The sequence below is a fragment of the Haliotis rufescens genome, unplaced genomic scaffold, assembly GCF_023055435.1.
Source record: "Haliotis rufescens isolate VD_foot unplaced genomic scaffold, xgHalRufe1.0.p SCAF_2, whole genome shotgun sequence".
Taxonomy (NCBI): domain Eukaryota; kingdom Metazoa; phylum Mollusca; class Gastropoda; order Lepetellida; family Haliotidae; genus Haliotis; species Haliotis rufescens.
Genome location: NW_025963890.1, coordinates 33449262 through 33695205, shown reverse-complemented (window position 1 = coordinate 33695205; position 245944 = coordinate 33449262). Strand labels below are relative to the sequence as shown.

The 245944-nt window shown below is 41.9% G+C and overlaps 7 protein-coding genes across 12 annotated transcripts; 4 read left to right on the top strand and 3 right to left on the bottom strand.

The window, feature by feature from the left end:
- The first annotated feature begins 8677 nt into the window (after positions 1-8677).
- On the top strand, positions 8678-9475 carry LOC124127203. Its single transcript, XM_046490652.2, has one exon. The coding sequence runs from the start codon at positions 8678-8680 to the stop codon at positions 9473-9475; it is 798 nt and encodes a 265-aa protein (XP_046346608.2).
- Positions 9476-21537: 12062 nt separating this feature from the next.
- On the top strand, positions 21538-95229 carry LOC124127200 (peroxidasin-like). Of its 2 annotated transcripts, XM_046490650.2 has the most exons (22): positions 21586-21785; positions 52920-53050; positions 57313-57384; positions 64307-64378; positions 64685-64756; positions 65426-65497; positions 67373-67536; positions 67995-68030; positions 70920-71037; positions 71506-71669; positions 74782-75051; positions 75286-75402; positions 78463-78624; positions 78934-79200; positions 79314-79583; positions 79803-80036; positions 80200-81486; positions 81834-81951; positions 82070-82272; positions 84412-84692; positions 85395-85514; positions 88639-95229. In XM_046490650.2, the coding sequence occupies exons 2-22, from the start codon at positions 53019-53021 to the stop codon at positions 88735-88737; spliced, it is 4230 nt and encodes a 1409-aa protein (XP_046346606.2). In that variant the 5' UTR covers positions 21586-21785; positions 52920-53018; the 3' UTR covers positions 88738-95229. The 2 variants fall into 2 exon arrangements, with proteins under 2 accessions (XP_046346605.2, XP_046346606.2); XM_046490649.2 differs by lacking the exon at positions 52920-53050 and having other exon boundaries at positions 21538-21785.
- Positions 95230-95792: 563 nt separating this feature from the next.
- On the bottom strand, positions 95793-120640 carry LOC124117954. 4 transcript variants are annotated; one of them, XM_048399829.1, is made up of 6 exons: positions 120557-120640; positions 118639-118669; positions 117473-117705; positions 107249-107323; positions 106471-106657; positions 95793-98698 (listed from the first exon to the last, which is right to left on the bottom strand). In XM_048399829.1, exons 3-6 carry the CDS (start codon positions 117548-117550, stop codon positions 98226-98228), a joined length of 813 nt encoding a protein of 270 aa, XP_048255786.1. In that variant the 5' UTR covers positions 117551-117705; positions 118639-118669; positions 120557-120640; the 3' UTR covers positions 95793-98225. The 4 variants fall into 4 exon arrangements, with proteins under 4 accessions (XP_048255786.1, XP_048255787.1, XP_046335937.2 ...); XM_048399830.1 differs by having other exon boundaries at positions 118635-118669; positions 120557-120616; XM_046479981.2 differs by lacking the exon at positions 117473-117705 and having other exon boundaries at positions 118635-118669; positions 120557-120638.
- Positions 120641-120803: 163 nt separating this feature from the next.
- On the top strand, positions 120804-171315 carry LOC124117953 (general transcription factor IIF subunit 1-like). Of its 2 annotated transcripts, XM_048399827.1 has the most exons (14): positions 120804-120960; positions 129584-129627; positions 147620-147698; positions 148142-148353; positions 161009-161179; positions 163569-163695; positions 164466-164538; positions 164723-164879; positions 166625-166800; positions 167020-167108; positions 167825-167882; positions 168119-168209; positions 169976-170214; positions 170415-171315. In XM_048399827.1, the coding sequence occupies exons 1-13, from the start codon at positions 120934-120936 to the stop codon at positions 170178-170180; spliced, it is 1509 nt and encodes a 502-aa protein (XP_048255784.1). In that variant the 5' UTR covers positions 120804-120933; the 3' UTR covers positions 170181-170214; positions 170415-171315. The 2 variants fall into 2 exon arrangements, with proteins under 2 accessions (XP_048255784.1, XP_046335936.1); XM_046479980.2 differs by having other exon boundaries at positions 169976-171315.
- A 3245-nt stretch (positions 171316-174560) lies between these two features.
- Positions 174561-179226, bottom strand: LOC124117958 (60S ribosomal protein L37-like). Its single transcript, XM_046479985.2, has 4 exons — positions 179140-179226; positions 177680-177815; positions 177050-177134; positions 174561-174674 (listed from the first exon to the last, which is right to left on the bottom strand). Exons 1-4 carry the CDS (start codon positions 179140-179142, stop codon positions 174596-174598), a joined length of 303 nt encoding a protein of 100 aa, XP_046335941.1. The 5' UTR covers positions 179143-179226; the 3' UTR covers positions 174561-174595.
- Positions 179227-186313: 7087 nt separating this feature from the next.
- LOC125381923 (protein SON-like) lies at positions 186314-189275 on the top strand. Its single transcript, XM_048399282.1, has 2 exons — positions 186314-186362; positions 188461-189275. Exons 1-2 carry the CDS (start codon positions 186314-186316, stop codon positions 189273-189275), a joined length of 864 nt encoding a protein of 287 aa, XP_048255239.1.
- Positions 189276-191696: 2421 nt separating this feature from the next.
- LOC124117952 (apolipophorins-like) lies at positions 191697-230981 on the bottom strand. Its single transcript, XM_048399826.1, has 35 exons — positions 230804-230981; positions 229917-229973; positions 225799-225959; positions 225162-225392; positions 219663-219815; positions 219353-219551; positions 218782-219037; positions 217778-217943; positions 217364-217540; positions 217033-217182; positions 216353-216925; positions 215867-216210; positions 214271-214453; positions 213640-213901; positions 213165-213312; positions 211695-211952; positions 209192-209455; positions 208661-208904; positions 208115-208346; positions 203340-208031; positions 202821-203156; positions 202424-202589; positions 201685-202153; positions 200845-200992; positions 200416-200536; positions 199933-200204; positions 199449-199815; positions 198933-199147; positions 198371-198775; positions 198109-198253; positions 197771-197968; positions 196702-197076; positions 196217-196527; positions 195210-195278; positions 191697-192394 (listed from the first exon to the last, which is right to left on the bottom strand). Exons 1-35 carry the CDS (start codon positions 230862-230864, stop codon positions 192350-192352), a joined length of 12453 nt encoding a protein of 4150 aa, XP_048255783.1. The 5' UTR covers positions 230865-230981; the 3' UTR covers positions 191697-192349.
- Between the last annotated feature and the right edge of the window lie 14963 nt (positions 230982-245944).

Here is a 245944-nt window from a genome sequence, read left to right as displayed (position 1 = left end):
CGCTGAAATTAAGGTAAATGTAATTACGTCACTCTACCATGATTGTATTGTACCATCGTTTCGCTTCACTACCTCATAAGTTATGTATCAAGTTATATGCATTGTTTGTTTCGTGTTTAAAGCCGCACGCAGCAATATTCAAGCTAAATGTATATGACGGTAGTCTGGCCCAGACAATCGAGTGATGGATATCATGAGCATCGGGTCACCCAATTAGGATAAGATGACATGCATCAACCAAGTCAGCGAGTCTCACCACCCGATCCCGTTGTAGTCGCCTCTTACAACAAGTATGGGTTGCTTAAGACCTATTCTAACCCGGATGTTCACCGGTCATCAAGTAATAACTGAACATTTGATGTGTAGATCATGAAGCATTACACTCTCGGCTAGTTTTGTCACGCCTTGATTTGCTCGTTTCCAAATATTTATTTTCCTGACGACTTGTAATAAGCATAAAACATCGCAAATGGTTTAACGTGGCTCTGGCGATATAAAAATATTATGTATTCCATGTGATGTGAATGACGAAGGTTTTATGCCTTCGGGAAGCCAGTCTGTGGTACTAACCCTGCCCTTTATCACACGTTACGTCACTACATGCACGCATTAAATATCAGCTTGTGTTTCCATCATTCCAGGAGTGTGAGCATCCTGCCAAGTACACTTTTATCGTTGATTAACCGCGAACGCTTTGTTCTCAGAAATTAGCTTTGTGCGTCTAAGTAAAATGGCCACACAAAGGATCGGTGAAGACTTGCCCGATCTGCACTGCACACACTCGAGAACAGCTTGGTATATCATTGATGTCAATGGAATTCGCGATCTCTGCGAGACATGCATGGTGATTAGTAACACAGATATATACATTAATAATCTAAGAAGTTCCAGACTGGGAAGTTTCAACTCATATTTCAGTCACCCAGTGCCCGTTTGTACATGTGGGAATATCCGTCTGCGAGAGATGAAACTCCATACTTGACCTTATACTCGTACATGCTGGTGGTGGAAATACCTTTCTCGTCAGATGAGGGGGCGCCGGTTCCCGGATTGGCAGCATATCAGAACATGAATTAATTACCCTTACGTATGTTCAAGTTGTGAGATGTTATTAACAGTCGTAAAGCGTCAATGCTCAGGTAGCTCGATTCCTGGGCTGGATTACGATGTCAACGTAACAACGCTCGTCAGCTATGCATCTCTCATAGTAACCCTAAACCATGTCACCTGCATGTAAATCTGCATTTATTATTCATCTTAACATACGCTTCCGAGCAGCTCACTTTAATGTATTCTACCCGACCATGTTTTCTATATTTCTCAAAGGAGTCTTTAATCAAAGTCGCCATAAACATGTACCCCCGCCTCATATAGTACAACCACGGTAAAATGCCTGCTGCGCAGCTAAAAAGGTCTCTTTAAAACAGCAATTCATGATACATTTGATGTGGTTTTTTATCCTCATCTATAACGACGCATTATGTGAATGTAAAAACACAACATAGCTTGGTGTCTTACTTCCGAGTCATCCCAATGTCAGCCATGAAGCCATTACCATCAGTACAGACATATTCACGATTATGTGGCGACGTCATGCGTGCCAACAATGTTGGTGGACCGGTGTAGTATTACCTGGGCCTGATGACATACGTGCCCCACTCACTGGAATGCGTATGTCCACTTACCGGACAAGGGGACTATAATCTGGGCGCCGACTGGCAATGACCTAGTGTTGGGAATGTATCTGTGGCGGAAAACAGGGGCAGGTGTCCATGAGAGGTGTTCGCATAATACACCAGACAACATGTCAGGTATATGTGAAATGAATCTATGCAAACTTAAGTCGACAACTGCCTAGATATCTGATAACTATGTCAGACCACAGAATAAATATCTGATAACTACATCAGACCAGAGAATAAATATTAGATACCTATATCAGACCAGAGAATAAAAATATCTGATACGAAAAACTAGGTCACATAATATTTGATAACAAACAGACAGGTCACATAATATCTGATAACAAACAGCAGGTCACTTGATATCTGATAACAAACAGGAAGTCACATAACATCTGATAAAAAACAGCAAGTCACGAAATATCTAATAACAAACAGGAAGTCACATAATATCTGATAACAAACAGCAAGTCACATAATATCTGGTAACAAACAGCAGGTCACTTGATATCCGATAAGAAACGACAGTCACATAATATCTGATAAAAAACAGCAAGTCACGAAATATCTGATAACAAACAGGAAGTCACATTATATCTTATAACAAACAGCAAGTCACATAATATCTGGTAACAAACAGCAAGTCACTTGATATCCGATAAGAAACGAACGTCACATAATATCCGATAACAGACAGCAGGTCACAAAATATCTGATAACAAACAGCAAGTCACATAATATCTGGTTACAAACAGCAGGTCACTTGATATCCGATAAGAAACGACAGTCACATAATATCTGATAACAAACAGCAGGTTACTTGATATCCAATAACAAACAGCAAGTCACGTAATATCTGATAACAAACAGCAAGTCACATAATATCTGATAACAAACAGCAAGTCACATAATATCTGGTAACAAACAGCAGGTCACTTGATATCCGATAAGAAACGACAGTCACATAATATCTGGTAACAAACAGCAGGTCACTTGATATCCAATAACAAACAGCAAGTCACTTAATATCTGATAACAAACATCAAGTCACATAATATCTTATAACAAACAGCAAGTCACATAATATCTGGTAACAAACCGCGTATCACTTGATATCCGATAAGAAACGATAGTCACATAATATCTGATAAAAAACAGCAGGTTACTTGATATCCAATAACAAACAGCGGGTCACTTGATATCTGGTAACAAACAGCAAGTCACATAATATCTGATAACAAACAGCAGGTCACATAATTTATATCTTATATAAATCCGCTGACCATGCATTTAATCAACATCTGCATAATGTTAACCTCTATTACGTAAAGTGTTAACTTTCCATATCATAGGTCCATAAAAAATATCTGATAACAAACAGCAAGTCACATAATATCTGATAACAAACAGCAAGTCACATAATATCTGGTAACAAACAGCAGGTCACTTGATATCCGATAAGAAACGACAGTCACATAATATCTGATAACAAACAGCAGGTAACTTGATATCCAATAACAAACAGCAAGTCACGTAATATCTGATAACAAACAGCAAGTCACATAATATCTGATAACAAACAGGAAGTCACATAATATCTGGTAACAAACAGCAGGTCACTTGATATCCGATAACAAACAGCAAGTCACATAATATCTGATAACAAACATCAAGTCACATAATATCTTATAACAAACAGCAAGTCACATAATATCTGGTAACAAACCGCGGGTCACTTGATATCCGATAAGAAACGACAGTCACTTAATATGTGATAAAAAACAGCAAGTCACGAAATATCTGATAACAAACAGCAAGTCACATAATATCTGATAACAAACAGCAAGTCACATAATATCTGGTAACAAAAAAGCAGGTCACATAATATCGGGTAACAAACAGCAAGTCATGTTATATCTGATAACAAACAGCAAGTCACATAATATCTGATAACAAACAGCAGGTCACAAAATATCTGATAACAAACAGCAAGTCACATAATAACTGGTAACAAACAGCAGGTCATTTGATATCCGATAAGAAACGACAGTCACATAATATCTGATAACAAACAGCAGGTTTCTTGATATCCGATAACAAACAGCAAGTCACGTAATATCTGATAACAAACAGCAAGTCACATAATATCTGATAACAAACATCAAGTCATATAATATCTGATAACAAACAGCGGGTCACTTGATATCTGGTAACAAACAGCAGGTCACATAATTTATATCTTATATAAATCCGCTGACCATGCATTTAATCAACTTCTGCATAATGTTAACCTCTATTACGTAAAGTGTTAACTTTCCATATCATAGGTCCATAAAACCGTTTAACGGAATCGAGTATTGTCCATATCCAGTACACATGTTGTAATGTATTATCCATATTCAGTACGAGTGTAATCGTGTACTCAACAACAAAAGTTCCTGTGACACCAATATTTTAGTGTATTTTTCAAACAAGTAAAGTTTGTTTTTCAATGTTGTAGTACATGTATGGAATCAAGTCACAAAAACGCAACTTCTACAGAAAAGCATGCATTCCATGAAAAAGTTGACTTTTATGCAAGCCCCATGCATTTCACTACCCAAGAATATGTAGAAAAACATGTGCGTTAACGGGATTCCATACCATGATATGCATTGCTTAGCATCGTGCTGACAACAACCACTCCGAAAAACAACAAAATTACGCAATTATTCAACATTACGAAATGCCACGCCTGTCAGAAAATGAGCGTCTACGAGTCATTGGTATGCTTGAAGCAGGATCGAGTCAACGTGATGTTGCAAGACAATTTTACGTCCACAGAAACACCATTTGGTGTTTATAACAACGTTGGCAACAGACGAATGCAGTCAGAGACCATCCTAGGAGTGGCAGGCCACGCGTAACCAATAATCGACAAGACAACTGGATTCGAACAACACACCTACGAAATCGATTCCAGCCAGCAACAGTGACTGCAAGACGCATCCCTGGCCATCGACGAATATCTTCACAAACCGTACGTCGTCGCCTCAGATGTGCAGGGATTGTCGCCAGAAGACCCGCCAGACGTCCCATTTTGACAGGAAACCACCGTCAAGCACGTCTACAGTGGTGCAGACAGCGTCTACGCTGGACGGTCATGCAGTGGGGACAAGTTCTATTCACTGACAAGTCTCGTTTTCACCTCAGCCACAGCGATGGACGGATTCGAGTGTACCGACGTCGAGGTGAACGTTACGTCAATCATTGTGTCATGGAAGAAGATCGGTTCGGGGGCGGCAGCGTTATGGTATGGGGCGGGATTACAGCAAGACAGAAGGCCCGTTTGATAGTGGTAGAGGGAAATCTCAATGGACAGCGCTACCGCGACGAAATCATCGGCCCTGTTGTTCTACCGTTTTTGGGGGCGGTCGGGTAGCCTAGTGGTTAAAGCGTTCGCTCGTCACGCAGAAGACCCGGGTTCGATTCCCGACATGGGTACAATGTGTGAAGCCCATTTCTGGTGTCCCCCGCCGTGATATTGCTGGAATATTGCTAAAAGCGGCGTAAAACCATACTCACTCACTCACTCACTCACTCACTCTACCGTTTTTGCGTCGTCATGGCCCAGGCATTACCTTTCAACATGACAATGCCCGGCCTCATATTCCTCGACTTGTTCAGGACACTCTTCAACAAAACAACGTGAATGTCATCCCCTGGCCGACTAGCTCTCCTGATCTCTCACCAATCGAGCACATGGGGGATGAGATGGATCGGCTCCTTCGACGTCAACCACGTGTTCCACAGACACTCCAGGAACTTCGAAACAAGCTCCAGTAGATATGGACAGGTATCCCACAGGACTTTGTGCGACGCCTGGTCCATTCCATGAGACGAAGATGTGTTGCTTGCATCGCAACCAGTGGTTGACACACACGCTATTGATTTGTAAATTTACATTTTGGCATGTTCATGTTGTTTTTTTAATGAAATCACGCATTTTCTGAAGTCAGTATGGCAAGTCTTTTATATGTTGCAAACCGAAATTGCTTCAGATTTGGTAAAAAACGTAGCTTTGCATTAAATCTTATTCAATGTCATAGGAACTTTTGTTGTTCAGTGTATATTTTTCCATATTAAGTACACATGTAATAATGCATTGTCCATATTAGTTTGTTTGTTTGTTGTTTAACGACGCACTCGGCAATATTCCAGCTATATGACGGCGGTCTGTAAGTAATCGGGTCTGGACCAGACACTCCAGTGATTGACATCATGAGCATCGATCCACACATTTGAGATCGATGACATGAATCAACCTAGTCAGCGAGCCTGACCACTCGATCCCGTAAGTCGCCTCTTACGACAAGCATTAAGTACACGGTTAATAATGTATTTTCCAATGAAATACACGTATACCAATGATTTCACGCACATTTAGATACAGTTGACTGAAAACATTGTTGAACCTGCAAATTTCCCAACTTGATTATCATGTCTAGAAAACACATATCTGACAACACATAGAGGACCAGAGTGTATGTATCTGACAACACAGACGACCACAGAATACCTATCTGACAACACACAGAGGACAATACTATACCTATCTGACAACACACAGAAGACTACACTATACCTATCTGACAACACACAGAAGACCACACTATACCTATCTGACAACACACAGAAGACCGCACTATACCTATCTGACAACACACAGAGGACCGCACTATACCTATCTGACAACATCCAGACGACCACAGTGTATGTATTTGACAACACACAGAGGACAACACTATACCTATCTGACAACACACAGATGACCACAGTATATGTATCTGACAACACACAGATGACCACAGTATATGTTTCTGACAACACACAGATGACCACAGTATATGTATTTGACAACACACGGGGGACAACACTATACCTATCTGACAACACACAGAAGACCACACTATACCTATCTGACAACACACAGATGACCACAGTATATGTATCTGACAACACACAGATGACCACAGTATATGTATTTGACAACACACGGGGGACTACAGTACATGTATTTGACAACACACGGGGACTACAGTACATGTATTTGACAACACACGGGGGACTACAGTTCATGTATTTGACAACACCCAGAGGACCACAGTACAGATCAAGAACGAAGATCAATCCTGTTTGGCAAGGGCCATTGTGGTGGCACTGCATTATGCCCAGAAGCCAAACCCTCCCAGAATGGCACTGTCGAAGAAAGAGACTGACGAGAACGGATGGAGTCAACGTTCAAGGCAAACAGGTACGGGCATTGTTTCGGCGCTTTTGCATTTCTGAAGGTCGCTGTCAGGGCCTGGACGACCTAGAACGCGTGGGACGTGCCCTGGCCCAAATGAACTATCAACTGAAAGTCTACAGTCAAGATGTGTTCAACAGACTGTTGTACAAGTGTGATGAGGCACCACCCGACGCCACCGTGCTGCATTTATACCATCATCGTGACCACTTCGATGTGATCACTTCCATGGCAGCCTTTGATGGGTCTTACCATTACTGCGAATTCTGCGACCACGGTTATGATCATCACGAAAAACACCCCTGCTGCAAGCAATATCGTTGCCATCGCTGCCACCGCTGCCTCCACTCCACCCCACCCCTTGCGGACCCCAGGAAGATCATGGGATGTCTTGCTTGGCATGTCAAGGATGGTTCCGAAATCAACGCTGTTACATCCGACATCTCCAGTCAACCGTCAGAGGGAGGACCCAGCGCCTGTCAATCGATTCACAAGTGCCCAACCTGTTTTCAGCTTGTACGCGTCATGGAGACATCCAAGATGAGCGACTTCCATGCTTAGTGTGTCGAGAACCCGTGTCCCCAGACCATCGATGCTACGTCACTCCCCTCCATGAAGCCAATGATGCGGAGGAGGAGGGATGCTAAAACCAAGTCCGACGAGACAACGTCAAATTCCTCTACTATAATTTTGAATGTACGCAAGAGACGGGGCTGCACATCCCGAATTTGTGCGTGGTGCGTTTAGGATGTGGACAGTGCATCGGTCAAGCGACAAAGGAGTTGTGCAAAGACTGTCCATGGAGAGAATAGGTTATGGTCCCAGCCGTGAGAAAGTGTTTCAAGGCCCCACCACACTAGACGATGTGTGTGCATGGTTGATGACCCTGTCTGAAAAACCCAAGAAGAGGAACCAAGAGGAGGACGCACAAAAGGGGGCAGCAGCACACCTAGGCAAAAGAAAACATGACAGAACCCTCTCAAGCAAGCCCCCTACAAAGCGTCTGCGACGTCAACCATCCAAGGAGGAGGGGGAGGATGCCATGGAGATGGACGCGCTCACCCCTGTTTGAGGAGGAGGAGACGAAGGAGGCGAAAAACACCCCCGTCCAGCCGCCTGAGAAGGATGACGTAATTTATGCGATTGCTCATAACGCGCGGGGGTATGATCTGCACTTGATCATGAAGGGCATGCTCCCGCATCTGGTGAAACCCCCCAGCCGAGATTTGGAGAGGGCTACAGATTTTACAGACGACCGTGGGACGCTTGTGTTTCAAGGTTAGTTTGAATTTCCTGCCCTGGCCGCTGAAAACATTTCCAGAGACCTTTGAACTGAATGAACTGAATTTTCCTCACTTGTTCAATACACAGGCCAACCAGACCTACAGCGGTTCCTATCCACCAGCCGTCATGTACGATCACGATGGCATGTCTCCCACGGAACGCATCGCCTTCCTCAAGTGGCGTACGAAGAAAGTTAAAAAAGGAGCCTTGTTTGACTTGCAAGATGTGGATGCCTTCCGGTAGGACTTCATGACGGAGTGCGGCGTGGATCCCTTTGTAGAGCTGGTGACACTCCCTTCGCTCTCCGCAAAAAATCTTCCGAAAACTCTTTCTGAAACCCAAAACTATAGCCATTATCCCACCTTAAGGCTACTAACCAGAGAGAAGATATTCCCAGGCCTGTATGAACTGGTTATGTTATCTCATGGAGACCGACCCCAATCTGCACATCCAGCACGCCAAGAATGGGGTCGAAAAGATGTTCATGTCCGGAGAGGGTAATCATCATTACAGGGTGAATGGCTATGATCCAGCGACAGGCACCATGTATGAATTCATGGGCTCTTTCTGGTATGGGTGCTGCTCCTGTTGCAAGACCAAACGTGGAGAACCTCATGCCGTCCTGTGCACAGTGATGGGAGCACGTTATACCAACACCCACTATCGCCTGGGCCTCTTGAAGCAACACCCTGATGTGAAGCGTATCGTCACCCTGTGGGAATGCGACTTTAAAGCCCAGCAACTGTCAGACCCAGCTTTGCTCGCTTTCATGCAGGGACCCCACTGTACCAACCTACCTGCCCCGCTAAACCCTCGCGACGCCTTCCATGGAGGACGAACCAATGCCACCCGATTATGCTACGAGGCCCAAGAAGGTGAAACCATCAAGTATATTGATATCTGTTCACTTTATCCCTACATTTGCAAGACCAGAGAGTTTCCCACGGGACATCCGACCCTCTACCATCAACCTCCTGTGGAGAAGTTGTTTGATCTGAAAGGTCTTATCCATTGTCATGTCCTACTCCCGACACACCTCTACCATCCGCTCCTGCCCTACAGATCGGGTGGAAAACTGCTCACTCCTTTGTGCCGCACATGTGCCGAAACCCGGTCACAGACGTCCTGCGAGCACACGGGCGAAGAGAGGGCCTGGGTGGGCACGTACACCACCACAGAACTCCATGAAGCCGTGAAGAAGTATGGCTACAAAGTGCTTTAGATCTACGAGGCTTGGCATTTCGACACCTTTGAGAAGTATGACCCCGACACCCAGGAAGGAGGACTCTTTGCCCCTTATATCGACCATTTTTTCAAGATGAAGTTCGAAGCCATCGGATACCCTGAGGGATGTACCAATCACGATGCCTACATCAAGGAGATCCATCGGAAAGAAGGCATCCGGCTGAACAAGGACCACAACAAGAAGAACCCAGGACGCCGCTCTATTGCCAAGCTCTGTCTTAATTCGCTCTGGGGCAAGTACGGACAGCGCTTAGACTATGGTCAGTCTGTCTATATGAGTGATCCTGCCAAGTACTTTGCTCTGTTGAGAGATGAACAAAATACCATAGACGATATCACCTTCATCAACGAACATATTATGAAGGTGACCTATACCCGCAAGGAAGAATTCCTCACACCCCATCCTAATTCCAATGACGTTGTGGCTGCTTGGGTCACCACACAAGGGCGTCTCGAGCTGTACAAGACCCTCAGCCCATTGGGTCGCAGGGCCTTGTACTTCGACACGTACAGCGTCTTATACATTCATCGACCCGGGGAATGGAATCCAGAGCTGGGCAATTCGTTGGGTGATTTTACAGACGAACTGAACGGAAACACCATCAAGACGTTTGTGTCAGGAGGTCCCAAAAACTATGGCTATGAGTTAATGAACCCAAGACCCGATTGAACGTGCACGACCTGCAAAGTGCGAGGGTTCACCTTGAATTATAGAAACCAACAACACCTCAACTTTGACACTATGAAAGGACTGCTTAAGGGACAATGGCCTGGGAAGGAGGGGGAGAAAATCAGCGTGGATTACCACCATCAGCATGGGAACGATCTTGTGACCCAACCCACCAAAAAAGACTACCGCACCATTTACGACAAGCGATACATTGTCTATGACGCAACCACAGGCCTGCCTGTAGACACGCTCCCCTTTGGGTACAGAGACTAATGATGTTCCTCACGCTATGTTGGCTGCTGGTGATTTATCTTGAAGACAGACGTGTTCGGAGAGCATACCATGCTCTGCTCACTTCCATCCATGAAGCCATGAAGCCATGAACCCACGGACCGAAAGTGGATCGACATACACCACCCCGAGAGACTAAAATAACAGGATCGAAATCTAACTAATGAGACGCTAGGGTTTTGGACCAATCAGAGACTGTCCCCGCCCTGGACGGCCCTCTGAATTGGTCGAAACACCATTGTGCTTTCTCTCCCATGATACAAGCCTGACCCTATGGAAAAGAAACACAATGGGTGTGCCACACGGGGTGACGTGTGGGACAGAAACCAAACAATGAGAAGGTCTGGTTCTTCACCAATGAGGTCGGATTTTCCACCAATCAGGAAGCAGGGTTTCAGTGCCTTTAAATACGACAGACGTTCTCTTGCCATCACTTTTCACTGGACTGTCCAAGCAACACCATCATGTTCACCTGGGAGAAGGAGGAGGATTCTGGACTGGATTCACCCCGGCTACAACATTCTATGGAAAAGGAAGAGGAGAAAAGGCTCCCCGACGCCATTACCCCCAAGGCTGCTCGTCAGAGCGCTCCGGCTGCCTCCTCCTCCTCTTGAGAAGAAAAGGCACCCTTCCCGGCGACAGAGGACTAGAGCACTCCGATCCCCTCCTCAGGAAAAGAAGATCCTCAAGGCTGCTCGTCAGAACGCTCCGCCACCCTCCCTCGGAGAAGGAGGAGGAGGAAAAAGCTCCCCGACAGCGGATCCTCAAGGCTGCACGTCAAGAGCACCCCGGCTACAGGAGGTGTTAAGAAACATATCATGACACACCCGCACCCACACCCTGAAGAGCCTAAAGAGCCGACATCATCACAGGAGACGCCATTCGCCAACTGTAGCTACTTTGGTCGTTGGCAACCATGCTGTTACTGTGGCTGAGTGCCACGGCCCTAAAAAAGCTAGGATGACGTTTCCGTTTCCCGTTCGTGTTCCCGTTCATGTTTCCCGTTTCCGGTTCCCGTTCCTGTTTTTTCATCTTCTCCAAACGGCCCTTTCAGGGCCACCCATCTCTCCCGAAAGATCGCTTTCATCCTTGCTTTGACTACCCTCCACCTCCACCACTACCCACCAAACCAAAACAAAGAACCCGCCTCCTTCCTCCTCCCGCCTCCTCCCCGCCCCCCGCCTTCCCGCCGCAGCCGCCATGTTGGAGGCGCACGCCCTCCCGGAACCGGAAGTGCCGCCATCTTGGATGCGCACGCCTGACCACACACAGAGGACCACAGTATATGTATCTGACAACACACAGACGACCACAGTGTATGTATTTGACAACACACAGAGGAACACAGTGTATGTATCTGATAACACAGAGAGGGCCACAGTATATCTGTTTGACAACACACAGACGACAACAGTGTATGTGTTTGACAACACACAGGGGACCACAGTGTATGTATTTGACAACACATAGAGGACCACAGTATATCTATTTGACAACACACAGACGGCAACAGTGTATGTGTTTGACAACACACAGGGGACCACAGTGTATGTATCTGACAACACACAGGGGACCACAGTGTATGTATCTGACAACACACAGGGGACTACAGTGTATGTATCTGACAACACACAGGGGACCACAGTGTATGTTTCTGACAACACACAGGGGACCACAGTGTATGTATTTAACAACACACTGGGGACCACAGTGTATGTATTTGACAACACACAGGGGACAACAGTATATGTTTCTCACAACACACAGGGGACCACAGTATACAGCATAATATTAGCCCGTGTTTCCTTGCAGAATATGATACCACACTTCTTGTATGAGAACTAGCAGGTGCACATGCAGGTGGGGAGACGCGAGATAACAGTAATCTGACTCAGGTGACACACAGCCGCAAAATCGGTCCATTTACCTTAGGGCCACTACACGTACATTATCCCCCGTCCAGGAGATCAGTCCCGCTATTGAACCCTGATATGGCCTGTGTTGGGGGCCATTGATCCTTGACGACAGCAATGTCAAAATCCTAATTTATAGTGACAGCAGTTTTTAGATTCAGGGCGATGCGCTACATGCCTGTGTTGAGGGGTGGGGCAATGTGCCTGTTTGTATATATGATTAGTTTGTGTCTGTCTGCATCTATTCGCATTGTACCTGTGTGTCTATGATTATTTTCTGTCTGTCTGCATCTATTCGCTTTGTACCTGTGTGTCTGATAATTTTGTGTCTGTCTGCATCTATTCGTTTTGTGCCTGTGTCTGTGTATGATTATTTTGTGTCTGTCTGCTATTCGCTTTGTACCTGTGTGTCTGATTATTTTGTCTGTCTGCATCTATTCGCTTTGTGCCTGTGTGTGTCTGATTATTTTGTTTCTTTCTGCATCTATTCGCTTTGTGCCTGTATGTGGCTATGATTATTTTGTGTCTGTCTGCATCTATTTGCTTTGTACCTGTGTGTCTGATTATTGTGTTTCTGTCTGCATCTATTCGCAATGTGCCTGTGTGTGTCTATGATTAGTTTGTGTCTGCCTGCATCTATTCGCTTTATGCCTGTGTCTGATTAGTTTGTGTCTGCCTGCATCTATTCGCATTGTACCTGTGTGTCTATGATTATTTTCTGTCTGTCTGCATCTATTCGCCATGTGCCCGTGTGTGTCTGATTATTTTGTACCTGTCTGCATCTATTCGTTTTATGCCTGTGTCTGATTAGTTTGTGTCTGCCTTCATCTATTCGCTTTATGCCTGTGTCTGATTATTTTGTACCTGTCTGCATCTATTCGCTTTATGCCTGTGTCTGATTAGTTTGTGTCTGTCTGCATCTATTCGCTTTGTGCCCGTGTGTCTGATTATTTTGTACCTGTCTGCATCTATTCGCTTTGTGCCCGTGTGTGTCTGATTATTTTGTACCTGTCTGCATCTATTCGCTTTGTGCCCGTGTGTGTCTGATTATTTTGTACCTGTCTGCATCTATTCGCTTTGTGCCTGTGTGTGTCTGATTATTTTGTTTCTTTCTGCATCTATTCGCTTTGTGCCTGTATGTGGCTATGATTATTTTGTGTCTGTCTGCATCTATTTGCTTTGTACCTGTGTGTCTGATTATTGTGTTTCTGTCTGCATCTATTCGCCATGTGCCTGTGTGTGTCTATGATTATTTTGTACCTGCCTGCATCTATTCGCTTTATGCCTGTGTCTGATTAGTTTGTGTCTGCCTGCATCTATTCGCTTTATGCCTGTGTCTGATTAGTTTGTGTCTGCCTGCATCTATTCGCTTTATGCCTGTGTCTGATTATTTTGTACCTGTCTGCATCTATTCGCTTTGTGCCCGTGTGTGTCTGATTATTTTGTACCTGTCTGCATCTATTCGCTTTGTGCCCGTGTGTGTCTGATTATTTTGTACCTGTCTGCATCTATTCGCTTTGTGCCCGTGTGTCTGATTATTTTGTACCTGTCTGCATCTATTCGCTTTATGCCTGTGTCTGATTAGTTTGTGTCTGTCTGCATCTATTCGCTTTATGCCCGTGTGTGTCTGATTATTTTGTACCTGTCTGCATCTATTCGCTTTATGCCCGTGTGTGTCTATGATTATTTTGTATCTGTCTGTATCTATTCGCTTTATGCCCGTGTGTGTCTATGAATAGTTTTTGTCTGTCTGCATCTTTTCGCTTTGTGCCTTTGTGTCTTTATAAGTTTTCTGTGTCTGTCTGCACCCATTAGCCGTCATGTTAGACTAGCACTTAGTCTCTGAAAATTTATTATTTTGATAGAAATAGATATCTATGTTTAAATTATGTTAAAATTAGCCCTAATGAGATGGGAGATTCAGATGAAAATCTAGATCTAGAAACTCTGAAAATAATATGGTTTAGGGAATGTGTGACAGTCTACCTTTATGCCTGAATTTATCTCTAATTATTATGTGTCCGCCTGCGTCTATTCGCCTTTATACCTGTAAATCGATCCATACTATCACAACTATAAATTATAAGCAAGGTCCACATTAATGCAGCCCCACCAAATATAATGTACTGTATCTAGACGCCTCATTATGCAAGTGTCCTCATCTCTTTGTGTTTGTCCTTGTGTCGGCCCACATATTCTGCCACACGGCTGCCAACATGTGGCTGTCGACCTCAGAACATAAAGCGCCCTAGTATTGCATTCGAGACGTCAACTCGCTGTTATGCATGTCGGTAATCAAAAGAGAAAACATGTGTCGGTGGTTGCTCTACACACGTAAGGATGTGCTTGTTAGCCTGTGGATATAAATAACACGTGTAAAGTATGGTAATTAAAATGTGCTGTCTAATAAACTCCGGACACGTCAGAGGGGAACGCGGTCTACGGTATGAAATTCATAGAACCGCCATAGTCTGAAGTACATTCAACCGAGCAGAATTCTTCCCATTTCCTGAAATCCTAAGATCTTAGTCGTCGCACTGCTGCCGTTTGACTGAGTCAAAGAGGCGGACGGAAACAGCACTCTGAAAATGTCGAATGGTTCCTGTCTATGAAGAGGGCGATTTTGCTCGTCTGTAGCAGAATGAGGACTACCCATAGTGACTAACCCGACATTGTGCTCCCTGTGACTGCACTTGCTCTGCTGGTTGACGCACTGACATCGGTTTATCTAGCAAATAGGGTTCACTCAGCACGATACTCCGTCACAGCCGTCAGCAGCCAGCCCCAACACTGCCCTTGCTGGGGTCAGATAGGAATCCTATATTGCGGAAGTTGTGCCGACACAGAAGGCTGTCACTGTGGAGATGTGTCAGCGATGGGTGACAATTGATATGAGGAACTATGCTGACACACGTCATTCACCACGTCTCGCTGTGGAATTAGTGCATATCTAGATGCAGCAAACTCATTAGGAACATTAACGTTCTATACATGTACACACTATCAACCGAAGTGAGGAGCACTTACAAATACTATACAAATTCTTATCACTGACATGACAAGAGATTTTTTTACAATTAAAAACAATCATCAACAATAAGTCTCCTTACCATTCCAAATACAATCAGAGAAGTTGAAACGAGAAATTAAAGAACCGTGTGACAGACACAAGTGCCAATAAAGAATGATGAGTTCCCAGCGGGCGAGCTCCACTCTACAACCACGTTTCTGCTGGACCAAGTATCTTCTCACAAACCGCGAAATGCGAGATGTCTGTTTATTTCTCCTGCAACAATTGACACACTCTATATTGTACAACTGCCGCACCTCAGCATGGCCATGGCTCCGGGCTTTTCCTTTACCGGGAGGGACCGACGTTGATTCTGTCGAGTGGCGATATTTTGGGAAGCATTTGTCGTGGGTGGTAGAATGTTGGGATTTAGCCGACTTAAAGGTTCATCTTGTTGGGACAGCTTGAGGGACATGCAAGAGGGGAATGTATTATTTGTGTGTTATGCGCTACTCCACACACACGCCGGACAGTACCAAACAAACTAAACGTGGGTCACCGACCTGCCGGGACTACTTTCAAGGAACACCTGGAGCAGGGACGATCCCTGTAATCGTATTCATATTTCCACTTGTAAGATGACCTGTGTTATAAGTAAATAGAAACTATGGACCGTCTATATATGACTGAAGCCTGACCTACGTGTCATCCTCCCAAAAACCTGACAGTCATGTCCTCAACTGTTTGAAAATTATGCACACACAAAACTGAATGAATTAAAGGTGAAAGACAAAAAGTGTCTGCGCCAGAGATCTGCATTGCAACAATGAAATGATGTCATATGTTCAGGGAACGTATCATAAATCTTCACGGGTATTTAATTGACACTCCTGAACTGTCCACTCTTGTATTGTCATGTATGACGTACGTATGTATTTGTATAACCAAGTATTTATGCATCCGCTGTTGGGTGTTTGCATATTGTCGTAATGCTGTCCAATCGTCGACCCACAAGGTAATGTGATGGTTGATATACGCCCTCTTTCGACCATCCAAATTGGCGGACGCCAACATACATGGAATATTCTATTCCCATGTTGCAAGTGAAACATGTTTCACGCCGCAGTCAGCAATGCCATCAGATGCATGACGTCGGTCTGCCTACATATGTAATCAGCGTGGTTCAAACAGGCTATAGTAGATGCATGACGTCGGTCTGCCTACATATGTAATCAGCGTGGTTCAAACAGGCTATAGTAGATGCATGACGTCGGTCTGCCTACATATGTAATCAGTGTGGTTCAAACAGGCTATAGTAGATGCATGACGTCGGTCTGCCTACACATGTAATCAGCGTGGTTCAAACAGGCTATAGTAGATGCATGACGTCGGTCTGCCTACATATGTAATCAGTGTGGTTCAAACAGGCTATAGTAGATGCATGACGTCGGTCTGCCTACATATGTAATCAGTGTGGTTCAAACAGGCTATATAATCAGTTTGGTTCAAACAGGCTTTAGCAGATGCATGACGTCGGTCTGCCTACACATGTAACCAGCGTGGTTCAAACAGGCTATAGCAGATGCATGACGTCGGTCTGCCTACATATTTAATCAGCGTGGTTCAAACAGGCTATAGTAGACGCATGACGTCGGTCTGCCTACATATGTAATCAGCGTGGTTCAAACAGGCTTTAGCAGATGCATGACGTCGGTCTGCCTACATATGTAATCAGTGTGGTTCAAACAGGCTATAGTAGATGCATGACGTCGGTCTGCCTACATATGTAATCAGTGTGGTTCAAACAGGCTATATAATCAGTTTGGTTCAAACAGGCTATAGCAGATGCATGACGTCGGTCTGCCTACACATGTAATCAGCGTGGTTCAAACAGGCTATAGCAGATGCATGACGTCGGTCTACCTACATATTTAATAAGCGTGGTTCAAACAGGCTATAGTAGACGCATGACGTCGGTCTGCCTACATATGTAATCAGCGTGGTTCAAACAGGCTTTAGCAGATGCATGACGTCGGTCTGCCTACATATGTAATCAGTGTGGTTCAAACAGGCTATATAATCAGTTTGGTTCAAACAGGCTTTAGCAGATGCATGACGTCGGTCTGCCTACACATGTAATCAGCGTGGTTCAAACAGGCTATAGCAGATGCATGACGTCGGTCTGCCTACATATTTAATCAGTGTGGTTCAAACAGGCTATAGTAGATGCATGACGTCGGTCTGCCTACATATGTAATCAGTGTGGTTCAAACAGGCTATAGTAGATGCATGACGTCGGTCTGCCTACATATGTAATCAGCGTGGTTCAAACAGGCTATAGTAGATGCATGACGTCGGTCTGCCTACATATGTAACCAGCGTGGTTCAAACAGGCTATAGTAGATGCATGACGTCGGTCTGCCTATATATGTAATCAGTTTGGTTCAAACGGGCTATAGTAGATGCATGACGTCGGTCTGCCTACATATGTATTCAGCGTGGTTCAAACAGGCTATAGTAGATGCATGACGTCGGTCTGCCTATATATGTAATCAGTTTGGTTCAAACGGGCTATAGTAGATGCATGACGTCGGTCTGCCTACACATGTAACCAGCGTGGTTCAAACAGGCTATAGTAGATGCATGACGTCGGTCTGCCTACACATGTAATTAGCGTGGTTCAAACGGGCTATAGTAGATGCATGACGTCGGTCTGCCTACACATGTAATCAGCGTGGTTCAAACGGGCTATAGTAGATGCATGACGTCGGTCTGCCTACACATGTAATCAGTGTGGTTCAAACAGGCTATAGTAGATGCATGACGTCGGTCTGCCTACATATGTACTCAGCGTGGTTCAAACAGGCTATAGTAGACGCATGACGTCGGTCTGCCTACATATGTAATCAGCGAGGTTCAAACGGGCTATAGTAGATGCATGACGTCGGTCTGCCTACATATGTAATCAGCGTGGTTCAAACAGGCTATATAATCAGTTTGGTTCAAACGGGCTATAGTAGATGCATGACGTCGGTCTGCCTACATATGTAACCAGCGTGGTTCAAACAGGCTATAGTAGATGCATGACGTCGGTCTGCCTACATATGTAATCAGCGTGGTTCAAACAGGCTATATAATCAGTTTGGTTCAAACGGGCTATAGTAGATGCATGACGTCGGTCTGCCTACATATGTAACCAGCGTGGTTCAAACAGGCTATAGTAGATGCATGACGTCGGTCTGCCTATATATGTAATCAGCGTGGTTCAAACAGGCTATATAATCAGTTTGGTTCAAACGGGCTATAGTAGATGCATGACGCCGGTCTGCCTACATATGTAATCAGTTTGGTTCAAACGGGCTATAGTAGATGCATGACGTCGGTCTGCCTACACATGTAATCAGCGTGGTTCAAACGGGCTATAGTAGATGCATGACGTCGGTCTGCCTACACATGTAATCAGTGTGGTTCAAACAGGCTATAGTAGATGCATGACGTCGGTCTGCCTACATATGTACTCAGCGTGGTTCAAACAGGCTATAGTAGACGCATGACGTCGGTCTGCCTACATATGTAATCAGTTTGGTTCAAACGGGCTATAGTAGATGCATGACGTCGGTCTGCCTACACATGTAATCAGTGTGGTTCAAACAGGCAAGTGGTTGACAGTATGAGCAACGGAACACTTTATCGGGGCACGCCGTGAGACAGTCAACCAGATCACACAATGTGACCACCCGATCCTCATTTGCTGACTCAACCAACAATCATTGGATACCTGAGACTTGTTCTCCCCCGGTATTTCTGACTCGTGCATGTGTTATAAGAGTCCCTGCCTGTCGACATGTCCAGTGGGGTGGAGGTGGAAGTCATTAGTTAGCAAAGGGGATCGTTGTGGGCGACTACCGCACATTGTTGTCGATGGTGTGTATACATGTTACACCGCCCAAACTGGGGTCTCCTCGACCAATGTACAAGTTATGTTATCCTTTAGAGTTATATTTTTCTTTGTTTCTAGAAGCCATTGCACATAGTTATGTGAAAAGAGTTGGAATCCCATGCAAGAGGATTCACAGAAGACGTATGCAGTAGGAGCAGCAGCAGCAATGGGCACATCGCGCCTTGACACCCTCTCTACATCAGCTGTAGAAATACAGGCGGGGAAGCTACATGAGATGGAATACACTCTCACGTCAACAAAAGGTTTCCGGGGCATCAGTGGGTGTTGCTTTACCCTATTTTGCTACGAATACACGCTTTTTAAGTGTGTTGAGTAAGGAGGCTCTGATTTTTTGGGTGACTTTTGACATTTTCTCAATCAAAAGTCCCGGTAATTCCATAGCCCTTGGACTTTGAGAAAGGAATACAATATCCCTGCTTCCACGGTAAAGGTAGAAGAAACGGGAACATGTTTTTATTTGGCTGTCTGAGAAAAGAAAAGAAAACATCTTTGGTATGTTTGGCGGGAAGGTGACGTTTATGTGAAACGTTTGTCGTTTCCCATGGTAGTGTAGGTAATGCTTACCATTCGAGAACGCCTCCTCTCACTATTACTCGACATGAACGTATTCATCTGCCCACAGTATGCCACTGACCCTCTTCTCCCACATTCCATCACCATAACGTCCGGCATCCAGCCACGTCCGGTTTGAAGGGGTTACGGGGTGACGAAACATGGATACTACGGAAGCCCTTTAAGGCCACAGATATCAAATTAATATTATAAAAATTCAGGATCATTATCTTGAAATTTCAACTTCAATAGTATGTAACTGGAAATTTCTGCATCCCCCCAAAACAAACAAACAAACAAACAACAACAACAAACAAACAAACAAACCAACAACAAACAAACAAACCCCCCAACCCAACAACAAACAAAACAACAACAAAACAAACAAACAAATAACAAAAAAAACAAAAAAACAAAACCAATTGCCCTAAATGACTTCCGTAGATTACACAAGTGGATCGATCATACAGTAAATTAAACCCACCATGCGGACTGCTAGTAGGGGGGTTACGTTCTGAAAACTGTGGCTTCCAAAAGTGAAGTAATTAAAGTGTTCATCTTCGCTGGTAGTTATTTACTTAAGCCTAATGTTCAACTGATCACTGCATAACTGTAATAACGTTTTGTTCTGTAATTATAATTACGTATAACGTTTGCATGAATAAACTAGCGTAATGAACAAAGGTAGTGTTATTAATCAGGAAACACTACTGGGTCACATTGACCAATCAGCAAGATTGGGTAAATAAACATGCAGACATTGGAAATTGGAATAAGAAACATTATATCGTTCAAACAATTTGGTTAATATTACCACTTCATTCATTTTGATCACAGTATGATTAATAAGGCAAGACAAATGTAACTATTTCAGAGCAGTATGCAATGACTTCAGCGCGACTAGTAATTGTGGTCTGACAGCGGGACTTAACATAAACAGTGTTCTTAGGTTTAAAAAAAGATTTAACAAATTAGTCACAATGGAGAGTGGCCTACACAAAACGTAGACAAATTACAAGAAAACTCAAACTGTAATTTGGAGTGTATGTAACATGAAATATTGTTTGGTGGACGATAGCCTTGCTTGGCGAACATGTACACTAATTCTCATCTGTGTTGTACTGCTGACCACACTTAACTCAAGAAAGGACAACATCATAAAGCAACATCTGTTACATAATGTTTCACATAATATCCCGCCTGGATCTCTTTCCATTGAATGTTTATCGTAAAATGTTTAAGTCTTCAGGCGTTATATGTGCTATATCACCCTAGGCTGTTAGGCAGACATAAAGTAACTTTCAAGTGATTGGTCTTATTTGAGAGGGTTGAATTCAATTGTATATTTCCTATATCGTGTTTCTGATAATTGCCTCTGTAAGAAAAGAATCCTTGTCCCGCAAAATTGAAGGGGAAATCACGTATCGGGTCAAACATTTTGAGGCACACATATCCCTCCGCGAGATTACAAACTTTTTATCTTATTATTGAAACATCAAGTGCAGAATACATAGCTTCATATGATGCCATCAATACGGTCGATGTTATTCATTGGAGTGACGAGTCTTGGCTTACAAAATAAAAGAACTTTATACGATGGACTATATTTCCCAGCGGTACGACTCTGCGCGCGAGAAGCCGAGAGGGGTGCTTCCCCACCAAAACAATAAGCCCGTGCGGTAGCAGTACACAACACGCGCACTGCACGAGCAGGGAATATCCCGCTATCAATATGTGGAGGAGTGTGATTTATTTTGTTTTATATCTGACCACCGTATTGGAAGGGACATCTGCTTGTCCTCACCGGTGTCTGTGTTTCCGTACGACCGTCAGGTGTATGTTTCTGCAACTAGAGCAGATCCCCCAAGTCCCCTCGGATACTATGATCTTGTGAGTATTTGTTTGCTTTTCAGTGACAACATTTAAAGGATTGTTTTCTGTGTTATACAATAGTAGCATTTATCTTTTTCAATCACGTTTCCATTTATTCTCTAGTGTAACATTATGATTCATTAAGGGATTTCTTACAGTTATTTATATCAATAGTTGTCCTTGTATGCCTATAGGAATTCTAGCGACGCCGAGTTGGTTTGACAGTTCGTCTGCTGACTTCGCGTTATTGTTCTGTGTATGTAGATAGCAGACGACACAAGAAGCGTTATAGTGAGGTATTTAGTGTCTTTTCTTTTATACCGAATACACTGATTGATTGTGTTGTGATCCGAACTTAGCAGTGTTTCAGTGGAGGTAAGCGCCCTACACACGGCATGTTTGTGCACTCTTCTGTTTTTATTCAAGAACAATAACTACATGAGCCTCGCCCAGACTTTGTGTTATGTAGGTAGTATTTATATAAGAGATATTACAAGCTTGGCAGAATACTTGTCTGCTCGGACGCAAGGTTGCCTCAAAAGGAATTGCAGTGTAACTGAAATGATAAATGATGGATGTTTTATCCCTATAATATTAAAAGCAAATTCATATATCGTGTATAAATTGGATACTTGGATTTCTCCATGAGAGTCGGTAGTTTATCTAACCATGCATGTTAAGTCTGTTTATAGGAGTAAGCCCCACACTGAGCTGTCAAACACTGCAATGGAGCATGGAAAGTTTGACAAATTGCTATTGCCTTTCTTTCGAGCGCATTGCCACTGCCTCCATGCAGGACTCTCGACAGTGAGCCAGTGAATTTGCAGCATAAATGAAGCAGTCAGATTAGCAGGGTCAATTAGTTCACATATACCTGGAAGCTAGGTGTATGGCACTCAACTTGACCTCACCAAGAACTAGCTCACTGTGTACTGTGACATGAGGACTAGATCACACTGCGGTTTTGTACTGCCACACACTCCCTCACTTTAAAGCTGAGATTGTCCGCAAGAGGATTTCAAAAGTGCTTTTGTCAAAAGGCTGTTTGCCAATATATTGAGTTACTGTCAATCGACAACCTATTTTCATGCCCTGTTTTCTCCTTAGTTATTTTGGGGACCATTTTGACAACCTACATATTTGATAAGGATTGAGAATGAGGATTCAAGCAGAAATGCTGACTGTATGTAATATTACCTGTGAGAATGCTCTTTGTTCAATGGATATTCCCAACAGAGGACCGCCTGCGTGGTCTTGTGGTAGATACCGGAGAGCGGAAGGTCAGGGGTTTTATGCCTGGCCGCATCATACCAAAAGACGTTAAAGGTGGCACTTGTTGTTACCCTGCCTGGCGCTCGGCATTGGTAGGCTTGGAGTATACTCTGTCTGAGTGGGGTATTCATGTTAAACTTCGGCGTGGTATCTCAGTGGGCTAGCACTATAAAATTGCTATCAATCTGGACTAATACAAGCAGCCATGCATGCACATCGCTGTTAGTACAACAATCTTGAACGCAACAATAAACCCATTTCACCTCACCCAACTGAGAGCAAGGTCAGATAGTTTCAAAGCATATATGGAATGATGAATAATATTTATTTACAATGTATGTGTTACACACTTGAGCTGGGACATGGACTCTCATGTCAGCTTCATATATGGCATGTCCACAGTGAGTGGACTGAGGGTTTGTGGACCCCCTACACCCCAAGTTAAGGGTTGGGAACCAAGTAGGAGATGTATACAATGTTTAAAATATTACTGCACAAGCTTATCATTTTTGTTGTTAAAAAGATTATCCTGCCAACTGATGCAATGGTACTCTGTAACCATGGTAACTACACAAAATATTGAAAACTCATTGTTGGTGGTTCATGTAATGAGGTTCAATGCACGTATGATGATGTTCCTTTTTCGGTCATATTGTCAATGCCTACTCTAAATTTACCATTTAAAATTCCCTCAGAACATGTTCTGGGCTCTTTAGTCATCCTTTCCTTTGATGACACCAAATTCTGTTCAAATTGTTGTAATCTTATTGTTATTTGTATGTTAGAAATAATATAATTTTCTCATTGATTTCAACATCTTTTAAAAAACGACAAGGTTCTCTAAGCGGATACTTACTAAGTTTCACGAATGCTAAATGATCCATGTCAAGTCAACAGTTGTAGACAACGTTGCAGAACTGAGTTCGTTTTCCCTAGAATCTTGCTCTTAACATGCTAAATGTACCAAAACTCAGCACAGGTTTATATTGCCATGACAGGTGTGATGTTTTGAAATGTCATCGAAATGTTTGGAAATTATGTGGTCAAGATAGCTGAAATTTTGTGTGAATGATACAGAAAATAATTCTTTCGTGCTTCATGAACAGGATTCAACATCAGGCATTTCAGACAATGTTGCACAAGTTCTCAGAAAATGTTGAGGTAAATTTACTTATATTTTGTTTGGAATCAGTCACCATTGTGTTTTATTTGGTTTTGTTTAATTGTAACGGATAAAAGTTCTGTTTTTAATCTCAGAATGGATATATTCAATATTCAAACTGGCTGATGGTGGCCCATAAATAATCAAGTCTGGACCAGACAATCTTGTGAGTGATATTTTGAGCATCGATTCATGCCGTATGATGCTACATGTATGCAGTCAACCAAGTCACTGAGACTTGCGCATAGGTTGCGGGGGACCAATTCTTACCCGGAATTTTCATAGGGATCAACAATTATGCACTATTAAAGGCTTAGAAGCATAATGGCATGGTGAAATTTAGTGTATAAAAAAACAGCCATTAGTTCTATGACCCCTGCAAACTTTTATTGACTGAATGTAAACACTTGTTCAGTGACCAGGTTTCATTGAAATCTGTCATGCCTCCCTCACACCAAAAAAGACTAAGTTACACAAACAACATTTGTGTTGCCATTATTCTTCACATTAAAATAAGCCTTCCGATAAAGTATTTTTGTAGCATATGAAGACATGCCCCTTGAGTTGAGAAGACATCACACAGCCAATGTATGCATTGTTTCCTACATGGACTCTGCAAGCCATGAGACCTTGAGCAAGACACCATGTTCCCCTGGCCATGTTCTTGGTCTGGTGAGACAGTGCTGAATGTAGAAGTTACATAGTGATGCACACACTCACAAGACCAGCACTAATTACCTGTTATATATTGTGTATGTTTGGAAGCTCAGTGTTATGTGTGTGCTGCTTATCTGGCAGCTTACATCAACAACATCACGGCTGGGATTGCAGCAGAAATGGCTTCATGTCAACCACAGGCAATGTTGTTGTTAGTGGAGGAGTGTTTTCACAACTTCCCCGATCTGTTAAATGCAGAAACTGTTGAATGTCAGAAATGTCGTTTTTTTCAGGTTCTAGGTTAATGTATAGGTATCCGAGGGTATATACAGGAAAATACTGCTTGACCAAGTTCTATTGGAAGGGTTACTGTCCCAATGGTCTTTAATAGCATAGTGGATTGTGGACTGCTGGATCAAAGAGTATTGGGAGTTGTAGTGAAAGACTCCACATTGTAGATTGTAGTATATTGGGAGTTGTAGTGAAGGACTCCATGTAGTGGATTGTGGTGTACTGGGAGCTGTAGTGAAAGACTCCACATAGTGGATTGTGGTGTACTGGGAGTTGTTGTGAAGGACTCCATGTAGTGGATTGTGGTGTACTGGGAGTTGTTGTGAAGGACTCCATGTAGTGTATTGTGGTGTATTGGGAGCTGTAGTGAAGGACTCCATGTAGTGGATTGTGGTGTACTGGGAGTTGTTGTGAAGGACTCCATGTAGTGGATTGTGGTATATTGGGAGCTGTAGTGAAGGACTCCATGTAGTGGATTGTGGTATATTGGGAGTTGTAGTGAAGGACTCCATGTAGTGGATTGTGGTGTACTGGGAGTTGTAGTGAAGGACTCCATGTAGTGGATTGTTGTGTACTGGGAGTTGTAGTGAAAGACTCCACATTGTGGATTGTGGTATATTGGGAGCTGTAGTGAAGGACTCCATGTAGTGGATTGTGGTATATTGGGAGTTGTAGTGAAGGACTCCATGTAGTGGATTGTGGTGTACTGGGAGTTGTTGTGAAGGACTCCATGTAGTGGATTGTGGTGTACTGGGAGTTGTAGTGAAGGACTCCATGTAGTGGATTGTTGTGTACTGGGAGTTGTTGTGAAGGACTCCATGTAGTGGATTGTGGTGTATTGGGAGCTGTAGTGAAGGACTCCATGTAGTGGATTGTGGTGTACTGGGAGTTGTTGTGAAGGACTCCATGTAGTGGATTGTGGTATATTGGGAGTTGTAGTGAAGGACTCCATGTAGTGGATTGTGGTATATTGGGAGCTGTAGTGAAGGACTCCATGTAGTGGATTGTGGTGTACTGGGAGTTGTAGTGAAGGACTCCATGTAGTGGATTGTTGTGTACTGGGAGTTGTTGTGAAGGACTCCATGTAGTGGATTGTGGTGTACTGGGAGTTGTTGTGAAGGTCTCCATGTAGTGGATTGTGGTATATTGGGAGCTGTAGTGAAGGACTCCATGTAGTGGATTGTGGTGTACTGGGAGTTGTTGTGAAGGACTCCATGTAGTGGATTGTGGTATATTGGGAGCTGTAGTGAAGGACTCCATGTAGTGGATTGTGGTATATTGGGAGTTGTAGTGAAGGACTCCATGTAGTGGATTGTGGTGTACTGGGAGTTGTAGTGAAGGACTCCATGTAGTGGATTGTGGTGTACTGGGAGTTGTAGTGAAAGACTCCACATTGTGGATTGTGGTATATTGGGAGCTGTAGAGAAGGACTCCATGTAGTGGATTGTGGTGTACTGGGAGCTGTAGTGAAGGACTCCACATAGTGGATTGTGGTGTACTGGGAGTTGTTGTGAAGGACTCCATGTAGTGGATTGTGGTATATTGGGAGCTGTAGTGAAGGACTCCATGTACTGGATTGTGGTGTACTGGGAGCTTTGGTGAAGGACTCCATGTAGTGGATTGTGGTATATTGGGAGTTGTAGTGAAGGACTCCATGTAGTGGATTGTTGTGTACTGGGAGTTGTTGTGAAGGACTTCATGTAGTGGATTGTGGTGTACTGGGAGTTGTTGTGAAGGACTCCATGTAGTGGATTGGGGTATATTGGGAGCTGTAGTGAAGGACTCCATGAAGTGGATTGTGGTATATTGGGAGTTGTAGTGAAGGACTCCATGTAGTGGATTGTGGTGTACTGGGAGTTGTAGTGAAGGACTCCATGTAGTGGATTGTGGTGTACTGGGAGTTGTAGTGAAAGACTCCACATTGTGGATTGTGGTATATTGGGAGCTGTAGAGAAGGACTCCATGTAGTGGATTGTGGTGTACTGGGAGCTGTAGTGAAAGACTCCACATAGTGGATTGTGGTGTACTGGGAGTTGTTGTGAAGGACTCCATGTAGTGGATTGTGGTATATTGGGAGCTGTAGTGAAGGACTCCATGTAGTGGATTGTGGTGTATTGGAGTTGTTGTGAAGGACTCCATGTAGTGGATTGTCGTATATTGGGAGCTGTAGTGAAGGACTCCATGTAGTGGATTGTGGTGTTCTGGGAGTTGTTGTGAAGGACTCCATGTAGTGGATTGTGGTATATTGGGAGCTGTAGTGAAGGACTCCATGTAGTGGATTGTGGTGTACTGGGAGTTGTTGTGAAGGACTCCATGTAGTGGATTGTGGTATATTGGGAGTTGTAGTGAAGGACTCCATGTAGTGGATTGTGGTGTACTGGGAGTTGTAGTGAAGGACTCCATGTAGTGGATTGTGGTATATTGGGAGTTGTAGTGAAGGACTCCATGTAGTGGATTGTGGTGTACTGGGAGTTGTTGTGAAGGACTCCATGTAGTAGATTGTGGTGTACTGGGAGCTGTAGTGAAGGATTCCATGTAGTGGATTGTGGTGTACTGGGAGTTGTAGTGAAGGACTCCATGTAGTGGATTGTGGTGTATTGGGAGCCGTAGTGAAGGACTCCATGTAGTGGATTGTGGTGTACTGGGAGTTGTTGTGAAGGACTCCATGTAGTTGATTGTGGTGTACTGGGAGCTGTAGTGAAGGACTCCATGTAGTGGATTGTGGTGTACTGGGAGTTGTAGTGAAGGACTCCATATAGTGGATTGTGGTATATTGGGAGCTGTAGTGAAGGACTCCATGTAGTGGATTGTGGTGTACTGGGAGTTGTTGTGAAGGACTCCATGTAGTGGATTGTGGTATATTGGGAGTTGTAGTGAAGGACTCCATGTAGTGGATTGTGGTGTACTGGGAGTTGTAGTGAAGGACTCCATGTAGTGGATTGTGGTATATTGGGAGCTGTAGTGAAGGACTCCATGTAGTGGATTGTGGTGTACTGGGAGTTGTAGTGAAGGACTCCATGTAGTGGATTGTGGTGTATAGGGAGTTGTAGTGAAAGACTCCACATAGTGGATTGTGGTGTACTGGGAGTTGTTGTGAAGGACTCCATGTAGTGGATTGTGGTGTACTGGGAGTTGTTGTGAAGGACTCAATGTAGTTGATTGTGGTGTATTGGGAGCTGTAGTGAAGGACTCCATGTAGTGGATTGTGGTATATTGGGAGCTGTAGTGAAGGACTCCATGTAGTGGATTGTGGTGTATTGGAGTTGTTGTGAAGGACTCCATGTAGTGGATTGTGGTATATTGGGAGTTGTTGTGAAGGACTCCATGTAGTGGATTGTGGTGTACTGGGAGTTGTTGTGAAGGACTCCATGTAGTGGATTGTGGTATATTGGGAGCTGTAGTGAAGGACTCCATGTAGTGGATTGTGGTGTACTGGGAGTTGTTGTGAAGGACTCCATGTAGTGGATTGTGGTATATTGGGAGTTGTAGTGAAGGACTCCATGTAGTGGATTGTGGTGTACTGGGAGTTGTAGTGAAGGACTCCATGTAGTGGATTGTGGTGTACTGGGAGTTGTAGTGAAGGACTCCATGTAGTGGATTGTGGTATATTGGGAGTTGTTGTGAAGGACTCCATGTAGTGGGTTGTGGTATATTGGGAGTTGTTGTGAAGGACTCCATGTAGTGGATTGTGGTGTACTGGGAGTTGTAGTGAAGGACTCCATGTAGTGGATTGTGGTGTATAGGGAGCTGCAGTGAAGGACTCCATGTAGTGGATTGTGGTGTATAGGGAGTTGTAGTGAAGGACTCAATGTAGTTGATTGTGGTGTACTGGGAGCTGTAGTAAATGACTCCATGTAGTGGATTGTGGTGTATAGGGAGTTGTAGTGAAGGACTCCATGTAGTGGGTTGTGGTATATAGGGAGTTGTAGTGAAGGACTCCATGTAGTGGGTTGTGGTATATAGGGAGTTGTAGTGAAGGACTCCATGTAGTGGATTGTGGTGTACTGGGAGCTGTAGTAAATGACTCCATGTAGTGGATTGTGGTGTATAGGGAGTTGTAGTGAAGGACTCCATGTAGTGGATTGTGGTGTATAGGGAGCTGTAGTGAAGGACTCCATGTAGTGGATTGTGGTGTACTGGGAGTTGTATTGAAGGACTCCATGTAGTGGATTGTGGTGTATAGGGAGTTGTTGTGAAGGACTCCATGTAGTGGATTGTGGTATATTGAGAGTTGTAGTGAAGGACTCCATGTAGTGGATTGTGGTGTATTGGGAGCTGTAGTGAAGGACTCCATACACTTGGTTGTGGTATATTGGGAGTTGTTGTGAAGGACTCCATGTAGTGGATTGTGGTGTATTGGGAGCTGTAGTGAAGGACTCCACACACTGGGTTGTGGTATATTGGGAGTTGATGTGAAGGACTCCATGTAGTGGATTGTGGTGTACTGGGAGCTTTGGTGAAGGACTCCATGTAGTGGATTGTGGTGTATTGGGAGCTGTAGTGAAGGACTCCACACAGTGGGCTGTGGTGTATAGGTAGTTGTCAGAGGCCATGCCGCATGCAACCAGCAGGTGGGCCGACTGCCATGTGGAAATCATTCAGGAAGTGAGAGGTTCTTGCTTCATTACTAATTGATTTCCCACCCATTTATTTCTGCCCAATAGCTCCTTCAGGAGGTATCATTGTGTCATGCCTGTTGTTACAGTTTGTTTGGAATATGGTAACTCTTGCTAACTGTGTTTTTGATAACAACGTGCAACTATGAATGGATGACACATTCTTCAGCAACTTGAATAACGTAAGTGGTTGACTAAAGGGATAGCAGTCCTTTCAAGCAACTTGGTCCATAATATTGCTCCTCAACTGATGAGTTACATGGCCTGACTGCTTGGTTTAGGGCACTACACGATACAACTACATGCACTCTATATGGTTGTTATCCTAGTGTGAGTTTGTCTGGAAATGTTGCCTTTAAGGCTCAGAGGAACCATAGATAATCCAACCAGTGTGATTACATGTGTCGAAGCAGTGTTTGCTTGATGACACTAAACATTGTTAGCTGGTAGTGGTTTATTACTAACATTAGTCAATGTTTATAATCTAATATCATTGTGATAAGAAAATGCAGAAAGAGTACCAAGTTCATGCACCTGCACACAGACTTTACCACTGCAAATAGTCGGATAAGAAGTCAGCAACATGTATAAGTGATTCAGGGATGTCCCACATTCAGGCATTGGCCACATTGCCTGGGCAATGGCTTACTGTACAGCTTTGTGGAGTAAATCTGTACAGTAAATCTAAGTACCAGATTTGTTTGATCCTACTTTACAGGAGAAAATAATAATACAGCACTGTGTTTAAATGGTCCATAACGCTCAATCAAACAATGACTGTGTGTATGTTTTGCCTTCAAGGTTTCATTGTATAAAGCATGAAAGCATGAGCTGATCACATTCCCTGTGGGGGTGCCTTGTTCACCTTGATGGTGGGCCATGGTACACCAGTGTGCACCAGTGGCGGTTGTTGTGAACAATACATGTATCTGTAGTGAGTGACATGTTGGCACAGACACTTCAGTGTGTCTGGCCAGTTTACATGTATGGCATCAACCTGCATTATGCAGGACTGGGGCAGCATTACAGTTGCCATCACAAGCAACACTGGGACTCAGTATAGAGTGTTATCTACTTGTGGTTCTTTCTATCTATGTCCTCCATCTACCTTTGTCTCAGGTGTGGCCGATGTGATCATGTTCTTCCCTTGTATGAGCTTGAGTTGTAGTGTGGGGTTTTCCTGCATTCCTTGTTTTCCACGTTGACTGGGAGTGGGTGTGGGGAGGGAGAATTAGCTGCATGTGTCTGCTGACATCTCTATAGCCTGTATCTATGTTTTCATTCTAAGCCACATCTGAGAGACACCCATCCCCTGGCAGTCAACCATAGCATATCAATTTTCCTGTCTGTCACAAGTGTCTGGGCACTATTTAACATCTACAACAAAGACTCACAAGTCCTTTTTTATTGGCACCTTGAAAAACTGTGAAATTTCCTTTTTGTGTAGGCAACGTTAATGCATGATTTGAAGTGGCAGCAGTTCCTGCCTCCCCAGCTCTCCCTCTAACTGCTCTAATTAAGGAAGTGTTTATCCTAAATCACAATTTTACTTCTTGTGAAATTTGCTGGCAGTGATCTGTTTATGTAGTTTATTTTTTGCGTGATTCAAGCTGTTTATACTTGATATTTGTAGGTGGCTTTTTCCAGGCATTCAACTGTGAGAGGAGACACCTGTAAGGGCGTGTGTAAGAACAGTGATAAATCTCCCCAATAAGTCAGGGTTATTGTGCAGTGATAAGGTTCGAGCTTCTACCAACACAGGCTAATTGTTAAGGAACATTGAAACTGCTAATGCACTATCTTTTGGAGTGAAGCTATGCACATGGCAGGACATGCTAGGATCATGTGCAAGATTACTTTACAAATAGCAGCAGTGCACAATAGAAGCTTGTCACATTAGTGGAGATATGTATGAATCGTAACACACGTGTTTCATCACTGTCAACTAGAAGAAATCAGACCTGCAGCACTTTTTAGACTCCACCTAAAACTGATGGTTGATTGGAGTTTTTAGCAACCCTGTGAAACGGGACAGGCTCAAAGTTTTTCTATAAACAACTACAACACAAACATTGGTGATAGTAGAGATTATTATTTAATGTATTTATTTCAAATGTCTTTGAGGAATTCTTTTGTCACATGTCACATGAAGTCAAAATTCAAGGTCACGCGAAGAATTCACACAAAGGTTTGTGATTACACTTTCTCAAAACGTTTTAATGCAATTATCCTTTAATAAATTTGGTATCCCATCACTGGGTTGGGGCCCTGCTTTTAACAGTTTAAGTTCAAGATTAGTTAAAGATCAAGGTCTGCATGCAGGTGTTTGTAAAGCATGGCTCTATCATTGTCAGTTTCTGAGGCAAAGTTACCTCTGCGCACAAGGAACTTTATATTTACATATTTCTTCAGAAATCCTACCACATGATATGTCAGATGCATTAGGGGAGATTCTCAACAGCAGTAGTATCATATTTTCTTGTGAATTGTTGCCATTAGAGGATAACATACTATGGTCTTATTCTATATGGACCTGGCAAATTCTTTAGGCACATATGTTGAAAAGGTCAAGGTCACAATAGAAAAAAATCTCACTTAAAAGCTTGCGTTTTTTCTTTCTCAAAAAGCATTAATTCATTAATTCATAAACTTGGCGTATGTACCTTCTCTAGGAAGAGGTACTTCTTCAAAATGGTCAAGGTCAGTGTTCAGCATTTTTTATTTTTTGTATTTTCATAAATTTTATTGCTCTTCATTCAGCTTTTTATCATTGTCAGTTTCTGAGGCATGGTTACCTCTCTACAGGCATGTAACTTTATTTTGGCATCTATCTTAACAAATCCTACCACATCTGATGTTGACGTTATGTCTAGCGAAGGTCAGGGTCATCTCTGAGCCTAATATGAAACCTGTTAGCATCATGTATTGTCAGTAACTGTTGAATGTTTACTTATACAATCCTGAGACTTGGGTAATTGTTAGATCTTCAAAAATGTTATCATGATTAAGGGCAAGGTCTAGAAGTAATGTTTTGACCGGAAGCACATGGTGGCACATTAACCCCCGCCACAAAGTGGGGCAGGGGATATAGGAACAGAGTATGTCCGTCTGTCCGTCCATCTACTTCTCAATGTGGACCAATTTTCTCAAATACTATTCAAGTTAGAGAAGTGAAATTTTACACACTTATGTTACTGGTCATGATCTCAAATGAGTTTGAAAATTTGTGTCGTGCATTAATTTATTACAGCGTTATGGCCCTTGATCAATTTTATTTTCCTTAGTGCAAAGTGTGCGCAATGGAGATAAAATTTCTCTGAAACTACTGAAGTTAGCTTATCTAAGAGATATTTGTCAAGACTGAGTTATTTTTTCCAGATAAGGGGCCTTTTGTGTGTATCAATTTCACATATAGTCATTTCTTTTGATGACATAAAGTGGCCCAAGTGCCTATTTCTTCTTAAAGCTTTATAGAATTCTTTTTTTGTAGTTCACCACTATGTGAACAAACAAAATTAATTCTAATCTGCCCCATAGTGGGGGATAGTGATAACACTGTTTTCTTGTTTATTGTGCCCAGTAGATACAACTGATTTTGGTTTACTGATGGCTACTATTGTCACAACTGTACTTTTATTCCCCTGGTGCTACTACATTTAACCAGCTTGCTTCTCTGGAATGTTGTGTAATCAAGTAAAAGAACATACATCATGTACAGTGTAATAATGTTTGTATTGCTACTTCTTAGCAAAGTACTGTATTGGTTTGGGGATGAAGATCATTCAGTAATTTTAAGTAAATGGTATGTTGAAGAATGCTTTAAAATGGCAGTCCTTCCCAGCAGCTGGTATATAAACGTACATCACAGTCAGAGCTGTGTGGCAGTTGCACAATTTTCACTGGTATTCTAGGATATAATGCAGTTAATTATATACAAACCAAAACCTGTCTTAAGATATTATACTTTCGTGACACCAAGTTTACAGGAGTTGAAGTGTTGCTTTATGTGACATGTAGGTTAGAATGTAAAATATGTGTAATTGTGGTGTGCCTCAATATCATCTGATAATATTCATGAATTGTTTCAATGACCAGTTTTGTTTTTGATTAACCGTTTCTTTGGGCCGGCATGTGATCCTATTAGAGGCAAGAGGTTTAACACTGGCAGACAAAACAAGGAAATAATAAGTTGTCAACCAATCCTGGGGTATTTCATGGCTTGGGGTAAGTAGGCTCACACACAGGGTGCATTACACCATATGCCCCATGGCAACAGGGGACATCATATCCCTTTAATTACGATGTATACTCTAAGTAGTAGGCTTGCTTTTTAAAAAGGGGACAACATATCTCTCATATCATGCATATTCTAAGTAGGGGGCCTGTTTGTTAAACTGGGGACAACGTATCTCTCATATCATGCATATTCTAAGTAGGGGGCCAGTTTGTTAAACTGGGGACAACGTATCTCTCATGTCTTGCATACTCTAAGTGGGGTAGGGTGTAGGTTTTGGTAGGTGATGCAAGGTCATATCAGTGTACACAGTTAAACAAGTAAAAAACGAAGGAACATAAATTTCAACATTGAAATATTGACATTTGCATGCCAGATAAACATTTCATTGCATCCTGCCTACTGCCCTGCATCATCCGAAATACCACTTAACAGGGCTCATCATTGAGCATACGAAAGGGGGTAGACACCCTTTCTTTGTAAAATTGACACAATGATATTTTGACCTCTTCGCATAACTATTAATGTGTTTTAAAGTTCAAACAAAACTACTGATATGAAAGTGCTTATTTTAAATTGAAAACAACTATTATATATATCATTCATATCATTCGTGAAACCGGTATATTTTGTACATTTCAGATGAATAATTTGAAAAACTCTTCCAGCCCTTAAAAAAATACAGTAAATTTGCTCTTTAAGATTGCACAAGTAGTGTAATTTCTGTGAGGCTGATCATAACAGATCAACAAGTTGTGTATTGTCTTGGCGGCTGATCGCATCAGATCAACAGGTTGTGTATTGTCTTGGCGGCTGATCATAACAGATGTACAAGTTGTGTATTTTCTTGGAGGCTGATCATAACAGATCAACAAGTTGTGTATTGTCTTGGCGGCTGATCATAACAGATGTACAAGTTGTGTATTGTCTTGGCGGCTGATCGTAACAGATCAACAAGTTGTGTATTGTCTTGGCGGCTGATCATAACAGCTGTGTATTTTCTGGGAGGCTGATAGTAACAGATTTACAAATTCTTTATTTTCTGGGAGGCTGATCGTAACAGAGCAACAAGTTGTGTATTTTCTGGGAGGCTGATCGTAACAGATCAACAAGTTGTGTATTGTCTTGTCGGCTGATCATAACAGCTGTGTATTTTCTGGGAGGCGGAATGTAACCATAGTAACAGATTAACAAGTTCTGTATTTTCTTGGAGGCTGATAGTAACAGATCAACAAGTTGTGTATTCAGCACAATTATGTAAATTGAGTGGTTTCACATGTTGTTAATTACTGGTATTATTAATAGGGGCTACTGATCCAATTGTATGTAGCCTTAAATCTGACAGTCATGAAGCGTTAAAATGTGTACTGTTCCAAAAAATCCTACACCACTGTCAGTCTGTCACCATAGAAGTATCTCATCTTAACTTGTAGCTGTTTCATGTTTAAGGCAACAGTCAACACTATTCCAATGACATCATGGCAGTATGTGTTGAATTGAGACTAGGCCAGACAAAGGAGTGACTGATATTGTGGACAACATCCCATGTCATCAGCATACACGTACCTATACACCACCAAGCGTTTAGTATTGCCATCATATTTGCATGATATTTGCATCTCACTCAGACCCTGTGATAAGTGAGCTTTAGATATGGAGAGTTGTATCTCTACATCATCTGTCATTCATATGTTGTTTGCTGTTGTGGTGACACTCAAGCCATATTTAAAAAATAATTTTGAACAATCTGACATTTATTAATATGTCAGTGTGAAAAATGTACACATCTGTCTAGAGATGTGAAACGAGGGAGTTAGTGAGTATGGTTTTACGTGGCTTGTAGCAGTATTCCAGCAATGACACAGTCGGGTAACACATGCATGGGCTGCACATATAGAACTCTTGTTATTGTAATACATAATAACCAAGTGGAACTGTTTGACATGTCTATCAAATAACCTGAAACAGCTGAAAGGTACAGACTTGGTGAGAATGTGTAGCACAATAAACAAGACTTAGAATTATTCATGTAATTAAATCAATAATAGGTGGTGGTATTTTGAAAAATATGAACACCATACAGTCATAAAATATATGTTTTAAAAAGGATTTTCTTTGAAAACACCGGAAGGCAATTGATGCCTTGGATTGAGCATCCCTGCCTTGTTGTCTGGCTGTAACCTGGGGTTGTCTGTCTGTTATGGCAACAGGTTGTTGACTCCCTTCATGTTGAGTCAGGCTTACCAGTAGTAGAGGGAAGTTGCTCAGCTGGTTGTGATGTTGTGTCATACTGAACAGGTACAGCACCATACGTACTGTATCCCAATCCATTAGCTCCACTTCAGATGCAGCCTGGAAGGTGGGTCCCACTTCAAGTACCCATGCACCTTTCATTTCCTCGTGGTACATGGTATACCAAGGACCAGCCGATAACCATGCTCTTTACACTTCCCATAGTGCCAACATGGTTCACATGGCTTTTATTGTAACACAATATATCATGATATTGGACGTGTTACTTTATAGTGCATGTAGAGTGAAAGTGTGTTGAATTTCCCTGGTAACTGCTCCCAGATATTCCTGTTTTCTATAGATAAAGCTGACATCATGCCAGTAAGTATGTGATGAAGTCATCCATGGCTCCCTGGCAGTGTGAATTACAGGCTGCCGACACATGCCCCTCCGACCCATCCTGCTTCTTTGCACATGACATCAGCCATGAAGCAGTATCATACCTCCACATGTCCACTTGTGATGTGCAGAAGAACTGCAGTGTTTGCAGAGGAAAGCAGATGTCTGATAGTGAAGCAATTATAGCTACAGGATTGGTAGTGATAAGGAACATTATTGAGGTGTTTCCTAGCAAGTTGATGGATATTTCCGTGTTTCTCCGAGGCAGTATAATTTTAATAATGAGAGGAATCTCTTATTTTCTGTTTGAAATATCCTGTTTGGGCTGGTATGATTAGCCACATTTCTTGTTTTGCACACTTCTAATACAGCTAAGTGACATTTTACATTTACTTTCTCCGCAAGGAAAAAGATGTGTGGACAAATGCCAAGCAAACTATTTTCAGTACAAACAAAACACCCTGAGATATGTGATGTGAAAATATGTATTATGAACTCCAATGGCATGTGTGAGGTATCAAAGTGCACAGCATATTCAAAGAAAGATGTGACCATATAACCCTATGTCAGGAAGCCAAGCCCAGTAGACAGTCATACTTCATGGATGTGTTGTTGCTAGCCTAGTCGCTTGGTAAATCAACTGTGATAATGAGTACAGGATATTTATGTAAGAAGCATCTATGAGATGTGTTGTGTCAAGTGGAAAGGAAGACCGGTTGATCTGCTTTCTTATTACACAGTTGACCCAACCAGTACAGCACGGTAAAGTCCCTCCTGATTACACAGTTGACCCAGCCAGTACATCATGGTAAAGTCCCTCCTGACTACACAGTTGACCCATCCAGTACATCACGGTAAAGTCCCTCCTGATTACACATTTGACCCATCCAGTACAGCAGGGTAAAGTCCCTCCTGATTACACATTTGACCCATCCAGTACATCACGGTAGAGTCCCTCCTGATTACACATTTGACCCATCCAGTACATCACAGTAGAGTCCCTCCTGACTACACATTTGACCCATCCAGTACAGCAGGGTAAAGTCCCTCCTGATTACACATTTGACCCATCCAGTACATCACGGTAGAGTCCCTCCTGATTACACATTTGACCCATCCAGTACATCACGGTAGAGTCCCTCCTGACTACACATTTGACCCATCCAGTACAGCACGGTAAAGTCCCTCCTGATTACACATTTGACCCATCCAGTACATCACGGTAGAGTCCCTCCTGATTACACATTTGACCCATCCAGTACATCACGGTAGAGTCCCTCCTGACTACACATTTGACCCATCCAGTACATCACGGTAGAGTCCCTCCTGACTACACAGTTGACCCAACCAGTACAGCAGGGTAAAGTCCCTCCTGACTACACAGTTGACCCAGCCAGTACATCATGGTAAAGTCCCTCCTGACTACACAGTTGACCCAGCCAGTACATCATGGTAAGGTCCCTCCTGACTACACAGTTGACCCAGCCAGTACATCATGGTAAAGTCCCTCCTGATTACACATTTGACCCACGGCAGTACATCACGGTAAAGTCCCTCCTGACTACACAGTTGACCCAACCAGTACATCACTGTAAAGTCCCTCCTGACTACACAATTGACCCATCCAGTACAGCACGGTAGAGTCCCTCCTGACTACACAGTTGACCCACGGCAGTACATCACGGTAGAGTCCCTCCTGATTACACATTTGACCCATCCAGTACATCATGGTAGAGTCCCTCCTGATTACACATTTGACCCAACCAGTACATCACTGTAGAGTCCCTCCTGACTACACATTTGACCCATCCAGTACAGCAGGGTAAAGTCCCTCCTGATTACACATTTGACCCATCCAGTACAGCAGGGTAAAGTCCCTCCTGACTACACAGTTGACCCAACCAGTACATCACTGTAGAGTCCCTCCTGACTACACAGTTGACCCATCCAGTACATCACGGTAAAGTCCCTCCTGACTACACAGTTGACCCAACCAGTACAGCAGGGTAAAGTCCCTCCTGACTACACAGTTGACCCAGCCAGTACATCATGGTAAAGTCCCTCCTGATTACACAGTTGACCCATCCAGTACATCATGGTAAAGTCCCTCCTGACTACACAGTTGACCCACGGCAGTACATCATGGTAAAGTCCCTCCTGATTACACAGTTGACCCATGGCAGTACATCACGGTAAAGTCCCTCCTGACTACACAGTTGACCCAACCAGTACATCACGGTAGAGTCCCTCCTGACTACACAGTTGACCCATCCAGTACATCACGGTAGAGTCCCTCATGACTGCACAGTTGACCCAACCAGTACAGCACGGTAAAGTCCCTCCTTATTACACATTTGACCCATCCAGTACATCACGGTAAAGTCCCTCCTGACTACACAGTTGACCCAACCAGTACATCACAGTAAAGTCCCTCCTGACTACACAGTTGACCCATCCAGTACATCATGGTAAAGTCCCTCCTGATTACACATTTGACCCATCCAGTACATCACGGTAAAGTCCCTCCTGACTACACAGTTGACCCATCCAGTACATCACGGTAAAGTCCCTCCTGACTACACAGTTGACCCAACCAGTACAGCACGGTAAAGTCCCTCCTGACTACACAATTGCCCCATCCAGTACATCATGGTAAAGTCCCTCCTGACTACACAGTTGACCCAACCAGTACATCACGGTAGAGTCCCTCCTGACTACACAGTTGACCCATCCAGTACATCACGGTAGAGTCCCTCCTGATTACACAGTTGACCCAGCCAGTACATCACGGTAAAGTCCCTCCTGACTACACAGTTGACCCAACCAGTACATCACGGTAAAGTCCCTCCTGACTACACAGTTGACCCATCCAGTACATCATGGTAAAGTCCCTCCTGACTACACAGTTGACCCACGGCAGTACATCATGGTAAAGTCCCTCCTGATTACACAGTTGACCCACGGCAGTACATCACGGTAGAGTCCCTCCTGACTACACAGTTGACCCAACCAGTACATCACGGTAGAGTCCCTCCTGACTACACAGTTGACCCATCCAGTACATCACGGTAGAGTCCCTCATGACTGCACAGTTGACCCATCCAGTACATCACGGTAAAGTCCCTCCTGACTACACAGTTGACCCAACCAGTACAGCACGGTAAAGTCCCTCCTTATTATACATTTGACCCATCCAGTACATCACGGTAAAGTCCCTCCTGACTACACAGTTGACCCAACCAGTACATCACGGTAGAGTCCCTCCTGACTACACATTTGACCCACGGCAGTACATCACGGTAAAGTCCCTCCTGACTACACAGTTGACCCACGGCAGTACATCACGGTAAATCCCTCCTTATTACACATTTGACCCATCCAGTACATCACGGTAGAGTCCCTCCTGACTACACAGTTGACCCATCCAGTACATCACGGTAAATCCCTCCTTATTACACATTTGACCCATCCAGTACATCACGGTAAAGTCCCTCCTGACTACACAGTTGACCCAGCCAGTACATCACGGTAAAGTCCCTTCTTATTACACATTTGACCCATCCAGTACATCATGGTAAAGTCCCTCCTGACTACACAGTTGACCCACGGCAGTACATCACGGTAGAGTCCCTCCTGACTACACAGTTGACCCAACCAGTACATCACGGTAGAGTCCCTCCTGACTACACAGTTGACCCATCCAGTACATCACGGTAAAGTCCCTCCTGACTGCACAGTTGACCCAACCAGTACAGCACGGTAAAGTCCCTCCTTATTATACATTTGACCCATCCAGTACATCACGGTAAAGTCCCTCCTGACTACACAGTTGACCCAACCAGTACATCACGGTAGAGTCCCTCCTGACTACACAGTTGACCCATCCAGTACATCACGGTAGAGTCCCTCCTGACTGCACAGTTGACCCAACCAGTACAGCACGGTAAAGTCCCTCCTTATTACACATTTGACCCATCCAGATAAGCTTTTGGTGTTGTGGGTATTTTACCCATGCATTTTAAAATCATTGGGTATCAGTAATTCTATCTGGGTATTCAAATTTCTGTTACCCACTAGTTTTTACACATGTGGGTATTTAAGTTAAATATTTAAAACCACTATACATCTAGTCCCTGCAAACTGGTGTCGTGTTGGTTCGAGAGCTTTTTACTAAAAAATACCACGATACTTCCACAAGAAAGTGTGATGGCAAATGATCATGATGTAACTGTCATCGTGGAGTTTGGCAAGGTTGATGGAATGCCCGTTCATAATTTCAAAATAAGTTGCTGATTTGCTAATCGAATACGCAGGGTAACTTCACAATATTTTGATGATACGCACAAGTTTTATTTTTGTAGCGTATCTGTAATGTTCGTTGCATATTTGATACGCTTGGATTTTATTTTACTGCGTATTTCTGCATTTCTGATGCGTATTTTACGCAGATACGCAGCTTATCTGAGCTCTGATTTACAGAAGCCATAGCAAACAGATATTGTTTTTGTGTACATCTATGAACAGTGACAAAGGTCTGATTCTGTATAGCATACTTCCATTTTCCCAACTTCACATCATCACTAGTTTGCTTGTATTGCTGTGGAGAAATGCTGCCTTTGTGGATCAGTTGCTGCAGGATATGAGTGTGATGGCCGTGACATTCAGTTTGGCAACACTTTCCCTTGTGATGTAAACTGTAGCCCACTTCCATATGACAGCCACCTGTACCACAACTGAAGGGTGGGGAACAGTCTCTCTCCCACTCCACTGTACGTTCAGCCATAAGCTTGTGTAGGCTAGCACAATTCCGTTCACACACACAATCATTGTTGTGCAGTAAATCATTGCTTTTGTATGCTGAAACTGTCTGCAAGATTCATAAGAAACAGCATACTTAAATATGATAACTGGTTCCAGTCAAATGAAGTCTGAATTGTCAGTGATATAAAACTGGAAAGATAGGTGTAAAAATTGACCAAACAATTTCCCATCTAATATTATTGTGTAAAGGACAGGGTAGCATAAGGGCCCATTTTGGCCCACTGAAAATGTCAAATTTGAAGTAAAACTTAGAAATATTGGTGAGATATTTTTTAGATTAAGGATAAGTTTTATTCTACACTGAAAGGCCACAGGCCCAAAGTGTTTAACAGTTTATTTCATTTGTAAGTTTTGGACATTTGTATGGGCGGCCATTCGGTAAAAAAATACATAGTTTAAAAAAAGGAAAAAGATATGCAATTAAGGTCAAATATTACGAATAAAGAAATAAATGTGACTACTAAAGGTCAAAATACAATACTAATAGTCAAATGTTCGAAAAGACTTCATAAGAAAAGAAAGAACAATGTTTACGAAAGGACGTATTCAATAAAGAACGTCAGTGAGCACGAAAGGACGTTTTCAATAAAGAACGTCAGTGAGCACAAAAGGACGTTGACAATAAAGAACGCCAGATGGCGCTGCAATTTGTAAAACATTCCGAGTTTAATCGGCTTGTTCCGCCGTGTATATGATAACTGCATGCCAAGGTGCACAATGTATTACGTCATTCCTCGTGCACTCAGCGTCTGACGTCACTCATATATATACATGTATTTATAATGTATAATGAACACATTGTGTATAAACTTGTTGCGTTTAAGCTTTGTCACCGCTAAAGGGCCTTTTCACAAATACAGTATACTGTGTAATCCAACATCTGCCTAACATTAGTACATGTATTTTGTATACAACCTTCAAAAAACACTCACTTAACGCTAATCTAGGATTCATCTACAATGAACCAATAACTGTTCATGCTTGGTGCAACACTAGGGTGCTATGATGCCGATTTTTGTTTCAGACGCACATTTTCACCTGAAAAGTGATCGTTGTGGGAGAATTTGTTATATTTTTAACAGCTTTTCGGAAACTGTGTGAACAAAATGCTGCCTAATATCTGAACAAATATATATATATATATATATCAAATGGATTTTATGCATATGTATAACTTACACATTCATTAGGAAAAATAGCTCGCCATAAATAAAGAAAATTGATTTTCATCTCTGATGCCAGCGTTCGTTTTCAAACCATATTTATTTCGCTTGATTACATCCACATTTATATTTGTGACAAAGACAACTTGTAAGTTGATGAAAATGTGCGTTTGAAGGTTGTATACAAAATACATGTACTAATGTTAGGCAGATGTTGGATTACACATGTATATATATGAGTGACGTCAGACGGTGAGTGCACGAGAAATGACGTAATACATTGTGCACCTCGGCATGCAGTTATCATATACACGGCGGAACAAGCCGATTAAACTCGGAATGTTTTACAAATTGCAGCGCCATCTGGCATTCTTTATTGTCAACGTCCTTTTGTGCTCACTGACGTTCTTTATTGAAAATGTCCATTCGTGCTCACTGACGTTCTTTATTGAAAATGTCCTTTCGTGCTCACTGACATTCTTTATTGAAAACGTCCTTTAATTTGTACACATTGTTATTTCTTTTCTTATGACGTCTTTTCGTAACATTTGACTATTAATATTGTATTTTGACCTTTAGTAGTAACATTTAATTCTTTCTTCGTAATACTTTACCCTAATTGTGTATTTTTGTCCTTTTTTTAAACTTGGTATTTTTTGACCGAATGGCCGCCCATACATTTGACATGATCAAATAAATGTCTTGCTAAAACAAGTGAAAGGACAAATTTTCAAAGTTATAGTGAAAATCTAGGTACATTGTATGAGCAAGTCTGTGACCCAAGGGAAATGTTTAGCCACATGCATGTACTGTTTTCATCAATATCTCCCTAAAAAAATCAGCTTGGATCAAAGACACTCCTCTAACATAATAATCTAACACATTTTGGAATTACCAATACAGTTTAGTTGTAAGTCCAAACATGCAAATATTGGTATAAACCAAGTCTAGTTCTGTTTCATCTGATAACTAAGGGCTTGCAAATTTCCTAAATTTTGCATATATTCCTGGGAGTACCTTGTCCTTTGCTATTTGGAAGTCCTTATTGTGAAAACTATGGAATATTCAAGGTACATGCAAACTACAGGTAGAATCACCATTTATTATCTGTGTATCGTTGTGGTTCCATGGTGATTCATGCAAGGGAAGGACACTGGCAGCAGCCCCAATCATCCATCATGGACCCCTGATCCCAAGGGAGCCAACAAGCACTACATTCCACAACAGTTCAGTCATGCATCCCATCTCCTGGAACCCAGTATCTTGAACCAAGTTTCCTGAATGATGGCTCAGTGTGCTCAGTTTCCCTGTGGTATTGCAATGCATATCCCATGCTTCAGCAGAACTGACATCATAGATATACTGATGGATAACGACCTATTAATGGTCATACATGTACCTTGTTTAGCGTATATGTACCCTTCCTTTCATTACAGCATTTCTGATGAGCCTGGTCATGACAGGAAGCATGTATTAATCAACATTGCTTATATCATGCATATCTGCTGGTTTTCATGGTACTGAAGGTCCATGACCTAAATCTCATAAGATCTGATCTATAACTTTGATTTCATACCTCTCTCTTGATCTAACGAGCCATCCATAGGAGGTTGCAGCAGGTGAACTTTCTAATTAGACAATCAGCTTCAAGATTTCTAAATTCTTGGTATGAGCAAGCAAAGCATCCATATCTATCTCAGAAAACAAATGTAAGTGAGCAGGTGAATGATATATATCAGTGTTTGAGCTATGTTGTGTATTCATATTTTACTGATCACAATGTTCGAATGCTGAAAGTTGGCATTGACCATCTCACACGTTTGCAAGGTGTTTCTTTCTGAAGTTAAGTTTTGTTTGCATGGCAATTATTTGGGAAAACAGAGAAGCATTTAATTTAGTCATTTATATTTGTGAAACCATATTTCTGTGCTTCCAATATGGCAACCAGGCCTGGATCATTCACAACTAAAACGATTTTGCAGATTATGGGTCACGTTACCAATAAGTATTCGTATCATCTGGAAACCTTTTTCACTCAAAATTACTGTGAAGTGTTGTTAACTAATTGTGTTCAGAAACCTGAAGTTTGGATGCTAATTTGTCAGGCTATTTTTAGACATTTTGACATATTTGATGTCATACAAGCTGATGAGGCAGACTTCAGTTGTGTATTTAAATTCTTTGTCTTGTTTGGAGTTTCAGAAAAACAAAGAACGTTTTCTATCTCTGATTTGCACTAGATCTCTAGTTGCATATGCTGTGTTGGCCAATATGATGCATGTGCCCAGCTTAGTTGATGGCTAACAGACTAATGGGAATACAGTTAGAGCAGCTGTCTGCTTACTTCTCATGGTTCATACGGCTGTTAATGTCAGCATCCTGGCAGACAGAAGCCATGTGTCCGGATGAACTTGTTTCTTCATGTTAAAGTAGATGATCTTCACAGAGATATCAGAAACAGATATACCTACTGCAATTAATGTAAAACTCGATATAGTTTGTATTTTGCATAATGAACTGTGGCAAAAAACATGATGACATAGGTCAGTCAACACACAGCACAGAACTGCCACAGGAGACCCTCCTGATGTAATTGGGATAGCCACGGTACACATCTGGTGTAGTGTCATCATTTATGGACAGTGAACCAGAATAGGAACTGTTGAACATGGTGTTGTTGGGATCTTCCAAGGTTTATGTCCATCCATCTGAAATAACTTCAGGGTCACACATCTCAGGGAATTTAATAGACTACTAAATCCTAAGCATGTTTAGAAACACTTTGTTATGTTTGGGATTGAAAGAAACATTGCTTATTCAGCTGATCTTGGGAGGAGCAATGGTAGAAGCTGTTATTTCCTGGCAGTAATAATAACACTGTACCTAAAATTAAAACTTCAAGTCATAACTAGAACCTTTGAAAATATAATATGTAGGGTTATCATATTATAGTTTATCATAATTTTATATCTCTTTAGCTAGAGCACAAAATATGAAAGGTTTACAGACAGCTTTCTGCTTCCCTGTTGGACCTGACTCCCACTACCAAACCTCCCACAATTCATATTATATTCAACAAACCTTTTTGGTAGCTTTACAAGTCTTATGAACTTGAAGCATTGCAAGGAATACCTCAACAATGATGTCTCTGAAAGGTGCTTCCATTATTTCGATTTCGTTTTTAATATCTCTTTTTAAGGCATCGCTGATTATCCAGTGTATTGTACTTTCTTTCTACTCTGACAAATATCCTGGACCCATTCTCTACCAAAGCTTGTATTTTTTATCTGATTTGATCACATAGAATAGAAATCCAGTATTATTTAACAGATCTTGTGAGAGAAATTGTGTCACTTCTTGGGTATTTATGTAACAAAATGGAGATAAAATACAGTGGATAATGGAGGATTTAACTGAGGCAGAGTTTTAGAAATATTGATGTCATATGAGTGTGTTTGTTCTGGCACCTCTGTCCTGTTTCCCCCTAATTATCTTGGCCTTCTTTTCTATTTTGTTGCACGATGCCATTGAATGGGTTTGTATACAATAATAGTATGTAAAGGATCTATCATTGACAGGAAATATGCCACAGATCTGACTTTGAGCAATGATGTCCTAGCTTTCATGGATCTTACATGTGAATTTGTAGTCAAATGTTATGTAGGAGTTTACAACATCAACATAATCAATAATGGAGATCTCCACCTATTCTAGTGACCTTGAGGTTGGAGTTTCATAGTGCAGGTCATGAGACAATGCTGGGGCAAGTTGAGGGCTAACCTTTAGGTACAATCTCATATGACTTGTGCGTTGTAGATTTTCTCATAATGGGTTCAAGATAGGCAATTCCATTTGTGCACTAGATCATACAAGGTATATGGAAGCCTCCCTGTATTGTCAGCTAGATCACACAAGGTATATGGAAGCCTCCATGTATTGTCAGCTAGATCACACAAGGTATATGGAAGCCTCCATGTATTGTCAGCTAGATCACACAAGGTATATGGAAGCCTCCATGTATTGTCAACTAGATCACACAAGGTATATGGAAGCCTCCATGTATTGTCAACTAGATCACACAAGGTATATGGAAGCCTCCATGTATTGTCAACTAGATCACACAAGGTATATGTAAGCCTCACTGTATTGCCAACTAGATCATACAAGGTATGTGTAAGCCTCCCTGTATTGTCAACTAGATCACACAAGGTATATGGAAGCCTCTCTGTATTGCCAACTAGATCACACAAGGTATATGTAAGCCTCCCTGTATTGTCAGCTAGATCACACAAGGTATGTGTAAGCCTCTCTGTATTGTCAGCTAGATCACACAAGGTATATGGAAGCCTCTCTGTATTGCCAACTAGATCACACAAGGTATATGTAAGCCTCCCTGTATTGTCAGCTAGATCATACAAGGTATATGTAAGCCTCCCTGTATTGCCAACTAGATCACACAAGGTATATGTAAGCCTCCATGTATTGTCAGCTAGATCACACAAGGTATATGTAAGCCTCCATGTATTGTCAGCTAGATCATACAAGGTATATGTAAGCCTCCCTGTATTGTCAGCTAGATCATACAAGGTATATGTAAGCCTCCCTGTATTGTCAGCTAGATCACACAAGGTATATGTAAGCCTCCATGTATTGTCAGCTAGATCACACAAGGTATATGTAAGCCTCCATGTATTGTCAGCTAGATCATACAAGGTATATGTAAGCCTCCCTGTATTGTCAGCTAGATCACACAAGGTATATGTAAGCCTCTCTGTATTGTCAGCTAGATCACACAAGGTATATGTAAGCCTCCCTGTATTGTCAGCTAGATCACACAAGGTATATGTAAGCCTCCCTGTATTGTCAGCTAGATCACACAAGGTATATGTAAGCCTCCATGTATTGTCAGCTAGATCACACAAGGTATATGTAAGCCTCCATGTATTGTCAGCTAGATCATACAAGGTATATGTAAGCCTCCCTGTATTGTCAGCTAGATCACACAAGGTATATGTAAGCCTCCATGTATTGTCAGCTAGATCATACAAGGTATATGTAAGCCTCCCTGTATTGTCAGCTAGATCATACAAGGTATATGTAAGCCTCCCTGTATTGTCAGCTAGATCATACAAGGTATGTGTAAGCCTCCATGTATTGTCAGCTAGATCACACAAGGTATATGTAAGCCTCCATGTATTGTCAGCTAGATCACACAAGGTATATGGAAGCCTCTCTGTATTGCCAACTAGATCACACAAGGTATATGTAAGCCTCTCTGTATTGTCAGCTAGATCACACAAGGTATATGTAAGCCTCTCTGTATTGTCAGCTAGATCACACAAGGTATGTGTAAGCCTCCATGTATTGTCAGCTAGATCACACAAGGTATATGGAAGCCTCCATGTATTGTCAGCTAGATCACACAAGGTATATGGAAGCCTCCATGTATTGTCAGCTAGATCACACAAGGTATGTGTAAGCCTCTCTGTATTGTCAGCTAGATCACACAAGGTATATGGAAGCCTCCATGTATTGTCAGCTAGATCACACAAGGTATATGTAAGCCTCCATGTATTGTCAGCTAGATCACACAAGGTATATGGAAGCCTCCATGTATTGTCAGCTAGATCACACAAGGTATGTGTAAGCCTCTCTGTATTGCCAACTAGATCACACAAGGTATATGGAAGCCTCCCTGTATTGTCAGCTAGATCACACAAGGTATATGTAAGCCTCCATGTATTGTCAACTAGATCACACAAGGTATATGTAAGCCTCTCTGTATTGTCAGCTAGATCACACAAGGTATATGGAAGCCTCCATGTATTGTCAACTAGATCACACAAGGTATATGTAAGCCTCTCTGTATTGCCAACTAGATCACACAAGGTATATGTAAGCCTCTCTGTATTGCCAACTAGATCACACAAGGTATATGTAAGCCTCCATGTATTGTCAGCTAGATCACACAAGGTATATGTAAGCCTCCCTGTATTGTCAGCTAGATCACACAAGGTATATGGAAGCCTCCATGTATTGTCAGCTAGATCACACAATGTATGTGTAAGCCTCCCTGTATTGTCAGCTAGATCACACAAGGTATATGGAAGCCTCCCTGTATTGTCAACTAGATCACACAATGTATGTGTAAGCCTCCCTGTATTGTCAACTAGATCACACAAGGTATATGTAAGCCTCCATGTATTGTCAGCTAGATCACACAATGTATGTGTAAGCCTCCCTGTATTGTCAGCTAGATCACACAAGGTATATGGAAGCCTCCCTGTATTGTCAACTAGATCACACAAGGTATATGGAAGCCTCCATGTATTGCCAACTAGATCACACAAGGTATGTGTAAGCCTCTCTGTATTGCCAACTAGATCACACAAGGTATATGGAAGCCTCCCTGTATTGTCAGCTAGATCACACAAGGTATATGTAAGCCTCCATGTATTGTCAACTAGATCACACAAGGTATATGTAAGCCTCTCTGTATTGTCAGCTAGATCACACAAGGTATATGGAAGCCTCCATGTATTGTCAACTAGATCACACAAGGTATATGTAAGCCTCTCTGTATTGCCAACTAGATCACACAAGGTATATGGAAGCCTCCCTGTATTGTCAGCTAGATCACACAAGGTATATGGAAGCCTCCCTGTATTGTCAGCTAGATCACACAAGGTATATGTAAGCCTCTCTGTATTGCCAACTAGATCACACAAGGTATATGTAAGCCTCCCTGTATTGTCAGCTAGATCACACAAGGTATATGGAAGCCTCCATGTATTGTCAACTAGATCACACAAGGTATATGTAAGCCTCACTGTATTGCCAACTAGATCACACAAGGTATATGTAAGCCTCTCTGTATTGTCAGCTAGATCACACAAGGTATATGGAAGCCTCCATGTATTGTCAACTAGATCACACAAGGTATATGTAAGCCTCTCTGTATTGCCAACTAGATCACACAAGGTATATGTAAGCCTCACTGTATTGTCAACTAGATCACACAAGGTATATGTAAGCCTCACTGTATTGTCAACTAGATCACACAAGGTATATGTAAGCCTCACTGTATTGTCAACTAGATCACACAAGGTATATGTAAGCCTCACTGTATTGTCAACTAGATCACACAAGGTATATGTAAGCCTCACTGTATTGTCAACTAGATCACACAAGGTATATGTAAGCCTCCCTGTATTGTCAGCTAGATCACACAAGGTATATGTAAGCCTCTCTGTATTGCCAACTAGATCACACAAGGTATATGTAAGCCTCCCTGTATTGTCAGCTAGATCACACAAGGTATATGGAAGCCTCCATGTATTGTCAACTAGATCACACAAGGTATATGTAAGCCTCACTGTATTGCCAACTAGATCACACAAGGTATATGTAAGCCTCTCTGTATTGTCAGCTAGATCACACAAGGTATATGGAAGCCTCCATGTATTGTCAACTAGATCACACAAGGTATATGTAAGCCTCTCTGTATTGCCAACTAGATCACACAAGGTATATGTAAGCCTCTCTGTATTGTCAACTAGATCACACAAGGTATATGTAAGCCTCACTGTATTGTCAGCTAGATCACACAAGGTATATGTAAGCCTCTCTGTATTGTCAGCTAGATCACACAAGGTATATGGAAGCCTCCATGTATTGTCAACTAGATCACACAAGGTATATGTAAGCCTCTCTGTATTGCCAACTAGATCACACAAGGTATATGTAAGCCTCCCTGTATTGCCAACTAGATCACACAAGGTATATGTAAGCCTCCATGTATTGTCAGCTAGATCACACAATGTATGTGTAAGCCTCCCTGTATTGTCAGCTAGATCACACAAGGTATATGGAAGCCTCCCTGTATTGTCAACTAGATCACACAATGTATGTGTAAGCCTCCCTGTATTGTCAACTAGATCACACAAGGTATATGTAAGCCTCCATGTATTGTCAGCTAGATCACACAATGTATGTGTAAGCCTCCCTGTATTGTCAGCTAGATCACACAAGGTATATGGAAGCCTCCCTGTATTGTCAACTAGATCACACAAGGTATATGGAAGCCTCCATGTATTGCCAACTAGATCACACAAGGTATGTGTAAGCCTCTCTGTATTGCCAACTAGATCACACAAGGTATATGGAAGCCTCCCTGTATTGTCAGCTAGATCACACAAGGTATATGTAAGCCTCCATGTATTGTCAACTAGATCACACAAGGTATATGTAAGCCTCTCTGTATTGTCAGCTAGATCACACAAGGTATATGGAAGCATCCATGTATTGTCAACTAGATCACACAAGGTATATGTAAGCCTCTCTGTATTGCCAACTAGATCACACAAGGTATATGGAAGCCTCCCTGTATTGTCAGCTAGATCACACAAGGTATATGGAAGCCTCCCTGTATTGTCAGCTAGATCACACAAGGTATATGTAAGCCTCTCTGTATTGCCAACTAGATCACACAAGGTATATGTAAGCCTCTCTGTATTGCCAACTAGATCACACAAGGTATATGTAAGCCTCTCTGTATTGTCAACTAGATCACACAAGGTATATGGAAGCCTCCCTGTATTGCCAACTAGATCACACAAGGTATATGGAAGCCTCCCTGTATTGTCAGCTAGATCACACAAGGTATATGTAAGCCTCTCTGTATTGTCAACTAGATCACACAAGGTATATGTAAGCCTCTCTGTATTGTCAACTAGATCACACAAGGTATATGTAAGCCTCTCTGTATTGTCAACTAGATCACACAAGGTATATGTAAGCCTCTCTGTATTGTCAACTAGATCACACAAGGTATATGTAAGCCTCTCTGTATTGTCAACTAGATCACACAAGGTATATGTAAGCCTCTCTGTATTGTCAGCTAGATCACACAAGGTATATGTAAGCCTCTCTGTATTGTCAACTAGATCACACAAGGTATATGTAAGCCTCCCTGTATTGTCAGCTAGATCACACAAGGTATATGGAAGCCTCCATGTATTGTCAACTAGATCACACAAGGTATATGTAAGCCTCACTGTATTGCCAACTAGATCACACAAGGTATATGTAAGCCTCTCTGTATTGTCAGCTAGATCACACAAGGTATATGTAAGCCTCTCTGTATTGCCAACTAGATCACACAAGGTATATGTAAGCCTCCATGTATTGCTAACTAGATCACACAAGGTATATGTAAGCCTCTCTGTATTGTCAGCTAGATCATACAAGGTATATGGAAGCCTCTCTGTATTGCCAACTAGATCACACAAGGTATATGTAAGCCTCCATGTATTGCCAACTAGATCACACAAGGTATATGTAAGCCTCCCTGTATTGTCAGCTAGATCACACAAGGTATATGGAAGCCTCCATGTATTGTCAGCTAGATCACACAAGGTATGTGTAAGCCTCTCTGTATTGCCAACTAGATCACACAAGGTATATGTAAGCCTCCATGTATTGTCAGCTAGATCACACAAGGTATATGTCAGCCTCCATGTATTGCCAACTAGATCACACAAGGTATATGTAAGCCTCCATGTATTGCCAACTAGATCACACAATCACTGTAGTGCTGTTGTACTTGCTTACACAGATAAGCATAACTAGCATGCATGCCTGTACAGCCCAATGCACAATAGCATGCACAGCATCAGCATGGATTTGGCATGTACAAGCTATTTCTAGTTTCCTTGTGGGTTTTCTCAGATCAAATTAGTTTTACTGTTGGTTACAGTTTCACTTGTGCTGCTATTACTGTTACGATAAACTGCCACAAGATAAGAACTTGTAACAGATAAATGATGTTTATTTCCATGAGTAATTTTAGTTGTCATTTGTGGCATGCTAGTACTCTGAGAGCAAGAGCTCTCAGCCTGTTTGTACAAGGTAGTTGGAAGCTATGGATGGTTGGAGCATATTGGTACCACATGTGGCTTGCTCACTCTATCCGTGTAGTTGGAGGGACAACTATGAATGAAAAGGCTTAGGAATCTGCGTGGGTGTAGACATTTAATGTTGTGAGGTGTGTACAAGGTATATATATTTCCTCTTTGATAAGACTGTCAACTACAGTAACTGTTTTCTTTGATTGAAGTTGATATGTAATTTTTTTTCTAACATTTACTCAGAAATGTTTGGTAAAGTAGTATGTACACTTGTAGCGTGTAGGGGTAAAATGATACAGGAAGGTCATGAAACGATTAATATCACTACACATAGGGCACAATACGATACGTATTGTGGTGTATTTAATGTATTTGTAAGACTGTACATCATGTTCAGGTACTTGTACGACCCGCACCTAGACTGGGAGGAACATCAAGCAACAAGACGTCTGAACTGAACGATGATTTATTCGTAACTGACCACAGGTACATAGTCATGACGTCACTCCCGATGCCGGGTCACGTGAGGTATGGCGTAGTAGCGCGTGCACATTTGCGCTCACAATGTATCGTTTCCCCCAAGTAGTGTGTAGGGTTGTTCAAAGAACACAAAAAGCTATGTTATGCATTCCTCAGTGGGGTAAACCTGCAAATAAGTACAATCCTTTCCTTTACATACAGGGATGAAGCTCACATCAAGATTTACTGTCAATGGTCAATTCTGTTGTCCCAAAAGGCGATAATTATCCTTTTGAAATGATGTAAGTGATGGTCCAACCTGTGGCTCAATGTACACATGTAGAGACAGAGACAACTGATACTTGTTGCACCTGCATTAAAATGCTAAACAAGCATGTGTTTTGAAGTGATTGTTAGTTTATAATAGCAACATTTGTTCAGTTTTCAACTAAAACAGGAACTGATATGATGGAAGGTAATGGGAACAATCTATACTGCCACTGCATCTTCTACATCAGAAAACAATTAGGCATTCTGTCAGTCAGGGGTAACATGGCATCAATGAAATAACTCACTTTATGTAACAGCCTTTATTTCACATGAATTCTTAGAAAACTATCATGCAATTCTACCATGCATCTATCAGCCAGTCACTTACTCATCTGCAGTGTACATGCCAATCATCATAGTTTGAAATAAAAAATTTACATTGTGTTAGTCATACTCTTAAAATAGTTGCAAATTACAGATACATGTATTTACTTTCTGAAGCACCTGTATGGAAAGTAGGATGGCTACAGTTTCTTAAGCATCTGTATGGAAAGTAGGATGGCTACAGTTTCTGAAGCATCTGTAGGGAAAGTAGGATGGCTACAGCTTCTGAAGCATCTGTATGGAAAGTAGGATGGCTACAGCTTCTGAAGCATCTGTATGGAAAGTAGGATGGCTACAGTTTCTGAAGCATCTGTAGGGAAATTAGGATGGCTACAGCTTCTGAAGCATCTGTATGGAAAGTAGGATGGCTACAGCTTCTGAAGCATATGTGTGGAAAGTAGGATGGCTACAGTTTCTGAAGCATCTGTAGGGAGAGTAGGATGGCTACAGTTTCTGAAGCATCTGTATGGAAAGCAAGATGGCTACAGTTTCTGAAGCATCTGTATGGAAAGTAGGATGGCTACAGTTTCTGAAGCATCTGTAGGGAAAGTAGGATGGCTACAGCTTCTGAAGCATCTGTAGGGAAAGTAGAATGGCTACAGTTTCTGAAGCATCTGTATGGAAAGTGGGATGGCTACAGTTTCTGAAGCATCTGTATGGAAAGTAGGATGGCTACAGCTTCTGAAGCATGTGTTGGGAAAGTAGGATGGCTACACTGTACAGCTTCTGAAGCATCTGTAGGGAAAGCAAGATGGCTACAGCTTCTAAAGCATCTGTATGGAAAGTAGGATGGCTACACTGTACAGTTTCTGAAGCATCTGTAGGGAAAGCAAGATGGCTACAGTTTCTGAAGCATCTGTATGGAAAGTAGGATGGCTACAGCTTCTGAAGCATCTGTAGGGAAAGTAGGATGGCTACAGTTTCTGAAGCATCGGTATGGAAAATAGGATGGATGGCTACTGCTTCTGAAGCATCTGTATGGAAAGTAGGATGGCTACAGCTTCTGAAGCATCGGTATGGAAAGTAGGATGGCTACAGTTTCTGAAGCATCTGTAGGGAAAGCAAGATGGCTACAGTTTCTGAAGCATCTGTAGGGAAAGCAAGATGGCTACAGTTTCTGAAGCATCTGTAGGGAAAGCAAGATGGCTACAGTTTCTGAAGCATCTATATGGAAAGTAGGATGGCTACACCTTCTGAAGCATCTGTAGGGAGAGAAAGATGACCAAATTATCCCTCTACTATGGTGGCCGAGAGGGGACATCGCTCTTTCTCGCTCTGTCGCTTTCTCGCTCTATCGCTTTCTTGCGGTATAGCAATATTCCCTCTTGGCCACTATATGGGTTTCTTTACGATAAAAAGTATATACGTAAAACAACATTAATGAAATCAGAATTGTTAAATTTGACCTCATTCGAGGGAGGGGTTTTAATCATAAAAGAGAGCTGAGATTTTTCCAGTCACATTACAAATTATACATATGGTAAGAATGTTGAAATTTTCTCACTATCTACTTAAACATAATTTAACAGTACAGACATGGGTGCTTTTATAACAATCCACGTATTTCTGCATAAAAAAGAATTTGATTGATTTATGGCCCTATTTAGGAGTTTTATTGGATCCCCCACCCCCAGGCCAAGTTATCAAAACAAGTAGCAAATAGCACCGCTCATTAGCGCTGAGTAGTACGTACTTCCTAAAAAAACTATTTTTTTCCTAAAAAACACGCTTATATCAATGTCTATTCTGTTTGCGGAGTAGATGTAATCATAGGGGCAGTCCTCCCCCAAACAATGGTAATACTACCGGATGTCCATATGTAATTTCTAGTTTTTGGATGGCATATTGTTCTCAGTAACCGTAATTTGGAAATAGAATTCTCACCGCTATTTTGCCTCTTATGATTAGATTTTTTAAACATCTTGTTGTAGATAAATATGTTATAAATGCACACATAATTTTTTCTCGTTTAGCTTGTATATTTTCTTGTAGTGTAGTAAATATGCAAGATTAACAGAATACAGATAGTCAGTGTTCATATTTTCATTTTGTTCATAATACCCCCGCCCCCATATTCCTCCATCAATCTACTGTTTGTACTGTTTGCAACGTCCAAATAATTATTTTTTTCAGTCATTAGAAATGTAATTGAAGCCGAATATGTCCTTGTCCGATTTCGGGATCACAATTATGTTTATTGAGTTGCATGTACATTATGCAAACAAAAGTTGTACATGTACACAGTTTTGTTCCCCTTACAAAATACAGATGGATTAGATATATGTCTCTACCTAAAGTCGCATGTACGACTTTCGGGAGCATCATTAAGCCGTAACCCCATTCCTTGGACAATAGAAATGAAATGCGTTGTAAATATGTTTAAAAAACAACTCGTTTCTTATGATTACTTTTGATCAAACTGTCTTTGGGAATTAAATTTAATGCTAAAGTGCTTGTAAAATAAAGTTTAACTTTCCCGCCAGGAGAAACTAGATATCCGATTATAGTATAGACTCAGGTAGGAATATATATATTTATGTAACAATTCTCTATCCATTTAAACTGCATGGTTAACAACTGTGCGTTCTGATGTGAGTTACTTAGTTATCTACTACATTTTTACACAGACAATGAGTCGGACACACACACAAACACACACACATACATACATAATTTTGACAAAACTATACTTAAGATATACATAAAATATTACAATGATAGCTGATTTAATATATGTTATAGATAATCATAGTAACGCATTTCATATTGTTATCAACTTTAACTATGTGGCCACACTAATTATTATGTTTTTCCATATGTGTAGTTTACATAAGTACACATATCAACTGTGGTAATGTCACAGTGATGGGGGCAGTAGGGTAGCCTTGTGGTTAAAGCTTTCGCTCATCAAGCCGAAGACCCAGTTCGATTTCCCACATGGGTACAATGTGTGAAGCCCATTTCTGGTGTTCCCCATGATATTACTGGATTAGTGTTAAAAGCGACGTGAAACCATTCTCACTCACAGCCGTGTTTATCAAATTACTATATGCAAGTTCATATATTTGTAGATTTCCAGGACAAGAAACACAATTCAAGTTAAACATACATCAAATGTCAAAAAGAATATTTACGGACAACAGTATGACACACTGTAACATCATATACTACCGAAAACATGTTATAGAACACCCACAATTATAAGATTGTATTTTTGCAAAACAATCAGCCATGACTAATTAACCATAGTCTTCTTAACTTCTTTTGAAAAGTATATATTTAGATTTTAACCTGATTTACTTAGAGCGTATTGCCATGATCTGCCACATTCATACAACTGAATAGGGCCATAAATCAATCAATTATATTATACGCAAAAATCTTTGGATTATTTTAAAATCACCTATGTCTGTACAGTTAAATTATGTTTTAAGTAAATAGTGAGAGAAGTTCAACATTCCCTACCAATTGCAGCAGATATCACATGCAGCCCCTATAGAGAGGTCAAGAGCGGATATTGCTTAACCGCGATAAAGCAATAAAGCGAGAAAGCGATAGAGAGAGAAAGCGAGAAAGCGATGTCCCTCTCGGCCACCATACTCTACCAGTGTTTGAAGGTGTTTTGTTTTTTTAAATTTGATGACATGTCATTAAATATGTGCTGTTTTGTTTTTCAGAGATTTAAGGTTCAACAAAATAAAGAGTATACCGAGGGGATCTTTCGGCAATTTATCAAGTTTAAAAACATTGTGAGTATATCTTCCTTAATTGTTTATTAGTTCATTTATACACTGTAATGCTATCTGTCATCTGTCCCTTGGTCCTGGATGGCAACATGATCAAATGTGACCAGACAAAGTCTTTGTAGAAGAAAGGTGGATTTGAGTGACCAGCCAAATCGGTAGATATGAATGAGGTCTAGAATTACGTTGGAACTGGATTCTGGACAAGTACAGCAACAAGTAGTGATGGGATATGTTCAGATTGTTCTTTTGATAATCCTTCCAGAAAGGTCAGGTTCAATTCAGTTAATATTAACTAGGCCAGAGGTCACTTGGCAACAACAGAGACCATATAATAGAGGGACGGCCCTCACCAACAGTTTATCACTAACCATCAGCGCTACGGTCTGGCATGTAACTGATACACCCCGACACCCTGCTGTTAACCTCCCTGTACCGCTGCAGATGCGCAATAGATGCGCAGACATTCACGACTGACCATTCTGGTAACCACGTAAACAATATTACATAATATCCGGGGTAAGAGTTAATTCCCTTAGCCGAGATTTCTCCGACTACGACCAGCGACAATCCAATAAAAGGACGTCTCTTAGCGGATTACAAAGATTTTTGTATGATATCTCTCATTAGCACATGTCAGTTGGCTGCAAATTATTTGCTGAACATGTGTGTCTTCCGGGACATTTATTTCAATTTACATATCTCATTTTATGCTGCAATTGTTAACTATTATAAATAAACAAATATACCAAATCTACTACGAACGCCACAGAAAACTACGATCCGGTAAATTGCACAGGAACTCAGGAAGTGTAAATAAAACTCATTCAGAAGCAGGGAAGACACTTGTAACATATCACCCTATTCCCGATGTTCACAAAATATATCTCCAGATTAACTTCATATCTTATATTAAGTCCAGACTAGATTTACTTGCAAAAATGCATGATCACCGACTGGTGTAAATGCTTTACTATTAGCCAGAAAAAAAATGACGCCATATTAATGTTTTTATTTCATGTAAATTCGCTACTATTTTATAATGGTAATAGTTCCAATGAATTAAAAATACACATTAAACTACGAGCGTTGTTAAATGAATTTTCGATGTGTCTGACAATGGGCTTCGAAAGAATCAAATGTTATTGGTTAATGCCAGTTTGGGGCTAGCAGTGATAATAGGGTTTGTCGGAGCGAGATAAGTTTGACACCTTCGACCTTGTTGTCTGGAACTTCTCTCCCGACGACTGCCGATATAATCCTTCTTTTTTCTTGGCATTTACAAAGCAAATGATAATTTTATAATACAAATATTTCATGTAACAGATTTTTATTTTTGTATGATGTTTTCATTGTTGTGTAAATACACAAAGTAAGTAGTACCTTCATCATATTTACATTATTATGATTGGGTTTAGGCCAAGATCATTTTGCTCATAATCAATATTTACACGGCATAAAATAAATAATTGATTAAATGTAGTCATGATTAATACAGACAAAATCTTCAGAAGATAACAAATATGTAGTATTGTAGTATGTAGTATATGCGCGATATGTGATAGAAACCTAACTGAAACAAAGTTAAACTTACGAAAAAATGGCGAAAGCAAAGGTAAAAAAAATACGCGTCTTACAAAAACAATTCTAATATCATACAATATAAGTCACTTTGTATAATGTTTCAAAAGATATATGCGGATGATAATCACAGACAAAATGCATGTTATTTCGTCTGCTATATGGTAATTTAATTTAAAATATGTGACGTAAAATATGGCCTTGCGCCAAAAATCATACAAAAAAAAATACCGATCGTACCTAAATAACTTTGGTACCAAGCCAAAGGGGAAATCGTGATGAATGTAAAACTATTTAATTCAGGACCGATGATAGGAACACATTCGTCTGAAAGCATGCGGAAATTAAGAGTTGTGGTGTAATTATTTCGGGAAAAGTCAGATTTAGTCCCATTTCTCGAGTCAAAATCTGAAATATCGCATCCGCCCTAAATTTGTAAATGGCACTAAGCCAATTTTTAACATATACCCTTTTTATACACCTTGGTAACCAAGGACTTTCATTGCGAATTAGAGGCCGTTATTGAAAATCAAAATCTGCACTTTTGCCAATTTTACATGTGCGCCATTTTGTTCTCTCGGACAAGGACAAAGCGTGATCACAGTCATCAAATACAGTGACAACGACATGCTTTAGGGCACCAACAAATCTCAGTTGTAATGTTAACAATGTTAAGAAATACATGAGTGTAATTTTGTTTTGTAAAATATATCTTTTGCATGGGAAAAAAAGGCGACAGCGATGACTGCAGTTAACGCGTTTCTGCTCGCTTCCGGACAGGCTGCGCAGTACAAGCCGTAGCACTGATGGTTTCGCGCATAGGCTAGAGGGCCGTCCCTCTATTATATGGTCTCTGGCAACAACTAAAACAAGTGTGTGACTTTTAATAAAAGTTTTATTTTAAAAATCTTTATGGAAAGAAGTTGGACAAGGACATGATTGATAGTTTCACGGATAATTTTGCGTGACTTGTTTTTGGTTTCTGGAGCGTAACTCGAACACCGTTCTATATTTTTCAACAACCTTGGCAGATATATCAAACAGATCCTGATGTGGTGCCTTTTGTTATTTGTGGATTTTTGGCATTTTTCTTTTTCTTGATTTTCATGGAAACAATTTGGACTTAGTCTCAAAAGGTCCGGAGCACAACTTGAAAACTGTGAAAGACTTTTCATCCTAACCTTGTACATGTATTAACCAAGGGCTGAAGTGGTGTTTTTTTGTTATTTAGGAATTTAAGGAAAATATGATTCCTGTTTCTATGGCAACAAGTTTGACTTGGACTCTGTGCATAGTGGTGTGTTTGTCCAGACCATATCTCTAAAACTGATAGGTGTTCTTTCATGAAACTTTGCACACACAGTGACCAGTTTGCCTTTTGCTACTTAGGGGTGTTCAGAAAAAAAAAGATTCCATGCCAACAACTTTGATTTTGACTGTTCATATTGGTGTGTACCTGACATAGAAATACAAAGTTCCAAATCCCAATTCCATGGTATTGTTTTGATAGCACAATAACTACTCTTGTTAATGGACAGACAGATTAGAGAGAAATACTCTCATCAAGTTGGACTTAATGTGACAGTCAGATGATTTGTGCTTTTGAATATGTGGTGGCCAGCGGGATTGTCATCTTCTGATGACTCTTGTTTTAATATGGTTGAACAATCTTGAACAGCCACTTCAAATTAATGGCTTTTGAAAATAATTTTTGAATGCATACTGAAAGATAGCTGAGTACCATAAAGGTATATACTTGTACTGCTGGACTGGACATGTTGTATAATAGCTTTTCTTAACACCTTTAGCTTTTCAAAGTTTCTTTGGCTATGTCAAATTTGAGGTAAAACATTCTGCATATCTTATACATCCAATTTATCTGAAAGTATTGAAGAGAAAAGGATAAATTGCCCTGATTGGTGGGTGATCCTTGAAAGGTCAAGGGTACAGTGAAGGCCTTACTTAACTGTTGATCAAAAGAAAGCCTACATCGACTGGGACTGCTTATTGAAAGAAAACAAGGAAACGTGTTTCATTTATGGTACTTGGAATGAATTATCAAAAATCATTCAACACATCTACTGTTGACATAACTGTAACTTTAAAAAAAATTACTGTTGATGAAAGCCTGATTGCAAAGCTTCTGAATACTACCGTAGCACCTTGGTAATGTCATCAGTATCTTGTGTGACCTCCTCAGGCATCTAGACAGGCCTGGACACGATGCCTCATCAAGGAAGTAAGCATCTTGATGTCGCCATTGGGTATTGGGTCCCACTTCTCCAATAATGAACATTCCAGCTGCTGTAAGTTGTTTAGCAGGTATGGATGTGGTCTTATCTGTTGCCCAAGATGATCCCAGGGCAACATGGGTATGTTATGACGTTGAGAAAGATTATTCGAGCAGTGGGGCCTGGCATTGTCCCGTTGGAACACCATACCACATGTCTGTCTCTGAGAAAGGGAAGGACAAGTGGTTGCAGAATGACATCCCTGCAACCTTGGGTTTTCAAATTTGCTTGGATGCCATTGATGCCACTGCCTGCAAATGTGTGAACCTTTGGATGCATCCTAGAACCCCTCCGTCAATATACACGCATATGACCATCAGGAGGAAACAAGTTGAACCATCTCTTGTTTCTGAACTGTACCCTTCACCAACCATGTTACTGCCAGCATCACACACTTTGAGACCAAATGTCTATTACAGATCACAGCTATTCTGTGGTTGGGTCTTTAGGCCCAATATCCTGCAGCATATAATCATTTTGACTCTGTGTCTCTGCTGATGAAGCTTCCCTGTCACGTGAGGAAGAGGTCACACAGTCTGCCACTCTGTCCCTTCTGTGCCCAGTGGTATCCCAGAAGTAGTCTGGCAATGGTCAGTCGGCGTCACCTGAGTGTTATTGTGAGACCTGCGTAGCCATCAGCACCATTCCAAGTCCCCTCTTTCTTTGTTCTACATGATAACCTTGGCAGTTTTCTCTCGTGCTTTTATGAGCTTTGATATTTTGTAGAATTACTTTGTTTTATGTTGGTCTCTATCTGTGCCTACTTTGCTGTATGTGGGCCCTTAGTTGTGCCTACTTTGCTGTATGTGGCCCCTAGTTGTGCCTACTTTCCTGTATATGGGCCCCTAGTTGTGCCTACTTTGCTGTATGTGGCCCCTAGTTGTGCCTACTTTCCTGTATATGGGCCCCTAGTTGTGCCTACTTTGCTGTATGTGGCCCCTAGTTGTGCCTACTTTGCTGTATGTGGGCCCCAAGTTGTGCCTACTTTGCTGTATGTGGCCCCTAGTTGTGCCTACTTTCCTGTATATGGGCCCCTAGTTGTGCCTACTTTGCTGTATGTGGCCCCTATTTGTGCCTACTTTCCTGTATATGGCCCCTAGTTGTGCCTACTTTCCTGTATGTGGCCCCTAGTTGTGCCTACTTTCCTGTATATGGCCCCTAGTTGTGCCTACTTTGCTGTATATGGCCCCTAGTTGTGCCTACTTTGCTGTATGTGGGCCCTTAGTTCTGCCTACTTTCCTGTATATGGCCCCTAGTTGTGCCTACTTTCCTGTATATGGCCCCTAGTTGTGCCTACTTTGCTGTATGTGGCCCCTTAGTTCTGCCTACTTTGCTGTATGTGGCCCCTAGTTGTGCCTACTTTGCTGTATGTGGCCCCTTGTTGTGCCTACTTTCCTGTATATGGCCTCTAGTTGTGCCTACTTTCCTGTATGTGGCCCCTACTTGTGCCTACTTTCCTGTATGTGGCCCCTAGTTGTGCCTACTTTGCTGTATGTGGCCCCTAGTTGTGCCTACTTTCCTGTATGTGGCCCCTAGTTGTGCCTACTTCCCTGTATATGGCCCCTAGTTTTGCCTACTTTGCTGTATGTGGGCCCTTAGTTCTGCCTACTTTGCTGTATGTGGCCCCTAGTTGTGCCTACTTTCCTGTATATGGCCCCTAGTTGTGCCTACTTTGCTGTATATGGCCCCTAGTTGTGCCTACTTTCCTGTATGTGGGCCCTTAGTTCTGCCTACTTTCCTGTATATGGCCCCTAGTTGTGCCTACTTTGCTGTATGTGGCCCCTAGTTGTGCCTACATTGCTGTATGTGGCCTCTAGTTGTGCCTACTTTGCTGCATGTGGGCCTCTAGTTGTGCTTACTTTGCTGTATGTGGGCCCTAGTTGTGCCTACTTTCCTGTATATGGCCCCTAGTTGTGCCTACTTTGCTGTATGTGGGCCCTTAGTTCTGCCTACTTTCCTGTATGTGGCCCCTAGTTGTGCCTACTTTCCTGAATGTGGCCCTTAGTTGTGCCTACTTTGCTGTATGTGGCCCCTAGTTGTGCCTACTTTCCTGTATATGGCCCCTAGTTGTGCCTTCTTTCCTGTATATGGCCCCTAGTTGTGCCTACTTTCCTGTATGTGGGCCCCTAGTTGTGCCTACTTTGCTGTATGTGGGCCCCTACTTGTGCCTACTTTGCTGTATGTGGCCCCTAGTTGTGCCTACTTTGCTGTATGTGGGCCCCTACTTGTGCCTACTTTGCTGTATGTGGCCCCTAGTTGTGCCTACTTTCCTGTATGTGGCCCCTAGTTGTGCCTACTTTGCTGTATGTGGGCCCCTAGTTGTGCCTACTTTGCTGTATGTGGCCCCTATTTGTGCCTACTTTCCTGTATGTGGCCCCTAGTTGTGCCTACTTTCCTGTATATGGCCCCTAGTTGTGCCTACTTTGCTGTATGTGGGCCCCTAGTTGTGCCTACTTTGCTGTATGTGGGCCCCTACTTGTGCCTACTTTGCTGTATGTGGCCCCCAGTTGTGCCTACTTTGCTGTATGTGGGCCCCTACTTGTGCCTACTTTGCTGTATGTGGCCCCTAGTTGTGCCTACTTTCCTGTATGTGGCCCCTAGTTGTGCCTACTTTGCTGTATGTGGGCCCCTAGTTGTGCCTACTTTCCTGTATGTGGCCCCTAGTTGTGCCTACTTTCCTGTATGTGGCCCCTAGTTGTGCCTACTTTGCTGTATGTGGCCTCTACTTGTGCCTACTTTCCTGTATGTGGGCCCCTAGTTGTGCCTACTTTGCTGTATGTGGGCCCCTAGTTGTGCCTACTTTGCTGTATGTGGCCCCTAGTTGTGCCTACTTTCCTGTATGTAGGTCTCTAGCTACTTTCTTATTGCACCTTGCAGGAATAGGTCATTTTTATCATGTTTATGGCCAACATTTATTGAGTTCCATAATATATTAAAACAAGTAGAACATGGTTATGTATATTTGTGAATCTTAATTCTGGTCGGATTAGTCCACAACAAAGACTGTTTCAAGGGCTATTGAGTGTAACCCTGTCTGTGTCATGATGCTTTTTCAGGTTGTTGAACAACAATGAGCTGGAAAGCCTGGATGATGGGGCCTTCCAGGGACTGGGTGAGCTGAGATATTTGTGAGTAGCCTCTAGGGTCCAGATAATGTATATTGCTCATCCAAGAAATAACCAGATATTGATGCCAATGTATAAACTTGTGACCAGTTATTGTTATTGGGTATTGCAAGATGGTGTTATTCCCGTCTGTATGGGCAAGGCCTCCCCCCAGAGTGTTGAGAGTCCTATTTCCTATGTGCAGAAAAGCCATGGAAGCTAACATCTTAAGTCCATGGAGGTCCACTGGCCAACTGTAGTGGAAATTTAATTATTGAAGTGCAAATACGTTGAATCTTTTGTGTACCCTACTTAATTTTCACCTTTCAGATATCTATATAAAAACAAGATAGAGACCATTCATACTAGAGTATTTAGAGATCTCCCTAAACTGGAACAGCTGTAAGTATGCTTGGTATATTTACATTACCTTTCTTTCATTGTTAAATGTAATGATAATCTTGTAATCTTGTAGCTGTAAATGTGTTCAAGCACATATCTACATTGCAGATTTGTTCCACTTTGTTATATTCATTCTGTACAGGGTTAGAACTTAACATTTAGCACGCTAGCCAGGGTTACTACAAATTCTTGCAGGTTAGTAAAACATTTCCCAATCTCCTCATTGTTTTTGTCTTACAAGGAAACTCTATCTTTACCCCGGCTTGTGAAGCTTTTTAGTTTAGTTCTAACCCTGCTATACTTGATTTGTTTGGCTATATTGTTACACAGGTGATGACATTGTGTATGTTGTGGGGATAGTCATCTCAAATATTGCCTACCGTTACAAGTAACACACAATACGTTTTTTATGATGTGATCTAGTGTATTGTCTAATATTGTCCGTCTATATTACAGATATTACATACAGTTTAGAAGTCTTTCTTGAATGTACAGACTTCCACAAACTAAATTATGTCAATGGTAATGGTGATAGATACATATGTTCTTGAAATTTAGGGTTTAGTTCATGTCGCATGTGTGAGCATTGTTTAAGCTGTGCCAGATGGAGATATCTGGAAATGTTTAAAAAAAAGTTAGGTTATCAACAGTACTGTACTTTTGTTGCAGATTCTTACACAGCAATAAACTAAAGAGTCTACCAAAAGGTGTATTCTCCCACTCTAGACATCTACGTCGGTTGTAAGTATATTACCGGGATTTGTTGATGAAATGTTCTTCTTGATGCTTATATAGCATTGTGCAAAAAATTCGGAAATGGTATTCTTTTAAGAGAATGATATTCTGGTATAATACTGTTTAGGCTAATGAAAATTTGTATGGCTTCAAATGGTCATCTGCAGAATCACCTCCCTTGTTAGGGCTAGTCACGTGATGATGCACAAGCAGACGACAGCTTCTCAGATCCATGAACATGTCAGAGTTTGATGAAAGAAACCATCTGTATTATCTCTACACAAATAGGTACAAAAATGAGTTGTATAGCATGACTCTCTCTACTGTATACACTAATCTAATGAGGTTCAGCTCAGGCAGTGCTGCATCGCATCTGTTTGGATCAGGACGTGGGTCAGTTTATGACACTAACAACAGACGACATGCTGCTGAGCTTGCCCTCGCTCATCCAAAGTGGTTCTCTTGGTTTGGAAACTGAAAAAAAGAGGTCATCGGAATGGACAGGATGTAAAAATCTACTTGACATTAGCCGCTTGAAATCAGTTTTACAGAAATTCCTGATGCACATGTGGAGAAACACCTGGCCTGGTGTACTGTTGAAGTCACTAAGAGTTTGGATCATGTGATCTATACAGATGAGTCAGTGTTCAAGTTCTACAGAACATCTGTAAAAAGATGTTCAGAGGAGGGAAACCTGTGAAATTGGTACTGAAATTTTCACTGCATCTGACAGTGCAGGGGGTATCTCTTATGATGGGATCATCTTATCTTTGTGGAGGTTAACATTAACTCTGAAATTTTATATAAATATATTTGAAAATTCTGGATTTGTTTGCACGTTGGTATATATTTGTTTGTCCTTGTTTCCACATGACTGCCTGGTGATGGAGAGGTCTTCTGTCAGATGTTGAACTTGGGTGTAACTATCTGTATCCTCATCATAATGTCACTTTTCAGAGATAAATGATTATAAAGTGCACCAAATATGTTCTTCAGCATTTATCACTTTGGAAGCCATTCACTCATGAAATGACTTATAAATAGTTTCATTCAGCAAATTTTGTTAGTATGATCGAGACTTCATATTCGTAATACAACCATAGTTTGCAACAAGTAATGTTCTCACATGTAAGTGGATAATGTTGAAGGTCAAGGTCATTCTTGCGCAGATACACTATCTTGAGCATTGATGATTGAAATTTGACAAAATTTTCTGTACATGATCTCTAAGCAGTTCATGGTTAAGGCAGGAGGTGCTTATGACTTTGTTATTAAGGTAGCTACAAGCATAGTCTTTTCTGTTTCAAAGATGGTACTGCATTTGGCATGTATATTCCCGAACTGGAAGAGATGCTATTTAACCAGAGGTGCTCATAAGTTTGTTTGTAAAGTAGCTAGAGGCATGGGACCATGTGTTTATCCAAAACGGAAGTGATGTTTTTGAAGCCCATATGGCATTGTTGTCAATGTGGCTAGAGGCATGGGACTTTCTGTCTTGGGAAGTTTGTACCTGGGTTGGGAAGTTGGGGGTCAATCAGGAAATGGTGGGGGTTGGGCTGCTTCTGCATGTAATGCAAACACCTTTTTAGTTAATAGTAGTATAGGCCTAGCCATGATCTTGGAGAAAGCAGAGTATTCTTAAACTATATGCATTATTCATCTGGCCAAGAAGGAAACTGGGAGCTGGAAGCCTATCTTGACACCATGCAATGTTCACATGGCACAATGCATCAGCAAATGTCATTTGAAAAACTTGGGTGGGTGTTTTCAGAAAATGTTCTCACTGACAGTTGGCACCATTGGTTCATATACTATGACATGATTTAGAACAAGATGGGAAGGAAGAAATACAGGTGCATTTGTTTGTGATTTTCTATTCAGACGATTGGACTCAAATGCACTGGTGTGTGACTGTCAGTTGATGTGGCTGTCTGACATGCTGAAGGAGAAACATGGCTACACACAGGCTGCTGCCACCTGCCAATTTCCCAGCAAGCTGCAAGGGAGATCACTCATGAGCATATCTCAGGATGACTTCCACTGTGGTGAGCACGCCTAACCAGCAGTATACATGTACAAGATGTGTTCCCTTTGTATTACTCTGGTGGGCTGACACAAGTATGTGCATGGTTAGCACTGCCCCTCCATCGGGGAACTGGAGACTTAAATATTTGAAAGCTATAATGCATTATACACTTAATAACTTTTTAAAGTCTTTTCCTAGTGTAGTTCCTCAACAACTAAGAACAGCATTTTCACTCTGATGTTCTTCCTATATGTCTATAACATAAGTAAGTTCTAATTTGGCTGAGTCATTACACTTTGACATTTATTTTGGTATTTCACTAGAACATGGACAAATGTTGTTTCCTCAGTTATGCTCGGAGAGATATGGTGTAGGCAGGCATATGATAATTTGAGAGAGATATGGTATAGGCAGGCATATGATAATTTGAGTTAGTGCAAAGTTTGAGAGCTTAATGACCCTTTCCCTGTTTTGCAGAATATCAAGTGGCTAATGATTCAGACCATAGATCAGGTATGTACTCAAGTTTGATTGAAACTCACTATATCATAATACTATATACCATCTTCTCAAGATTAGAGTGTCCACAAGCCTATATGAAAGTGTAGTTTTTACCTTTGCCCTTTCAAGCCAACTTTTCTTGAGTTGATTGAGGCGCCACCCTGTGTAGAGCACCTGTTGTGCACCTTGTGATGAAAATGTGATATCCAATCAGATTGCTGTTCTTATTTCGAATGGCATCACAAAAATCGACCTGGGTCTATCAGATAAAGAAAGGAGAAAAAATGGCATCCCTGACAGACAAAAAAATGACAGATTACCAAAGTAAAGATACTTATTACTGCTACATTTCATTTTTTCCATTTTTCCATTTTTCCATTTTTCCATTTTTCCATTTTTACACATCTTGGTAACATGAAATGGTAACACTAGGTACTTGGGCGAGTTGATTGAAAACTTCGAAAAAGTTTGAAACTATTCGTCTCTGCTAATGCTACCATCACATCAAAGTAGTTCTATCCCATTCTACCCCGTTCTAAAAAAAATACTAGAATGGGCTGTGATGACGGTAGAACGTGTAGTTTGGCGTAAAAGACGTTGCTAGTTCGTTCATAAGCAGTCCTCAATACCTCTATCTCATTCTTATCTCGTTCTTGGCCAGTCTGCAGTCCCTTTGTATCCAGTTCAGATCGTGTAAAAGTGCCAGTTCACCTCATCCCAACAACGTTTCAATGCCGTCCATAGCCGTTCTCAGTCCGTTCTTAACCAGTTCAACCTCGTTCTACCTCATTCACAATACGTCCAAGCCAGTTCTAATTAATTCTTAACCCGACCAACTCGTTCGCAGTACGTCCTCATATCATCCCAGGTGCGTGTGTATTCGCGTCCTGGCCCGTCCTTGCCCAACACTCATGGATACCGAGGGCGTTGTAGCCAGTCTTCATTCAAGTTCAGGCCTACAAAGAGAAGTCGACCCGGTCGGTGTGCACACGTACTGAAATTTATGTCCGACTGCACCACATCGTAACACGTCCCTAGTAGGTTGGAAGTACTGGAATTCCGTTCGAAGTACGGCAATTCCTTTCTTAATACGTCTTTCTAGTTTTAAGTACGTTGACAATCCGACTAATTGCAGAATGAGATGGTCGGGATAAAATTTTGAGCAGACTCAAAGTTCCAGAGCACCCTCCCCGTCCGAGCCCATCCATGAAGTTCGTAAAAAGACTGTCAATAGTTGCTGCTACGTCCGCTACGTTCATATACTGTTGGAGACCGCCCGACAACATTTTCACGAACCTATTGAGAACTAGTTTGGTGTGATGGGGATATTAATTGTTGCAATAATTTCAGAGTAAATTTGTCACCTGGTGGCTGTGGCTATAGCAGTGGCCATGTTTTCAGAAACTGGATGTGGTTTTGTGACAAGTTCTCTGATTGGACTATTTTTATGTCTCTGTTTTAGCACAGAAAAGTATTCATGAAAGGGCAAGGGTGACAACTAGACTTTGATATAGGCTAGTCTTGTCTTATTAAGATGACCATATACTAATATTGACAGGTCTTGGATTGGCATAAATAAGTTGGAAGAACATGAGGACATGGAACTTTTTATGGATAACAAAAACAAAATTTAATGTTTCAGGGTTACTTCTTGCCCCTTCATCAGGCAATAGCTGAGTGAGCGAATTGAGTTAATATAAACATACATGCTGATAGGTTTGCACAAGGTAGGATTAATGTACACAGATAACACTATAACGAAGAAGTCAATAGGATTAACTGAAGAAAAGGCAATGTATGTAACATCAAGTCACAGTGTTTATTTATGCTGGGTTGTTATATAGTTAAGGTGAGATATATGGTGTGAAATAAGGTAGCTGCAACTTTGATGTTGTCTTCACTAAATGAGTTCCTTTTCATTTTGCTATCAGAGGATTGACAGAGGTAGGTCATATTTGTTTTGCAAGTCAACATGTTTGTAACAACTGGTTGAAGTCAATATTGTTTCACCATATTAGTCAATATTAGGGGGCAAAGGTCAAACTTAGGTTGGCGTGAGATTGATCTGGGTATAACTTCCAACTAATGTTCCTGGATTTGTAGACATATCCACATTGCCAGAGCAGGCAATATTATGGATCAGAAGTTCTTGAATTGCTGACAGTGATTTCTGGATAACTTGATAAAAATATTTATGGATGCTCTAACAGAATTCTGTTGGTAGATGTACGTCGAAGGTCCAAATCCAACCAGATTGGTCCAAACATTCTATGAGGTTGCACATGATAATGATGAATACTGACTCAGGAATGATTTCTGTATATTAACTTGAAAAGTACTGTAGTAAGTCAGCCATATTCAGTTTGTAGACAAGTCCAATGTAAAGATAGGTCCAGTAGATTAGGCAGCCATATGGGTGAATGGTTAGGTCATTGTTCCACAGGCAAGTACAAATCTGAAAGGGTTTCTGGTTAACACCTATCTGTATGGGAATGATTTACAGCAGTAACAGTAGCAACACTTGTTCAAATATATTAAATAAGGGTTATATTATCAGCACAAACCACTGCCTTAAGTTGTAATGGAGGTGTTGTCCTTTCGATGGTTTGTTACTTACGACACGGTAAAGACAGTTGTTGAAGGTTACCAGTGTTATTGACAACATACCTGTATTGCATGACATGATGCCTTGCATGGATGTGAGGACAACATCATCCGACAAACCTGTGATCAAGGTTACTGAAGCTCAGGATGTCTTCTTGATATTGACAACAACACACATGAACCCATTACTGGGTGTAGTCTACGTGCATGTTGTGTTATGGGGTAGGAGATGACTCCCAGCAATGACACCCAGCAATGACACTCCCATATCTAACCCCAACCCATGTTTTCTGTTAGAAATGCCAAGATTTACAATGGAGCCAAGAGACGTTGATGTGACATTTGGCAACACAGCATACTTTACCTGCAGAGCGGAGGGCACACCTAACCCAGAAATAATATGGCTACACAACAGGTGAGTTGTAGTTCAGTAAAGAATGATTTCATGTTTTATTTGGACATACATTCTGATGTGTGAATTTCAAACATGGTCCCTCAGAAGCTTATTTCCTTTCATAGACTTTCATTTTACATTTAGGATTAGGTTATGGAGGTAAATTACTCATTTGTAAACTGTGAAATAAGGCCTTCTAAGTGATTATTCTGTAGCAGTTATGTCGTCCATTAAGTTTGTGTTTTGACTGGGATCTTCATGATACTCATTATTTGGCTGTTTTATGAGTCTCTATTTGTATGACAACAGGTTGAGCACAGCATCACTCTATGCTTGTAGCATATATAGCAATAAGACTTTTTGCTTATCAGATTTGCTGACTTCAACTCTTTTCGTCATTCTTAATCCACGAAATGGAATTGCAGCTTCTAGGAGGGTAGCAGTAGATATTTAGCTGTATCACCGTACAGAATTGCTGTGTTCTTGTAGTGAAATGGTGGAGCCTGATAATCGTTTGACAATCCTCTCTGATGGTACGTTGATGATTCAAGAGACGAAGGACACCGATAAGGGGGCCTATGAGTGTGTGGCCAGGAATGCTGCTGGAGAGGTGAAGACCAACAAAGTGGAACTGAGGTACTTTGGAGAGCCGGGTAAGATATGGCTTGTAAGGAATGGCTATATTATTGATGGCTACTAAAGTGGGCAGAAGCAGTCTCAGGGGGCAGAGCTATAAGAGTGACAGGTCAAAGTGTCATCACAATATACACACAAATCTCATTGGTTCTGGTGTAACCAGGATATAAGTTGAAAGCAATGTGACCCTTACCATTTGTGGTAGTATATATCTATCAAATGATTTCACCACTTTTAAATAAATGCATACATCTTTGGTTTCAAAGCCTTCCTGCCATTTCGTCTTCGGTGCTGTCTTAAAAAGTTTCTGTAAAATGTCAATCATCTTTGTTTTCATTCCAGTCCAACAAACACAAATTAGTACTGCGCTTGTATTCTCTGTTTGAAAAAGAAATATGTTTGTCATGATAAATAAGAGCAGTGATATTAAAACATTCAACATAATGTGTATCACAGCACCAAACGTAATCCTGAGTAAATGTAGAGTGAAAATAGAGTGCACACTGATCCATTGACCGGGGTAATAATGTTAGCACTTTGAGCATGTGTAAGAGTGAATATTATCCTACCCTATTTTTTATCCCAGGAATGAAATTCTCTAGTGTCAGGATGATTCTCCCTAGTGAATTTGAACCCATACCAGAGTGTGTTTAATCCTATCAACATATATTTACCCCCACATCCCCCCCCCCCTCATTTCTCACCCCACACCCCAGTCAAACATGATGAAAATGCAAGTATCAACATAAACAACACTAGAATATTTTAACCTATTGCTACATGTAATTATCCCCCGCCCCAACGAAGTTGGCGGGGGATATAGAAATGGGTTCCGTCTGTGTGTGTGTGTGTGTGTGTGCGTGTGCGTGTGCGTGTGTGCGTGTGCGTGTGTGTGCGTGTGCGTGTGTGTGTGTGTGTGCGTGTGTGCGTCCCGAAATCGTTTCCGGAGCATAACTCAGAAACTGTTAAATATTTCTCTACGAAACTTTGCATGTCTATCAGACTCATGTTGAACTGGTGCCTTTTGCTATTTAGGAGTTTTATAAATTTTTATTTTTTACGTTTCCATGGCAACAAGTTGGACTTAGGTTCTATAAGGGTGGTGTTCGTTTCCGGAGCATAACACAAAAACTGTTAAACCTTTCTTACAAAACTTTGCATGTCTACTAGGCACATACTGCACTGGTGCCTTTTGCTTTTTAGGAATTTTATAAATTTTTATTTTTTACGTTTCCATTGCAACAAGTTGAACTTAGGTTCTATAGGGTAGAGTTTGTTTCCAGAGCATAACTCAAAACCCATTCAATACTTTCCAACAAAAACTGTGCATGTTTACCAGACACATACTGGACTGGTGCCTCTTGCTATTTAGGAATTTTAGAAATTTTTATTTTTCACGTTTCCATGGCAATAAGTTGGACTTAGGTTCTACAGGGGTGGTGTTCGTTTCCAGAGTGCAATGCATGTGCAAAGGAAATCTGTCATGGCATAATATACACTGATTGAAGTTAATGTAAATTATCCCAGGATACATTTTCCTATTTCCACTTAGGTATGTTTCACTGGGATGAATTACCCTTAATTTTTGGACATAACCTATCCCAGATTTCCCACACTAAGGTAGGATACTATACTCTAGAGTAAAACATCCCCCAGGATAATATTTAGGTAGGACCTAGTGTATGGAGGCTAGCACAATATAAATACACACATTATTATTGTTTTCTGAGAGTTATTGTGCCTGGCCACCCTGTGAACTTGGCGAGTCCTTATGACTCTGTTCATTCCCTGTTCATTCCATTGTGGCAAGTCAAACATCATTTCAATGACGTATGTAATGTTCAAATGTGAACAAAGTTCAGGTGAATGTTTGTTCACGCTAGCAATGTTAGTGAACATGGATTTCAACACAAATTTCATCAAGATGGTCATACAATTATGAATACTTTGCATTTCATGTTGCTGGTGACACAGATTGTCCTGTCTTGTAGCTACTTTGGCATGAGGACATATGTTGCTCTTGCAAGTCAACAATGTCACTTTCAATGACAGTTCTTGGGATGAGTAGACCAGTATCACGGCCATATTCCATTGTGGAGCAGGTTCCTACCCACATCACCTAATTTACGGATCACCAATTACCCAGATAACCTATTACCGCTTGTGTGAATCATAGCCCTAAAACATCACCTAAAAATTGGTATTGATTTACATCGGTAGAGTCCATTATTATGGTGCCAGTACTGTGACTGCTCTATGCATAGTTGATTTTTGCTTTCCTGTAAATACTGGTGTAATCTTGACTATATGACTTGACTTTCGTTATGATCATTGTCTATTTTAATTGTATGGTGCACTGATTGTTTATATATGTTACTGGCTTCCAAATAATATGAACCTAATCTGTTGTAATACCATCAAACATTGATTGAGAATAGGACTGATTGAGAATGTTCCTGGCCTCCCAAAAATGTTATAAATCTGTATATGAGCATGTTTAGTGATGTCAGTTGATTACCACTATGGCTAATGTGCAAGTTGCAGTATCTTTCCTACCGCATACTGGGTTTGCATACTATGATGTTTGCATACTATGATGTTTGCATACTATGATGTTTGCATACTATGATGTTTGCATACTATGATGGACATAAGTATAAATTTACCATGATGAAAGAAGATGCTTCTTACTTGACATGTACTATTCAGCAATGCAAGGGTACCATTCAGACCGTCGGCAACTGTATTATCAACATTGGACCAACTCAGAATAACCACGCCACTGCCTTATGACATTGTTACATTTGACCACTTTCTAAATGACATTGTATATCTAGGAAGATGTGTATCGGATTTTGACCACAAATGAATCAAATGTGTCACAACTCTCAATAAACTCCTCCCTCTGTGATTGATGCAGATGGTCAAATTTGATTGATTTGATTTTTTTAATTATTGACTTATATGTGATTATGGTGCCACTTGTTGTGTCCAAGGGTTATCATTCAAGTTGATACAAAATTTCATGGCCTTTGGGGATTTTATTTGTGAGTGCGTTGTCAGTCATAAAGTCAATTTTAGTCTTATTAATGTTGTGATGTTAAGAGCTATTTTGATTTGTGCCTTCAGTGATTCCCACTTTCATGGAGACTCCAGCTGATATTACAGATGTGGCAGGTGAGACAATTCAGCTGCTTTGTCGGGCACAAGGAAACCCACGACCAGACATCACGTGGACAAAGAATGGGTCTCCCCTGCAGAGCAGTTCTCGGTTCCGACTGCTGTCCAACGGTGCCCTGATGATCCGTGATCTGCGGGAAGAGGACGAGGGCCTCTACAGGTGCAGCGCAGCCAACAGCATCCAGACCATCACAGCTTCGGCCAGAGTCACCATCCAGTGTAGGTACTGCTTGTACACAGCAGAACACTCATCAACACACTCACCTTTAGGTCAGAATGACGTTCTGTTGCCAAAGATATTCCAAATAAATACATTTTTAAGGTAAAAGTAAGGCATAAGTTTAGTTAAGGGGATTCAGAGTGGTTCCGTTCATGAATATCACCAGACTTACCTATTGTATGTGGTTTAATAGTGAGTGAGTATTGTTAAATATATTGCTTGCTTTTCTCTAGCACCCCCTGAATTCTTTGTAATTCCTCGTGACCAGGAGGTACAGGAGGGGAACAATGCAGACTTCAGCTGTAATGCCAGGGGAGACCCGAGCCCAGTCTTGTCATGGGTCAAAGACGGTATGTCGCCTAGCCTTGAGCTGTATGTGTTAGTTAAAGGTCAGTATGTCGCCTAGCCTTGAGCTGTATGTGTTAGTTAAAGGTCAGTATGTCGCCTAGCCTTGAGCTGTATGTGTTAGTTAAAGGTCAGTATGTCATTGAGCCTTGAGCTGTATGTGTTAGTTAAAGGTCAGTATGTCGCCTAGCCTTGAGCTGTATGTGTTAGTTAAAGGTCAGTATGTCGCCTAGCCTTGAGCTGTATGTGTTAGTTAAAGGTCAGTATGTCACTGAGCCTTGAGCTGTATGTGTTAGTTAAAGGACAGTATGTCGCCTAGCCTTGAGCTGTATGTATTAGTTAAAGGTCAGTATGTCGCCTAACCTTGAGCTGTATGTGTTAGTTAAAGGACAGTATGTCGCCTAGCCTTGAGTTGTATGTGTTAGTTAAAGGTCAGTATGTCGCCTAGCCTTGAGCTGTATGTGTTAGTTAAAGGACAGTATGTCGCCTAGCCTTGAGCTGTATGTATTAGTTAAAGGTCAGTATGCCGCCTAGCCTTGAGCTGTATGTGTTAGTTAAAGGACAGTATGTCGCCTAGCCTTGAGCTGTATGTGTTAGTTAAAGGTCAGTATGTCGCCTATATATCCTTGAGCTGTATGTGTTAGTTAAAGGTCAGTATGTCGCCTAGCCTTAAGCTGTATGTATTAGTTAAAGGTCAGTATGTCACTGAGCCTTGAGCAGTATGTATTAGTTAAAGGTCAGTATGTCACTGAGCCTTGAGCAGTATGTATTAGTTAAAGGTCAGTATGTCGCCTAGCCTTGAGAAGTATGTATTAGTTAAAGGTCAGTATGTCACCGAGCCTTGAGCAGTATGTCATGAGTCAAGGACACTATGTCAACCAGCTATATAGCTGTATATCATGGGTCAAGGACACTATGTCACCGCTATGATTTGTTTGTTTGTTGTTTAAAGCCGCACTCAGCAATATTCCAGCTGTATGATGGCTGTCAATTATTAATCGAGTCTTGACCAGACAATCCAGTGAGAGACATCACGAGCATCGATTCACGCAATTGGGATCGATGACATGCATCAACCAAGTCAGAGAAATTGACCACCCGATTCCGTTAGTTGCCTCTTACGACAAGCATAGCCACCTTTTATGGAAAGCATGGGTTACTGAAGATCTATTCTACCCCGGATCTTCAAGGGTCCCAGCTATGTAGCTATATATCATGGGTCAAGGACACTATGTCAACCAGCTATGTAGCTGTATATCATGGGTAAAGGACACTATGTCACCCAGCTACATAGCTATATATCATGGGTCTAGGACACTATGTCACCCAGCTACATAGCTGAATATCATGGGTCAAGGACACTATGTCACCCAGTTATGTAGCTGTATATCATGGGTCAAGGACACTATGTCACCTAGCTACATAGGTATATATCATGGGTCAAGGACACGATGTCACCCAGCTACATAGCTATATATCATGGGTCAAGGACACTATGTCACCCAGTTATGTAGCTGTATATCATGGGTCAAGGACACTATGTCACCCAGCTATGTAGCTGTATATCATGGGTCAAGGACACTATGTCACCCAGCTATGTAGCTGTATATCATGGGTCAAGGACACTATGTCACCCAGCTATGTAGCTGTATATCATGGGTAAAGGACACTATGTCAACCAGCTATGTAGCTGTATATCATGGGTAAAGGACACTATGTCACCCAGCTATGTAGCTGTATATCATGGGTAAAGGACACTATGTCAACCAGCTATGTAGCTGTATATCATGGGTAAAGGACACTATGTCACCCAGCTATGTAGCTGTATATCATGGGTAAAGGACACTATGTCAACCAGCTATGTAGCTGTATATCATGGGTAAAGGACACTATGTCACCCAGCAATGTAGCTGTATATCATGGGTAAAGGACACTATGTCACCCAGCTATGTAGCTGTATATCATGGGTAAAGGACACTATGTCAACCAGCTATGTAGCTGTATATCATGGGTAAAGGACACTATGTCACCCAGCTATGTAGCTGTATATCATGGGTAAAGGACACTATGTCAACCAGCTATGTAGCTGTATATCATGGGTAAAGGACACTATGTCACCCAGCAATGTAGCTGTATATCATGGGTCAAGGACACTATGTCACCCAGCTATGTAGCTGTATATCATGGGTCAAGGACACTATGTCAACCAGCTATGTAGCTGTATATCATGGGTAAAGGACACTATGTCACCCAGCAATGTAGCTGTATATCATGGGTAAAGGACACTATGTCACCCAGCTATGTAGCTGTATATCATGGGTCAAGGACACTATGTCACCCAGCTATGTAGCTGTATATCATGGGTCAAGGACACTATGTCACCCAGCTATGTAGCTGTATATCATGGGTCAAGGACACTGTCACCCAGCTATGTAGCTGTATATCATGGGTAAAGGACACTATGTCAACCAGCTATGTAGCTGTATATCATGGGTCAAGGACACTATGTCACCCAGCTATGTAGCTGTATATCAAGGGTAAAGGACACTATGTCAACCAGCTATGTAGCTGTATATCATGGGTCAAGGACAGTTTACCACCTAGCCTTGTAGCAGTATTTCACTATATGACATTATCTGCCAAAGGTCACAACAGACAGAAAGACATTTTCCATTCATGTGTTTAAAAGGTGTAGTTTACCAACAATGTCTGTCTCTGGCTTGCACACAAAGCAGGGACTTAGTGTTATGTCCATCTGAACATACTTAATATAGTTGTTAACACAAGGATAAACAAGGTGTCTTTGGGGTCATCGGGTGCCCAGTGGTGGGGACTCGGCCACCTTAGTGGCAAATACTTGTTATCTTAAGTCTTACACATCGCTGATATTAAAGAAAAGTTTGTAGATCGACTCATTTATTGACAAAGTATTCCATATGAAATAATTCCAGCAATATCTATGAGACTTGGTACTTGATGCATACATTTGAGGGTGTGTGTACATGGACTTAGATGGTGTCAGAGGGTCTACAAGGTGTAGCCTGAATTTACTGTTGCTACTGCAGGTCGCCCAATACCCACCAACAGGCGCTACACACTACAGAATGGAGGACGCTTGTTCCGCATCCTGAACACTGAGAGCTCAGACAGCGGGCAATACACTTGCCGGGCAGAAAATGCAGCAGGGGAACAACAAGCCAGTGCAAGACTCCACATCATCTCTCACAGTAGGACAACACATTCTGTAGTTTCATTTGAGTCCTTCACAAAGAGAGTGAGCCAAATTGTTTGACACCGCTCTGAACAGTATTTCAGTTATATCATATTGTGTCAGCTGGATGTAGGATGAAAGCCTGAAGTGCTTTCTTAAACAGTAATAAGACCTTCAATTGTAAAAAGCAATTGCAGTTTTTTCAAAACACTTTTAAGTGCAGCATGTTCAGTGTGTTAATAAGACTTCATTCACAGGTAAGATTTAGCTTTACTAACTGTTCGACTAGCTGTAAGTAGGACTGTAATATGGTTTTCTTTTGCAGCTGCTCCTGTGTTCAGTGAGCGCACTGTGAGCAGTGTGCCCACTGCAGGGAGTGACATCAGTATGGAGTGTCACGCGGAGGGAAACCCGATACCTCACTACCAGTGGCGGAAGGAGGGACGACGGATAAGCAACAGTCAAAAGTATGTCCTCCAAGGCAACACATTGACAGTACGGAATGTGCAGCATGGGGACTCAGGCAGATATGACTGCATTGCCCAGAATCTGGCAGGGAGATCAGTCAAGTCAGTCAATGTGCAAGTGCAGGGTAAGCTTCACAGTGTTGTAGTGTTAGAGATGGAATATTCAGCTGATTTAGAAGATGGCTCATCTCATACCTAAGCACATTCAATTCTATGTTTGCTGATTGTCTTTTTGCAGGAATTCCAACTCCCACTAGGAGGGGAGACAACTTTGTTCACACAGCCTCAAACCGTGCACGGTCAATTGTGAACAATGCCATCAACGACACTTTGCGTGACCTGTTTAATGGGGACAAAACACATACAATTGAAGACTTGCTGAGAATTTTCCGTTACCCAGCACCAGAGGCACTTGAACTAGCCAGAGCAGAAGAAATCTTTGAGCAAACACTGAACATCATCCACCAACACGTGAATGACGGAAACACATATGAGCTGGATGACCATGGTGAGCTGGCACACTCAAAAGTCATGTAGAACAATAGTATATACATTGGGCTAAATTGTTTGTTCATAGAAAAAGAAAGGATAATGCTTGGTTTACATAGGATGACGGAAAGAGTGCACATGGATGTTGAAAAATGAAATTGCTATAGTTGAATGTTAGAGGTGTTAAATGAGTGGGAAGCTATTCGTCATGATGTGGTATGTTTTCTTGTATTTACAGAGGAGAATTACCGTGAGCTGGTGTCCCCGAGTCACCTCTCGCTGATTGCCAACATGTCCGGGTGCAGGAATCAGTACCAGAACATTGACTGTTCCAACACATGCTTCCACCGCAAGTACCGCACTCTGGATGGCACGTGTAACAACTTCAACCAGCCTGACTGGGGGGCATCCAACAAGGCGTTCCTCAGGCTGCTGGAGCCCATCTATGAGAATGGGTTTAATACTCCAGTAGGTATGCTCATTTACTTTTCTTGTCATTTTACCTACATAACTTTGATTTTTCATGATTCATGCCAGCAAGAACATCAATGTTACTGCAACATTGAATGACATAGGTGACATGTGACTGATTATGTAAGTGTTAGTATGTAATCTGTGTTGTACCTGTGTTACAGGCTGGGTGCGCTCTCGCCGCTACAATGGTCAACAACTTCCAAGCCCGCGCCTCATATCCTCGTTGATGATGTCGACCAGTCATGTGACTGAGGATGAGGATTACACGCACATGCTGATGCAGTGGGGGCAGTTCATGGACCATGACATGAGTCTTGCGCCTCAGTCAGTGAGCTTTGCAAGGTTCAGTGATGGTCGTCGGTGTAATGAGAGCTGTGAAAATATCAGTCCATGTTTCCCTATCCCTGTCCCCAACAGTGATGGCCGTGTGCACACGCGGTGCCTCGGCTTCTCCAGAAGCAGCGCAACATGCAACACAGGAAGTACCTCCATATTTTACCACACCGTGTCGCCTCGCCAGCAGATCAACTCCCTCACCACATTCATAGATGCGTCAAATGTGTATGGTAGTACCCCGAGGGAGGCAGAGAGCTTGAGAGATTTATCAAATAACAGAGGACTCTTGCGTGTGGGATCACTGACACTGCGGGGGTCAAGGTACTTGCCATTTGACGACGACTCTCTCTCCCATGTTGATTGTCAGATAGAACCCAGTAAAAGACATGTCCCATGTTTCAGAGCTGGAGACCATCGAGCCAATGAACATCTTGCTCTCACAGCAATGCATACACTATGGTTACGAGAACACAACCGTATTGCTACCATTATCTTACAGCTGAATCCGCACTGGGATGGCAACAAGGTGTATCATGAAACTAGGAAACTTATTGGAGGTGTCATGCAGCATATAACATACACGCAGTGGATACCTAAGATTCTAGGCACTAGAGGAATGGAACTGATGGGACCATACAAAGGATATGACCCAAGTGTAAATCCAACAATATCAAATGTATTTGCAACAGCAGCATTACGATTTGGGCACTCTTTAGTGCAGCCTGTGATATTTAGACTGAATGAAACATTTCAACCAATCCCTGAAGGTAACCTACCTCTCCATAAAGCATTTTTCTCTCCATACAAGATTATGGAGGAGGGTGGAATTGATCCACTGTTGAGAGGCATGTTTGGGGTAGCAGCCAAGAAGAGGATGCCTGGAGAGCTGCTCAACACGGAACTGACAGAAAAGCTATTTTCATTGGCTAACTCGATTGGTCAAGATCTGGCATCACTCAACATCCAGAGAGGCAGAGATCATGGCCTGCCATTTTACAATGCATTTAGGAACTTCTGTAACATGAGCCCAGCTCGGACATTTAATGACCTGCGGCATGAGATTAGAGACCGTGACACGCGAGCCAAGCTGCAGGATCTGTATGGCCATCCTGGTGAGTTGGTGGATTTAGAAACCAGTGTGTTTACCAGGAGATTATATATTACAAGGTCCTCCAAAATACAATATTTGGACAGAACCAATTTTATCAACTATTTTGGAAAATACTCCTACAGTGTTTTACAGTAGATGTCACGATCTTAATGACACATGTATAGAATGAATGCTGTATGACACAAGTGTATTAATATATTATTAGGGACTTTGTACTGATGGAGACGATTGAATATGTAGTTTAACATTAACACTTGTTCAATTTAGATGACATTGATCATGTTGATGTATTTCTGGGAGCGATGTTTGTTTGTTTTACATTGACTTGTATTCCCTTGTTCAACTCAGATAACATTGATGTATTTGTGGGAGGAATGGCAGAAACACCACTAGATGGTGCCAAGGTGGGACCAACTTTCCTGTGTATTCTAGCAGATCAGTTCAAGAGGCAGCGGGCAGGAGACAGGTAAATCTCTGATTCACACTGTACTGAAATGATCTGCTTTTAAATTTTCACAGGAGAGAGAGATTTTTATTTTGAATCAAGTTACTCGAGTGTTGATTTGTGTCTTTGTTGTGTTGAGGTTCTGGTATGAGAAACCTGGCGTGTTCAACACAGAGCAGATCGTTCAGATCAGACAGATGTCGCTAGCAAGGGTCATCTGTGACAACACAGACAGCATCAACAAAGTCCAATTGGATGTCTTTAAAAGGAATACTGGAGATTACAAGACCTGTGATGATATACCCAGCCTGGATCTGCGAATGTGGACCGACTGCTGTGAAGGTGATATTAGACACACCACACAACACCATCATGCCTTAGCTGCTTTCTAGACAATCAGTTTCAGCTTAAGTCAGTTTGTAGACATTTAATGTGAAGACAATAATTATATTCAAACAGACAGCAATTAAGAATTCCACCAAATTCAGTTTGTAGACAGATTAGCCTAGTATATATCTTTGAAGTTTGGGAAAAGGTGTGGCTTTATGGCAGCCTATCAAGACATAAATACATTTAACAGTGGCCGGTGCTAAGGTAAACTTTGGGAATTATTAAGCAGCAAGATATATTGAATAAGGGCAAATTTAAAATGTTAATTCATGGAAATATCAGTATGATAACATGTCCATTTCAATACTATTTGTTTCATGAATGCAAGTTTGATAGCAAGACAGGTTTGTGGTAGGAGTAGTCATAGCCACAGCAATCATAAATACTTATACTTATAAATACTTGCTCAGTCAGAATGTAATGAAATTTGGTACAGGTGAAGTTTGTAGTGGGGCTCAACATGTATGTTACGTCTCTGGCGATATTAAAGATCTTGTTTCCTGCAACATTTTAAATTTGACCTAAGCACTTTGTACCATGTTCTTAAATTCTCTCGAAAGTACATTTCCTCACACAATAATCATAAGCTCCTTAAAAACCACTTGACCAATGAAGCTGACACGTCACATGCTTTTTCCCATGAATGATGAATTTTTTCAAGAGATTTGAATCTGATGTTCAATATGTTAGCTATAGAAGCTGTATTTAAAAATTGGTATAATCATTACTGGGACATTTTTGTTCAAAATGGTTTGTTACATGTTTAGCTTGTGGGTTTGTTCCAATTTTGGTCTTGTGTTTGACAAGTGCGTACTAGTGCGATATGAGTATTATACCCACTTGTGTACAAGTTTCGAGAAGTTGCTATTTTGTGTATTGTGTGCAGTCAAAAACTGCTTCCTATTGCTTCAGGTAAACAAACTGGAAATAAAAACATATGAATTTTGTGATAAAACATCACTAGACGTGAAATTAAATTACTCTGTGTATTTACTTGTAAACCACTTCAGGAAATGGCATTCAACTGCATACGTTTTCTCCCTGATCTACGGGTGATTCAGTTAAAAAATACCCATTAATAAGAACTTGAATATGATGCAGTGACAGGAAGAAATTGTATCTGAAACTATTATTTTACCAGGAATAATATATTCCACTAATATGATGCCTTGAAACAGCTAAATTTGCCAGAAAAGCCTTCAACACTTAATTTATAAGTAAGGAAAAAATGATTGATCTCAAGTCCTATTTGAAGGGACAGTATGTTGACGGTTCTGTGCATCGGTAAATCATGCATGAAATAATTTCCGAGCGTGACGTCAAATGCACAATTCAGTTCTCAAACCAAAACAATACAGCTCTGCACAGCGAAGATGTATCAGTGGTACGAGACATGTTTCTATTTGGTCATGTCCATGTATATCACACAGATGATGTATCAATGGTACGAGACATGTTTCTATTTGGTCATGTCCATGTATATCACACAGATGATGCATCAATGGTACGAGACATGTTTCTATTTGGTCATGTCCATGTATATCACACAGATGATGTATCAGTGGTTACGAGACATATTTCTATTTGGTCATGTCCATGTATATCACACAGATGATGTATCAATGGTACGAGACATGTTTCTATTTGGTCATGTCCATGTATATCACACAGATGATGCATCAATGGTACGAGACATGTTTCTATTTGGTCATGTCCATGTATATCACACAGATGATGTATCAATGGTACGAGACATGTTTCTATTTGGTCATGTCCATGTATATCACACAGATGATGTATCAGTGGTTACGAGACATATTTCTATTTGGTCATGTCCATGTATATCACACAGATGATGTATCAGTGGTTACGAGACATGTTTCTATTTGGTCATGTCCATGTATATCACACAGATGATGTATCAGTGGTACTTAGGTTTCAGTTTCATGTGTGATGAATGAGGGAGAGTTGTTTGAGTGCTTGGATGGTTTAGCATTTTTCATTTCTTTATATTAATTGAATTAACACAAACAAAATTTCAGTTGTCAGCCTATCAGATTACCAGTTTATGAAGTTAATATTGTTTTGCAGACTGCAGAAGGACCAACAACTTCCAATCATTTGCCCGTCATTTTCGTGGCCGTCGTTCCGTGGAATACAGCTACCCAGATCACCAGGACGCTGAGGAGATGGGACCGCCTGCAAATGTGACAGAACCAGTGGTAGCGGCTGAGGAAGAGCCAGGTTGTAACTCCACAGATGCCACGCCGTCTATTGTACAGGATGATGTCATGCTGCTGGACTCCCGGCTCGAATGGATGGAAGCGACCATGGCCGAGATGGTCAAAAATTATAGCAAATTGAAAAGAAAGGTACAAACACACTAATCAATGTGTTTATGATTAACTCAGTGTGCTCCTCTGTTGGTCTGTCTGTATCAAACACATTGGCAGAAGATATAAGTGACCAGTCATGAGATAAAGGACCTTATGGATATTATGGATGACTTCTCATTATATTTTAAAAGTAAATTAGCTTCAATTCATATTTATTACAGAGAGATACATGGCATAAAAACGCTTGTACTCATTTTTTCCAAAGTCCCGTTTTGAGACTTATAACTGTTTATGTATTAATTTCATTTTTTAGGTATAATGTCTGATTAATTGAAAGTAAACATGTATGCTGAAATGGTTTTAAATAATGTTTAAATTATATTAAAGTATGAACTAGCAAGAGAAAAATATGATATTTTTGTACAGTCCAAATACACGGTGATTTTTGCGGAATTAAGCACAATTGTATCCTTTTCTCCTGATGGGTCACTTATAAAGAAGTCTTGGCTATCTATAGGTGCATCTATTTATCTTAGCAGTATTAGGTTATGAGCAGATTGGTAATACCTACAAATGTTGATTTTTATTTTTCAACAGACTTATCCTTTTGTAAACTAGCGATAACAACTGATATTTATCACTAAAATATTGATTCAGATAAGAACCATCTTACTTTGGTACTTTGCAGGTATTTCAGACTATATAACCACGTACAGTGCAGGGTCACTATTTTTTCAGATGCGCAACATGCAGAAGGTGCTGCAGGGTAGGAACTACCACTGCAAGGACCACAAGAGGAAGAAGAGAGTGCATGGGGAGAAATGGAAAATAGACACGTGCAAAATATGTCAATGCAAGGTCAGTTGATCATGGTCTGTTTTAAAACCGACTTAAAAAATTCTAATTATGGACATAAGAAAACTTAATCAACTGTTCAAAATATTCCAGTAAGGATGCAAGTTATACTTTTCTTACACACCTGTGGGTGAGAAACCTATTTGAGATGACTGGTATCAAATATATGTGTGAGATCGAATTCCAGGCCCATGATTGGCTACTCCATGGTGATGACCTGAGGTGAGATTATGACGGCCTACTTTCCTTATCGTCAGTCATTATCATTACTCGTGCTTCTGTCGAATGTTCACCTACGTCTGTGTTGAATGTTATCGTTTTAGAGCCTTACCCCCCTGGATGCCACAGCGACATATATATGTCCCTCCTCATCAACCCTTACTTCAAAGTCGAATAATTAACTATATGTTTAGAAATCTAAGTATTGGATATTTACTCGAAGAATAATTTCAAAATATCAGTAATCACGGTTAGATTTCTATCTGTTTTTCATCAAATCACCAATGATAATTCTGAATCATAGCTGAAAAGTCTAGAATCATTTAGAATGCTTTGCAAAATGCGCAAACACGAATGCCGAAGTGTACTACAGCCATATTGGATCTAGTGTTTACAATATCACATTTCACGTATGCCGGTTATAAGACGCCTATTACATCGCATATTTTTCAAACTCAGCTGCGATGCATACATCCCTGAATTCCTCATACATCAAATGACAAATGGTCTTTGTCACTGATACAAAGTATCTAGAAGAAATCAAGCAAAACAAATCAGGTTTGGAAACCCTTGGAAAACTGTACATGTTTGAAATGTAAACAAAGCAAAGTTCAGATTTTACGCTGTAGCATTCTTTCCTGTTTCTAGAGATCCATTCGTCTAATTGTTGCATATATTGGCACGTGTTTGAGAAAATTCATGGTAAGACTATTGTAGGTCAAATTATGGAATTAAAAATATATACATTACAATGATCAGGTAAATTCAACTGAAATCATGAAAGTTTCCGTCCTGTGTGATGCCATGACTGCTGCAAAATCACAGCTCAATGACGACGGTAGTTATCTGCATTTCCCGACTAATTCTTTTGGTTACATTGGAAAACATAAAAACAAATAACAGTACGTAGATTGTCAGATTGTTTCTGATTACTTACAAGACACATTTATGTATATATGATCCCTTGATCAACGAAAATACTCCTCTGAAAGTGGATGGTGAGGTCATACGGAAGTAAACATTGTGTACATATTTGGTAATTTCTTTGAGGTGAAAAGTATTAACTCGGCATCCAGCGGGTTCATTGATCTTACCTAGTTTGCATTATCATCATCGCCTTGATAATCCACAGATATAGCGGAAACCTTTTTGTGTAGGGTCACATTATTTATTTGTAGTAAGCAGTACGTCGGGTGGCGTCAGTAATGACTGTTGTGTTATGTACTAATGCGCCACTGCGATCATCAGAATGAAATCAATTTGATACTAAAAAGATGCGATTTTAGGGTGTGTAAGAAACAGATTACTGCACTCATGCCTGTCAGAACCATTTATCTTACAACGTGTAGTAATCTCTATTTATCATATAAAAAAAGGGAAATCTCCATAGTTATTCCACACCACATAAAACATGTAGGCATGTGGCATTATTCAAATTAGATCAGGTGAACTGTTTCAGTAATTGAACTCTTCGTCTAAAATGACATAAGGATCACACAAATTGATGTTATGGATGAGAGGGTTTTATTCACTTTGTTACTTAAAATCTTGTACTTGATATGAGATTGTGCCCCCTCATCCTGTATACAAGCTCTGTCTGTCTGGACATACCACAGCGTTCAGGTCTTCCTCATAGTATAACATCAGCCTGGCCATGAGCCAGTGCTCTTGCTACTGTAATACAGTTAAAAACCCATTTAGTGTAGCTTTATGTTGCTTTATCGACTAAAAGTAGCAAACCGGTGCCTTTTACTTTGTAGGTACTTTGACATTTTCTTTTCTGTTTGGAAGGCCTCCGTAGTCTAGTGGTTGAACATCCACCTGGAGAGTTGAAGGTCAGGGGTTCAATCCCCGACTGTGTCATACCAAAAGACATTAAAAGATGGTACTTGTTGCTACCCTGCCTGGCACTTGGCATTATAAGGGGCTAACACAAGGACTTGTCAGCTTGGAGTCAGTATAGTGTGTCAATTTCAGAGGGACAAAAATTCAATATCTTCGTAGAAAGTATTTAAATGTCCAAGTAAAAGTGCTGAAAACAGGTTCCAAAACAAACCCATTTCAGAGCGTTGCCAAAAGCTTAAGGCTTAGCGGTGACAACTGATGCCTGATAGGTTTGCCGTGTTTTCGATCTTGCGATTCTCAGCCGTTATACGTATACTGGACCTGCTTTGTCTCTCATTCCTACAAACATAACAGCATTGCATACATTGTTGACTGTATGAAGCGATCTTTGATCTTGACATTGTGAACAATTAAAATAACAATTAACAATCGGTAACTATCATTTTATTACTAATTTCCTGTTTGGGTAATAAAACACCAAATGCCCTCCCTTGGCCCTATTCCACACAGTAAATGCCTGTCAGGGATTTATCCCCTGAGTAAACAACTGAAGGCATCTTCAGTGTTGTTACCAAGGTGACATAAGTTGTGGATACGGTAACCAAATAGATGAAAAAACAGAAGAAAGACACTGTATAACAGAATCCAAGGTAGAAGCAGGCAGACTGGGAGTTGGCCTGATCATGATGATTGTTGAAATTGCGCAGCATGTCAAACACCGGGAACCTGTTTTACCCTCCACTTAGGGAAATCACCTCAATGGAAGAATTTTTCATTTTGGTCAATCATTTGAGATAATGTATGCCCGAAGGCATTAAAATCTGCAAAGTTGCTATATTGACTTAACTTTCCCTTTAAAGAACTGTCCAATAACTGGACGTGAAATATGAGACTGTTTTGTATGTCTTAAACATAGAGAAATTTATATCAGGGATAAAGAGAACTTAATTTGTGGCTGGAATTTGTCCACCAAACCAGTTACTATATCCTGTGGTGAATTACGTTGAATGTGTAGCCAGGTTTGTGTACATGTAAACAAAATGTTCCACATTGTGTGTTGCAGAAGGGTCAGGTGGAGTGTGACAGGCAGGTTTGCCCACCAGTGACGACCTGCAGCAACCCTCGAAAGGAGGTGGGCAAGTGCTGTGCCACCTGTGACTGAAGCCAGCAGAGCAGGCCCTCTGTGTGGATGTACATACTGTGATGAGGAACTCTTCATACGCTGGCCATGCCAGCTCCCAAGTGACAAACATTATTTACTCACTGAGTGGGCTCTGCAATACCAGCATTGATCAGTCACCTAGTTATCATTCCCACACATTTTTGCTCGAGGACATAGCGGCCCCGAGATATACTTCAACACACACCAAGCCTAGAGTGTGTATACACAGTGACAATTGTAATGTGATGTAGCCCAGGAAGGTACACTCAGGCCAAGATATCCACAGTCAGCTGCTGCCCTCCATTCCATGTTGGAGGGAGTGATTATCAGGGCCAGGACTCACTTTCCAGGTTGCTGAAAGAACCTGATGATGTCCAACTAGATGTTACATAGAGAGTTGTGTACACATTCAGAATAATTAGAAATGTGAAATCACCATGTGATAGGTTAGTATTGTGCGAGTCACACGTGCGGCATTACCCACCCAACTCAGGTAGTACCCTGCTGCCCATGTTACTACTGACATATGGACTGGTGCTTCCCTCTACCCTCTCCTTCTTCCTTCAGACAGCCCAGCTCCCACTGATGACATGTAGCTCACCTAATTCTCTACTCAGTTTCTTTTGCTGGAATCAACGTCTGTGAATATTAATGAATAATTCGAGACCTAAAATACAAACTTTTGGTTCTGAGACCTAATGAGCTCAGTGTAATCCAAGGTCCAAGTGAGCTTATGGAATGTGTTTTCCAGATTTTTGTGTAAGTGATAATAACTATATATTTTATCATTACTGTTTTAGATATTTCAGAAAGTGCTTTATCAAATGTGTTTTTATTATACATCTATGGTTGTAACTACTAGAGCTATTTGATTGTTGACAATATCAGTGCAAAAAACTTGTTGTGAACATAGATATATCACATGGAATGAACAGTGAGCAACAGTGTCTTGCCGCTGTCTTTTTCTAGTGGGTGAATTTGTGCTACTTTCAATTATTCGTAAGATTTTCCAAAAGTTAGACTTGTTTTGACTGGTTCATTGTCACCATGCACTGTATGGTAGTTCTGGATCAGAACATCAAACCCAACATCCACAAATCCCATCTTGTCACTAAAGAAATCAAAATATTGAAAGCTCATTCAACACTGGTTTTCAACCAATCAGACTGCAGCCTATATACTTCCATTGTTTTCCTATATCTGACACAAACAATCAATAAATAATCACCTCCATCTTTCATCTGTCATCTCTACTTAAGTCTAATCCTTGCATTTAATCATCTTTTTAATTATTATGCAAACTAGACATGTTAACAGTAATAACATGAAAAATGGGGCTACATTATTTCTTGGGCATTTTAGTTGATGGCAAGTTTTATTTTGCATTCAGCAAAGAGGCACATGTTTGGGCATGTTATTTGGTAAAATATATGTGCATAGCAAGTTTTGTGCTTTAGATTCATGAAGTATGTTGCTGTCAAACCACTATGAAGTCATTTGAAACAATCACTAATGTATATCGAGATGTGAACTGATCCCCTTTCAGCACCAGATTGTTTCCATTATCTTGTTTTCCAGATGAGAGGATCACCAGTAGTCTCCCCCTAGCTCTGTGTAGTGACTGTAGTGCCAGTAGTCTCCCCCTAGCTCTGTGTAGTGACTGTAGTGCCAGTAGTCTCCCCCTAGCTCTGTGTAGTGAGTGTAGTCCCATCTTCTTGAGACAAGAGTGTCCACTTGCCCATATTAAGGAACTTGTATTTCATTGCAAGGGTGGTTGGGTCAGAGGGAATCAGGGGAGGGTCACTAAAATATGAGTCTCTGGGAGAGGGGCATAAGAAATAATTTAGAGAGGTCATGAAAATAAGGACATGTTATATTAATATAGAAGGTCCTTTTGCATTTTGTCTTTTCAGGGAGGGTCATGAAAAGAACTGTACAAGGACATGGGGAAGGACATCCAAATATATGACAAGCATTAGGAAGGGTCATTATTTCAGTTCATTAGTGTATCAAGAACCTCTGACATCCCCTTTTGTAATAAATGACCTGTCCCCAACATCTAGTTTTCACCTGTGCTATTTCAAACTACTTTTCTGTGCTCAAGAACACATATTGATAATCCAATCTGAGAACATTTTACAAAATCAACACCTGAGTTCCGTGTGTCAAATTTGTGCTGACCTTCCAAGTTTTCAGTCAACCCTTACAAGTACTTAAAGCCTTTTAATTTTGACTGGAAACTTCACTGCATATTAACACACAAACAACTGAATGCTAATCGCAGTAACTGCGATGCAGTCCTATTTTTGGACAATCCATACTGAGCGTTTCTTGTTACCACATTGTGCAGTGGTACTTTTTAATACCACGAGCCTCTATTATTGCAAGAACAAAATGTGGCAATAATAAGTATCTTTACTGTGGCAATCTGTCATTTTGTTTGTCCGTCAGGGATGAAATCTTTAATTTTTTCATTATCTGATCGACCAGGTTGTCTGCTGTGGTAGTCTCATTGTGAAGCCATTCAAAATAAGAACAGCGATCTGTTTGGTTATCACATTTTCATCACAAGCAGCATAACTCCTGCTCTACACAGGGCGGCACTGCGATCGAGCCAAGAGTTGGCTATTATGGCAGTGGTGAAAACTATATACTTTGATGTTGGCGAGTGGACACTCTTGCCTTGGATAAATGGTCTCCCCCAAGTTCTGTGTAGTGCCAGGCTTGTTATGTACAGAAGTGTATAGTTGCTATGTAAAATGCCAAAGGGAGTTCATGATCAGGATGTCCAACAGAGATCAATGAGCCCTGTATTTCTTTAAATGTGCTGATTTTATTTGGGATCTGAATATGCCAATTGTTTTAAATCATTTAAACTTATGCATAATTAATTCATTTGTACTTTTTGAGTTGTTTACTTTTTCTCTATTTTGAGTTGTATATTGTGTTTATTACCAACAAATTATGCTTTGTGTCATGTTGACAGTAATGTTGCATGATAGGGTAGTAGAAAGTTATTACCTCAATAATGCACAATGCCCCCTCCCTCCTCCTCCCTACTTCAAGGAAACTTGGGTAGCATGTTATGGGAGGCAGTGTAATCCTGCACCATGGCTGATTTTAACAATGGACATGGTATGGTCCAGCTATTTTTATAGTGACAGGTTAACTAATTAGAGTGTTGATGGCACCGGGGAATGCTAGGCCACTTCCTCATCCAGTCATTAGTATATCATCTGTCTATCTATCATCATGCTATGGGACACAGATGTTCAGCTATATCACTGATGCTGACTGTAACTCAGCAAACATGTGGCTGATGTGCAACCATACCAGTCCAACAAAGAGAGACAACTCTCAAATACATACATAGATTGTTACAAGGACTGCAAGTTGAACATCTTTGAACATGTTACGACCAAACTGTCCAAAATACGAAGATATCAATCATATCAACTTAAGTTTTATTTATATGGATATGATATGCTGAACTAGGTTAAAATGTAGTTGAGCATACTTGGACAGATGTTGAACACTTACGGGTCACTTTGACACACACTTAACATGAGCACCACCAGTAAATGATCTGAGGAGTAGATTCAAGTGAACCCATGAAACAATCATTATGTCACATAATAATGTTCTGAACATACCTAAAATACTGGGTCAACAAGCATTGTGAGCAAAACTCTTAGTTCAGGTCTGCTAATCTCATTAAATTTGTCTACACAGTATGTTTTGCACTGTCACTACTTACTGCTGTTCAGGTACATGTATGTAATAAGGTAACTGACACTTGGCTTTCTGCAAACTGCAGTTTGAAAACAAAACTGAAAATGCTTTCTGTTGGCCAATAATAAAGATAGACTTGGAAAAATGCCTTGGCATAGCAATTTGACATAGCATATCTATACAAAATTGCAGATGGCAGAATGCTGTGGTCATGAGATCCCTCACTCAACTAATGTGTTGTGAGAAATTGTTTTCCTGTACAAATATCAGCAATAATTGTGATATAGGACCATCAACATTCCTCATAGTTTGTCAAGAGCTGAAATTCTTCAAAACGCGTATCACTGTAAGACAAAAAACTGTCAAGGATAGTGAATGATTGCACAGATGGTCAGTGATCCTATGCACTCAATGGGTCAGCATGTTGGGGAGGCTGCAGTTTGGCCCACAATAGTTGCCACACAAGACATGCATTGTTTTTACGCATTTCAAAGTTGCTGTCTTGATTTTTCTTTCAAATGAGGTTTAGGTCCTATAAAAGAGTGTACTTTATCATATGAATCTATGGATGTATTTGTTGTGAGGCAAATGTAGGCACCTTTGACAGCCCCTCCTGTATTGGTGACCACCCTGTGTACATCTGTATGTCGTCCTCCTGGATGTAATCTCATGATACAAGCTTGTATATCTTGGTGCTACTTACCTGCTTTTACTCATGGTAATACATATCAGCTTTTTGACGTGTGTTTGTGGTAATGACTTGTGCCCATCTAACTCTTTAGCATGACTTTGAAATCACATTTATTTCACAAATACAACTACAGCAATATGTTGACTCTTATGTTTGAAAGTTTTAGTTTAGTGTATGTCAGTGATATTCTTGTACAAGTGATCATTCTAATATCAATCCTCTGTGCTGTTCCTTTTGAAGGCAAATAGAGAAAACAGTTTATTCCAATGCATTTCAGGAAATAAAACAATGTTCACAAACCCATGAAGCTGCTTTTATATTTTCCAATCAAGTGGAATATGTAAAAGCCAGAACATCGTTGTAAAATCTGTCTGATACCGACTCTTCACAGTAAAGATTTTGTACTTAAGATTTGGATCCAAATATTGGTGCTCCCAACTGAAGATTATCTTAGAGGCACATGAAACACATCTCCCATACAAAACCAACCTTTTATGTGTTCACTTTGTTGACACTTTGATGAGTGGAAATGGCCATGCAGCAAAAGCAACTACCACTGGGGAAAAGATGAAGACTACAAACACAACCTATGCAGAAAAACTAAGCTGAGGGGGATGCTTCAGCCTAGGCCTGATCCTTCCCCTCTCTGTATGTCAGGTAGGCTGTAAGTACATAATTCTTCAAGGACCTGGATGTGAAAAGGAGCAAATCAGTGAAAAAAATATTTTTTCCAGTAGCCTTAAATTTAGAAGGAAAGATCTATTATGAGGAGTGAATGAGTTTGTTTAAAATAAAAATTTCAAAGAACGGTTTAGCCTCAGTCAGATCTTTCCCTAAATAGTGGACATTACCAAGGCTAAATCTTCCCATTAATAAAATCATATATACCTGGGGACCCTCTACAGACCGAACCTAGCGCCCTTCATATTGAGATGACAAATTATGTAGTTTTTATATAACGGACATTGTGATATAACAACAGCCTGAGTTTTAAGTAATTAAAAACAATATAACATGAGTATTTCTCAGTAACCACCTCACTTAACATTTCAGACCTATTGTAAGTGTCAAATCATATTTCAATGCAATTGACATGTGTTTGAAGGAAACACTTTTCATGACAACAATTACATCTTCCATATATCCATTTTGACAAATAGCACCTGAAATTCAGTCAGATAAAAGGAGGAGATGAATTGTTAAAACTTGATTTGCATTTGATTAGTTAAGAATCTCATTATTTCATTAGCTTAACAGATTAATTAGCATTACTACTCCCTCATCATGCTACAATTATATATATATTTAGTAAGATCCTCCTCTGTTTGAATAGCTTCAGATTTTCATTTTCATGTCACATAAACCATTATTGAATAGTGCAGAGAAATGAATACACAAAACACCTTAAAGGCTCAATCATGAGTATCATTGGCGGTATAGAAGCTTAACAGTCAATCATCGGTTGACATCAACATCCTCCTATTCCATAAATATAAAAATAGAAACCTGTAAATATTTAAAGATGAATATTAAGTATAACAAAATATGAGCAGGGCTTGACTTAACTGTATAAAACATGCACCAGTGTAACCTATTATTGAATAATATAACCTGATATCTTAATCTACATGCACCAGTGCAATCTTTTATTGAAAAATAAAAACCTGATATCTTAGTCTACATGCACCAGTGCAACCTATTATTGAAAAATAAAACCTGATATCTTAATCTACATGCACCAGTGTAACCTATTATTGAATAATATAACCTGATATCTTAATCTACATGCACCAGTGCAACCTTTTATTGAAAAACAAAACCTGATATTTTAGTCTACATGCACAAGTGCAACCTATTATTGAAAAATAAAACCTGATATCTTAATCTACATGCACCAGTGTAACCTATTATTGAATAATAAAACCTGATATCTGAATCTACATGCACCAGTGCAACCTATTATTGAATAATAAAACCTGATATCTTAGTCTACATGCACCAGTGCAACCTTTTATTGCATAATTAAACCTGATATCTTAATCTACTTGCACCAGAGCAACCTTTTATTGCATAATAAAACCTGATATCTTTATCTACATGCACCAGTGTAACCTATTATTGCATAATAAAACTAACCCTTTATGGTTCACACCACATCGATCTTTGAACACAATAACTCCAGGCTTTATTTACCATACTATATCACTAATCCCTGTGTTATATTTGCCATGCTTTCTTGGGTTTGATGTCATCAAACTGTGGGTATTTCAAGTTTTTGGCATGTTCCTGTAACGTTTTACAGCAAAACGTCATGTATTTATGTGACACTGGCAACAAACCTGGCTATGTTTCAACTTTTGATAAATTAATGGGACCAGGGTGCAACCTAGTTTTGTCTGGTGCAATTAGGTTTTCATGTCATCATGCCCATTGTGCAAGTTAAATCCAGATCCTAAATCGAGCCCTGATGTGAAGTAAATAAGATATGGTTTTCCTGAAGAAACCCATAGGGAAGAGGCTTGGCCTAAACAAAACTCACTGCCCATGTCAATACATGTTATAAGACCTGGGTAGGTGTGCCCTGGGTCGATCCACTGTTTTTATTGTCTGTCCTGGGTCTGTCCACTGTGTGATTGTCTGTCCTGGGTCTGTCCACTGTGTGATTGTCTGTCCTGGGTCTATCCACTGTGTGATTGTCTGTCCTGGATCTGTCCACTGTGTGATTGTCTGTCCTGGATCTGTCCACTGTGTGATTGTCTGTCCTGGGTCTGTCCACTGTGTGATTGTCTGTCCTGGGTCTGTCCACTGTGTGATTGTCTGTCCTGGATCTGTCCACTGTGTGATTGTCTGTCCTGGATCTGTCCACTGTGTGCTTGTCTGTCCTGGATCTGTCCACTGTGTGATTGTCCGTCCTGGATCTGTCCACTGTGTGCTCGTCTGTCCTGGGTCTGTCCACTGTGAGATTGTCTGTCCTGGATCTGTCCACTGTGTGACTGTCTGTCCTGGGTCTGTCCACTGTTTGTAATTGCTGCACGAGCGCCACCAAAATATTTAGTGGCACTAATTTCTGTGTTCCTTATGCACTGAAGAATATTGTGAGCTGTTTTTATACCCACATCAATCTTGTGGATTTCCAATATTGGTAAGTAAAGGTAATTTCCCATGGAATTCAGTGAACTAAAGCAAGCTGCATTTGTGTCTGTTGAATTTCTAATTTTCTGTTTTACATGATTTGGGTGATATTATTTTGTGTTTGAATCCCAATTTTAATAAATCTTTTTTTGGAACAATTTCTTTTGCTCGTCAGTGTTTTTTGCGACCAGTGATGAACTTGGAAGTCATTGTTGAAAGGAATACAAAGCAAAAGATCCATGTTACTAGATGGACCTCCTCACTCACAAATAATGCATGCTAGCAGGGGTGTGGAAATATCAAATTTTTAAACTTGTCCCTTGACAACTATAGAGTAAAAATAACTTTGAATAAACAATGCATTCCCAGAGTGAGTCACCTAATCACCAGCACACAATGATAGTGATATAACCCACTCTGTCACTGAGGCTTCCACAAATAGGTAGTCCAACAACTGATACTAGTCACTTTCAGGGCATTAAGTCTACTTATTGCCCCAAATGGTGTTTTATCACAAAATATAACATGTATTTCCAAACAACAAAGAATGAATTTGTTCATTTCTAGGCCCAATTTAAATGTAAATCATGTTTTAAGCAGCCAGTGCGTCCTGCCATGAATTCTTATTGTGTTACATTGCACACTGATCAGCCAATCAGAGTGCTTGTCCTAAAGTGCAATGGATATCAGATCAATACATACTCGCGATGGTTATGTTCTTTATAAAACTGTATTTAGTACTTTATGAATATCAAAACTGACTAAAGGTCTCCTAAATTTTAAGGTTGTCCATGAACAACTGAAGCTGATTTTTTTCTGCTTGTCTGGCGATCCTACGTCACGAGTTGGGCATAGATTTTCCACACCCCAGTACCATCTTTCTTTTCTGGCTCCGTGCTCTTTAAGCAAAATATCACAGGCCCAGTATCCATTCAAACCAAATTCTGCTGAAGTAGACAAAAATGTTTTATGGAGTAACAACTTCTTTATTGTACATTTCATAAAACATTTTTGTCACCTTTGTTATCCATCAACTTTTAAGAAATGTCTATCCAATAATTCATATTCTGCTGTTTGATTAATATGTGTTTAATACATTATACATTGAAAAGGGAAATGCCCGGGGGACTACCTCCCTTTTGTAGATGTGTACTTGTCATCCATCACCCTTGAACTCATCCATCCCACAGTTTGAGCCCCCTTGCCATCAGAAACAAATCCTTTCCAACAAACCCATCCACTGTTTTTTGAAAAACAGTAGAAAAAGCTAATAGATTATAATACAGACAACATGACAGCAGAAGATCAAAGATATTTTCAGTTTTTTTAGTCTTTTTAAGGAAGTTGTTTATCAAGCAGTTGCTGAAAAACAGATATTCTCATATTTCAAGTCCCTTCAGAGCCTGTAATGTCTTTTGCTCACATATGCTTGTACATTTGCCCGTTTCATATTCAGTCAATCAAATGAGATTATTTAATTAATAGGCTCATTGCTCTGGTAGAGACCATTTGTACACAAATGGCATGATCATCATTCCTAAGTATCCACAAAACTGCTGCTATGGTTTCAAAAAGGCCATGAATACATACACACCTGCTGTCATGACCAAGGTCAAGAGGGTTATTCCTGGTTGAAAATCAAATTACCTGGTACATAGAAAACCAATATGTTAGGCCCCATCCTCAAGTATCCAGGGTATTTATATATCTTGAATCCATTTTGATATACACTCCCTGGACCCATACACCGCCAAATCTTCATTGAGGAAGTGATGTCACAATCTCCATCTCACTATGAGCAAGCCCTTGATATAGTTCAAATATAGGACTTGACTATGAATCAGAATGAACTCTTGCTGGAAAAGATGTTATCATGTGCTATGAATATAGTGAACTGATACGGGTGGTTCTTGTATTCAGTTTCAGCTTACGCCTAGTCACTGCTGTCCTCACTGTCTGAATAGGGCAGATTGAGAGATGGAATGCTGCCTGGTGTGACATTCGCTGCCTGGACATTGTTGCATGTAGCAACCACTGAATTGTGGACACTGCATTTGGTCTCTTCACCATCATGTCTTGCCTGGTTACACTGCCAAGAGTCCTCCAGCCCCAGCTGGCCCTGGGAAGTTGCATCAGCTGTTTCACAAGTTCGCACATCACCTTCCCCTCCATGGGGACACTGTACCAAGCCATTCTCGTTCCCTCCATATCTTTGACCTGCCTTGCAAAAAACAAGTGGTTGGTCATGTAGGTCCGTATTCACGCTGTAGATAATCTGTGGACTCTCCACATGGCCATACTCCTGTCTGAAGCTGTCGTCACTGTCTAAGATAGGGGTTGTGAGTGGCTGGAAGGCAGACCTTTTACTAGCAGTACCAGCATCAGCAGCCACTCCATCAGATGACTCTGTTACAGACATTAAACAATGAGGTAGACAAGACACATGATGCAGAGTGAGTGAGTGAGTATGGTTTTACACCGCTTTTAGCAATATTCCAGCAATATCACGGCAGGGGGACACCAGAAATGGGTTTCACACATTGTACCCATGTCGGGAATCGAACCCGGGTCTTCGGCGTGACGAGCGAACGCTTTAACCACTAGGCTACCCGACCGCCCCACACATGATGCAGAAACATGTTCACGTTATTCCAGTATCTTCCATCATGAGACCCTGCATTATGGTCTGCCAGTGTTATTAAATCTATGTTAGACCCTGAATTTGCTGTTGAAGCATCACTGCAGAGGAAGATATTTCATTGAAAGCAGTTTTCTCGAATCTTTTCTCAAGACAATTTTCAAATACTGATTTTCATAAGAATAACTTTTTGAACCATAATGAGGATGCCTGTAAATTTGTCTCATCAAAACATCACACTAATATGCTTGTTTACTTGTAGAATAAATATATACCAAACACGGCCTAAACCCAAATGTAAAATTTGAAATTATTGCCACAAATGAAGCTTACATTGGAGAAATATGTTCTAAAACAAGTAAACAACATTATCACTTTCTCCCGCCATGAGTTAGTGAGTGGGTGAGTGTGGAGTGGGTGCTTTAGTGAGTGAGTGAGTGAGTGAGTGAGTGAGTGAGTGAGTGAGTGAGTGAGTTGGGTTTAACACTGCTTTGAACAGTATTCCAGTTATATCATGACAAGTCAGCTTAATTAGGTTGGTTGGTTGTTGTTTTACGCCGCATTCAGCAATATTTCAGCTATATGACGGCAGTCTGTAAATAATTGAGTCTGGACCAGACAATCCAGTGATTCATATCATGAGCATCGATCCACGCAATTGGGATCGATGACATTCATCAACAAAGTCAGCCAGCCTGACCACCCAATCCCATTAGTCACCTCTTACGACAAGCATAGTTGCCTTTTACGGCAAGCATGGGTTGCTGAATACCTTTTCTACCCCGGATCTTCATGGGCCGCTTAATGTAGGAGGAAAGCTCAAAGTGATGCAGGTCTTAGACTTCACTTCGGTGAAACCCATGAGCAAGGGTATGGTAATGACAAACCTAGAAACATAATCGGGGTGACCTGGGATTCGACCCAATGATCATAGCTTTCTGGCATGCTCAAGGGACACAACTCTGTACAGTGAATTGCGATGCCTTAGACGACTGGGGCACCAGTGCCCCCTTCCCTAATATAGGGGAACATTAGAATTGTTTTTGTTCATATAATATGGAAGAGTGAATAATATGGAAGTTAATGTTAACTATGAAAAAAAAGAGTCCTTTAAAAGCCTATGAAGAGATAGACACTAGGTTTGCTTTATGTCAAGAGAAAATCTGATTAAATTTGAAATTAATACACACAAAATGGCACCATTTTTCAAACTTAGTCTTGATAAGTATAGATTCTCTTAGGTAATCTTGCAAAGTTTCATTCATGTATCTTCAGTAGTTTCTGAGAAAACGTGTCCCCATTGCAGACACCATGAACTAAGTAAAACAACATGGATCAAGGTCTGTAACAGTATAAGTATCTCTTAGATAAGTAAGGAAACTTCCATTCATGTAAGGTCGCCATTTCATGCAGTATGCACCAAGTTGAAAAGTAAAGAGAAAGGGCCATAACTCTGTTACAACTTAACTAAGACACCAAATTGTGGCCAGGGATAATAATGTCCATTTATCAGTTAAGCTGTACATGGACAGCTATGGCATTCCTCATGAAAGACCTACCATCATGTTTCTGATTTTGCCGACCTACCATCATGTTGCTATGTTTCTGATTTTGACGACCTACCATCATGTTGCTGTGTTTCTGATTGTGCCGACCTACCATCATGTTGCTGTGTTTCTGATTGTGACGACCTACCATCATGTTGCTGTGTTTCTGATTGTGACGACCTACCATCATTTTGAGGTGTTTCTGATTGTGACGACCTACCATCATTTTGAGGTGTTTCTGATTGTGACGACCTACCATCATGTTGCTGTGTTTCTGATTGTGACGACCTACCATCATTTTGAGGTGTTTCTGATTGTGACGACCTACCATCATTTTGAGGTGTTTCTGATTGTGACGACCTACCATCATGTTGCTGTGTTTCTGATTGTGAAGACCTACCATCATGTTGCTGTGTTTCTGATTGTGACGACCTACCATCATGTTGCTGTGTTTCTGATTGTGCCAACCTACCATCATTTTGAGGTGTTTCTGATTGTGACGACCTACCATCATTTTGAGGTGTTTCTGATTGTGACGACCTACCATCATGTTGCTGTGTTTCTGATTGTGACGACCTACCATCATTTTGAGGTGTTTCTGATTGTGACGACCTACCATCATGTTGCTGTGTTTCTGATTGTGCCGACCTACCATCATGTTTCTGATTGTGATGACCTACCATCATGTTGCTATGTTTCTGATTGTGACGACCTACCATCATGTTGCTGTGTTTCTGATTGTGACGACCTACCATCATGTTGCTGTGTTTCTGATTGTGCCGACCTACCATCATGTTTCTGATTGTGCCGACCTACCATCATGTTGCTATGTTTCTGATTGTGAAGACCTACTATCTTGTTTAAATTCTGATTGTGAAGACCTACCATCATGTTTCTGGTTGTGACGACCTACCATCATGTTACTGTGTTTCTGATTGTGATGACCTACCATCCTGTTGCTGTGTTTCTGATTGTGAAGACCTACCCTCATGTTGCTGTGTTTCTGATTGTGAAGACCTACCATCATGTTGCTGTGTTTCTGATTGTGCCAACCTACCATCATGTTGCTGTGTTTCTGATTGTGAAGACCTACAACCATGTTGCTGTGTTTCTAATTGTGAAGACCTACTATCACGTTGCTATGTTTCTGATTGTGAAGACCTACCATCATGTTGCTGTGTTTCTGATTGTGATGACCTACCATCATGTTGCTGTGTTTCTGATTGTGAATATCTACCATCATGTTGCTGTGTTTCTGATTGTGAAGACCTACAACCATGTTGCTGTGTTTCTAATTGTGAAGACCTACTATCACGTTGCTATGTTTCTGATTGTGATGACCTACCATCATGTTGCTGTGTTTCTGATTGTGAAGACCTACAACCATGTTGCTGTGTTTCTAATTGTGAAGACCTACTATCACGTTGCTATGTTTCTGATTGTGAAGACCTACTATCATGTTGCTCAAATTCTGATTGTGAACACCTACTATCATGTTATTGGTTGTGACGACCTACCATCATGTTGCTGTGTTTTTGATTGTGAAGACCTACCATCATGTTGCTGTGTTTCTGATTGTGCCGACCTTCCATCATGTTTCTGATTGTGACGACCTACCATCATGTTGCTATGTTTCTGATTTTGATGACCTACCATCATGTTGCTGTGTTTCTGATTGTGCCGACCTACCATCATGTTTCTGATTGTGACGACCTACCATCATGTTGCTATGTTTCTGATTGTGCCGACCTACCATCATGTTGCTGTGTTTCTGATTGTGATGACCTACCATCATGTTGCTCTGTTTCTGATTGTGAAGACCTACCATCATGTTTCTGTGTTTCTGATTGTAACGACCTACCATCATGTTGCTGTGTTTCTGATTTTGCAACCTACCATCATGTTGCCGTGTTTCTGATTGTGCCGACCTACCATCATGTTGCTGTGTTTCTGATTTTGACAACCTACCATCATGTTGCTGTGTTTCTGATTGTGCCGACCTACCATCATGTTTCTGATTGTGCCGACCTACCATCATGTTTCTGATTGTGACGACCTACCATCATGTTGCTGTGTTTTTGATTGTGAAGACCTACCATCATGTTGCTGTGTTTCTGATTGTGCCGACCTTCCATCATGTTTCTGATTGTGACGACCTACCATCATGTTGCTATGTTTCTGATTTTGATGACCTACCATCATGTTGCTGTGTTTCTGATTGTGACGACCTACCATCATGTTTCTGATTGTGACGACCTACCATCATGTTGCTATGTTTCTGATTGTGCCGACCTACCATCATGGTTCTTTGTTTCTGATTGTGATGACCTACCATCATGTTGCTCTGTTTCTGATTGTGAAGACCTACCATCATGTTTCTGTGTTTCTGATTGTAACGACCTACCATCATGTTGCTGTGTTTCTGATTTTGCAACCTACCATCATGTTGCTGTGTTTCTGATTGTGCCGACCTACCATCATGTTGCTGTGTTTCTGATTTTGACGACCTACCATCATGTTGCTGTGTTTCTGATTGTGCCGACCTACCATCATGTTTCTGATTGTGCCGACCTACCATCATGTTTCTGATTGTGACGACCTACCATCATGTTGCTGTGTTTCTGATTGTGCCGACCTACCATCATGTTTCTGATTGTGCCGACCTACCATCATGTTTCTGATTGTGCCGACCTACCATCATGTTGCTGTGTTTCTGATTGTGACGACCTACCATCATGTTGCTGTGTTTATGATTGTGAGGACCTACCATCATGTTGCTGTGTTTCTGATTGTGAAGACCTACCCTCATGTTGCTATGTTTCTGATTTTGATGACCTACCATCATGTTGCTGTGTTTCTGATTGTGACGACCTACCATCATGTTTCTGATTGTGACGACCTACCATCATGTTGCTATGTTTCTGATTGTGCCGACCTACCATCATGGTTCTTTGTTTCTGATTGTGATGACCTACCATCATGTTGCTCTGTTTCTGATTGTGAAGACCTACCATCATGTTTCTGTGTTTCTGATTGTAACGACCTACCATCATGTTGCTGTGTTTCTGATTTTGCAACCTACCATCATGTTGCTGTGTTTCTGATTGTGCCGACCTACCATCATGTTGCTGTGTTTCTGATTTTGACGACCTACCATCATGTTGCTGTGTTTCTGATTGTGCCGACCTACCATCATGTTTCTGATTGTGCCGACCTACCATCATGTTTCTGATTGTGACGACCTACCATCATGTTGCTGTGTTTCTGATTGTGCCGACCTACCATCATGTTTCTGATTGTGCCGACCTACCATCATGTTTCTGATTGTGACGACCTACCATCATGTTGCTGTGTTTCTGATTGTGACGACCTACCATCATGTTGCTGTGTTTATGATTGTGAGGACCTACCATCATGTTGCTGTGTTTCTGATTGTGCCGACCTACCATCATGTTTCTGATTGTGACGACCTACCATCATGTTGCTGTGTTTCTGATTGTGAAGACCTACCCTCATGTTGCTGTGTTTCTGATTGTGATGACCTACCATCATGTTGCTGTGTTTCTGATTGTGACGACCTACCATCATGTTGCTGTGTTTCTGATTGTGATGACCTACCATCATGTTTCTGATTGTGACGACCTACCATAATGCTGCTGTTCCCCTGATTATCTCTCTTGATTGTGATGACCTGCCAGTATTCTAATGTGTTCCCTAATTATCACCCTTGATTGCGATAACCTGCCAGTATATTGATGTATTCCCTAAATATATCCCTCGATTGTGATGACCTGCCAGTATATTGATGTATTCCCTAAAAATATCCCTTGATTGTGATGACCTGCCAGTATATTGATGTATTCCCTAAATATCCCTCGATTGTGATGACCTGCCAGTATATTGATGTATTCCCTAAATATATTCCTCGATTGTGATGACCTGCCAGTATATTGATGTATTCCTTAAATATATCCCTCGATTGTGATGACCTGCCAGTATATTGATGTATTCCCTAAATATATCCCTCGATTGTGATGACCTGCCAGTATATTGATGTATTCCCTAAATATATCCCTTGATTGTGATGACCTGCCAGTATATTGATGTATTCTCTAAATATATCCCTCGATTGTGATGACCTGCCAGTATATTGATGTATTCTCTAAATATATCCCTCGATTGCGATGACCTGCCAGTATATTGATGTATTCCCTAAATATACTACCCATCAAAAGTTTAGACTCACTGAAACCACTCACTATATCTCGAAGGAAAATCGTATTTGTGAAAGCTAACAATAAAAAATAACAAAATCATTCATTTAGGTCTTCATATCCATGTTCACAAGGACGTGTGCATTGATGATTAGTGAACCAGAATACCGTATTGGCTAGAACCATACAAAAGTGAAATTGCAAAAGTTAATAACGGGTATGACCACCCCTGGCTCTAACACAGACATTGCATCGACGTTGCATACAACGAATGAACAGTTCAATCTGCCGCTGGGGATTGTTTGCCACTCCTCTAACAATGCATTGCGAAGATGGCGAAGGTTAGCAGGGGGAGGAACTCTGGCATAAACACGCCGTCCCAGCAGATCCCAAACATGCTCAATGGGGTTCATATCTGGCGATAATGCTGGCTAATCCATTCGATTCACCCCATTTTGTTGTAAACAAGCTGTCACGATGCGAGCTCTGTGAGGCCTGGCATTATCATCCTGGAAAACCGCGTGACCTGGCATGGCCCTTAAGAATGGAAGCACAGTAGGAATGATGATCTCGTCCCTGTATCTCTGCCCAGTCAGATTTCCTTCCTGTACCAGTTAATCAGTTCTTCCAGTCATGGTGATACCTCCCCAGACCATAACGGATCCACCTCGAAATTGATCATGTTCCACAACAGCAACGTCAGCGTACCGCTCTCCCTGACGTCTGTACACTGGGATCCGACCATCGTTGAAATGCAGATTGAACCTTGATTCGTCGGAGAAGAGTACCCTTGCCCATCTGCGGGGACCCCAGCGTACATGTCCATTTGCCCAATTCAGTCTGTTCTGACGGTGGCGTGGTGTAAGAGGGGGTCTTACAGCTAAACGACGTGCCCGCAGTCCATAGTGACGTAATCGGCGGCGTATTGTTGATGCAGATACACGTCGTCCTGTAGCTTGTTGGAAAGCATTATTGGCTGCTGTGGCTGTAATGTGTCTGCCCCTGAGAAACAGCAAACAGAAGTATCGGTCATCTTGCTGTGATGCTACCCTGGGCCTACCCGACCTGGGTCGATCCTGGACAAAGTTGGTCTGTTGAAAGCGTACCCAGAGGTTGGAAACTGCCTATTGGGATACGCCAAGACGTCTTGCAACATACCGTTGTAATCTGCCATCTTGTAGCAGTGCCAAGGCTTGATGTCGTTGCTCAAAACGGAGACTTCTCCCTCTACCCATGCTTGCATCAAAGAAGAATTTCTCCACTAACTCAGAGGAGCCAACTGCAATCCTTATAAAGATGAATTGCATGAGTAACCAGCGTCAAATTGCTGCAAAAACACGTGCATTATCGTGCATGTGAACACCTGCGTTGTGGTGCGAATTTTGTTTAAAATGTGCGACATTTCACTGAGCTTTATCAATTAATGAACGCAAAACTCTAATTTTTTCACCGTTACAGATTTGGTTTTACGCCACAACAGTTCATGTGTTAACAGTACCTGTAAAAAGTTTAGAATATTTGGCATTATCTGGTGTGAAACAGTTGAGTATAGTGAGTGGCTACATTTACACTGGTGAGTCTTAACTTTTGATGGGTAGTATATATCCCTCGATTGCGATGACCTGCCAGCATGCTGCAGTGTTTCCCTGATTATCTGCCCTGATTGTGATGACCCTCATGCTAGCAAGCTGATGTGTTTCCCTGATTATCTCCCCTGATAGTCATGCGAGCAAAGCTGATGTGTTCCCCTGATTATCTCCCCTGATTGTGATCACATACCATCAGACAGTCGGACTGCACCTCTCTTCTGGCCAGCATATGGGCGGTCAGTCCATGGAGTGGCTTGTAGATTTGGGTTTACCTCCCGAAGACGTCGGATAAAAGCTCTATATTCACCCTTGAGTTTATCCACACGACTTAAGAACTCCTGCACAGTTCCCTCTGGGTAGCATGTTACCATACTTTGCTGAAATTATACCATTCATACTCACAGTTTATTTACAAACAGCAGCCTGTAAAAAATCAGGTCTGGGCAAGTAAAAACAAAGATTGATATTATGAACTATGTCTTTCAAATTTAGGTATGGTGACACACAATCAATCAAGTACCCGAGTCTGAAGACCTAATCCATTTAGTTGCCTCTTAGGACAAGCATAGGTAGCATACATGTTCTAGTCTGAAATCACCACACGTCTAATTATAAATAAGATGACACAGTTTCTGGTGTAAAATCAGAGAGGTGTGACAGAATTACTGAAAGAGTTCACATGACTCCTGTGTTTGGTTCAGATAAAACATAAATTCCCATTGAAACTTTAATGAAAGAAGCAAATGAAAGGCATAATTTATCATAATTGGGAGAATCATCAACTTAGTTGAATGTAATATCAGAGACATCTTGTTATAAGTCAAGCTATTATTCTTGAACAGAGTAGAGGTCAGGTGGATTTCTTTGTCCCATCATTTAGTTCCTTATGGCCTTTCATGGACATTAGTCTCAATATCTCAGCAAAATATTGTGTTTTTCTACTGAAACACAGGTCAACTATTTATTACCTTTACACAAAATTCTATTTCTTTCTTGATAGATGGCAGCCATTTCTGGATATCTGCTGCTGTATTGAGTGTGCCCTAAACAAAGTAAACATGACAATTCCTGTATACACACAAAGTCATAATGACCTTTTACAGCCTGTCTTGGCACTCACTGTATGTAATAAGAGCCATAACAATCTGTAGCTCATCTAAACTAGAACTGCAAATTCTAGCATGTCTAGTGTTGGGAATTGGTATGGATTGGTAAAGAAGTTTGTGTCAAAGAACCTCTTTTTTCACCATGATTTGAATTTGGAAAATCTTATTTCATAACGAAAAAGTTTAATGCGCTACAAATAGACAATTGATACTTATATTTGTAATCACTTACAGGTCAAATAGCATGTTTTCATTGATAATTGTCACTTACAATTCAATCATGCATTTGTACAGCATTTGCAGCAATCAATTGTCATACAGACATACCGGTACAGGTCATGACATAAGGTCACTTGACTCTCAGTCATGTGAGGTAATAAAAAACAGTTTTTTCAAGGTTTTAAATCCAGCCCAAAGCAAAAATATGTGTATCGCAGGTAACATTGTAACAAGAAATAATTTAATAAATTTTAAAACACATTTAACACATGTTGCTTGTTTTGGACTGAAGTTAGTTGCAATGTTTCTCAAATTTTCTCAAAATTACTTCAGCAATGATAACATGCAGAAACAACCAAATTATTATCTAAGTGTAAGGGTTAATAAATCACATATTCACATCATGCACTCCCGTACCCCAAACAGAAAAGGTACATACTAAGCTCCTTAAATATGGTGACATAAAATAGTCCTAATCTTTGAGTAAATAAAACCACACACTTTTGTTGAGCACATCACTGTGGAAACAGGTGGGCAATCTGATATTGCATAAACTTTTCTTTGGATTAATTTTTAGCAGTAATAAGTGCTTTCATCAATAAAAGAAAACTTTCCTGAATCAAAAACAAAAGAATAATTTATAAAATATGCTTCTGTTCCTCCATATCCATGTCTGATTCGAGTACATAAAATCACTATTATTCAGGATGCATATGGGCAATATTTACAAAAATGAACTATAAAATTATTATGATTTACTAATTGTATTTAGAAAATGATTTTATTTAGAAATTTTCATCATGAAGGTACTCATAAGCTATGAAAGCTCAAGGTTCTCTTTCTAAAACATGAGCTACAGTTTACTATTTGAGAGGGAGATAAGTGGACAGAAACATTAACAAAGGACACCTTTATTTTATTAATGACATCAAGAATATGGTTGAAGATAATTATCAGTCCCGTCAAACAGGATTGGTTTGAGTTTTGTTTTGAGTGAATTTTCAAATGACTACTACACGAAGATTATTGACATCAAAGGGTACTCTTCCATGGATTTCTTTGAAATGGCCCTGGGGAATTATCTTGGCACATCTTATGAAAAGGTCAAATGTCAAGGTCTCGAGAAAAGCTCACAAAAACAACTGTGCTTACACTTTCTCAGAAAGTATTGACGCAATTAACATTAAACATAGTCTAACATGGTATATACATTTTCGAGGATTAGGCCTGCTTTTGAAAAGTCTTTGGTCAAGATCAGTCAAAGTTTTTTTGGAAAACAAAGTTATATCATTGTCAGTTTCCTCCAATGGCCATTATTCCATGTGGACTTCTTTTGCAGTGAGAAAGTCAAAGGCCAAGTTACTGAAACAAAAAAATCTCATTCAAAAGCTTGTGGTTACACTTTGTCAAAAAGTATTAATGCATGAATCGTAAATGTGCTACATACCTTCCCAATGACGGGGCCCTGCTTTGAAATGGTTTAGGTCAAAATTGTAAATTTTACAATAAATTGTATATTTATAATACTTATTCTATCTCACTCTATGCATTCCTCCTTCTTTCGATCCCTTGTGTGGAAACGTCTTTGATCAAAGTTTCCACCTTCTAAGCTTCATTTGCCCTGCCACCCATGCATCACCATGACGACCACACCAGTATCTAGGTTATGCACCAGGATCTCGTGCAGCAAGCTGTCCTCGATCTGGTCCACTGACTGCCTCATCATTCTTTCTTGGAGCTGACACACTAGCGTAACTGTGATGCAGGGTCGGATGTGCGGGCATAGATCGTGTGAGATAGGATAAGTATTATAAATATACATTTTATTGTAAAATGTACAAATTTTAAAACTTATACCATCTAAGCATTTATCCCACGGTTGGACGGTGGGTCGCAGATTACCCTAGTCTGTATTCGTCTGTAACCATGAGATGTACACGAGGAAGCTGGTGCTGACATGCATCAATCCTGGGGCTGTCACACACACTTTTGTTTTCTATGGGTGAATCACTGCTATTGAGTGATCTTGAAAACCCCTTCATGCTACTAGGACACAGCGATATGAAGTGAATAACAGTTTCCTCTTGCAAGGTCTACCAACACGGTGAACCAGCTGCCAGCTGGCCAGTAAGGCGCAATAAAAGTCAGTTGTAACTGTTTTGTTGATGAGATTTTATGGATTACCCGTGGTAGAAGCGTTGTTGGTGGAAACTCATAGGCGTTGAGTGGTAAAGGTCGCAAATCCCCTCAAAGGTTTTTGGATGTAGAGCCATTCTGTGGAGGATGTTCGATTCAGATGAGACAGGAAGTCTGCTATGACATCCCTTATTCCCAAAATGTGTAGAGCTCGGCGTTGATGCCCAATGCATCGATCAGTCGATAAAAGTCCATCGTCAGAGCCAACAGGGAAGCCTACTGGGTCGACCCCATCTTGTAGATATACCATACGACTGAGGCGTTGTTGGACTGTGTCATCAGGTGAGATAATCAAAGTACTTCTGCCCAATGAGAGATTGCTAGAATGACAGTCTTGAATTCGAGATTGTTGATATGAAGGGTAGATTCTATTGCTGACCAACGTCCTGAAGTCTGTTGATACTGCAGGTGTGCTCCCCTCCCTACTGTCGACGCATCCACGAACAAGTGGTGTTGGTAGAAAGGGTTCCAGGGAAACTCCTGAGCAGATGTTTGTTTTGGATAACCACCATTGTAGATGGCCGTACAGGTGCAATGGGAGCTGAATCGGGGCCCGACGATTGTTGATCTGAAGATACGGTGTTAGGAAGCGCTGAATTGGCCGTAGTTGGAGTCAACCTCTCTGGGTGAGGGCTTGTGCCGACATCCATAGACCGAGCAACTGCTGCCATATTCGTAGATGTAGTGACTGTGTGAGTGCTGAGTGCCGAGTGCCGTTGTATCTTTGTCCATCTGTCACGACGGACGAACATCTTCCTGAGATCGGTGTCGAAAAGTGCTCCGATGAGCTGCAGTTGTCGAGTGGGTGTTGTTTCCAACTTTTCTATGTTGATTAGCCTGCCAAGCTGATGGAGTAGATCCAGGCTGACCATGTAGTCCCCTTGTGGAATGATGGGGCGAAGAAGTGCGACGGACGTCATACGAAAATGGACGGGTATGCCCTCTGGATCGGACTGGTAGTCGTTGGCGGGACTCCCATCAGTGGCCGCCAGTATCCCTCTGTGAGGATCCAGGACACGAAGGGGTCCTCCAGGATGGTTCAGTTGGCTGCAAAATCACTTAGTCTTCTGCCTACAGGAGTGAAGATAACGGATACGACTGGGGGCAGAAGTTCCCAGTCGTCCCGGGGATGGAAGGAGACATGTGTTGGAGAGCTTGGCCTGCTAAGGTAAGAGATCAAATGAAACCTGGAGATGCGTTTCTTCTTGTAACTTCTTGTGCAACCTCATGGATTCTGTCGTCAAAAGTTGGGGAGATGACCAAGGCATCTGATAGAGTGTAACTTTGTGGTGTTCTTCCCACAGACAGCAGTAAAGTAGTCCCTGACGTCTCATGGCATCTGGTGAGTAATTAGCTCCATCACATCCTGGAACTTGCTCTGAATCAAGTTGACGGACCCTCTGATATAAGCTTCGTCTGAAGTCTTAGCGTGATGAACTGACATGCCTATCGCTTCTATGCCTGACAGAATAGTGGATAGTAATGGTAGGGTCCACCTAATAGTAAGATCCACATGAGCTAACTCCTTATAATCTACAACAGATGTAACTGATGTGAGCTTCGGGGCAAAAGATGAGATGTTCTCTATGTCGATGAGGAGAATCAGCGTATTGATAATACTCCGGCATCAAAGGATATTCAGGGTAGGGCCAATATTGATGGTCTCTGTATCGATCAGTTGTCGGATGAGGATAGTATGTCATAGGTTGGTATCGGCGACAGGCCTCAAAGTTGCAACTAAAATGGTCGCCAATTCGACCTAATTTTCAATTTGTCTACTGTCTAAAATTCAGAGGTAGCCAAATGACTAGCTTGAAAATATCTTGTTGGGACTAAATTCTATTGCTTCACATTTGTAGACACAAAAATAAATAACAGCTGAATGTGGAAAACATGTCTGCTAATAATTGTACATCCATATAAGTCCTCCTAAAGTTGGCAATGAACAGAAATATTAATGTAATTAGTATTTATTTATTTCAGTTGGCAATGCTCATTGGACAAGCAGGGATATACCTAAATAATCTAGTAGAATAAATTGCATCATTGTTTGAGTCACAAATAACACAAATCAAGTACAGTTTCCACTAATATACAATTTCAAGTGAGTGAGTGAGTGAGTTTGGTTTTACGCCGCTTTTAGCAATATTCCAGCAATATCACGGCGGGGGACACCAGAAATGGGTTTCACACATTGTACCCATGTCGGGAATCGAACCCGGGTCTTCGGCGTGACGAGCGAACGCTTTAACCACTAGGCTACCCGACCGCCCCTACAATTTCAAGACTAGTGCTATGACTTGTACATATTATGATAGTTATTTGATAAAAGATAATTTCAAATGCTTTTGGCTACTTACAATATTGGCTTGACTTCTTGATTTTACCACTGGCTACCTGGAAAAAATGCTAGTAGCCATATTGCTAAAAAAATAATTTTGAGGCCTTAGACAGAGATCGATGTCGATCGCAGTCGTCATCTCTACAGTAACCAAAGTGTCGAGATGACTGTCGGTAGAGATAACGCTGTGAGTCTGAATTTGATGAACATGATCAGTCGAGGTGACAATGTCAATCTGTAGAAATCCTTGGATTTAGATTGGCGATCAATCCCTCACTTCTGGCATTTTTAAGATAGTCTGTAAATGCCACTTGTGACAAATGAGAGCATTCCGAACACTGTATACCCGGTTGACAGACTCCATGACAATCGCAGCATAATTTATGAGGATCCACTGGCAAAAATATGTGGCGGCACTTCATGCAGGCTGGACATTTGGCTTGGTCCTTACCCATATCTATATGCAATAAGTGCCCCCAACCCGTATTCTCTGTCAGATTAAATCCTCCTTGGGGCACTTATTGCATTTTCCTTGCTCAAGAAAATCTACATGACATAGTTGTAACCATTTTCCTTAATAAAAAATGTTACCACACAAAAAACTTTGTTTTTGTATGATATACGACCACCCTTACGGGGCCTCACCCTCCACGGCGCGTCACGCCAGGGGGAGCAGCTCTCACCCAAATCACTTTCCTTATGTCATCTGTATAAGACAGATGTGCTGTTTTTTCAAGAGACAAAAAGAGTATAAGACAAGAACCATGGCTGACCACAATGTATGTACCCGCTAGCAGAGGATAGTGACTTTGAGGTACAAGTGGTCGATGAATGCGTTTGGACTTCCGTTACCCTGGGGGGAAATCTTTGACCCCCAACTTGACTAAGGTAAAGCAGGGCCGGCGGTTGCCCCCCCTTTCCCGCGTGACATGCGGAGTTGAAGGCTGCTTACATATGCTTCGAGGAGCAATATCGTAATGCATGCCAACAGCCCCGTGTGTCCGTACACTCCGCTTATCTGTCGGCTGTACAAAGGGAGTTAGCGGGGGAGGGGCGCAACTAACGGAAGTTCATACTCATCTTGCGCGGGATGCTATTCGTAGCTGTGCCTCACAGATGATGTGCGCTGTTATGAGTATGCGCAAGACCTCCTTGCTTTGCCTTATAAGATGGGTGCCACCCTCTTCCCCGGGGCTCAGCAGGTGGTCCGTGAGGCCGCTCAATTGTATGCTTCCATCAAGGACTCTAAGGTCTTGTTGGAGGTACCAAGTGTTAAACCGCATAAGCGGACCTCTCCATTTGACTCCTCCTACACTGACGCGCTGGGTCAGAAGTCCACGCCTGCTTGGAAGCAGCCGCTTCCTTCAGGTAAGGGCGCCGGGAGGAGCAAGAGAGGCAGGGCCTGGGGCAAGGCAGCTGGTGGAGGCCAGCAGCCTTTTCGCAGGGCCGGGAACCCATCGGGTTCCCATTAGCGCCCGAAGAGCTCCGGGTGGACCCACAGTCGCAACTTCACGAACTGCCGACAGCCGGGGTCCACTGCCTCAAGCCGGATGTCCCCGTAGGCGGCCGACTGAAGGAATGGGAGACAGTTACATCCAATCCCTGGACCCTGTCCACTCTAAGGGATGGCCATTTGCCTCGGTGGAAACATCATCCGACCCCCTTCTCCGGGATAAAGCACACTCCGGTGCCTGCTACCCGAGAGAAGGCGGAATTCCTCCGTGCCGAGGTCGACGCACTTCTTATGAAAGCTGCGATCGAACCGGTTTCCGTGGGACAGGAAAGCGAGGGCTTGTACTTGACATATTTCCTAGTCACCAAAAAAGACGGAGGGTTCAGGCCTATTCTCAATCTGAGAAGGCTGAACAAACTTATAGAGGTACTGTCCTTCAGGATGGAGACACTGTGCTCAGTGAACTCAGCTGTCGAGACAGGAGAATGGCTAACGTCAATAGACCTCAAAGACGTCTTTCCCCACGTACCCATACACCCCGAGTTCAAGAAATACCTGAGGTTTTCTTTCGACGGGAAGTGTTATCAGTTCAGGGTTCTACCATTCGGGATCTCCATCGCCCTGAGGGTGTTCACCAAGTTGATGTTGATTCTTGCCCAAGTGGCCAGGTCAAAAGGTCGGTTCTGCCATCCGTACCTAGACGACTGGTTACTAAGAGCTCTATCGCAATCCCTGAGTCAGATAGCTACACAAGAAGTGATAGACATTCTGATCACTCTAGGGTGGATAGTCAATCTCAAGAAGTCAGATCTGAGCCCTACTCAGAATCTAGTCTTCCTAGGGGCGAATTTCAACACAGTGAGCGGACTTATATCTCTATCACAATATCGCATAGTCAAGGTCAGAAGTGTTACTTCCCAGTTCCTTCTGTCCACAAGACACACTGCTCGTACATGGCTCCAGTTACTGGGCAACATGGCGGCGACAGTGGATGTGGTTTGGCGGGCGTGCTTGAGAATGAGACCCATTGAACATGTCGGGGTTGAGATCAAACTGCATATCAATGTGCTAGAACTGAGAGCGGTCAGGTTGGTGTTCCATTGCTTCCTGGATCTGCTTCATGGCCAAGTGGTTCGTCTAGAGATGGAAACCAAACGGCGATGACTTACAACCGGAAGAAGGGGGAACGGTGTCTCCGTCGCTTCTCCAAGAGGCGTGGCAGTTCCTACTATGGTGCGACTCTCACGATATCAGGGTGCTACCTGTTTATCTCCCGGGGGTGGACAACGTCTGTGCGGACGCTCTGTCTCGCCGAATCCTCGCTCCTCACGAGTGGAGGCTCGACCCGGGGATATTCGGGATTATCTCCCAGTTATACGGGTCGTTCCAGGTGGATCTGTTTGCGTCTGGGGTGAATCACCAGACACCAACGTTCTGCTGCCGAGTCCCCGACCCAAGGTCGGTGGAACCGGACGCCTTCCAGCTAGATTGGACGGACAGAGTTCTGTGGGCATTCCCCCCAGTACCTCTGATTTCCAAGGTCCTGTCTCAGCTAGCCACTCAGCCTGCGCGACTCCTTGTGCTCCTGGCACCTCTTTGGTCTGCGCAGAGTTGGTTTCCAGTAATACTCAGGTTTCTGGCTCAGCCTCCTGTTCTATTACCTTTACGACCGGACCTCCTATCCCAGAACGGGGCACTCCACCCGAATCCCAGGATTCAGTGGATGGCTTGGCCACTGTCAGGAATCGCCTCCAGAAGAGCGGTATTCCTGCACGAGTTGCAGACACAATACTGGCTTTTCACGGAGGGATTTGACAAACGTTCAGTACGAGGATAGATGGGCCTGCTATGCACGCTGGTGTGTCTATGGAGGGATTGCAGATCCCTTTTCTGCAGATCTCGTAGCCGTGCTTGAGGTTCTCCAGTCGTGACTAGATGACGGCCTGGCCGCATCGACAGTCCAGGGGTCGACGGGGCACTTCTGGGTGCACACCTATTAGTGCAGCGCTTTTTAGTAGGTGTGGACAGGATCTGACCGCCTGTCCAGCAGATCAGTCCTCCTTGGGACTTGTCAACCATTCTTCATTGGCTGTCAGGTCCTTCCTTTCGGGATCTGTCGACTCTCTCTCTTCAGCTGTTGAGCTGGAAGATGGCGTTCCTTGTGGCGGTAACGTCCAGCAGACGGATAGGCGACATTCATGCAATGTCAGCCGATCCCAAACTAACTGTCTTCCACCGGGACAGGGTCAGTATTCGGCTGCCGGACTCTTACCGTCCTAAGGTCGCACACGCCTTCAACGTGACGGCTCCTATTGAGCTACCTGCTCTTTCACAGCCTTCCTCGTCGGGGACCACTGCAGAACTAACTATTTTGCTGTTATGGCGGTAGGAAGGCTGGCTCACCTGCGAGCAAACAAACTATCTCGAGTCGGATAGTGTCAACTATTTGTACTGCGTACACACTTCAAGGCAGGGACCCCCCTACCAGGTTGAAGGCTCTTCGGTTAGAGCAGTGGCTACGTCACAAGCGTACGCCGCAGCTCTGCCCATTGAGGAGATCTGCTTCGCGGCTATTTGGAGCCAGCCGAGCACGTTCATCAAACATTACCAATTCGACAAACACTCAAGCGAGCGTGCTGGGTTTGGTCAGTCAGTTCTCCGAACTGGGCAAAGTTCTACATCCCTAGCCGATTGAGCCTTCGAGATTTTAGACCGTCCTCCGGTTATACTGCTCAGTAATGGTCCGGTTTTTATCTTCTGCGGTCGATAAATATCAGTCTTTACTACTCGATAAAACTCGTATTTGCACCCGCACTCCTTCGATCCTCGGGGACCCTCTGGCCTAGCTCAGCGCGGGTTATAGTCTCTCGTGATCTACGCCCCTATATCACTTGTTCCAAAAAGTGTGTGTGTGTGGGGGGGGGTCGAGTTCTCGAATATGATAAGCCACAAATAATGGCTATTTCATTGTATATGGTCGACCACGCCCTGTCTCTAGCCCCCGCCTCTTGATGGTGGTGCCTCACGATAAGGTTGGTTCCAATTATTGAACTCTTTTTTATTCATTGAAATAATCAGAATACAATGTACTTATTTACGCTTGTTGCTGACAGATGCCACTTCCTAGATTATCTTTAGGAGTCTATCTTGATGCAATAAGTGCCCCAAGGAGGATTTAATCTGAAAGAGAATTTTACAAACCTGTAGAGGTTATGAATTCTCTGATGAAATCCTCCTTGGGGCACGGCCACCCACCTTCCCACATTCCGTCAGCATTAGACATATGGAAAGTGATTTGGGTGAGAGTTGCTCCCCTTAGTGTGACGCGCTGTGGAGGGTGAGGCCCCGTAAGGGTGGTCGTATATCATACAAAAACGAAGTTTTTTGTGAGGTAACATTTTTTATTAAGGAAAATGGTTACAACTATGTCATGTAGATTTTCTTGAGCAAGGAAAATGCAATAAGTGTTCCAAGGAGGATTTCATCAGAGAATTCATAACATCTACAGGTTTGTAAAAATTTTGAGAATAAGAAAGGACTAAATATTCTCTCTCAAATAAAGGAAGTCTCCACAGGAAGGCAAAAAGAAAGAGAATGATGAGGCAGTCTATGGACCAGTTCGAGGACAGCGTGCTGCAGGAGATCTGGGTGCATAACCTAGATACTGGTGTGGTCGTCATGGTGATGCATGGGTTGCAGGGCGAATGAAGCTTAGAAGCTGGAAACTTTGATCAAAGACACTTCCACACAAGGGATTGAAAAAAGGAATGCAAAGAGTGAGATAGGAAAAGTTTAAAAATTAAGTCAAAGGTCAAGGCTAGCATTTAGCTGTTTATTAAACATGGTTATATCATTGTCAGTTTCTGAGCAGGGTTACCTTTCTACAGGCATGAAACTTTATACTTGCATGTATCTTGTCAAATCCTTCCACATCTATTGTTGGTGCGATGTCCATCAAAGGTCAAGATAATCTTTGACTTCATTGTGAAACATTGCTGTATCATATATTGCGAGTTACTGTTGCGCTGTTACTTGTACAACCCTGAGACTTGGGCAATTGTTGGATCTTAAAGGTATTGTCTTGATTAAAGGGCCAGTATGTTGACTGTTCTGAAGCAAACAATAGCCTTAGCTTACTTGGCTCTGCTTGCTTTATTTTGTGAGAGAAGTTACATATTGAAAGAAACTATTGCGATAACTATTGATATTGCAAGCAACTATTGCGATAAATATTGATAGTTTTCAGTGTATCATTTTAGATGGATTTTAGAGTTGAATTAAATCTTGGAACTGAAGTTTCCTTTAAATGTGATAGGGGGGCACGCCAGAAACTTATGATTGTGGGTTCGAATCCTGGTTCGCCCCAATTATGTTTCCAGGTTTGTCAGCACCATACCCGTGCTCGTGGGTTTCACCGAAGTGGTAAACGTCTGAGACCTGCATCACTTCGAGCTTTCCTCCCACATTAAGCTGACACGCCGTGATATAACTGGAATACTGTTAAAAGTGGCATTAAACCCAACTCACTCACTCACTCACTCAATTTGAATGTGATAACAATAACAACAAATAAAAAGTAAAGTTTGAGATATGACTGATTTGTTGTTTTTTTACCCTAATAATTTAAGAAAAAGAAAATTCATGTGTAAAATAATACCACTCATGATAATCAAAAGAAAAACAAATTTGTACAGCATTGCATGTAATTAATTGATGTATTTAATACAATCGAAACTATCGACATTCCTACCTGAAATCGATACTATTGATGGGAAACTGATTTAACAATCGATTTATTGACTTTAAGTGCTTCCCAATAGCAATATATCGATATTTGGATTTATCGTGACACTCTACTCAGAACCGTCGAGATACTGGCACTTTATGGTCAAGGTCAGGAAGTGATGTTTATGGACTGGTAGTACATGTATGGTGGTACATAAAGATTTTTAAGCTTTGAGAATATGGCGGTGATGTGGATGCTTCAGTTTTTGCAAGTAAATGCAAACACCTCAAGGTAAATTCCAAGCTGTGCTTACTAACTTGGGTCTTGGTGGATTCTTCTTAAGATATTCTGCAAGTGAAAAAAATGAGTTTTAGTTTTTATTTGTTTAACATTAGTATAGTATGACTCTATATTTTAGCGGGCTTTATATTATTGCGGTATCGGTAAATCTCGTTATCCACACCCCCTGTCAACCTTTTAGCTATGCAAATCTAAGCAAAATATTTCATCTCTCATTCGAATAAAGGACTCATTGTGGTATGTCACAGCTACTCGTAAGTACAGACGTAAACTTTTTTATGATTGTTTCTGGAATGTTCTTGAAGTGGAATTACCCGTACCTCCATTCAAAATTGATAAGAAAAGAACCCATTTGTTTGGATGAAGTCCCTTGACCCAACCTTGGTCGTATGCATAATGATTACGCATAATCCAAAACAGGAAGTGATGTAAACCACATATTCCACATGTATCACACAACAAAATAGTGATACCATGATAAAATAGAGTTGCCGTCCTTGCTAATGACAGGTATTTTGTTTACCAAACTCGGTAAAGAAAATCAGCATCGATCAATCCTATTTGATGTGTCATAAATGTTGAACAAAGAACAACAATCTCATTAAAATCAGATCTTAGTTTTCGCTATCGCTAAACAAAGATCTGAGGACATCCCTTCACAGGTCACGTCAGAACAACCTTTCGCAAACTTTGACCGACCAATGAAATGACTGACATGAAATCGATATTAGCCAATCAGAAGGCAGCTATCTTGAGCTTTACAACTCTAGCGACTATGCTTCGAAACATATTCTGACGTATTCTCAATCAATTATTTTTAAACTGATCAAAAGATCATTCTGGAATGGCTTATAGTTGGTCTAGATTGTATGGATATAATCATAAAACCCGTAACTGTCGTTCGGAATACCCTCTGTTAAATATTCCGGGGTTGCATAATTAGAAAACACATTCTCTGACTGTCACTTTCATGATCTGGTAAGCGACGCTCTGATTGGTTGGATGAAAGGTCGTTCTGATGTGACCCATAATGGGATGTCCTCAGATCTTTGCTTAGCGGTAGCAAGAACTAAGATCTGATTTTAATGAGATTGAAAGAACATGAAACAGTTTGCCTATGACATATTTAGGCTAATAGGTCAGTAAACGTACGCCATTACGATCCATCATAAATTATCGGCAACAAAGCAGTTTTCTCTACCATCTGCTCAACATTAATGTGCTATGGCGCGACCGCTGTCTTGCGATACTGTTACCATGACTCACACTCAAGCTTTACGATCCAAAACCCCTTTTCGGTCGTAGGGACACTTTTACATATTTACGATCCAACACCCCTTTTCAGTCCTTAGGGTTAGCTTGCTTAGGGCATGGGTTAGCCATAAATTCTTACCTTTTCACGCGTTAATCCGGTTAATCCGATTGGTCGGTCATGTTCACATGAACAATGGAGGGTGTGGTTTCAAGACAAGATGAATGGGAATACGGACCGTGACGTCACACGCGTGTGCAATTCATTGTTTACTTAATTACGCATGCGTGTTAATGGGGTGCGAATGACCCGTTAAAAGAGCACTTATTACATGTGATAGCGCTCGTGGTCCAGTGATAGAGCATGAGCCGGCGAATCGCGTTCGAGCCACAGCGCTAATATGATCTGAAAAAGTGCGCCCGGTAAAGTGCACTACTGTGGTAATATAGCGTACCATACTACCTTGGCATTGTAATTCACCGAAATGGTTGAGAATAAGAGACGAATATAGCGATTTGTTTCAGTCATCAGGTGATATGGTGTGCGCGTTGTGTGATTTACATACTCGATACGATTATTTTCCTCGTTTTCAAGGAACAATGATGAAACTTGACAATTATTTCTGTTTCATGATAGGTATCTAAAGTATCACAGGATAAGGATAATTCATTTTGTGTTCTTACCCTCCTTGTCTTTTTGTAAATAAAACCTATTTAATCGGGCAAGTTGTTTTTCTTCGTTCCTTGCCATTACTACAGTTGTCTCCCTTTATTTATTCATGTGTAGTTTCGTATTATATGTTTCACTTGCTATTCGCGTACGTATCACATTCAAATGGAAAATCTCAACTCGATGGAATATTGATTTGATTAATAATCAACTTGACCTATCAGCACAATGAATAAAGAAGGTGTTGATTTCCATATAATCCATGTAAGGTAAAGCTACCAGTGGTTGAGTATCATGGCCGCCGAATGGTGTATACCTATGTGATAGCAGATAATATATTTCTATTTTAAACAAATCACAACTGTGAAGTCCCCAAACAAGTTCTTAAGATATGTCTGCGTCTATGTCTACACCCCAGGTAAGTAATTTCTTTGTGAAATCTGTGGGACGTGTCGTTTCTAACCTGGCAAAGACTTGTACGCATTTTTTGGTTTCGCCAAAATTTTGTCCCGTGCCTGAAAACATATTAGGGTAAATACATAAAATTGCGGAATTGCATTGAAAATGTATGGGCGGCCATTTGGTAAAAAAATACAAAGTTTAAAAAATGACAAAAGTACGCAATAAAGATCAAATATTACGAATAAAGAACTAAATGTTACTACTAAAGGTCAAAATACAAAACAAACAGACGAGGGTTAACCCTCTTGGTGCCACGGGACCATATATGGTCCCTCACTTTTCACACCCGCATAGTGCCAGGGGATCATATATGGTCCCGAGAAAATGCCCTTTTTAAACTGTGAATTTTTATATTTAACGCTGAGTGCGCAAAGTCAAAACTATAACCACCATCACCCCAATCATCTTAGCTTTAACATCGTGTAACTCATACTTTGTACAATGCTTCGGATTGCGACATATGGCGAGATTAGTAAAGTGGCTACCGCTCTGCTCCGCCTTTTTCTGCCATGTTTGAACACCAAGCGAATGATGGCGAATTTTGATTATGCACCCATGTCACAAACACTTAAATATTTTCAGAAAAAATCCTTGTTCATAAGAAAAAATATGACCTGAGTGGTCAGAAAGACATATTTTTCCCAACTGTATACTTATTCACGTAAAAACAATTCTGTTCACTCCTTTATGAACAAGTTTATTTACAAGTTTTGTATATTTTTATCGACTATCGGTAATGGCGGAATGGTCGGTACTCATGAGAAAACGACAGTGTATGTTTCCATTACATTTATGAAGTTCATTGAATGAAATTATGACCATCATCACCCTAATCATCTCAACGTTAATATCGTGTAACTCATATTTTATGCAGTGCTACGGATTGCGAAATATGGCAAGATTAGTAATGTGGTTACCGCGCTTCTCGATCTTTTTCTGCCATGTTGAACTTCATGCGAATGAAGGCAATTTTGTATTATGCACCCATGTCACATACACATAACTATTATTATATCAGACAGCCAATTTGAAAAAGAAATCTGATCGGACTGGTCAGAAGGATTTACTAGTCCCCACTACAGTTATTGGCGTAAGAGTACTAGTTAACGTTTAGTCGGCCACTTAAGTTTTTTGTTCAAGTATTGCATTTATTTATCGACTGTGTCATGGCGGTTTAGCACGGCGCTAGAGACAGAACGACAGTGCAGATTGTCTTTTTGTTTATGATGCTGATTTACAGAAAATATTCAATTCAAAGATATAGAAAGATAGTTATAATCGTTAATATTACGATGGTATAGTGTATATTTATGGGCAGGAGGTTCATGATCAAAACCTAAACATTGAATGGCCAAGCGCGAAGTGATCGACAGGGCACGTTATATCATATCTGTGCTGTGATTTCTTGTTTACCGGTTGTCCTACATACTCGCCCGTTCAGACAAATAAATGCTACTTTTTTCATATGAAATGACTAAGAGACATGTGTGATTGCTCAAACTACCTGACCGTGTGAGTGACTTGCCCTAACTGTTTCACATTTTGTCGCAAATTGAGATTTCAAAAGTGTGGCCACGACATCTAACGTGAGTCGACGCCATATTGTAAACAAATTGTGTCAAGGTCGGTTCCACACGTGGTAGCTCGGCCACTGTTTCTGTCGATGGTACACGCGATACAAGCATAATGCAACTACTGAAAACATCAACATAACTTCTACAATGATGACATCAATACCTTTTTGTATTTGGATTAACCGCTTATGGATACGCTGTGCTGTTAAGTTCGATTTGGATTTGTTTTTCCTTTCATTGAAACTGTGATAATGGCACTGTGATTGGTTTGCTGAAATAGTATTTTCCATGAGTCTAATGTACATGGTACATGCTGTGATTGTAGAAGATAATTGATAACCAATTGTGAATGCATATATATCATCAAATACACATTACTAATCCCTTCAGAAAATGGAATATATTATAGCTCGTTTTCAAACATTCTGCCATGGATATTAGATCAAAAATTAATATTAGATTTACAAATTATTTATGTACACTGTACTCTCGATTAACGTATGATAATCTATTGCAAGTCTTCAACTCTTATTTGATATGTCATCTGAAATGTCAGCAATGAGTAAAATTAATTTTATTTCGTTACAATCTGCAATTTTATTCAAATAGGCTAATAGACGGTCGGTGATTTCCCGCTGCTGTGAATTTGTCATCTGGACAGGTGCATGTGATTTGACCTCGCGTGTTGTGACGTGGATGACGTCACATGAAACAGCTGATCTAATGTTGTGGTAGTATAATGGATACACGTGGTTTCATTTTCCAAATAACAATATTCTCTTTGACTGAACTAGAAAGCATATTTAGTACATCACGATTGGAATATATCTACGGCGACCGACGAGTGAGTGAGACCGCTTATCATTTGACTAACAGTGTTAGAATATTTGGGGCAGTTTTCTAATTTTGGTATGTTGACATGTGCTTTTCATATCTGTTTGAAGGCTTGATATTCCAAAAATATAATGTGCATTTAGTTGAGTACAGTGAGAAAGCTGTCAAAATGGATCCAATATTAAACAACCTAGATTTTTAATATTTTAGCTTCATCTATTGGAATCTCGAATGGTTCAATTTATAACATAAACAGTAAAAGTAATTAGATCTACCCACAAAATATATAGATAATCAATTTCTGAAAGACAAAAAGTTTTCAGTGTAAATGTGATTTCGTTTTGATGTTTTATATAGTTATATTTATGTCTTTTGTCACTTTGCATTATCTAAATTACAAAATACTTCAACCAGTGACATATAGTAGTAATTAGATTCTACTTTGTTTTGTATCCTAAGTATGAAATAGATTTTTTTTTAAATAAATATTTGTCAAAGAGCAAAATCAGTGCATTCTTTTGGGTTTTTTTTCACCATTTTAATTTGTGTATCTTCCCTCCAAGCTGTGGTTTAGCTAGGCCAAAATTAAGAAAAAAAGGAAAGACATAATAAACCATTTTTATTAAAGATTTTTCTAGTTAAATTTTCGAAGTTCAATACCTAGAATATATTTTTCCTTTTATGACAAATAATTCCATTACTTTCATTGACCTACGATCATTATCTATTTCAAACTTTTCCTTTTGTAGAATGGCTATGGAATGGGAAACTAGTGGAAATAAACTATCACGTATGTCCTTACATGTACATGTACATACCTAGCTAGGTGTAAATACACTTCTGAAGTCGTATTTATAAATCAAATGAATAAATGAAAGAAAAAGTGGTATTTCATGGACTGGCCATACAAGTATATTTTGAGCAAAGGTCTAAGTTAGGCAGCCAAGTGCGAAATACAAGCTGATACGAGGATGTATGTTTTCTGGTGGTCATAGTGAAACAATGACATATGGCGCCCGAGTTGCGAGTGATCGAAAATAGGTTTGTTGAATATATTTGCTGCCCATGAAAACGTTTCAACAATTTTGATTGAATCTACATGTACTTACTCTTGGGTGGTGTTACGTTAGTATAATCTTGTTAATTATTAAGAAATAATAATGATGCCCGATATTGAGCGATGTCAATTTGAGTATTGTTAGGGCTGTTTAGCGATCTTTCACATTTTGTCCTTTGAAAATGTACGATGTCAATTACCCCGAAATTGTTTTTATCACTAATAAAAGAGCACGTTCATTGAAACATACATGGACGTAACCGGGATTTCTTCAAGATATACATTCCAAACTGTCATTCGTTTTGTGACATAATCTTTGAAACAGTCTGCGTATGAATTAATCACGACCACTTCCGTCAATTTTGTTTTGACGTCAAAAACACGCACAATTTCCTCGGGATTTTTTATCGGTAAATATAACTCGCGGAAAATTCTCAGTGAATGTGTACTTCAACATAAATATCATATGTCTATGATATCACTGTTAGGACATGTACTTGCCAATGATATGAATTATTGGTCATTTAGATTTCAAACAAGGGCGCTTACTTGACTTTGCTTGCCATATTCGGGTGCTTCCATATTACGATTAATGAGGAAAAGTAGGAAACTTATAATACCAGCACGTTTATTGATGGCTGGGCAGTGCATAGATCTTTTGGATATGGTGACTTTAGATACTGTTGGAAAGACAATCAACTCGAGTTGCATGTTATTCAATTTGGTTACACTGTGTGAAGAAATAAAGACGTTGCAACACTTTTGATACAATGTATACGTTTGTGTAACCGCGACATCAGCACAGTGCGGCACTGAGCGGTTTGCAGGCTGACTGATGTCCAGGCACCATGAGGGTTAAACATACACAGTTGAAATAAATGTCAAAAGTACGCAATATTAATAGTCAAATGTTACGAAAAGACGTCATAAGAAAAGAAAGATCAATGTGTACGAAAGAACGTCAGTGAGCACGAAAGGATGTTTTCAATAAAGAACGTCAGTGAGCACGAAAGGACGTTGACAATAAAGAATGATAGATGGCGCTGCAATTTGTAAAACATTCCGAGTTTAATCGGCTTGTTCGGTGTATATGATAACTGCCAAGCTCCTTCCCAGCGTGTGACACCTTCGTTACACTCTCGGTAACATAGAGACTTCCGCGAACGGACTATCGCTGTCAGGAGCTTGGATAACTGCATGCCGAGGTGCACAATGTATATGTCATTCCTCGTGCACTCACCGTCTGACGTCACACATATATATACATGTGTAATCCAACATCTGCCTAACATTAGTACATGTATTTTGTATACAACTTTCAAACGCACATTTTAATCAACTTACAAGTTGTCTTTGTCACAAATATAAATGTGGATGTAAACAAGCGAAATAAATATGGTTTTTAAACGAACGCTGGCGTCATAGATGAAAATCGATTTTCTTTACTTATGGTGAGCTATTTTTCCTAACGAATGTGTAAGTTATACATATGCATACAAATCCATTTGATATATATATATATATTTGTTCAGATATTAGGCAGCATTTTGTTCGCACACAGTTTCCGAAAAGCTGTTAAAAATAAAACAAATGATCTATTTTCAGATGAAAATGTGCGTCTGAAACAAAAATCAGCATCATTACACCCTAGTGTTGCACCAAGCATGAACAGTTATTGGTTCATTGTAGATGAATCCTAGATTAGCGTTAAGTGAGTGTTTTTTGAAGGTTGTATACAAAATACATGTACTAATGTTAGGCAGATGTTGGATTACACAGTATACTGTATTTGTGAAAAGGCCCTTTAGCGGTGACAAAGCTTAAACGCAACAAGTTTATACACAATGTGTTCATTATACATTATAAATACATGTATATATATGAGTGACGTCAGACGGTGAGTGCACGAGGAATGACGTAATACATTGTGCACCTCGGCATGCAGTTATCATATACTATACACGGCGGAACAAGCCGATTAAACTTGGAATGTTTTACAAATTGCAGCGCCATCTGGCGTTCTTTATTGTCAACGTCCTTTCGTGCTCACTGACGTTCTTTCGTACACATTGTTCTTTCTTTTCTTATGACGTCTTTTCGTAACATTTGACTATTAATATTGCGTACTTTTGACATTTATTTCAACTGTGTATGTTTAACCCTCGTCTGTTTGTTTTGTATTATGACCTTTAGTAGTAACATTTAGTTCCTCTATTCGTAATATTTGACCTTAATTGCATACTTTTGTCCTTTTTTTCAACTGAATGGCCGCCCATAAAAATGTTCCGACCCTGTAGTGACAAGTTCCGGTTGACAGGAACAAATGTTCGGGGGTGTTTATGAACAATGCTCCTTTATATTGTTAATGTGCTACATGAAAAACATGGAAAGTAAGATCACAGGACCATGTAACTAATAATTATAATTCACAAAATCGCAAAAAAAAGTCGTAGATGAGGATCAAGGTTTCGGAGTATATACTTACTCCTTCATCAGGTGAATAAATGCTATGAAGCAGAGAGCATATATATGGACCTGTAAGAACAACAAAAATAATAAGACAATAAAGGTCGAAACTTAACAAGGGAAGCCAACAGTTAATTGGCGCTGATAGGTAAAGCCACCTATTAGCAGCAGTTAAATGTTGGCTTTCCTTGTTACAGTATCTATCAGCAACCATTAAGTTTTCTTTGTTCAACAACACCAAATGACCAACAACTTGTTGGTCATTTGGTGTTCCTCTACAACTTCTGTTAATTTATTTATGTATTGGTTCCAAGATTTCTCTGTTTTTCCTATTGAAAATATCTTTGACCTTGTCAATATCTTCAGGATTAAGTTAATGATGTGTGTGTCAGGTTCTGTCATACAAGAAGGAATTAACTTATTTATTCAACATTGAGGCCACATTTTTTTGATTTTATGTTTCACAGATTCATTTCAGCTTTTCCACACAAGGTGGTCGAAATAAAAATAAATAGCTATGTCAATCATTATTTATTTAAATCAAAGTCATTCTGCCATGAAGTAAAACTGCAGCTGGCTTCTTGAATCACTGATAGTGATGTAGACATGTTATTTATATGTAACGTTTTATGTTGTAAAAGAGTCAATATTACAATCTGGAGACATAATAAAAAATCGACTAACTTGGTCACTGCATTGCAACAAAGCCACACTGCAAGCCAAAAAGATTTTAATTGGCATTTTACAAAACCTAAAACCCCTTGGAAATATTAGCTATGAAACATTCTCTAAGATTTTCGACACTAAGATCAGTCCTATTCTACTCTATGGTGCTGAAGTCTGGGGCCTAGAGAACTATTATACAATAGAGAAGGTACATCTATTTACGTAAAAAAGATTTTTAGGAGTAAATTCCAACACTCCAAATGTTACAGTTTACGGGGAATGTGGGAGTTACCCAATGTATATATTTAGTTACATAAACACATGATAAAAGTAATAAAATATTGGATAAAATTGCTTAAAATGCCAAATACCAGATTCCCAAAGAAATGCTATAACATGATGATTCTTTACGATAGCAGAGGTAAAAATAACTGGGCCTCGGGTGTCAAAAAGATACTCCAATCTTGTGGGTATGAGTACATTTGGAGAGAGCAACATGTAACAGTACCAGATCGTTTCATATATAATTTAAGACAAAGGCTAAAAGATATGTATTTTCAAAAGTGGTATTCTTCACTAGGTTTACACAATAAGTTAAAGCATTACACCTGTTTTAAATCATTCATTCTGACCGTAAAATATCTTTTGGATATAAATGTTAAGAAATTCCGAACAGCACTCTCCCGTTTCAGATGTAGTTCTCATGACCTTCTTATAGAAAAAGGTAGACATTTAGCGATACCAAGGGAAAACAGATTGTGTAAATATTGTACTTGCCAAGAGATAGAAGATGAATACCATTTTTTGCTAGTCTGTCCATTGTATGCAAATATCAGAAAAGAATACATGTATACAAAAATATTTTTATCTGAATCCTAGAATAGACAAATTTTATATCCTCATGTCATCTCAAAATGAAACAGTCACAAAATATCTTTCAATGTACATATATCATGCAATGAACATCAGATCCTCTGCATTATAGATGTGATATTTTGTTACAATATAAGTAATTCCTATTGCACCCATTGCTACTGTATGTATATATGTACTATAAGCCTATGGCCTTTTCAGTACTTGAAATAAAGATTGATTGATTAATTGAATAAAAATAAATATTTGGATGTTTAAATTATTTCTTTTCCATCTGCTTTTCAGTAGAGGCACCAGGCCCGTGAAACAAAAAATAATAAACGCGTGGCCCAACTTTTGAACTGCTCTTCAATCATGCTAATCATTGACCAAACAATATACCTTGTATTTGTAGGCTAAAATCTGGGTGTTAATGGTGTTGCCAAAATGGGATTTGAGTCATGAACCTTTAGAGCAACACAGGTGATCCCACACAAACATGGTATATCTGGATTATCATCCAGTGGATGAGTTGCTGACATGTTATGAGTTACATGTCATTCAGTGGATGAGCATCTTCCCGAGGCAAGAGAGTTAACTGGCTATAAAAGTCCAGTTTCCACCCTTGCTGAACTTGGCTGGTATTATGGAGTTACATTTTGGATGGACAACTGTCGTGCAGATTTCGGTTGATTGCAGGATTTGCAAGGCATGTGCACTGCCAACTCGTTGTCAGCAGATATTTTCCAAATCTTTTCATGTTTTTAATCAAGGTGCTCACGTGATTATAGATCATTTTGCGATGTAAGACCCGTTTTATCACAATATAGATCTTGATTATCGATCAAATCGTCCTGACTGGGCGCCACCATTTTGTGTGAAGCAAACGCAAGTGATACTAGAGGTGGAATCTGATTGGTCCATAGGAGAGGCTTAGAGGGGACATAACTGGTAATAGCCACTGGTGGCGCTACCATCGAGCCCAGTAATTCCAGCCTAGTTTGGCAAGGGTGGAAACTGGACTTTTAATGTCAGTTAACTCTCTTGCCTCGGGAAGATGGTGGATGAGATGATTATATATAATAAATATATTCTAATGGCTATGTGATTGACTAATCCTGATGTTTCAGACCTCAACCTCTGATGTCCAGGAACATGTTGTCAGAGTACCAAGGTTTGTTTTTTGTACAGTTACATTGATGGTTTGTTTTCTCCTGCTTACTCCAGACAAGACTTCACCTGCTAAATGTACATATTTGGTATTATTTCTCAAACAATCATCTCCAAAAGAGTTAAGGTAAGTTTCATAATCATATTAAATTTATCATATGTTCATTCTTGTGAGAAGCAGTGTGATGTTTTCAGATTATGTAACTTTTTAAACTCATCCTATCTCACTCTATGCCTTTCTTCTTTCTCCTTTGATACTATGTGGAAACGTTCTTGAACCATGTTTCTAAAACAAAAGGGGGCACGGGTGGCTGTCGTCTAAGGCGCCATGATTCGCTGAGCAGAGTTGCATCCTTTGGGCACACCAGAAACCTATGATTGTGGGTTCAAATTCCTGTTTGCCCCGATTATGTCTCTAGGTTTTTCAGCACCATACCCATGCTCGTGGGTTTCACCGAAGTGGTAAACGTCTGAGACCTGCATCACTTCGGGCTTTCCTCCCACATTAAGCTGACACGCTGCGATATAACTGGAATGCTGTTAAAAGCAGAGTTAAACTCAACTCACTCACTCTAAGACTAAAACATTAATATTAACCCGAACACACCCCAGCATATCTGTTATTATGACCAACAACTGGGTCAATTACGTGCTCTTGTGCATGGTAACCTTTGACCACATGCCTCACTCATTCTCTTTCTAATTGCCACTGTGTGTGAGTGAGTATTGTTTTACGCCGCTTTTAGCAATATTCCAGCAATATCACGGCGGGGGACACCAGAAATGGGCTTCACACATTGTACCCATGTCGGGAATCGAACCTGGGTCTTCGGCGTGACGAGCGAACGCTTTAACCACTAGGCTACCCGACCGCCCCGCCACTGTGTGTGGAAGGGTTTCTTGGACCTAGAGAATATATTTTAAAATTTCTTTTTGAGACTTGATTTGCGGGCATCTGTCCGGAGAGCGGAAGGTCTGGGGTTTAATTCGCGTCTGCATCATACCAAAAGACGTTAAAAGATGGTACTTGTTGTTACCCTGTCTGGCGCTCGGCATGATTAAGGTGCTAAAACAAGGACTCAGCTGGTCGACTCGGACTGACCTCTTTATAGCGATTATCCTCCAACTCGCCCCCACCCCCCAACCCCCGAAGGATCGACGTTCTTCACCAAACTTGGATCAGGAAAGTCACCGTTTACAAAGCTGTTCCTGATCAGTTCACGAATCTCCAGATCGTACTCCTCCCAGTTCGGGTAAGCCAGTATCTCATGCACTGATCCTTCCTACTAGTTGGCCCCCTGAGACCAAAGACAGAATGGGGAATCCTGTGCCTCAGCAGAGGGCTTCAAACCCACTGATCCTTACTCCGTTCTCCATTGAATTGCTGACAATTTGCAACTACGATGAACCACTTCAGCGGTGGACTGACTTACAGGGTTTGTGGTACCATCGGCCAGTTCTTCAAATATTACGCTCCCTCCAAGCCATGTATTATTGGACATCTCATCTTAGCTGAATAAGGTCTTCACCTCATTCGGTCGATTAGGTTATAGACTTTAAGTTCCTCGCTTCACCCTTGAGCACTGTTGAGGGCACTGCCAGGCATGGAATGTGACATGGATTTGATAGTGGCTTTTTCACCTTTTCTCAGAAACATTCGTGTTTGTCATACAGTTTTGAGGATCGGGACCTCACACATCTGGATACCACAATATGACACACACTACCGCTCATCTGAACTATTCTGTTGGCAACAGAAGCTCTCAAGAGGATGCTTTTGTTAGAGGCACAGTACTTATACTGTACAGGATATATAGAGGATAAGCTTACTAACTTCCTGGATCTTTTATCCCATCACACTGGTGCTCAACATCGGCTCAGGATGACTAGTTCAAGGCCAAGTTATACTAACCCCCATGGTCATCACGTACCTTGTTCGCAGAGGGGATAGAGCAGGTCAGAGAAGGACAACAATTTACAAGTGATTGTAGATCTTCTTCACCTACAGAAACGTCACTTAGAAGACTGCAAAAAGAAAGATTGTAACTACCCTTGGTTTGTGCCTGACAAACAAGATTTGAGGGATTGTATCTCCTCTCGTGCTAATCCTTTTCGTGTACATGGAAGAGGATGTAGAAGACAACTGGGATCCAGGGCATCCAGACGTTCGGTCACCTTTACTGGACCTAAGGGCACTTGAGAGTCTTCCAGAGGAGGAGACTCTACAGATAAGTGACTCCCCTCCAATACGGCCACTGATCTCCCGACCACCAACTACGCTCCATCCGAAAGACAGTCTAAAGTTCCGGCTGATCTTGAACTTGAAGGTTTTCAGAGCGATGAATTTTTTCAGTCCCATGGCTGTTTACCCGCACTACATGGCCCATCATTAAATTCCTACATCTTTGCGGGATTGTGTTCGATTCTTATCTCGTTGAATGAATGCAAGTTCACGCTGATGCCGATATCCTACATCAACAGCTCAACTTCACATGCCTTTTTCTGCAGTAAATCGGCTGGTTGATCAAGGTTGACATGTCAGAGGTCGTGCCCACCCAACAACCCCAATTCATTGGGGCTGTCTTCAAAACTCAGCAAGGCATGATGTTCGTCCCTCACGATCATTGGGTAAAGATTCAACTTGTTCCACTGGCACTCAAACAACTGCTCCAGCTCCTCACTGTGTGAGGTCAAATGCATCTACTTCCACTTCAATACTTTTTCGCAACCCTTTATCAGGATTGACGATTGTCAGACACAGATTTCTCTACCATTTCATCTCCACCCACATCTACAGTGGTTAGTTGCAACAAAATTTTACAGTGTCATCTCTTTAAGGCTCCTTGTCCCGTTCTTTCATCTGTTTGTCAATGCCTCAACCGTGGGGTGGGGAGTGCACTATCCTGATCTCCAAGCAGCAGGGCGGTTGTCCGATGAAAAATTGTTGCCTTCACATCAGCAGCTTAGAATTCAAGGCTGTCATTCTAGCAGTGTCGCATTGGTCAGAGCTCCTCTCACCTCATGGTAAAGTCTGACAACACTGCAGTAGTGTGGTACATGAACAGAACGTGATCCATGAAGTCAATGTTGTTCTTCCAGCTCATTGACTCCCACAACATACACGTCCAGGCACGTCACATTCCTGGGGACACCAACATGATAGCAGACTCCCTGTCCAGGCCATCACCAACAGAGTTATCCCTGCACCTGATGCTGTTCCGGTGGGTTTGCCATCTGTACTGGGTCCCAGAGATAGACCCCTTCAACGTTCAGCGCTTCGTGTCACCCATCCCCGTTCCTCACGCTTGGCATCAGGATGCATTGTAAATCCTGTGGGAGGGCCTCAATGCCTACACTTTTCCTCTTACATTCCTTCTTCCTCAGGCCCTGCAGAAGATAGAAGCCACCAGTTACCTGTCTCTGATTTTGGTCACCTTATTGGTTCCCCACCTTGCTATGGCTTGCCGATAGACGATTCCACTCAGCATCGATCGTCTACTTCAACTTCACTCTCAGTGGTTCCATGTGTCCCTTGCAACGCACCATCTATGCGTCTAGCACATCTGCAGAACTACCTTATCGCTATAGGCTACTCCAAGCGGGTAGTGAAGACTATCACTGCAGCTCACGTTTGTCTACCTCTCATGTTAACGATCACAAGTGGACAGCCTTTGAGAATTATTGTCATGCTCATGACATTTCCACTCCTACCTCGGCTTCACCTAAGCAAATCCCTGAGGATTTACATCATCTACGACCTACACGTAAGCTTAAAGGCTCTACTTTAGCCACCTACCTAGCATCGATTAACAACTTCCAGTGCAATGGTCTCTACTGTTCATCTACCAATTGCTCATCCACTTACACAAATCCTCACATTTCCGGCCCTTTGTGGGACCTCCTACAACATTTGATGTCCAGTGATTGTGAGCCATTGGTGAATAAAGACTTTGAGACAGTAACACTGAAGACAGTGTTTCTTTTGGCTTTGGCTACTGTTGCTTGGGTAAGGGACCAGTTTAAGTGATTCCGAGATGGAAGGGCGTTCCTTGGCCTTCATTGGGATTTTTGGCAAAAAGTAAGTTTCCCGGCCAACCTGATCGATTATTTACAATTCCTATGCTTATTTGTCCTTAGGATCAGATGCCCAGAAAGATCTCTCCCTTTGCCCAGTTTGAGCACTGCATCGGTTTCTGGCGGCTTCTCGTCAACATGGACGTTCACGGAAGAGACTATTCATTTCGCTGTCAACTGTCAACTCAAATTTCCCGTACCACAATCTATTTTCGGCTTTGCTCTATCATACTTTGAGTGTATACATTTGCTGGGCTGCCTCCACCTACAACGTCTAACCCTAATGAAACCCGACCAGTTGCTTCAACAGTGGCCTCACACAGTTCATGCACCATTTCTGCGATCATGGAAGGGTGCTTCTGGAAGTTCGACACAGTTTTCGCCTCTCATTACCTTCACGACATCTCAGTCAAAGCTGTTCTGGGTTTTTTACAAGTTTGGCCCTTTGGTTCTGGCGCAACAACTGTCACATTCCAGCAAATGCAGTTAGATATGTCATATACTCATGACCCTTGCACTTGCTTATGATTGTGTATATGTAATAAAACTTTAAATGTGAACCTTGGTGTAGTATGTATTATTTATTGTTCGGGTTTCCCAGGCCAAGTCCCTTTCAAAGGATGGATAAACTCATCTGTAGAGACTATTAGTTTTCAACATTGAAGTCGCCGTAAGGCGTGGTTGTTACTAAAAATAGAACGGTGTCCCAAAACTTTATTCGACTCACCTCTGCCTTGAGTATTTGTGATGTAAGGTTTTGGTTCGAGGTCCTCTTATGGGTGTTGTCGATCATTCCTCTTCACATCCCGGTTCGGTTCATGCACTAGAATATGTTTGAAAACTTTGACGTAGCACTAAATGAGATACTGAACAGTCAGTCCATATTGTCCGTTGGAGATAGCTCTGTGACTAGTTTGAAGAATAGATATCGTTCCAGAATCGATTTAAGTCGTCAGCTATTTTGTTTATGCATTTACAGCTATGTGGTCATTCTATGACCACATATGTGAAAACACGTTCGAGAAGTATTCCCGATCACATGGTGTTTCGTTTAATTAACATCTGGGGATTGTCAATACAGGTTAATCGTGTGTTTTTCCTACTCACGAGTTCATCCAGCTTCCTCTTGTATTCTCACAGTTGTAGTCTATACAGGCTAGGGTACCTGAGGCCCACCATCCAACTGGGGGATAAAATGCATACTGTGGGATAAGATAAGTTTAATAGTTTGGAAATTTTAGTATAAATTGTATATTGATATTCCTATCCTATTTCTCACACGATATGTGCACCCAACCATACCCGCATCTCAGTTCCTCTAGCCTGATAGCTCAAAGAAAGAGAATGAGATGGTAGAGAGACGCATATGGTCAAGGTTACCATGCACGAGAGCACGTAATGGCAAACACCGGTACGAAACAGCGGTCCAGGGGGCGCTGCGGAATTTCCGTCCTTGTTGCTAGCTCCGTATGCCATTGTTTACAGACAAAATGCCTTCGCGCTGTTGCGTACCGCAATGTGACAGTCGTTCTGACGGCCACGGTTTTCCTCAAGATCCGGATATTTGCATAAAATGGCGTGTGGCGATTGGAAGAGAGGATCCGGCATCCAAGAAATTATGGAAACCAAGTCCATACTCAGTGGTTTGTCGTAATCACTTCCTTGACAGCGACTACAAGCCATCGGACACCGGTAAGCGTCATTAGCAACGAAGTTAGTAACCGAATGAACGGACTAATGTTATTATTGTCCTGTACCTCAGAATCTGGTATTGGTGACCCACCAAATGCAATACAATATTCAGTAATTTTGATATGTAAATCAATCATGAATAAAGTGTATTAGTCACGGTATATTTTTTTTTATCTGGGTGCACAATATTGGGCTCACCCAAATATTGGCAGAAAAAAATATGCCGGTCGTCCTCTGTGCCGCATTTTACTGAAATAATTTTTTTAAAAATTATTGTCCTAATATTTATTATATGTATTGCGATGAATGACTTTCAGTCAATTCTTTTTTACGTGTTAAGTTAAATTTTACATAATTAGAATCTATTTAAATTATTCCCACCCTGAAGTTATGCCAGTCTTGAGTAGGCTTATATATGCAAAAACTGTTGAAGTTGATGTTCGATCTATTTAGGAGTAGACCAAATATAGTTCTATTACTATTATAGAGTTCTATACTATTAAATGAAGTTATCTTAATAATAATAGATGTTCTAGCTTAGATTTCATTCCCATAAATTTGTCCCAACTAAAATAAACACCTTTTTTAAAATTTTGCTCAATTTTTTTTAATAATTTGCTTATGTCCTCATTGATAATATTTGTTCATGAATTTACCATGTTTATTGTTACTGTGTGAACAATAACTAAATTCCTTATTACGATAAAACCTTAATTGATGATATTTTGAAATAATTCTATATATTTTATTTTCAGGAAAGAAAAGACGATTGAAGAGGGGTTGCAATACCAACAGTGTTCTCCTTTAAGAAAGTGAATGAACCAAGGAAACCTAGACACTATGTTATAGATGTGGAAGATGTTCCTGATCTGGGAAGTGAGGTTGAAATTTGTTCACCAGGATGCGATGAAATTATTTGTCAGTCAGATGCTGTTGATCATACAGAAGATGTGGCCATACAGTGCAGCTTGTTGTCGGAATCGAGCTCCAGATTCTCGATTCATCGCATAACTGATAATGACAAAGCAGTTTTGTATTACACTGGTTTTGACAATTATGATCATTTTATGTATTTCTTTCATGTACTTGGCCCCTCTGTCAATCATCTTTCATATCAGTGTTCTTTGATACCACCAGAAGATCAGCTTTTTATGACTTTGTTAAAATTCAGACAGGCAAGAGATGATTTTGACCATTCCATGTTGTTTCATGTCAGTGAAAGTACTGTATCAACATTAATTCTCACATGGACAAACTTTTTGTACTTCCAACTGACTGAGCTAAACATATGGGCATCACATGACACCGTTCAAGATACAATGTCAGAAAATTTCAAGGAGCGCTTCCCATCAACAAGGGTCATTCTAGATGCAACTGAGACTCTGATTTGTAAGCCAGGCAATGTAGATTACCAGAGGGCCACTTTCTCAAGGTACAAGAACAGGGACACTCTGAAAACTATGATTGGTTGTTCTCCTCAAGGTCTTGTTACCTATGTTAGTGACATGCCAGGTGTGTTTTGTGCAGGAGACAGTATTATGGCGGACAGAGGCATTATGGTGCAGGACATATTTTCATCTTCAGATGTAAAAGTCAACACAAAAGTCAGCTTGAACCCCAAGAGGTAGTCCATGACTGCAGAGTATCATCCAAGAGAATTCATATTGAGCGTGTTATTGGACTTGGCAAAACTTACAAAATTCTTAAAAGGGAGCTTCATCCATCAAAAGTTCCACTAGGCACTAGAATTGTTCAAATTTGCTATATGTTGTCAAACTTTCGCCCAAGCATTGTAAACCGACTTGCATGAATAAATGTCCATTCTAAACATACTTCACACATTCATGTATGTTTGTATGACCTAGTGTTGTCTGTTCATAGCATTGAAAGTACAACAGTTTACTGCTAGTAGACAGGTGTGATTGTCTACTGTGACTGTATGGTAGGTATTAGACACGGCTCACTGCTGTATGATTACTGTTTACTCTGTTTCTTAATGATCTTGTTCAACTAATACAATCCGGAAACTGCAAAGGTATGTTTGTGAATGAGTTAGTTGATAAAATTAGCACATTGATGTTTGCTGATGGCATTTTGAATGCAAGTGACGCTATTGTCAAATTGCAGAAATCAGATGTAGAAAGCTTTTGTGGCAAATATGTTATGAATGTAAATTTAGATGAAACAATTATGATTGTATTTTGCAGAGGAGGACTTTTCAAACAAATTGAAAAATAGTGGTTCAAAGGTGAAATACTTTAAATTGTATCAGCATACAAGTGCTTGTGGATATTTGACACCACCAAGTCTTCATGTGGTTTGGTTAGAAATACATTAGCACAATAACCTGAAAAGCCATGAATATTTTGCTCACATTTATATATAATGCAAACATATCTTTAAGAGTTGTGTTTAATTGTTGACAGAATGATTGTGCCAGTCATTGGTTATGGACCAGGTATATGGGGTTAAGTTCAGACAGTTTAAAGTGTACACATGCGAACATTGTCTGTTAACACAAGTACAAATAAAGCGGTTGTTATAGTACAAGGATGTTTGTGGATTATGCACACAAAGTAAGCATATTTATGTAGAAATGTTTATAGATTGTGGATCAATATTTAGCGACAAACATGTAACCGTACTTTGGGCTGAATTCTGAATACAAACTTGAACTTGAAAGTACAATTGGAATGTGTGAGAAATGTTCAAATATAACAACTTTATTGTGTTTTAACAATTGAAATGATGAATATATGTACATAACACTGTACCCATGATACATGTATTACATAATGAAAAAATACCATTGAATGTCTCACATTTGTTTGTTGATCTGTGCTTAGGATCTCTCTCTCTTACCACTTTAACAATGAATGCAATAGTACAGCACCATCACACGGTTGTCAGACAGACATTCAGTCATGTAATTTCATTGCAAAGGAGCTCCACCACATTCCCAAGGTCAGTGTTCGAAATAGACATCGGTCAGTATACCCATAGATGACAGATTTGTTCAAAGATGTTTTACAAGCTGATAATTTCCTTGATAAATGTATCACCATCTATTACCACTGAGTCTCTGGGAACTTGGTGTGATAGCAGTAATAGCTTCTGGATGACTGGTTGTATTTTGTAATTTTATATTGCAAGAGTATATCTCACTGCTTCAGCTAACATGTTTGGGCCTACAGTTTTTCCATTAGGCCTACAGCTAAGAATAGAAGTAAGTACTTTACACATGGATTCAATCAGGGATATACCTACCGGTACTCATTTGTATCATTCTCATCACCAGATTTCAGTAGTTGAAAAGAACAAACTTTTATTCCTTAACTGTGAAAAGTCACTGATTTCAAATAATTTTTGAAAATCGAGGCAAAAGTAAGTTAGATAAGACTCTTAGTTCTTTTTAGATACACAGTCTTCACATGGATGTATTAATCCACAAAAGGATGTCTGTTCGTGAATCTTAACAAATGCAGTGAGTAGCAATGTAAGGCTTGAGGAAAGACTCAAAGAATAATGAGAGTCTGGGAATCAAACTTCCTGTACAGTATTCCTCATCGAGTGATATTTTCTGAACAAAGAAGTCTTTGAACGTACAAACAGCAAATAAGCAGTATTTTCGCTTTGATAGATACATCTGACCCTGCACCTGAAAGTAGTAATGACAGTTTTCTTTCAGTTGCATGAGGCCATTTCTCTCACAAAGATAAGGAAAGAGTTTCCCAGGAGCAATGACCTCATTTCTAGCACTGTAAGGACATTTAACCTCAACAATGGTGTTAGAATCAATGACACCGTCTGGGGTTGCTGCAAGGAAAGGGAGTTCAGAGTCAACAAACATTCCACAACTGTGAACATGAACATTACAGGCTATCTCAAGTTTGGCAATAGCTTTGGGTTCCTGCTGTAACCCATGCCTCACAGAGTTACAAACTAGTTTTCTTCCAGAGACAATTTGTTCACATAATTTAGTTTTGTTTCTCCTTGTAGTACATTTGCAAATTGTCCCAAACTGAGATGCTGTCAACCTCCATCTCCTCTCTTCATGCCACAAGCTACACTTGGCCTGCTTTCTTGTCTTTGACTCTAAGTCTGCAGCCTGGTCATCTGTAATCTGTCAAAGATAGACAGAATAAAAAAAATTTAATCACACAAAAACTTATCAATAAAATTCTTGAAACTCCTTTACAAATCAGAACAAAACAAATCAATCAGATAACATGGCTAAACAGTTGAACCATATCAAAAGGTTAATATATACGGTACTATTTATTTTGATATATTTTAGTCTGATACATTGAGTGAATGCATACACCACTGGCTTTGCCAGAGACCATATGCCGGTATATGCCATATGGTCTTTGCTTTTGCATACATGTAGTCATTATAGCCCCAGTTCATGCTCTGTAGACGACTGACATAGCATAATGGGTAAAAGATATTTACGCATGCTTTATTTACGATTTCACCAAAATGCACGGGTTTTCATTCAATAAAATGAAATTTGCACACCCCTGACGTTTCGTTTATCGATAACAACAAATTTCATTCAAAGACTGTTCGAAGATTCAAAGCAAACTGACACAGAATTGGCAAGTCTCTTGTACAATTACATACCTTTCAATCAAATCGATCTTCTTCCCGCTTGTAGTTGCTCCACGGCATCGCAACTCTGTCTTCAGCTTCTCAACTGTCAAACCGCTGTAGTGCGACATGTTTACATTAGCAACACTTCCGGGACGCAAATTCCGACGCGCCACCTGGCGGATTAGTGTACGGTTGTTTGCCATTGACCCAGTTGTTGGTTGTAACCATAGATATGCTGGGGTGTGTTTGGGTGAATGTTTTTGTTTTAGAAGCTAGAAACATGATTCAAGAACGTTTCCACATAGGATTGAAGAAGAAAGAAGTTATGCATAGTGTGAGAAAGGTTAAGTTTTTTAATATACATTTAATACTAAAATTTGCCATTACCGTATTCGACGTAATAAGCACCCTGCTCTAATAAGCGCCCACGGCGATATTTGCTAATATATTGGCTAGTGAACAATCCAAATTAGCACCCCTTCCGATTGATCAATGTACACAAGACTTAATTATTCGCGTATGATACACACTCGTGTGTTATATGCAACCTGAATTATGGGCAATTAAATTCTGGAAAAATATATCTGTCGTACATGATAATACAGGCTGTCAGCATAAACCACAAAATTTATCTTTAAACTCTGTTTTTTTCCACCAAAATAATATTCTAATAAGAGCCCCCTATATCTAATTTTGAGAGCGCCCTGGGCGCTTATTACGTCGAATACGGTATATAAAATATTGTTGTGGAAAGAATAAAAATAAAAGAAAACAAACATTGTTTCGGTTCATGTTACATGAACATGAGCACAAACGCCACATGCTTTGTGGAAATCAGATCGTGGCATTCGTTTCACGTGCAGAAAATGAATGCTGACACGTGATGCATTGCAATCGTCAGTGCAGGCTTTTCGTTCGTTGGAGCAAGACACACTTTACGGTTGTTGACCAATATTCGTGGTCTTTATAGGAACTAGTTATCGTGGACCAATATTCGTTGTCTTGGAATAAACTAGATGGGACAATATTCGTGGTCTTGGTATATACTAGATGGGACAATATTCGTGGCCCTTAGAAACGTAAAGTGTGTACTTGCTCCTATAGTAAATTATTCATTTCTGCATTCTAGGTCATGGACATTGCATAGTTTTCTTTTTTTTCATTAAGAAGAGAATCACGTTTAGTTCCCCACATATAATATAAAGAGAATCACGTTTAGTTCCCCATTCTGTCATAGAAAGAGAACTACGTTTAGTTCCCCATTAATCGTACCATTCCAGTGGAGTAGAAAAGACGGAAGGTATACACATGAACGTCGTTGCCTTCCACTGCGCAACAAACATTGGTAGCAGAGCCTACGCAACAAATATTGGTAGCAGAGCGTGGTTACAAACGTGGTTTTGTGCTTATTGAGAGTATATATTTTGTCTTTTTTACTTCACTTTGATAGATCAGATGGTTTCCTTGTAAATCAGTTTTCATTACATTACCTGTGAATATTAGGTTTTAAAGGCCTACAATTTAAACCGGGATAATGTCTCATAGTTCGGAATCAAAAGTGGATTCTAAAGGATCAGAAGTCAAAGAGGACAGCGATAAAATCGTAATAAAGTCCAAAAGTTCAAAATCAAAAGTGGATTCCAAAATGACTGAATCCATAGATGGTGATTTAGATGTCACAATAGCAGCTTTAAAGCAACAAAAGACAGTTGCTAAATCGGTGTTGACAAAAAATAAGAATAAATTGTTGGAGTTGCTTGAACAAGAACTTCCAACACGTAAAACAATAAGGGAAACAATTGATAAAGTCTGTTCTCTTCACAGTAAAGCTGTTTGTATAATTGTAAAGCTCATGAAGGCTTACAAAAAAGCTGGTGAAGTTGATAAGGCAGAGAAAACAAGCATTGAAATAGATGAAATTGAGGAAGTCATAGATTCAGCTCTCGACAAAGCACAAGTGTATCTTAGCAACACGTGGGATTCTAGTTCTTCTAAGTCAATGCTATCGGGAATATCTGCTATATTTCATTCAGAAAAAAGTCAAAATTCTCATGGAGCAAAAGGTAGCAAACATGCGTCTGATAAGGGAGCTAGTGTTGATGGTGCTCAGAGCTGCAGTTCTGATGGTAAGTACACACAGCAAAAATCAAAGAATGATGAACAGGTTCCACATCCCAAAACAGAATGTGACGGAACTCTTGATTCTATCAGGTGAACCTGCACAGCTTGTGGCCAACTTAGGTCATAGTGCGCAGGCATATAATATTGCTCTTGAGCGTTTTGAAAGGAAATATGGAGGCAAACGACGACAAATAGCATTAAAGTTAGAGGAAATTTCTAACATCAAGCCATTACGCCCAGGAAATGCCAGAGATCTTGATAAGTTTGCTGACATGCTAGATGTGGCAGTTAGTCTCAGAGAGGCTGACAAGATAGAGGAGCTAGGTGATGGTTGTTTGTAAAAGTTAACTGAAAACATGATAGTTCAATATAGTAGATGGGTCTTTGAGCAACAAAGACAGGAATCTGTTGAAACTCTTCGTGAATGGATTATCCAAGAAGCAGAATTCAATACTGTAGCCTCTGAAGTTAAACATGGCTTATCAGAGAAATCAAAGACATCAGAATCTAGACAACATCAAAGATCAGGTACATACTTTGGTGCACAAGGTGTAAGCAAGGCACAACATTGTCATGTCTGTAAAAATCCCAATCACAAGATTTGGCAATGCAGAATATTTAAAAATCTTGATGTTCCACAACGATGGGATAAGGCAAAGGAATTGAGTCTTTGCTTCCGATGTCTTGGAACAAAACATCATAGACATGTATGTACCATATCAGATAAATGTGGTATAGACAGTTGTCAAGCTACTCATAATCGCCTGCTACATGACAATTACAAAGGAAGTAATCAAAATAGAAACTGTAGTGGTGCTGGAGTAACTGATAAAGGTATCTCTGGGAGTGGCACAGAGAACCTAACACAGACAACCACAATGTCTACTATGAAGACGCAATCTCATTTCTTAGAACCATTCCAGTTATACTGAAGAATGGGAAAAACAGATTAGTGGTCAATGCCTTGTTAGACAATGCAAGCACACAAACATACATCAATGAAGATGTTGCATCAGACCTTGGTCTTCAGGGTCAAACTAAATCTGTATCTGTTAACGTCCTTAACAGTAAAACAGAAACCTTTGACAGTATGTCTGTTGAATTTGGATTGGAAAGTATTGATGGCTCAGTTGACATGCAGATAGTAGCTTTATCAACTACTAAAGTCACTGGCAGCATGAAAGTGTTTGACTGGCAAAAATATGCACAGAAATGGTCTCATTTGAGGGACATACAGTTTCCCAACTTAGGTTCACGACCAATCGTTGACATACTGATAGGAATGGATTACCTGGAACTGCATTCCTCCCGTGGTGATGTCTGTGGTAGGACTGGAGAACCAGTGGCTAGACTCACACCTTTGGGGTGGACGTGTGTAGGGAATGTAACAGGGCTCCATGTTAAACGGACACAAGGAACAAGTACATTCTTCGTGAATAACGTTGATACTGAATACAGTGGGGAAAAGGACATGGATCTTTTGGTCCAACGATTTTGGGAAATAGAAAATGTTTCCAGTTCAATTCAAATCATGAGTGTGAATGATCAAATGGCTGCTGATTCTGTACAATCTTCTCTTCAGTACTGCAATGGTAGGCACAAGGTTGGGGTTGACAGCTGATGAACTTACTAGCAACTATGATATGGCTTTCAGTCGGTTGTTGAACATTGAAAAGAAGTTGTCCAAAGACAAAACCATTTCAGAGGCATATGATGATGTCATTGCACAATATATCAACAAAGGTTACATCAGGAAAGTGCCTGAAGAAGAAATTAAAGAAACAAAATGGTTCTTACCTCATTTTCCTGTCGTGAAACCAGATAGAACAACAACAAAAGTCAAAATAGTCTTTGACGCGTCGGCAAAATGTAACGGTTTGTCCTTGAATGATACAATTCATCATGGTCCTAAGTTACAAAATGATTTGTTTGAGATTTTGCTTCGCTTCAGGAAGCACCCAGTCGCGATTATTTGTGATATCGTTCTCATTTCAGATTCCTTTGGAGAAGTATGGACCAGAACCAAACACCTGATGTTTACGAATTTACCAGAGTTGTGTTTGGAATGAATTGTTCTCCTTTCTTGGCACAATATATTTCACAAGAACATGCCAGACATCACGAAAGAGAATTCCCTTTGGCTGCAGAAACGGTTCAGAAATCCACTTACACGGATGATAACATGGATTCAGTAGAAAATGATGGTCAGGCAATAGAACTCTATGAACAGCTAAATGCCTTATGGAGTTCAGCAGGTATGCATGCTAGAAAATGGGTTTCTAATTCAACACAGGTTCTAGACAACATTCCTCTTGAAGACAGGTTGAAGGAGATCAATATACACATGAAGGAGTTGCCTTCAGTTAAGGCTCTTGGTCTGACATGGAATGCAGAAAGTGATGACTTTCGTTTCTGTTACTATGTTCAAGACAACAGTTTTAGCATGACAAAAAGACACTTTTTGAGAGAAACTGCAAAACTCTTCGATCCCCTTGGCATTTTGGCACCTTTCATCATAAGGGCCAAAGTTATCCTCCAAGAAATATGGACAACAAGTGCTGGGTGGGATGAAGTTATCAACCCCCAATTAGAAAGCATGGCAGTGGTATCATGAAATAGAACTTCTTAGATTGATTCGGGTACCAAGATGCATTCAAGTGGCTTCTGCTATAGAAAATACAAGGCTGCACGTTTTCGCAGATGCTTCACAAGAAGCATATGGGGCTGTTGTATATGCAATCACTATGGACAAAGGTGAGGTGGTCTCAAGTAATCTCGTAGCTGCAAAGAGTCATGTGGCACCTCTTGAAGCAGTCAGTGTTCCAAGAATGGAATTGCTTGCAGCTGTCATTGGAGTTAAACTTCTCAATGCTGTTGTAAAGGCCTTGGCAATAACACCTGTCTGCAACACTTTGGTCTGATAGCTTAAATGTGTTGTGGTGGGTGAAAAGTCCGAGTAGAAGTTTCAAGTCATCTGTGGCAAATCGTGTTGGATACATCCATGAGAATACAAATCCTAGTCAGTGGAGGTAAGTTCCCTCACAACTGAACGCTGCAGATGTTGTCAGCAGAGGTGCTCAAGTTCAAACATTGGAGAACAGGAAATGGTTAAACGGTCCTGAATTCCTGACTTCAACAGAAAATGATTGGCCAAAACAAGTTGTTGACTTCAGTAACTATGAATTCCTCAGAGGGCAGTTACAATGTTGTGTGAAACAGATGAAGAAACACCATGGCGTTTAGAACCTTCTAGGTTTTCAAACTGGAAACGACTTTGCAGAGTTCTTGCATGGATTTTCAGATTCTTCAACAACTCTCGTATACCAACCTGTATCCGTAAAAAAGGTGATCTTGATCTTGAAGAAATTGAAGATGCTGAAATGAAACTGTTGACCAAAACACAGAAAGAGGCATTTTCTGAAGAATACAATGCCTTGGCTAAGGGTAAACCATTGCCCAAAACAAGTAAGATTCTATCTCTCAATCCAATGCTTGATGAAAATGGCCTCCTACGATCGGGTGGAAGATTGAAATATGCAAAGGTGTTATCTGCAGCTGCTAGGTTTCCCATTATACTTCCAAGACGAAATTGGGTAACAAAATTGATAGTCTAAGATTCTGGATTATTTCATCCAGGGAAGAGATTCGTGAGTGGGAGAGAGAATGTTCTTGGTGTCGACGCCTGAAGACAAAACCCACACATCACATCATGGCAGATCTTCCGGCAATTAGAGTGAAATGTTCGTTACGTGCATTTACTCAAGTTGGTGTTGACTTTGCTGGCCCATTTATCACCGTGCAAGGTAGAGGAAAACGTCGACAAAAGCGATACCTTTGTCTCTTTACATGTCTCTCAACACGAGCTGTACACTTAGAGATGGCATATGGACTTGACACAGAATCCTTTTTGAACGCTTTTTGCAGAATGGCACATAGACGTGGAATGCCAAAGGAAATCATTTCAGACAATGGCGCAAATTTTGTTGGAGCTGCAAAAGAGTTGAAGGTTCTTGTGTCAGAACTGGACTCAGATGTAGTAAAAACCTCACTAACAAATAAAGGAGTTATTTGGACATTCAATCCTCCTCATGCTCCTCACTTTGGTGGTGTCTTTGAGTCCATGATTAAGTCGGCTAAACGCGCTATCTTTGCAATATTGAGCGCTGGAGATGTTACTGATGAGGAGTTAATGACTGCCTTCACAGGTGCAGAAGCTCTTATTAACTCTCAACCATTGACTTACCAGAGTGCCCATCCACAAGATGAGACACCTTTGAAACCAAACCATTTCCTTCATGGACAGATGGGAGGAGAATTCGCTCCAGAAATTGATTCATCATTCACTCCAAGGAGGAGATGGAGACAAGTCCAAGGGCTTGTGAGACATGTGTGGAGACGTTGGATGAGAGAATGGTTGCCAACTCTCAATGTCAGGAAAAAATGGTTCACTCCAACCAAAGACTTTAGAGTTGATGACGTTGTGATTGTCGTGTCTCCGAATACACCTTGTGGTTGTTGGCCCCTTGGCAGGATAGTGAAGATATTTCCTGGACAGGATGGTCACGTTAGAGTTGTGGAGGTTCAAGTTGGACAATCAAAACTTACGAGACCTGTGACAAAGATTTGTCCTTTAGAATGGAACAGTGATACAGAGAATTAATGTTCCAGTACAATGAGGCTGCCAAAGTAGAAGATTTAGCATATCAGATCAGTATTTCTTGTACATAGTGAACATAGTGGACTTATGATCGGAATTGTTAGTTCATTGGGTTGTTAGTTCGACTTCGTGTTAAAATTTATTGGTAGTAGTTGATAGACATTGGTCTATCATCAAGAGGGGGTATGTTGTGGAGAGAATATAAATAAAAGAAAACAAACATTGTTTCAGTTCATGTTACATGAACATGAGCACAAACGCCACATGCTTCGCGGAAATCAGATTGTGGCATTCGTTTCACGTGCAGAAAATGAATGCTGACACGTGATGCATTGCAATCGTCAGTGCAGGCTTTTCGTTCGTTGGAGCAAGACACACTTTACGGTTGTTGACCAATATTCGTGGTCTTTATAGGAACTAGTTATTGTTGGACCAATATTCGTGGTCTTGGTATAAATTAGATGGGACAATATTCGTGGTCTTGGTATATACTAGATGGGACAATATTCGTGGCCCTTAGAAACGTAAAGTGTGTACTTGCTCCTATAGTAAATTATTCATTTCTGCATTCTAGGTCATGGACATTGCATAGTTTTCTTTTTTTTCATTAAGAAGAGAATCACGTTTAGTTCCCCACATATAATATAAAGAGAATCACGTTTAGTTACCCATTCTGTCATAGAAAGAGAATCACGTTTAGTTCCCCATTAATCGTACCATTCCAGTGGAGTAGAAAAGACGGAAGGTATACACATGAACGTCGTTGCCTTCCACTGCGCAACAAACATTGGTAGCAGAGCCTACGCAACAAATATGAATATGTGATTAGTATTCCTTACAAATTTCCCATTTTCAGAGAAAGAAAAAAGAAGTACAGCATGATGAAGATCGGAAGTGGTGTGGACCTTGACTTTGTGAAACTTCAGCAGGCACAGGTGGGTAGATGCAACTCTGTGATGGAAGCTGCCACAAAACATTGGAGTTAACATGTAAATGGCATACATTGCTGCAAGGAGAGGTCAAGAGATATGTCCAGTTAAATGCAGATAATCCAGACGTTATTACACTGTGAACTGATGTGTAATTTAAGCTGATGTTGCCTGAGACAAAGGCGGCAAATGGTTACTTTGCTACCTTACCTTAAACTGAACTCTTTCTTCAGTCCTTGTCAAAATTTAATTGTAAATACATTCAATGCAAACCAAGTAATTGAAAAAAATGCCCGACTGTCATGACTACAGTAGATTACTTGTGTCTGTCAGTAGTGAAGCGGTGTGACCTAGATGGCTCGTCATTTTCCTTACTGAACATGCTTAAGTTCTGTATCTTCGTATGTGAAACATGGAAAAATGTCTTGGCATCATTGTTTCCTCTTCAGACTTCAGTGAGGATAGAGAGAGAAAACAACTTCAAGGAATTTAAGAGTGCTTATGACATTGACACCATGCCCAAGTTTGGCGCTGGGAGTGAGTTTGGTCGGGAACAGAAGGAGGAAGCACGGAGGAAGAAGTATGGGATCAGAGTGAAGAAGTATAACCCGGAGGACCAGCCATGGATGCTGAAGATAGGCCAGGGAAAAAATATGAAGAAGTAGGTTGTTTTCAGGTCCAAATATCAAACTGGTTTATTTTCCTTTACCCTATAAACCCAGAGCAGGACACCTGTATTGTATATCAGTGTTTGAAATAATTTAAAAACCCAACAAGACAGTCGGGCAGGTGACCCATAAATGTTGCCTGCCCATCTTCAAAGTTATTAAAATTGAAAAATCACAAATGATAGGAGACAAATCGCATCATGATTCAGTTAAGAATATATGACAAGTTATTATAAACTGAATACGTAAATAGTCTTAAATTATCTAACAGACAGTCGGGCAGGTCGAGGAAAATTTCATGCAGCCCAAAAGAAATGTTACCAGCCACAGGCAGGTGGGCAAGCAGGCAGTTATTTCGGACACTGTTGTATACAATTGTATTACACTGTTCCTTGCCTGATAATTTTTTTGGACTGATGAGATTAGGGCATCTTAACAACTATTTAGTTCTGTTAACAGATTAAGGAAATGAAAACATCACACAAGAGTGTCGGACTTGTTATCTAACTGAGTATTCTCTTTCAGATTAAATCCTCCTTGGGGCACTTATTGCATTTTCCTGGCTCAAGAAAATCTACATGACATAGTTGTAACCATTTTCCTTAATAAAAAATGTTACCACACAAAAAACTTCGTTTTTGTATGATATACAACCACCCTTATGGTGCCTCACCCTCCACGGCGCGTCACGCCAAGGGAAGCAACTCTCACCCAAATCACTTTCCTTATGTCATCTGACTAAGACAGACGTGCCTGTTTTTTTCAAGACTTACAAAAGTACAAGATTATCGTTCGAACAAGAACCATGGCTGACCAAACTGTATGTATGGTACATTTCTTTCATGCAAAGGCGTAATATCTCGCATTGTAAAGTTATAGAGTTGTAATTATGTGACACGTGTACGATACCTTTGAACAAAGGCCATCGTGGCGTCCATATTGTAGGGCCACGTATAATACATGTAACACCAGGGCCATTAAAAACGGCTTGGGGTTTTTAATGTTATATCATCGGGCTTTGGCCTACAATCTTTTCTTTTACATAAACCCAAGGTGGTGTGTTAATTATTTTAAATTACACTTACCTTTTTTACGTTTTTTTTAGACCTTCGCGCGTAACACGCCCACTTTGGTGTTATAATTATACTACGACATTGACTATTAGTATCGCGTTACCAATCGCATTCTAAATTACGCCTTTGCTTCTAGTTTCACAATTTATGCACGTATCTTTCCGATCTTTCAATCGCACTGATACACTTTATTACCCTTCCCGCCCAACTCCAAAGTTACAGTCTTTTTTACAGACCTTCAAACTGTGTACGGGGTGTTCGGCATCCATTCCCCCCCAAGACAGGCATGATACTTGCCTCAAGTATCTGGCGGAAGACGGGCATGACGATGGGTCATGCCCGATCTGTATTGCTTTCACGCCCCTGGCTCAGAAAAAGAGACAAGTGGATCTCTTGCACTTTAAGGGTCTCTTGTGGGCGGGGGTGGATATAAGATTGGCAAAGACCGTCCTCCCCCCCTCTGCACCCTCTCCTGCACCGTCTTTGGGGGACATCTCTGCCTTGTTGAGGTCGCAGATGGCGTCGATGATGGAGGAGGTAAAGTCTCAGCTCCGAGAGGAGATGCGGACCGAGCCTTCCCCGTTGTCGGCGCTGGACACGGCTTTGAGACCTCGTGATATGCCCGGCGTCGGCCGAGGCAGGCCATTTGGTCTCGGGGACGATCTCAGACCGCCTTCCGGGGGACGCTTTTGCTCCTAGCAAGGCGCCCCAGGTGCGGCTCCGTGTTCTATCCTCACTGGTGCATAAAGTCATCAACCCTCTGTTGTTGGGTGCCCGCAGGAAGTTCGACCTGCCCGAACTTATGAAGCGGTACCCGTTAGCAGAGGATGGTGACTTTGAGGTACCGGTGGTGAATGAATGCATCTGGACCTCCGTTACCCAGGGGGGGTCTTCGACCCCCAACTTGACTAAGGTAAAGCAGGGCCGGCGGTTGCCCCCCTTTCCCGCGTGCGGTGCGGAGTTGAAGGCTGCTTACGTATGCTTTGAGGAGCAATATCGTAATGCATGCCAACAGCTCCGTGTGACCGTACACTCCGCATATCTGTCGGCAGTACAGAGGGAGTTAGCGGGAGAGGGGCCAGCCGACTCTTCGGGGTTGGCCGCGCAACTTACGGAAGTTCATAGTCATCTTGTGAGGGACGCTATTCATAGCTGTGCCTCGCAGATGATGTGCGCAGTCATGGGCATGCGCAGGCTGGGGATGTCGGTATCCAAATACTCGGCTTCCACACGCCAGGATCTACTTGCTTTGCCATATAAGATGGGTGCCACCCTCTTCCCTGGGGCTCAGCAGGTGGTCCGAGAGGCCGCACAATTGTATGCCTCCATCAAGGATTCTAAGGCCTTGTTGGAGGTACCATGCGTTAAACCGCGTAAGCTGACCTCTCCACTTGACTTCTCCTATGCTGACGTGCTTGGTCAGAAGTCCGCACCTGCTTGGAAGCAGCCGCTTCCTTCAGGTAAGGGCGCCGGGAGGAGCAAGAGAGGCAGGGGCCAGGGCAAGGCAGCTGGTCGAGGCCAGCAGCTTTTTCGCGGGGCCTGGGAACCATCGGGTTCCCATTAGTGCCTGAAGTGCCCCGGGCGGACCCACAGTCGCAAGTTATCGAACTGCCGACAGCCGGGGTCCACTGCCTCAAGCCGGATGTCCCCATAGGCGGCGGACTGGCTCTATTGCTGAAGGAATGGGAGACAGTCACATCCAATCCCTGGATCCTGTCAACTCTAAGGGATGGCCATTTGCCTCGGTGGAAACATCATCCGCCCCCCTTCTCCGGGATAAAGCACACTCCGGTGCCTGCTACTTGAGAAGGCTGCTATCGAACCGGTTCCCGTGGGACAGGAAAGCGAGGGCTTCTACTCGACATATTTCCTAGTCACCAAAACAGACGGAGGGTTCAAGCCTATTTTCAATCTGAGAAGGCTGAACAAACTTATAGGGGTACCGTCCTTCAGGATGGAGACACTGCGCTCGGTGATCTCAGCTGTCAAGACAGGAGAATGGCTAACATCAACAGACCTAAAAGACGTCTATCTCCACGTACCCATACACCCCGAGTTCAAGAAATACCTGAGGTTTTCTTTCGACGGGAGGTGTTATCAGTTCAGGGTTCTACCATTCGGGATCTCCACGGCCCTGAGGGTGTTCACCAAGCTGATGTTGATTCCCGCCCAAGTGGCCAGATCAAAAGGTAGGTTCTGCCATCCGTACCTCGACGACTGGTTACTAAGAGCTCTATCGCAATCCCTGAGTCAGATAGCTACACAAGAAGTGATAGACATTCTGATCACTCTAGGGTGGATAGTCAATCTCAAGAAGATCTGAGCCCTACTCAGAATCTAGTCTTCCTAGGGGCGAATTTCAACACAGTGAGCGGACTTGTATCTCTGTCACAAGATCGCATTACCAAGGTCAGAAGTGTTACTTCCCAGTTCCTTCTGTCCGAAAGTCACACTGCTCGTACATGGCTCCAGTTACTGGGCAACATGGCGGCAACAGTGGATGTGGTTTGGCGGGCGCGCTTGAGAATGAGACCCATTCAACAAGCGCTCCTTCGACTTTGGGTGAACTTGGAAGATCTCGAGACTATTCTCGAGACTCCGCAGTGGCTCAATGCACACCTTCAGTGGTGGACCGAGGTCGGGAATCTGTCCCGGGGGCTCCGCCTCGACACTCCCGTTCCGTCTCTCACAGTTCAAACAGATGCATCACTCTCCGGCTGGGTAGGCGTTCTGAACGATCACACTGCCTCGGGACTATGGTCCCAGCAGGAGATCAAACTGCATATTAATGTGCTAGAACTGAGAGCGGTCAGGTTGGTGTTCCAACGCTTCCTGGATCTGCCTCGTGGCCAAGTGGTTCGTCTAGAGATGGAAACCAAACGGCGATGACTTACATTCGGAAGCAGGGGGGAACGGTGTCTCCGTCGCTTCTCCAAGAGATGTGGCAGTTCCTACTATGGTACGACTCACACATTATCAGGGTGCTACCTGTTTATCTCACGAGTGGAGGCTCGACCCGGGGATATTCAGGATTATCTCCCAGTTATACGGGTCGTTCCAGGTGGATCCGTTTGCGTCTGGGGTGAATCACCAGACACCAACGTTCTGCTCCTGAGTCCCCGACCCGAGGTCGGTGGCACTGGACACCTTCCAGCTAGATTGGACGGACAGAATTCTGTGGGCATTCCCCCCAGTACCTCTGACTTCCAAGGTCGTGTCTCAGCTAGCCACTCAGCCTGCACGACTACTTGTGCTCCTGGCACCCCTTTGGTCTGCGCAGAGTTGGTTTCCAGTAATACTCAGGTTTCTGGCTCAGCCTCCTGTTCTATTACCTTTATGACTGGACCTCCTATCCCAGAACGGGGCACTCCACCCGAATCCCAGGATTCAGTGGGTGGCTTGGCCAATGTCAGGAATCGCCTCCAGAAGAGCGGTATTCCTGCACGAGTTGCAGACACAATACTGGCTTTTCGCGGAGGGATTTGACAAACGTTCAGTACGAGGATAGATGGGCCTGCTATGCACGCTGGTGTGTCTATGGAGGGATTGCAGATCCCTTTTCTGCAGATCTCGTAGCCGTGCTTGAGTTCCTCCAGTCACGACTAGATGACGGCCTGGCCGCATCGACAGTCCGGGGGTACTCTACAGCTATCGCAGCCTTTCACGTCCCTGTCGACGGGGCACTTCTGGGTGCGCACCCATTAGTGCAGCGCTTTTTAGCAGGTGTGGACAGGATCCGACCGCCTGTCCGGCGGATCAGTCCCCCTTGGAACTTGTCAATCGTTCCTGATTGGCTGTCCGGTCCTTCCTTTCAGGATCTGTCGTCTCTCTCTCTTCAGCTGTTGAGCTGGAAGATGGCGTTCCTTGTGGCGGTAATGTCCGGCGACATTCATGCAATGTCAGCCGATCCCGAACTAACTGTCTTTCACCGGGACAGGGTCAGTATTCACCTGCCGGACTCTTACCGTCCTAAGGTCGCACATGCCTTCCACGTGATGGCTCCTATTGAGCTACCTGCTCTTTCACAGCCTTCCTCGTCGGGGACCACTGCTCATCTCTTGGATGTCCGAAGGGACCCTCAAGAACTAAGGGTATCCGTAAGGATAACCAACTATTTTGCTGTTATGGCGAAGGAAGGCTGGTTCACCTGCGAGCAAACTATCTCGCGGTGGATAGTGTCTACTATCGTGGTCTACTATCTGTACTTCGTACACCCTTCAAGGCAGGGACCCCCCTACCAAGTTGAAGGCTCATTCAGTTAGAGCAGTGGCTACGTCACAAGCGTACGCCACGGCTCTGCCCATTGAGGAGATCTGCTCCGCTGCTATTTGGAGCCAGCCGAGCACGTTCATCAAACATTACCAACACTCAAGCGAGCGTGCTCGGTTTGGTCAGTCAGTTCTCTGAACTGGGCAAAGTTCTGCATCTCTAGCCGGTTGAGCCTTCGAGATTTTAGACAGCCCGGACCGGTTATAAAACTGCTCAGTAACGGTCCAGATTATATCTTCTACGGTCGATAAAAATACCAGTCCTTAATACTCGATAATAATCGTATTTGCACACGCACTCCTTCGATTTACGGGGCACCTCTGGCCTAGCTCTGCGCGGGTTTATAGTCTCTTGTGATCTGCGCCCCTATATCCCTTGTTCAAAAAAGTGTGTGTGTGTGTGTGTGTGTGTGTGTGTGTGTGTGTGTGTGTGTGTGTCTCGAGTTCTCGATATGATAAGCCACAAAGAATGGCTCTTTTCATTGTGTATGGTCGACCACGCCCTGTCTCTAGCCCCTGCCTTTCGACGGTGGTGCCTCACGATAAGGTTGGTTCCATTTATTGAACTCTTGTTTATTCTTTGATCAAATAATAATCAAAATACAATGTATTTATGCACGCTTGTTGCTGACAGATGCCACTTCCTGGATTATCTTTAGCAGTCTATCTTGATGCAATAAGTGCCCCAAGGAGGATTTAATCTGAAAGAGAATTTTACAAACCTGTAGAGGTTATGAATTTTCTGATGAAATCCTCTTTGGGGCACGGCCACCCACCTCCCCACATTCCGTCAGCATTAGACATATGGAAAGTGATTTGGGTGAGAGTTGCTTCCCTTGGCGTGACAAGCCGTGGAGGGTGAGGCACCATAAGGGTGGTCGTATATCATACAAAAACGAAGTTTTTTGTGTGGTAACATTTTTTATTAAGGAAAATGGTTACAACTATGTCATGTATTTTTTCTTGAGCCAAGAAAATGCAATGAGTGCCCCAAGGAGGATTTCATCAGAGAATTCATAACCTCTACAGGTTTGTAAAAAATTTCTATATAAATTGTGCAAAGCAACTGATTGGTATCATTTCATAGCCATGACATTACTTATTATTATCATCTTGTCTATGTTATGTGTTACAGTGCAAGTCTCATGGGTAGGCACAACTTTGCAGACCTGGATACATAATAACATTGTTAATTCAAATGTCATATTCAAAACATCAAAAGCGGCGTGTAGATCAGGTTAATTTAAACTTATCCTATCTCACACTATGCTATTCTCCTTATTCTTCGTTCGTGGTGTGGAAATGTCAAGAACGGTTTCCAGCTTAAAAAAACAACTCGCCCCTACACATCCCATACATCACTAGAGTCACCACTGTAATCATGGGTCATGCACCACTGCAGTCCTGTGCGATGTGACCCCTTGCAATCTGATTACCTGACATTGCCTGTACCCTTATTCTCTTTCGTATCGCCTGGTGGTTAGGACGTTCATAAACAGAGGATATATGTTTTACCTTACCTGACACTACACAGTGCTTTAGCTTCCCTACCTTATACAAACAGACAGTACTGGAATGAAGAGACAGTTTAAACAGACTACAGCCCGTGCCTAGGCATCCATGAGTTATCTCCCTTGGCCCCCACTCCTCATACTCTTCTCTGTCTGCCTCACGGACAGACATACTCAGGAACAGAGTTCTACTTACCTTGTAATATTGTCTTCAACATTCGTCTTCAGGTGGTGTTACCCCCATATATCTTTTCCATGCTTGATAATATCTGCTCGTTTGCGGTTTACAGCTTGTAATTAGAATTTTATTCTGGCTGCGTAACTCTGCGCGTTTTGCGCCTTGGTCACCATATTTAACTTTGTGCGTCTCGTGTTTACAAGATAGCACGTTAATGTACCTTTTGCTATAGTTTTCTTAAAGTATTGGTGAATCTCACATTTATTTTGTTGATTATGACTTTCTATTGACATAATTCCTATTACTTAGGCGTATTATGTTTTAGAATTGCTCCCAGTCGCGCTTCACACTGTGTTAGCTTGTGTGTTTGTGCGCTTTGTTCACATATTGTCCAATAACATGTTTTGCTTCATATGTGATTCTGCTCATTACACTTATGCGCTGTTTACATTTTTTGCAGAATGTATTCTATGCGTTGTGCTTTATGTAAAAGGCCCTCATCAGCTTTGCCCCTACTGCAAGCCTGCATGCTCGTTTGATCATCGCTGCTCTGTTTGCACTCTTATGTCAATTACAGACTTGAATTCTTACAGAAAGGCTCTTTTTCGTGGCCAGAAACAACTTGCTTTTAGGAGGAAGATGCCTGATACTTGCCGCCACCAATCTCTCCCTCTCCATCGAATCCGGCCCCTCCGACTTCGGATCCGACTATGCCAACGATGGTTCCTTCAGATGCTCCTCCCCAATCTATGCCATCTGCGTTGCTTGATTTTATGAATCCTACAGCGATTCGTGCTTTTTTGGAGCAACTACTTCAGCATCGTCCAGACGACCTGCTTTTGCACTCCGTCAGCTCGGATCTTGCCAGCTCCCACCAGTCGCCGGGTCGTCGTTCCCTGGCCTCATCCGTTACTTTCGTCACGCCGTTCTTCTGGTCTCTGTAGCTGAACTCATACTCCTGACGACTCCACTGCTGCCTCCACTTAAGTCAAGCGCCGTCGACAGCTATCGTCGGATCATCATCAGCCGGCAGCGGACCATCGCCTCGTTTCATCGAATCGTCGTCAGCTGTCGTCGGGCCATCGCCAGCTGTCGCCAGGCCATCGCCAGAGATTGCCAGACCGTCGCCAGCAACAGCCAGCATTCACCAGGCCGTCACCAGCGCTCGCCGGATCGCCAGCTATCACCAGGCCGTCACCAGCGCTCGCAGGATCGTTGCCAGCTTTCGTCTGACTTTTGCCAGCCACGTAGGTGGCCGTACAGTCGCCAGGACACCTTTTTGTCTCGCCGACCATTACCTACTCAACATCTGTCTTCTAGCGTCCCGGCACAGAACGCCAGACATCTGGACTCCTCCCTTCCGTCACCTCACCACCCTTCGGATGATGAACAACATTTTGTCCCGGACTACAATGAAGCGTCACCAGCCAAGTCTCTCATTCCTATGCCGGCTTGGGTTGTAGATCATCTCCCATGTGCTTCACCTGGGCATGGCTCCTCCCCCCAGGTGGAGCACAAAATTTTGGAGTCGGATGAAGTTTTCCTTCCACGTGACCAGTTGGTGGCTGATGTGGCAAGGTCCTTAGACACTGCCTTTACGACACTGCCTGTCCAGCCATCAATTCAAGTACCGAGATTCCGTACGTACAGATGCTCGTAGGCTCCTCTCGGCCCAGTACCTGGATTCTGATGACAGATTCACAAATTGGTAGAATGGACGCCGCGCTCCGTCACTTTCTTTATCCACTGTTGGCGGTGGCTTCTGCCAACTTGGCCATCTAGAACTGCTTGGACAAGAATCCATCAGAGGCCAATGACCAGCTCCTCCCTGTCCTGGATTGGCAACAGAGTCAACTGGTACACATTCACCATCGCAAGACTTTCTGCTCTGTTCAAGCAGTCCTCCTGGGATCCGTTGTTCAAGAAGCAACTGATGCGCCAACCTTGGTCTGGGTCGGCGCTCTTCAACGGCCAGATCCCAACTGTTGCTAACGAGTCCCAGAGTTGGGATACTCATCAACAACAGTTTCGACTCCTTAACAACATGGACCATCTCATTTCTTCACAACAATCTCAGCAGAGAAAATCTTATGTTGGGTAGAGAACCAGTTTGAAGCGGTTTTTCGGCCCTAACGCCAGTCCCCCAGAAAAGATCGGTCCTCCAAGCCTCTCCACCGAGATCGCTTTTCCGGCGGGGACCGGCGACGGAAGTGACTTTCTTCAGACGCCCGACAACTGGCAACTCCCTCCGCCAGTTGTCCCTGTTCATCTGTCTCCAGTAGCAGGGAGACTTCAGACCTACTGGAGGAATTGGCAGCTGTTCCAGGATCCGTTTGTTACCCAGATCCCCTGCTACGGTTACCGCCTGCCGTTCCTCCTCTGACTACTACTCCCTTGGAACCTCTATATCGGCGATGTGCCAGATCTTCAAGCCAATATCAATCTACAGATTGCCAAGAATGCAGTGGATCTCCTGGACACCGATTCTATCTCTCCAGGGTTTTATTCTCCAGTCTTCCTGGTGCCCAAGAAGGGTTCGTCCAAACTTCGAATGATCCACAATCTGGCACTATTCAACCTCCATTATCTCGCGCCTCCGCAACATTTCCAGATGATCTCCATCCGGTCTCTGTGCCACCTCCTTCAACCGATGGACTACCTCATCAGTCTGTATCTCCAGGATGCCTACCTGCGCGTTCCCATTCAGACAACACATCGTCGTTTCCTCCGCTTCATCTTCCGGGCCAGCACTTTCAGTGGAAAGTGCTCCCATTTGGCATTTCCACGGCTCTGTGGTTATTCACACGTATAACCCATCCCATCAGTGCGTTCCTTCACCGCAGTGGGATTCGGTTCAGAGCCTACATTGATGACTGCATCCTCGGTCATGGCGTCAATCAAACCTTGATTCTTCAGCGCGATTTCACCCTTCGCCTCCTCCATCGGTTGGGTTGGATCATCAACATGGAGAAATCGGATCTGACTCCCTCTCGCCATCTCACTTTCATAGGTGGTCTCTTTCTGACAGACCTCTCCTTGATACAAATTCCTCCGGATCGGTTCGCGGCAATCCAATCCGGGGTCAGGAGAGCCCTCTCTCAACCTCTCGATCTCCGCCAGTGGCAGAGCCTTCTTGGGCTGTTGACCTCAGCTCAGGATCTAACGTCCAGGGGTCGTCTTCAACTGCGTCCCCTTCAACGGTTTCTCATGCCATTTCTGTGCTCAGACCTGTAGGCCCCCCTTCTTCCTCTGCAAAGGGAATTACGTCCGTTCCTGGAGTGGTGGCTAGTCCCATCAAACGTCTTGAGTGGTTCCTCTATGACAAGCTTCGAGGCCACTCACCACCTCTTCATGGACCCATCTCTACAAGGATGGGGCGCCCACCTTCTCCAGGAAACCGCTTCTGGTCTTTGGACTCCTTCGGAACGTGCGTGGCACATCAACAATCTGGAGTTGGAGGCAGTCATTCGGGCGATTCCTCATTGGCCTTAGATCCTCCACAACAGCTGTCTCATGGTCGCCTCAGACAACTTCGTGGTGGTGTATTACATCAGCAGGCAAGGGTCGACTCGATCTACTTCTCTCCTGGAGCAGATCTTTCGCTTGTTTCATCTGGCCGACAGTCTCCCTTTTCTGATACGAGCCCGTCACATTCCAGGTTGTCGCAACGTCTTAGCCGACTCCCTGTCAAGACCTGATCGTCCGTGCCCCACAGAGTGGATGCTACACCCGGAAGCCTTCCGGTTCTTGGGAGGTAGACGGCGTCGCTCTGTCCTGGGTCGGCCTAAGCGCGTACGCTTTTCCGCCCCCGAATTCTTCTCCCCCAGGTCATTCAGAAGGTGGCCTGGACCTGTCCTCTGGATCGGCTTTTGGTCGTGCCTTATTGGCCGTCCTGGATTTGGTTTCCAAAGCTCCTTCAGCTCGCAGGAGAACCCTGTTGCATCTCCTGTCGTGGCCAAATCTGCTGCTCAATCCTCACACCAGACAACCGCATCCAGAGCCTGTTTTTCCCCCTCTTTTTGAGCCAGACACGGAATACCTTGCATTTACCCTCTCTCAAGCATAGTTCTCTCTACCGTCAGACCTCCATTCTGTTCCGAGAAGGCTTGACCTGCATCTTATTCCCTTGCCTGCCGCTACTTTGCTGTCGCCTGCTGGGTTTCCTGCCGTACGTTTTTGCTGTGCTTCTTCAGTGTGCCTGGCGCTTCTCACGGTAAGCCCGCCTTCCATCAGTCGAATAAAGCACTGTGTAGCGTCAGGTAAGGTAAAACATGAGCATTTCTGATTAAATGCAATGTTTTTATACTTACCTGACGCTACACCTATAGGCCCAGCCGGACTCAGTCCTCCTCCTCCGCCTTACCGTTGGCGCCACTGTGTCCTCTACGTCTGATGTCATCCTGTGAAGGATATGAGGAATGGGGGCCAAGGGGGATAACTCGTGGATGCCTTGGCAAGGGCTGTAGTCTGTTTAAACTGTGTCTTCATTCCAGTACTGTCTGTTTGTATAAGGTAGGGAAGCTAAAGCACTGTGTAGCATCAGGTAAGTATAAAAACATTGTATTTAATCAGAAATGCTCATATACTATACTCCATATATGGTCATTGTAGGAGGAGATGTCCCAAGTTACACGCTTGATCGCTCAACAACCCCTCCCTCCATTCACGGTCAGAGTCATAGCAACTTTACAGATTTAATACTTAAGCATGTTTAGGGCATAATCACAAATACTTGACCAAAATTTAATTTACAATACAAAAATTGCGTAAAATTGCCTGACAAAAAATGACAGGCAAAATCTTCCATCAACAAAAAATCTGGGGTTTGACATGCTGAGCAGTTTCAATGATCGGCCGGTGCCCAACCTACCTCCTTTAGCCTCTGATTTTTTAATCACATTACGGGGCTTTTTCTGTCTGCTCATCCATTTGATTACTGTGTCCACAACTTATGCCATTGTGTGAAATAGGAGCAAGGGCAACAGCAGTTGGTTGATACATGGTATCCAAGGAGGATGTTAGTCATAAAAATTTAATTACAGACATTAATTGTTCTTTAATTATTCACAATGTCAAGATCAAAGGTTGTTTCACACACTCTACAATAATGGCAATGCTATTTATTTGGAATTAACAGAAATAGCAACACATCCTGATGTGTCCATATGACTGTCAACTCTTCACATCAGCCAATGAAAACAACTGTCACACACCGCTGCGCAAGTAACTTTAGGCCACGCCCCCAAATGTTTGGTTTTGGAATCCAGTTATGGAGCATGTGTTTTCAGCACTTTCACTTGGACATTTAAATGACTTATGACTTTTTTTTCTCTCCCTGGAAGTGACTTAATGTATCTAGGAAAATTGAAATTTGCAACAAAATCATGCTACTTGCACTTTAAGTATAATTCTTTGTATAAATACTCTTCTACATCCCTACATCTGAAAAGTCAGATGGCGTAAGAGCAAACCGATCCATGTTTAAGGATGGTGCACTTGTAGGCTGTGGAAACAATTGTGTTGTATTAGACTGGTGTTGCTTGAGTGTTTGTATCTATATTTCAGTTGTCTCTCAAGTTCATGTGATAGCATGTTGAAAAACTGTATGTGTTGCACAGATACAAGGGTGTGCGTGAGGGAACGATTGCTGACAACACATCATACTACATCTTCACAAAGTGTCCTGATGGAGCGTTTGAGGCAGTGCCGGTCGAGGAGTGGAACAATTACACCCCGCAGATCAGATACAAGTACCTCAACTCTGAGGAGGCAGAGGAAGAGTTTAGTCGGTCAGTAGTCTGGCCACTGTGTTGTTTTATCAGTCAGTTTCCTGGCCACTGTGTTGTTTTATCAGTCAGTTTCCTGGCCACTGTGTTGTTTTGTCAGTCAGTCTCCTGGCCACTGTGTTGTTTTGTCAGTCAGTCTCCTGGCCACTGTGTTGTTTTTTCAGTCAGTTTCCTGGCCACTGTGTTGTTTTGTCAGTCAGTTACCTGCCCACTGTGTTGTTTTGTCAGTCAGTTACCTGGCCACTGTGTTGTTTTGTCAGTCAGTTACCTGGCCACTGTGTTGTTTTGTCAGTCAGTCACCTGGCCACTGTGTTGTTTTGTCAGTCAGTTACCCGGCCACTGTGTTGTTTTGTCAGTCAGTCACCTGGCCACTGTGTTGTTTTGTCAGTCAGTCATGTGGCCACTGTGTTGTTTTGTCAGTCAGTCACCTGGCCACTGTGTTGTTTTGTCAGTCAGTCACCGGGCCACTGTGTTGTTTTGTCAGTCAGTCATGTGGCCACTGTGTTGTTTTGTCTGTCAGTCTTGGCCACTGTGTTGTTTATTCAGTCAGTCTCCTGGCCACTGTGTTGTTTTGTCAGTCACCTGGCCACTGTGTTGTTTTGTCGGTCAGTCACCTAGACACTAGGTTTAATCAGTCAGTTATCTGGTCAGTGTATGTAAGATGTTTTCAAGAAGTTTAAGCAGTGCCTGTAAAGGCGGCAGCATGATGTGCTTGTTCGAATTTGAGCGGCGCCACCGCTAGATGTCTGAGAGTTCATACATGATATGAGGTACGGGCAGCCCAGTTGTCTCAGGCGCCACAATTTGCTGAGCAGAGTTGCGGCCATTAGGCACGCCAGAAACCTATGATGGTTAGAATCCCTATTCGCCCCCATTATGTTTCTAGGTTTGTCAGCACCAGACATGTGCTCGTGGGTTTCACCAAAGTGGTAAACATCCGTGATTGCATCACTTTGGGCTTTCCTTCCACATTAAGCAGACATGCTGTGATATAACTGGAATGCTGTTCAAAGCAGCACTAAACCTAACTCACTCACTCATACCTGATATATCTCAAGGTCATTCAGTTTGAATCAGGCATCAAAAAAGCTACTGCACACGATAACTTGAGAATTTGAATTAAACTTAGTATACATGATCTCTTATATTCCACATCAGCATATCCAGACTCGATTATTTACAGACCGCCGTCATATTAGTGGAATATTGCCGAGTGCTGCGTTAAACAACAAACAAACAAACTTGTCATATGTCATGGCAGTATCAAATGTCAAGGTCAATTTTCAGGTCATTCACTTATGAAATGACTTGTGAATAGTTTCATTCAGGGAGTATTGTTTGTATGGTATGGAGGCTTCTTATGCAACAAGCCACGTTTTTGCATGTGATTGGATGTCGTTGAATGTCAAGGCCACTTGGTGGGAAGTAGATGCCCCAAAGGACTTGTGTATACATAATATCTTGAGCATTTGAATGGAATGCTGTATATACATGTATATAGTGTATATACACTATATATATAGTGATGCTATTAAACAGAAAGTACTCTTGACTTTGTTGTTAAGTTAGCTAAAAGCATAGTCTTTTCTGTTTCAAGGTTGTACTGCATTGGCTATGTGTTTTCGAAACTGGAAGTGATGTTGTATAACTGGAAGTACTTACAACATTGTTATTGAAGAAGCTAGAGTCTAGTAGATAGAGACTTTGCACTGCATTGTTACCAAATAAGCTCAGGCATAGGCTTTGTGTTTCAAAGTTTTGGGCTTTTGGCATGTGTATGGTCAAGTGTCACCTGATGTGGTTAAGAGGAAATATTCATGATATATGTCTCTGATGGTAAAGTTACGGGGCATTCATGAAATGGTCGCAGGGATTTAACTAGTCCTACTCAGAGGCAGATATTGGGCCCCAAATTATTCCTCAAATCTGCAGCAAATTATTCTTTTCCTAACTTGCCTGCCAAGGGCACTTAGTTTGGAATCCTGAATAAATCCCTGCATGTGAATGGGGCTGCTTCTGTTTTTGCATGTAATGAAAACACCTTTCTAGTATCTATCTATTTCAGGTCTACATCTGTACTTGACCCTGTAGAGCATGGCACAGAGCCTATTTTTTAAACTTTCCTGTAATTCTGAAATTTGCTAATTCTAGTTGGCCAGAATGGGTCTTTATCATTCATTGTACTTTCCAGATTAAGAAAAGTGAACTGGAGTGTTAAAACTTGGCAAATGAATATAAAGTTTCCAGTGCTCATTATTCCCCCACAGTTGTACCAGCCCCACAGTTTCACCTATAATCATTGTCCCTACCCTCATAGTCACTCAGGCTGGAAGCTTGGATAATGTTACACAAGCTATGAGGAAAGTATGAGCACAAGACATTCATGTTGCAGGAGAGACAAAACTCTGAACTACTTCCACATCATGGTGAAGAAGCGCTTACGCAATGACGTAGTGGATATGGACGAGGAAGCTTCTGAGAAGGTGCCCAAGGGCAGCAAGCGGAAAGGGAAGGAGTTTGTAAGTATGGGTATTGCAGTGTTCCCGCTGGCTGCTGAAACTGCCAGTCCCAGTGGACTGGCCACTTACAAATTACCAGTCCCCTTTAAGTTTTGTCAGTCCCAACTTTGAACAAAAAAAAAAGAAAAGAAGTATGAATATAACATGCTTTTAATTCTTTAATCATCATGTTCAACATTTCTCTTTGGTTCAAGATTAAGTCTCTAAAAATAGATATTTAACCTCAAAGCAAAGTGAAATGTTATTTGCTCGCACTAAAAATAGACAACAGGAAATCCTGATGCTGAAAGATAAGCTGACTTAGTTTGAAAAATATACTTTATTGATTATTTCCGATATTTTATTCAACAACAAAGATTTATGAGGTATGTTGTTTGCAGGTCCACAGGGACTGTCAGTCACATGAATGACTGAACCCAGACTTAATTTTACATGTAAAACACTGTTAATTACCAGTAAACTGGAACACTGGGTTATGTGCTTGTCATGGAATAGCCATAATGATATACATATCACTCTTCTCATTTATCAATATGAGCCAGGTTTTCTCATCTGGCGTGAAATGTTTGTTTTACACCCAGTCATTTTATGCAAAGGGTATAGTGATCCGTATGTGTTGCAGATAATTTGAAATATTTGCTATATTGGGGGAATAAAGTTGGTCTTACTCAGTCAGAAATTTCAACATGGTCAATAAAACTTCAGGAAATTATTCATGAAGCAAGGAAACTATGTCCTTTCCTGACGATTCTGTTACCTTTAACATCCAGAAACTGACGGATCAGGATGACTGGGCTGAATTGTCTGACGATGATGAAGAGGAAGATGAGGATGGAGAGGATGGTATGCACACCTTGTTCCGGTGGCCATATTTGTTCGAAGCATAATTCATTTGGAGATAGTCTCCATCAACTAGACAAGGATTACTATTAACTAAATACAACAACTTTGTTCCTCTTTAAACAAATCTTCTACACAGATGACAGCTATAATATCGTGTTGACACTGCAAATTCATTCAACTCAAGGTGATGCTGCAAAGAAGAAACCTAAGAAAGGCAAGGGAAAGTCTGACCCAAAGAGGAAAAAAAATGCGAAACACAATTCTGATGATGAGGCTATCGAGGAGAGTGATGAAGGGGACTTTGATGACAGGGAGGTGGATTACATGAGCGACTCAGGCAGGTGAGTGGCATCAGATGAAGGGGAGGGTGAGTGGCACCAGGTGAAGGGGGAGGGGGAGTGGCATCAGATGAAGGGGAGGGTGAGTGGCATCAGATGAAGGGGAGGGTGAGTGGCATCAGATGAAGGGGGAGGGTGAGTGGCATCAGGTGAAGGAGGGTGAGTGGCATCAGATGAAGGGGAGGGTGAGTGGCACCAGGTGGAGGGGGAGGGGCATCAGATGAAGGGGAGGGTGAGTGGCATCAGATGAAGGGGAGGGTGAGTGGCACCAGATGAAGGGGGAGGGTGAGTGGCATCAGATGAAGGGGAGAGTGAGTGGCATCAGATGAAGGGGAGGGTGAGTGGCACCAGATGAAGGGGGAGGGTGAGTGGCATCAGATGAAGGGGAGGGTGAGTGGCATCAGATGAAGGGGAGGGTGAGTGGCACCAGATGAAGGGGGAGGGTGAGTGGCATCAGATGAAGGGGAGAGTGAGTGGCATCAGATGAAGGGGAGGGTGAGTGGCACCAGATGAAGGGGAGGATGAGTGGCACCAGATGAAGGGGAGGGTGAGCGGCACCAGATGAAGGGTGAGTGTGAGTGATATCAGATGAAGGGGAGGGTGAGTGGCACCAGGTGGAGGGGGAGGGGCATCAGATGAAGGGGGAGGGTGAGTGGCATCAGATGAAGGGGAGAGTGAGTGGCATCAGATGAAGGGGAGGGTGAGTGGCACCAGATGAAGGGGAGGATGAGTGGCACCAGATGAAGGGGAGGGTGAGCGGCACCAGATGAAGGGTGAGTGTGAGTGATATCAGATGAAGGGGAGGGTGAGTGGCACCAGATGAAGGGGAGGGTGAGTGGCAACAGATGAAGGGTGAGGGTGAGTGGCACCAGGTGGAGGGGGAGGGGCATCAGATGAAGGGGGAGGGTGAGTGGCATCAGATGAAGGGGAGAGTGAGTGGCATCAGATGAAGGGGAGGGTGAGTGGCACCAGATGAAGGGGAGGATGAGTGGCACCAGATGAAGGGGAGGGTGAGCGGCACCAGATGAAGGGTGAGTGTGAGTGATATCAGATGAAGGGGAGGGTGAGTGGCACCAGATGAAGGGGAGGGTGAGTGGCAACAGATGAAGGGTGAGGGTGAGTGGCACCAGGTGGAGGGGGAGGGGCATCAGATGAAGGGGAGGGTGAGGGGCATCAGATGAAGGGGGAGGGTGAGTGGCATCAGATGAAGGGGAGGGTGAGTGGCATCAGATGAAGGGGGAGGGTGAGTGGCATCAGATGAAGGGGGAGGGTGAGTGGCATCAGATGAAGGGTGAGGGTGAGTGGCACCAGGTGGAGGGGGAGGGGCATCAGATGAAGGGGGAGGGTGAGTGGCATCAGATGAAGGGGGAGGGTGAGTGGCATCAGATGAAGGGGAGGGTGAGTGGCATCAGATGAAGGGGAGGGTGAGTGGCACCAGATGAAGGGGGAGGGTGAGTGGCATCAGATGAAGGGGAGGGTGAGTGGCATCAGATGAAGGGGAGGGTGAGTGGCATCAGATGAAGGGGGAGGGTGAGTGGCATCAGATGAAGGGGAGGGTGAGTGGCATCAGATGAAGGGGAGGGTGAGTGGCATCAGATGAAGGGGAGGGTGAGTGGCATCAGATGAAGGGGGAGGGTGAGTGGCATCAGGTGAAGGAGGGTGAGTGGCATCAGATGAAGGAGGGTGGATTGCTGCATGGCGAGTTAGAGGCACTGCTTCCTGACAATGGTTGGTATCTGTGTTTGCAGTGAGTCTGAGGTGGAAGACAAGGAGAAGGCAGATAAGTATGAGGAGAAGGGAGTGGATGAGGAGGCTGGGCTGAGAAAACTTATTGACTCGGGCGAGGAAGATGAAGACGAAGATGAGAACAAGGAAGAAGAGAATGATGATGAGAAGGAGAAAGATAGCAAGGGCAAAAAGACTGGTAGGTGGAGTTTTGTCATGGATTATGTGATCATTGACACTGAGTAGAATATGGAGCTAAAGATGTTTATGTAGACTAAAATATAGACTATGAAATCTTTTATCATCGTGCAAGCTTATGTTTATTGAGAGGGAACAAATAATCTGTTCAAGTTGGTTCTTCTTGTTTCTTGCCAACAGGAACGCTTTGTGTTGTTATGCATGCATATTTACATGGCAGGTACTGACAGCGACAGTAGCAGCTCAAGCTCCGACAGTGACTCAGATATAGAGAAGGACGACAAGCTCTCCTCAGCTCTGTTCATGCAGGTCAGCTCCCTCACTCTACAAGTAGTGTCCCTTCTGTGTCCCTATTGACCAATCAGATTCCACCTCTCATATCACTTACATTTGCTTCAAACAAAATGGTGGCGATATGATTGATATGATCGATAAAATCTATGTTGTAATAAAACGGGTCTTACTTTGAGAAATGCATCAAATCATGTGAGCACCTTGATTAAAAACATGAACAGATTTGGAAAATATCTGTTGAGTCACAGTCACATGGCAGTACACATGCTTTGCATATCCTGCAATCGACTGAAATCTGTACTGCAGTTTATGAACTGGATGTTGATTTCGTTATCCTGATTTTGATTGGACTATGCATAGACTTGTTAGTTCCAGCCTAAATATAACTCCATAATTGAAAACTGGACTTTTATAGTCAGTTCACTCCCTTGCCTTGGAAAGATGTCCACTGGTTCATCAGATCCACACACTTGATTACCTAGAGGAGGCTTGATACAGCTGAAATACTATCATACACAGTCAAACCTACGCTCGGTGTCTGTGTGTCTCTGTGTCTGATTCGGTATATCTTTGAAGTGGCACAGGCTTAAAGTGTACAATTAAGAAAACAGATATATGTATGTTTGGGCTAAACCTGGTTAACTTGGACTCATTCCTACTCAGCACAAGTATCTTGTGATGTTTGATAAATGTAATGCTTCTGATTTTGTATCTTAATCTGTAATTTTCAGAAAGGCTCGGAGAAGAAAAAAGGTGATAAAACAGCATCTCCAAAACCTGATGAAAGAGGTAACCTGCATGTCATGTATAGCTCTAGTAGGCCATGTCCCTGTCAGAGCCTTGTTTTTATTCTTGTAACTTTTTCATATATAAAGAAAATTATGAAATCATGTCCTGGTCTGCTGACCTAGGTGTTGATTGCAAGGGGTAGAACATGAGTGGAAGAACTGGCTGGCATGATAGTACAAGAGGCAAACAAGCACTGGCTTATAGTGGACTACATTTATTATCTCTATGTGTTGTAGGAGTGAAGAGGAAGATGGATGGAGAGTCATCATCCGTGAAGAAGTCCCGGACAGACAGTCCTCTCACGACACAGGGCAGTGGAGGATCTAGGCAAGTATAGACCCTGCAGGCTTCAGTTCAGCCTGACACAACCAGGAGTTCCATGTCTGGATTTCTCTGTCATTTCAATGAGTGAGTGAGTTGGATTTAACGCCGCTTTTAACAGTATTCCAGTTATATCACGGCGTGTCAGCTTAATGTGGGAGGAAAGCCCGAAGCGATGCAGGTCTCAGACGTTTACCACTTCGGTGAAACCCACGAGCACGGGTATGGTGCTGACAAACCTAGAAACATAATTGGGGTGAACCGGGATTCGAACCCACAACCATAGGTTTCTGGCGTGCCCAAGGGACGCAACTCTGCACAGCGAATCGCGGCGCCTTAGACGACTGGGCCACCCGTGCCCCCCCTGTCATTTCAATGAAGCAAATTTAATTATTAGCTTACTTCTACACCCATAATGGTGAAAACTGGAATGGAGAAGCTATCAATCAATGGCATTTTGTTTTTGACATTTTCTGACTACAGTGTTCCCTCGTTATTGCACCCTTCAATAAAGCGCTAACTCGGTTATAGCGCGAGGAAAAGCATGGCTCCCAAAATTTACTAACATTTTCAATAAACTCAAGTTTTCCAAAGACATGATGTACTTAGAGATTGAAATGCATAATTAAGCCTTGTATACCAGCGGGTGTATTTACATACAGGTATCTGATTTAGATCTTATCGTACATGGGTGGTGGGGTAGTCTAGCAGTTAATAATCATTCTGAAACCTGGCTGGTTCAATTCCTCACATAGGTATACAGCTGATTGCTATTTCAAGCTTAGTTTACACACAGTAATCTCAATCTCTGCATATAAAACCATGCCTAGAACAAAAGGAAAAGCCATTAAAATGATAAATCTTCATGTCTAGTGATGTGTTATCACAGACTTCACATTTACATTAACAAAGTTTGTTATCTTCAGTTCGTTCACCTGAAGCAATTCAATGTAGTTTTTAACAGGGAACAATACACGAAATAGCAATGATACACAAGTGCTCACAATGAAAAATAGTTGCAGGGAAGTCTACATTCACATAGGCCGACCCTTTTCTAAAGAATATTTTGTGCTGGTCCTCAAAATCTGGCTTATCTATAGTTATATACGGTAATGTTTGTCCCCTGCCATGATATGGCTGTAATGTTACTGGTACAGGAGGTGGTGTAAAAGCCAAAACTCACTCACCCTATCATAAATGCTCAAATAGGATGGCAATGCATCCCAAAATGTAAGTGAGAAATATACTTGCTTTGAAATAACAGAAATACTATGGGTTAACCTATACTGATGATCCACTTGTGTATGCTGTTGCTCTTATGAAGGCCAGCACTTCATGGTTCAAATCCCAGATTCACCTTGATTAAAGCCTTTGGTTTGTTTGCACCATGTTTGTTTGTTTCTTGTTTAATGTCGCACTCAGCAATATTCCAGCTATATGATGGCGGTCTGTAAATAATCGAGTCTTAACCAGACAATCCAGTGATCAAGCAAGTCTGACCACGCGATCTCGTGAGTCGCCACTTATGACAAGCATAGTCACCTTTTGCGGCAAGCATGGGTTGCTGAAGACCTATTCTACCCTGGGTGTTCATGGGTGTTCACACCATGTACATATGGGTTTCACAAAAGTGGTAAATATCTCTGACCTGCAACACTTCCTCCCACATTAAGCTGACACGCTGTATGCCTGTTCATGTTTACAGTTTTGGCTTGAGATGGATATATGTTATTCACTGTCATTTAATTATTCTTTGTCATCTTTGTTTATAGCGAGGGTATAACAGAAGATGCCATTCGTCGGTACCTCATGCGGAAACCAATGACAACAAAAGATTTACTGCAGAAGTTCCGATCTAAGAAACTGAACATGACAAATGAACAGATGACTCACACTATTGCCCAGTTGCTTAAAAAAATCAACCCGGACAAGAAAATTATCAACAAAGTCATGTATCTCTCTTTAAAATCTGACTGAGAGTTGGTAGTGTGGCATTACTGGTTCTGTGCTGGTCCGGCTATACTGGAGCTGTGCTGGTCCGGCATTACTGGACCTGTGCTGGTCCGGCTATACTGGAGCTGTGCTGGTCTGGCATTAATGGAGCTGTGCTGGTCCGGCATTACTGGACCTGTGCTGGTCCGGCATTACTGGAGCTGTGCTGGTCAGGCATTACTGGCGCTGTGCTGGTCTGGCATTACTGGCGCTGTGCTGGTCCGGCTATACTGGAGCTGTGCTGGTCCGGCATTACTGGAGCTGTGCTGGTCCGGCATTACTGGACCTGTGCTGGTCTGGCTATACTGGAGCTGTGCTGGTCCGGCATTACTGGAGCTGTGCTGGTCTGGCATTACTGGACCTGTGCTGGTCCGGCTATACTGGAGCTGTGCTGGTCTGGCATTACTGGAGCTGTGCTGGTCCGGCATTACTGGACCTGTGCTGGTCCGGCTATACTGGAGCTGTGCTGGTCCGGCTATACTGGAGCTGTGCTGGTCCGGCATTACTGGAGCTGTGCTGGTCCGGCATTACTGGACCTGTGCTGGTCCGGCTATACTGGAGCTGTGCTGGTCCGGCATTACTGGAGCTGTGCTGGTCCGGCTATACTGGAGCTGTGCTGGTCTGGCATTACTGGAGCTGTGCTGGTCCGGCATTACTGGACCTGTGCTGGTCTGGCATTACTGGACCTGTGCTGGTCTGGCATTACTGGCGCTGTGCTGGTCCGGCATTACTGGAGCTGTGCTGGTCCGGCTATACTGGAGCTGTGCTGGTCCGGCATTACTGGAGCTGTGCTGGTCCGGCTATACTGGAGCTATGCTGGTCCAGCATTATTTGGTCAATGCTACCCCAGCATTGATGTCCTTTCGACTAGGTCCAGCAACTTTGGCTGGTGATGTCTCTGCCTGATCTTCAATAAGAAATCATCTACGACAAGGTGACCTGCACAACCAAAAGAGCAAGGTTTGAGACAGTGATGACAAGAGGAGGACTACAATACTCAGCATGACGGTTGACCCCTGCAGCTTTGGTACAGAAGGAATTCGTCACTTGTTTTTCCCCAGCAGCAGTACAGTGTTTTACACTGCCAGTGTACATATGTAAATAAACATTTTATTCCCAACAATGTTGTTTTATTGACAACACAGTGAAATGTGAAAACTGAAACACTTTTAAGATTATGACTCTGAAATGCTTTAATGGGAACTACTAAATTGGTTTTGATTGTTGTTTAACGTCTCACTCAGCAATATTCCAACCATATGAAGGCAGTCTGTAAATAATCGAGTCTGGACCAGACAACCCAGTGATTGATATCATTAGCATCGATCCTCGAAATGTGTGATCAATGCATCAACCAGGTCATCGAGCCTGACCACCCGATCCTGTTAGTCGCCTTTTACGACAAGCATAGTTGCCTTAAACGGCAAGCATGGGTTGCTGAAGACCCATTCTACCCCAGATCTTCACGGGTCACTACTAAATTGCCCAGAAAATCACGAGTCTGCATATCACTAACAGTTGTACTTGAATTTAGCTCTTCAAAAGTCCTCAATCATGACAGATGTACTTGTATATAGATCTTCACAAGTCCTCACTCATGACAGATGTACTTGTATCTAGATCTTCACAAGTCCTCACTTATGACAGATGTACTTGTATATAGATCTTCACAAGTGGTCAATCATGACAGATGTACTTGTATATAGATCTTCACAAGTGGTCAATCATGACAGATGTACTTGTATCTAGATCTTCACAAGTCCTCACTTATGACAGATGTACTTGTATATAGATCTTCACAAGTGGTCAATCATGACAGATGTACTTGTATATAGATCTTCACAAGTTTCAACCATGACAGATGTACTTGTATATAGATCTTCACAAGTCCTCAATCATGACAGATGTACTTGTATATAGATCTTCACAAGTCCTCACTCTGGTATTGGTTGCACCATAAAAGGTCAAGGACAATTTTGAGGTTATTGAGAAACTGTTGAATCTCTGCCAGTTACTATTGCACTTTTAGATCTTAGTAAGTTCTCTTGATTAAGGTGAAGGTCTGGATGTCCTGTTTTGGTCAAGTACATAGTGGCATTTTAAGACTTGCAAACACCTCTAGCTTACATTACAGTCTATGTACATACACAGCTCATGGGAAGTTGGGCCTTCTCATAAGAAGACATGGATATCAAGGTATCATTTTGGGAGAGGTGAGGTGAAATGGGGTTTAATGTTTCAATCAAGATTGTTGCACTTATGTAGCGACTGGGTGTGTGCATGCATGCATGCATGGTTGCAGGCGCTCTTGTACTAGTCTTGACTAATGCCGATTTTATTGTGTCAGCCCACTGAGATACCATGCCAGTTTTAACATGAATACCACTCAAGAACAGTATACAGACTCAGTCTTTGTTTCAACCCCTTAATGCCGCGCGCCACACAGGGTAATAAGTACCATCTTTCAGCGTCTTTTTGTTACAATGCGCTCGGGGGTCAAACCCCCGACCTTTCAATCTCTGGGCAGACACTCTACCACTAGATCTTGGAGGTGGTCGATCTTGAGAAGACCATTGTATGCCATCTGCTGTCAACATCAAGGGCCTTACTGATCATAATGCCCAAATCCCATTACGGGTCACGTCAGACCGACCTTGGACCGACCAATGGAATGACCAATCAGAAGGCAGCTTTCTCGTGCTTTCTACGGCACTAATTTCAAATTGGCGACTACGCTTCGAAACATATTTTGACAAATTTGAAACCTGAACAAAAGAACATTCTGTAATGGCTAATAGATGGTCTAGATTGTATGGATACAGTCGTTAAACCCGTAACTATCGTTCGGAGTTAAAGTTTTCGAGGCTGCATGATCAGAAATCACATTCCGACTGTCACTTTCATAATCTGGTAAGCGATGCTCCGATTGGTCGTTCTGACGTGACCCCTAATGGGATGTCCTCAGATCTTTGTTTAGCGAGAACTGAGAATGTGTTCTTTTCAAATGCAGTGCCCTTGTTTCCTCCAGATCCAACTATGTCTCGAATCTAGCTAGTCGAGTTGATACCAGGTAACTCACCCGAAGTGTGCTTTCATCACCTCCAAATTAATGTTGAAAATGTGATGTCGCACATCATTTTAAGAAATGAGTTATGTAATGCACAGCTATCATAAATGTGTGTGATCATGTTTTCATGCCTCGATTTAGTACCCTTGTATAATGTGATTGTGTGTAGCCGTTAGGATTAATCAATTTACACAAAATTCCATGACAACTCTTGGCCCAAACTATACATTACATGTGATAAAATGCAAGGTGGTTTGGTACTTCATAAATCAGTTTTAAGGATAGAGTAGACCTTCCATGCTGCTGTGGTAGTAGTAGCAGCACACCTGCAGTACTTTCTACTCTTTGAGCATGACACGATACATCTATTTCAATTATGAAGCAACAACTATCACATATGCATTTATAAAGCATCTGATTACATAACATGTTCTCTACCTGCTGGTATGTTTACATTGGAAATTATAATGGAGCATGAGACCGTGAGTTCCCTCCCATTGTTTCAAGATTAACGAGTTTGGTTTAATGCTGCTTGTCTACAGGTCTTCTATGTTACCGAACAGGCAATGCCCATGAGACAAACCTGGAAGCATTATCAGGGCAAATCTGGGATTCAAACCCCTTAGACAGCATGGCCACCTGTGCACCCTCCCAAATAAGAGCTCTCTACAATGATTTATTGTGAGGGGTGTGGCAAAGCTTCAAGGTGAATGTGCCAATTGCGGTACTTGAAAGGCTGTATTCAATACAATTGGCTTACCCTCACAGACATTCTCTATACAATACTCAAAGCCATTGAAAATGCAATTCATTGTCAGATGGTGTGTATTTTATTAGTGAAAGAAACCAACAATAATGACAAATAAAACCATCATGTCGAATGTTCTGCCAGTGTCAACTCAGCCACTGTGCGAGTTGGGTGCTGAGGAGTTCGAACACTCCGTCCAAGCTCGTCCCACAAGTGTTCAATTGGATTCATGTGAGGTGACATGGCAGGCCAGTTCATCACACGGATGTTGTTCCTGGTCAGAAAGTCTCCCGTGAACCTTGCAGTGTGTGGACGTGCATTGTCATGCTGGAAGACAGGCTGATGTCAGCTGCCATGTTGAGCCAGTAATGGCAAAAAGTAAACGGGGGTATAATAACTATCAAAACAAATAACCGGGGACAGCATCCTCTCAGTCTTTTAGAAAATGGCCCCCCTTTCTTGAAAATGACCCTAATTTTTGACAACTAGAATGAATACTGCTTATGCAAGCCTGATATGCAACTATCTGGAAAGACAACACAATACATAGTTAAACCTGACATTTACTTTACAATGTATGATACATTATTTTGCCACAGCGGTTGATGGGGCAGCAGCTCCCTTCCTTCTGGGCTTGGGAGTTGTTCCTTCACGGAATCCATTTCTGAAAACAATATCAAGTGTTAAGCAATCAAGCATATTATGAAAATAAGAATACAAAAACAGCATATAGAATATTTGTGTAAAAGATTTCACATGAGCAACTAGTCCACATTCAGTTTGAAATAGTTAGTCATTACCCATGAACTCTTAACACCAGTCAAACAGAAGCTTTTACTGCTGTGACACCAAGATCCAAGATTCTAGGGTGATGGATGAAGCCTACATTTATCTAGGAAATAATCTGCCTGTAAAACATCTATGCTACTACATGTTATACACCATTTGAAAGGTCTAATCCTTCTGTTTATACATATGAAAGTGCAAGCTAACAAAATCACGATGTCCAGATTAAGCACTAAGGAAGTGAAAATTTGATATACGATTTTATAATATCCACTTACCTATTGTTATTTTATTTTCATTGTTTTAAGTAATCGGAAAAGTATTTTAAAATAAATATTAAATAGTATTTGTCATAACCTATTTCCGATAACAGTGGTTGTCCGGTCAGTAATGACACTTTCTTGAAGAAATCTGCTACAAGGTTCGTGATTGGTCAAATGTAAGCATGTGACCTAAGGCAGCCAATCAAATTACTACAATGGTACCATCCTCGTGTAGAAATTTCAGCTTTTGATGAAGGTTTTGGTAAAATTGTGTTATTCTGAACGTTAAAGCAGGAAATCCCGATCTATATAAAAATTATGGAACTTTGTGGATGTATCAAGCTGTGACAAAGATTTCACATGCATATATTTTGGCATTAAACATGTGTGAGCCGAGGAATCAAGGCGACGAAAGTTGAGATGTCATTTGACTTACATTACACGCTATAGCACAGAAAGATGAAAATAATAACTTTGATGTATGTTTGACAACTTTTAGATAAATTTTTGTTGATGTTATTTATTACTTTATATAATATACTTAAAAATTTGCTCTTTATTTTGCTCTTTGACATGTTGGATGTGGACCCGTTGTCGAAGTGTGTCAGAGAATTGTATTTTTAATAACATTGCAGGAAATAGTGAATAATTTTTTAATCTATTGATAAAATATAAATTACAATGGAATACATATTTCAGACAATGTGAAATCTGATAGATTTAATAAATGTATATATGACTGGTAGGTTCCTAAAATTAAGTATTATTTAGACGTGGCTAAAGTTTGGCCGGTCTACCAGCCTGCGGTGTCTTCGTGACTTCTTGGCTGGTGTACCGGCCTGCGATGTTGAAAGAGTTAAACTTTCTATAAACAATCCACATGTGATGTAATACCATATTGTGTTCAATGAAAAATTCCAAATTTTTTTAATTGGTCTGTTTTCAGTGATATCTATTACAGCTATATGATGGAAAATCAGGACCAGACAAACTAATGATTGATAGCATGAAGACAGTAGCATGCCATTGAGAAATGATGCCTCACAACTTAGTTCCAAGGATAGGTTTCTCAGGACCCAATAAATAACCTTGTACAACAAATATGGGGCTACTGATCACCATAATTCCCATGGGTTAAATTTGTCTTGTTTGTCTTTTAACACACACAATAGACGGTGGTCTGAAAATAATCGAGTCTAGACCAGACTATCCGGTTAATTGACATCATGAACTCGAACTACGCAATTGGGTTACGATGACATGCATCAAACAAGATGGAAAGCCTGAGCACCCAATACTGTTAGCTGCCTCTTACGACAACAATGGGTTGCTGAAGATCTATTCTGTACCCGGATCTTCAGGGGTCAATTTTGCCTTCAGTCACTGTGAAAGGTAGGAAGTATCTGATGACTACCAGGGCTCAAGATGAAGGCCGTATCAGTGTATGTATGGATGAAAATATGCACGATGCGGTGGATAATCACGGCATACATGTACGGTCTAACATACATTTTAGACATATTTCCAAGAAATAATAGATTTCAAATAGCCTATTTCCTTGAGTATAGTGTGCATTTTTGTTCTAGAAAAAAGGCGGTGTAAAGGGGGGTGCACATTATAAACAACATAAATGAATTTTGATGATTTTTCCCAAACGCAACATGAGCACACAAAAACAGAAATACCATGTCAACAAATCCATACTGAAGTACGCAAGTTTATCATGTAATTTCACTGTCTGACCTGTTTACATGAGAGTAGCAATGATGTTGTGCATATCTAAAATGAAATACAAGATTAATCCATCAAATTCCATTCAGTACTCATAAGTGTACCGTTTAGTTTTGCCAGTACTCCTATATTGAAATAATAAGGAGTATGTACTCCTGAGGTGAAACATTATCTGGAGCCCTGGACTACAAAACAAGCACACTATACTATTGGCATACCCTTTCCTTGCAGATACTCAAGACATATGACTGCCTCCTACCTGAATTTCCTGAAGACAATCTTGAGATGCCTCATCCTGCCAGTGCCAGTTGTCCTCCTCCTCTTGGACTTAATACTCCAGTTAACTGTAACAATGCATTGTTTGTCATAACAGTCATAAACAAACAGGGCCATTTTAATCATGTACTTGCTCCAAGCTAACTAAAATACAATCATCAACTTATAAAAAAAAAAGTAATTAGGCAATCAACAACTATTTAAGTGACCCATGTTAAAGATATACCTTGGGCAAACAAACTTCACATTTTCGATTGTCAGATCAATCAGGTAGGTACTGAGAAGATTGAACTCCTTCCCCTGAAGTTATTGAAATGAACATCATTGAAACAAGGGTTCTCATGCTATACTGCACTATGATGACACTACAACAATACTTCTTCTGTATTTGCAAAATAATATTCTTAAGCAGGATTTTATAGCTAGAGACTCAAGATCAATGGCCTATTTCCTAAAAGTGCCAAATGCATTCTCGCTTTCTTGACTTGACCCACTAACTGTTTTGTTTACCTGTTTAAATATATTCACTGAGAAAGAGATTCACTGAGAAAGAGACTCAATGACAAGATTATCAATCATTTCTCACAATCTTCACTTCTGAAGAAAAACTTACATGTCCTTTTCCTGGCGGCAGGGTAGCCACATGATGCACAGGTTTTCTTCTGGATATGATAACCACGGCGCCCACACCTGCGGCAGTGTGTGTGGGTTTTGTTGTGCCGCTTACCAAAGCTGGATGTACCTTTGGTCTACAATCAAAGAGGTATTGCTTTTTCGAAAGAGTAATTCATCTGCCTGGAAGCAGCAGTATTTGTCCATTACAACTATTTAAGGAAGTCACACTTATTTCAAATACAAATTATTACCTGGTGGCATTTGAGATGAGTAAATTTAAGGTGGCAGCTCCACAAAAAAATACATGGATGTGTCACGATATTAGTTATTCAACTACATTTTTTTTAAAAATTCATTAATAGCAAAAGTAACGAAAGGCACTAAAGGCTCAAATCAGTGTTCAGAATTAAGCTGGTCCTTAGTGTTCTTGATATCTGTTCCTATAGTATTTTAATGTAAGGATCCATAAATCTTTAACATAAGGGTTATGGCATGGACACTTGACTTTACTGTTTAATTTAACACTGCACGTTTTCATTACAGTCCAATAAATAGTAAAACTTAGTGTCCTCTCATGCCTTTCCAATGTTGTTTATTGCACCATACTGGGCTACAGTCATCACACTACAGCAGATTAATAATACCTGTATTCTCTTTAATCATATTCTTGTAGAACAAGGACTGCAACTGTGTCAGATATTTTGCTAGAGCCAAAATTGTCTCAAGAGATTCACACGTTGTAATATTTGACAATATGGAAAGTTATAGGTCGAACTGAAAGTAATGTTGTCCTCAAGTGTTCATAATTAGTATGTTAGTAAATGAAATAAATATTGTGTTTGGTGATGTCATGGCAATACATCTAATTTCCCAAACTCTGCATCCTTGGTAGTTGGATGCATAATCACGCAAACTGTACTATAAGTGGGATATTATAGGTTGTAGATGTAAGAGGTTATACGGCATGGTAGTCAGGCGAAAAGGAAATTTGTGTATTGTAAAAAAATCCTTCATTCAAAAGAATAAAATTCCTCTGTAATAGGGCCTGGAGCATGTGTCAAAATATGATCTCGTCGAAAACCTAAATTTCGATTAAACATTTCTCAGGAAAGTACGTCAAAATACCCCGCACCTGATCTAATTTGTTGTGCAAAAACTTACACTTCCGTGGGCTATCCCTACGTATCGTTAACCATAAACTACATCTAACAGCACACTTAGTGAGTTAGTGTATAGTTCTTTCCCTCAGTAATGTACTGAGTTCACCGTGGCTTTCACGTGTATATGGTGAATTCTAAACTGAATTATTAACCGCTGTACAAGTTTCCTCTCGAAAATATGTGTTTATTTGAACACATATAAGTTTAATCTTATGAAATACCACATTTTAATAATCATATTGTTTATAGAAGACATGATGTTTATGGATTTAGTAGTTCCCCTAGGTGACAAACCAACCATTTTCTATCCAGCGGAAGTGAGAGAACGAGTTCAACCTCGTTTTGGTTGTTACCCCGGAAGTTGTGATATTCGTATCACATGATCATCACATGATTACCTTATGCAGCATTCAGCCAAGGGAAGTCGAGAAGAATGCAAAACTGTATTTTTATACCCCCGACAAAATGTCGGGGGTATATAGTTATACCAAGGTTCCGTCTGTCAGTCTGTCCGTCCGAAAACTTTGTCCGCGCGATTTCTCTTAAACTATTCAGGGGATTCATCTCAAACCTAGTACATATAATCTGTGTCATATGGAGGGGTGCAGTCCAAAGAATAAAAATGTTTTTATTAATTTTCCTTTTTTGTAATGAATTTTTCAAACCCTAAGCTAACCCTATCCTAGCTATTTAATTTGTAACTACTGACACACTTGGCGGGTCGGGGGTATTAGTGAGCCACGCTCACTTTTGCACTTGTTAAATTAAAAATAGGTGGTAACCAAAAAATGCTTCAATGAATGAGGTTTCGCTTTAACCCCCACCCCAGCCGAAAATGCTCCAATCTTATTTAAATCAGATCTACCGCTAAAGCTCAGCAACCCATGCTTGCCGTAAAAGGCGACTGTGTGAGAGGCGACTAACGGGATCGGGTGGTCAGGCTCGCCAACTTCGTTCATGCATCGTATCCCAATTGCGTGGATCGATGTTCATGATGTCAATCACTGGATTTTCTGGTCCAGACTCGATTATTTACAGACCGCCGTCATATAGCTGGAATATATTGCTGAGTACGGCGTTATCCATGCAATTTGGATCGATCACATGCATCAACCAAGTCAGCGAGCCTGACCACCCGATCCTGTTAGTCACCTCTTACGACAAGCATAGTCGTCTTTCACGGCAAGCATGGGTTGCTCTCAAAGACCTATTCTATCCCGGATCTTCATGGGTCACGATATCTTAGGGCTGCGATAATTTTGAAAATAGACTACGACAATCACGATTTCCGAACGATAATTTTAGGGCTAAGATCGCTTCGAAAATCTAGGCCCTGCGCCAGGATCAAAGTGCACCTCAAAACTCTCCCACGATAAAGCTCATATCAGACGTGATACCGCAAGGGGAGACCACTCGCGTTGTTTTGATGGCTTGATTTTTCTTCGCTGTTTCGTAGAAGATCCTCTGTGTTGGATGTTTTAACATGGAACTCTTCTGGTGCCTCAAAAGAGAACCAGGTCAATATTGTTTGAAGGATGATAAGTAACCATGAACAAATAGAACAAAGAAATTAGAAAAATGAGATAACACCACCATATCTTTAAACAAGATATTAATAACATGGGTATATAGGGACCGTGGACCCATAAAATGTTTGAAAAATATTATACGCTTCAGATTGTTGAAATAAAATAGTCGCATAGTTATAATTAAAAGATACATTTTTTTTGCAGCAAAAGGCACTTTTAGCACATACCCGGTAACTGGCGTGCATACCAAGTTTCCGCATATGCCCCGGAAGAGAACCCTGCCTTGTTTTAACCTATTGTGAACCGAAGAATAAACGACAGTTCAACCGACGCAACATTGAAGAAGGATATATGAATAATTGAAGAAACATTGGATACAAAACATCGCCTGCCAAATTAGGAAAGTGGGGAACTGAAAAACATATTTAAGTGTCTTTTACATGAGATAAATACATACAATAGACATAAGGTTATTTCCAGGCTATAAGGCTAAACTACATTTTAAAACAATAAATGTTAGCATTAAAATAATATATAATCACACATAATGATAATACCACACTCGTATTTCAAGAATTTTATAGCACGAAGTGACTGAGCTAAACATAGCCCCCTCTCATTATTATAGCAAAGTGTCTAATAGAAATGCTGGAATTCAAGGCGTCTTTGAAATATATTTGATATTTTCATAAATAGATGCTATGCATACAACACATTTCACTTCAATCCAAATGAAAACAATACACTGCATGCTTAGTCGATTCAGTTATACCCATAGTGCACAATGATCACTGGCGAAGACTCCGGCCGCTTCATAGACAGAACTTGTGTCTTATCTTGTTAAATAACGTGTCTATGTGTTAGAGTGACATGACACAGTTAACATGTGTATGAGTGGCACAGGCTATATAGCCCCTATTTCTTAATAAGTGAACACTATTGTTTTAAGCTGAAGACTGTAAGGACGGTTATTAAAACAGACAAATCAAGTAAACAGCACATTCAACAATCAAAGGTCTTGATTTGTATCTGAAAAGAAATTTATGTAAATTATATTACACATATACTGTGTCTCATGAATCACACTACATATAATTAAATAACTGTGCATCAATAGTGTTAGATCCACAAATAAATTATGTATAAATGTATTGTATTCTGGGCTCCGACCGCCACGAAGTTTCTAATACTGTAACAGGTGAAGTTTACGATAACTTGACGTCCTACAACACAAGGAAAACATAGTTGTATCAGGAACGCAGCCGGAATTTCGTCAGTATATCATCCAAACTGTCATTCCTATTGTAAATAAAAGCGACAAAACTCTTTCCATAGCCACAAGAAATCTCTGGTGAAAGCAGAGTCGATTGTACGATACCGACTGTACCAGGAACGTGCGCTTATGAATCGCTTTTGAATAGTGATGACACCAGGTGTTCCGGAAAACGTGAGAGTATCCTGCTCCACAGGTGGCACCCGTCATAAACACATGCAAATGCAAGTCAACGGGAAATATGGTAGAATCCAAAATAGGGAACTGCATCGGACAACATTTTTGTCACTGATGCGTCAAATTTGGGAATGTCTACCATAAAATGTTTTGAAAGCTTTACTGAGACCTTGAAAGTTGTAACCTTGATCAAACAACTTGTCAGCAAAAGTGGTATAATGACGATGGGGCCGACGCCCAGTCTGCCTGCTTCCTCCTCGGATGCTTTTAATACATTACCTCTTTATTTTCTGTCTGCGTGTGGTGTTCTCCAAGGACGATATTGTTTGCTGTAGTAACTCTACGACCTCTGGACTAAAAATGAATACTGGGTCAATATTAGTTAATGTTTATTTCTCATAACTAATCGTGCGTGGAGCGTTCTCGGTTATGGTCCCCACAGGTTCTTGTCGATCATACCGCCATGTGTTGTCGATCATACCGCCATGTGATGTCGATCATACCGCCATGTGATGTCGATCATACCGCCATGTGATGTCGATCATACCGCCATGTGATGAGCGAGTGGTCCGGCTAGACCGTGGGTCGACACCCGTGTCCGTACACGACCGGCTTACCATTACCCTCTCAGCTCCACCGCGAAGTGATCTTCATGCGGAACAATACAGTAGTCCACGACTGCCAGGCACCGTGTCGACACTGATGTGAAGTCACTGACCAAGCAATTTTGACCATTCAACTTGCAGTAATTAGCCTTGATAAGAAAATAGCGCATAATCTGTCTATGTCTACACTTGTTCATTAAAGAAACCCATAATATAGCTTCTCTGGTTGCGTTTATCATTTCTAGCTGGTACTGAGATATAATTTAAGTCCTAATTAAGAATCCAATTCCTCCAGAACTACACTTAGCTCTGCGATGAACTTTCACTCTGTTCTGACCAAGCCACACATAGCCAGGTAGTGTAATCTTCTCTTCACCTTTCCAGTGCCGTTGGGGACTAGTGATACTTGTACAAATATTTGCCCTATTTACCCTAGAGACCTTAAAGAACACATCATTGACTGTATATATATAGTTACTATGTACTGTATCAGTTTATGGATAGGCTTAACCATTACATATAGATCTGATTTCCGATCTACACATTGCAATCCTTGCCACCGCAGTCACACAAAGCAGTGCATTTCAGTCATGTTTGCTTGCATTTGCAGCGTCCTTTACATCCCTTCTTGCACCCACAGCGCACCAGCTCGCTTGATGCTGAGCTGGCCTCAGGCAGGGTTGTCCAGAATGGCTTCCAGTCAGTGGGGTCGACCCATTCCCCAGTCGCTTGGAGATGGCAATTCTGGGGCCACTTCAAGAGCTTTTCCCCAGCAATGTCCACCCTGGTACACAGCCAGCCCTCTTGATATGCTGCAACAGTGCTGCCTGAGTGGGAGGGATATCATCCATAGCACGTCCTGTCTTAGAAAATAACTCTTGTCAAGCATCATTGATGTTCTCCCTACTGCTCGTGCGGTCATAGAGCAGGATAACGAACCGTTCCAGCACAGAAACTTGAGCTTCAGATACATCATCTGGTCCTTCTGACAAAGCTAGAAATGTTGGGGTCACCTCCTCAAACGCCTGCCATTTACCCCACCCAATTTTTCCCCCCTCGTGCTGAAAGATGAAACAGTATCACAGCCAGTGTAGGCGTGAAAGAGTGGGACAGCCTTGGATTTCTCAGGTCCAATCGAAGCAGAGATCTCGTGTGCAGGTATATAGCGAAGTGCTGACCAGTTCCAAAGACAACCCATACCTCCTGGACTTCTACCCTGACTACTGCAGCCAGTGGCTAGTGACATTGGTTTCTGGCACATCGGGTTTGGGTTGTGCACAGCAAAGTTCCAGGCACACAAGCAGATCTGAGCCTGTCATCCTGAGATAATGATGGGGGACATACTTAATTCTCATGTTGGAAGAAATCCTCCAGGTTGCCATCTCGGGACTGGCAGGCAGTGTAGAGTCGTGAGAAAAGAGAACAGTCACTCTTCAAGGAAGCGACTTGCAAAGTGCTCTTGGATACCTCCCTTGTAGGGGGTCGACTGAATAGAGCCAGCTTGTTCTTCTTGATTGGCTCCATAATAGATACTGATCGTTGCAGCAATCGGCCATCTACATAGGACTGATACTGCTGCTGGCCTATCTCCTCAGCCTGGCCAAATGAAGACGCCACAGCAGGATCAACAATGTCTCTTGCGTTCAGTCTCAGAAGGTCACGCTTTTCTTCATTAAATGGGTTGCCCATTTCCACCAAGACTTCAACAAGATGCCGAGTGCACCAGTCATCGAATCGACCAGCTTGGCTTCCTGGTTCCAGGGAATCTGTGAACTGGGTGTAAGCCTTCCTCGGTAGGTTGTACAAGCTGCTGGCAGTCACTCAATGTGCGTGTTTGGTTCTTGTGACATGGGATGCCTTCAGTAAGGAATCTGCAGTTCCAGCATATGCCACCTTTGCCTGGACAAGGACCTCTACCCACCCACTCTCTTCTAGCCAGTCTCCAATCACCTTCAGTGCTGCCATCTCAATGTGGAGGCCTCCCAGGATAATGATGAAATGGTCCTCTCCATAGTCTACTGGCCAGTGCCACTGTATCTGCTTCGCAATTGCGTAGAGTGGTTGATCCACAGTGATCACTGGTACTTGACCTGGGTTGATTATCTGCGCGGCTTGCATGATCACATCCATTGAGTGCTGTATCATGGCAACAGACTTTGAGTCATCAGGAAACAGAGGTAGCAGTGCAGTGATAGCAGGGATGCACTCCTGTGCTGGCTGGTGACTGGCATGATAGGTGGCCCAGAATATATTACTGTCACTGCCGACATCCAACAGATACGTCTTTTCCACCCACTCCAGCCATCTGAATCATATAATAAGAAAATGACAAGTCTTGTTGCTGCAGTGGCTTTTGCAGTGCCTTGAGGAATTACACAATGAATGATACTGACCTCGTCTCATGTTGCAATGCTTGATGGACCACCTGGCCACCCCCCTTGACTGGACCATCAACCTTGGGGATCGTCAAATCCTTCTTTGTCAATTGCAGTGGTCGTACACTGGTATATGATTCAGGCAGCTCCAGTAGTGTCTTTGTGGTTGATGTCTGATCCAGAATGCGATGTTTCCTGCAGTCAGTTCCAAGATGCTGAGGATGAGGGTGTTGGAAAAGTGACATGCCTGTACCATGGAAGGACTCTCAGTAGCTGTTGTTGAGCTGGGGTTGTGGTCAATATTGTCAATGGCAGCAGTAGTAAATAGCCCTTGTCGCAGGTTTCGAGGACACACAATCTGATCACAATGGTACTGCTCACACACTCTGTTACCCAGTTCAGTGGAGATTTCCAACACTCGATCATATGATATGGACATTCCCAGTTCGAATAGCGTTTCTACCAGGTCCCGCTTCCGAGTTCTTGCATGGATTGTGAGGCCCACATACATGGGCAGTGGTGTTTCTTTAGCTTTGCTGTGATGAACTCCTGTACTTTCAGCCCGTCGATGAATGGAACTGTTGAACAGAAGTAGCTGAGCCAAACTGAGAGTTGCCTGATGTACTGCACCATCTGTCTGGGTTTTTATGTTTGGTCCCTCAAGGATTATGGATACCAGTGCCATAAGTGACTGAGGAACAGCTTTCTTTTGACAGTCATGATCAAATGATCCTGTGAATACTGCTCGCATCCCAAACATGTCCCTGCAAAGAATCTTGGCAGTCTTTGACAGGCAGATGGCTTCATCACCATAGTTGTCTTCACATGCCTTGTGTAAAACAGGCCCTATGTCTTCTTCAAATGCAGGAAGCACATCACGACCTTCTTTGTGTGCACTCAAGCCTGGAATGTGAGCAAGAATCCGATTTTTCAGCCTGGTGCTATGGGTACGCACATTTTGCTCAACTCCTAGTTGTTCTAAACGTGCCGAGTAGAGTCGGGCAAGATCAGCTAGTTTGAATACAGTTTTTTTCTCATCATCCAGTTTGTCTTCCTCAATGTATGAGAGCAGCTCAGCCAGGGCAATGCCATGGCTGACCTTGAAAGTTTCATCCCCTAGATCATCCTGATCTTGCAGTGCTGCAGCTTTGTTGTACAGTGACGCCAAGCAAAGTGCATGATACTTAGCCCCCTGTGCCATCATGTCCCCAGCACTCAGTTTGGCAAGGAGCCCTTGGTCTTGCAGGTCTACTGCACATTGTCTAACACGACTGTCCAGGCGGAAAGTGGACACTTCGTGGAGTTGCTCTGTAACAGATGCCTTCTCACAGAAGAAGCAGGCATTTTCTGATGTGGCATCCTGTTGATGACATTGACGGGTAAACTTTTTAGTGCTTGAATCAGGGTCATCATATTTTGCTGTTTACTTCCTCTTTTCTGCCCTTTGTAGCCTTGCAGCAGTAAACTTTGAAGGCAGTATTTGTGCCACTTGGCCTTGTTCACCTGCATAGTAATGGCTATGCCACCTCCTTCATCTTGGCGTCTCACATCTATGGGCATGGGTAATGTATACAGCTCTTGGAAAAGCACAATGTTCTCTGAAAAGGTTGAGTAACCATGGCCAGCACCAACATCATGACACTTTGATTCTGCTGGGCATTGCAAAGCTTGGCTGTTTGGCAAAGACAACACCTGGTCCAGTCAGTTATGGGTGTCTTTTTGCATGGATCAGGTTGCTCTGGACTATAACGCTGATAGGCTTGAGACATTGTCACTGTTACCACCACCACCTCGAAATTACACTTTCTGCTAACTCAGCATTAATTCTTTGCACACACTGGAGCTGCAAAAGACCATGTTCTGCATCATTCAAACATAGCTTAAAATTACTAATATCGGGGGCAATATTCCAGTTATTTAGGACCTGCAAAGAGTCATTATTGATAAATAAATACAAACATTTCAACATCGCGAGTGATTTAGAGTCACCATTTTCAAGACTTTTTTTCTGGTGGAGCCAATTCTGGAATTGTTCTTTAGGGAATGGTCTATGACTATACCAAATTTCATGCTTTTATGACAAAATGCACAATCCCTTGATATTGTTCACATAACTGCTGGACTAGATGTGATTCAGCAATACCAACGATGTCCAGGTTGTCGTTTCACGAAAGCCCCTCAGCGCTACGACCTCCTTACCGCCCTCTTTATGATCTCCTTCAGACCGTTTCACGAAAGCATCTTAACAAGTCCTAAAGTCAATCTTAAACTAGAATGTCGACCTTACGACATCGTATTTAACATAGCAACGGGACACCTGTCAATTCCATCGATGGATGATCAAAGGGGCATCGTTTATACACCGAGACGGTTCCCGATCCAGACATTTAAAAGGAAAGCATGGGCTGAAAGCACTCTACTATTCAGTTATTTGTCGTAATCATATATTTCCATTATAAACTATCAACATTCTGGAGACTATTTGAGGAATACGTGAGCGTGGTCGACCCTCATCTCTCGTGTGTTGTGAGGAGCTTCGTGGGAACACTCTATTGCCTACGATAGTGAGTTTGTCCTCTCCGAACGTCTTTACTATTGTTCTCAGGCTCTGCATATGCCGAAGCTGCTCTGGTGTACTGTACGCTGCGAAGTAAACATCTTTAAAGTTTCTGGCTGTCTTTAGATTTGCTTTCTTTTTAAGGATTGTCTTCTTATCATCAGGTGACACACACGTAGCAAGCACAACGCCAGGTTTATAATCATTATATGTTTTGTTCCCTTCTCAGCATGTGGAAAGGTTATATCAATGATCTTAAGACCATCTCTGACCACTGAGTTTACTTTATTTACAATGTTTTCATTTTTGGATTCAGCTAGACTCATAAACACAACTTTCACTTCTGTGTTGATCGTCATTAGATATTGACGCCGTCTCACGCTCCACTGTCTGCACGCGGTCTGTCAGGGGTTATCTCCCAGTTGGTAGACAGCCAGTTGTTAGACAGTCAGTTGTTAGACAGCCAGTTGTTAGACAGTCAGTTGTTAGACAGCCAGTTGGTAGACAGCCAGTTGTTAGACAGTCAGTTGTTAGACAGCCAGTTGTTAGACAGTCAGTTGTTAGACAGCCAGTTGGTAGACAGTCAGTTGGTAGACAGCCAGTTGTTAGACAGCCAGTTGTGAGACAGCCATTTGTTTGACAGCCAGTTGTTAGACAGTCAGTTGGTAGACAGCCAGTTGTTAGACAGTCAATTGGTAGACAGTCAGTTGGTAGACAGCCATTGGTAGACAGTCAGTTGGTAGACAGCCAGTTGGTAGACAGCCAGTTGGTAGACAGTCAATTGGTAGACAGTCAGTTGGTAGACAACCAGTTTGTAGACAGTCAGTTGGTAGACAGCCAGTTGTTAGACAACCAGTTGGTAGACAGTCAGTTGTTAGACAGTCAGTTGGTAGACAGCCAGTTGGTAGACAGTCAGTTGGTAGACAGCCAGTTGGTAGACAGTCAGTTGGTAGACAACCAGTTGGTAGACAACCAGTTGGTAGACAGTCAGTTGGTAGACAACCAGTTGTTAGACAGCCAGTTGGTAGAAAGCCAGTTGGTAGACAGTCAGTTGGTAGACAGCCAGTTGTTAGACAGTCAGTTGTTAGACAGCCAATTGTTAGACAGCCAGTTGTTAGACAGTCAGTTGGTAGACAGCCAGTTGGTAGACAGCCAGTTGGTAGACACACAATTGGTAGACAGTCAGTTGGTAGACAACCAGTTGGTAGACAGTCAGTTGGTAGACAGCCAGTTGGTAGACAGCCAGTTGTTAGACAGCCAGTTGTTAGACAGCCAGTTGGTAGACAGTCAGTTGGTAGACAGCCAGTTGGTAGACAGTCAGTTGGTAGACAGCCAGTTGTTAGACAGCCAGTTGGTAGACAGCCAATTGTTAGACAGCCAGTTGTTAGACAGTCAGTTGGTAGACAGCCAGTTGTTAGACAGCCAGTTGGTAGACAGTCAATTGGTAGACAGTCAGTTGGTAGACAACCAGTTGGTAGACAGTCAGTTGGTAGACAGCCAGTTGGTAGACAGTCAGTTGGTAGACAGTCAGTTGGTAGACAGCCAGTTGTTAGACAACCAGTTGGTAGACAGTCAGTTGTTAGACAACCAGTTGTTAGACAGTCAGTTGTTAGACAGTCAGTTGGTAGACAGTCAATTGGTAGACAGCCAGTTGGTAGACAGTCAGTTGGTAGACAGCCAGTTGGTAGACAGCCAGTTGGTAGACAGTCAGTTGGTAGACAGTCAGTTGGTAGACAGTCAATTGGTAGACAGCCAGTTGGTAGACAGCCAGTTCGTAGACAGCCAGTTGGTAGACAGCCAGTTGGTAGACAGCCAGTTGGTAGACAGCCAGTTGGTAGACAGTCAGTTGGTAGACAACCAGTTGGTAGACAGCCAGTTGGTAGACAGCCAGTTGGTAGACAGTGGAGCGGAATGCTAATTACGGCAATACCCACAGAGATAATGGAACAGTCCTACTCAGCGGCGTAATTCGCCTTATCTCTAGGATATGTGGGATTACAGATTTGTGTTTGTTCAGTGTGTGTTACAGTATGGTAATCCTATATGAAATTTGTTTGATCTTCCTGACAGCTTTTGCATACTGAAGACCTGCCTTGGTCATATTTGTTGTGTCACTGGATATCTTCTCTTTTAGTATGTTAATCCTCTATGAAGTTTGTGGATAATGAATACCTCTCTTTATCATGTTTTTTGTCACTAGATTGGTACTCCAGATGCACTTTTCTGATTCTAATAACATCTTTAATTACAGAAGAATCAAACCTTATATAAAAGAAAACACTATCTTATCCTCCATATGTCTTCGTTATTGCTTATTCAATACCAGATTGATTCCACTTAGCTTCTTCAGCACTGTTTAGAAGTACATGGTAAGCATCTTAGCTTAGGACTGGGAAGAATGTCGTACATAAAATTACAAATCTTTCGGGAGCAGTTTTCCAAACGTCTTCTCACCTTGACGCATGCACACTCTTGTTATGTTATCACACAGTTATGAATATAACCATATAATTTCAACAACCTGTCTTAAACCGAGGAAGCCATGTGTCCCTGTAACCCCATATGACAGAATAATACCTAAATTCACTGAACACACGTGTTCATCAAAACAAGAATTTAGAACTACATGTATACAGGAAGTGCCGGATCTACTGCCTTCTACAATAATACATAATAATCGAGCAGTTTCTCAGAAAGGGAAAAATATATAAAAAAAACCCCTGACTTTTCCAGAATAGGATTCCTTGAAGCATCTATAAAAGATTAAACACGTGATCACCACACACACACAGCTCAGTGCCGTTAACAGTGACATATCAGCGTTGCAAAGGATAGTACTGTTTATCGTTTGGCTAAACTTCTGTAAAAAGTTTTTGTATTCGACAATAAACACTAATCTAATTAATTGTTTGAAGGAATACATAACAATATAAGAGTTACCAAACTATGTAATGTAGCAAGGAAATATCAACATGCGAGTTATCAGGTTAGTTAATTGTTTGACCATAAAGAACACTGGACTTCCTTGTGAATGAAAAAAAGACAAAACCGATTGCATTAGGCAATATAAACGTGTGGGCAACTACTGTCTCCTTCAGTATACATGGGTATGCCTTTTTAAAGCGTTCATTAAATATCAACATGTATTTGTCTGCAACCTCACCGGCAGCACGTGGCACAATGTTTACAGACGTTAACCACACGTCTAGGTGGACACGGTGAATATTGTACGTAATCAGTCCTCCGTAGGACACCCTGGTCAATGGTCCGTATTACAATGTATATAGACGCATTCCAAGCACCTGTGCTAAGTACACTGTACAATACTACACTGCCATGACTGCAGGTTAAGGAGAACAAATACACAAACAAAACAAAATCACCAAAATGTTTAAATGTACAAACACTGAATCAATTGTTCCGTGATGAACTCGTGTAGATAATGGGGAAAGTTGCCCCCTTCAATGATTGTGAATACTATATACTCCAAACGTGTCCGATAATCGCACTGTTCATAATTGTGAATAATATATACACCCCTCAAGATTAGGAGTGCCAGATAATCGCACTTATATGGTCGTGTGGGTAAAAAATTACAAATTTCGAAATAATTCGTTTGAATTTTATATATGTTGCGTGTATGATGTGTGGTATATCTGCTATCATATCATCTTACCGAGGCAAGGGAGTTATCTGGCCTCGGACTATAGACTTTTACAGACAGTTAACTTCCTCGCCTCAGGAAGATGCTATCATGAATGTTTATTGAGGAATTGGTTTTCTCAGCAATCCTTACTTTTTGTGTTCAGTTATTTCAGTCTGGTAAAGTAATAAAGGTGTGTGTCAGGATCTGACATAACACAGAGGTGTTTGTCAGGATCTGACATAACACAGAGGTGTGTGTCAGGATCTGACATAACACAGAGGTGTGTGTCAGGATCTGACATAACACAGAGGTGTGTGTCACGGATCTGACATAACACAGAGGTGTGTGTCACGGATCTGACATAACACAGAGGTGTGTGTCACGGATCTGACATAACACAGAGGTGTGTGTCAGGATCTGACATAACACAGAGGTGTGTGTCACGGGTCTGACATAACACAGAGGTGTGTGTGTAGGGCATCTAAGGCAACCAGATTAATCACCCAAATATGTTTATAGCAATTAAATCCGTTTTAAATTCATTACATGTTTTTGCATATGCATCGTTGGAGACAGGTATTCATCATATTTTCATCACGGTAGAATTTCAAAATGAAACTTTCTGAAAGATGGGAATAATATATCCTACAAAATTAATAAATCTAGTACTCAAATAAAATATGAAACACATGCTTATAAAAATGCTAAACATTTTTATTCAGGAAGAAATAAATACAAAAGACTTATGTACAATAGAAGACAATTTATTTACAACTTTGGCACTTTGACGGATCACTGCGACTCATCTAGATATGTAGAAGTACAAAGTTACAACATTGAACAGAAATAGATGCTTCAAACCGTGCACAATACAAAATGTGAATATTGCCCTAAACATTGGTGACGCTCGAAACACTGAGCCACTGTGGAGTCAAAATTGACAATGTGGTGTTTTCCTAAACACTAAGAGTATGTGCAGCACATAGATGCTCTTTTAATAAATAAAGATAATGAATCACAGTTATCAATGACCAATACCCTTAAATGTCTTGGATTATTGTTTCGATTATGGCAAGATGAAGGAGTGAAATATTATGACGATAAACAACAAATATAAACATCTTAGTGAACACAAGTTGAACTTGTTCCTTCTGGTGCCATGACCTACGGTCTGTCTGAGCAGAGTTAGGAGGCCATAGTGTATACACACGCAGGAAACACCCTGATGCAGAGGAAAGTACAGGAACAGACATGACATCTAGAAATCTACATGCAACTGACACATCTGAAGTCGTGGTGTACAGTTATCAACACAGCCGAATCCTTCCCTAACTTGAGGGATGGCATCAGGCTGCCAAAGACACCTGGCGCTGGACTGATCCTAGGTACTCCTGTAACAGATGAACAGTCAGATATAATCAAATACAGTCAAATACCTATTAGATACTGTCAGACACAGGCACATAGTGTCACATACCATTGGATATAGTGAGATATAGTCACATACCGCCAGCTACAGGCATGAGTATTCAGATGCACTCTAATACCCTTAGATACTGTCAGATACTGCCACATACACTTTGATAAAGTCAGATATAGTCGTATACCCCAGATATAGCCAGCTACAGTCATACATGGTCAGATAAGACATATAGAGTCAGATACATTGACATATAGCCAGGTAGTCAAATATTGTCAGATACCATTTGCTATAATCAGATACAGTCACATATAGTCAGAAATAGTCATATACCTACAGATATAACCAGATAGTCATATATAGCCAGGTACAGTCATATATAGTCAGAAATAGTCAAATACCTACAGATATAACCAGATACAGTCACATATAGCCAGGTACAGTCATATATAGTCAGAAATAGTCAAATACCTACAGATATAACCAGATAGTCATATATAGCCAGGTATAGTCATATATAGTCAGAAATAGTCATATACCTACAGATATAACCAGATAGTCATATATAGCCAGGTACAGTCATATATAGTCAGAAATAGTCAAATACCTACAGATATAACCAGATAGTCATGTATAGCCAGGTACAGTCAAATATAGTCAGAAATAGTCAAATACCTACAGATATAACCAGATAGTCATATAAAGCCAGGTATAGTCATATATAGTCAGAAATAGTCATATACCTACAGATATAACCAGATAGTCATATATAGCCAGGTACAGTCATATATAGTCAGAAATAGTCAAATACCTACAGATATAACCAGATAGTCATATATATCATGGTACAGTCATATATAGTCAGAAATAGTCAAATACCTACAGATATAACCAGATAGTCATATATAGCCAGGTACAGTCATATATAGTCAGAAATAGTCAAATACCTACAGATATAACCAGATACAGTCACATATAGCCAGGTACAGTCATATATAGTCAGAAATAGTCAAACACCTACAGATATAACCAGATAGTCATATATAGCCAGGTACAGTCATATATAGTCAGAAATAGTCAAATACCTACAGATATAACCTGATAGTCACATATAGCCAGGTACAGTCATATATAGTCAGAAATAGTCAAACACCTACAGATATAACCAGATAGTCATATATAGCCAGGTACAGTCATATATAGTCAGAAATAGTCAAATACCTACAGATATAACCAGATACAGTCACATATAGCCAGGTACAGTCATATATAGTCAGAAATAGTCAAATACCTACAGATATAACCAGATAGTCATATATAGCCAGGTACAGTCATATATAGTCAGAAATGGTCTTATACCTACAGATATAACCAGCTAGTCATATATAGCCAGGTACAGTCATATATAGTCAGAAATAGTCAAATACCTACAGATATAACCAGATAGTAATATATATCATGGTACAGTCATATATAGTCAAATACCTACAGATATAACCAGATAGTCATATATAGCCAGGTACAGTCATATATAGTCAGAAATAGTCAAATACCTACAGATATAACCTGATAGTCATATAGCCAGGTACAGTCATATATAGTCAGAAATGGTCATATACCTACAGATATAACCAGATAGTCATATATAGCCAGGTACAGTCATATATAGTCAGAAATAGTCAAATACCTACAGATATAACCTGATAGTCATATATAGCCAGGTACAGTCATATATAGTCAGAAATAGTCAAACACCTACAGATATAACCTGATAGTCATATATAGCCAGGTACAGTCATATATAGTCAGAAATGGTCATATACCTACAGATATAACCAAATTCCTTTATCATCCAGAACTGGCTCCCACAGGAGATATCATTTGTGTGAGATCAAGCCATATCTACATTGTAGATATGGCTGCAATGAAATTGCAACACGATGCTTTGCAGACCATTGTGACATCATTGGTTACCATGACGTCACAATCAAAGTACATCACTAATGGCTCTGCTACTGAATCTGTTAGCAGTACTTTTTACACTTGAGACACAGCTTATTACTGTCTACAAACTGAAAAAGTTGAAAGAATGAATTTTTTCCACTTTTATCAACTTGTGTTGATATATTTGATATCAAAAGACACTTGGGTGAGATTCTCTATATATAGCCAGGTACAGTCATATATAGTCATAAATAGTCATATACCTGCATATATAACCATATACAGTCATATATAGCCAGGTAAAGTCATAAATAGTCATATACCTGCATATATAACCATATACAGTCATATATAGCCAGGTCAAGTCATAAATAGTCATATACCTGCATATATAACCATATACAGTCATATATAGCCAGGTAAAGTCATAAATAGTCATATACCTGCATATAAACCATATACAGTCATATATAGCCAGGTAAAGTCATAAATAGTCATATACCTGCATATATAACCATATACAGTCATATATAGCCAGGTAAAGTCATAAATAGTCATATACCTGCATATATAACCATATACAGTCACAATAACCAGGTACAGTCATGTATAGTTAGAAATGGTCCTATGGTAAGATTATCCGGTAACTACTGCCTCTGGGACTTAACATGTAATATTTGAGACAGAACAATTTTTCTGAACCCACAACACCTTAAGTTTCAAAATACCAAGCATGTCCACTGAACAAAATGTGGACAATATATTTCTTCCAGCATGTTTCGGAACAGATTATTAATTGTCTTGGTCGGCCCTTATGGCCTTCTTGAGATGTCCGTACATACCTTCAGTTGTTCTGTCAAGACATCTCGAACCACCGGGGTTCTGTTGCTGCTCCACCAGTCGGGCATGTACTGCAAGACAACAGTAGGTGCATTAGCAGGTGCAGTACAGCAGGTGCAGTACAACAAGTAGGTATTGACAAAAGAACCTCATGGTTGATAGCGGGTACTTTACTTTAAAAAGGGGACGTAACACGGTCAAATTAGCAGTCACAGCAAGTAAGACTCGTGTGGATCAAACATCACTTTGTTCGTCTGCTAACTCAAAATGTATTATATTAGTATAATAGTTAATAAGTTTCATAATCACAGAGAGCCAAGGACTCCACACAAGGTAAAACTTAAAACGATTTTCAACTATTCTGAAAATGGACAATATTTAACATATGCAAGTGATATATCACTTGCAAATGGAGATTTGTTAATGAAATGAGTTTACTGAGTAAAGGGGCCACCGGCCCATGATACAAAGCACATATGACACTGAATTACATAGGTGCACCATGGCAATTTATGGTAGCAAAAGCATACTGGTCATACATGGGGGTCGAGGCACTTTTGTCGTTCTTTAAATGCTAAAAATATATGTTTACAAAGTGTTTCACAAACACTTTTAGAGAAATTTGTATTCCCATACCAAATTCAATCAATAAGTATGACCCAAATTGACTTTGGCATTAATGTTTACACAAGATTCCATAGATAACACCAGCTGTAATCCAATTTTGGAAATGCTTGAATGTAAATATCAATACATCTCTGCCTATAAAGTACAACAGAATTCTTTAGGAATTACTTCTTGATTGTCCCAAACATAAGTAAAACCGTTTAAATATAACAGTTTCATTTCACATTTAATGCCCAACATGTTATGTCCTTTTCAGCAATATTATACTGATAAGAATAGACCTGATTTAAAATAATATTACTCTTATCCTGTTGCTCAAGGAAAGGCGTGCTTCATTTGGTATGGAAATCAGAATGTCATCTGTGGGATATTAAATACTCACCCTCCACAAGAAAGACGCCTGGTCGCAAGGTTTGCAGACAGTTTTGCCCATTCCTGTCGCATCCTGTTCACACTTGCATGTTTGACACACAGGTGGTGCTGCTGTCATGGCAACACGGGAGGCGAAGTTCCGGACAAATTCCCTCCTGTTCTTGGAGCTTCCACCCTGCATATGGGTGGAGTCGAAGATTGAGCCATTAGAGTTGAGGGCAAGTTGGGAACATCTGTCGGCTGGCTGGACTAGCTTCTTGAACAGCTCCTCATTGCGCGTTCGGCGAGACCTCATGGTGAAAATCTGTGCTTGGTCCATGCCTGTAGATAGGACGGGAAATGTTTTAACCCTTTTACAACATTAACGCGCCTTCACCAGTGTAAGGTTGCATTGTGTTATATAAAGGACTCATTTTGAATACAAATGTTTGGACTTATTTGAACTCCCATTAAAACTAAGAACTTTATATCATCCATCGCTGTTATAACACTCACCATATATCTGAACATTTCTGACAGGCCTGTTGTCTCGGATGTCCATGGGCTTGCTGCGGAGTACATGCATGACGAAACCATGGGCTGTCAGTATGCCGTCCATGTCCACATGAGCCTCATTGGCCTCACAGTCAGAGGCTGGGATAAACAAGATGACCTTGGCCACTCCTGTCCTGAAGGGGTAGGTGGTGGCAAGTCTGATGGCGGCCAGGCCGTCCCCTGCTACCTTGCTGTCGGAGTACACAATACTTTCAACGCCCCTCAAGAATCTTTTGGCATGGCTGAAGAGATGACCGTCAAATGTTCGACTATGCTCCATCTCTAGGCGCCCGGGCCCTCCGTAGCCAACCAAGCCATACTTGTTCTGGTTGATACCTGTAGGGGAAAAAGATATGAACCTAAGATGAAATCTATTCCCCAATTCTATGCTCCATTATATTACTAAAGAAATGTGGTTCGTCTGTTGTTTTAGCAATTACAGCTTCATCTTGTTCACGGCCTGTATGAAACCTGGGGCATCTGGGACATCTGAACCAGTGATTGAAGGAACGAGCAATGTCCCAGGTCGTCCAGTATGATGACACGCAAATAGTTACAGAGCCTAACCACTTGATCCATTACAAGCCCTTAATGAGTGAGTGAGTGAGTGGTTGAGCTGGGTTGAATGCCGCTTTGAACAGTACTACGGTTATATCACGGCGTCTCAAACTTCTAACGTCCAGATGCTTAGAACGTATCATATCCCATGAGCAACGGGACACTAATTAAGGCCCGAAACGTTAGGTTTAATGAACAAAAGAAGGGACTGAGTGAGAGAGTGGGTTTTTGCGGTTTTGATGGTATTTCAGTTATATCATTATTGTTGGCTGATTGTGTACATAAGTCCAAAGTGACGCACTAAGTAGATATTTACCAATTGCTATAACAACTCGAGCACGGGCATGGTTCAGACCATGAATCACTGTCACTTCCCACATCCTGGCACTAGTAAAGCACACAACTCTACACAGCGAAGTGCTGCCTTGGGCTATCACAGAACCTCTCAACTTATGACCAGGCTGAGACATACCAACATTCCCGAGTGCAGAGTCCACTTCAGTGATGAGATCTCCAAGTGTTGTTGCTGTTAACTTCTGAGTGTTCTTCTCCTCTAGAACCAGGATGACGTCTGCGGACGATGGCAGCGACGCTTCCTTGTCTCCAGCGGTCAGCTGCACGGACATACCACTGGTGATGGAGGTCAGGTCGCTGGTCAGGGCACAGCTTACTGAAGGGGAAATGATAATTGTGTGAAGCACTTCATACATGTAATGAGTACATTTTTTAAAAATTGTTAGTAAACAGATCTCATCTCCATACATTAGGATAATGATTAGACACAATAGTATATACTTAGTTACTACTGACCACAGTTCGTGGGCACACTCAGGTAGACACCGTGGGTTCTGCAGAGATGCGTATACTGGGCAGCGGTCCTGCAGCTGGCATTAGTGGGTGTGGCTCCAGTCTGGACGTAACCTACACACGTGTGAAGGAACTCTTCAGCTGGTACCTACAACAGCCAATAGTTCAACTTAAAACACGGACACTCTTCGCTGTATTTTCAACAGCATTTACACATCAGTGTAACTACATTACTATGTATTTGTTGTCTGTCTGACTGACTTACCACAGAGAAGCAAGGTCTGAACTGAGATGTCTGGGCCTTGAAGTATGCTACACACTCTGGGTAGATGGAGTCAACATTGGCCATGCTGATCTCGGTGGCCTTGTTGGAGGCTCTGCATGATCGGTGACCAACCTCCCAAGAGTTGGCGAAGTCAGTTACATCAGTCAGTTTCTGGCGATTGATGGAGAGCATGTCGTTACTGTTCTCGTTGTCAAATGTTCCAAGGAGTCCGGCAACCCTGCCGTGGTACCAACCACTCAGTCCGATAGTGTAGATGTCGTTGACTGGATCTACCTCCACGGTCAGCCCGGTACCGTCATCGACGGTAATGTGATAGTTCTCCCTGATGGCCTCCACCTTGCCCTGGGTGAAGGGCAGCTCCACTGGCTGGTCGTTCACCAAGACCTGGAAGAGGCAGAGACAATATGTTACATGGCCGATGATATGCTTTAGACTCGGACCACTGCGGTACTGATCATTGCTTGTTGTTTAACGGCTCACTAATCTTAGCATTTCATTTTTGCCTGGGTATTAAATGGTAAGAGGTATCGATGGGGCTGACCTTGTAATTGGTGCCGACTTCAATGTTAATGCCTCTCAACATGACAAGCATAGACTTCTTCTTGGGAGCACGCATGTTGTTGTCGTAATTGACGACTACTGTGAAGTTATCATCGACCATGTCGCGTGTCAGCACATAGCTGCAGCGTCCGGCAAAATCAAAGTGATTCTTGTCAAATGTGATGAAGTGCTGGTTACCCACAACTGCTGCATAGGCTGTAAAGAGAACAAGACCTATGTGTTACAGGAGGACCTCCATCCACAGACGTGTAAACATCATCACCTATGTGGGATTGGGCTGGCCTATAGAACACCCTGCCATGTAAATAATGCATTATATCTTTCTACAAATTTTGTAATAAAAATTGACTGCATGCAGTTTCTTATAATGAATTCTAGCGAAAATACCATGTAGTTTGAAGCCAGAGCTGTGAAACCTAGCTAGTGTATACCAAAAATCGTTGCAACTGAGTGTCGCCATCTGTGCACCCCACAGCTGTATGCCCTTATGTCTTACCTCTGTAAGGTGGCATCCATGTGGATGAGTCCACTGAAGGAACAAACTTGTAGTAGGTGTCCCACACGGAGTAGTTTCTGCCAGGGATGTATCTGTCAACAAAGTTCTTCACCTTGCGGATGTAATGGCGGATGTTGAAGTCCGGTGCTTCTGCCAGAGACTTGAGTGGGACAGGCAGGTATAGTTCCACCTGCAGCTCTCCGTTCAGGGGATCATACACAATAACCCTGGACTTGTCAAGGTCCACCAGGCTGTCCTTCAGTTTGTTCATTTCCATGAAAATCATGTCGCGCGATGCCTCGTACAGCCTGAGCATGGTGAGGCGGAGGTTGGAATCCAAGTCCCAGTATTTGTAGGTCCACACAAACTGCAATAACATAGAAGCATAACATAAGTATCGCCGGTAGAGAGAAGGAGCAGACACAGACAAAAAGAAACAAACAGAACAACCATTTAATAACAATGGAAAGCTGTAACACAATACCTGTTGGTGGATTTCATTCGCGATATGATGTGCTCGTTTCAGGTCTTGGTGGATGTTCAGGGATTCAAACGCTTCCTTCGCCTTAATCTTCATCACATTGTACTTTTCTCCCAGCGCCAGGGGTTCTAGAGCCTTCTGTAAGGCCCCATCTAGGATTTCCCCATATTGTTTGTAGTCCACTTCTGGTAGGCTGGCAACCTGAGACTTCAGGTTGGCATATGTGGCCCGGATGCCTTTTACTTTAGGATGATCCATGATTGATGAAGCGAAACCTGGATCATTCAATAAAACATGCATCATGGGAGTACCCTGACATATACGTTAAACGTACAATTCATGGGGAATCCACCACACCCATTAGTGACATAAATGAAGCAGCAGACAAATATATGATGTATTTACTAAATCTATAAAATTTTGGTTTCATAGTTTGCTGCTTAATTGCTGTGCCGCTTGTGAGAATGTTATTGTTATTCCACAAACCTTTCATTTTCCTTTGCAGAGAACGTGTGTATGTAAGGTAGGACTTGTACAGTTCATTGGATGCCTTGTCCATCTGGTATGTCCACATCTGCATCTTGGCTGCACTCAACTGGCGGAAGTTCTGAACATACAGTTACATTACAAAATAACATGAAATGAAGAGCATATATTGCCAATAAATGCCCCAAACCATGCACCTATTCTTCATATATGATAAAAGGAATGGTGTAACATTACTGTTTCAACATATCTGGAATCCTATTTCCTCCAACACCACCCCCTCCCTGGAGTTTCAGAGTCGCTGGTACACTGCACGTGTGTCGTAGGAGCTGGTCATATGATTATCATACATTCAAATCCACTGAAGCCATGTTAGGTACTGGAAACCTGGAGAGTACTGACTAATGCATGACATGCTTATATACTCACCTTGAGATCACTGATGAGCTTATCTACAAACTGCATATATTTCTGAGTGATTGGGTAGTTCTTGACAGTGTGAAGCAACTGTGTTAAGGTCCTTTCAGTCTTCATATAGAACCTTTCAAACTCTTCAACAAAGTTGCCAAATCCTCCACTGAAACAAACATCTGCTAATAACCCTGTTGTCACAAACTGAAACTCATATATTTGGAACTGAAAACAGTCCTTAAACTTAATCATTTTAAATTAAACATTTAACATCGCATTGCGATTTCAGAGCCACTTATGTCTTCTGAGCACTATTTCTTTTGAAGAGCTGACTACCATGGAGATGGGAGGAGTACAATGTGTGGAGCAGATTGTGTGGACTGTCGCACATTATACAACCACTGGTCTCTAAATACATGACTGTGATGCACATCAACATTGAATTAGTATGGTTTTACGCCACCTTTAGCAATATTCTAGTAATATCACAATGGGGGGGGGGGGGGGGGGGGGGGGAGGGGAGGGGGGGAGGGGGACACCTGACATCGGCTTCCCACATTGTACCCATGTGAGGATTCAAACCCGCCATTCCACGCAATGTATCAAATATTGCAGACCATGATGCAAACACACCATTTCTCTGTGCATGTATAAAGGGCGGTCGGGTAGCCTAGTGGTTAAAGCGTTCGCTCGTCACGCCGAAGACCTGGGTTCGATTCCCGACATGGTACAATGTTTGAAGCCCATTTCTGGTGTCCCCGGCCGTGATATTGCTGGAATATTGCTAAAAGCGGCGTAAAACCATATTCACTCACTCACTCACTGTGCATGTATGTATGTATATGTAAGTCAACTTACAACATCTTGTTGAAAGCGCTATTGACAGCATTGCCCATGTCCTTGATATACAAGTCGTTCCTTCTATAAGCTCTGCGCACTTCACGTTGGACTAGGTCCAGATTGACCTTGGCATTTGCCATCTCCTTCTCCAGAAGAGTAAAGACTGGCTTCATTTCATTGAAGATTTCGTTGGCGATTCTGTTATATTTGGCTGTCACCTCCTGTCCCATTGCTTGAGACACTTCACTCGCTGCTTCATTCATCACATAGCTGTACACCAGCGCCTTGGACGACACGAACTGCTGCAGCTCCATGAGAGAGCTTGGTCGCCAGGTGACGCGTGTGTGGAGGATGTGGGATGAGTTGAGACGTACGGCTATCCAACTTTCTGGGATACGCTGCCGGCTGACCTTTCTGTAGATCTCAGCTTGGATGGCTGTGTCGTTCACATAGCCGGCTGACAGATGGATGCTGTCATTAGGATCCTCTGTAAACAGGACACATGGTCTTTTAGAAAACCTTGACAGCCGATCGACAATGAAGTTGATAATAAACATAGCAAATTCAGTGTGGATCATAATCTGCTTCTTTAAAGACTTAGTATCCATTTTAAATTTGGAGGAATGTATGGCTGTCAGTATAGGTAAGTATAGAAGGAACATGGCAAGTGAGAAATGAGAAGATCTTCAGAAAATGTTAATCACAAAGTTATGATTATTTAGGATGCATTTCAAAAGAAATGTTGGCCATGCCTTACCAGAGTTGTAGGCAAAGTCCAAGTTGAGTGTTTTTCTTTCAGTGTCGACCATGATCTCAGTGTTGACAACCTTGTTATGGTCGTAAGTATTGGTGAGTCCAAAGTGGTACTCAATGTCCTTAAACATCCGGCCACTCAGCACAACATGTTTCAGTGGGGAACTCGCCTGCAATATTTTTTTATCATTATAATTAGTGTTGCTTCAACATGTCATATATGTATTCACTTTCAACTTGGATTAATTTCTATGATAAATGTAAATCTGAATCCTAGGTTCAATTTTGACTTCAAATCAGAGATTTCATGTTATGTTAGAGTCAGACGTTTAGCAGGTTGACTTTTTACATTCAAACTACATATTAGGCAATTATTATTATGGAAATGAAAAAAGTCTTACCTCAATATTCATTTTCTTCATTTTGTGGTTTACATCACCTTTGAGAACAAAGTACTTCTTCTGTCTGTTCCGGGCTTCATAAGAGAGGACGAGACCACCCGAGCAGGACATGGAGGTGTTGCCCAGGTGTGTGTTCAGCAGCAGGTTGGTAGAGGTCGATGGGTGGTTGATACCCACAGACACAGAGTAGTTGTTGTAACCACTGGCACCCAAATTCTCCATCTTTGTGGTGAGAGTCAAGGCCTTGCGAGGATCTGGAGAATAGGTGAATATTGTTGTTCCATCTACGAGAACGTTGCCTTGATTTCTGATCATGGATGTTTCCAGCTTGTAGTCCTGATCACAAGAATAAGAAAATGTCTTTGTAGATTTCAGAAAATGTACATTAAGTATCAGGCCATGCAAGGGTTTATTTGAGAGCGTCCAGCTCAAATATATAATAAGGTTTAGGATGTGTGTTAATGTGGTTGCATTGTCACTGAACAGTACTACAGTTGTATTAAATGGTAACATTTTTACCTTTTTGATTGATGGTAGATGGACCAGGACAGACCTCTTGACAGACTTGCTTCTCTGATCCATATCCAACTTGACAGCCACTTGTTTGGTCTGGTCTCTCTCTGCATCCCACATCACTGTGGCATCTAAGCTCTTGCCAAACGTACTGTTAACATAGGATCCACCTACTTTGACACTTCTTGTTGGGACGACAACCAGAACACTGCCATCACTTGCTTGCCGATATCGACTATTTCGGTCATTCCACTGCACATCATAAGCAAATGTGCTGCCCATCTTTTGGTCCCAGGTAATGAGTGCTTTATTTTGCATTTGCATAGGGAGTTTCTTCACTACAGTCTCAATTCCCATTGTTCGCACTGGGTGGATAACCATAAATTTCAAGTCTGTGTCCACGTTAGCATTGACAGTTCTATCATTGTAGGCTGTCTCAAACTTGACGTTACTCTCAAGATCATCGTGGTTCCAATTAAGGAAGAGATCTGTGTGAAACTGTTTTACCTCATATTGACCATCAACTCTCATTGACATTGGTCTGGGTGTTCTGATATTGATGGAACCTTCATGTCGATGCCCATGCGTATAGTCCATGTCAGCATCGAGATAAGATTTCCCATTGTAGTCAAAAGTGATCCTCTCTGCAACCTTTTCAGAATTGTGCATGTGATCCAACTTGAAGTTTGTTGTGGCAATTTGGCTAAATGGAGTTGTGATGGATGTTCCAGTAGCCAGTTCAACCCCGCTCATATCGTTTACAAAGCGGAAATTCGAAGAAGTTGTGATAACTTTGCTCTTTTGCCAACCAAGTTCAGAATGGAGCTCAGATATATCTCCTGTCCTTGAGCCTCTTAGCAATAGTCTGATATCCTCCATGTTCTTCAAGCCACTTGACATCGTGAACAGTCCATTAAAATCCTTTCCCATCCGGAAGAGGGACGATGCTTCACAAGTTATTGTTTTCATTTTTGGGAGATTGGCTGTGACTGTTGTTCTAAAGTCACGAATATGTTGTCCCCGATGTGTGAAGTGCATTGTGATTTGTTCGTATCCTGTGAATGGTGTGTTCACCGTAGCACTACCTGTGTAGGGAGCACCGCTGGTATCAACAGTAGACTCTGCAGTGATAGCACCATGCTTACCAACATTAGCAGTGGCAGAGAATGTGTGGCGGGTGTTTCTCTTCTTGTAGTTTCCAGATGCTTTGATACTTCTGTATCCTTCATGGGGAGTGATTATGTTCAGGGTTGCAGTGACGGGTACAGTGTAGGCAACATTGGCATCAGCAGAATAGGTCTTCCGTCTATTTTGGTAAACCTCTGCCTCAGCTACCAACCTGTTTTTCCTCAAGCTATGCTGATATGTTAATTTGTAATCTTCATGACCCTTGTGAGGCGTCTTCAGCTCAACAGTAGTTTCAATCCTCTTTTCACCTTGTTTCAGGTTTTCAACTCTTGCTTCATAATCCATGTCATCCCGAATGTTGAATCTGGCATTGGTACTAAACCGGTTTTCATCCCCAGTGTGATCAAAGGAAACGCCAACATCAGTGTATTGTTTGAAAGGAGTGGTAAGTCTAAAATTACCTCTTGATATTCTTCCTCTCTGGAAAGATGTAACAGCATGCATTACTTTGGAGTTGAACTTTCCACCAAGCTCCACATTGAAGTTATTAATGTCACCCTGCTTGACAGCTGTAGCTCCAATCAACCTGCTTTCACCCTGCCAGGTGTATCCCGCATCGTAACGAACACTGAAGTCTGTGCTGCTAACCTTGAACGATATGGCCTCGTCAAGCTTGTAAGCTGTACCATAAGCCACTTCATACTTGGTTGAGAAGTCCGTCCAGTTACCAGTCATCATGTAGCTTAATTTCATGTTCTCAAGGGATGGTGTCTTCAGCACAGATGCAATACCAAAACGGTCATCTTTCAGGGCAAATTGAAGTGCACCTTCATGACTCTTTGTGCCATATATCAGGATTCCCTTCAATTTGAAGTCATTAATTCTACCTTCTCTATTAATCTTGGCATTTATGTTTTCAAAACCTTGGAATGGTGTCTTCACAAGAAGGGATCCAGTTGTTTTAGTGCCATGTCTGAATGAAACGTCTCCCTCAATTCGCTTATTGGCATACTGGACTTGTGTCTTAGATGTGAAATCTCTCCATGTTGTGCCGTGATGATTAATGGTTACTCTGATGGTCTCTAGTCGCTTTAATGGTGAGCGGAATGTTACACTGCCATCAACTCCATCATTCCAATTCAAATACAGGTCTGATTCTATCTTTTTCCCTGGTCCGTAACTCGCCTCAGCATGGGTCTGGATATTCTGCCTGGACATGGCATGGTTAAAATTAGCTGAAACAACTTTGTAAGTTTCAAAAGGAGTCTTCAAAGATGCCCGTCCTTCCATTGCCATGCCTGGTTTTTTGAAAGAGAGCTCAGCTTCGAACTTCCTGTACTTGGGATAGGGAGTCTCGAGAACTGAATCAAGTGCAAAATCAGTAATAGCATTGATATGATATGTAGTGTTCAGAACAATGACTTTGCTGGGATGATATTCCATTTTCAAATGACATGTCTTGCCAAGTGTGTTGGTGAGATGGGTTCCTGTCACTTGAAGGTATCTGAACTGTTTGAAGGGTGTGTCTAACCTGATCATGCCACTGAGCTGTCTTACAAGGTTCCAGCTGACTTCTGCAGCCATTTTCCGCATCAATGGCCTTATTTCAACATCGGCTGATAATCTTGCGTTCTTATTAACTGATCCAGACATTTCAATTCCACTTTCAAAATGTTGCATCTCCGGGAAGGAAGAGTCTATACTTACTCTGAACTTTCTCAAATTGTCCATGTGGAGATGAGTTTCTCCTGTAATGTACATACCAAGGCCATACTCTAGTGTCACTTTGGATACCCACTCTTTACCACGTTTTTTGTTCTTATATTTAAAAACGATATTTTCTGCCCCCTTAAATGGTGTCGTGATCCTAACACTGGAATCAACACTGTAAATGGTAGGCTGCAAATCAAGGTATACATCCATTGATATCTTCTTCGCTCTTGCCCACTGGAATTCTGCATGTCCTCTCTTTGGGTTACTCTCATATTCATTTACATTCACTTTACCCATGATATCATTTGCTAGCATGGACCCAGTTAGGCTGACATCCAACTCAGCAAGACCATGATTTCTTCTGTAATTAGAGTCAAGTAAGACTAAAGTTTGTCTGTTGTTCTTAGCTAATGTATTCAGCTTGAGGTAACCTGTTCCTTGTTCATAAGCGAGGTTCACATCTACATCATTAACTGGTGCCCAAGGTGTCTGGATAATTACTTCACTGTTAACCTTCGTGTTGACTATTTTTTCATAGCCAGCACTGACATCAACAAGAATCTTCTGTCCTTTGCCCCAATCAGTGTTGAAGGTGGTACTTAAGGCATAAGGGCGGTGTTCATGATGAAGGGTAGTAATTATTTTGTTATTTGGAGATATGAGGATAAGGTTACCATTACCATTGAAATTTATCCTAGTATTTATAGCATTCATATCAAATTCTGCTTTGTACATGTCCCCATTGTCATTATATTTCACTTTGCTTTTACTGTATGTATGTCCATCATCACTGTGTTCAAAGCTGACAGATACACTTCTATATGCACGTAGACTGGATTTAAAAACAAACCCTGCCTGGATGTCTCTTTTGAGAGTTGTGACTGCATATTCAGCAGAAAACTTCATGTCAGCATTGTGTGGCCCAACTACATACTTCACTTGAGACAGCAGTGTATTATCAAACTTATTGATGACATTAATTTCAATGGCTTCAAATCTCTGGAATGGTGTTGTTGCAGCAAAGCTGAGACCCAGATTTGTTACTTTGAAAGGCTTGTCCATACTTGCAGTGGCTGATATCTGTTTATGTCCATATCCTGCAGAGCCTTTAACGCTGACTTCCTTCCTGTCATTGGAATAGTCAAAGTCTCCAGCAACCCTTGCATAATTTTCAATAGGAGTCCTCACTTCAAAGCTTCCTCCTAGTCTCCTGTTGGCCCCACCTTTGTTGTGGAATAAAACTGATCCAGAATATCTAGATTTTGCAGCAGTCTCATCATTTAATTCAGCGTCAAATTCTGCTTTATATTTATCACCATGTTTTCCACCATTCGCTTTGACTGTAACCTGTTTCTTGAGGTAATCTACCACCAGCTTCCATTTACCGTTCTTCTGTTTTGTATTGACAACAGACTCTCCTGTTAACCCATAGGCATCACCTTTTCTGCTTACCTTTCCTGAGAGTTTAAGATTTTTCCAGTTGAGATTAGCAGATCCAACAAAACGTACAGGCTCATAGCCATGTATAACGGCTTCACTTGATAACTCAACGCTGTTTGATGTGGGTCTCTCAAAATTAGTCACGAGAGTAGACTTTTGTCCCTTCTGCAGATTCAGATTGGTGATGTGCAAGTATTTGGTACGGCTTTTCTGTGTTAGGTTACTGACAAATGCTATGTCACGTCCAGGGTAGGCTAGGGTAAAAGAACCCTCTAAGTTGATCATTTTGTTGCGAGTGCGGTCCCGAAGTTTGAAGGCTGTTTCCAAGTTCTGTTTCTTACCATAGGACACGGACAGGGAGGAGGCCAGGTTCTTCTTATCATGGCTGTGGTGACCTTTAGCATGGAAGTTCACATCCTGTAAATAGAAATTGTAGTTCAAGGAACTGAAGTTGTCATCTATTTCTAAAACTCATATAAAATGTTTTGAAGTGTACATACTTTGGGAGGGTAGAAGACTTTGACAACATAGTCAATAGATGCAGTGGCACCAGAGGAGGCAACCTTGTGGTCCACTGAGGCCAGGAGGTGTAACTCCTTCCTCTTGTCCTTTACGTCACGTACGTTGGCCCCATGCCGGAACTTCATCTCAAGCTCGTTGTGGCGAGAATTGCTGTTGACACCCACATCCAAGAGCATGTTGTAATCCCTGTTCTGTTTCACATCAAAGTTCCTGAAAAATAAGTGATCCGATTGACTTTCGTGTATTTAACATCATACAAATCACAACTTATTACCATAAAATTATTTTGTTGATAACAGGTTCGTCAACTGTCATGGTCATATTCAATATCTCAATTACATGAAACCTACGGTAGTGAGAATAGGGAAATCACAAAGAAATCAACTTCCAAAACCAAAGACACTCGAAGCTATATAACCCTAAAAACAAGCTCTATATGTTAACTCGTAAGAGTGATCGGTAAGCTGATTAACATATGAAGATGACTGCCCATGTCCAATATAAGTGAAGAGACATGCTTGTACCCATTAATCTTGTACTTCTTTGTCGTCTTCGTGCTTCTGTCAATAAACTTGCTGCTGAAAGTAACTCTTTCTTTCTTGATTTTAGGTAGATTGTAGTCAAGGACGAACTGACTGGACACGGTGCCTTTCCCCCTCTTCTCCAAGTTGGAGCTCAGCTTGAGAGTAATGAAGTCTGAGGTGAGGAGGGCACTGCCTTTATACTTGTGCCTCTTCCTCTTGATGTTCTCAGATCGGACCAAGTCAGCTGAATAGGAGGATTCATAACCTTATTATGATGCCGATTATAGTGTTCATGGGCAAACAACATTCCAAAAGTTAACCATTACTGCCAATGTCAGATAATAAGCATGACAAATGGAACCTTTTGCATCATTTGACCTCCTCCATTACTGACCAATGTTTTGCCAGGTATAACTGTATTGGCATTCATAACACCTATCATACTTACCTAAACAGAGTAGATTATAGCAACAGTTGTCTTATCAATCATTAATCTTACATTATTTAGAAACATGCCTCTGGTTCACTTACCCTTGAATTTGAATGGATTCTCGAGGATTGGCTTCATCTGAACCACTGTCTCCACCTTATAGGACTTTTTAGTTTTGTACTCGGCAGATCCTTTCAGGTTGATAATCTCTCTCTTCGGCATACTGATGACGAGGGTGGGCACGATGTGTGTGGTGGACTTTCCGCTGCTTGCTATCAAAGCTCGTGCAAGGAAATTGTACTCATCCTTCTTGTAGGTGTATGAGCCCCTCACGCTCTTCTCGGCCTTGGTGTTGACATAGCCAGCTAGCGGGAAACAGAGAGCAGGGGACTATACGGGGACAGCAACACATGTTTTATAGTCATGAGATCTGCCATACTAATGAGTTGACTTGGGTCTACAGGATGTCCAGCAAACACTTTAACCGTGGTGCGATGTCTTGAACAGCTTCTCTGTAAAATGGCTTGCAAGAAAGGATGAACAGGAGTTTTGCCTTTCGGGTTAAGATTGCTAATTTGGAATGCTAAGCATGCATTGAAATAAAGTGAGTAAAATAAAAACAATTGTGAACAAAATAGCATCATGATATAAACATAATCTGTTATAGAAGTACATAGGAAAAAGTGAAAACTCGTTTGGTCATGTGGTGTTACCACACATTTTTTCAACAATGTACCAGGTATAGAAGATCAGGCTATTTTGACTAAATTAAAAACCAAAGGGTTTTAACTTTCCCTCCAAACGTTGCCACTATCCATTACCTTCAAAAGTAACTTTTCAGCCTTATATGATATGCAAGCGATCAAATCTCATTTCCAGTAAGCATATGATGGTGAGAAAGTAGGTCAAAAGCAATTTAGTGGATTTGTTTTGCATGGCAATGAAGCAATTTGTTCATTAAGATACAGCTAGCTACGTTTATAGTGATGGGCAAGATCATGGTGCCTATGGTTACAGACAAGGGGTACTGTGTACCACAACAGTATGAAAACAATGCTTCTTGACTGGAACAACATGGCATTATAATATATAACTATTCCTAAATCTGTTGCACACCAGGGCGGACTGATATCTGTTGAGCCTCACATAAAAAGAAGTGACCCTAAAGACATTAAAATGATGTATTTTTGAACCTAATCCTTTAACCATTTCTGTTGTTGCTGATGTGACAACCCTCCAGGACAAAGGTCGCCTCTGAAGGCTCTCTCTCTCTCTCTCTCTCTCTCTCCCTCAAGCTTAACCTCACGCTGCCCACCCCTTTACGTCGGCAGAGGAAGGGTCATCCTTCACTAATGTTGTACTCATCTCTTCATGGATTTCTTTTTGCGATATGCCATTTTTCTGCATACACGAGATCACTGCCTATGTTCCAAAAGTTTGTCCATTTTCCCTTCCTTATTTGACTGACGTGTCACAGCAAAACGGTTTGCTCAATTGATTTATGCTTTAGTGGATTTACGTCTATGACACACAAGTCATCAGTAGATGACAAATCCACCCCCCGGTCCCCCCAAATTCGAAAAAGAACAAATCATCTGACTGTTGATCATAAATCCAACTTGATGAAAGAATTTCTATCTTATCTGTCTGTCCGTATACAACTGCAATTATTGAGGTATCAAAACATTACCATGGAATATGGATTTGGAACTTTGTATCTCTATGTAAGGTACACACCACTATCAACGGAATCACATTAAAAGGCACCAGTTGACAATCTGGTCTTTGTGTCAATCTCATTAAAATTAGATCTAACTTCTCGCTGCTGCAAAACAAAGCTTTGTTTAGTGATAGCCAGAACTCAGATCTGATTTTAATGAGATTGGTCTTTGTGTGTGCATGGTCCTGACAAACACTACACTATGAACAGTGTCAAAGTCAATCTTGTTGCCATGGAAGTGGAAATATATAAACTCTAAACACCCCCAAGTAGCAAAAGGCTCCATTTGACAAACTGTTCTTTGTGTGTGCAAAGTGTCATGAAAGAGTACCTATATTGGTTTCAGAGATATGGTCCGGACAAACACACCACGATGAACTATGAGTCCAAGTTAAACTTGTTGCCATTTTTCTAAAATTCCTAAATAGCAAAACTCTGCTCCAGGAACGACACCTACCTCCGTTTCAGCTAAGTCTAACTTGTTTCCATGGAAACAGGGAAAAGTCGAATGTTGAAAATTTCCTTAATAGCAACAGGCACCACTTCAGCCCTTGGTTAATACATGTACCAGGTTTGGATGAAAAGTCTTTCACAGTTTTCATGTTGTGCTACTGAAACGACACATACCCCTCCCTTTTGAGACTAAGTCCAAAATGTTTCCATGGAAATCAAGACAACTAAAATGCCCCAAATCCGCAAATAGCAAAAGGCAAAAAGTTTTTCTGAAAGATATTGAATGGTTATTAAGTTGTGCAGCGGAAACAAAATGATTACCGGTCGGCGAACGGACGGACGGACAGACGGCATCTTACGCAATTCCTTCTATATGAAGCTCAGAACATATCAGTCAACCATCACATATTGGACTACAGCTGAATTATTACCTTTAATATTGACCGGGTCTGCCGTGACGATGTTGGAGGTGAGGTCGATGTCGATCTTCTGAACGCCATCCCTGGTGATGGAGCCGGTGAGAATTTGCTGTGTGTTGGTCAGCCTCCGCAAATCCATCGTGGGCAGGTACGTCACCTCACTTCCCTTCTTGCTGATCCTGACCTGGGTGTCCAGGCCGTACTTGTCCTTCTGGTCAAGGAGGAGGGTCCCCTTCAGCTGTTTAATATTGACGCTGTCCACCAGAGACGCTACAACACCACACGGAACATCACAACATACACCATTTGACGCCACAAAGGGTGGTATGGAAGCGTATTAGTGCCACAGTTTTTTATCATCTAGGGATACTTACATCTACGTAGATGATACCAGTATCGACGTAGATGATACTTACATCTACGTAGATGATACCAGTATCGACGTTGATGATACTTACATCTACGTAGATGATACCAGTATCGACGTAGATGATACTTACATCTACGTAGATGATACCAGTATCGACGTAGATGATACTTACATCTACGTAGATGATATCAGTATCGACGTAGATGATACTTACATCTACGCTCGGGAGCATGCTGGTTGTTTATTTTCATTTGACCTTTTCCGTATATTTACACATACTGAGGTCATTTCAACTTGTCAAACTATCAGGGCTAAAATCAATCTCATAAAAATCAGATCTCAGTTTAGCTGTAGCGAGAACTAAGATCTGATTTTAATGAGATTGCGCTGAAATAAAAACACAAACTGCACAATTGTACCCTCAGTGTTTTATAGGATGATGACGAGTTTTGGTTTGATATAGGTTTATAGTTTGAATGATTCTCACCCCTTCATATTCACGTTTTACCTCTTAACCTAATTTCTGTCATGGGGAAATCATGAGGATCAACATATTCCTCCGGCTTTAACCATGTTGAATATTGACCTATAGATGTTTATTTGTTTGAAGTTTGGAGAACATTTTGTGCTCGCCTCTCTTTATTACGGTTGTACGTGGCGTGTGTCATTCTCCAGTAACTTCGACACATTGAAATGATTTACTTTACGCAATGTTTAGATCGTACCTCAATAAAGAAATGTCAAGGTAGAAAGTCAAACAAATCGGTCATTATGAACTAAGCCAGTGGTTTTATATAACTGACCCGGAACTAGTGTCAATTATACAAACTAATTATGTGGCACGAATACGTTTCCATAGGGTGGCATGGAAATTCTGTGAAGAATTCGTTCACTAAAAGGTATCATCAGTTCGAATCCTAAATCCCCCCGAATAGATGATCCTTGGTCAATCAGCACCTTGTTTGAGGTCGTGGGTCTCGCCACATCATTGTGGGTTTTCAACCAATTTTAAGCTGTCCCACCCTAACAAAATTGAAATAATCAGAGCAGTGTGAAGCCAAACTCGGTGAATGCATGAGGCAAAGCAAGTCAAAGTCAATATGGTACCTTACATTTAAATGAAGCTTCTTTCCAAGGGGAGACAAGTGCGATTTCCATTGCTTTATCTTTGTAGCTGACCGCTACATCCAGAGACATGGCTCGTTTTACACTGGACCCAGGAGTATCAAAACCTAGCTGACCAAACACCTTGTCCCGTGTCTAAAATAGAAATAAGTTTTGTGTAGGAATGGATAATTGAAAACTAGCAATGCAAAGCCCTAATTAATACAATTTAGGGTTGTAATAAGTGTTGAGTTATTTCATACATTACGAGCGCTTTGTTCAATACCTTGGTCCTTGTTTCAAATCTCATTGATGCCAATTTGAATATGTAAACCCTATTTCATTAAATAAATATCCAATTATCATTTAAAAATATTACACCACGTGTTGCAGAGAAGGACTAAAAAATGCAGTGATATTAGACGAAAACCCAGATGACTCGTTAAATATTTACTGTAAACATGATATTGATCTCAGACTTACAGAAATGCTCTTGACGACCATCTTGTATCCAGAATGTGTGTCTTTCTTGGACAGAGTTAAACCGAAACTAACAGGTCCTGTGAATGGGAAGTAGGGCGAGTCGGTGATCATGGAGGCGTTGGGGAAGGAGATGTCCCCACACAGTTCTACTCCGGTGAACTTCGCCAGCCGGTCTCCCGAGCACAGCCTCCTCGTCTTCCTGTTCTCTTGAACCATCTTCTGCTCCTTCTCCACCTTATCGTGCACGATGAAGAAGCTGGACCTGAGGGACACAGTAGGCATCGTGTTAGGGGCTGAGTCAGTCACGGCTAACCAAGGAGCTGGTATAATGTACAGACAGAATTGAAGGTGTTGCAGGGTCACAGCCCGTCGTGTGTATAACAAACGTGAAGATAAACTAACGTGTAGGACACGTGAACTATTCCCAAATTATACATATTGTTGACACTCACCTGCACATGAAACGGGATTGGTCTACATATGTGTGTAATCACTCACTAAATCAAGGGATTAAGGTTCAGTACATCAACATATTAGTTCTTGTTATTATTGTTCCAAATCTACTTCGGAGCTCTGCAAAATAGGTAATCGAATGGAATGTGATATGTAAATAAGATATCCTGGCCCATACTTGACATTGAAGATCTCCATTTTGTCCTGGGGCATGTCTAACTCCAGGTTAAAGATCTGCCCTCTGGACAACTCCACGCGGCCCTTGACGCTGGAACTGGAGTGCACACTGGACACCATCTTCAGGCCTGTCTTCGCCACAAAGGCATCAACTGTCATCGTCCCTGTGATCTCTACAGCACCACTGAAATACAACCACTATGGTTAACACGCCATTGTATATCTGTACAAAATGTATCAGGGAGATACGTTAATCACCTAATCTTCCTAGAGAGTTATTCCAACGGCAACATGACCAGCACATTTGTCATACAGAACCATATTTCTCCATTTCTTAGTTTGGTTAGTTGTGAGACAAAAACTTAATACTCCTAACAACAAGAATTCAGTATGTACTAATGTCCTGAGGAAGTATCACAGATGAGTGGCGTATAATTTGTAATAGGAAAAAGAACAACATCCGTGACATAGGAGATAGATAGTCTAACTGTAGATTAGATTCCTCTTATTTTAATTTGCAGCTTAACGCTTTAGCGCGAGGTTTCAAATGTATAAATAAGAGGTATCTTTTCTACAGTTAGACTGTCTCAAATTCTCAATTCAGTATATCTCCATTCTACCATGACGACAGGGGCGCTTTGAAAACGGCGCTCTCTTTGACGCGAACTTACACATGAGCCGATAGGCCAGATATCTTAGAACGTACCGAAAAGGGGTCACAGGTAGTGACAAACATAAAACAAATTACTCAGTTTCAAGATTAATTAGTTATATTCTTGACTAGTTCAAAACAACGGTTGCAAAATACATAGCTTTTCAAAACGAATTGATGAAATTTCACTTTATAAATATATAATTACTTTCAACGAAACCATATTTGAGCTATTTGGACTCGACCAAGTTATTTCTTGGAAATCCTCGCAACAAGTCATTTCTTGGAAATCAACATGACATCTCCCTTTGTAGGGGTAATAGGTTGTAGAAATTGTGAAAAGAAATGCAGAACAAATTTATTTCTCCAACAATCTTCATTAAATAGCAGGATTTCAGTTGGATTGAAAATATTCCCCAACAGTAATACATTACGAATAACCATCTTCACCCTGAACTACAACCTGGATGAACTTTTCAGTTTCTTGTGGTTGTCTATGGCTGCCAAACTAGTTGTTCACAGTGACAGTGTCATTTGCAAATTACTTGAACCCAGGGGACAATCTGGTCCTGTCGTTATGTTCAACCTGATAACTTACTGGTGGAAATTAGCCTCCTGGCACAACCACTGCCAACATAAACACCCTGAAGTATGGATCAATAACGCTGTTTTTTAGCCGAAGACGAGCCGACCCTGCACCACATGGGATTTTTGCTGATTTTTGTGACCCTGGTTAAAGTGTGTTTTACTTAATTGTAGGTAATATTTGATAAAATGTTGTGACCAAGTGCTGAAATGGAATTAGATACCTGATTTTGATCAATCAGAATCAAGCATTCTTCAGTGTCATGGCGGAGTGTGCGTTTTAGTAACGATTAACCAACTGAGACTATAGTCACAGAATAGCGTCACAGAACAGAAACTATCATTCGGATTTACACCCACCTCGGTTGCATGACGCCCTCTATTAGGAGGCTGGTGGGCTTTGTTGCCAAGTTACGGAGATCAAGCTTGCCCTTGACATTCATGTTGACAGTGGCAGCTCCATGCACGGTGAGGTTGAGGGGAAGCCCTGCACAGGTTGGCACAATGATGCTGCTGTCCAAGAACATCACGCTGTTGGCGAAGGAGTAGTCATGGTCCTTTGACATCTTGATGAGGAAGTCCAGGAAGTTGAACTTGTCCTTGGTGAGAGGCCAGCTGGACGAGTCAAAGTGCATGTACCTCAACTCGTTACCAAAGATTCGCAGGAACACAGCGGCGTGAAGGTCATCTTTCACTTGTGCATACTGTAACAATATTATGTCAACGTGAGTTACCAACAAGTGACACATTATTTTGTGCACATGAAATGAAATCATATGGAAACCGTGTGTTTTACTATTTTACTACATGTAATTTGGACATATTTGATGTATACAGCCAGCTAACCTTCTTTTTCATTCTGTCCATCTTTTCTTTACGAACTGATCTGGAATCTTCATAGCCTGTCTTTTTGCTACCAACGCCAGTCGGGGAATCTGCACCAAAGAAAGATTCCAAAACACTCTCAAGCCCCTCGACACGTCCTCCCATCTCAAACAGGTTGACGGATTGACCAAACAGATCCACTGTCAAGTTCACAGAGGCCGATCGGGGAACGAAGGACTTGGATGAAAATATCAAGTTGCTCTCAACCATTGCACCTGCATTGAACTTCTCCCAGAAAAACGAGCCCTCGTAGTTCCTGGAGAACTTCCTCTTGTCCAGGTCAAACTCTCGCGAGAGTTGCTCGTCCTCCAGTATGTGGCGGATCTGCTGCTTGAGGGGGCTGGATGTTTCCTGCAGGTTCATGAGGTGAGACCACACAAAAGACCCCACTTGGTTGGCCTTCTCCACCTCCAGAGTTGCACGCACCTGTGTCAGGATGGTTTCAACAGGGCACTGCATGGCCACCAAGTAGGCGGCGATCCTCACCTCGGCGTCAGATTCACCGTCCATATACAACTGCATAGCGTTGTTTCTCTGTGGAAATAAAATTATTATTAAAACAAAATCAATCGTTTGTTGAAATCCTTCAAGGACTTATTCAAGCAAGTTTAAAAGCGAGAAGAACATGCTGAATAACTCACATCAGCACCACACGGCAGTCTGCGGAAGGCATCAAGGGCGGCAATTCTGACCTCCATGGGGTTTTTCTCCCTAGTGAAGCACAGTTGCAGAGACAAAGATAACCTATCAGCATTTCCAATGTTGCCAATGGCCCGCAGCGTCAGTAGAATCTGTGCAGAGAAGGTCAATTGCTTATTTTTAATATTTAACCAAACAAACCGGGTTGGATTTTTAATCACATATGTCTGATAAAATCGATTTTGTAGGTTTCTAATCAACAGTATAACCGAAAGCATTAACTGTATTTGAGTAAACATCACAATTAATGTGCGTTGTGTTGCATTGACATACATCTTCTTCGTTCTTGTCCGTCACGACACAGCCTCTGCCAATATCGTTCTCGAGTATGGAGATGATGAGGTCTATGACAGGGACTTTCGTACACTCTGCAGTCTTCACACAGAAGTTGTTCACCATGGCTGCGACAAGGATCTTTGTCCTCTTTGAGTCGGACGTCAGCATGAGCGGCTTCAACAGATACACATATCAGGTATAGTGGGGAGGTACTACTTATTCTTGTATATAATGACTGCAAGGGTGGATGAGGAAGGATTTATGGTTTGATCAGCAACATAGTGGGAACATTTTGTACCATTATGGGGAATCGAACTAGCCATCGCTTTGACCATTAGGCTACCCCACCTCCGCATTTGTGCATGAGAACGACGGATGTGCAGTTTGTGTGTTCGCCGTGTTAGTGTGTACCTGGATCTCAGTGATCATCTCTACTGTGGGGTGTTGTATGAAGGCGAGTGAAGTCAACCACATGTCGGCCTGGTTGCTGTCCACATCCTTCGCCGTCATCAGCTCTCGCATCATCTTGATAGCGTCAACTGAGCCAATCATCGGGATAGCATCAATGAAGAACTTCCTGGAGCGGGAGAAGAGAATTTGTTAATAAAAGTGGATGTCATATCCAAGTTCTATGTTTTGTTTGTTTGTTTGTTTGTTTAACGCCACTCTCAGCAATAGTCCAACTATATGACGGCGGTCTGTAAATAATCTAGTCTGGACTGGACAATCCAGTGATTGATATCATGAGCATCGATCCACGCAACTGGAATTCGATGACATGCATCAACCAAGTCAGCGAATACAAACACCGGATCCGTTAGTCGCCTCTTACGACAAGCATTGTCGCATCTTACAAAAAGAAAGGTTTGCTGAAGACCTATTCTAACCCGGATCTGACGGGTCCCAAGTTACATGTGTTGAGGTTCAGCTACCAGGTCATAAAAACCAGGGGATTATCGAAATTGTTTCGCATTATTTAGGCTTCGCGATAATCATGTGCCGATAATTGACGTGAAATACCAGATAAGGTGTCCATACAATGTGTAATTTGTGTACAGTGACACCCTCGTAGTCCGACCGGTATTGTTCCAGGTACAATCGACCGGATTTACAATTGCAACATTTCCGAATTATGTGTATGCTGCAGTATCGATTTAGTGCCAAAAGTATGTACTACACACTGTTCCGGAGAGTGAGGATTCCGTATCAACTATCGAGGTTCCACTATACAAATAATACTTAGATGCAACATGCATTCACACATGATGTTAATATGAATGTTCACCTTTCAGATACATGTTCACTTGAAACGGTTCTACAGTTCATGTGAATGTCAGCGTTGCCACCTTAAGGAGATGAGTGTGTATGCGTTAAACTGGCGTAGGGGAATTAAAGGGTGACTGGGGTTGACTGACTTTCCTATCCTGGAGTTCTTGCCGCATATTTGTCCTGTTTTTAGCTGTCTGTACAGAGCCTGCAGGGACCGGAAGTTGGAGTTCTTCAGAATGTAGACCAGCTCCGAGAACATCTGGGGGACCTCGGGGCGGATGTCCGTCGCAGTCACGCGGCACAGCTCCTGCATCTTGGTGCTGGCGTCACGGCGGTTCACCTCCTCGTCTCGCAGACCGTACGTGTGTTCAAACGTCAGGGCACTTCTACTGGCGACTAAGCCTGCAATGTCCAACACAATACCAGTTCATTACCTACACTTATTGTTAAACGTGAAGATATGATATTAAGCCAATGTTTGATCAAATTATAATCGAATCATGACCATAGGTCTGGAAAACATTACTGCATAACTGAAACCCAGGACCTCTAAAAATCGGCCTGACTCTGTCTTTCCCCAACAGCGTGGATCGCTGCTCATGCTATCGACCACTGGTTTGTCTGGTCCTGACGACGCTGCTACAGGAAGCCGTGATATAGCTGTAATATTGCTGATTACGATGTGAAGCAACTATCACTGCTCCAGGAAACGCCTACCTTGCTGACTGCGGACATAAGGCTGAGTTCTTCTGAACTCCAGGGTGTGTGATGCCTCGGTCATAGCTCCATTGTTGTCCTTAGAGAAGGGCCGGAAGACGTGCGTCTCGCTGCAGGTAGAGCGCTGTAGGATACCCTCGCTCGTGATGGTCTGGCTGCAATCGTGGGTGCTCTTCAGAAGGGGGAGGGAGTGCACGGCCTGGAAGTAAGTGCAGGAATTGAGGGAATGTACAAACAAGTCTTCTTGAATGAGGAGAGATTACGCCATATAATGGTCCATTACAGGAATATTATTAAGGCCGTTTCTTACGTTTGGCATCTTGTATGGCAGAGAGTGGAAGGACGTCTTGTAGCCGTGCCTGTTTTCGCACCCAAGCAGATCCTTGCTCTTCTTGATGATGGACGTTCTCCGACCTCTCTGTGTGACCCGATAGTCCGTGAAACACTCGCCGGTCACGTCACTCTGCACATAACACAATACCGTGAACACTACATAACATTTGTTTGTTTGTGTGTTGTTTAAGGCCGCTCTCAGCAATATTCCAGCTATATGACGGCGGTCTGTAAATAATCGAGTCTGGACCAGACAATCCAGTAATTCACATCATAAGCATCGATCCACGCAATTGGGATACTACGACATGCATCAACCAGGTCAGCGAGCCTGACCACACGATCCCGTTAGTCGCCTTTTACGACAAGCATGGGTTGCTGAAGACCTATTAATACCATGAACATTCGTAACACAATACCATGAGAACAACATAACACAATACCATGAACAGTACCTTACACAATACCATGAACATTACCTAACACAATAACACTATGTAACACATTTATCATGAACGATGTACGTAACCCAATACCATGAAAACTATGTGACCCAATACCATGAACACTTCGTAACACAATACCATGAACACTTTGTAACACAATAACATGAACATTACGTAACCCAATACCATGAACACTTCGTAACACAATACCATGAACACTTCGTAACACAATACCATGAACACTACGTAACCCAATACCATGAACACTTCGTAACACAATACCATGAACACTACGTAACACAATACCATGAACACTACGTAACACAATACCATGAACACTACGTAACACATTTATCATGAACTTTACGTAACCCAAACCATGAATACTGTGCATTTAAGTGACTTCAATATTTTTTTCGCTTGTGGAGTCATAAATGTAAACACCGATGTGCATACTGTGTAAATTCATGAAATGTCTGAAATTGTTAGTTTCAACCCCAAGAGGAAATGACTGTGGGGTGTGACCATAGCACACCTAGCATCAACCCCCACCCCCCTACAATGTTCACAGTTATCACTGTGTTCGTTCTCCTAGCCCGGGGTGTTCCTACGGCCTTCACCTTCATTCAGACATTGTAAACATCCCAGCTGTCAAGATAATTACAACGTGCAGAATCAGCGGAAACACCTCCTTTGTGTGGAACTGCTCAACACCGCCTAAATGGGCTCCGCAATGTCACACGGAAATTGTCACTTATAACAACGTTTTGAAACAAACAACTACAATGTACATCTTCTCTGCACCGGGGAAGTAGTCTGCTTTGTCCTACAGTGTCAGGGTATGTATGTGATGATGTGACGTGCTTGTTTGTGTTATACATCAGGCACAACAACTGTAGGAAACACCCATGCACACACGTGACGTGACTAGATAAAGTTATATTTCTAACGTTACAATCAGAAAACCACAGCCTGCTGTACAACCTAGAGACTCCCTTGAGAGATGTGTGTCTTGGTGTGACAGGGTGCGTTTCGCTGCAATCACCTCTACTTCTCTATCTAACAACCCAAACCCTCTTCCTCCCGGTCGTAACATGGAGATCTAACAACCCTGACAGTCTCCCTTCCTGTCGTAACATGGAGATCTCACAACCCTGAGAGTATCCCTTCCTGTCGTAACATGGAGATCTCACAACCCTGACAGTCTCCCTTCCTGTCGTAACATGGAGATCTCACAACCCTGAGAGTATCCCTTCCTGTCGTACATGGAGATCTCACAACCCTGACAGTCTCCCTTCCTGTCGTAACATTGAGATCTCACAACCCTGACAGTCTCCCTTCCTGTCGTACATGGAGATCTCACAACCCTGACAGTCTCCCTTCCTGTCGTAACATGGAGATCTCACAACCCTGACAGTCTCCCTTCCTGTCGTAACATGGAGATCTCATAACCCTGACAGTCTCCCTTCCTGTCGTAACATGGAGATCTCACAACCCTGACAGTCTCCCTTCCTGTTGTAACACGGAGATCTCATAACCCTGACAGTCTCCCTTCCTGTCGTAACATGGAGATCTCACAATCCTGACAGTCTCCCTTCCTGTTGTAACACGGAGATCTCACAACCCTGACAGTCTCCCTTCCTGCCGTAACATGGAGATCTCACAACCCCGACAGTCTCCCTTCCTGCTGTAACATGGAGATCTCATAACCCTGACAGTCTCACTTCCTGTCGTAACATGGGGATCTCACAACCCTGACAGTCTCCCTTCCTGTCGTACATGGAGATCTCACAACCCTGACAGTCTCCCTTCCTGTCGTAACATGGAGATCTCATAACCCTGACAGTATCCCTTCCTGTCGTAACATCGAGATCTCATAGCCCTGACAGTCTCCCTTCCTGTCGTTACATGGAGATCTCACAACCCTGACAGTCTCCCTTCCTGTCGTAACATGGAGATCTCATAACCCTGACAGTATCCCTTCCTGTCGTAACATGGAGATCTCACAACCCTGACAGTCTCCCTTCCTGTCGTAACATGGAGATCTCATAGCCCTGACAGTCTCCCTTCCTGTCGTAACATGGAGATCTCACAACCCTGACAGTATCCCTTCCTGTCGTAACATGGAGATCTCATAGCCCTGACAGTCTCCCTTCCTGTCGTAACATGGAGATCTCATAGCCCTGACAGTCTCCCTTCCTGTCGTAACATGGAGATCTCACAACCCTGACGGACTCCCTTCCTGTTGTAACACGGAGATCTCACAACCCTGACAGTCTCCCTTCCTGTCGTAACATGGAGATCTCATAACCCTGACAGTCTCCCTTCCTGTCGTAACATGGAGATCTCACAACCCTGACAGTCTCCCTTCCTGTCGTAACATGGAGATCTCATAACCCTGACAGTATCCCTTCCTGTCGTAACATGGAGATCTCACAACCCTGACAGTCTCCCTTCCTGTCGTAACATGGAGATCTCATAGCCCTGACAGTCTCCCTTCCTGTCGTAACATGGAGATCTCACAACCCTGACAGTCTCCCTTCCTGTCGTAACATGGAGATCTTATAACCCTGACAGTCTCCCTTCCTGTCGTAACATGGAGATCTCATAACCCTGACAGTCTCCCTTCCTGTCGTAACATGGAGATCTCACAACCCTGACAGACTCCCTTCCTGTTGTAACATGGAGATCTCACAACCCTGACAGTCTCCCTTCCTGTCGTAACATGGAGATCTCACAACCCTGACTGTCTCCCTTCCTGTCGTAACATGGAGATCTCATAACCCTGCCTGTCTCCCTTCCTGTCGTAACATGGAGATCTCATAACATTGACAGTCTCCCTTCCTGTCGTAACATGGAGATCTCACAACCCTGACAGTCTCCCTTCTTGTCGTAACATGGAGATCTCATAACCCTGACAGTCTCACTTCCTGTCGTATCATGGGGATCTCACAACCCTGACAGTCTCCCTTCCTGTCGTAACATGGAGATCTCACAACCCTGACAGTATCCCTTCCTGCTGTAACATCGAGATCTCATAGCCCTGACAGTCTCCCTTCCTGTCGTAACACGGAGATCACATAGCCCTGCCTGTCTCCCTTCCTGCCGTAACATGGCGATCACATAGCCCTGGCTGTCTCCCTTCCTGCCGTTACATGGAGATCTCATAACCCTGACAGTCTCCCTTCCTGTCGTAACATGGAGATCTCACAACCCTGACAGTCTCCCTTCCTGTCGTACATGGATATCTCATAACCCTGACAGTCTCCCTTCCTGTCGTAACATGGGGATCTCATAACCCTGACAGTATCCCTTCCTGTCGTAACACGGAGATCTCACAACCCTGACAGTCTCCCTCCCTGCCGTAACATGGAGATCTCACAACCCCGACAGTCTCCCTTCCTGCCGTAACATGGAGATATCATAGCCCTGCCTGTCTCCCTTCCTGTCGTAAAATGGAAATCTCACAACCCTGACAGTCTCCCTTCCTGTCGTAACATGGAGATCTCACAATCCTGACAGTCTCCATTCCTGTCGTAACATGGAGATCTCATAACCCTGACAGTCTCCCTTCCTGTCGTAACATGGAGATCTCATAGCCCCGACAGTCTCCCTTCCTGTCGTAACATGGAGATCTCACAACCCTGACAGTCTCCCTTCCTGTCGTAACATGGAGATCTCACAACCCTGACAGTCTCCCTTCCTGTCGTAACATGGAGATCTCATAGCCCTGACAGTCTCCCTTCCTGTCGTAACATGGAGATTTCACAACCCTGACAGTCTCCCTTCCTGCCGTAACATGGAGATCTCATAACCCTGACAGTCTCCCTTCCTGTTTTAGCCCTGGCAGTCTCCCTTCCTGCTGCAACATGGAGATCTCACAATCCTGACAGTCTCCCTTCCTGCTGTAACATGGAGATCTCACAATACTGGCAGTCTCCCTTCCTGTCGTAACATGGAGATCTCACAACCCTGACAGTCTCCCTTCCTGTAGTAACATGGAGATCTCATAACCCAGACAGTCTCCCTTCCAGCCGTAACATGGAGATCTCATAACCCTAACAGTCTCCCTTCCTGCCGTAACATGGAGATCTCATAACCCTGACAGTTTTCTTTCCTGCCGTAACATGGAGATCTCATAACCCTGACAGTCTCCCTCCCTGCCGTAAGATAAAGATCTCACAACCCTGACAGTCTCCCTTCCTGCCGTAGCCCTGGCAGTCTCCCTTCCTGCTGTAACATGGAGATCTCACAATCCTGACAGTCTCCCTTCCTGCTAAAACATGGAGATCTCACAATCCTGACAGTCTTCCTTCCTGCCGTAGTCCTGGCAGTCTCCCTTCCTGTCGTAACATGGAGATCTCACAATCCTGACAGTCTCCTTTCCTGCTGTAACATGGAGATCTCACAGCCCTGACAGTCTCCCTCCCTGACGTAACACCGAGATCTCACAATCCTGACAGTCTCCCTCCCTGCCATAAGATGAAGATCTCACAACCCTGACAGTCTCCCTTCATGCCGTAGCCCTGGCAGTCTCCCTTCCTGCTGTAACATGGAGATCTCACAATCCTGACAGTCTCCCTTCCTGCTGTAACATGGAGATCTCACAATCCTGACAGTCTTCCTTCCTGCCGTAGTCCTGGCAGTCTCCCTTCCTGTCGTAACACGGAGATCTCACAATCCTGACAGTCTCCTTTCCTGCTGTAACATGGAGATCTCACAACCCTGACAGTCTCCCTCCCTGACGTAACATGGAGATCTCACAATCCTGACAGTCTCCCTCCCTGCCGTAAGATGAAGATCTCACAACCCTGACAGTCTCCCTCCCTGACGTAACATGGAGATCTCACAACCCTGGCAGTTCCCATACTCTATCCACCTTTTCAATTAGACATTAACACGGCATTATTATTTGATTGGTATGTCCTTTTTCTCCGGCGTGCCCTACCCTTGCTACGTATTGCTGCGATGTCCAACATGCTGATGTTTCCCCTCTGGTCGTTCTCGGCCTTCTCTCAGCATATACTCACCTCCTTCACTCTCTGATCTCTCTCAAGATCTGCCATAGAGTTCTGGAAAGCTGACAACATGGCTCTCTTGACGTTAAGGGACCACGCGGAGTCGTCATCTTCAGGGCAAATCTGTTCCACTACGCCATCTTGGAAGGAGAACCGCAGTGGGTTGGCCTCCAGGGCCCGCCGAAAGTCCCTCGAGTTATCTCCCGATGTCATTGGCCGAGCCAGCACTTGCACGCCAGACAGCTGTGGGGGTAGATAGGAGGCAGAATAAAACACACAATTAAACGATGACTGACGACATACACAATGTCTTGAACGACCTAATATTAACTGGTTATAACGATATCATACAGTACGACGTAAGAAAAGGTAATGTTTCCTTTGTTATGAGACAAAACCTTTGTGTTTGTTTGTTAGTTGTTTAACGTCGCTCTCAGCATTATTCCAACTATACGACGCCGATCTGTATATAATCGAGACAATCCAGTGATTGGCATGATCATGAGCATCATGGGCTACAATGACATGCATCATCCAAGTCAGCGAGCCTGACCACCCGATCCCGTTAGTTGCCTCTTACAAGCGCAGTGTCTCTTGGGTTTAAAACATGTTCCTTTAGGTGATCCTAATATCCATTGACATTTCTTACCGTCAGTATCATCTCACACGATGTCAAAGCTTCAATTGTGACGTCAGCTTTGATTCCAAGTCCGGCGTGGTCCTCGGCTGCTCCCGACATCGTCGTTCGCGTATTAGCATTGTACGTGTACTCGTACGTTGACCCCGCGGCGTACTTGAACTTGGTGGCGTCTGGGAAAAATAGTCATGTGTGTGTACAAAGAAGGCATGGGACCTTTACCATTCATTGGCTCCAGTGTATTTCTTCCACTCCAAGGACGTAGATCTGTATAAACATTTCTACAATTAGACTGATGTGTAACCCCCTCAGAAAGGTAGTTATCTGACAATAGCGACGAAATAGCTGGCACCTTGTTGAATATTGCACACACGGAAATGTCGTTGGCTACGACATACAATCCACGGTGTCCATGTAGGACATTAACCCTTCCGAGTTCGGACACCTAGAGCTTGGGGTACGGAGGATGACAGTGACATTAACGATCTGAGGTTCTTACGAGGCACAAATATTATGGCCAGCCACAAAATCATTTCCACACGTAGAGTTACCTTTCAAAAATTGCACTTTCGTTATTTTATCCCAAATGTCAAAACACTTCACTTCAGTCTAGATTGTCATTGTTTGCTTGGTGCTAACTGCATTATGAATTTGCCTTTCATGTAGGTAATTTCTTATCCCCAGTGTAACGCCCAACCTCCTCCGTGTCGGCTTGGTGGTGTGATTAGGTGCGAAGAACAAGAGAATAAATATGATTGACCCGAATAGTGACCAGTAGCGCGTACGACCGCTTCTATGTAAGCAACAGGCACACACTGTCCGCTGTCGAGCAGGGAATCGGTTCCATATACAGCGGGATTGCCTAGCTAACGCCATCATGCCTGGCCCACCTGATGTGTTTCTGTGGCACAATCTTGCATTCACTGAACACGCATAGGAAATACTTTAATGTTATTATCAGATACGGACGCAATATTTAGCATGTCAGTACTTATGATGTCCTTTTAAAACAATTATTTGGTCCTCGGCGAAAATGTGCTTCCTTGTCAACTTTTACCACTGCACGTCTACCGAGGTGATAGGAGAGGGGAATAACGAAACAGCAAAAACACCCACATAACGTTTACTAAAAAGATGAGAATAAAATTCATCAAGTCTGTTTGTTCACACACAACAAGGACACTTTCTCTTTGTGTTTGAATGCAATACGAAGCTTGGACAGGTCGCTCCTCCCCAACAGCTGACCTGAGATAGTGACCGTCATTGAAACAAGCCAGATCTTATCAACTACTGAACCAACAAAATCATCATCATCACCATCACCATCACCATCACCATCATCCAAGGTGTGGGCTGACTGAAGGTGGTGACAAAGGTTGCTAATCATACCTCACTGAAGATAACAGTTCGTGTGTCACTAACTGCCCCAATGGTTCATGTTCACACCTCAGATAACGTCCAGGGCATATCCGCAGAGACCAACTGACCACGTACCGCCATCTTGCAACTCGGCCTCATAGGGGACAACACGGAGAGGGCGGACTCGGCACAGTAAACCAGCGTTAGCCGGACTCCAATAACTTGACTACTTCATAAACGTCAGGAAATAACTTAACATGATGCAACCATGCCCAAATAAAGTTATTTAATTTTTCCCTTAGGTATTGGATAAGCCGACAGGAATGCATCAATATTATCTAACTGCCATCTGCTCGTGCTTTAGAGTTGTGTTCTTAGACAACTCGAACCGGTTGATTAGTGTTATTTGGGTTATCATTGTTTGATAGCATCCTAAGTGGCCTATACTTCTAGTTGACCAACCGTCAGGTGACAGATATTCCAGGACACAGTTAGTGATATAATAGGGCACAGTTATCACAGATTGGTTAATGAAAGAGTCGCCATCGAGGCCCCTGACATCAGCTATCTGGCAAGCACTGAAGGTCACGTGGACGGCTGAAAGTAGATATCAGCCCATCGGTGATCACATTCAGACAGTTAACTGAAGCTTTGAAGGAGCCTTTGATATGATATCGATGCTGACACAACCCACAACGGGGCTTTCTTGTAATCCAAAATACTGGTTGGGTAGAATCTCCTCAGCATAATGTAGCAGTGCTGGAATCAACCCACGTACATCTTTCCGAGGCAAGTGAGTTAACTGACTTTAAAAGTCCAGTTTCCACCCTTGCCGAACTAGGCTGGAATTACTGGGCTCGATCGTAGCGCGACCAGTGGCTATTACCAGTTATGTCCCTTCTAAGCCTCCCCTATGGACAAATCAGATTCCACCTCTCGTATCACTTGCGTTTGCTTCACACAAACTGGTGGCGCCCAGTCAGGACGATCTGATCGATAATCAAGATCTATATTGTGATAAAACGGGTCTTACATCGCGAAATGCATCAAATCTCGTGAGCACCTTGATTAAAAAGATTTGGAAAATATCTGCTGACAAGTTGGCGGTGCACATGTTTTGCAAATCCTGCAATCGACCGAAATCTGCACGACAGTTTAAGAACCGGATTTCGATTTCGGTGCGCTATTTTGATTGGACTATGCATAGACTCGTTTGTCCAGCCAAAATGTTAACTCCATAATACCAGCCTAGTTCGGCAAGGGTGGAAACTGGTCTTTTATAGTCAGTTAACTCTCTTGCCTCGGGAAGTGGAAACTGGACTTTTATAGTCAGTTAACTCTCTTGCCTCGGGAAGATGCCCACGTATGGCACCCTTACATTGTCGCCTCTTTGAGCATGTGGACAAGGCGTCATAGCTCGCACCGGAAGGTCTGTGGTTCGAATCCCATCACAGAACTCATTGTGACATTGTATGACCGCTAAAGTTATATCAATGGCAAAGATTATAATCTTTTGACCTCACACTATCATTCAAGATATTAATCAGGCCACATCATGCTGCAGGCGTGATAGCTCACCATATCCGTATCATTGATACAAGGTGCGCAGCTACCGATAAACGATCTCCATCTAATCACCTTCTCGCAATGTAGCACTAATAACAACTAACATTTGTCTCGTAATTAGTTCTTAAACATTGTTTTAGGAGTTGAAACACCGTGCCTATTTAATAGCTTGTGTCCGGTCTTATTGTAAAAACAGCATGGCGTAGAAATGGTGGGCTCAAAACAGTGCCAGATACACGATGAGTTGGTCGTGCGCGGTCAGGAGATTCTGGTCAGAAAGAATGATTTCGTTGTCGGCACCGTGTATGTCGATGCCAAGCTGATACCAGAGACCATATAATATTATATTATATTATATGGTCTCTGCTGATACATTCCGATAATCGCTAGCATGCCCCATGGACAGTACCTTGTAAACACACTTCATGGAGGTGGAATCGGCCATATTTCTATGCACCGCCCATTAACCATCAACTGGCGGCAGATACAGACATCGCTAGATCTTGACAAGATTCCACGTGATAACAGCTGACCCACACATGAACTTAGGGAGGGGTGGGGGAGGGAAGGGCGATGGCAAGGGACGTGTGGCCAACGAGAGGGTTCTGGCCAACTGTTCGCCTTGAACTAGATCTGACATGTGGGATGAGGATGATTTCGGTCCTCACGTTCATGGGCCACTAGACTTTGGACCTGGAACTATGGTACAGTTTCCGCAGTACGAAAACGAAATTAGAATAAAAATAAAATATATGTTGTTGGTTGTTGGAAAGAGATGAAGTTCCCAAATCATCACAGGATATACACAGATAAAGGAGGTGGAACGGGGAATCGTAGGGGGCAGCGAACAGCACTACCCTTGTTGGTGTAGGGAGTAAGCTAATACTCTATCAGAACCACCAGTTCGGCGATACAGGGCAGGCATGGCAGGGAAAGGGTTATGTTTTCGTCAAAATCTGAAACCTAAAACCAGGAACTTCAAGGAATTAACACTTTGAGTGCCACATGTGTCAGAAGATAAATACATTTATACACCCCGGGTATCAAGGTGGCACCCAGGGGTAGCCTATTTCCTCCACACCAGGGAGCTCTCTGTTGGCGTGTATTGTGTCGGGACTACATTAGCATCACGTTGGGTAAATCTGTTACAGTTGACGGACAAAGGGTTAATGAGATCAGCTGATGAAGGATGTAAACACACTCACCATTGCACTGACTTGCACATGACGTCGGGTCCCTCGCATCTCGCTGGATGATTGGACCTGAAACAGAGACACGTACAACTTGGTTGGTGGAGATCAATCACACACACAGCAAAAACAACGCCAAATGTCCCACTGTTGTTGACTTCTTTAGGTGGGTTTGGGTGTTTATGCGTTGATTGTAAGGGAGATAGAGATGGTTGCTGTTGACCAAACGTCATATGTATTGGAACGATGTCGGCAACTTTGTTGCTGCAAACAATGCCAGTTAATATAAAGAACATGATCACCATATGATATATTCAATATAATAACGCACCAGGCAGAAAGTTTCCAACTAGTTTTTGAGGCACATAGTCGGTTCTTTGAGTGTCATTGTAATTTAAATTTCACATTTCACTTTCCTGCGTGGATTCATGGTTAATTGTTAGTTGAGAAAGCTACCCCAGGGAGAGCTGATAACAGTGACAGTGTATATACCACTGTTTAGAGCAGTTGGTCTTGAACGCGGTCCTTTGTTGGCTAATCGTGTGAATTCGTAGCTATTTACATAAAGATTTGTGATATGCCTGGGTCCGTCTAGCAAAGCAATATGTAATTCAACCAGCGTTTTACAGAGAGTGTAGGACTGGAGGCGTTGTCCTACAAACTCATATGGCACCCATACCATATCCTGCCGCTTGGAAGAAAACCTGGGCCGAGTCAAGGCTTGCTTGTCTGAATATACCACCCATTACATGTGTAGATCAACTCATGAAATATTATTTATGAATAAAAACTATTCCATAAATGTCTAATTGATATATTTATATCACAAATTATTTCTAAAGAACTGCAGATTTTTTAAATTAAATGTTAATTGTTAAATATATACGATATGAGGTACTTACCAGCTAGTGCTCCTGTCGCGAAGGCTACAAGCAGGATCAGCTTGGGCTCCATCGCGCGCATGTGATTGTGACCTGCGTGATAACAGTCGGGCTTTTATATCACCAATGATTACAATTAAGTCCAAAGTCAAACTTTTCTCCAAGCTGTTTGCATCCTGACGGAGTGATGTTGCTGATGTTGCTCAGTGCGAGGCAATACCTCTACTGGCTTATAGTGCGCAGATCACTCGCACTTGGCAGCAACACAGAGGTCAAGGGTGAAGGGGGAGGGGTCAGTCGGGGGGGGGGGGGGGGGAAGAGATTTAGGTGATGGGGAGTCAGCACTCTTTCTGTCAAAACATTCACATATGTGTATTGCCTAACATTATGTCACTTCATGACCCTTCACTCAGTGTCATAGCAAATGGTTCAGATTTAGATATTCCTACATACCAAAATGTTGACAATGTTGACGAATTGAACATAAATGTATAATAATTAAGATTTTGTATACATATATTCCATTGCATACCATATATAATCTCACAGAAACTGAAAACGGAACATTTATTTTACAGAAATGTTTGGCTGGTCTATTCTGTGGATGCCATTGTCATGTGACATCGTAGTTAAATGTTTGTGTTGGGTTAAATGTTTGTCGTATCACAGAGAGGGACAACCAAATGGTCATTATCTAATTCTGGTTACTCTGGTTACTAGAAACAATTCACCAAAAAACTGTTTTGTCTATTGTATATGTAATTGTTGTTTGGTAGTGTTTGTGGGGTAGGAACTTGTGTCGTGTGAGATATCACTTGTGTATTGACTCGTGTCATGAAGTACATATGATGTATGAACTATAAGTAGCAGAGATAACAAGGATGTATATCCATTCATTTGAAATCAGGAAATATCCTTTCAATACTATTAAATTCTCCTTTCTACACTTGCCAGAAAAGATGGGTCATATGCCATTTAAAGTCACACTGACAAACGTTTATCACACGTAAGATTTGTAACTGAATCTTAACTAAAGATTTCCTAGGAAATAATGGTTTGAATCGAGCTAACGCTACAAAGGTATATTTAACATCATCGTTAAAAATGAAAGACAGTCTTACAGGAACACTCAAACAGAATAGACACTCACACACGTGTGTTGTATACTGATTCTCCGGACCAACGCCCTATTACACCCGTGTGTTGTATACTGATTCTCCGGACCAACGCCTACTCACACACGTGTGTTGTATACTGATTCTCCGGACCAACGCCCTATTACACCCGTGTGTTGTATACTGATTCTCCGGACCAACGCCTACTCACACACGTGTGTTGTATACTGATTCTCCGGACCAACGCCCTATTACACCCGTGTGTTGTATACTGATTCTCCGGACCAACGCCTACTCACACCCGTGTGTTGTATACTGATTCTCCGGACCAACGCCCTATTACACCCGTGTGTTGTATACTGATTCTCCGGACCAACGCCTACTCACACCCGTGTGTTGTATACTGATGCTCCGGACCAACGCCCACTCACACCCGTGTGTTGTATACTGATTCTCTGGACCAACCCCCACTCACGCCCGTGTGTTGATCACTGATTCTCTGGACTAACACCCACTCACACCCGTGTGTTGTATACTGATTCTCTGGACTAACGCCCACTCACGCCCGTGTGTTGTATACTGATTCTCCGGACCAACGCCTACTCACGTCCGTGTGTTGTATACTGATTCTCTGGACTAACACCCACTCACGCCCGTGTGTTAATCACTGATTCCCTGGATCAACAGCCACTCACATCACCTGTGAAGGTTAGATTTTATTTTCAGCAACCCGTGCTTGTCCCAGGAGGCGACCAGCAAGATCGGTTGTTAGGCTCAGTTATGCATGTCATCGCATCTCAATTGCGTAGATCAATGCTCATGATATCAATCACTGAATTGTCCAGATTCGATTAGACACAGACCGCCGTCATATAGCTGGAATAGTGCTGAGTGCGGCGTTAAACAACAAACAAACAAACAAACAAACCAAGGGAAGACTTTCGGATGCTGGCGAATGTTTCATAAAAAACAATAAGCTGTAGGGTATGTGAGAGAGACACTCATCTATGTATAGTGGTACTTCAGCGTCCTTACGCCCCTCTCCACTCCTCCCCCCTCTTGAGCTGTGATGACACCACCCTCTCCTTGTAGCGAGATTGGACTTTGCCCGCGTCCTGTGTCGGCCAACGGCCGATAATATGGAACAATTCACTTCTTATCTTACTAGATCACAAAGTTAATACACACTATGAACAATACCAACATAGATTCCGCGTGTCTGGTGACACGCAGCATTGTTTTCTAGCGAGGTAGAGTAAACAACTTAATTAACCATCTGGTCCGTTACACCAGGTGCCATGGTATAGGTCTCCTGTACTGGGCATCACCCGTCCAACAGGTTTCAATAAGTGAGACAAAGAGAATCTGAAGATGGGACCTATAGTTCCATTGAATATGGATAAATATAACTGCAAATAAAAGTGTATCATCTCCAGTGGACACGTGAACATCCCAGTTAGAATAGGTCTTCAGCAACCCATTTTTTGTTGTAAGGGGCGACTAACAGGGTCATGTTGTCTGGCTAGCTCTTTCGGTTGATATTGATGCTCATGTCAATCACTGGATTGTCTGGTCGATTATTTACAGACCGCCGTCATATAGCTGGAATACTGGTGAGTGCGGCGTTAAACAACAAACAAACGAATAAACAAATATTTTCGCTGATTCAGTGTCAGCATCTATGGTGGAGCTTTTCAATATGTTCATCAAAGGGTTATTTGGCAAGCGTGTGCAAAAATATATAACTTATATTTAATTAAGATCTGTCTTTTCATAATTATACCGTCGGTGGGATAGCATTGTCCTATATATGTTCGCTGATAACCCTCAATTCCCCGCATGTGTACACGTCGTCTTACTCCAAGAACTGAATGATAAGTCCATAGATCTTTATTAATTCTATCTTTATAATAAGCAAGTCTAGATTAGACGTAATGCAGACTATTATAGGGACATCTTGGTATTATTATTTATATAATCTTGGAATTATGATTTAAACTACACTTGTGCAAGTCTAGTGTACATTGTATAATCAGAGTTCAGAGTTAAAGAGGCGGAAACACCAAAAGAACTCACTCGCTTGTTACAGCACAAACACAAATCAAAGGAACAAATTAAATATTTAAATCTCAGCAAATAAACCCAACAGAATAAAGACTGGTTATGTCTTTGAATTATTAATAATCTCAAGATTGATAAGCATTCATTATGACTGAATAATCTGCAATATCGCGCTCGGCAGGTGTTATCTCACAATCAACAGGCCGTATTGCATAAGCCATATCTTCTTCCTCAACACCAAGCAGCGATCATGCCGCCTCCAGTGCTTTGTTTGTACATTGGTCTTTAGGTTTGATTACAGCCGTGTGAGACGTAACACAATCAGCAAGACATTACGTCAAGACGGATTTCCCCGATCCCAGAAGGAACTGACCACGGACAAGAATAGCGATGACCAAGTTACAATCTGCAAAGACAACAAGGCTGCCAGTTTCCGTGCTTGTTGCGTAACATGCATGCACACAACACTCTTTGTGGCGGCTGGATGCGCTGTGTGACGGCCAATGTCCGGCCGCCCCAAGAGGAGAGTTCAGCACGGCACGTCCTCCTGACAAGAGCATGGTCATGATGGGATCCCCGCCCTCCATCCCACAACCCTCCACCTCCACTAGCAGATTCACAACATCCACACCTGCACGCAAAACAAGCAACAATACGCCCGCCACAACCCAACCCGGCACCATACAAACCACAGCCGCTATGGCAACAACAACCGATCCCAAGCAATCACAACCCGAAAACCCAGACAGTAAGGAAACCACATCCAGACCCCTACCACAAACACAAGCACGCACGCAAACCACCCCCATGGAATGTGAGGAAACTAAACTTAACAACACAGAAGAATATGAATGCACTTAACCATCCTTCTCGCATACATGCTAAAGGAAATAAACCCAAACGCTAGCACTAAAGCTTTCTATACCGTAGCAAATAAGCTTAAACTGACAACCCTTACCTACGAATTCTTCAGCATAGGCCTCGAATTAGTTAGCCCTACCTCAACCAAGTAAAAACCCCTAGCCTAAATCAAACCTAACCTCCAAACACTAAAAGCCCAAATAATGGAAGGCCTAAACATATTTCAGTGGAATGCCAACGGACTAAATTCCCACGGCCACGAACTGAAAGCAAAATTTAAACAAGAAAAGGGTCCGCACATTGCCTGCATCCAAGAAACCAAATTCTCAAAAAAATCTAAATTTACTCTACCAAACTACAACTCAGTTAGAACAGACCGAGCCAAACCTAAAACCGCTAGAGCCGCAGGAGGATTAATAATACTAATCAGAGAAGACATTAACTATGAAGAAATCAAAATAAACACACCAAACCTAGAAGCAAACGGCATCCAAATAACTCTCAAAAACCAAAAAATAAACATCATTAACATATACCACTGGGCAGAACAAAAAATTCTAACTGAGGACCTAAACAAATTACTCCAAATAAGCAATAAATCAACTATATTCCTAGGAGACTTTAACGCTCACCACCCCACCTGGAGCATAGATGAAAAAATAGATAATCATGGCAAACTAATCTCTGAATGGATAGAAACAAATAACATTGTACTCCTAAACAATAACCAACCAGCTAGATACGATAAGAAAAACTATAAAATGTCGGCTATCGACCTAACCATATGCACCCCAGATCTGGCCCAAAATACTCAATGGGAAGTTCACGACGCCCCACTAGGTAGTGACCACTTCCCTATAAACATAACCATAGGCAATACAAACGTTCCTACCCAAACAGAAAACCTAGAACCAAAATTCAACTATAACCAAGCTAACTGGGACAAATTTCAGGATATCTGCAACCAAGCCAACCTAACCAAACTAGAAAATAAGGACCCAGAAATCTACTGCAAAAACCTAACAGACTACATAATTAACGCAGCCAAAGCATCAATACCTTATAAAACAAATAACGTAGGCAAACCCTCGGTACCATGGTGGAACGAGGAAATAGAACAAACTAGACGCAAACGTAAAACAGCCTTCAATAGAACCAAACGCGACCATAACCATATAACGGTAGCTCACGAACTAAACCACAAGGTCCAAAAACTAGTCAAAATAGCTAAAACCAAAGATTGGAAATTATTTTGTGAAGGAGTAAATAATCGCACAGATGCCAGAACAGTCTGGCGAAAAATCCACGCCATTAGAGGCTTAAAACGTCACACAAAAACACCCAACATAAACAATTCAACCAACCCTACCGAAAAGGCAAATAACCTAGCAAACCACTTCTCGGCCATAAGCAGCAACAATAACTTCAGCGAAAAATTCCAACAAAAACTTAAAGCAGAAGCCAAACCTACTAAAGAACCAAATAATGATAACCTCGAAATAAACCAACCTTACTCAATGGAAGAACTCCAGTACGTACTCCAAAATAGGAAAAAGGGAACTGCCCCAGGACTAGACCTAACATCCTACCAAATAATAAAAAAACTCCCATAAGGCCATAAGCAGCAACAATAACTTCAGCGAAAAATTCCAACAAAAACTTAAAGCAGAAGCCAAACCTACTAAAGAACCAAATAATGATAACCTCGAAATAAACCAACCTTACTCAATGGAAGAACTCCAGTACGTACTCCAAAGTAGGAAAAAGGGAACTGCCCCAGGACTAGACCTAACATCCTACCAAATAATTAAAAAACTCCCCCCCCCCCCCCCCCCCAACCTACTCCAGGCACTACTTAAACTATATAACCTAATCTATCAAAACGGACAGGTACCAACTCCCTGGAAACAGGCACTAGTCATCCCTATCCCTAAACCCGATAAACCAACTAACCAGGCAAATTCTTATAGACCAATATCCCTAACCTCAAACCTATGTAAAGTAATGGAATCTATGGCCAAAAATAGACTACAACACTACTTAACTCAAAATAACATCATAAACACAGATCAAAGCGGTTTCACTCCTGGCCGCTCAACCTTAGATAATCTCGCCCGACTAGAACAGGACATCAAGACAGGACAACTCAACAAACAATACACAACAGGCATCTTTCTGGATTTCTCCAAAGCATTCGACATGGTTTGGCACAACGGGCTCATACAAAAACTTAAAAAAATAGGACTAAAAGGACAAATAATAAACTACATTCAGGACTTTCTAAACGAACGTAAAATAACAGTGGGGATAGACCATACTCTATCGGACCAGTGTCCCCTAGAAAATGGCACTCCCCAGGGCAGTATCCTCAGCCCCACACTCATTAATATAATGATAAACGATCTCTTCGAGGGCCTATCCCCTAAAATAAACACATCCAAATTCGCGGATGATGGAGCCCTCTCGATCCGCACTAAAAGCATTAAAATGGCCCAAAATTTACTCCAAAAATCTCTTAATAAAATACAACAATGGGCTGACAAATGGGGCTTCTCCCTTAACTCAGAAAAAACAACAGGAATAGTATTCAAACATAAAAACATGAAACCCGCCTCCCCAATCCTTCAGCTAAACAACCAAACAATCAAATTTCGAAAACAAACCAAATTCTTAGGACTTATTTTCGATGAACATCTCACCCGGGATGCTCACATCCAAAACCTAACAACTAAATGCAGTAAAGACCTAAACACCCTAAGATGCCTCACTGGCTCTAACTGGGGAGCCTCCAAAGATACCCTCCTCTCACTCTACATATCACTAATTAGATCAAAACTAGACTACGGCTGCGCCATATACAACACCCTAAACAACTCTCTATCTAAAAAACTTGACTCAATACAATATCAGGCTCTCAAACTAATTACACGCACCAGACATGGCACCTCCTACACTTCACTTCAGGCCTTAACAGGAGAAATGCCACTAAGTCTACGCAGGGAACAGCTAAGCTTAAATTTCTGGGCCGTATCCCAATCAAACCCTCTAATCCAAAACTTAATAAACCAAAATATCAGCCCCAAAAACCAAGCTCTAGCTCGTAAACACCCCTTACTTACCCCAATATCCCAAAGAATAACAAACTACCTAAATGAACACCAAATTAAAAATCTTAAACAAAACTGCAAACAATCAAATATCTTCACCCCTTAACTTAAAATACCCAAAATAGACACAACACTAGCTAGCCAAATAAATAAACAAACCGACCCAAACATAGCTAAAACCACCACACTAGCATACATACACGAAAATTGGCCAAACTGGTGTCAAATTTACACGGACGGATCTTCAGATCCGACCTCCAAACACACAGGTTTCGGAGTCCATACCACACAACCAACTAAAACCACACAATCCTTCCGACTCCCAAACAACCAATCAATATTCACGGCAGAACTAATGGGCATGGCCTCAGCCCTCCATAGTCAAGAATCCAAAAACCACAATAAAATCCTAATACTAACCGACTCCCTAAGTGGACTGCAAGCCCTCCAAAACAAAAATACCAAAAACCGACCTAAATTAATAAATCTAATACTTAAAAGCTCCAACGACCTGACTAACGCAGGCAAACAAATAACCTTCTTGTGGATACCCGCCCACGTAGGAATATACGGTAATGAAACGCCGATAAGGCAGCTAAACTATCCCTCAAAATCCCAGAAATAAGCTTAAACTTACCCATCTCAAAATCAGAAATTAAAAGTGTAAATAGGTAAAAAATCACCAAAAAATGGCATAACCTATATCTAAACTCAAATAGCCAAATCAAGAAGTGCTCAGCAAACCACTAACCAAACCAAAAATTCTCCATCCATCCAAAACAATCGACAGAGTAATCACTAAACTCCAAACAGGACACACCAACCTAAATAACCACCTAAAATTTTTTTTAAAAACATACTACACGTAACTGCCCACACTGCAAACAACTAGAAACCCCAGAACACGCACTCATCTACTGCACACATTACCTAACACATCGAACCGCATTACAAACCACCCTCAATCTAAACAAGGCTCTCACTCTAGAAGCAATACTAAACCCACAATATAAACTAGAAAACTTCAAGGCCTTAGGCGTATTCTTAATCAAAACGGAACTAATAAAACGCATCTAAAAAAAACTATAATCCACCAAATCAAAATTACAAAAACACACAAACATCCACCATACCCAGCTCCCTTAGTTCTCCTCCCCTACCCCATCGGCATCTATTCCAAATCTCAAAATTCCCAAATTCTATATAAGCAACCCCTAAAGCCCCCTCTTGGGTTGCACACACCACTTTCGCCCCTTTCGGAAACACATTAAATGGCCTGGCCGGGCCCGTGTGCGAAATACGCATCAGTCGGAAAGCGCACGTTAAATCTCCAAAGTAAGTAAGTAAGTAAGTAAGTAAGTAAGGGATCCCCGCCACCACGGACGTAGGAACAGCCAGCAGTCAGCTGCAGGCGGAGAGGTCGTGTGTTCCTCCACCTCAAGGCCGCCAGGTTAGAACCGCCCACACTAGAGCTGGCGTGCTACATGTGAGTGTTGCCAAGAAACACTTCAAGTGTAGTTTAGAACAACCGTACGTAGTTCAAGTCGTGACTATCACGTGATACAGTTTCCCGTTCAGATTGTGCATGGAACTCATAAATAAACCACACATACGCACGCACAAAACACACACACACACACAAACACAGCCACAGCCACACACACAGACAGACAGACAGACACAAGCTCACAGACAGACAGACGCATACACAAACACACCCACACACGGAAATCCATGAAAATACTCCGAACTTGTATCTTCTGTACATATTTAAATATGACATGGATCTAATTGATCTCATTACCAAGATATGAAGGATCTGGTGAAACACTGGTACAATAACACTGTATGCATCTGACAGAGAGACGTCTGTAGGGACTAAAGGTCTGCTACATAGATTGACGGTTTACGACCCAGATACTAATATTCCAAACAAAGTAGGACATCATAACAAGTTATAATTGTGTTATAGGAGGGGTGGTCAAAACGTTGTAAGCCTAACAAACAAAACCAACAATTGTGATTTTATTTATTTTTTTCAGCACAATCTTCCTACTTTTCATCACACTTCTCATATCGATAGTAAAGCTTTTCAATTCCAGTCAGGAAGAAGTTTCCTAAAGCAACCCTGAAAAACCCATTCACGGCAGCTTTGAGGTCACCGTTGTCGTCATAGCGCTTTCCACGAAGGTGTACCGCCTCCGCGGTCTAGTGGTAGAGCGCTCGCCCGGAGAGTGGAAGGTCCGTGGTTCCATCCCCGGCCGCGTCATACCAAAAGACGTTAAAAGATGGTACTTGTTGTTACCCTGTCTGGCGCTCGGCATAAAGGGGCTAAAACAATGACTGGTCGGCTCGGAGTCAGTATACTGTGTCTGAGTGGGGTGTTCATGTTAAACTGCGGCATGGTATCTCAGTGTGCTAGCACACTGAATAACATGAATAATATTTTCAACTGATCCATGGCTCAGACAGGTTACTTCCTCAAGTTCAGCACTGGTAACACATCTATCTGACAGAATAAGTTTTTTCTATCTCCTTGATTGAATCTTCATTGGTGGAAGTTGAGGAACGTCCAGACCTAGGGTCATCATCAAAACTTGCTCTCCCAGCCTTAAACATGGCTGCCCAACGTTTAACAGTGGAATAGCTAGGGCACTTATCCCCATACAACTGTGACATGCGCTGATGAATTTCTAGGTGAGTACTTTTCTCTTAAGTGGAGAACTTACAGACTACTCGGTAGTCGTTCTCTTCCATTTCTGTGTCCATTTGGACCCCAATCACGTTCAACTGGCTATCACTAATATACAAATGGCCTCAACAGACCAAATACACTTGCAATGAACTACTCAAACAATGTACTACATTGACTAGTTCACTTTGTTATGGCCCATAGTTGAAATTTAGTCAGGTTAGGTCTTTTGGACCAGCCTTCGTATGTTTCCGACTACATATCAGTAACGACCAGTGGTATACCACATGAGTACTACATCACGCACATTTCCCACTCGGCAATAAACACGACATAGCGATTTACCAAGCCAGTACTATATAAGGCACATTTCCCATTCGGCAATAAACACGACATAGCGATTTACCAAGCCAGTACTATATCAGGCACATTTCCCATTCGGCAATAAACACGACATAGCGATTTACCATGCCAGTACTATACCTCCCACTTTTCCCACTCAGCAAGACACACAAGATAGTGTTATACCAAATAAGTACTATACCTCACACAATGAACTACTCAAACAATGTACTACATTGACTAGTTGAGTTTGTTATGGCCCATAGTTGAAAGTTAGTCAGGTTAGGTCTTTTGGACCAGCCTTCGTATGTTTCCGACTACATATCAGTAACGACCAGTGGTATACCACATGAGTACTACATCACGCACATTTCCCACTCGGCAATAAACACGACATAGCGATTTACCAAGCCAGTACTATATCAGGCACATTTCCCATTCGGCAATAAACACGACATAGCGATTTACCAGGCCAGTACTATATCAGGCACATTTCCCACTCGGCAATAAACACGACATAGCGATTTACCAGGCCAGTACTATACCTCACACTTTTCCCACTCAGCAAGACACACAAGATAGTGTTATACCACATAAGTACTATACCTCACACTTTTCCCACTCAGCAAGACACACTAGATAGTGTTATACCACATAAGTACTATACCTCACACTTTTCCCACTCAGCAAGACACACAAGATAGTGTTATACCACATAAGTACTATACCTCACACTTTTCCCACTCAGCAAGACACACTAGATAGTGTTATACCACATAAGTACTATACCTCACACTTTTCCCACTCAGCAAGACACACAAGATAGTGTTATTCCACATAAGTACTATACCTCACACTTTTCCCACTCAGCGAGACACACGAGATAGTGTTATATCACATGAGTACTATACCGCACACTTTTCCCACTCAGCAAGACACACAAGATAGTGTTATACCACATAAGTACTATACCTCATACTTTACCCACTCAGCAAGACACACGAGATAGTGTTATACCACATAAGTACTATACCTCACACTCTCCCACTAAGCAAGACACACGAGATAGTGTTATAGATACTTTGTTATGACCCATAGTTGAAATTTATTCAGGATAGGACTTTTGGACCAGCCTTCGTATGTTTCCGACTACATATCAGTAACGACCAGTGGTATACCACATGAGTACTACATCACGCACATTTCCCACTCGGCAATAAACACGACATAGCGATTTACCAGGCCAGTACTATACCTCCCACTTTTCCCACTTAGCAAGACACACGAGATAGTGTTATACCACATAAGTACTATAGCTCACACTTTTCCCACTCAGCGAGACACACGAGATAGTGTTATATCACATAAGTACTATACCTCACACTTTACCCACTCAGCAAGACACACAAGATAGTGTTATACCACATAAGTACTATACCTCACACTTTACCCACTCAGCAAGACACACGAGATAGTGTTATACCACATAAGTACTATACCTCACACTCTCCCACTTAGCAAGACACACGAGATAGTGTTATAGATAATTTGTTATGACCCATAGTTGAAAGTTAGTCAGGTTAGGTCTTTTGGACCAGCCTTCGTATGTTTCCGACTACATATCAGTAACGACCAGTGGTATACCACATGAGTACTACATCACGCACATTTCCCACTCGGCAATAAACACGACATAGCGATTTACCAAGCCAGTACTATATCAGGCACATTTCCCATTCGGCAATAAACACGACATAGCGATTTACCAGGCCAGTACTATATCAGGCACATTTCCCATTCGGCAATAAACACGACATAGCGATTTACCATGCCAGTACTATACCTCCCACTTTTCCCACTCAGCAAGACACACAAGATAGTGTTATACCAAATAAGTACTATACCTCACACAATGAACTACTCAAACAATGTACTACATTGACTAGTTGACTTTGTTATGGCCCATAGTTGAAAGTTAGTCAGGTTAGGTCTTTTGGACCAGCCTTCGTATGTTTCCGACTACATATCAGTAACGACCAGTGGTATACCACATGAGTACTACATCACGCACATTTCCCACTCGGCAATAAACACGACATAGCGATTTACCAAGCCAGTACTATATCAGGCACATTTCCCATTCGGCAATAAACACGACATAGCGATTTACCAAGCCAGTACTATATCAGGCACATTTCCCATTCGGCAATAAACACGACATAGCGATTTACCAAGCCAGTACTATATCAGGCACATTTCCCACTCGGCAATAAACACGACATAGCGATTTACCAGGCCAGTACTATACCTCACACTTTTCCCACTCAGCAAGACACACAAGATAGTGTTATACCAAATAAGTACTATACCTGACACAATGAACTACTCAAACAATGTACTACATTGACTAGTTCACTTTGTTATGGCCCATAGTTGAAAGTTAGTCAGGTTAGGTCTTTTGGACCAGCCTTCGTATGTTTCCGACTACATATCAGTAACGACCAGTGGTATACCACATGAGTACTACATCACGCACATTTCCCACTCGGCAATAAACACGACATAGCGATTTACCAAGCCAGTACTATATCAGGCACATTTCCCATTCGGCAATAAACACGACATAGCGATTTACCAAGCCAGTACTATATCAGGCACATTTCCCATTCGGCAATAAACACGACATAGCGATTTACCAAGCCAGTACTATATCAGGCACATTTCCCACTCGGCAATAAACACGACATAGCGATTTACCAGGCCAGTACTATACCTCACACTTTTCCCACTCAGCAAGACACACAAGATAGTGTTATACCACATAAGTACTATACCTCACACTTTTCCCACTCAGCGAGACACACGAGATAGTGTTATACCACATAAGTACTATACCTCACACTTTTCCCACTCAGCAAGACACACGAGATAGTGTTATACCACATAAGTACTATACCTCACACTTTTCCCACTCAGCAAGACACACGAGATAGTGTTATACCACATAAGTACTATACCTCACACTTTTCCCACTCAGCAAGACATACAAGATAGTGTTATTCCACATAAGTACTATACCTCACACTTTTCCCACTCAGCGAGACACACGAGATAGTGTTATTCCACATAAGGACTATACCTCACACTTTTCCCACTCAGCGAGACACACGAGATAGTGTTATATCACATGAGTACTATACCGCACACTTTTCCCACTCAGCAAGACACACAAGATAGTGTTATACCACATAAGTACTATACCTCACACTCTCCCACTTAGCAAGACACACGAGATAGTGTTATAGATACTTTGTTATGACCCATAGTTGAAAGTTAGTCAGGATAGGACTTTTGGACCAGCCTTCGTATGTTTCCGACTACATATCAGTAACGACCAGTGGTATACCACATGAGTACTACATCACGCACATTTCCCACTCGGCAATAAACACGACATAGCGATTTACCAAGCCAGTACTATATCAGGCACATTTCCCATTCGGCAATAAACACGACATAGCGATTTACCAGGCCAGTACTATATCAGGCACATTTCCCACTCGGCAATAAACACGACATAGCGATTTACCAGGCCAGTACTATACCTCACACTTTTCCCACTTAGCAAGACACACGAGATAGTGTTATACCACATAAGTACTATACTTCACACTTTTCCCACTCAGCAAGACACACTAGATAGTGTTATACCACATAAGTACTATACCTCACACTTTTCCCACTCAGCAAGACACATTAGATAGTGTTATACCACATAAGTACTATACCTCACACTTTTCCCACTCAGCAAGACACACAAGATAGTGTTATACCACATAAGTACTATAGCTCACACTTTTCCCACTCAGCAAGACACACGAGATAGTGTTATACCACATAAGTACTATACCTCACACTTTTCCCACTCAGCAAGACACACAAGATAGTGTTATTCCACATAAGTACTATACCTCACACTTTTCCCACTCAGCAAGACACACTAGATAGTGATATATCACATAAGTACTATACCTCACACTTTTCCCACTCAGCAAGACACACGAGATAGTGTTATACCACATAAGTACTATACCTCCCACTTTTCCCACTCAGCAAGACACACGAGATAGTGTTATATCACATAAGTACTATACCTCCCACTTTTCCCACTCAGCAAGACACACAAGATAGTGTTATACCACATAAGTACTATACCTCACACTTTTCCCACTCAGCAAGACACACAAGATAGTGTTATATCACATGAGTACTATACCGCAAACTTTTCCCACTCAGCAAGACACACAAGATAGTGTTATTCCACATAAGTACTATACCTCACACTTTTCCCACTCAGCAAGACACACAAGATAGTGTTATTCCACATAAGTACTATACCTCACACTTTTCCCACTCAGCAAGACACACTAGATAGTGATATATCACATAAGTACTATACCTCACACTTTTCCCACTCAGCAAGACACACGAGATAGTGTTATACCACATAAGTACTATACCTCCCACTTTTCCCACTCAGCAAGACACACGAGATAGTGTTATATCACATAAGTACTATACCTCCCACTTTTCCCACTCAGCAAGACACACAAGATAGTGTTATACCACATAAGTACTATACCTCACACTTTTCCCACTCAGCAAGACACACAAGATAGTGTTATATCACATGAGTACTATACCGCAAACTTTTCCCACTCAGCAAGACACACAAGATAGTGTTATTCCACATAAGGACTATACCTCACACTTTTCCCACTCAGCAAGACACACAAGATAGTGTTATTCCACATAAGGACTATACCTCACACTTTTCCCACTCAGCAAGACACACAAGATAGTGTTATTCCACATAAGTACTATACCTCACACTTTTCCCACTCAGCAAGACACACGAGATAGTGTTCTGCAACATAAGTACTATAGCTCACACTTTTCCCACTTAGCAAGACACACGAGATAG

Excerpts from the sequence above, each read along its gene's own strand:
- LOC124117952 (XM_048399826.1), bottom strand. The coding sequence starts at position 230,864 with ATGCGCGCGATGGAGCCCAAGCTGATCCTGCTTGTAGCCTTCGCGACA. Across the intron at positions 219,038-219,352 it reads TTATGTCCGCAGTCAGCAAG|GCTTAGTCGCCAGTAGAAGT; the intron begins GTAGGCGTTTCC and ends TGGACATTGCAG. Across the intron at positions 199,148-199,448 it reads ATGGATGCCACCTTACAGAG|CCTATGCAGCAGTTGTGGGT; the intron begins GTAAGACATAAG and ends TTCTCTTTACAG.
- LOC124117958 (XM_046479985.2), bottom strand. Across the intron at positions 177,135-177,679 it reads TGCCGCCAGGAAAAGGACAT|TTAACTGGAGTATTAAGTCC; the intron begins GTAAGTTTTTCT and ends GCATTGTTACAG. Across the intron at positions 174,675-177,049 it reads ATTGTCTTCAGGAAATTCAG|AAATGGATTCCGTGAAGGAA; the intron begins GTAGGAGGCAGT and ends TATTGTTTTCAG.
- LOC124127200 (XM_046490649.2), top strand. The coding sequence starts at position 21,628 with ATGTGGAGGAGTGTGATTTATTTTGTTTTATATCTGACCACCGTATTG. Across the intron at positions 67,537-67,994 it reads TCAGGATGACTTCCACTGTG|AATATCAAGTGGCTAATGAT; the intron begins GTGAGCACGCCT and ends CCTGTTTTGCAG. Across the intron at positions 71,038-71,505 it reads ATAATATGGCTACACAACAG|TGAAATGGTGGAGCCTGATA; the intron begins GTGAGTTGTAGT and ends GTGTTCTTGTAG.
- LOC124117953 (XM_048399827.1), top strand. The coding sequence starts at position 120,934 with ATGTCTGCGTCTATGTCTACACCCCAG. Across the intron at positions 120,961-129,583 it reads CGTCTATGTCTACACCCCAG|ACCTCAACCTCTGATGTCCA; the intron begins GTAAGTAATTTC and ends CTGATGTTTCAG. Across the intron at positions 166,801-167,019 it reads TAGCAAGGGCAAAAAGACTG|GTACTGACAGCGACAGTAGC; the intron begins GTAGGTGGAGTT and ends TTTACATGGCAG.
- LOC125381923 (XM_048399282.1), top strand. The coding sequence starts at position 186,314 with ATGGCTATGCCACCTCCTTCATCTTGGCGTCTCACATCTATGGGCATG. Across the intron at positions 186,363-188,460 it reads TCTCACATCTATGGGCATGG|ACAGCCAGTTGTTAGACAGT; the intron begins GTAATGTATACA and ends GCCAATTGTTAG.
- LOC124127203 (XM_046490652.2), top strand. The coding sequence starts at position 8,678 with ATGGAGACCGACCCCAATCTGCACATCCAGCACGCCAAGAATGGGGTC.
- LOC124117954 (XM_046479981.2), bottom strand. The coding sequence starts at position 120,623 with ATGGCAAGGAACGAAGAAAAACAACTTGCCCGATTAAATAGGTTTTAT. Across the intron at positions 107,324-118,634 it reads ATCCACCAAGACCCAAGTTA|GGCACACTCAATACAGCAGC; the intron begins GTAAGCACAGCT and ends TACTTTGTTTAG. Across the intron at positions 98,699-106,470 it reads TGCAGTCCGACTGTCTGATG|AGTCATCTGATGGAGTGGCT; the intron begins GTATGTGATCAC and ends TGTCTGTAACAG.